General features: G+C 40.3%; 1 protein-coding gene across 1 annotated transcript; it reads left to right on the forward strand.

The window, feature by feature from the left end:
- Positions 1 to 26,421: 26,421 nt before the first annotated feature.
- Positions 26,422 to 243,539, forward strand: SHROOM4 (shroom family member 4; the record flags this gene model as incomplete). Its single annotated transcript, XM_018043985.1, is given in 4 exon segments — positions 26,422 to 26,705; positions 148,077 to 148,228; positions 238,621 to 238,755; positions 241,052 to 243,539. Coding segments are annotated over 4 exon segments (2,892 nt in total), but the record flags the coding sequence as incomplete, so codon positions are not given.
- Positions 243,540 to 245,691: the final 2,152 nt, after the last annotated feature.

Below are 245,691 nucleotides of genomic sequence, written 5' to 3' on the forward strand. Positions count from 1 at the left end.
GTTTATTTGCAGGTTACTATTGTGTCTTCCTACAGATGCAACAGAATAAATAGTAACTATACAATGAAATAATTGGGCAACATCTTAGTGTGGGTGCCTCCATGCACAATTCCCTAAGAAGGACAGAGCATCACCTATGTGATATTCTAGCCTGGAATATATAACCTGAATCTAACTGTGAGGAAACATCAGGCAACTACAATCAGCAATATTATACACTTTAAAAAAAGCATAGGATGGAAAACAGCATATTCTTCAAAACTATTATTTTGAGGTATATTCCTTCTGTTCCTGCTTTCTGGAGAATTTTTATCATAAATGGGTGTTGAATTTTGTCAAAGGCTTTCTCTGCATCTATTGAGATAATCATATGCCTTTTATTTTTCAAGTTGTTAATGGGGTGAATTACATTGATTGATTTGCAGATATTGAAGAATCCTTGCATCCCTGGGATAAAGCCCACTTGGTCATGGTGTATGATCTTTTTGATGTGTTGTTGGATTCTGATTGCTAGAATTTTGTTAAGGATTTTTGCATCTATGTTCATCAGTGATATTGGCCTGCAGTTTTCTTTTTTTGTGGCATCTTTGTCAGGTTTTGGTATTAGGGTGATGGTGGCCTCATAGAATGAGTTTGAAAGTTTACCTTCCTCTGCAATTTTCTGGAAGAGTTTGAGTAGGATAGGTGTTAGGTCTTCTCTAAATTTTTGGTAGAATTCAGCTGTGAAGCCGTCTGGACCTGGGCTTTTGTTTGCTGGAAGATTTCTGGCTACAGTTTCAATTTCCATGCTTGTGATGGGTCTGTTAAGATTTTCTATTTCTTCCTGGTTCAGTTTTGGAAAGTTGTACTTTCCTAAGAATTTGTCCATTTCTTCCATGTTGTGCATTTTATTGGCATATAGTTGCTGATAGTAGTCTCTTATGATCCTTTGTATTTCTGTGTTGTCTGCTGTGATCTCTCCATTTTCATTTCTAATTTTATTGATTTGATTTTTCTCCCTTTGTTTCTTGATGAGTCTGGCTAATGGTTTGTCAATTTTATTTATCCTTTCAAAGAACCACCTTTTGGCTTTGTTCATTTTTGCTCTGGTCTCTTTTGTTTCTTTTGCATTTATTTCTGCCCTAATTTTTAAGATTTTTCTCCTTTTACTAACCCTGGGGTTCTCCACTTCTTCCTTTACTAGTTGCTTTAGGTGTAGATTTAGGTTATTTATTTGATTTCTTTCTTGTTTCTTGAGGTAAGCCTGTATTGCTATGAACTTTCCCCTTAGCACTGCTTTTACACTGTCCCACAGGTTTTGGGTTGTTGTGTTTTCATTTTCATTTGTTTCTATGCATATTTTGATTTCTTTTTTGATTTCTTCTGTGATTTGTTGGTTATTCAGAAGCATATTGTTTAGCCTCCATATGTTGGAATTTTTAATAGTTTTTCTCCTGTAATTGAGATCTAATCTTACTGCATTATGGTCAGAAAAGATGCTTGAAATGATTTCAATTTTTTTGAATTTACCAAGGCTAGATTTATGGCCCAGGATGTGATCTTTCCTGGAGAAGGTTCCGTGTGCACTTGAGAAAAAGTTGAAATTCATTGTTTTGGGGTGAAATGTCCTATAGATATCAATTAGGTCTAACTGGTCTATTGTATCATTTAAAGTTTGCGTTTCTTTGTTAATTTTCTGTTTAGTTGCTCTATCCATAGGTGTGAGTGGGGTGTTAAAGTCTCCCACTATTACTGTGTTCTTGTTAATTTCCCCTTTCGTACTTATTAGCATTTGTCTTACATATTGTGATGCTCCTATGTTGGGTGCATATATATTTATAATTGTTATATCTTCTTCTTGGATTGATCCTTTGATCATTATGTAGTGTCCTTCTTTGTATCTTTTCACAGACTTTGTTACTAATATCATAAAATACACACAAAGAAGTGCTGTATAAATGTTCTAAATCGAAAAAAGAGTAAAATGACATGAAAGCTAAATTCAGTACCTGGTCCTAGACTAGATCTGGTACTGGCAAAAATTTTAAAATAAAACTTATACATAGCGACCAATTGCCACAATTAGAAATTGAAATATCTCACATATGAATACGGAAAGTAGATGATATTAAATATCATGTGATATCAAAATCATATTGATATTAATGATATTGATAACTGTGCTGTGGTTATGTAAGAGAATACTGAAGTGTTAATGAGGAAAAGGGTCGTGATATATGCAACATGCTCTCAAATGGCTCAGGAAAAAATCAGCTATGACATATAAATAGATAAAGAGCTGATAAATGATAGAGCAAGCAAATTATAAAGCAAATGGGCAAAATTGTTAGCAATAGGTTAATCTGAGCAAAGGATATTTGAGTCTTCTTGGTATAATTCTTATTCTTACAGTTTTTCTATAACTTTGAAAACATATCCAAATAAAACATTAAAAAATACAGCTCATGGTCCATCCCATCCTGTTTAGAAACCTTTCCTACTTAGTTTTGTGAAGGCTGTCAGGGCTCCAGAATAGCGAAGGTTGTCACCTGGGGATCTGCATGTTTTGGCCAATGTTAACTCATCCCAGTTATTTATGGCAGCTCTTCCAGGAGAAGAATAATTGCTCAACGAACCTTTACTGTCCTCCAGGCACTGTGATACCTATACTCTGGGATAAAAAGTGACTAAAGCCAGCTTCTTGCCCTCGAGAAGTTCATGAATAGGCACATAAGCTATGTGTCAAGTACTATAATTAGAGGAATGCAGATGTTCTAGGTGGAGAAGGAAACGGCAACCCACTCCAGTGTTATTGCCTGGAGAATCCCAGGGACAGGGGAGCCTGGTGGGCTGCCGTCTATGGGGTCACACAGAGTTGGACACGACTGAAGTGACTTAGCAGCAGATGTTCTAGGAGACACTAGAAGAAAGAGAGCTTATTCAGCTGGGGGTGGGGATCAGAGGCAGCATAGGAATGTGGAAAGGTCAGGGAATGTTTCCCAGAAAAGATTCTTGGGATAAGCCTTTAAGAGGTTAGCCTGTAGACAGTGAGAATGAAGGAAGGACATTCTTGGCACACAGAAATGAATGAAAGAGGTAGGATAGTATTTAAGAACACAGACTCTAGAACTGGACTACCTGGGCTGAGATCCTGAATCTGCCACTTATTAACTGCATGACTTTGAGTAAATGAGTTAGCCTTTCTGTCTCAGTTTCTTCATCTGTCACATGAGGATAATGTCGCTCTCTACTACAAAGGATAGTTGCTGATGATTAAATTTTAAGAAGTGATATGCCTGGGTCACAACCTAGCACATACATAGGTGCCAAATAAATATGAGCTCAGTTTATGAGCTTTCTTTCAGGAAGCAAGAATTTTCAGTCAGCAGACTGCAGAGTTCATGACAGGGAAGGTGGAGAGGAAGGAGGGCGGAGGTAATGCCAAACTAAGAAATTCATACTTTAGCCTAAAAGCAATGGAAAGTTATTGGAGAGTTTTAATAATTTCATCTAACTTGTGATTTAGAAAGGTCCTTCTGGCTTCGAGAATGAAGCAGGATAAGAATGGAGACAAGAAAGCCAGTGAAGAGGTCATTGTATCAGATCAGATGACAGGAGGTGAAAATCTTGGATAGGGTAGTGAGGCAGTGTTATTGATGAGGGAACATTCGAGAGACTCCATGGGAGTAGAAGTCAAGGTTAACTGTCAGATGCCTGACTTGAGCACCAAGATGGATAAAGACTCTGTCCTCTGTGATAGAAAAGAGAGAAAGAACAAGGTTTGAGAGGTAGGGGACAAAGATAATGAGTTCAGTTTTCACCACAGTAGCTTGAAGGGCCAGTGGGACATCCAAGTGGGGAAATCTATTCAAAGCTAAGATATAAAGGATGGGATTTGCCATTGCTTAAAACTCACAAAGCAAATTCTACCCTTTTCTACTTGTGTGACCTTGAACTAAGTATATGTCTTTGCCAAGTCACCCTTTCCTCCATTAGAAAAGTATTGCAATGATTAAAATGCCATAGTATAAGTGAAAAGCACTCTTTATTGAATTAAAAAGTATGGTACAAATGCCAGATATTTTTCTCTTGAAGGGAGCTAACACAGAGAAAGGGGCTCCTCTGGTGGCTCAGACAGGAAAGAATCTGCCTGCAATGCAAGAGACCTGGGTTCGATCCTTGGGTTGGGAAGATCTCCTGGAGAAGAAAATGACAACCCACTCCAGTATTCTTGCTGGGAAATCCCATGAACAGAGGAGCCTGGCAGACTACAGTCCATGGGGTCGCAAAGAGTCAGATGCAAATGAAGCAACTGAGTACCTAACTAACACAGAGTAAAAGACTTACATTTTAGAGTATCTTTTGGTAAAACTTTTCCTCTCTAGAGCAGTAAAAAAAGTTTCAAGAATATATAGGAACAGAACTGTCTGTCCTAAGCCTGGGTCTTTCTCCCCTCCTATTTTATATAGAATAGAAATAGATCAGAAACTTGAAAATAAGTCCTCAATGGACTGAAAGTAACCAAAATTGAAATAAGGGACTACAGAGGCCAAAACTTAAGGTAGAATTCAAACATTCTGGTGGTGCGTCATCTGTATTGAGATCTGGCCAGCTTCCAGACACAATAGCAACAACTCAGACCCTGACTAGAGACAGCCTTGCAGGGCCTTTTGCAAAGTGCTTTGTTCTTATCTACCCTAATGGGGACGTAGGTGTGGTTTAGGAGCCACACAACATTTAATCTAATTCTCTGTACCACAAACTTTCTCTGCAAATCCTTAGGGACTTGTCTGCAAAATAATAATAATAATAATAATAATAAGTACCTTTGTTCCAATGGCCTTGCTCATAATTTTCCTATGGAAGTCCTCACAAGCCCCCAGATTCTTTTAGAACAGCAGATACGGTATTAGCTATTCAAGCTATAAAACTGTCCTCGTTTGTAGAATGTGGGAGTATACAGTCTCTCCCTGGGAAGAGAGTACACAGTCTTTCTATTAAGTTCAGCTTGTCAGAGATTTACTTATTAATAAGTATTTTATTGGGCTGGCATTCATGTTGCATCCCCAGATCTTATGGCCCTGATCTTTGAGTCAATCATCTTTGAATCTTAGGCCCAATAAATATACCAATTTCTCAAAATCTCTGTTATTCTCTGTGGGGGATAATGAGGAACTTTATTTTCCTCACTTGTAAAGTAGAAACATTAATACTTACCTTGTAGGTTTATTGTGAGGACTAAATGAGATTATATATTGAAAATGCCAGCCCTCCATATTCATTCAAAAATATTTACTGAGAACCTACTATATGACGTGCTTAGTTGCTGAGTCATGTCCCACTCTTTGGGACCCAATGGACTGTAGCCCTGCAGGCTCCTCTGTCCATGGGGAGTCTCCAGACAAGAATACTGGAGTGGGTTGTCATGCCCTCCTCTAAGATCTTCCCAACTCAGGGATCAAACCCAGGTCTCCAGCATTGTAGATGGATTCTTTACAGTCTGAGCCACCAGGGAAGGCCATATGCTAGACACTGCTGTGTGCATTGAGGATGAAGCAATGAACAGAGACACTTATTAATACCCTAGCAGAGGTTATACTTTAGTGGAAGGAGTCTAATCACAAACAACTAACTAAATAAATAAAATGTATAATATGACAGATGATGATAAGAGCTATGAGGAAAAATAAAGTAGAATAGGGGGCTAGTGAGTGCCAGTCAGAGGTAAAGATCATCACGAACAGGAGGTCCTTCATAAATGGTAGCTATTTCTAAGTCTCTTTGGTCTTTATACCTCTAGCACTACTTGGATACACAACCTAAGTGCTTGTAACAGTTTAAAGACACATATAAAACCATAACTATGGACAGGGACTCACTAGATTTTAGGAATGTAAAGAAGAACAAGGCATGATCCATAGCCATGTGGATCATTTCAACATGCTATAAGTGACTAGACATGGGGTGAGGAGGACAGAGGGTAGAGGAGAGTCAATTAGCACAGTAAAGGGTCAGGAAAGGCTTCCTGGAGGTATTGATGTCTAGCTGAGACTTAAAGGTTGAGAGGCAGCAAATTTAAAAGGGTGAGCTTGGCAGAAGAAATGACACTAACAAAGTCATGAGGCCCATAGACTAGTGAGACGAGTAAGAAGGAGCTGTGTGAAGTTCAGGGAATAGAGAGTGAAAGGAGATGAAGCCAGAGAAGTAGGTACAAGTCAGGAGGACACGGAGAGTCAGGTTGTGGATATCACTTAGAAGAAAATTATGGAACAACTGTAAGTTCTTTGGTAGAGAAATCATATGGTCAGATTTGCATGTTACCAAGATTGTTTTGTAGGGGAAAAAAAAAAGTACAAGAAAAGGGGTCATGCTGGCTGCAGTTTGTAGGCTAGATTACAAGAAAATCAAAACTAAAGGCAGAGAATCCAGATAGGACTCTACTAGAATAGTCCACATTGGAGAGAATGAGAGCTTGAATGACAGGAGACAGAGAGGAAGTGATAGATTTCAAAAGCATTTAGTAAGGCCTTATTGGCTGATTCAATTAAGAATGAAAAATCAAGGTGACTCCCAAGTGTCTGGCTTGGTTTGATGCTAGTGCTCTGATGGGAAGTACACAGTGAAGGATGGATTTCCAAGGGAAAGATGATGAATTCCGTTTTGGATCCTCCAAATCCTATTCAATACCTTATTCTTGAAAGGTACTCTTTGGAGACTTGGTATACTTTAAGGTTTTGTCATCAGACATAGCTGGGTCCTGACTATAATGTGGGAATAATAATAAAAATTTGGCTCAGAGGTTAAAGCGTTTGCCTGCCATGTGGGAGACCCGGGTTCCATTCCTGGGTTGGGAAGATCCCCTGGAGAAGGAAATGGCAACCCACTCCATCGTGTGTTTCTCAGTATTCTTGCCTGAAGAATCCCATGGACGGAGGAGCCTGGTAGGCTACATTTCATGGGGTCACAAAGAGTCGCACACGACTGAGCGACTTCACTTTCACTTTCACTTTCATAGCATGATAGTGAAGTGAAGTTGCTCAGTCGTGTCCAACTCTGCGACCACATGGACTGTAGCCCACCAGGCTCCTCCATCCATGGAATTTTCCTGGCAAGAACACTGGAGTGTGTTGCCATTTCCTTCTCCAAAATATTTCTTTGAGCGCCCTTTTTTTTTCGGGGGGGGGGGGGACAAGAATACTGGAGTAGGTAGCCATTCCCTTCTCCAAGAGATCTTCCCGACCCAGGGATTGAACCCGGGTCTCCCACACTGTAGGCAGCCGCTTTACCGGCTGAGCCACCATGTGATAAGGAAGACACAATGATATAATAACAAAAGAATTGCTTAGCACAATGCTGACACATAGTATGGATTCAGTACTAGCAATTATTATTAACGTCTTTCTTTTGTGGGCTCAGATCCTGCCTCCCACTTCTACTCAACTCCTAAGTTTGCTTTTAAGGTCTTCTAGCTGACTTGTCCGGAGAAGGCAATGGCACCCCACTCCAGTACTTTTGCCTGGAAAATCCCATGGACAGAGGAGCCTGGTAGGCTTCAGTCCATGGGGTCGCTAGAGTTGGACACGACTGAGCGACTTCACTTTCATTTTTCACTTTCATGCACTGGAGAAGGAAATGGCAACCCACTCCGGTGTTCTTGCCTGGAGAATCCCAGGGACAGGGAAGCCTGGTGGGCTGCCATCTATGGGGTCGCACAGAGTCGGACACGACTGAAGCGACTTAGCAGCAGCAGCAGCAGCAGTAGCAGCTGACTTGTCTCTGACCTCTTAGCATATTCCTTTGGGGGCTGCCCCATGAATTTCTACAATCTGCATTAATCATCCTGTTTACTTTCTAGTTTCTTTATGCTTCTGAAAAGAGCTTCGTCTTTATTCTGCACATGTTTTCCCTGCTGAGTCACCATCTTGGGCTCCCCTTGACCTTCAGATCACTATGATTCATACTGCTTGCTTAGAAGGAATTTTTAACAGGTATGCCTCTCCAGGCACCAATCTACTTGGTATCAGCATGAGCATTAAATACCCCCTTTATCATCTAATAATTTTGTTACTAGATGAGACTACCCAGTGCAGCAATTTTGATGACAGCTACCATATATTTAGCACCTATTATGCCAGGAGCTTGAAATTTATTCTCCCATTTCATCTCTATGAACCTTACACGGTAGGTACTAGTACTATCCCAGTTTTGTAGCCAGAAATGAACATTTATTTAGCATTTACATGATACCCGGTACTGTATTAAGCCCTTTACATATACATATTTAATTCTCACACCAAAATGTAAATACCATTATTAGCCCCAGTATTCAAATGAACAAACCAAGCAAGTTAAAACCACACAGCTGATAGTGACAACTTGGGGATGGAAATATGAGTGTGTTTGCTTCTGTGTCCTGCTGCAAGCCACAATGGGACAAGAAAAGGAAAGGCTGAGGAGTGGGAACCAGACTGAGTATGCATATCTGATAGGATGAATAGGTATGGCTACTGTATATCTTTGTATTGAAAGACAAAATTGTGTGTTTCTCAGTTGGCTTTACTTGTAAGTTGATGAACAGGAAATTGAATTAAGGGGGCTGGCATTTGAAATACTTTCTCTGGCTCCTTTGCATTCCCTACCTTCTACTCAAACACATATTAAAACTTCTAAAGTCAATAATCAAAGACATATGTATACCTGTGGTTGATTCATGTTGATGTATGGCAGAAACCAACACAATATTGTAAAGCAATTATTCTCCAATTGAGGTAGAGGGGAAGAGACTATTATTCAACCCATTATTCTAATGCAAGAACTTTCATTTTCTATAGTCCTTTCTAGGTTGTGTCCATATGAAGAGAGTTGGACCTGGTTGTATCTATTTTGTATTTTGCTTTATTCATTTAACATTATAGAGTTAATGTTTTATCTTTCCTAAGTCATTTACTGATGAGTCCTATTGTACATCAAGTTGCTCAACATTAAGATTATTTCCAGTTTCTCATTAGTAAAAATTATACTGCTTTGAAAATCTTTGTGCCTATAGACTTGTGTTTCCCTTCTGCTGAAGTCTGTCCTTAGGATAGAACCCCCAGAGGGACTGCAGTGTCAAAGGCCAGAAACATGATTATGGCTCTTAATGCAAATTACCGAATTGCTTTCCCAAAGAATCAGACCTATTTACACTGAAGTCATGAGAGTGCAAGCTCATCACTGGTGTTTGGGTCTTTTTTCTATTTTTCTTTCTGTGTTTTTAGTTGAGTCTTAACCTTTATTATTTCTTTGATTAGCTATATATTCAAAATAGTGAGAAGGTGGCAGGAAAATAAAAATTACCAATGAGGAATGAAACAACTGGCCACAATTTAAAATCCCTTTCAGATGTATTTGTGTCCATGAAGATTTGCCAGCAGGCTGATATTTCAGTCTTTTTCAGATCCATTTTTCCATAATGAGATGACAGGTAGAAATATGGCCAATGTGGCAGGAGTCCCAGTTGGCAAGGTTAGATGGAGAGTGGGAGGGACATCAGCTAATGTTGAGGGACCTGGTGAGTGGCACATGTAACCAGGACACAGAAGACAGAATCACAGTTTAAGGAAGAACTAAAATCATCATCGGCATCAAAATTTCCTCCATTGTGTAATTAGCCTGGTAGTGCCTCCCTTATACAGAAACTCATTTGTGGTCATACTAATTGGCATCAAGAAGCTGTGCTGGCAATAAAGTAGGCAACTCCAGATCTACTGCCCCTAGGAACAATGTAGAGGCAGAATGATAACAACTCTTATTCAGAGCTCCTGCCTCATGTTCAGTACTGTATGAAATGTTTCCTCCAGCTCATCTCTAATCCTGACAACAACCCTATGAGTTGGGTGCAATTAAGCTGATTTTTACTGATGAGGAACCTAAGGCTTGGAGATGTTGAGTTGGCAGGCAGCATGAAAAGGTAATTAATAGCATGAGTTCTAGGGCAAGAGGGTCTAGGTCAGAAACCTGCATTTCCCATTTACTAGTTATGTGATCTTAGACACGTTAGTTCTCTGCCCTTCAGTTTCTTCTATATACTGGTAGAAGATGGTAATAAAAGAAGAGCCTTGTTTGCAAGGATTGAAGGAAACAATATATGCAAAGTGCTTTGAACAGTGATTGCCACATAGTAAGCATCTCCAAAAGTCTGACCTGTGATCATTGCTATTACTCAAGATGCCACAGTTAGTAAAGAGGGAAGCTTGGATTCTGGCCCAGATTTGCTGGCCTCCAAATCTCATGCTCCCTTCATTAAATCAAAGAACCCACTTAGCACTAGTGTATGATCCCTGGGTTGGGAAGATCCCCTGGAGAAGGGAAACGCTACCCACTCCAATATTCTGGCCTAGAGAATTCCACAGACTATATAGTCCATGGGGTTGCAAAGAGTCGGACATGACTGAGCAACTTTCACTTTCATGTTGTTAGTAAACTCTGTTTAGTCACCCAAATTGTTTGCTTGTAGTCTGATTCTGCTGGGAGCCACCCACAGTGGCAATGTAAAGATTTGAGTCATCTCCTAGCTCTTGTGGAACACCAACTCTTCCCAAAGGGAAAAGGCCACTAAGAGATCATAGGTTCTATGTCCAAATATAACTCTGCCAGGGCTGAGACAAGCTTCTATTCTGTACTATTTTTTTTAAAAAAAACCTAGAAGTTGTATTCACATTCAATTTTAAATTCCTAACCAAGTGCCTTGCATCAAGCCAAGTATAATGGTTAAAGTGATATTCAAGTAGAGAGGACCTCTGTGAATGCTAATGATAAAAGTTAACACTTAATAAAGACATTAAAATGTTCTGGGTACTATTATCAGCTTTTCACCATTTCTACATTTAATCGGCACAACAACCCTCTATGGTAAGTACTATTCTTGCTTAATAGAAGAAGAAAGTAGACACAGTGGTTAAGTAAACTGACAGATCACTTAACTAGTAAATGCAAGTGCCTAGATTTTAATCCAGGCCCTAGAGCCCACACATACAATCACTATACACTACCAGTCCCCAACATTTTGGCACCAAGGACCAGTTTTGTGGAAGATAATTTTTCCATAGACCTGGCTGGGGAGGGGGTGAGGGGAGGGTTGGACGGTTTCAGGATGATTCAAGTACATTACATTCATTGTATTTATTTCTGTTATTATCATACCAGCTCCACCTCAGATCATCGGGCATTAGATCATCGGGCATTAGATCTCCAAGACTGGGGACTGCTGCTATACACCACTCTCTCTCATTAATGGTAAAAGGCTAATAGGGGCTAACCTTAATCTCTAGCATAGTGCCTGACACATAGAAGGCATTTATTACATAATTTTGAATGAACCATTCATTATTCATGTCCCCTTACCATGCAACCCAGTAATAATTGTGCAATTAATTAAATAAATTAGTCCTATTACTAATTTGCCTAATTATCAAATTGTGTGCCTGGATTAGCCTTCAGTAGGGCTCCACGTAATTTAATCATCTGTTCAAAATGCACTGCAAAGTCATTGGTTCATCCTTCATTGGTTGAGAAAACCTATTAGAAGCAACGTCCTGATCCTATCTTCTGGGATACAGAGATAAATAGACACAGGAACTCACAGTCTAGTGCAGTAGACAGACATATATGCAAATACAAATGATACTGTCTGATCAGAGCATTGAAATGGAGAAGAATATGAGAGGACAGAAGAGGAAAACTAAGGATGAACATATAGTGCTTCTGCTGCCCAACATATTTTCTTCTGATAACAGAGCTCATTCCACCTAAATGGATACATTACCCAAGGCTGGTATGATGATTAATTTTAAATGTCAGCTTCACTAGGATGAGGGATACCAAGACAGGTGATAAAACATTATTTCTGGGAATGTTTATGAGGGTGTCTCCAGACACCTGAATCAGAAGACTGAATAAAGATCACCCTCATGTATGCCAGTGGGCATCATCCAACCTGTTGAGGACCCGAATAGAACAAAAAGAGAGGAAGGGCGAATTTGTTCTTTGCTTGATCTGTCCTTGGACATTGGCACTCCTGGTTCTTAGACCATCAGAGTCAGACTGAATCACACTACCAGCTTTCCTGGTTCTCCAGCTTGCAAGTGGCAAATTAGGGAAATTCTCAGCCTCCCTAATTATATTCCTAGAGTAAACAAACAAACAAAAAAATTTGTTCTATTTCTCTGGAGAGCCCTCACTAATACATCTGACCGACCAGAGAATTCTGTTTCTCTGGCTGTTATTAGTTCAAGGATAGACTCAATTTAGGAGCTTTTGCTGGCACTATTGAGAAAGTGGGTCCGTGTTTCTACTGGGGTTGCTAAGTGGTAAGATGCAGATCTCTAGCTCTTGGTGGCTATCTTGGCCACCATGTAGAAAAGGCCTGTGTGAGAACTGAATCGATATAGAAGAGATCAGAGCCAAGAAATAGAAACATAGCTGATGATGTCATTTGAGCCCTGGATCTAGCTACGCCTAAAACCATCCCTGTGCTTTTCTATTAGTATCAATAACCCTTTTCTTTCGTCTAAAGCTTATTTGTACTGTGTTTCTGTCACTTGCAAGCAAAAAAGTTGTGACTGATACAAACATATATCTAGACTCTATGTACATGCCAGAGTATGCACACATATACAGTGGTGTCCTGTTGGTTAGTTAGGAAAGGTTTACTGGAGGAAGTAAGGCCTGAGCTAAATCTTGTGTTGGTAGGAGTCATGGTCTATAGGGTCGCAGAGAGTTGGACATGACTGAAGCGACAAAGCATGCTGCTGCTGCTGCTGCTAAGTCGATTCAGTTGTGTCCGACTCTGTGCGACCCCATAGACAGCAGCCTACCAGGCTCCTATGCCCATGGGATTTTCCAGGCAAGAGTACTGGAGTGGGTTGCCATTTTCTTCTCCAACTAAGTATGCAGGAGCTACCTAAAGCTAAGAGAAATGTATTTTTGGCAGAAAGACAGCATGAGTAAAACTATGGAAATAGGAAACACTGCAAAATGAGGGAGGTAGGGATATTGCAAGCAGTTTGGCATGGTTGAATAATTGAGTGAGAGTCAGAAGAGGGAGAGACAAAGCTGAAGAGCAAGGCAGGGGCCAATTTGTGGAGCACCTGGAATACCGTGTTAAGACGATGGTAATCTGTGTTCCTTATATTCCTTTTCTACAGCTCAGCAGAGTTTTTCATTGTTTCTCTTTGTTATCAGTTCTCCAGTAACATGTACCAACAAAGAGTATCAAAGTAGAAAGCTTTCTAGGCTTGGAGTCTAGTCAATCTCAGGATCCGCTCTGGATTTTGAATCACCAGAGGAGCCTCTTTGTGATGTCCTATTTGTTGGGTGTTCTATGAGAGACAATCATTATCTTCCATTCCATGATTAAGAGATATATTAAGACACTAATCAGAATGTTCCTTCCTTATGACAAAAGTGCCTTTGGTCTTCCAAGTCCAGGGCTATAATTTCAGTGATGATTGAGCATCAACTATATTCATGCTCTGTGCAAGACACTGGGGAGCATATTGAAGAATCAGGCATGGTTCCTGCCCTCAAAGAATATCCAGCACAAGGGAGGAAACAATTATAATAAAATATCATCAGGGCCACAGTGGAGTAATATAAAGGGACCAGTGGGAACATGAACATCAAGAAAGAATACCTTGATCAAGAAAGATTTCTTCTACCAGTGTGACCTTTGAACTGACTTGAAGTGGTAGTAGAGGTTTGCCAGATGTGCAAGGATAGAGTGGAGGGTATTCCAGGCAGGAAAAAAGTTTGTGAAAAGGCCTAGAGGTACAAGAGAACAGATTGTGCTTAGGGTGACTGCCCATAATTTGATACTTCTAGAGGTCTAGGTGTGTGTTGTGCAGGGAGGTTGGCAGAGAGTTTGGGGTGGCAGAGGGGAGAGCAGTATGTAGTCAGGAGCCACAAAAGAAGGATCTTAGTCAAGGGACTTAGATTTTATTCTGTAAACAATGGAGAGTCATTGAAAAAAAATGAACAGAGGTGTTACATACAGTTTGTGTTTTAGAAAGAGTATCCTGGTTACAAAGTCCTGCAAAGCAGAGAATCAATTCAAGGCATCTGGGTAGAACTGCATCAGGGAGCCCAGTTAGGAACCTATTCTAATGGTCTAGGTATAAGATGATGATGGAGTGCCAGTGGGCATGGAGAGAAGTAGATAGATATGATAACTATTTTAGGACTATAAATGACAGATCTTGATGGTTGAGTGGATGTCAGTGGTTGGGAAGAAAAAGGGAGAAGTATGCTATCCAGGTTTCTGAAGTTTAATTGAAACCAGTGAAAGAAAACACACTGAAAATTCCCCCAATATTAGAACACCAGGTAATTTTCAGGTTCCTGACAGTTGTTCCAGAATTTAGGAATTCCTTTCTTTAGCAATTTGAGTTGCCAGACTCTGAGAGAAAGGAGCTAGGCATTCCCAAATTTGAACACGATTCCTTATGTGTGGCTTTGTTCATATATCTATATAGGTGAAAGGGTGGATGTATATACATCTAGGCATACATACACATGCCTGGGACTACCTTTCCAAAGAAAATATTTGGATAAAGTCATATTTTTTCTGAAGTCCATCTGATACTTGTGGACAAAGGCAACTGGTTATTCTTTCCTCTTTGTGCTAGGTCATTCTAAATTTAAGTTAAAGCAAAACAGTTTCCTCTTTAGCCAATATTTAATAGATAGCATTCATTTCTACTTACTTTAGAGTAAAAATAATCTATCAAAGAAAAGAAGGATATCTATATCTATATTTTGACTGTTAACTGTATGTATACTTCCCCAGAACTTCATCAAGACCATAGTGGGGGTTTTGTTTTGCCCAAATGCCCATTGCATTGGTATACCTTCTCTGTTACTATAGGAGGGTCAAATGATGGAAACTATTCAAAAGTAAAAAGGCTGGAATTTGTATATATGTGTATGTGTGACTTTTTTTTCTTTCCAGTGGCTGAAGTAATTAAGATAAGAGTTTGATATGCACCAAAATTTTATTTTATTGATGACTAAAGAGTAACGAATGGCTCACAGAAAACAGCATTTGAGAACTAGAATCAAGTGGTTAACAAACAGCTCAAAGCATGCCTTAGACCCTGTCCAAGCTGGGTACCAAAAAGAGGCCATCTTCAAGCCCACATTTTGGATCTGAGCATTCATCTGATTTTCATATCCTTGATATGGAGTCAATCCCTGGCTAAAACTTCTGTAGAGCAACAGTAAACATCTATCACAGCTCAGCTGAACCTGTACTAGATGACTGATTTCCCCAAGGGCAAATTGAAGGTTTCCAGTTGGGCTGACATTACTGTGAGCTTAGAACACAAACAAACCAACTCCTGCTCCAACAAGCCTTCCCAGAGAACACCAACCACAGCAGATAGCAGCCTGGTATACACACACACACACACACACACACACACACACACACACAAACATACACACACACACTCACAAACTGTCTAGATTTGTCAGCTCAAAAACGAAGAAATTCTAAATCTATAGCCTCAAACAGAACATGAAGTCAAGATACTGAGATTCCATGACATAATTGGTATGTTTCTAAATGGGTAAAAGCATGGGTTGAACCAAATGGCAATAGAAGGATTTTTTTTAATAAAGTTACCCAAGGAGAAACCGAAATATATTTCTCCAGAGGCATGTATTCACCAGCATTTATTTAACAAAAGTAGTGACTTAGCTACAGTATTTTGTATGCTAATATTATAATAGCTTAAAACAGGCCTCTATCATAATGTTGTCCCCTAGCCCTAGGCAAAATTCCCCAGGAATCAAACTCTTTTTGTCCTTTGTTGCAACCCTCAGGTCCCATTCCTCTCCCCCCACCCTACATAACGTATACACTATCCGATGTATACTGGAGGGAGGATCTTGCCATCATTTTCATGTAATCTGTATATGAATAATAGCAGCCACGTTAGACTTTTTCCCCCTCTCCAATAATAATTATCATTGCCATAGATCTCTTCTCTGTGGTGTTGTTGTTCAGTTGCTAAGTCAAATCCAACTCTTTGAAACCCCATAGACTGTAGCACTCCAGGCTCCTCTGTCCTCTACTATCTCCCAGAGTTTGCTCAAATTCATGTCTATTGAGTCTATAATGCTATCTAACCATCTCATCCTCTGCAACCCCTTCTCCTTCTGCCTTCAATCTTTCCCAGCATCAGGGTTTTTCCCAATGAGTCAGCTCTTCACATCAGGCCAAAGTATTGGAGCTTCAGCATCAGTCCTTCCAATGAGTATTCAGGCTTGATTTCCTTTAGGATTGACTGGATTGATCTCCTTGCTGTCCAGGGGACTCTAAAGAGTCTTTTCCAGCACCACAGTTGAAAACATCAATTCTTTGGCCCTCAGCCTTCTTTATGGACCAACTTTCACATCGATACACGACTACTGGGAAAACCATAGCATTGACTATATGGACCTTTGTCAGCAAAGTGATGTTTTTGCTTTTCAATACACTGTCTAGGTTTGTCATAGCTTTCCTTCCAAGGAGAAAGCATTTTTAATTTCATAGCTGTAGTCACTCTATCTGCAGTGATTTAGGAGCCCAAGAAAATAAAATTTGTCACTGTTTTAACTTTTTCCCCTTCTATATGCCATGAAGTGATGGGACAAGATGCCATGATCTTAGTTTTTTGAATGCTGAGTTTCAAGCCAACTTTTTCACTTTCCTCTTTAATTGTCATCAAGAGGCTCTTTAATTCCTCTTCACTTTCTGCCATAAGGGTGGTATCATCTGCATATCTGAGGTTTTTGATATTTCTCCTAGCAAATTTAAAAAAAAAAAGATGAATGTTTTTAATGATAAAAGGTACAATTCACAAAGATAGACATCATAAACCATTAGACACCTAACAACAAAGAAACAAAGATACATAAAACAAAAATCATAAGAAATATAAGGGAAAAGAAAAATATACATAATCATAATGAGACATATTAACATTTCTCTGAGAATATTTTATCAAGTGCAGAAAAAATAATAATAGGAGTATCTTGAATGATATCATTAATAATTTAAATATAATAGATTTCTATTATATTAATTTATATTAATCTTATATCCTACACAAATACATTTAAAATTTTGTGTCCCACATATTGTTATTAGATGTCCGTAGGGCATTTAGATTAACCGGCAAATCTCCTGGCAGTCTTGATTCCAGCTTGTGATTCATCCAGCCCAACATTTATATGATGTACTCTGCATATAAGGTAAATAAGCAGGGTGACATTATACAGCCTTACAGACTTCTTTCCCAATTTTGAACCAGTCTACTGTTCCATATCCAGTTTTAACTGTTGCTTCTTGTCCCACATACAGGTTTCTCAGGAGACAGGTAAGGTAGTCTGATATTCCAATCTCTTAAAGAATTTTCCATAGTTTGTCATGGTGAAGAGGCTTGTATAATTCAATGAAGCTATGAACCATGTCATGCAGAGCCACCCAAGACAGACAGGTTATAGTAAAGAATTCTGATAAAACATGGTCCAGTAGAGAAGGAAATGGCAACCTACTCCAGTATTCTTGCCTGGAGAACCCCATGGGCAGTATGAAAAGGCAAAGATATGATGCTGGAAGATGAGCCCCCACCCCTGCCCCCAGATCAGAAGGTGACCAATATGCTACTGGGAAAGATCAGAGGGCAATTACTAATAGCTCCAGTAAGAAGGAAGCAACTGGGCCAAAGTGGGAACAGTGCTCAGCTGTGGTTGTGTCTGGTGATGAAAGTAAAGTCTGATGCTGTAAGGAACAATATTGCATAGGAACCTGGAGTGTTGGGTCCATGTGTGTGCTCAGTCACCCAGTCGTGTCTGACTCTAGCCCACTAGGCTCCTCTGCCCATGCAATTTTCCATGCAAGAATACTGGAGTGGGGTGCCATTTTCTACTCCAGGGTATCTTTCCAACCCAGGGATCGAACACACATCTCTGCCTTGGTAGGTGGATTCTTTACCACTGACGTCACTCATGAATCAAGGTAAATTGGATGTGGTTGAGCAGGAGATTAGAAAGATTGAACATCAACATCTTAGGAATTAGTGAAATAAAATGGACAAGAATGGGCAAATTTAATTCAGATGACCATTATTTCTACTACTGTGGGCAAGAATCCCTTAGAAGAAATGGAGTAGGCCTCATAGTAAACAAGAGTCTGAAATGCAATGCTTTGGGTGCAATCTCAAAAACAACAAAATGTTCTCGATTCGTTTCCAGGGCAAACCATTTAACATCACAGTAATCCAAGTCTATGCCCCAATCTCTGATACTGAAGAAGCTGAAGTTGATTGGTTCTATGAAGACCTACAAAATCTTCTAGAATGAACACCAAAAAAAGATGTCCTTTTCTTCACAGGGAATTAGAATGCAAAAGTAGGAAGTCAAGAGATACTCAGAATAACAGGCAAGCTTGGCCTTGGAGTACAAAATGAAGTAGGGCAAAGGCTAACAGAGTTTTGTCAAGAGAACACACTGCTCATAACAAACACCCTTTTCCAACAATGCTCCTCTGCGAGAAACAGTTAAAAGAGCCAAGGTCATTGTTGGGCAGGGTGGGGATAAATGAAGAAAGGGCTTTATAAATCAAAGTAGAATAGTCCAATAGATACAATTGATGAGATTAAAAATGAACACGTTTTGATATCATTTATGAAATAGTCTTTTTTCATTAAAAAATGCTCCAAGTCCCCCTTTGCCTGTGAGTCAACTAGCCCAAGAATATTCTGGGCCCACCAATAATTTTTTTCCAAGGAAGCATGGAGAGATGATTAGTAAAGAAGGAATCTATTCTGCCTTTGGTTTTACCTGTAAAGAATGTGACTCTAATTTTGACTCTTACCTTATTTTTCCCAGTGGAGTGATGAAATTAAAAAGATGATGATAAAATGTGCTGGGTATCTTAGAAATATGTGCCATAGTACACTAGATAGCAATCACAAAACACAGGTTTGATTTCTCTATTAGGATCATTTGCCTATGAGAAATGGGAGCTTTCCTGCTGCTGCTGCTGCTAAGTTGCATAAGTCGTGTCTGACTCTGTGCAACCCCATAGACGGCAGCCCACCAGGCTCCGTCGTCCCTGGGATTCTCCAGGCAAGAACACTGGAGTGGGTTGCCATTTCCTTCTCCAATCCATGAAAGTGAAAAATGAAAGTGAAGTTGCTCAGTTGTGTCCGACTCTTCACGACCCCATGGACTGCAGCCCACCAGGCTCCTCCGTCCATGGGATTTTCCAGGCAAGAGTACTGGAGTGGGGTGCCATGAGCTTCCCTAGTCTGTAAATAATCTTCCAGAAGTCTGTGAGCCAGCACAGAAAGGGTTTCTGAAATAGTGACTGCTAGCACACAGACAGGAAGTAGGAAGTCTGTGACTCCAGAACAGAAGGAAATGGGGAAAAATGGAATTAAGTAGTCTTTTGAGATAGAGCTTGCTTCTATGGGAGAAGGTAGAGCCTGCTTCAAGGACCATTATGATCACCATAGGAAGGTGGCACTCAAAGCCATGTTCAATGAATACATCTTCATTCTCTCTCCCTCTCTCTCTTCCCTGCACATACTCAGATATGATCTCCCTTGAGGGGTACATGGAACTTGGGCCTAACACCCACATACCTTTCTTGCTATATATATGTGGAGAAGTCAATGGCACCCTACTCCAGGACTCTTGCCTGAGGCACGTAGGCAATCTGAGCTGCATTCAGAAACAGGTCCATATAGACATTCAGAAGAGAACATGAAATAGCTAGCTAACTGACCCAAGACACACAAATTGCATAAAATGAGTTGAGTAGGTATATTTGGGGGGTAGTGGTGAATATTAATACTCTCATCCACACTCACGTTTAGAACCAATTGAGAGATACAGGAAGCAGAGAGGCAGAGATTTAAAATATCTGTTTACTACTGTTAAAAGCTGATTGGAGAACCTGGGAATATGTAGACATCCATAATAGACTTCTTCATACCCTCTTCACTTAGCTCAACAGAATTGACAACTCACCCAAAGGTGGGGAAAGAGGCCAAGAAAGTTATTCTAACAGAAGCACTTTCAAAGGGAAATATGAAGAGAGCAGAATGGAAGATTCCAAACCATTCCCTCACCTGCAGAAGAGGAGAATATGACAGAGACACTATTAATAAAGTTATCATAGGATACTTCTCCAGCCTCCCTGCCTTGAAATCCTGATTTTACCACTTCTTGTCTTAGTTTCCTCACTTGTAAAACAGTTACTAAAACCTACTTTGCAGGGTCTTTGTAGTCTTTGCCAAAAATGTATGAAAAACTATGTTGAATGGTACCTAGCAGTTAGCGATTGTTTTCTGAATGTAAGGTAAATTGGCGGGTAAAGAACCCGTCTCCCAATGTAGGAGATGTAAGAGACTTGGGTTCAATCCCTGGATCAGGAAGATCCCCTCGAGGAAGGCAAGTACGCTTGCCTGGAGAATCCCATGGACAGAGAAGCCTGATGAACTACAGTCTGTGGAGCCACAAAGTCAGGCATGACTGAAGAGACTTAGCATGAATGAATACTAAGTTTTCTGTTGAAACATTGTTTTAGTGAATATGTAAGCTCTTTAAAAGAACTGTTATGATCAGATGACACTATAGACTGAATACAATCCCTACCAAAATTCCAATGGCATTTTTCAAAAAATAGAAAAGAAATCCTAAAATTGGTATGGAACCACAAAATACCCCAGATAGTTAAAGCAATCTTGGGAAAGAAGAACAAAGCTAGAAGCACTATAGTTCCTGATTTCAAAATATATTACAAAGATAGGTGCTGTGTGCTGTGCTAAGTCGCTTCAGTCATGTCCAACTCTTTATGACCTTATGGACTGTAGCCCACCAGGCTCTTCTGTACATTGGATTCTCCAGGAAAGAATACTGGAGTGGGTTACCCATGCCCTTCTCCAGGGGATCTTTCTGACCCAGGGATTGAACCAAAGTCTCTTACATCTCCTACATTGTCAAGAAGGTTCTTTACCACTATTGCCACCTGGAAAGTCATAGTAATCAAAACAATAGGATACTAGCATAAAAAACAGACACATAAACCAGTGGAAGAAAATAGAGAGCCCATAAATAAACTCCTGCATAGACTTTCAACCAATATTTGACAAGGGAAATGAGAACATCCAATGGGCAAAGGATAATTTCTTCAACAAATGATATTGGGAAGACTGGATATCCACATGCAAAAGAATGAATCTGTACCCCTACCTTATGCCATTCACAAAAATTAACTCAAAATGGATAAAAGACTTAAATATAAGACCTGAAATTGTAAAACTAAGAGAAGAAAACATAGGGAAAATTTTCATGATGTTGGTCTTGGCAACAATTTCTTGGACATGACACCAAAAGCATAGGAAGCAGAAGCAAGAATAATTATATGGGACTACATCAAACTAAAAAACTTCTGTACAGAAAGCAAAACAAACAAAAAAAACCAACAAATACTGTAGACAAGGTAACCTGTAGAATGGGAGGAAATATTTGAAAATCATACATCTGATAAGGAGTTAATATTCAAAATCTATAAGGAAATTATACAACTCAGTAGCAAAGAAGAAAAAGAAAAAAGAAAAAGCAAATAACTAGATTAAAAATGGGTAAACGATTTTAATTTTTCCAAAGAATATATATAAATGTCCAACAGGTTTATGAAAAGCACAGCTCACTAATCATCAGGGAAATGCAATGCTTTTCACATCACGCCTGTTAGAATGGCCATTATTTTTTAAAAATCATATTAACCATTGTTGGCAAGGGGGCTGAAAAATTGGAATCATTGTACATTGTTGGTGGGAATGTAAAACAGTGCAGCCAGCATGGAATACAGTATAGAAGTTCTTCAAAAACTTAAAAATAGAACAACCATGTGATCTAGAAATCCTACAACTGGGTATTTATCCAGAAGTATTTAAATCAGGATCTTGAAGAGATGTTTGCACTCCCAATTTCATTGCATCATTATTCACAAGAGCCAAGAGGTGGAAACACCTAAATGCCCATTGAGCAATGAATGGATAAAGAAGATGTGAGATATATGAATATATATATATATACAATGGAATATTATTCAGTCTTTGAAAAGGAAATACTGTCATACTACAACGTGAATAGACATTGACAACTTTGCTAAGTTAAATAGGCTCATCACTAAAGGACAGCTACTTCATGACTCCACTTATATGAAAAATCTAAAACAGTCAGGTTCATAGAATCAGAGTAGAATAGTGGTTGGCGAGGGCTAAGGAGAGGCAGGAATGGATACTACTGTTCAATGGGTCCAAAGTTTCAGTCATGCAAGATGGAAATATTTTAGAAATCTGCTGTACAACATTGTGCATGCAAATGATACTTTACTGTACACTTAAAATTTTGTTTAGAGGGTAGACTTCATCTGTGCTTTTGACACAATAGAAAAAATCTGATCTTTTACTAGAGCAAGGATTCTGAAGCTAGGGTCTATAAGCCTTAGCACGAACTATATACAACATGGGATGATCATGTACAGATTTCTAGGAATTTCTAGAGGAGATTGTGCATAGCTTTCCCTAGACTCTCAAAAGAATCCTTAATTTAGAAAGGAGCTAGAGGCACTGCTTTGAGGAAAGTTGTATTCAAATTGAGCTAAAAAGTGAAAAAGTTCAGAGAATAATTGCTATTTCAATCTCCTTCCTTCCAAAAAGATAAATTGGTCAATAGATTCCTAAAGAAGAAAAGACTATTGTGAGGATTTTTTTAAAAACTTCTCTCTCTTGTTTCTGCTGAAAGACTTTTGCCCACCTCCCCTGTCTGCTTCTTTTTAGATCCTTTGTGATCCTTCTTGACTTTTAAATACTAGAATGATTTTTAAAATACCATAATCCAAGATTTCATCTTAATCTTCCTTTTCCTATCATTCTATCATTCCTACCATATATCCCTGCATGAGACTATCTACTCCAAATGGCTTCAACCATAATCCAAGTGTGTTTTATCAATCACTCTTCCTCGCTTGATATGTGGTTTCCTATTTCTACCTGCCTACTGGACTTTCCAGGCTTCCCTGATGGCTCAGCAGTAAAGAATCTACCTACCAGGGCAGGAGACATGTGTTCAATCCCTGGGTCACGAAGATCCCCTAGAGAAGGAAATGGTAGCTCACTCCAGTATTCTTGCTTGGGAAATCCCATGGACAAAGGAGGTCACAAAAGAGTTGGACGTGACTTAGCGACTAAACAACCAAAAACAAACAAACTGGACTTTCTATGTTTTTACCCAAAGGCAATTTAATGTATTTTAGAGTGAATTTATTATCTGTCCATTGACTGCATCGCACACAGACACACACGCAGAAATACACCCCTGGTCTCTTCATTGCTTTATTTTCACATGGTTCATCTCCATCATTAAGGCTTCGTTTGCACATGTTTAACCACTTGCCAGGAAGTAATCCCAGAAATTTTAAAACTGTAGAGGAACTTAAGAAATCAAGTAGCACAATCTTTTCCATTTATAGAGAGAGGCAGTCATCTGCTTAATATCATACAGCAATTTAATGGCAGAACCAGCTTAAAATCCAGGCATCTCACATTCTACCCAGTATCCTTTCCACTACATAATCATGCTCCCACAAACTGTGGAAAGAATGAGATCCCTGCTACTAGCAGTGATTTTTAAAATATACTTTATTTATTTATTTTTGGTTGCAATGGGTCTTTGTCGCTGTGCACAGGCTTCTCTAGTTGTGGTGAGCAGGGGCTGCTCTTCATTGCAGTGCATGGGCTTCTCATTGTGGTGGCTTCTCTTGTCGTGGAGCATAAGCTGTTACGTGCATGGGCTTCAGTAGTTGCAGCACCTGGGCTCAGCAGTTGTGGCTCGGGGGCTTAATTGCTCTGCAGCCTCATATGGAATCTTCCCAGACCAGTGATTGAACCAGTGTCTCCTGCATTGGCAGGCAGATTCTTATCCACTGTACCACCAGGGAAGTCCTAGCAGTGATTTTTATTAGCAAAGAAGATTATCTGTCCATCTGATGTTCAGAATGGCTACTTTTGTGATATTTTTCACCAGGGATTAGATAATTTATGTTCTTTTGCTGTAATAATGGAAAGGATAAACTGAAGAGTGCTGCAAGACAGTATGGAGTAAGCCTTGCAATGAAGATAGACTGGTTAAAGGCCAGCTCAGTGCTTGCTTTCATAATAATATTGTGAGGATTTTGACTCTTTCCTTGTCGAGGTGTTTTCATATGTATTATTTCATTCTAGTCTTCAATAGACCTGGGAGGGATGGAGATCAGGACTTATTAGTTGATGTTTACAGATGAATAAAATGAGACTGAAAACAGTTCAGTGATTTGCCTAAGATGACCCATCTAGTTAGTGACAAGGCCAGGGCTCAGATGTGTGTCTCCTGCTTCCTAATCGTCTTTCTTTTAGTCTAGACACATAATTCTAGTAGACCTTGAGTGATAACTAGTAGACCCTGTGAACTGAAATTTATGGATTTCAATATGCTGAAACATGCTAAGTTCTAATCAAGTGACAATCATGGAGATAGAAGTCTTAAAAAGAAGGGGAAAAAGCTCAGTTGCAAGGTGGAACAGAGCAAATGAGTGTTATGTCATAGGCTGACATGTGATCAAGAATCAACAAACCCAGCTGCCATTTTCTAAAATTTTCTGTTTTCTAGTGGGAGAAATGGAAACCAAAAAAAAAAAAAAAAGTGAACTTGATTGAAATGATTTTTGCAGGTCTAAAAATCTTAAAGATTGAAGGTGGTTCCCCATGTGAATCATCTTTAAAGATTCTTTATTTTTTTTTAAATTATTGGAGTATTGTTGATTTACAATGTCATGTTAGTTTCTGCTGTACAGCAAAGTGAATCAGTTATACACATCTAAGGACTTTTCAAAAGCAGGTTATAAATATCAAAAACTGCAGTTTTATTAAAGAAAAGTCAGGTCAGCATCATATAATGAAGACAGTCCAGGAGGCAAAGAAGAAACGATTGGGGGAGGGAGGAGAGCCTGTGAGAGAAATTTCAGTGGCCTGAAGGGGCACACACAGGCTGAAGTGTGTTGAGGAGGCTGTGACAGGTGAGGAAATGCAAGCAAAGAGTGACAACCTTGTCTGCCGAAAGCTGACTGTGGAAGGAAGGGTGTCATGGTGTGTGTTCTTGATGATGAAGAAGAAAGTGCATAAGAAGGCATCAAGAGACTGAACAAGCAAGAACCTTGCAGGGTCCTATGGAGTCATGACTGAGTTGCCAAAACTTTCCTTGCTACTGTGAAGCTCTTTAAAAACTCACTGCCTGAATGTGGCTTCTGAGAAAATGTCTCAGAGAGGGGTGGTAACTGTGTCCAGGTGAAGACTGAGAAATCAACCCAAGATCTGATAATAAATTCAAATATTGTGGAGACTACTAGTGTGGGTATTTGTTTGTTTGGTCAGTTCTAAAAGCTCGGCTCAGACACTACAGCCTCAAGCATGAATAGATGAGCAGAGATGTTCTCGCCGTTGTCTAAAAGCCAGTTCTTACAAAAGGAACAACATTGTTAATTGACCAGCTTATCAATGGATGCTCTTTCCTGTAGGTTTCTTTAGAAGTGAAAACAATACTGCTAGTCATAAAGTTTGCTGATTCCTGGCTTGGTCATCTCAGTGGGGCAAGTGCAAGGCTGTGCCAGAAACTCCAGATGACTGGAATATACACAAGCACAGTGCTACCCATAAACCATAAACGCCAGCGCTGAGCCAGGGTGCGGCTGAGCCTGGGCAGGGGGCATCCTCAAAGTGCTTCTTTATTTAAACTATGCTCCAGGGCAATGTTTCATAATGACCCCACACACCTAGCTCGCACACACAGAGCAGCCTACTCACACAGCCCCACTGTGTTCCCTGGTGTGCTTGCTTGACTTTCCATCCCTCTAGGCAAGATCCACAAATTAGCAGCTTTGTAACCCTCCCAGGACCCGGTTCTCGGGGCCTTCAGAAGAAAAAGGCAGTCAGAGAAATATGAACGCGCTAATCGGGAAACCAGCATTTCAGCCCACTCAGCCACGCGGGCCATCCACACTAACGACTTTCACCTCCCCTGGCCTTGGCTGGCTGGAGGGGCGGGGAACTCGGCAGTAAGGAGGAGGACCAACGCGGGGTGGGGGGGCCGGGTGGGGGGGAAGCTGCTTGAATGAAACAATGTAACAATTGATGTGAAGCCTCGCCTCACTCCCACTCCCCTGTGCTCTTATAGGCGAGGTCCCACTGACTGACCCTCCCCATTGCTCCGTTTTCTTGTCCATTACGCACTATCCCTCCGCCTCTCCTTTTCTTTTCTTTTTTCCTCCTTCTCCTCCCCCCCTCCCCCTCTCTCCAGCTCCGTGTCATTTCCTCCTTGCGCTCGCTCTCTGCCCGAGCGTCTCCAGCCAGGAGAGTAGGCGGAGCAGGGCGGTGAGGGGTGGCGTAGCGCTGGAGGGCGATGGTGGCGGAGCCGCTGGGGGCGGAGGCAACGTAGCCCCCGCAGAAAAGGAGTCCCGCCGCGCCTGAGCCGAGCGGAGGATGGAGAACCGGCCTGGGTCCTTCCAGTACGTCCCTGTGCAGCTGCAAGGGGGGGCGCCCTGGGGCTTCACCCTTAAGGGGGGTCTGGAACATTGCGAACCGCTCACGGTGTCTAAGGTAAGAACTGGCTGCTCTGTCTGAGCAGTGCCCAACTTTGAATGGGCGAGCGGGTGTTCAGGCTGCCGCGGGACGCGGCCCTCAGACCAACTTTGAAACTTGGCTGGAGCTGGGGATGAAAGCCCGCTTCCCCCGTCTCCCCCCACCATGGAGCATTAGCTGCACTGGGGGTCTGGCCACCAGCCCCGGCGCAGACACTCCTTCGGGGTGGCGGGAGCGCGGGATGAGAGTGCGGCCGGTTCGGGGCTAGAGTCCCGCGCGCAGACACCCCCGAGAGGGCTCGAGGGCCGCTTCTGCTCCCCAACGTCTGGCGGCTTGCTCCCCTCCGTTGGAGCTGGAGGAAGTGGTAGCTGTTGGGAGTTACTCCTTGGAAGTTCCCGCGCCCTTGTGGCACAGCGAGGGGCTGAAAGGACAGGCAAGGCGGCTTGGCAGCTTTCTTTGCGGTGTCTGCTCCTGGATCGACCGCCGGGCCATCCCGCCTGGGCAGATTACTGGGCGAGGGTCCGGTGTGGGAACGGAGATGAGGCGTCGGTGGCTTTCGTCAGCCTCACTTCCCACGGCCGGACGCGCGCACATCCATTCAGCCGGTGGGGCGTTGCGGCTTGGGCTCGGCCTTTCCCTCCCACCGGAGTCCTGCCCCAGCGCCGGCGAGATTTCCTGCACGTTGAGGAGCGTGGAGGAAACTTTTGCGCCATGGAGCGCAGCTGTGCTGGAGCTGCCGCCGCTGCCGCCAGAGTTTGTTTGTTTTAGGAGGCTGTGGTCTGCTGGAAGCCAAGTTGCAGCTGAGGACAGGGGAGAGGTGCTCTCCCGAGCCTTCCAGAACCCCCCTGAGCAAGCCACCCCCGAGTAGGGGTGAGGGTAGGGGGTGGGGGCCGCCGGGGCTGTAACTGGGAAGAGAGATTTGCAGGACGACTCACCTTGAGGCACCAGATGGCCAAGGGAGTGAACTTCACGAACTTTATTCTGATTTTTTTTGTTTGTTTTAAGATTGTTTTTGTTTCTCTGAAAAGCCCTTCCCCTTCCAGCCCGCTCAAATTGCAGTTGAGGTGGAAAACGTGAATTTGTGCTGGAGACAGAAAGATGTGGTTTCTCTGCGGGTAACAAATGTCACTTTATTGTTTTGGCTTCTTAACGTAGGTCATATCTCAGGAGGGGGAGGCGAATGCCCCCCGCCACACCCCTGCAGAAACCTGTGCCCTTTTGCCAGGCACCAAATTGCTGGTTAACTTGTTAGTGTAGGGGGTTCTTCAGGCCTTGGGGCCACACTCTTAGCAATCCTGGGGAGTTGTCACGGGGTGTGCCTATCACCTTGAGCTGCCTGAGGTATGCTGAGGCAAAAGTTTGAGGAGCTGTCAGGGAAAACTGAAATCTTTAGCTTCTCCAAACACCAATAACCAGCCTAGATCTTCATCCAGCACCCCTTTTCATCATACTAGTCATTTATTTCTAACCAGCCTAAGATGACTTTGTCACCTACTGTCATGTCACCCCTCCCCCCACTCCAGTATTCTCTGGAGGGAGTAATAAGCCTTTTTTTTTTTTTTAATTTGAACAGTCTCAAACAACCCCTTTGAGGAGGGGAATCCTGGCCTTTAGGACTTTCTTCTAATCAAACCCCTGCTCTCCCTCCATTCCACCAAGGTCAGAACAGTCTATGCAGCCCTCCATGGTCTGGCAGTTCCTCCCTTTCTTTTTATCCTGACACCACTTGCAGACTTCCCAGTCTGCCCAGACAACCTGCCTTGGAGAGGTCATTCTCCACCTCTGCCCAGGGCTCACCCATCCTGAAAGGCACCACAGAGAGTGGTTGCTGCTGTGGCCCTGGGTTGTTTTGTGAGCCAGCACAAACATGGCAGGGGGTGTTACTAAGCACAGGGCAGCCAACAATTTGCGGTCTACCTGGGGGATTATTTGAGGGTAGATGAGGCTTTCCTTGGCCAAGCTGTTGAGGAAGTGACTCGTGTGTTGAGAGGCAGGGTGCCTTTTAATGATTCCCTTTCTGCTGAAGGTACGCTTGACCCCTGTTATATATGAAGGCTCATTATTACACATATTTGGTTATGAAGGGGGTAAAATCATTTCTCCCATATATTCCAAATAGCTTGAATCCTTGCAGTAAAAACCAGCTATATATATAAAACCTGGTTTGTTGTTGTTGTTTAGTGGCTAAGTTTTGTCTGACTCTTGCACCCCTGTGGACTGTAGCCCCCCAGGCTCCTCTGTCCATGAGATTTGCCAGGCAAGAATACTGAAGTGGGTTGCCATTTCCTTCTCCAGGAGATCTTCCTGACCTAGGGATCAAACCCATGTCTCCTACATTGGCAGGTGGATTCTTTTCACTGAGCCACCAGGGAAGCCTGTATAACCTGGTTGTGTGTTAGTCACTCAGTCGTGTCTGATTCTCTGCGACCCTATGGACTGTAGCCCACCAGGCTCCTCTGTCCATGGGATTCTCCAGGCAAGAATACTGGAGTGGTTTGCCATTTTCTTCTCCAGGGGATCTTCCCAATCCAGGGATCACATTACAGGCAAATTATTTACACTGTGAGCCACCAGGGAAGCCCATATAACCTGCTGCTGCTAAGTCCCTTCAGTTGTGTCCGACTCTGTGTGACCCCATAGACGGCAGCCCACCAGGCTCCCCCATCCCTGGAATTCTCCAGGCAAGAACACTGGAGTGGGTTGCCATTTCATATAACCTGGTTAGCCCTATATTTAAAGGGGCCATGGCAGTTTTGTAAAGTGCAGTGGTTACCTGTATTTTTTTTTCTTGCCTAGATAGCATGTGGCATGGTTCATTAATCCCCTTTTAATTTTTCTCCCTTTATGCTTCAGAACGATACAGCTTTCTTCTTGGAAATAGCCTCAGTCTCACATGTCGGTGGGGGTGGGATAGAAGGGTATAAAAAGAGAAGTGTATTGGCAGACTGAAAACTTGGGTTCTAATCCTTGCTCTGCCATTCACTAGCACCAGGATCCTGGGTACTTCACTTGCCCTCCCTGGGTTTAGATGTCTCCATGTCTACTGTGAGGTTCAAGTCTTGAAATAAGACTGTGATAGTCTAGTAGCCAGTCTTTTCTGCTGTGCTACCTTTGACCCTTTTCGTCCTAGAAGGGTTTCTGACTGAGGAAGATGACACTTTGTTCTATTTGCACACAGTGTTACGGTTTTATAGTGTATTTCCACATCTCTTTTTTTCATTAGCCTTCTACAGCCACCAGGTGAGGCAGTCAAGGAAGGTTGTGGAGAAACTGATGGAAAAACTGAGGCTGTGGTGCATTGACTGGCATGCATAGGTATGTCATATGGTGAGTCAGTGGTAGGCTCCAAATCTATCATATTTTCTACTACTTGGAGAATTTCTTTGTTAAAAATTATTATTTTTATTGAAGTACAGTTGATTTGGGGCTTCACAGGTGGTGCTAGTGGTAAAGAATCCTCCTGCAATGCAGGAGATACAACAGACGTGGGTTTGATCCTTGGGTCGGGAAGATTCCCTGGAGTAAGAAATGGCAACCCACTCCAGTATTCTTGCCTGGGAAATCCTATGGTCAGAGGAGCCTGGCAGACTACAGTCCATGGGGTCTCAGAGTCAGACACGACTGAACACTCTGCTATAGTATAGCGTAGTTGACTTACAATTTTGTGTTAGTTTCAGGTATATAGCATAGTGAATCTTTTTTTTTTAGGTTATATTCATTATAGATTATTATAAGATAATGCGCATAATTCCCTGTGCTATATAGTACATCCTTGAAGCTTATCTATTTTGTGTATAGTAGTTTGTATCTGTTAATCTCATACTCCTAATTTGCCCCCACCTCCCTATCCACTTTGGTAACCATAAGTTTGTTTTCTATGTCTGTCAGTTTGTTTCTGTTTTGTATATAGATTCATTTGTATTATTTTTTAGATTCCACATATATGTGATATACAGTATTTGTTTTTGACTATTTCACTAAGCATAATACTCTAGGTCCATGCATGTAGCTGCAAATGGTAATCTATCATTCTTTTTTTATGGCTGAGTAGTATTGCACACACACATACAACACATCTTTATCCATTTACCTGTTGATGGAAACTTGGGTTGCTTCCATATCTTGGCTATTGTAAATAGTGGTGCTATGAACACTGGTGTGTGTGTATCATTTCGAATTAATTTTTGTTTTTTCCAGCTGTATACCCAGGATTGAAATTGCTGGGTTATATGGTAGTTCTATTTTTAGTTTTTAAAGCATCCTCTATGCTGTTTTCCATAGTGGCTACACAGATTTACATTCTCACCAACAGGGTACAAGGGTTCCCTTTTCTCCACACCTTCTACTTGGAGAGTTTCTTGATTTTTCTGGTGGTACTGCAGTTTGTAAAGAGACATGGGGCAATACCACTGAGGAGGGTATTCAGTCTTGGCAGCCTCCCACCCCATTGACCCTTTGCATGCCAGCCTGTGGTTCCACAGTAGGTGAGGACTGGGTTGCAGACACTCCCTGGTGGAGTCTAGGCTCGGGAAATAGGAGAGGGCTGTTTTGGTTACTCCAAACCACTTATGATGATCTCTGGTCAGGCAGATACAGAGGTAAGGTACCAGAACCATGGTGAGAAATATTGGAGAACCTCCTTCAGTGTCATGGGAAAAAACCCAAAGGAAATTTGTATCTGGTATGGCATATATGCTTGGAGATAGCTTGGGTAACAGGTGGAGACATCTTGGGAGTGGAGGAGTTTGAGGAAATGTGATCAGTGGGAAAAGAGTGCATAGAGTGTTGAAAGTGTTGTAAAGTGTTCCCAATTGTTATGGGGGAACATTTGGATCAGGAAATGATCAAGTTGAGGAAGTTATCAATTTCTATATGCTCCAATGATATCCCTGAAGGAGGGAATTCACCTGTCAAAGTTGTGGAGACTGATATAGTCTTAACTTCTCTTCACTTCTTTTAACAGTTAAGTGACAAGAAATGTTTAAAAAAAGACAAACAGCAACCCCTCCCCCAAACAACTATTATTATTGATTATCCTGGGCATTAAGGAATGGTTTGTGATTTCCTCATACATTGTGGTGTTTCCAAAGAAACATGACCCACTAGAGAATTGGGCCCATGCCTTTGGTTAGCATCTTATACTATTAATACCTTATTGACCCAGGGAGCCTGTCTGAAAGAAGTGGAGATTCTCTTCTAATGAGATTTGACTATTTGGGCTGTTTGCTACCTGGGGCTCTCCCTCTACCCCCTCTACAGTGTAGACAGTCATCCATGAATTAGGCTCCCTGCGCTGGAAAAGATCGACTTTGGGGGATGGGTGACCTTTTCAAGGTTCTGGTGCCAGTGATTATGCATCAAATAGGGCCTCTCAGAGGTCTCAGAGATTCAAACTGTATTCTCCTGTGGTGTGTGTATGTGAAAGAGAGAGAGAGAGAGAATTATTAAGCTGTATTGTAAGATTCCTATACTCATTTTGAGTTCTTGGAAATGTGCCCTGAGGTTGGCTGATGGTGGAGATCAGTGGGGGATGTAGGAAAAGGAGGAGGAGGAGATTTGGGGAGGAGGACAAGACATGGCAGAAACAGACTCATCCTATGTATTTGCCATTTTCCTGGTCCATTTTTGTGACAGTCTCTATCTGGCACAGTAATGGAAGTGGCCACTACTTACTTACTGCTCTGAAACAAAGTAGGGTCAGGTGGGGCAGTAGCCTGAAGTAAAAAGAAGTTTCACCTCCTCCACTTAGTGTGCACTGATGTTGCTGTATTATTTTATCCTCTTTGGACCCAAGATTTCTATATGCCACATGGGGGTAGCCGTACCTGCACCATCTTTATTAGCACAGATGATGTGAGAATAAATTGGGTAAACTTTAATACTGTGTGGCATCCTTAGCCTAGGAAGAGGGCAGGGCATGCTCTTTAAGTTTTAAGTATCTCCTTCATCCCCACTGAAGCACACAAAGCGGCAGCTGAGATTTCAAGAGGATGTGGATCAAGTCAGATTGAGGCCTGGCAGTAGATTTGGCTGCGACTTTGAGTTCTTTTTGGGTGCACAGGTAGTGTTATGTGAGAAGTGATAGTTCTGTGAAACCTTCTTAGTTATGCTGCAGGCCAGGACCACCCCCAGACCAGGGCTTGGCATTCACAAAGGGACCTTCGTGAGGTCTGCTTCTTTGGGAGCTTAGTACACCCTGGTTACGTAGATGAATCCCTTCCTCATCTCTGCTTCTAGACTCAACAAAGATGTCTACTGCCTCAGCTCCCCAACTGCTCCTCTCTCTCAGAAAGTAGGCTTTTGGGTATATGGGGTAGGAATCCATCCAAAGGAAAACAAATCAGGTTGGTGAGAAGTAGTAACGTAAAGAAAGTGGGTGATGTGTCTGCTAACCTTTGGCTGAGCTTTGGCTACACACTGCTTTGGGGCCTGCTGGGCTGTTATAATACAACTGGTAACCTATTGTGATCCACACGTGTGCTCCCTGAAGTGAAAAAAAAGGCCAAGCCTGTTAGAGGCTTTTCCTTCTTTAAAACCTGAGACAGAGAAAATTCAGCTCCAGCTGGAAGACACTTGAACATTGTCCTTTAAACAATTCAAATGATTTTGCCTCTTGCTCTCTCCCATCTCCTCCCAGGACTTGTTTTTAAGAGAAAAGAGAAACTCAGATTTGAAGTTGGTGTTTATGGAATGATTATCTAGAGGGAACATCACAGTTTTTATAGTTAGGCTCCTTCAGAACCAGAGGGCAAAAAGATGCTGACCTGTCTGAGAAAAGTTAATGAAGAACAGCAGAGATTAAGTCAAGGGCTACCCTCACTAGCCACACACCCTCCTGCACCCCCACCAAAGGGCAGACTAAACTCAGGCCTGCTAACTGAATACTGTTCTTTGAGATGGCTGGAATCACAGATTCTCAAAGTGAGGAGGGTTTTGTGGAAGTCACCTGGTCTTAATTGATCCATGAGTCTCCTATGCAGTATCCCTGAGCTTGTTCTCCTCTGGTCGTGGGGGAGCTCATTTCCTTCTTAGCCAGTCCTGTTCAGTGTTAAAAAAAAAAAAAAAAAGTTTTGACTGTAGACAGCTTTTTCTCCTGTTGGGCTGCAATCATTCTCCATCTGCCTACTCTCTGTGGGTTCTAGTTTTGCCTTCTGGGACCACAAGGAGCAAGTTCTCTGACTTAGGACAACCTTTGGGAGGTCTGAAGACAAAGACTGTGTCCCTTTGTCTCAGTTTTCTAGGCTAAAGAGCCTTAGCTCTTTTAGCTGTTCTCTATGGGATCTGAGATCCAGCCTCCTGCTCCCACTCTGGATACACTCCAGCCTGGCCATATTCCTCTTCAGTTAGGGAGCCCACAGCTGAATGCAGTTAAGTGAGAAGCGTCTGACCGAAGTTGAGTAGGACCATTCTTTAAAACAACTGAAGACTACTTTGGTTCTTTCTGGCATCCATGCCATATGAAGACTCCGTATCAAGCAAAGTGTTTTAGTGGAAGTATCTATGCTGCTGCTAAGCGACACCTGTCCAAGGCCTCTCCATAGGAGCCTACATAGGGACAACTACGTAAGAGATTTGGGAGGGGCACATCTTTCACGATGCATTTAGAATTGGCCCTAGCCCTGTCCCTAGTCCAGCCTTGGAAAAAGTGTTCTAAGGGAGATGATAGAGAAGGCATAAGCCCTGACTTCCAGGAGCATATATGTTTCTACAAAGAGTTACAGCCAAGGAATTTGTATAATAGAAGAAGGAAGTGGTATTTGGTAAAAAATCAGACCTCCAGAACATCAGATTATTTGATCTTTAACCAGTTGCTGGCTTTGAATTGGTAGGGATACCTTTATGAACTTAATTTTCCCCTTGTGGAACAAATAGGTGTGTTTGAGATTGAAGATGCTGACCATACATGACATACAAGAAGCCTCCAATTTATAGAAACCCTGGGTAGGAATTTAGACACGGCAGTCTCTAACTCTGTTAGGTTTTTATTTCTGCGCACATTGTCATTGGCACTGGTTGCAGATCTCCTATTGTTGCTGCTATTCCTCTGTTCTGAGGTCTTCTGTCTGTACCTGGAATACCCATGGGAGTCACTCCTGCTGGAGGTCTTGCATCCACAGGCTCGTTGCTGCCCCTTCTCCATGTCCTCACATCTACCAGATTGTCACCTGAGTTGAGTAAATGTCTTTTCTTGGTACTAAACTCCTGATGGGGGAGTGTATTGAAATGGAGCTTAATCCTCATTATCACTGAAGGATGAGAGGCTTGGAGAAGAGAGTTAAAGTCTAGGAAACATGTCCCTCTAACACAGTTATTGATAGTTGTCATGTGCAGAACAGTTCTGGAGAGGGCTCTTTGGTCCATAGTATATCCCTGATGAAATCACAGAACCTAACCACTATTTTTATAATATTCTATCTACAGGGAACTGCATTCAAATCTCCAAATAAGCTTGCTTATTTAAAATTTTAGTCTGTCTACAGGGAACTGCATTCAGAATTTCAAATAAGCTTGTTTATTTACAAAGGTAATCTTGGAAAACAATCTGGAAGTCAGGGATAACAAGTGCTCTAGGTATTTCTGTTACCCACCTAAGTGGTTTTGGGGTTTCTACTACTCTCACTGCCCAGGTGCTCATAGCCTTGGTGCTGGGGCCAGGATTTGTGTGTACATACAGTGTTTGCATTGTTAAATCTCTCTGAAACTGAACTTCACAGGTTTACCTGAGTTATCTTGTAATCAGCAAGTGACCCTTTTTTATTAGTTATGTGGGTACCTAGATCACTTTCACTGTTTCTGTGGGGGCAGTACTTTGTTTCCTGATGCTTCCCTGAAATACCTGCTTTAGACAGACTTCAACTAAGTCATTAATGAAAAAGTTGAGGTATTATATTTCCCTGCTAAAGATTGTGCTCTAAGAACTGGGAATGGGATAGGTGTTTGTCTCTTCACACCCCTTCACCCCATCTAGTATAAACAGGCCAAATGGAAAGATTGTCTTAGGCATTAGTTTTCCAAGGGATGATTTGTTCTTCCTCACATCACACTGGCATGTTTGCTTGGGCACATAGCCATCCTGGCTGGGCACCAAAATTGCAAAGATCAAGATGACTTGGTTTCTCAGAGACTAACTGCCCCCACCCCCGCAAGCCCCACTTTGACTTCATCTCTACTCCCTCCTCTTTCAGTGAAAGTCCATGACTGTGCCATGCCACGGAATGAACACTGCTTGGTAGCAACAGAGACACATTTTCCATGCATCTAGGCTACTCTTCTTTCATGTCTGGTCTTCGGTTTGCAGTCTCCACCCTCCAGTACCAAGCTGCTTGAGGCCTACATTTGGGACTGTCTCACTCAAGTGCCACTACTTCTTTGTTCATTCATTGGCTTCCCTGCCCACTGTCCAAAACCCAGCTTGTTTTCTTTTTGTCTTTTTTGATCACAGTGGGCCCTTCTAGTCTGCTGTACCAGCTCTGTCCCTCTTGGCTCAGCCATGCATCTGGTGTGTGTGGGGGGAGGGGAGAGAAGTTCAGCATTAAGGCTGATAAAGTTTGACAACACTCAGCAAATTGGTAGCTGGGTCGGGGGAACTTTTCTCACACTGTGTCTCTCTATCCTGTTTCAGTGGAGGATCGGACCTCTGTTCCATTCCTGATACTCTCTTATCAACTCGCCGAGTAATCTTGGCATGTTACTTCACCTCTTTGTACTCTCCTGTTTCTTCTCAGCCTCTCTGCGGGGCAAGCTTCTGCCTTACTGAAGGGATGCTATGGGCTCCAGGATCTTCTCTCAGAGTTTAGGCTGTGGAGGTGTAAAGGCTGACTGACATTAGGCAGTTCATCCAGAGCTTTGCTTTCCTCTATGCTCCTACTTCCTATCTTTCCACAAATGGCTGTTTCCTGGTATGTTCTCAGGGACGACATGCCTCATGGTCTGTTAACTTTCACTCAAGTCTTTTAATGTTACATCTGTGAGGAATGCAGGAGGTGGGACTAATTTGACAGGATCAACGGTTAAGCCCAGTGATGGACAGACCCTTTGTGGTGTCTTCTGGCCTCCACTCTAATGCCACTCAGCAGATTCCCAGCTGTATGGTCTTCTCTCTTCCTGAGCCCCTGGCAGGGAAGTTTTGAATGGTTCTCCTATACTGCCTTTCATGGTCCATCAGAAATTGATTTTTCTTTAGGGGGAGGAGGTTGGGGGTAAGATGAGGTAAAGCAAGGAGGAAAGCTGGTTCAACTAGTTATTCTGGAAAGGTGTTAGAGTCTCATGGCTTCTGCCCCATCTTTGCTTATGAGAGGATGACAAGCTAAAGCCTTGTCTTTGTTGGGCTGCCTTGTTGCTTTCCATTTGTATGTGTATGTGTGTGTGTTTAATGTAAGTGAAAGCTCCTCTACAAACTTCTGTAGGTAGGCTGTTCTTGGTGTCATCTTATCTGACTGAGAGGGTGACTGATGACATTTTAGAGCCTCAGAGGTGACTATCAGGTCTTGACTCTCATGTTCTTTGAAGGACTTGACTAAGAGTTTGGAGCTCTGTGTTAATTAGAAATTGTAATCAGGGAGTAGCAAGGCAACAGGCAGAAAGTGGACCTGGATACACTACTTGTGTGCTTGTGCCTCATTGGATGGAGATAATGCTATTTGGCTGTATCTCAGCAACCTCTTGAAACAAAATGGGCAATCCAGGCCTAGATATTGTAGGATAGGACACGTAGTGGACCTGCTGTGTGGTAAATACTGCTGCTTTTAGGAGTTTTACATATATTCTTATCTAATTTTACAGTAACTCTTTGAGGTAGATATTGATCTCCCCATTGTGCAGATGAGGGGACTGAGGCTCTGGAGAAATTAAATGATAGACTCCACATAGAAAAACTGACCTTCAAATTGACTTCTGTCTGACTCCACATCCCAAGCTATTTACATAAGTGAAAGAAAGAGAAGAAGAACTAGGTAAGAGTATGATGGGGGAAGCTGGGAAAAGAGAGAAAGAAAAATTAAAGAAATGTAATCTGCCACAAAAACTGATAATGTTACCAATACATGCCCCTCAGGGGTCAGGGTCAAAGGAAAGGTACTGTTATATTTTGTTCTAAATCTCAAATCAGAGTAAGAAGTATAAGCTTGGATTCAGAAGACCTGAAGTTCAGTCTTCAATTTGCTATTAAATATCTGTGCCTCACTGGGCCTGTCATTTTCCTTTCTGTGGCTCCATTTCCTCACCTGCAAAATAAAATAATAAAATTCACAGTTTTTTCCAGTAGGGAGGGAGATTGAGTTTATCCTTTATCTCATATAAATACTAGATGTGTATGCGATTTAAGAAGAAAGGAAAAGCATTCCACAGATGTCCCTTATTAAACAGAAATTTTCTTAAGGGAATTCTGAACTTAAACAATGAAGTGTATGAAGTTACCAAATCTTTGGAAGTTGTATGAAATTGCAGGACATCTTTAATGCGATGTTTGCTGCTGGCAGACATTGGAATACCAGACATGATTTCTGGCTAATGTTTGAAGAGACAGCAATTTGAAAGGTGATGCTAAGCCTTGTTTGGCTCCTACCAAAGAGCTCTCAATTAAGCCTCCAATCAATCAATCAGTCCGCCAGTCAACACGTATTTGTTGAGTACTTTGTAAAGTGCTAGAGAATAAAAGAGATAGTCACCATGGAAGACCTGTTCCATGGAAATGACTGTTTTGTTGAAGACAGACATTACTGCAAGCCTAGGGAACAAAAACCTTACTTTAAGTGGTGAAACCATGGGCTAGGTTCTAAGAGCAACATTTTCAAAAACTTTATTGAAGTATAGTTGATTTACGATGTGTTAATTTCTACTGTACAGCAAAGTGATTCAGTTGTATGTATATATACATTCTTTTCATATTCTTTTCCATTATGGTTTATCACAGGATATTGATTATAGTTCCCTGTGCTATACAGTAGACGCTTGTTGTTTATCCATTCTGTATATAATAGCTTGCATCCGCTAACCCCAACTTCTCATTTCATCTGTTCCCCACCCACCTGCCCCTTGGCAACCACAAGTCTGTTCTCTATGTCTGTAGGTAAGAGCAACTTTTGTTCAGTGAGAAGAGATTTCATTGTAGGTTGATGTGGTTGGGAGCTTTGTGGAAAAAGAAAGAATTGAAGCTAGCTCTTGAGGGCTATATAGGATTTATGTAGGCTGGGGAGAAAGAAAGGCATTCATTCTAGTTAGTACAAGTGCTGCATGTTCTAAGGACACAGACAAGTGACAGGCCAGTTGGTTCACCCTGCAGTGAACTAACAGTATGAGCTGCTCAAGATCTGGGCATGTGTGGTTTGTTCATTTATTCACTTGATAAAGCATTGCTACAAACAAAGCTAGTGGAGGTGATGGAATTCCAGTGGAGCTATTTCAAATCCTGAAAGATGATGCTGTGTAAGTGCTGCACTCAATATGCCAGCAAATTTGGAAAACTTAGCAGTGGCCACAGGACTGGAAAAGGTCAGTTTTCATTCCAATCCCAAAGAAAGGCAATGCCAAAGAATGCTCAAACTACCGCACAATTGCACTCATCTCACATGCTAGTAAAGTAATGCTCAAAATTCTCCAAGCCAGGCTTCAGCAGTACATGAACCGTGAACTTCCAGATGTTCAAGCTGATTTTAGAAAAGGCAGAGGAACCAGAGATCAAATTGCCAACATCCGCTGGATCATAGAAAAAGCAAGAGAGTTCTAGAAAAAACATCTATTTCTGCTTTATTGACTATGCCAAAGCCTTTGACTGTGTGGACCACAAAAAACTGTGGAAAATTCTGAAAGAGATGGGAATACCAGACCACCTGACCTGCCTCTTGAGAAATCTGTATGCAGGTCAGGAAGCAACAGTTAGAACTGGACATGGAACAACAGACTGGTTCCCAACAGGAAAAGGAGTACGTCAAGGCTGTATATTGTCACCCTGCTTATTTAACTTATATGCAGAGTACATCATGAGAAATACTGGGCTGGAAGAAACACAAGCTGAGATCAAGATTGCCGGGAGAAATCAATAACCTCAGACATACAGATGACATCACTCTTATGGCAGAAAGTGAAGGGGAACTAAAGAGCCTGTTGATGAAAGTGAAAGAGGAGAGTGAAAAAGTTGGCTTAAAGCTCGACATTCAGAAAACAAAGATCATGGCATCCGGTCCCATCACTTCATTGGAGATAGATAGGGAAACAGTGGAAACAGTGTCAGACTTTATTTTGGGGGGCTCCAGCATCACTGCAGTTGGTGATTGCAGCCATGAAATTAAAAGACGCTTACTCCTTGGAAGAAAAGTTATGACCAACCTAGATAGCATATTCAAAAGCAGAGACGTTACTTTGCCGACTAAGGTCCGTCTAGTCAAGGCTATGGTTTTTCCAGTGGTCATGTATGGATGTGAGAGCTGGACTGTGAAGAAAGCTGAGCACTGAAGAATTGATGCTTTTGAACTGTGGTGTTGGAGAATACTCTTGAGAGTCCCTTGGACTGCAAGGAGATCCAACCAGTCTATCCTAAAGGAGATCCGTCCCTTGGAGGGACTGATGCTGAAGCTGAAACTCCAAATACTTTGGCCACCTCATGCAAAGAGTTGACTCATTGAAAAAGATCCTGATGCTGGGAGGGATTGAGGGCAGGAGGAGAAGGGGACGACAGAGGATGAGATGGCTGGATGGCATCACCTACTCGATGGACATGAGTTTGAGTGAACTCTGGGTTTTGGTGATGGACAGGGAGGCCTGGAGTGCTGTGATTCATGGGGTCTCAAAGAGTCGGACACGACTGAGCGACTGAACTGAATTGAATTCATGCATTAAATTTACTGAGTGCCTGTTCTAGGAGCTGAGCTATTCTTCCTATGGCCTGTGAAACCAGCACAGAGCCCCATAAATGTCATTTTTATTTGTTTTCTATTAATATTTTCATAGTACATATCTTGAGCGAGGCACTGGTTTTCTATCTTAATACATATTAGCTCCTTTATTAACCCCGTTTTTACAGATGAGGAAATTGAGGCACAGAGAGGTTAAGTAACTTGCACACTGCTTGTGTGGCTGGAAAAGTGGATCAGTGGAGATATGCTTGATTGTTATCGAGTAGTGAGATATAAAGGTGAATGGATTTGAATCAGTTATTCTGAAGCACCCAGAACATCAGGCTGTGGGGTGGACTCAGATTGGAAGTACATACCCATTTTGTTGTTCTTTTGGAAGATTACTGTTAATGTGTTAAAAATAAAGCACCTAACACAGTATCACACCCATATATGTGCTTCCACGAGGAGCTTCCCTGGTGGCTCAGAGATTAAAGCGTCTACCTCCAATGCGGGAGATCCAGGTTTGATCCCTGGGTTAGGAAGATCCCCTGGAGAAGGAAATGGCAATCCACTCCTCTACTCTTGCCTGGAGAATCCCATGGATGGGGGGGCCTGGTAGGCTACAGTCTGCAGGGTCACAAAGAGTTGGGCACAGTTGAGTGACTTCACTTTACTTCCGACTCTTTGCAACCCCGTGGACTGTAACCTGCCAGGCTCCTCCGTCCATGGGATTCTCCAGGCAAGAATACTGGGGTGGGTTGCCATTTCCTTCTCCAGGGTATCTTCCCGACCCAGGGATTGAACCCAGGTCTCCCACCTTGCAGGCAGATGCTTTAACCTCTGAGCCACTAGGGAAGACCACAACACAGTACCACAGCCATATATGTGCTTCCACGAGGAAAGACCTACACTGAATAACTGGAGGGGGCATTTTAAAGGAATCAGTCATCTTGGCAACATGTTGACTGTTGTTAATACATTAGCAAGTTGCCAGAGATAGTGGTAATATATAACATTGGAATCTGAAAAAATGAGGGAGAAGCAGGAGTTGAGATGAATCCAATACTTCAAATCTAAAAGGCTCTTGGTGGTGATGGAGATTGGGAGGGCTAACTGTGTTTAGTTCGGATTTGGATCTTCTGAAACCTTAGGATTATCGAGGTAAGGTGTTCCATAGGCAGTTCAGGAAAAATAAAAGTTTATTTAAGGCCGCTGGTCAGTTAAAACAACAAATTATTGTTTCAGGAACGTAATGATTAACACAGATGATTTACTAATCTGCTGATTGTTGTGGAAATGAGTGAATTGCCAGACAATCTCATGCCCCAACAGACCTTGGAACAGGCCAGCATTGTTATTTAATGGGCTTTTCTGGTTATAGTTTGGTCTTGCTATCTCCTCCAATCTGCAGGCTGCCTGGTCACCTGAGGTATTACTGGCTGCAGTTCTTTCTGCCTAACCGAGTGTTTTCAAGTGATGGGGAAGTCCAACAACCGAACAAATAAAAAAGAGAAGAAACTCAAAATACGAAAATTCAGACATGAAGCTGGAAATGTTAAAAAGTTCGAGGCTGTTAAAAAACATCAGTTGTCTTGCCAACTTGTTTAAGGATTGTTTTCTGTATATGAAAAGTAAAATGTGTGGGCTTGATAAGGCAAACCTCATTGGAGTTTCAAGTCTGGATTGCATTTTTGATGTCAGTAGTTTTATGCTCTCTACATAGTGGAGTATTATTAATCTGTGAATATCATTGTTCATATTTCTGCAGTAGCAAGGGTTCTTAAAATGTGATTTTTGAAAAAACATTATTAAACTTGCAAGTATGATTTGTTTTCAGTGGTGTCTTCACTGTACTTTCATCCTGAGTTTTACATTAAAATAAAAAGGAGATAGGGATTTATTTCACAAATTCATTGCTGCAAATCTGGCTAGAAAACATCACTCTATTATTAAGAGACTTTTACATATTTGGAGTGATTATCTAACCCAATGCCCTGTATACTTACAGAAAATTCTCAGGAAAGGTTAACTTTGTGTACAGGTGGGTGTGCCAAGTCCCTCACCTACCTCCATTCTTCTTAGATTTGCTTTCTATAACTGTAATTTTTTTGTGTGCTTTTCTGTGTGATGAAAAACTGAAATTCAGAATGTTGTAAAGATGCTTATGCCATGGAACTTGGTCTCTTCACTCTCCTTTCCTCCCTCCTTGTAGACAAAACTCATTTCATTGTAAAAATCTAATGGGTACATGGGTTCCTTTACCTAACTCTTCTCTCTGGCCAGGTGAAATAGCTTGTAATATATATTTGAAACTGATTTGAATATCTAACTGCTGGGGGTATTTTTGTGACTACCCAAGTGCTCTGGCTTTTACAAGAACCAGCTTGCCAGTTTCTCTCTGCTGTATGAGGTCTGGTGGGAGGATGATACTCTCCCTCTCTGGATGTAAAGGGTTAAATATGTAATTTTCATGTTTTCCCGTGCCTTTGGCTGGAGAAATGCACAGTGTTCTGAAACCTGCCCAGGCCCTGCACATACTGTATCTGCTTAAAGAAGGCTTTGGCTCTTAGCCCTTCTCAGCTGCATTAGGGTTCAGGTTTCATCCTTCTCCCCTTCCAGCCACTAATAAAAGCCAAAAGAATTAAGGATCAGGGAGAGTTAATTCCCACTGCTAAGACCCAGGTGGGGCCCTTCTGCCTCCCATCCCATCTTCTAGGTTAGAGCTCTAATTTAGGGCTGAGCTCTAGTCTAAGCCTGTATGTGACAGCGATCTGGAACAGGCCTCAGAAAAGCACTTGACGATCAGGTTCTGCCTTGTGCTGCCATCTCTCTCTCTCCCTTTCTCTCCCCCTGCCTCCCGTCCCTCTCTCTCTCTCTCTCCCCCTCTCCCCACTCCCTTTCTCCCATCTCCCTCTTTCCCCATGCAGCAACTCTATTGGGATGTTAGAAAAGATGAGGGGCCAAGCCAACCAATGCTATTACAGAGATGGAAATGATGTATCATTGTTCTTTTGTTCTAAACTAGGAGTTTGGGATGAAGCTTCTACTTTTTTTTTTTTTTTTTAAGTCCCTGACCCAACCTCAGTACAACATCAGGAATCTCATTCAGAATAAGAAATGTCATTGATATCTCACCCAACTTAAAAGAGATGCATAGTAATGAGCTCTAAAATAGTGAGCTCAGTCAGAGAGGGCAACTTTGAAGGAGGATCTTGTAAGAACTGGGATAGGCAGGAAGAAGCTTCCTTCTGGAACAACTATACTATTGTAGTTGCCTCCTCAATGCTTTCCCACCCTTTGATCACCTCCTCCCAGTTAAAATTATTTACTGTTTTCCTATTACCTCCAAAATAGAGCCCAAACTACTTTAGCCTGATGTAGGGACTGTTGTCCACTGGGCTCAAGTTTTACTTTCTAGCACTCCTTCCAGGACACAGATTTTCAGGCAGAGTGATTTCCTTTCCACCCTCCCACCCCCAACACAGCCAGGAAGTTCTGGCCTCCACATTTCCCATCCTGATGTTCCTTGAGTGTCTTACTGGCCACTCAGAAGACCTACTCCCCTCCCCTCCCTTGCGGGCCTAACCTTCAAGCCCTACTCAAGGGCATCATTTCAGTCTGCTTTTGGTGGGGGAAGTCTCTCCCTTTTTGAAATCCTGGACCTCTGATTTTCTGGTAGAAGTCTTTGACTGCCCTGTGTCTAGTTTGCTAGACTCAAATCTTCTAGAGGACAGTGGCTATATCCCCTGTATCTTTCCTGTTCTTAGCACAGAGCAAGGTAGACTGTCCATAATGATTTGCTGAAAGAGTCAAGTAAAACTTTTGTACTAAATAACTGGTTATGTCCCCCTTTCTTCTCCTCATTCCAAATGAGAAAGAGGAAATGACTTGAAGAGCTGGATATACTAGCTGAGTTTTCCAGTCTCTCTGTGACACCTAGTAACTGGGGTGAGCCTTGGATCACACACACACACACGAACTCAGGACAGAGGGAACAAATAGAAGGAAACAGTGGTACATGTGAACATGGAGAGGGATCCCAGACACAACCCTAGATGAGAAGGGAGAGGGCAGCAGTGGAGGCTAGGGCCATCTCACTGCTTGTCCAAGACCTGCCTGCAGTTGGGTTTGCTATGGTTGGGTTTCTTGCCACTGCAGCTCGTGTGCGTGAACTGTGTTCCTGGGCTCGCCTGTGGGAGCGGCCTGCTGGCTGATGATTACAGCATTCCCTTGCTGTTGGGAAACGTTGCTGCGAGACTCTTAAAACAGCAGCCACCCCTCTTGTTGCTATGTGTTCAGGGAGGGTCGACTGTGAGCCTTTGGCCTGACTCAAGTGTTTCATTGCTTCAGTTGAAAGGAGACAACTTTATGTGAACCTGCTCTGTGTGTGTTTGTGTGTGTGTATTTTCACTTTTGCTTAGGCAAGCCCTAACGCCTTCTGTCTGACTAGCCTTGGATATGAGTCACCGTCTGGTATTTATACCCCGTGCCTTTTCTCACTGTTTTATTCAAAGCTGAGAATGCTGAAAAGAGCCAGAAGGAACCTTCTCCATCCTCCTTCCTAATGGGGTCTCATCTAATTGGCAGCTGTTTCTGTGGAAGTCAATTAGGTTACGTTAAGACACTAAAGGAAACACATTGAAGCTCACACTGGCACTACTGTGACAGTTTAAAATACACTGTGGGGGCTTCTCTTAATTTGGTCCTGCCCAGACTATAGCTGGGGAGTTTGGTCTCTGGAGCAAAGTTTAGGAACAGGCCTCCAAAGGGACCCCCTCAGGGAAATGTTTGTCCCTATCAGGATCACATAGTAAGTTTGCAAGGAGTACAAGAATCTGAGAAAGTCTTAGAGGAGGTACTTCAGTCTTTGCAGGCATTGGTGGGAAAAACAGATTGTTAGCATGCTCCTCACTGCCGTTCCTATGAAGCTTCTTCCGAAGTTGACAGTTTTGTCTTGGGAGCGTGCTCCTAGAGTGTGGGAATGGTAACCCTATCAGGGGCACTGTTGTTATCAAAAGGACAGAGCCTCAGAGAGGAAGGACATGACTTCTAGCATGGTTATTTGGAGGCCAGGCAGCCAGTAAATCATTTGAGAATGAATTAAAAGTTCAAAGGGCAGGCGGGAATGCTTTGGGTGACCTCATAGGTGCTTGAAAAATCAAAGGGATAGCTGGTGTGCTTTTATTTTTTGAGGGCTGGTTCGAAGGAGCAAGGGAATAGAAGTACACAGTAGGAAATTGGCTTTCTGTTTTCATGTGCTTGGGAGCCTTAACTCTGGGCTAGGGATGATCAAAGCTACCATGATTAAATGCCAATTATGTTCTGGGAATTTTATGTGCACAATCTCTAATCTTCTCATCATTTCTCTAAATTAACTGATAGAACTCCTGTTTTACATATGAAAAAAAAAATGAGGCCCAGAGAGGCCAAACAACATTCTCAAAGTAACAAGGCCAGAAAGTGGTAGAGCTGTGGTTTGAACCCAGATTGGCCTGACCACAAATTCTATGCTTATCCCACTATAGTTTGGAATTTTGTTTCAGATCCCCTTTTTGTGCCTCATGTTCTCTAATACCAATATTAACTATTCCTCTGCCTATGTCCTGTGTACCATAGCATTGGAGAAGTGGGGGGGTCATACAGACCAGTCATTCCCAAGCTTTCCTAGGAAGTTTTTAAATATGTGGATTACACTCCCAGGATTAAATAATACGGTGTATGAGATATACTTAATAGTGTCCCTATTCTGTGCTGTGTTTAGTCGCTCAGTTGTGTCTGACTCTTTGCAACCCCATGGAGTGTAGCCACCACCCTCCCCCAGGCTCCTCTGTCCATGGGAATTCTCCAGAAAAGAATACTGGAGTGGATTGCCATGCCCTCCTCCAGGGGATCTTCCCGACCCAAGGATCAAACCCAGGTTTCCCGCCTTGCAGGTGGTTTCTTTACTGTCTGAGCCACCAGGGAAGCCCAAGAACACTGGGGTGGGTAGCCTATCCCTTCTCCTGGGGATCTTCCTGACCCAAGAATTGAATCGGGGCCTCCTGCATTGCAGGCCGATTCTTTAGTAGTTGAACTACCAGGGAAGCCCCCGTCCCTATTCTAAGAGACAGAAATTACAGTTTAGAGTTTCCATAATCCACTGGACCAGTAAGTAGCAGAGCTGGTATTCAAATTTCGGATTTTAGAGTGACTGTTCTTCCTAATGTCTGTGGTGCCTCTCACTCTGGGACAAGGTACGTGATAAACAGAAAACTCTTCAACTGTCTGATAGTGTCTACTTGAACAATCTTTCTCTTTTTAAATCTCAAACCCCAATATATCTAAAGCGGAACTTGTTATCTTCCCCTTGCCAAACAGGCTCTGTCCTTGGCCTCCTGCCTCCCAGTAAGCTAGCATTGAAATCTTGGAGTCACTGCTTATTCACCCCCTATATCCAATCCATCACCGCATACTGTCAGTCTTTCTTCCTTCAAAATAGCCCTCTTATCTACTCCCTTCCTTTCAATTCCTGTGACTCCCACCCTCTTCCAAGCCCTTATTTATTTCTGGACTTGTGGATTCCTGGCTAGCTTTCCCACCTCTAGGCTCACCCATTTAAATTTTACCCTCTAAGTCACTTCCTCTATCTGAGAATTTTAATTTCCCTATCTGTACAGAGAATAAGCTGAACTGACAGGTTGATCTCTGCAGTTCTTTCCAGCTCTGACATTCTAGACGAGCAAACTATCACTGACACTCCTGTACTGCCCTCTCACTTGAATAGTTGCTCTGGCTCCATTCTTCTAGCCTTGCATAAATCTTTCCTTCATATTGTTCCTAGAGTCTTTATGTAAAATCAACTTACAGTTGAAAGAGGCATTTCAAGTTGGCCGACACTCACCGACTACCTGACTACCATTTATGACGCCCTTGAACTTGGCTGACCAGGCTGTGCCTGAACCCTTCTGCTAATAGTAAAAACTTTCTCATGAGCCAGCCCTTTGCATTGTTGGGTAGCTACAGTTGTAAAATTCTCCTACCACAAATTGACAACAGTTAGTTGGCCTTTATGGCACTCTATTATTCAAAAACTTTCTTCAGTTTTGTTTAAGTACCAACCCTTCAAATTTGGCAACCCAAGTTTTCCATCATATGGTTCTACCTTCTCTCCTAGCCTTACATCCTCTATACTTACTTTGTATTTCTTCCAAATAAAAAATGGCTAATATTTATTGCACACTTACTGGATGCTAGACACTGTTCTCAGTCATTTTACATGTTTTATCTTATTTAATCCATATAGCAACCATGTAAATTCCTATTGTTCTCCCCCATTTTGCAGAGGAGGAAAATGAGGCATATAGAATTCTAAATGATTTACCCAGAGTCTCACAGCTAGGACTTCCCAGGTGGCACTAGTGGCAAAGAACCCACCTGCCAATGCAAGAGACATAAGAGACCTGGGTTCCATCCCTGGATTGGGAAGATCCCCTGGAGAAGGGCGTGGCAACCCACTCCAATATTCTTGCCTGGAGAATCCCATGGACAGAGGAGCCTGGCAGGCTACAGTCCATAGGGTTGCAAAGAGTTGGACACACTGAGTGACTTAGCACACACACACGCACAGCTAGTAAATAGTAGAGCTAGGATGTTAATCCAGAAAGGCTGTCTTGAGAACATATGTCCGTAATCCCTGCCATACACAGTAAGCCCCAAATATGACAACTCACAATTTCCTACACATACTCATTGCTTTGTTCATCATCGTCTTTCAGTGTCTTCCTAGTCCTACCTACCTGACTAAATCTTGCCTATTCTTTGAGGCCCAACAGAAATTATGCTTGCTTTTTGGTGCCATTCTACTCTTATATCCCTCCATTCTTCTTCCATTTTTCTTCCCACAAAATCTTTACAGTTTTCTTTACCTCTCTGCTAGAGCTCACCATGTTCTTTCTAATTAGCAGTGTGAACCTGTTTTATATTACTCATGGAGATTTTTTTCATATTTTAAGTTTATATGAATCTTTGCTTTCTGAATCTGATTTCTTTCTTAGGCTCAAAATTTAATTTCTCTCATTGCCCTGTGATTTGTACATTTGTTCCCAAGTACCATTAGTGACTGGGACAAGAAAGCCAAACAGTTCAAGCATTGCCATCTGTAGTAATATTGTATAGTATGTATCGCATAGTAATTTACATATGTATTATTTTATATATACATTTCTAAAATGCAATATAAAATTTATATATTTACAATTTCATATTATATTAATTATATATTGTGATATTAAATATTTATTTTAACTAAGAGCTGAATGAAGAACAACCTAAAAATGAAGGAGGAATTTTCTTAGAGCCTCTGTCCCCAAATATGACTGCCTTAATATTTATTACTTCTCATTTTCCCTCTTCCTAGCCCTTAATATTTATTGCTGTGCTATCTACAAACTAATATAAATTTTGCTTTTTTACATCGATGGATAGGTAGATAGGATAGATACTTTACTGCTTGATCTAGAGATTATGAGTGTGTGTGTGTGTATGAAATTTAGGGGGAGTAGGTGGTGGTAGTTGTTGGCTGGTTGGATGTAGGTGGTTCTTTGGGAATAGAAAGGTTCTTTGTCTTCTGTGCTAAGAAAAAATCCTTAATTTTTTCCCACAGTTTTATTGAGATATCATTGACAAGTAAAGTTGCACATATTTGAAGTGTGCAATGTGATGATTTGATATACTTTTTTTGGTGAGAACCCTTAAGATCTACTCTCTCAGCAAATTTTATCTATGCAATACAGTATTATTAACTATAGTCACAATGCTGTACATTAGATTCTTAGAACTCATTCATCTTATAACTGAAAGTTTGAACCACTTGACTAACATCCTGTTTCCTGTTTCCCCCGTATCCCGTCAATGACCATTCTACTCTCTGTTTCAATGTTTGACTTTTATTTTTAGATTCTACATATAAATGATTCCAGGCAGAATTTGTCTTTCTTTGTCTAGCTTGTTTCACTTGGTATAATGCCCTCCAAGTTCATCCATGTTCTCATAACACTTTGTTTATCCATTTATCTGTCAATGAACATTTAGGTTGTTTCCATATCTTAGCTATTGTGGTTAATGATTCAGTAAACATGAAAGTGCAGATACTCTATGAAATATTGACTGTATTTCCTTCAGATATATTCCTAGAAGTGGAGGCCATATGGTAGTTCTGTTTTTACTTTTTCTGAGGAACCTCCATAATGCTTTCTGTAATGGCTGCACCAATTTGTATTCCCACTAACAGTACCTAAGGATTCCCGTTTCTCCACATCATTGCCAACATTTGCTATTTCTTGTCATACATTTTCATGTAATCTGCTGGTCCTTTGTATTTTAGGTCCTTTGCCCATTTTTAATTGGGTTGTTTTTTGTTTTTCTATTGAGTTGTTTGAGTTCCTTATAAATTTTAGATATTAACCCATTATCAGGTATATGGTTTGCAAATATTTTCTCCTACTCTGTAGATTGCTTTTTAACTTTGTTATTATTCTCTTTGCTGTGCAGAAGCTTTTTAGTTTGATATAATCCCACTTGTTTAGTATTGCTTTTGCTGCCTGTCCTTTTGGTGTCATTTCCATGAAATCATTGCCAAAACCAATGTCGTGAAGCTTTTCTCCTGTTTTCTTCCAGGAGTTTTATGGTTTCAGGACTTACATTTATGTCTTAATGCATTTGGAGTTTATTTTTGTGAGTGGTATAAAATAAGGATTCAGTTTCATTCTTTTGCATGTGAATATAAGTTTTCCCAGTGGCTTTTTATCAAAGAGGCTATCCATTCCCTGTTGTATGTTCTTGGCACCCTGTCAAAGATTAGTTAACCGGATGTGCATGGATTTCTTTCTTTTTTTTTTTTTTTCAGTAACAAAATTATTTTATTGTCAGGATTCTCATGATGTTAGATGTATATCCTCCTTATGATTTTTATTTATTTTTAAAATTTTTATTTTTACTTTATTTTACTTTACAATACTGTATTGGTTTTGCCATACATTGACATGAATCCACCACGGGTGTACATGCGTTCCCAAACATGAACCCCCCTCCCACCTCCCTCCCCACAACATCCCTCTGGGTCATATTTCTGAGCTCTCTATTCTGTTCTGTTGGTCTGTGTTTTTATGTCAGCATTATACTGTTTGGACTACTGTAGCTCCATAATATAATTTGAAATCAGGAAGTGCAATGCCTCTAAGTTTTGTTTTTCTTTCTCAAGATTGCTTTTGTTATTTAGGGTCTTTTGTAGTTCCATATGAATTTTAGAAGTTGTTTTTTCTATTTCTGTGAAAAATTCCACTGGAATTTTGATAGAGTTGCATTCAATTTGTAGATTGCTTTGGATAGTTTAAATGAGTTATCAGTAATAATTCTTACAGTCCAAAAACATGGTATATCTTTCCATTTGTGTCTTCAATTTCTTTTATTTTCTGTTCTTGATATTCAGCTTAGTTATTTCTTTATAAAAAAATTGAAGCATATTTGATTTATACTATTTTGTTAGTTTGATGTATACAACAAAGTGATATATATATATGTTTCAGATTATTTTTCATTATAGGTTATTACAAGATATTGAATATAGTTTCCTGTGCTATGTAGTAGGTCCTTGTTGTTTACCTATTTTATATATAGTTGGAGAAGGAAATGGCAACCCACTCTAGTGTTCTTCCCTGGAGAATCCCAGGGACGGTGGAGCCTGGTGGGCTGCCATCTATAGGGTCGCACAGAGTCAGACATGACTGAAGCGACTTAGCAGCAGCATGTATCTGTTAATCCTGTAATCCTAATTTATCCCTCCCCCCTTTCCCCCTTTGGTAACCATAAGTTTGTTTTCTATGTCTGTGAGTTTCTGTTTTATAAATAAGTTCATCTGTATTATTTTTTAGATTCTGCATATATGTAATATCACATGATATTTGTCATTCTCTGACTTATTTCACTTACTGTGCTATTCTCTAGGTTCATCTGTGTTGCTGCAGATGGCGGTATTTCATTCTTTTTATGGCTGAGTAATAGTTCATGTTATATATATACACACACACACATTTCTGTGTTAAGTAGAAGTCTTGAGAGTGAGGAACCTTGTCATGTTCCTGATCTTAGAGGATAAGCTTTTAGCTTAATATTTATTACTTCTCATCTTCCCTCTCGCTTACCCTTAACGTTTATTGCTATGTTATCTTCAAACTAATATGAATTTGATTTTTCACATCAATATATGGATAGATACTTCAAGCCACTTGAACTTGTAAAATTTAGTGTGTATAAGAGTGTGTGTAAAAATGGAGTTAGAGGGAAAGAAAGGTGGTGGTGGTGGGAGAGTCATTGAGGGGGTGATTCTTTTTGGATTAGAAAATTTCCTTGTCTTCTATGTTAATAAAGCCCCTTTAAGGCGCTGCTTTCTACGGAACTTCCTCCTCCCCTCCTGTTTTCTTTCTTCCCTATGCTCTTCTCTATTTCTGTCCTTCTTTTGCTGGTATTTGTGGTCTCCCATTTGTATTTTGTAAATGATTTCCATCTGAAGAAACTTTAAGTTTATCTGCTTGAGTGAGATATGCCTATCTAGCATGTTATACAAGAACATGATTTACTATCCAGAAAGGGCTTCCTTGTGGCTCAGTTGGTAAAGGATGCACCTGCAATGCGGGAGACCTGGGTTCAATCCCTGGGTTGGGAAGATCCCCTGGAGAGGGGAAAGGTACCTACTCCAGTATTCTAGCCTAAAGAATTCCATGGAATGTGTAGTCCATGGGGTCGCAAAGAGTGGGACACAACTGGGCGACTTTCACTTTTACTTTCTTTCAAGACAAATTCAGTGGGTAACACGTTGTTCTCTAAAGGATCAGGACACTTTTGCTAATTCCCTGTGTGTACCAATTTAATTAGATTTCAGAAGTCAGAAAACTTTATGCAGTTCCAGTTGCAGTGTTCCAGTTCACTGAGCATTAACTAGAAATCACTAGTGGGCACTTTAAAAAAATCTGTTGATGGATTGGCTGGTATTTTACATGAATATAAGCAACCTAACCTAAGGGTCTTTTAGTTGGTTTTGCAAAGTAAAAGAATGGGCTCTTGATATCTCTCTCTGGCCACAATATCTTTGTCAGCTCCCACTATATTCCTATACACTTTGCATAAGGCCCCCTTTTCTTCTCCCTTCATATATTCCATCAGACTCTTTAAGGGCATCATAGACTGGTTGTGATTATTACTGAACCATATGGGAAACATACGTCTTCTTTTATTCTTCTTCTACTTTCTTGAATTATGGTTATGTCTCCATAAATGAATTTTAAAAACCCTAAAACTAGTTTTTAGCTATTGAAGAGCTAATTAGCAAGTTCAGTTCAGTTTTGTTGCTCAGTCATATCCAACTCTTTGTGACACCATGGTCTGCAGCATGCCAGGCTTCCCTGTCCATCACCAACTCCTGGAACTTACTCAGACTCATGTCCATTGAGTTGGTGATGCCATCCAACCATCTCATCCTCTGTTGTCCCCTTCTCCTCCCGCCTTCAGTCTTTCCCATCATCAGGGTCTTTTCAAATGAGTCATGTCTTTGTGTCAGGTGGCCAAAGTATTGGAATTTCAGCTTTAGCATCAGTCCTTCCAAAGTAGCCCAGTCTTAATTTCATCTTTTGTTTCTGTAATTTGTTCTGAAGGAGGATGATACTAGTTATTACAGTATGTATTAGTGTGCAGCCTTGATGACCTCTTATTGTTTTGACTAACAATCTTCTGGATTAGAAGAGTCCTGGAGTTACTATTTAGACTCATTTTCCATACTGCGTAAAGCTTGGTTATGAAATAAGTATATTTATTTTTATTTGTTTGGGAAATCAGTTCCTATTATACAGGTGTGTGTGTGTTTTTATTTAGTTATTTATTTTTGGCTGTGCTAGGTCTTCTTGCTGTGCGTAGCTTTCTGTAGTGGCAGCAAGCAGGGCTACTTTCTAGTTCCATTGTGATGCATGGGCTTCTCTTGTTGCAGAGTACAGGCTCTAGGGAAAGGGCTCCAATGGTTCTGGCTCATGGACTTAGTTGCTCCACGGCATGTGGGATCTTAGTTGCTAGACCAGGGATCAAACCTGTGTCCCCTGCATTGGCAGGCAGATTCTCAACCATTGGGCCACAAGGGAAGTCCCCCTACAAGTGTTCTAACTATTTTGTTGAGGCAATTTTGATTGATTTTATATTTTACACCTTTATTAGAGATACCAGGGGAACATTTCATGCAAAGATGAGTGCAATAAAGGACAGAAACGGTACAGACCTAACAGAAGCAGAAGATATTAAGAAAAGGTGGCAACAATACACAGAAGAACTATACAAAAAAGATCTTCATGAACCAGATAACCACAGTGGTGTGATCACTCACCTAGAGCCAGACATCGTGGAGTGCAAAGTCAAGTGGGTCTTAGGAAGCATCACTATGAACAAAGCTAGTGGAGGTGATGGAATTCCAGTTGAGCTATTTCGAATCCTAAAAGGTGATGCTGTGAAAGTGCTGCACTCAATATGCCAGCAAATTTGGAAAACTCAGCAGTGGCCACAGGACTGGAAGAGGTCTGTTTTCATCCCAATCGCAAAGAAAGGCAATACCAAAGAATGTTCAAGCTACCACATAATTGCACTCATCTCACACGCTAGCAAAGTAATGCTCAAAATTCTCCAAGCCAGGCTTCAACAGTGCTTGAACCAAGAACTGCCAGATGTTCAAGCTGGATGTAGAAAAGATGGAGGAACCAGAGATCAAATTGCCGACATCCACTGGATCATCGAAAAAGCATGAGAGTTCCAGGAAGACATCTACTTTTGCTTTATTTGCTATGCCAAGGCCTTAGACTGTGTGGATCACAATAAACTGTGGAAAATTCTGAAAGAGATGGGAATACCAGACCACCTGACCTGCCTCCTGAGAAATCTGTATGCAAGTCAAGAAGCAACAGTTAGAACTGTACAGGGAACAACAGGCTGGTTCCAAATTGGTAAATGAGGCTGTATATTGTCACCCTGCTTATTTAACTTATATGCAGAGTACATCATGAGAAACGCTGGACTGGAAGAAGCACAAGCTGGAATCAGGATTGCCAGGAGAAATATGAATAACCTCAGATACACAGATGACACTATCCTTATGGCAGAAAGCAAAGAAGACCTAAAGAACCTCTTGATGAAAGTAGAAGAGGAGAGTGAAAAAGTTGGCTTAAAGCTCAACATTCAGAAAACGAAGATCATGGCATCTGGTCCCGTCACTTCATGGCAAATAGATGGAGAAACACTGGAAACTGTGACAGACTTTTTCTGGGCTCTAAAATCACTGCAGATGGTGACTGCAGCCATGAAATTAAAAGACACTTTCTCCTTAGAAGAAAATCTATGACCAACTTCAACAGCATATTAAAAAGCAGAGACATTACTTTACCAACAAAGGTCTGTCTAGTCAAAGCTATGGGTTTTCCAGTAGTCATGTATGGATGTGAGAGTTGGACCATAAAGAAAGCTGAGTGCCAAATAATTGATGCTTTTGAACTGTGATGTTGGAGAAGACTCTGGAGAGTCCCTTGGATGGCAAGGAGATCCAACCAGTCAATCCTAAAGGAAATCAGTCCTGAATATTCAGTGAAAGGACTGATGCTGAAGCTGAAACTCCAATACTTTGGCCACCTGATACGAATAACTGACTCATTTGAAAAGATCCTGATTCTGGAAAAGATTGAAGGCAGGAGGAGAAGGGGACGACAGAGGCTGAGATGGTTGGATGGCATCACTGACTAGATGAACACGAGTTTGAGTAAGCTCTGGGAGTTGATGATGGACAGGGAATCCTGGCGTGTTGCAGTCTATAGGGTCTCAAAGAGTTGGACACAACTGAATGACTAAACTGAACTGAAATTATACATGTGTAAATGCATATACCATTTGATGAGTTTTGACAATGCCCAAGAAACTATCACCATAATAATGTTAATAAACATATGCATCACCCCAGAATTTTCTTTGTGCCCCTTCAGTATCCACCCCAGAACTCCCGGGCAACTGCTTTCTATCACTGTAGGTTAGTTGGCATTTTCTAGAATTTTATACCAACAGAATCACTTAGTATGTACTTTTTGTCTGTCTTCTTTCTCTCAGCATAAATATTTCTATGTTTTTCCATATTCTTACATGTATCAACAGTTTCTTTTTATTGCTGAGTATTATTCCAATGCATGATTGTACTGCAGTTTGCTTATCCATTCAGTTGTTGAACATTTGGATTGTTTCTGGTTATTATGAATAGTTTTAGCTATTATGAAGAAAACTGCTATATGTATAAGTCTTTGTGTAAACATAAACTTTTATTTTTCTTGGTTAAATCTACAAATGAAATGACTGTCATATGGTAGGTATATTTTTATTATTTTTAAAAGCTACTAAATTATTTTCTAAAGTGGTTGAAAATATCTTCCACCAGCAGTGTAACAGAGTTCCATTCCATACCAACACTTATTATGGTCATTTAGAAAAATCTACCCATTCTAGTAGGTGTGTACTGGTATTTCTTTGTAGTCTTAGTCTGTGTTTTTTGATAGTTAGTGGTGTTGAGCATCTTTTCATGTGCTTACTTGCCATATCTTCTTTAGTAAAAGTCACTCAGTCATGTCTGACTCTGCGACCCCATGGACTATACAGTCCATGGAATTCTCCAGGCCAGAATACTGGAGTGGGTAGCCTTTCCCTTCTCCAGGGAATCTTCCCAACCCAGGGATTGAACTGGGGTCTCCTGCATTGCAGGCGGATTCTTTACCAACTGAGCTATCAGGGAATTTTGCCCATTATTATTGGTTTTTCTCTTCTGATACTGAGTTGTAAGAGTTCTTTATATATTCTAGATACAAGTCATTTGATGGGTATATGTGATCTGCAAATACTTTAGTCTGTTATTTGTCTTTCCATTTGTAAAAGGGTTTTTTAAAAAGATGTCTATATCTCTGTCTCCATCTCTTTCTAGATCTCTCTCTCCATACTAGTGGGTGTGAAGTTGTATCTTATTTTGTTTCTAATTTGCATTTCCTTTAATGACTAATGATACTGAGCAGCATTTTTTCATGTGCTTTTTGACCATTTGTATATCTTCTTTGAAGAAATGTCTATTAAATCATGTAAACATTTTGTAAAAAGAATAAAGGTTTTAATTTTGATAAAGTCCAGTTTAATTATTTTTAAAAACATTTATAGTTTCAGCTTTTTCTGCTCTGTTTAAGAAGTCTTTGCCTTACCCAATGTAACTACGATTTCTCTGATATATTTTCTTTCTTTTTTTTTTAATTTTTATTTTTACTTTATTTTCCTTTACAATACTGTATTGGTTTTGCCATACATTGACATGAATCCACCACAGGTGTACATGAGTTCCCAAACATGAACCCCCCTCCCACCCCGTATCATCTCTCTGGATCATCCCCGTGCACCAGCCCCAAGCATCCTGTATCCTGCATCGAACATAGACTGGTGATTCGTTTCTTCCATGATATTATACATGTTTCAATGCCATTCTCCCAAATCATCCCACCCTCTCCCTTTCCCTCAGAGTCCAAAAGTCTGCTCTGCACATCTGTGTCTCTTTTGCTGTCTCGCATACAGGGTCATCATTACCATCTTTTGGTGTTTTTCTTTCTGGCTTACTTCACTCTGTATAATCGGCTCCAGTTTCATCCATGTCATTAGAACTGATTCAAATGTACTCTTTTTAATGGCTGAGTAATACTCCACTGTGTATATGTACCACAGCTGTCTTATCCATTATATTTTCTTTTATACGTTATATAGTTTTAGCTCTTGTACTTGGGTCTAGGATCCATTTTGGGTTTTGTTAGTTGTGTGAGGTAACAGCTGAGAGTTTTTGGTTTGCTCTTTGTTTTTATTTGTTTTGCATGTGAACATCCAATTGTTCCAGTAAGATTTGTTGAAAGATTATCCTTCTATTTAATAGCTTTAGTACCTCTATCAAAAATCAATTGACTTTATACACATGGACACTCTAATATGTTATCTTTGACCTATATGTTTATCTTTATGCCAAAGCCACATTGTTTTGATTAATATATATTTATAATGTCTTGTATTCAAGTAGTGTAATCAATCCCTCCAACTTTGTTCTTTTTCAGAAGTGTTTTGGCTATTTCCGGTTGTTTGAATTTTCATATAATGTTTAGAATCAACTTGTCAATTTCTTTTTAAAAAGCCTGCTAGAATTTTGATTGGGATTACCCTGTATCTGTAGGTCATTTTGGGGAGAATTTACACCTTAAAAATACTGACTCTTCCAGTCTGGGAACAGGGTACATCTATTTAAATATTATCTCATCTATTTTTTGTAGTTTCAGTCTACAGCTCTCAGACATTTTTTGTCAAATTTATCCCTATTTCATATTTTTGATGCTATTATAAATGGTTTGTTTTTTAAAAATTCACTTTCTGATCCACAATTGCTGGTACGTAGAAATGTGATGGATTTATATGTGTCGATTTTGTGTCAAGTAAACATGAGATGATTAGATAGCATCACCGACTCAATGGACATGAATCTATCTCAGCAAACTCTGAGAGACAGTGAAGGACAGGGAATCCTGGTGTGCTGCAGTCCATAGGGTTGCCAAGACATGACTGGACGACTGAACAACAATGACAGCAACCATGCTTATCTCACTTATTAGTTTCAGTTGCCTATTTGTAGATTTCTTAGAATTTTCTACCTGGGGTTCCCAGGTGGTGCTAGTGGTGGAAAAACCTGCCTGCAGTGTTGGAGACATGGGTTCGATTCCTGGGTTTGGAAGCTCCCCTGAAGGAGGGAATGGCTACCCACTCCAGTATTCTTGCCTGGAGAATCCCATGGACAGAGGAGCCTGGCAGGGTACAGTCCATAAAGTCACACAGAGTCAGACACAAGTGAAGCGATTTAACACAAGTGAAGCGATTTAGCAGGACTGAAGCGATTTAGAATTTTCTACCTAACTGATCATATCATCTATAAGTTAAGATGATTTCACTTCTCTTCCTATCAATAATTAGCAGTGTGCAAGTTAGATGTGTTATGTAACTTCTCTTAAACCTCAGTTTCCTCATCACTAATATGGAGATCATAGTAGTACCTACTCCTAGGGTTTTTGTGAGAATTAAATGAGATAATGTTACTAGTATGGGACTTGGCAGAATGTAACTCCTAAATGTTCATCTTTTGGGCCCTCCTCCTAGCCAACATCCTTAGTAAGTGATGTTCTCCAAATATTAATTTCCTTTTAAAATATTTATCAAAACAAACTTGTCAGACCGTTCTAAACTTTGTATTATATATACATAATAATAATTTCTATGTATTATGTATATAATAATACATTTAACATTTATAGTATACATCTTCAGTTCAGTTCAGTCACTCAGTCATGTCTGACTCTTTGTGACCCCATGAATTGCAGCATGCCAGGCCTCCCTGTCCATCACCAACTCCTGGATTAATATTTCTATGTATTATACATAATATAAACTAATATATTTTCTAAGTATACTAATTGATGAACTTGGATTTGTTTATTGGCTATAAATTTACCATTTTAAGCCTTTTCCTGGACTTTCTTCAGCTTGATGCTATTGTCCCTGAGATGTGATGACCAGACCTGTACACAGTTATCCCAGATGAGGATAAATCTATAGGAAGGAACTGAGGGCAGAGTAAGGTGAGGGAATGAGGGAAGGGAACATCTAATTTTTTTTTTCCTATTCCTGACATGCTTAGACCAATACTTACTTTGACTGAAAGAACAAATTAGGCTGGTGTCAGTCTACAGTAAACTGTCTACAGTGAATTCCAGATCTCTTTTCTTATTCAGAGCTGACAGTTTAGAGCCCGTATTCCCAGAGGCAGAACCCTAAAATACCAAAAAGAATCATAAAAAGCATTAATTACCTTATACTTTTCCCTTTTGAGACTGTATTTAGAGTAGTTGGGAGGCCTCTTGGTCTCTCAGCATACAAGTATAAGTATCCTGGGTCAGACAAAAGCCTCCTTAGGAGTGTCCAACCACCCCTGTCATTGCACTCCCATCCCTGTCCCTCTAACTAAGAGCACTCACTGGAAATATATGAATATTTATAGAGTTGCCTGCCTATGCTCCCTGCTGCTCTTTAGCTTGCAGTGGACTTCATCTCTATTTACATGACCAGTGTGGAGCAAAATTAAGAATTTTTGTTTAGAAAAATGGAGATAAGATGTCTATATCAGATTGACCTTTCATGTTAATCTCCTATTATCATCCTAGTCTAAATTAGAACAGAAAGATGTAGAATGAAGGAAAATTTGCGGCTTAACTCCGTATAGTTTGATGAGCCTTCTGCCAGAGTAGAGAATATATACCCGAGTGATTTCAAATTAATTCTAATAGTTGGAAGGATGGGAGGTGTAGGTGGTGATAAGGAGAGGAGAATTATGTCCAGGTGCAAGTTCAATTTGGGACTTTACTGTGGGGAGGATCGGAGGAATCCTAGTAGCCTGGCTATTTAAGCCCAGTGATTCTGCACATACATAGGCAGGCCCCTATCTGACTTCTAACTTACTTTACCCCAAACTGCTTATGCATTCAGTGAACCAAAGTTTGGCATCTCTTATGTGTGTAAGGCTCCTTCTAAAACTTTGGTAATTTCCTTCTCTGCCGATCTATTTTATTCTTTTTTGGGAGTGGGGCATTGTTTGGTTTTGGTTTAGCAAATTGACTATGTGAGATAATTATTCAATTCATCTCAAGTATAGAATTAGAAATGGAGAGCATGTATGGTCCCTGACTTCAGAGCACTTTATCCCATCCCACTCCACCTTCACCAGATTTTTAGTTTATGTAAAGCAAAATAACCCTACAGTCCACAGTTGAAATTATTACTTACATGATCTTACTTTGACTACTTACTTTGGGCAAGTTCCTAGTATTCTTTAGGCCTCATTTCCTCCATCTGTTGTGAATAGTTAAAACTAAGGTTGCTAAGGACCCTGGACTTTTGTTTTCCCTCATGAATGTGATATGGGGCTTAATAAGTTATTTAGAATGCTAGCAATTTTATTTTCAGATTAAAACAATTTTAAACTACCCATTTGACTCTTAACTCTGTTGGGAGTTTTAGCTTCACAGACACTGATATCTTAGTATTATTATAAGATATGTGTTCTTGAAAAGTGATCAAGTGAGTTAGAGATTAAATAGCTGGATCTATTTGGGGTTGACACTTTAATATTTGTCTCTGTAGCTGTGTGTGTGTGTGTGTGTGCGCACACACACACACACGCTCAGTCAAGTCTCACTCTGCGACTCCATGGACTGTAGCCTGTCGGGCTCCTGTGTCTATGAAATCCTCTGAGGACAGTCTCCTGAGCTGCCGCAAGCCTGCATGGTGCTTTTATGTCAATTACAAAATGATGCTCCTTTCTTCATGGGACATTCAGCCCTATGGAGAGGCACGAGGCTTGCCAAATAGAACCCAGGTTTCAATTTATTCCCTTAGCTAGGGAACCTTATGCAGTGCTTGGATGATATGCAATTTCATTAATAACACTTTTCATAGTATCCTTTTCAGGTAGGACTCAATTTTTCTTGTTTTTCTAGCTCTTTAAAATTGAGTTTTCCAATCAGATCTTATCACTGTGGACATGGACTCAATTTCAACTGCAGCATCCTTTGAGGCTGCCATGCAGTCTTTGGTTCTTCTTACTTGCTTTCTTACCCTTTGCCTGGAATACCATATTGTTGATCCTAGGCCCCATGACCTCTGCCTACTTGTTGATTGGCTTTTAAAAATTATCTTATTCATTTAGGTGGCTAATGTTCTCTCACCTGTATGCACAGAGAATTCTGTGTCTGTTTTCCTGCTCTTGGTATACACAGGGCTGATTCAGTACTCTTGTACATACTTCCTTACTCAAAGGATTTATTACTAAGCAGCCATACAAAGAGGTCCTCACCATGTGTCAAACACCAAATTAGGAGCTTGCTATTTCTTTGGCCTCTGGGCCTTTTCTCTTTACAAGATGCTGTCACTGCTTGCTGTGAGTTTGGAATACTCCCCAAGGCCCTCACTTGCCCCACCCCCTTGCAGTCTTTTCAACAGGATGGGAGCAGTACACTACTTTCCTAGCTTTGGCCCTAATCTCAGGCATTATCTTCCTCTGACTTCTCTTAAGAACAGTGTGTGGTTTGCCTTAAGTAGTAGTGGTGGTGATGATGGTCACCAGGTGACTCCCTGGGTAGCAATGTCTAGGACAGGAATGTTGCAGACACATTGGGGGCCTCTCTCATCTTTCTGTGTGTTTTAAATTCTCTGATTCCCACATAGAAATAACTGTACTTAAATTCCTGTCGAGAGATAGTCTAGGTAACTGGGGATACAGACAAGTTTTCATTACCCATTTCTTCACCTGGAATACTGAGGGAGAAATCCCAGATGACTGCCTTTGGCTTAACCTCCACAAAATATCTGCTTTGTGTTTAGGTCACTGAGTACAATATCTGTAATACTATTTTAATTATTCAATCAGTGAACCTGTGAACTCTTACAAAGTTAGATCTTTTCCAAAGTCCGGGTACTCCAGTCAAGCCATAAACTTTTACCTCATTCTTTATTATCTCTTAAGCCCATAAACTCTTTCTTTATTCTATTGTCTTCAAAGACCCTTGCTTCTACACATTAGAGAACACGGACTCTGAAATCCTTCAGGCCTGAATTCAAATTTAGCTGTTTAAACTCTACCTTCTGTAAAAGAAGACTACTGTCAAGCTCACTGAAGAGTTGTGAGAATTTAGAATGACTATCCATGCTAAATTCCCAGCACATACTCTATCAGGGAAATACTTCTGTAGTTATGATTGTTAATGGCCTAAATTTTGAAATAATTATCATTCTAAGGCAACATTTGTAATACCTAAAACTTTCATAATGGTAACTTGGACCTCCCTGGTGGTTCAGTGGTTAAGAATCCACCTGCAATATAGGGAACACAAGTTCAATCCCTGCTCTGGGAAGATTTCACATGTTGTGTGGCAACTAAGCCTGTGAGTCACAACTGCTCAGCCCATGCTTTAGAGCCCATGAGCCACAACTACTGAACCCGAGTACCACAACTGCTGAAGCCCACACACTTTAGAGCTGGCATGCTGGAACAGGAGAAGCCACCACAATGAGAAGCCCATGCACCACAACTAGAGAGTAGCCTCTGCTCACTGCAACTAGAGAAATCCCACACAGCAGTGAAGACCAGTGCGGCCAAGAATAAAAATTAAAAACAAACAAACAAACATATATAGTGGTAACTGTGGTAGATGCTCTTTAAGCACTTCCTAATGTTTCACTCATTTAATTCTCACAATCTTTTGAATATTTATTCAGTTCAGTCGCTCAGTCGTGTCCGACTCTGCGACACCATGAAGCACAGCACACCAGACCTCCCCATCCATCACCAGCTCCCGGAGTTCACTCAAACTCATGTCCATCATGTCGGTGATGCCATCCAGCCATCTCATCCTCTGTCATCCCCTTCTCCTCCTGCCCCCAATTCCTCCCAGCATCAGAGTCTTTTCCAGTGAGTCAACTCTTCACATGAGGTGGCCAAAGTATTGGAGTTTCAGCTTCAGCATCAGTCCTTCCAGTGAACACCCAGGACTGATCTCTCTTAGAATGGACTGGTTGGATCTCCTTGCAGTCCAAGGGACTCTCAAGAAAGAGTCTCCTCCAACACCACAGTTCAAAAGCATCAATTCTTCGGTGCTCAGCTTTCTTCACAGTCCAACTCTCACATCCATACATGACCACTGGAAAAACCATAGCCTTGACTAAACGGACCTTTGTTGGCAAAATAATGTCTCTGCTTTTGAATATGCTATCTAGATTGGTCATAACTTTCCTTCCAAGGAGTAAGCATCTTTTAATTTCATGGCTGCACTCACCATCTGCAGTGATTTTGGAGACCAAAAAAATAAAGTCTGACACTGTTTCCACTGTTTCCCCAATCTATTTCCCATGAAGTGATGGGACCAGATGCCATGATTTTAGTTTTCTGAATGTTGAGCTTTAAGCCAACTTTTTTACTCTCCTGTTTCACTTTCATCAAGAGGCTTTTTAGTTCCTCTTCACTTTCTGCCATAAGGGTGGTGTCATCTGCATATCTGAGGTTATGGATATTTCTCCTGGCAATCTTGATTCCAGCTTGTGCTTCATCCAGCCTGGCATTTCACACAATGTACTCTGCATATAAGTTAAATAAGCAGGGTGACAATATACAGCCTTGGTATATTCCTTTCCCAATTTGGAACCAGCCTGTTGTTCCCTGTACGGTTCTAACTGTTGCTTCCTGACCTGCATACAGATTTCTCAGGAGGAAGGTAAGGTGGTGTGGTATTCCCATCTCTTTCAAAATTTTCCACAGTTTCTTGTGATCCACGGAGTCAAAGGCTTTGGCATAGTCCATAAAACAGAAGTAGATGTTTTTATGGAATTCTCTTGCTTTTTCTATGATTTAACGGATGTTGGCAATTTGATCTGGTTCCTCTGCCTTGTCTAAACCCAGCTTGAACATCTGGAAGTTCACGGTTCACGTACTGTTGAAGCCTGGCTTGGAGAATTTTGAGCATTATTTTCTAGTGTGTGAGATGAGTGCAATTGTGTGATAGTTTGAATATTCTTTGGCATTGCCTTCTTTGGGATTGGAGTGAAAATTGGCCTTTTCCAGTCTTGTGGACACTGCTGAGTTTTCCAAATTTTCTGGCATGTTGAATGCAGTTTAAAAGCATCATCTTTTAGGATTTGAAATAGCTCAACTGGAATTCCATCACCTCCACTAGCTTTTTTCGTAGCGATGCTTCCTAAGGCCCATTTCACTTTGCATTCCAGGATGTCTAGCTCTAGGGGAGTGATCACACCATTGTGGTTATCTGGTTCATGAAAATCTTTTTTTGTATAGTTCTGTGTATTCTTGCTGCCTCTTCTTAGTATCTTCTGCTTCTGTTAGGTCCATACCATTTCTGTCCTTTATTGTACCCATCTTTGCATGAAATGTTCCCTTGGTGTCTCTTATTTTCTTGAAGAGATCTCTAGTCTTTCTGATTCTGTTGTTCTCCTCTATTTGTTTGCACTGATCACTGAGGAAAGCTTTCTTATCTCTCCTTGCTATTCTTTGGAACTCTGCATTCAGATGGGTATATCTTTTTTTTCTCCTTTGCATTTAGCTTCTCTTCTTTTCTCAGCTATTTGTAAGTCGTCCTCAGACAACCATTTTGCCTTTTTGCATTTCTTTTTCTTAGGGAGAGTTTTGATCACTGCCTCCTATACAATGTCACGAACCTCTGTCCATAGTTTTTCAGGCACTCTGTCTATCAGATCTAATCCCTTGAATCTATTTGCCACTTCCACTGTATAATTGTAAGGGATTTGATTTGGGTCATACTTGAGTGGTCTAGTGGTTTTACCTTATTTCTTCAAGTTAAGTCTGAATTTGGCAATAAGGAGTTCATGATCTGAGCCACAGTCAGCTCCTGGTCATGTTTTTGTTAACTGTATAGAGCTTCTCCATCTTTGGCTGCAAAGAATATAATCAATCTGATTTCAGTGTTGACCATCTGGTGATGTCCATGTGTAGAGTCATCTCTTGTGTTGTTGGAAGAGGGTGTTTGTTATGATCAGTGCATTCTCTTGGGAAAACTCTGTTAGCCTTTGCCCTGCTTCATTTTGTACTCCAAGGACAAATTTGCCTGTTACTCCAGGTTTCTCTTGATTTCCTACTTTTACATTCTAGTCCCATATGATGAAAAGGACATCTTTTTTGGGTGTTAGTTCTAGAAGGTCTTGTAGGTCTTCATAGAACCATCCAACTTCAGCTTCTTCAGCATTACTGGTTGGGGCATAGACTTAGATTACTTTGTTATTGAATGGTTTGCCTTGAAAATAAAGAGCTGGGAAGTAGTGGAGCCAGATTTGTGATCTCAGGCTGGCAACTTCATATCTCATGTTCTTAACCATTGTGCCATATTAAATACATTTGATCACAGTAACTTTTAGATATGGCTTTTAAAGCTATTTTGAGTTGATGATCAGTTACTGAGGACCTCCTGGGTTATAGGAGTTGAGACAAAGGAAAAATGTAACAACGTTTTTTTTTTTTTCTGATAAATTTTTTCCTAAAATTTGTCTTCTGTCAAAATTAATTGAAGAAAATATTATCCTTCAATTCCACTTTATTTTTTAAAAATTTTATTGGAGTATTTTTGATTTACGATGTTATATTAGTTGCAGATATACAGCAAAACTATTCATTTATATATATACATACATTTATTCTTTTGTACATAATTTTCCCTTATAGGTTATGTGAGTTAGTACTTTTTAAATAGTCTTACCATCCAAGAAAAGAGATGGACAAACACATGTGAGAGAGGCATAAGCACAGCTTGGAAAGAGTAAATGAATCTTTCAGTTAATTATAGCTGTCAACACTTCACTTTACTTTTAAAACAGCTTTAGGGCCTCCTTGGCCAGTGCATCTCCAACATTACTGTGCATACACCTGGATACTCTTAGATGCAGACTTTGATTCAATAGGTCTGGCTGAAGGCAGAGATTCTGCCTGTCTAAAAACTCCTCGGTGAGGCTGATGATACTGGTCCAGAGACCACACTTTAAGTAGAAGGCTATGACACATCAAGGGTCTACTGTGTGATAATACCATACTTTCTACTTAAGCAAGGACCCGTTGAAGACTTTTTAGCTGATTACATTGGGACTAGTATGATAGTTGGAGAATGTCATAGAAAAATTGATATAAAATTGATGTGATATGTGAAGAGTACCTGGGAACCTGTGGGAGTCTGAGCTAAGGATTAATAGAGTCTGAAAGGTGATTCTTGGTGCTTTGTGGGGAGTGGATAGTGGGGGCCAGAGTCCGGAGGAGATCCAGCTCTGAGACTAGTGTGGTAATTCAGACAATGAGAAGGTAAAGGCCTGGAGTGTGATTATGGCAGTGGAAATGGGCAGGAAGAGACAGATTGGCCCCAAGAGAGATTGGCTCCAAGAGAGATTGATTTCTGCAAACCACCAAAAATTTAGCACCCTTACAATCTCCTCAGTAATAGCTCAGAAGTGAAGAGTACTCTAATGTTTGAAAAATCACTTCCATGTCCATTATCTCATTTCATCAGCACAGCAACTATGGGAGATTAGTAGCTACTTTCACCCCCATTTTAGAAAGAAACAAGATAATGGAGCAGCACAATGTCTGAGAAAAGGCAAAGCTGATTGCCAGAGAAAAGATCCTGTGAAAAGGGTCACGATTATTCATCTTGTTTTTATAAATTGATTTTTTTCTCATTAAGAATAATATATTTTGATTATATTTGAGGTCATATATATATTTGAGGTCATACTACATGGCTATATTGTCTGTATTCTTACCTCAAATTCTTCCACTTAACTTATTATGGCTGTTTTTCCTTGTCATTAGGAATTTTTTAAAAACTTATTTTAGATTACTATGTAGTAAAGCCCCATATGGATGTATTATAGTTTAATTTACTACTTGCTTGTAATCGACCTTTTAGATTTCTTTCCTTTTTTTTTTTTTTTGCTATTATAAATAACGTTGTGGAGACCATCTTTGCACATATATCTTGGTCCAAGCATCTTATAATTTACTTAAAGATGTATCAATTCTTTAAGAAGTCTTCTACTGAGTTACAACTGGCTGATTTAATGATTGATAAATGATTGGGTCAGCCTAGGGCTTGAGGAGTTACCCAAGCATCTCTCGTCTCAGATGGCATAGTGAGTTCTTACTGGGCTGCAGGATTCAGGAAATCATTCTGCTATCATCATTGAGCTTGGCTCTCCTCATGGTGGTCCATTCTGTGCTGGGGTTGAAGTGAGACAGTGGGGAGAAATGAAATAGAAGGCCTAACTCCTGCCTGCAAGGGGTTTATCAGCTTTTTGGGGACAGACACATGTGAGATACTTAAGGAACAGATCAAATCAAAACACCAATGTGTGTAGCTTGAAAGTCTGTAGAGAAAAGCAGATACGTTTATGCTATTATAGGTAGTTTTGTTTTCTTTCTTTTGCTTATCTCTATTTTCTGCCATATCTATATGGAAGAGTTGGGAAGGAGCGTCATATGGACAATAATAATATATTGGTATTATTTAAATAAAAAGTTAAAATATATAGGCAATTATATATGTATGTGTGTATGCATCTGTATATTCTGTTTTAAATATAACTATATACACACATCTATATTTATAGTTACATTTAGAAAGAATAAAATAGGAATATCAAGAAGCCTAGAAATCCAGTTTTGATTGGCTCTAGTTCAGAAAATAAGCTTTTCTTAGACCACCAAGGCAAAGTTGCTGTTGCCTCCCCCTCCTGCCACCACCAGTATTGGGTCCTTGGCTTCTTAACTGTGCAGGACTGGCACTGTTCAGTAGGATGTGTTGAAAGACTACAAGTTGTGGAACCACAGGTTCAAAGCATAGAAGATATCTTTTCTAGCCATGTAATTGTTGTTTAGTCGCTAAGTTGTATCCAACTCTTGGGACCCCAGGCTCCTCTGTCCATGAGATTTCCCAGGCAAGAATACTGCAGTGGGTTGCCATTTCCTTTCCCAGGAACTCTTCCCAACCCAGGGATCGAACCCACACCTCTTGTGTTGGCAGGCAGATTCTTCACCACTGAACCACCTGGGAAGCCCAGCCATGTAATTACCCCGAGTAATCTCTGTGAAGCAACTCCCTGTGTTTCAATTTCCTTGTCTGTTAGATGTCAATCATTCTTAGGTCACAGGATTGTTGTAGGGACAATTAAATTGAGTAATAATGGTTGTGTTTGGTCCATGGTTGAGTACCAATTCTTTCCTTTTCCTTTCTTTTCTCGTTGAAATTTCTGCCTGGCTTTTGCAATGCCATACCCTTCACCTCTTCTCCTGGCCTGGACTAGACACCGCCTCCCTCACATCTTACACCTCAATAAGACTTTGGCTCCTAAATCAAGACTTTGGCTTGTTCTCCTTTTTTTCTGTCACCCATTGTCAGATGTTGGTCTCATAACTTAAGTAAGTTAAAAATGTCCTTTTTTACTAGCTATTCAGAATTTTGCTTCCCAGACTGTTTCTTCAACCTCCCTTGTACCTTCCCTTGTCAGCATGTCATTTATTTCTCTCTACTTGCCTCAGACTTACCCCACCTCCAGGTCAGTAGAGGTGGGGATTGGGGTTTTCCCATGATTAAACCCAAAGATTTTTCCAGGTTTGGAGTCCTTGCTCTGGCACTGCTCCTAAAAACTGAACTGTCTACTGGTTAACACCCACCTCCCCTGGCTCTACTCTCTGTATTCACACCTAGAGTTCTTTTCTCATGATCTTTAATCCAAACTGGGTCTGCCTCTGGTTTGGCCTGCTTGGTGTTGATTTTTTTCTTTTCTTTCTTTCTTTCTTTTTTTTTTTTTTTTTTGTGCTTCTGGACCAATAGGCACATTGCTGCAGTAGGAAAAAACCTTAAATCCACCGACTCTCCTACTCAAAGCCCAGTATCAGCTATTCCTAAGGAACTAGGCTGCTAGTTACTGCAGTTGACCACTGCATAGCCGTAAACATGTTCTAGGCCCAAATGGGTATTTTTCTCTGCTCTCTGGACCTAGCATTTTTGAGATGCCAACCAAGTATCCAAGAACTTGGAGCAGATCCAAAGCTGAAGTTTCAGGAGGGCATTGGCACTGCCTGTTTACAGGTACCTCAGTAAGAGTACTGGGAAGCAAGAGAGGAAAAAGAAAAATGTTATCTACATAGGGAGGGTGATTTAAGATGTGAGGGTCAATTTGCGAAATGATTATATGACAGGATTACATTTTGCCAAAATGATGTTGAAGAGATCAGCCTTTTGTGGGTTTATTTTCAATTGTCCTTTGTATAATTCATAGTAGAATCCAGGGCCAACCAATAGTTTTCCTCCTGACACGTAAGCTTCTTTCCTTTTATCAGATCAAAGTTTTAGAACCTTTAGTGTTTGCCTTTATGCCTTGGCTGCTAGGAAAGTTGGAACAAATTTGAGTTTTCAATGAACCATATATCAACAAAAGGTTTCCTTCTTTTTAAATTATCTCCACCTCTGTTTTTTTTTTTTTTAAACCTCTTAATTTTATGGTCCTGTGATATAAGAATTTTTATTGTAAGGTACTTCAAATATTTGTTTTTTTTTTTTTTTTTTTTTTTTTTTTTGCAGTCCTAGAAATTATGAAAAAGTATAAGGGAGATTCCTCAGTCTTCTTTGAATGGGGCAACAGACCTTAAAGGGAGAAGCACCCCTGAAAGCTTAGCTTAGGTGGAGACAGGGAGCTGTGCGTGGTCTTTGGCATTTTGCTTTTCAGGAGCTCTGTTCTCTACTCCCAAGTCGGGTCTTTTATGAAATTAGATGCAGGTGGTTCAGGTGAAAAATAGCACATTTTGAACACTTTTAATGAGTGCTATTGCTACCTGACACCATTCTAAAATGCTGGGGAGGCTGAGTTCAGTCTTCTTCAGCATGAACTTTGTAATATGCAGTGATGGGGAACTGGGGTCCTAGCTTCCTATATCACCTCCAGGAATGCAGTCATGAGTCCTCAGTTTGGGAACTCAAGGAGACAAGTGACCTTCAGTTAGCGCCTTGGAGGCCTGTACCAGTACAAGGAGCTTGTTCTGTAGACTAGGCTTTCTTGTCTGTTCAGTTCAGTTCAGTTGCACTGACTCTTTGTGATGCCATGAACCACAGCATGCCAGGCTTCCCTGTCCATCACCAACTCCCAGAGTACACCCAAACCCATGTCCACTGAGTCAGTGATGCCATCCAACCATCTCATCCTCTGTCGTCCCCTTCTCCTTCTGCCCTCAATCTTTCCCAGCATCAAGGTCTTTTCCAATGAGTCAGCTCTTCTCATCAGGTGGCCAAAGTATTGGAGTTTCAGCTTCAATATCAGTCCCTCCAGTGAACACCCAGGACTTATCTCCTTTAGGATGGACTGGTTGGATCTCCTTGTAGTCCAAGGGACTCTCAAGAGTCTTCTCCAACACTACAGTTCAAAAGCATCAATTCTTCGGTACTCAGCTTTCTTCAGTCCAACTCTCACATCCATACATGACCACAGGAAAAACCATAGCCTTGACTAGATAGACCTTTGTTAATGTCTCTGCTTTTGAATATGCTATCTAGGTTGGTCATAGCTTTCCTTCCAAGGAGTAAGCATCTTTTAATTTCATGGCTGCAGTCACCATCTGCAGTGATTTTACTACTACTACTACTAAGTCACTCCAGTCGTGTCTGACTCTGTGCGACCCCATAGATGGAAGCCCACCAGGCTCCCCTGTCCCCGGAATTCTCCAGGCAAGAACACTGGAGTGGGTTGCCATTTCCTTCTCCAATGCATGAAAGTGAAAAGTGAAAGGGAAGTCACTCAGTCGTGTCTGACTCTTAGCGACCCCATGGACTGCAGCCTACCAGGCTCCTCCATCCATGGGATTTTCCAGGCAAGAGTACTGGAGTGGGGTGCCATTGCAGTGATTTTGGAGCCCAGAAAAATAAAGTCAGCCACTGTTTCCCCATTTATTTGCCATGAAGTGATGGGACCAGAGGCCACGATCTTAGTTTTCTGAATGTTGAGCTTTAAGCCAACTTTTTCACTCTCCTCCTTCACTTTCATTGAGAGGCTCTTTAGTTCTTCTTCACTTTCTGCTATAAGGCTGGCGTCATCTGTATATCTGAGGTTATTGATATTTCTCCTGGCAATCTTGATTCCAGCTTGTGTTTCTTCCAGCCCAGCGTTTCTAATGATGTACTCCACATATAAGTTACATAAGCAGGGTGACAATATACAGCCTTGACGTACTCCTTTTCCTATTTGGAACCAGTCTATTGTTCCATGTCCAGTTCTAACTGTTGCTTCCTGACCTGCATACAGGTTTCTCAAGAAGCAGGTCAGGTGGTCTGGTATTCCATCTCTTTCAGAATTTTCCACAGTTTATTGGGATCCACACAGTCAAAGGCTTTGGTATAGTCAATAAAGCAGAAATAGATGTTTTTCTGGAACTCTCTTGCTTTTTCCATGATCCAGTGGATGTTGGCAATTTGATCTCTGGTTCCTCTGCCTTTTCTAAAACCATCTTGAACATCTGGAATTTCATGGTTCACGTATTGCTGAAGCCTGGCTTGGAGAATTTTGAGCATTACTTTACTAGCATGTGAGATGAGTGCCATTGTGCGGTAGTTTGAGTATTCTTTGGCATTGCCTTTCTTTGGGATTGGAATGAAAACTGACTTTTTCCAGTCCTGTGGCCACTGTTGAGTTTTTCAAATTTGTTGACATATTGAGTGCAGCACTTTGACAGCATCATCTTTTAGGATTTGAAATAGCTCAATAGCTAGGTATATCCTACCTCAAATGAAAGACAACATTGCCTCAGGGGACAGGTGTCACTACTATCAGGTTAATTTTCCTAAAGCCCCTTTTTGATGGTGTCACTTTTCTTCTCACCACTCTTCCTTGGATCTGCCTCATGCTCATCCCATCCCTTTTGATCCATCTTGCTCATTGTGCCCTGGTTATTCCTTTTAGCTAAAACCTAATTTATTTACCAGAAAGGAAGTACCTCTCACAAAGTTGTTCAAGGAGATTTGGTGTCAGTCAGACCTGGGTTTAAACTTTGGTTTTGTCACACTGAAGCAGAAGTGGCTGACCCTTTTTGAACATCATTTACTCATCTGTAAGATAAGGTCAAGTGTACTTCTCTGATAGGGGAGCTGCTTCTTGTGAAGCTTAGTATATCAAGGCAAGATCTACCATTTACTGGGCATATATTAATAATCTTCATATCATCATTATTAACTCATGTACTCTTTAAGACAGGTAGTAAAAATGCTACACAAGACAGAAAACATCATGCATTATTGGAGATTCCCCTGAAAACTCATTGTATTGCAATAACACTACATCTATGTATAGAATCCTAGAATCCTAGACAGTAGTTCTTTAAAGTTTGTGAGTCTCTGATCTGGACTAAAGAAAGGACTAGGATCGTTATTCTCCTATTGGCTTTGAAGAAGCAAACTGCCATGAATATGACTTACCTATGAAGAAGGCCATATGACAAGGAAATGAAGGCAGTCTATAGCTGACAACCAGCAAGACTCCAAGAGCCTACACGGAACTGAATCCTGTCAACAGTCACATGAGCTTGGAAACAGATTCTTTCCTAGTTGAGCCTCAGATGAGACCTTAGCCTTGACCAACACGTTGATTAAAGACTTACAAGCAACCCAGCTAAGCCATGCCTGGAAAGTGACCCACAGAGAGATAATAAGTATGTGTTGTGTCAAGCCAAAAGAAAAAAAAAGAACAAATGGAAAGTGTTTATGGAGTTGTCTGCATATTCAAACCATTTTACCTCTGTGATGACCATTTTATCTCTAGTGGTAAATAAGGGAATCTGTGGAAATTCTACAGATTTTGTTTGTTGGATTAATTTCATTTTGTTTTTATATTAAACTTTTACCTTAATCCAAGTTAACAGAATTCTGATTGTGCACATATATGTTATATGTAAAGCACTTAGCTGTTTTTGCCACTACCAGTAAGGACTTAATAAAATGTTAGCTGCTATTTTCCTTAATAGTAACAGTAATAGTAATACTAGTAAGATGTGTGACAGCACTCAACACAGAGCCTGGTACATAGTCATTGCTCATTAATGTCAACTGGTTTTGGGTGATTGAATTCATATATTTACTATTCTTTTAAAGGATAGTAAAGGAGGATTTGGCACCTGCTTCTTGTCTTTCCAAGTTTCCTGTTATGGCCCCTTGGCCATCGGTCACATTTCATCCTGAAGTTTGTGCTGAAGTAATTCTGAAAGCCCAGAGTCTGTCTTATTCATCTTTATACCCCTACAGTTCCTGGCACATGATAGGTACTCAGTGAAGGAATAGGTGGATGGAGGAAGCCAAGGTTTGACTTAAGCAAGGACTCTGCTTGTCTTTGTGAGATTTTAGGGGCCAGACTTCAATTTGGGCTACTACTGCTTTTCCTGGACTTCTGGTACCAGGCCTTGCTGGTTCTGTATATTCTTGAAACCTCGCTCTGAGCTGGAAGCAATTTTATACTCTTAATGGAGTCTCTCTGACATAAGTACTCAGAAATATAAAATCTGGCTTTGGTGCATTGAGTACTTCAAGAGAGAAATGGCCCTTGAGAAGGAAGGTGATAGAACAGCAAATAAGACCATGAGATTTAGTCAAGAGGAAATCTTAGTTCAAATCCTAGTTTTGTCACTTCTAGCTCTGTGACCTTGGGAAGTCCTTTAAACTTTCTGAGCCTCAAACTCCTCATATGTAAGATGGGGGACAGTATTACATACCTCCTGATATTATTATGAGGGTTAAAATACAGTGTGTGTGTTTGAAGCTGTGGTGTATAATAACTGCTCAATAAATGGTAGCTGCTATTGTTGCATACCATATTTTCTCTCCTTTTCAAAATGAACATAGATTTTTTTCCCCGTGTCATCAAGAATAATACTGTTTGTTGCTTTAATATTAATTTAAAAGATATGCAAACATTTAAAGAAGAAAATGAAAGTTATATTTTACCACTTAGAGATAACCAGACTGATAGGTGTATGTATATTTCACACTTAATTTTTCTGTTTATATGCACATATTAAAAATTAGGTCACAGAATATATAGTTTTGTAGCCCACTTTTTTAGACCTGATAATATGTTACAGAAATCTTTTCTAGTCTGTGTAATCATTTTAATGGCTTTACAATATCATACTTTATGACTTGAATATTATAAATTTTTTAGCCAGAACCACATTAATATAATTCACTTCTAATGCTTTGCTGTTATAAACTGTACTCTGGTGGCCATTTGTATACATATATTGTCACACATTTGTCTAATTATTTTATTAAGAGATATAGAAGAAGCAGAATTGCTAGGTCAGGCAGAATACACTTTAAATATCATCTCCTTCATTAACTACAACACATACTAGATTAATTTGTATTAAATGGAATAGTGAATGGAAGGCAGCTTTTAGTGTTGGAGGTGTGGCAGACTGATGACTTTAGGGACTGGAAGAGAGGAGAAGGCTCGATTTCTCTCAGATTCCCATGAAACACACCTATAGGAACATGCATGCGTAAGTGGGTGGTTACTGTTTATCCTAGAGGATCTATACCTTCACTCCCTCTCCCAAACTTTAAAGATGAAGAAAGCCTCTTGTAATCCTAAATGGGAACAATAGCTTTTACATGTGGCTCTTTTAACCAAATGTCCAGACCTATTTCTTTGCCAACCTTTAATTCTAGGAAAGCACTAGAATAAAGAAGGCCTCCTAAGCTAGCTCTGCTCTGAGTTCTGCTACACTCTTGAGAACCAAGCCTAGGGCCTGGCAACTTTATTTGTGTGTCTGGGGGTGAGGTGGGGAGTGTGGGGGTTATTGGGGAGAAAAACTTTTTACTTTTTTAAAGGCAAGGCTGGCATAAAGTTAGTGAAATAAATAATGTCATTTGCAATGCAAGATTATCATACTAAGTGAAGTTAGTCAGAAAAAGAAAAATACCATATGATATCACTTATGTGTGGAATCTTAAAAAATGATACAAATGAATTTATTTACAAAACAGAAACTGACTCAGACTTTGAACACAAATTTATGGTTATCAAAGAGGAAAGTGGGGGAGGGATAAAATAGGTTAGGATTAACATATACAGTCCCTTGGACTGCAAGGAGATCCAATCAGTCCATCCTAAAGGAGATCAGTCCTGGGTGTTCATTGGAGGGACTGATGTTGAAGCTGAAACTCCAATACTTGGTCGACCTGATGAGAAGAGCTGACTCATTTGAAAAGACCCTAATGCTGGGAAAGATTGAGGGCAGAAGGAGAAGGGGACGACGGAGGATGAGATGGTTGGATGGCATCACTGGCTCAGTGGACATGGGTTTGGGTGGACTCTGGGAGTTGGTGATGGACAGGGAGGCCTGGTGTAATGCGGTTCATGGGGTCGCAAAGAGCCAGACACAACTGAGCAACTGAACTGAACTACTGTGTATAAAATAGATAAATAACAAAGACCTGTATAGCACAGGGAACTGTACTCAACATCTTATAATAACCGCTAATGAAAAAGAATCTGAAGAAGGGTGGGTGGGTGTGGGTGTGGGTGTGGGTGGGGGTGGGGGTGTGGGTGTGGGTGTGGGTGTGGGTGGGTGTGTGGGGGTGGGTGTGTGGGGGTGTGGGTGGGTAGGTGTAGGTGTGTGTGGGGGGATGTGGGGGTGTGTGGGTGTCGGTGTGGATGTGGGGGTGGGTGGGTGTGTGTGTGTGTGTGGGTGTGTGTGTGTGTGTGTGTGTGGGTGTACTTCCCAGGTGGTGCTAGTGGAAAAGAACTTGCCTGCCAGTGCAGGCGAAAGAGATGTGGGTTTGATCCCTGGGTCCAGAAGATCCCCTGGAGGAGGTCATGGCAACCCACTCCAGTATTCGTGCCTGGAGAATCCCATAGACAGAAGAGCCTGGCAGACTACAGTCCATAGGGTCGCAGAGAGTCAGACACGACTGAAGCAATATATATTATGTATATATTATTATTATTATTATATGTATATATAATAATTACATATATTATATACGTATATACATATATATGTATCACTTTGCTGTACAACTGAAACTAGTGCAATATTATAATATGTATGTATAATAATTACATATATATATCACTTTGCTGTACAACTGAACATTGTAAATTAAGTATACTTCAATTTAAATATGATTTAATGAAAAGGCAAGGCTGATTTGGTGGCTGCCTAGCTTAAGGATCTCTTAGTCATACCTTCATCGGAGAGACTCAGCTTTCCAGCCAGCCTGACATTCCACAGAGCTCAGGCAAACCTAGATACACTAACTCACCCAGCCACTCCTGGCTCCCTGTTTTTCTAGCAGCCAGAGTGCCTCTTGAGTGTAACTTTATTAAAAGAATTGTTGAGTAGGGGAAGTGTGTGTTGAGAAGTCTTGAATCTGGATCTCCTCATCTAAAAGCCTGAATTCTCTCTGACTTCAAAGGCTGGGCATTCATCCAGGAATGATGCTCTTGGCCTCTGCAAGAGGGTGGGGCCAGGTGTGAGAATACAAACAGACTGTGGGGGCCTGTACGAGGGTAAAAGGCAGCAAGAGAATATGTGACCATGGTGGAGAGCAGATGCCTGTGTACTTGTCTAGCCTGTACCTTATAAAGAGTGCTTCTTGAAGGAATGTTTTCAATGATGCCTGTCAGAGATCTTAGGCTCTTTGAACCTCGAAATCTGAATTGGGTGATGTTTGCCATAAGCAATAATGAGCATGGAAATGATTTATTCTGGGACCTTGACTATATTACTATGAAATCACTGGGGCCTATTGATCCTCAACTGTTTCCTGAGTTATTGCTACAAATCCATTCTCTCCAATTCCACCAAATCAGTTGTCACTACTGGCTCTGTGTGTGCTGCTTTCTCAAAAAGCAGTACTCTGTGGGTATTTTGGACTTACTCTTTTTCCTTCCTACCCAGGTCTCCAGCTCACTGAGCTGTGAGCTTTCACCACCCCTCCCCAATCTGTTTACTTTCTCTTCTGACTGTAAGCAAGCCCGTGTACATACCTTTTCATGTGTTCACATGCATTTCTGGGTATGCATGCTTGGCTCCCTGAGGTAATTTGTAAGTCTGTGTGGATATGGATAAGCCTTCTTGTCATTAAAGGGATCTCATCTGTGTGTATCTCATCAGGAACCCTGACTGTGTGTGCAGTACAGGCAGGATGTTATTGGCCCCTCTTTCAGACAAGCAGGCTTGAGTGAGTCCTTAATTGAATTATGAACAGGGACCTTATCTCGTAGTATTGGGGAAGAGATGGAAAATTACACTGGCTCTGAAAGAGAATATCTTTATTTTCTCTAGAGCTTGCGCGGGTAGAGTCGATGACTAATGCAGGGTCTAGGGGGAGGAAGGGAGATGGAGGGAGGAGGAGAGGGGGAGAAATATTACAATTAAGTTAAAACAAAGATTCTTTGTTCTGCTCAGGAAAAATGTGGGGTTTGAGATGTGCAGGTGGGCTTAAGAAAAGTGAGGTTTTGAATGGTTCATGTGTGTCCCATCCCCTCTAGACAGCCCTTTGAAGGTTCAGTCTTCCTTATTTTTGCATTTCCTTTCTGGGTCTTGTACAACACAGACACTTAATAGTGAGTGGATTTTTAAGGCAGAAGGATAGACTCCTAGGCTTCTGAGACTGTCGAAGGCCCTACAGAGTCCCACATAACTCCCCAGGAAGGAAGGCTTGAGCTAGGGAGGTCTTATTTCCAGAACTGCCCCTAGACAAGTGTCCCGTCCTCCCCACTTATGAAGTAATTGGCAGAATGGCTAGAACAAGTGAATGATTGTGCCATAATTAGTTTATAACCTGAGGGCCTGCCAGTTTGTAGCCCTGCCAGTCTGCTAGCTGCCACCAGTACAGATATGCCTCATAAAAGTGCAAGCGACAAAGCTATGGTACTATTCCCTGAGCTTGCTAAGCCAAATGACTCAGGCCTATGAACTGAGGGTAAATGAGCTAGTACGTTAACATTCCCTGAACACTGCTGCTGCTGCTGCTGCTGCTGCTAAGTCACTCCAGTTGTGTCCAACTCTGTGTGACCCCATAGACGGCAGCCCACCAGGCTCCCCCACCCCTGGGATTCTCCAGGCAAGAACACTGGAATGGGTTGCCATTTCCCTCTCCAATGCATGAAAGTGAAAAGTGAAAGTGAAGTCGCTCAGTCGTGTCCGACTCTTAGCGACCCCATGGACTGCAGCCCACCAGGCTCCTCCATCCATGGGATTTTCCAGGCAGGAGTACTGGAGTGGGCTGCCATTGCCTTCTCTGCCCTTCTATATTTTCATTTATACAAAACTAACCTTTATTTCTTACACTTGTTAATCTTTGTTTTAACCTAATTGTAATATTTCTCCCCCTCTCCTTCTCTCTCCATCTCCCTTCCTCCCCCTTCCCTCCTCTACTTTCCTCCTCCTCCTTTGTTGTGGAAGGAGGAGCGCAATGAGGCTAGGGAAGGACAGAGCACCTGGCCTATACTGTGACAAGAATTGAAATAATTTCCTTCTGACATGCTTAGGAAATGGCTCAGTCAGTATCTCCTGCAGGTGTCTCACGTTCCTGGCCTGCTGCTGGTATGATTGTTGTCTAAATATTCTCTTCCAGTGTCCTAAGAGTTCAAGAAACCCAACTTTGGTCATGAGAAATCTATCAACTTGGCAATATAAGTCATATAAATGTGTACCAGAGTGTCACTGCCAGATGTTAGCAGATCTGGATTCTGAAAGTGGGTTTTAATTCTGCAGTTCCATGAACTCTTCAGTCTTTTCCTGACTATCAACCTGCATTGTATTTTTATTTCAGAGGCTCAACATATGGGAATCTTTGGGTCCATTAAAGTTGAATTAAGAGTGTTCAGTTCAGTTCAGTCGCTCATTCGTGTCCGACTCTTTGCAACCCCATGAACTGCAGCACGCCAGGCCTCTGTGTCCATCACCAACTCCCGGAGTCCACCCAAACCCATGTCCACTGAGTTGGTGATGCCATCCAACCATCTCATCCTCTGTTGTCCCCTTCTCCTCCTGCCCTTAATCTTTCCCAGCATCAGGGTCTTTTCAAATGAGTCAGCTGTTTGCATCAGGTGGCCAAAATATTAAGAGTGTACATAGTATTTGTTGCTGGCCAAAGCACTAAGCAACTCATGTTCATAGGTAGAGGAAAAGATGTACAGATTCACTAATACAGCTTTCCATGGGTTTCTTTGGTGGCTTAGTGGTAAAGAATCCACTTGAAATGCCAGAGACCATCTACAATGCGGGAGATGCAGGTTCGATCCCTGAGTCAGGAAGATCCCCTGGAGAAGGAAATGGTAGCCCACTCCAGTATTCTTGCTTGGGAAATCCCATAGACAGAGGAGCTTGGTGGGCTATAGTCCATGGAGGTCACAAGTACGACTTGGCAGCTAAACCACCACCACTGATACTGCTTTCACAGGTAAGAAATAAAGCAATTTGCAGAATGACCACAATTAAGGAATGGCTCCCATTCAGGAATTATTTTCAGAACTATTAGGATTTTTTTTTTCTGTCACACAAGCAGAATTAACACCCCTGGCCCCATCCAGGGAACAGACCCAAGGTGGGTAATTCTTCATTTTTTTTTAATCTTCATGTCATCACAGCCAAGTTTTCACACCTTCAATTTCTTCGGAGTGTTTTGTTTAGTTGGTTGTCATGGTCAAAATGAAGATGTCATTCTCTTTTAACATTGTCAGCAATCACCGTTTTCACCGAAAACATTCTTATTTCTATTTATTTTGAATTGCCTTTAATGTGTCTGTTCACATCTTTCATAGCACTGATCTAGATCTTTCACAGAAAGGCTCTAATATGTTTATGTTAGGGCTTGCATTTGGTTCTTGCATTGATTTCAGATTTGAAGGCTAATCATATGTGGCCTTAAAACCTATGACTCACAGAGAACTGATATTTGTTTTAACAAATTCGTTTGAGATTGGGTCTTTGAGAAATGTTTGAAATTGGGTCTTTGATGATAAATATGACTGTAATTTTCATATGTTTGTGAAATTCAAGCACATTATTATTTCAAAGCAGTAGTAAGCTGTAATAAAATCAGAGAAACCAAAAGTTTAAATAAGTGTATTTTAGTTAATAATAGGCATATGAGCATGACTCTTAATAAATGATTTTGCTATTACTTGTCCCCAAGTTTCTCTTTAATCATAACATGGCTGCATGTATTCTCAAGACTTATAATTTATAGAGTTTAAGGCTATCTTTCCTGATCAGAGATATTTCCATATGAAAATATTTGTAGTATGAACTGAAAGAGTTCTGTTCAAAAACATAGTGTTCATGAAATGCAAACAGTTTTACTGAAGGCTCTGTAATTAAGGCAAAACCATTTGCAATAATGCCTCACTTATCCTGAAGCCCAGAAGATAGACTGGACCCCAGTAATAAGTTAAGGAAAGAAGGCAGCTTTGAGATCTTGAAACAGCTGTTACAAAGCCCATGGTACAGGGAAAGAGGCCCTCATGCCTTGACTTCAGAGAGACCCACTGATCCTTAATTTAGTGGGAACCTCTCATTCCCTCAGTTATAGCAGAACACAAGCAGTAAATTAGTATTGGGGGTAGCAAGCTACATAGGTGTCTGGAGGTAGTTTACCCTAGAAATAGGCACAATGACAGTTGAGTGAGTACCTAACAACTGAGACAGAAAGATCTGGCAATACGGACTAGGTAGATAGCCTTCCGCACAGAAATATAAGATTGTGGTATTTTGTTGTATTGATATGCCAGGTTTTGTTTAGCCATTCTATTACAATTGGGGATTAAACTTATTTAAAATTTTCACTCTTATAAAAAGTGGTACAATAAATGGTTGCTGTACAAATTGCATTTCTTCTGTTCAGAGTTATTGCTTTCTGATATGTTACTAAACATATAATAACCAGGTCAAAGGTATGAGTTATTTTATAGCTGTTGCCTGTTGCCAGATGGTACTCCCAAAAGATTAAACTGTATGTCTGTTTTCTCACAGCCCTGCAGTCCTGAATGCTATCATTTTTAATATTTTTGCTAGTTTAATAGGTATATATGTATACTCTCCATTTGTTTTAATTTTTATTTATTTAATGAAGCTTTCCATTTCTTAATGTCATAATTTGCCATCTCTTTCCTTATTCATTTTCTTTGAGCATTGATCAAGAAAAATCTATTGATATACATTTTTATCCATTCCTTATATTTTGGATAGTTCAACTTTATCAGTTATATTTGTCACATATTTTTCCAATTTTGTTGCTTTCATTTTTATGTGTGCTTTATTATATTTCACTATGCAAAAGTGTTCTTTTTCACATTTATGTATTCAGATCCATTCATCCTGTCTCTGATGTTCCTTTCATTTTTCAATATTCAGAAATTTACCACTCCTCCACAGCTGGGACAAATATGTGATTCTGTCCTCCCACTCCCCCAGGGTGTTTTTTCTTTTTTGTGTTTAATTCTTGGACCCATCTGGAATTTATTGAAGTGTATGGTATGAGGTATGGATCTAAAGTAAAATCTCCATACTGATAGCCAAATGTTTTAGCAATTCAATTTGGCAAATATTTCTTGAACTCCTCCTGTGTGCTAAACATTGTGCTAAGTACCACAGGAAAGTTTTTAAGAAATGAGGCAAAGCCCGTGCTTTCCAAGTGTTTTATCTTTTGTCTGTGTCTGTCTCGTGCTCTTCCTGTTTCTCTGAAGAATGGAAGGGTGGCAGTGGTGGTAATAAGGTAGATGTTTAAATATATTTAAAGGAAGACTGATATAGATATTATTAGAGATGTTAAAAGCCAGAAGCTGTGGGAAGATAAAGGTCTGAGAGATTCCACCTGAGACAAGGAAAGGGCTCAGAGTAGAGGTGACATTTAAGAAGGGCTCACATGGAAGGATTTTATTTATTAAAGAAACACGTACTGAATATCTGTTCTGCTATGCCTCATGCTGGTGCTAGGGCTAGAGGTGAGATGACCTAATCCCTGACCTCAAGAAGCTCTCAGACTAGCAAGACATGGTACGGATAAAGGAAGCATACTAGGAGGAGGTAGTAGAAAGGGAAACTAATGTGGTTGGAGAAAATTATAAGTTGAGGAATAGTGGAGATTGAGACTGGAAAGTTAAGGTTGGGGCCTCAAATGTCAAGAAGAGGCATTGATTCTTCCTTTGTTTTGGCATGGAAAAAGGTTTAGAGGTATGAAGGTGCCATGATCAGAGTGAATTTCTGGGCCAGTCAGTTTCACTGGGAAGGCTGTTATTTCTTTGAACTGTTCTCTGAAATATGAGTGAGGTAAACGCGTGCACCACTTTGATATTTGGACTCCCTGGCAGTATCATGTCTACCCTTTACAGTGTCTATCAATATGTGTGATACTGTTATACAATTGACAGTTTGTGATATCATTCTGATATATTGCAGGTGTTTCCTTTTTAGTAATCCTTTATTCTGTCTTTCAAGTAGTTAGGATCACCTGCTTCTTAAGTTATTTAAGAGGCATTTTAGAGTGAGTCCCTTATGATGGCTATAATGAAGTGTCTGATGCTTGAAGGAATAAAGTTTCAGATATCAGAAAGATTTGGTTATGGGAAAACAGCTCCTTCCCAACTGCTGGAAGAACAAGGGGCTATGAAACACAAAATTAACTTAAATGCAACTGATCACATGAATATATACATAATTAATTTGAGAAATGTTTTATTTATTGTTGTGGGCATGAAGACTACAGTGTTGAAATTAAACCATTGATAAGTGGATCCAATCCATATACAAATTTAAAAATGAATTGTTTTCCAGAGGCTAAGAAAAATCTTAATCAGAGGCTTAAAAATTAGTGGTTTGGGAGTAGAACTTCCAGAGAGGCTGTGAGGAGCTTAACGGACCTTCTTCCCAGTGAAAAACCACTTAATTGATGAAAATGATCAAAACCAACCATTTAAATTCTCTGGAAGTTGACATAGAGGAATTCAAAATATTGAGAAGCATTTAGTCAAGGAAATCTACTAAATCTCACTAAGAACAATGGGAGCCTAGTTGTCACATCTCTCCCACCCAGCTCCATGCTATGGATGCTTTACTCTGGACAGTTGTAGCCAAAATATGGGGCTACCTTTACTCTTCACTCCCAGTCACAGGGCAGTGGTTTCATCTCAGTGGAGACAGGCTGCCACACACTCAGTTTCAAGTTGTGGAAGCTCTGTTTTGGGCTGACATGCGCAAGGAGCCTGGGGTCTCCCACCCTAGTTCCCATGTATAGGGCAGAGGTTCCATGATAGAAGATGTAACCATAGAAGACCATAGGCAATCAGCCTCCCCCAGGTCCTGCTTGGAGGGTGGAGATTGTTCCATAACAGGAAGGGCATACCAAGAAGATGGGGGTTCCCATCTCTACCTTCCAGCTCTTGCTGGATATCACCCAGGGAAAATTAGGTTGTCACTACACCCTAACCCTAGGGAAACAGTATAGAAATTATGCACAGGGGTTTAGGCAAGACTGGAGGGTCAGCACCCCAGCTCTGTTAAGGGGTCTGGTTTTATTTGGAACAGAGTGTAGAGGCACACCATCCTGAAGGTGTTGTCAAAAATAATAGAGATCTTTGTGTTGAACAACTAGTAGAAGGCTAATATTTCCATGAAAGTAGGAGCAACAGATGAGATGGCAGACCAGCCAGAAGTTTAACTGAACCAGAGAGAGCTACAAAGAGCCCTGTTAAAGTCATACTTATCCCTGGGGGTTGGAGAGAAGGCTGAGTACGTATGTTACATTGCATTCCTTCAGAAGCAACCAGAGTAGGCACTTGAGAGCTACTAGACACTTCCTGAATGTGGAGCTGACTTAAAAGCATGCTTTGGATTTAAGAATACATTTAAAATGGTTGTAAAACTGAAAAAAAAAAAAAAAGCATTTCCCAAGCAACAGAGATCCATCAGCAAGTTCTGAAGCCTACAGTCTCAAGGGACATAAGCACAACCTCTGATCAATCAATAGCTAAACATTGAACTCCTTGACCCAGGAGCAAGTATGTGGTAGTTAAAAACAAGCAAACAAACAAAGAGGAAAAATTGAGCAGTAAGATCAGAGGTTACACAATGCAAAGGAATTAGACTTTACAAACAATTCAGGCAAGCCACCAGACAACAAGGCCTGTGGTGGTAGTGATGGTGGTGAGACTAGTCAGAATCTAGAATTGATACACAATATTATTTAAAGGCAGAGTGCCAAAGAATTGGTGCTTTTGAACTGTGGTGTTGGAGAAGACTCTTGAGAGCCCCTTGGACTGCAAGGAGATCCAACCAGTCCATTCTGAAGGAGATCAGCCCTGGGATTTCTTTGGAAGGAATGATGCTAAAGCTGAAACTGCAGTACTTTGGCCACCTCATGTGAAGAGTTGACTCATTGGAAAAGACTTTGATGCTGGGAGGGACTGGGGGCAGGAGGAGAAGGGGACGAGAGAGGATGAGATGGCTGGATGGCATCACTGACTCGATGGATGTGAATCTGAGTGAACTCCGGGAGTTGGTGATGGACAGGGAGGCCTGGCGTGCTGCGATTTATGGGGTTACAAAGAGTCGGACACGACTGAGCAACTGAACTGAACTGATTATTTAAAGTGCTCAGTTTTCAACAAAAATTACAACAGATGAAAAGAAACAGTGTGACCGTTGTATGGGGGGAAAGCAGGCAATAGAGATTACCTTTTTGGGGGATGGAACACTTAATAGACAAACACAAACACTTCAAAATAGCTATTATAAGTATTTTTGAAGAGCTAAGGAGTCAATGTAAAAAATGATGAAAGGAAGATATAACAATGAGTCATCAAAGAGAGAATATTAGTTAAGGGATATAAATTATATTTTAAAAAGCAATGGCATGAAAATTCTGGAGTTGAGAAGTACAATAACATAAATGAAAAACTTATCAGAAAGGGTCAGCACTAATATTAGGCTGGAAGAAGATAGAATTAGTGAACTTGAAGTTAAATCATTAGAGATTATACAATTTGAAGAACAGAAAAAAAAAGCAAACATGAAAGAAAATGAACAGAGCCTGAGAAATCTATGGGACATTATTAAGTACACCAACATACTCATTATGGGAGTACCAGAAGGAGAGGAGGGTGAATAGAGTAGGAAAAAAATTGAAGATACAGGGGGTGAAAACTTGCAAAACATTGTGAAAAACATTAGCCTGCACCTGTAAAAACAAGCCAGGTCTACACCTAGGCATTTCATAGTTAAAATGTTGAAAGCCAAAGGGAAAATCATGGGAAAAGAAAGAGAAAAAAAATGACTCATCATGTATAAGTGAACCTCAGTAAGATCAGTAGCTGACTTTTCATCAGATGAAATGGAGACTAGAGGCAGAGGGATGACATATTCAAAGTGCTTTGCTCAGTCACGCAGTCTTGTGTGACTCTTTGCAACCCCATGCACTGCAGCATACCAGGCTTCCCTGCCCTTCAGCATCCCCCAGAGTTTGCTCAAACTCATATCCATTGAGTTGATGATGCCATCCAACCATCTCATCCTCTGTTACCCCCTTCTCCTCCTGCCTTTAATCTTTCCCAGCATCAGGGTCTTTTCCAATGAGTTGGCTCTTCACATCAGGTAGCCAAAGTATTGGAGCTTCAGCTTCAGCATCATTCCTTCCAGTGAGTATTCAGGGTTGATTTTCTTTAGGATTGACTGGTAGATCTCAAAGTGCTTAAAGGGGGAAAACGAAAACGAGTCCTACGTGCAGCAAAACTTCCAGAAATGTAGGCAAAATTAAGACATTACCTGATAAGCAGGAATGGAGAGAATTCATTGATAACAGACTGGCCTTACAAGAAATATTAAAGGAAGTTCTTTAGGCAGAAAGGAAGCAACATCACACAGTAATTCAAATCCACATGAAAAACAGAGTGCCCATAAAGGTTATTGTGTAGTAACTATACAAACAGTGTAACTGCATATTTCTTCTCATCTTTCCTTAATTGATTATAAAAACAATAGCATTCAAGAATCTGTATAATTGAATTTTGGGGCCTGTAGTATTTGGAAATATACTTAACAATGGCAAAGTAGCAGGGAGAAGTGATAGTAGGGCAAGAAGTAGTACCAGAGAGTACCTCAGATCCGTAGGAAGAAACAAAGAGGATCAGTTCAGTTCAGTTCAGTCGCTCAGTCGTGTCCGACTCTTTGTGACCCCATGAATTGCAGCATGCCAGGCCTCCCTGTCCATCACCAGCTCCCGGGGTTCACTCAGACTCACGTCCATCGAGTCCGTGATGCCATCCAGCCATCTCATCCTCTGTCGTCCCCTTCTCCTCCTGCCCCCAATCCCTCCCAGCATCAGAGTCTTTTCCAATGAGTCAACTCTTCACATGAGGTGGCCAAAGTACTGGAGTTTCAGCTTCAGCATCATTCCCTCCAAAGAAATCCCAGGGCTGATCTCCTTCAGAATGGACTGGTTGGATCTCCTTGCAGTCCAAGGGACTCTCAAGAGTCTTCTCCAACACCGCAGTTCAAAAGCATCAATTCTTCAGCGCTCAGCCTTCTTCACAGTCCAACTCTCACATCCATACATGACCACTGGAAAAACCATAGCCTTGACTAGACGGACCTTTGTTGGCAAAGTAATGTCTCTGCTTTTGAATATGCTATCTAGGTTGGTCATAACTTTCCTTCCAAGGAGTAACGTCTTTTAATTTCATGGTTGCAGTCACCATCTGCAGTGATTTTGGAGCCCCCAAAAATAAAGTCTGACACTGTTTCCACTGTTTCCCCATCTATTTCCCATGAAGTGATGGGACCAGATGCCATGATCTTCATTTTCTGAATGTTGAGCTTTAAGCCAACTTTTTCACTCTCCTCTTTTACTTTCATCAAGAGGCTTTTTAGTTCCTCTTCACTTTCCGCCATAAGGGTGGTGTCATCTGCATATCTGAGGTTATTGATAGTTCTCCTGGCAATCTTGATTCCAGCTTGTGCTTCTTCCAGTCCAGCGTTTCTCATGATGTATTCTGCATATAAGTTAAATAAGCAGGGTGACAATATACAGCCTTGACGTACTCCTTTTCCTATTGGGAACCAGTCTGTTGTTCCATGTCCAGTTCTAACTGCTGCTTCCTGACCTGCATACAGGTTTCTCAAGAGGCAGGTCAGGTGGTCTGGTATTCCCATCTCTTTCAGAATTTTCCACAGTTTATTATGATCCACACAGTCAAAGGCTTTGGCATAGTCAATAAAGCGGAAGTAGATGTTTTTCTGGAACTCTTTTGCTTTTTCCGTGATCCAGCGGATGTTGGCAATTTGGTCTCTGGTTCCTCTGCCTTTTCTAAAACCAGCTTGAACATCTGGAAGTTCACGGTTCACATATTGCTGAAGCCTGGCTTGGAGAATTTTGAGCATTACTTTACTAGCGTGTGAGATGAGTGCAATTGTGCGGTACTTTGAGCATTCTTTGGCATTGCCTTTCTTTGGGATTGGAATGAAAACTGACCTTTTCCAGTCCTGTGGCCACTGCTGAGTTTTCCAAATTTGCTGGCATATTAAGTGCAGCACTTTCACAGCATCATCTTTCAGGATTTGAAATAGCTCAACTGGAATCCATCACCTCCACTAGCTTTGTTCATAGTGATGCTTTCTAAGGCCCACTTGACTTCACATTCCAGGATGTCTGGCTCTAGGTGAGTGATCACACCATTGTGATTATCTGGATCATGAAGATCTTTTTTGTACAGTTCTTCTGTGTATTCCTGCCACCTCTTCTTAATATCTTCTGCTTCTGTTAGGTCCGTACCATTTCTGTCCTTTATTGAGCCCATGTTTGCATTAAATGTTCCCTTGGTATCTCTAATTTTCTTGAAGAGATCTCTAGTCTTTCCCATTCTGTTCTTTTCCTCTATTTCTTGCGTTGATCGCTGAAGGCGACTTTCTTATCTCTTCTTGCTATTCTTTGGAACTCTGCATTTTGATGCTTATATCTTTCCTTTTCTCCTTTGTTTTTCACCCCTCTTCTTTTCACAGTTATTTGTAAGGCCTCCCCAGACAGCCATTTTGCTTTTTTGCATTTCTTTTCCATGGGGATGGTCTTGATCCCTGAAAAGACAAGTTACCCATTAAAAATTACGATAAGGATTTGAATACCTTTTTTTCCCAAAGAAAATGAATGCAGTTTCCAAAGGGGCCAATAGCATGCAAATAAATACTCAGCATCCCATGTCTAGGGAAATGAAAATCAGAACCACAATGAGATAGTATTTCTTGCTCTTAGAATGGCTGTAATAATTGTTTAAAAAGACGATAACAACTGTTGGTAATGATGTGGAGAAATTGGAACTCTCTCATACATTGTTATTGAGAATGCCAAATGATGAAGTTCTTAGGAGAATAGTTTAGCAGTTCTGCAAAATGTTAAAACATGGAATTTCCATGTGAATCAATAGTTTTATTCCTAGATACCTATTTTTTGTTGTTACTCAGTTGCTAAGCTGTGTGTGACTTTGTGACCCTATGAGAAATGAAAATCTGTTTACATCAAAACTTGTATGTGAATGTTAATAATACCATTATTCACACTGTCCCAAACACCCTAAATGTCCATCCAATGATGAATGGATAAATAAGAAATGGTATATCCATACAATGGAATATTGTATAGCAATGAAAAGAAATGAAGCACTATTATATGCCACTATATGAATAAGCAATATATGATACTTAATGGAAGAAGTCAGACACATAAGGCTAAATTGTATGATTCCATTTATATGGAGTGTTTTTTAATTAATTAATTTAAATTGGAGTCTAATTATTTTATAATATTGTAGTGGTTTTTGCCATACATTGAAATGAATCAGCCATGGCTGTGCATGTGTCCCCCATCCTGAACCCGTCATCCCAGTGCACAGCCCTGAGCACCCTGTCTCATGTATCAAACCTGGACTGGTGATCTGTTTCATACATGATAATATACATGTTTCAGTGCTCTTCTCCCAAATCATCCTACCCTCGCCTTCTCCCACAGAGTCCAAAAGTCTGTTCTTTACATCTGTGTCTCTTTTGCTGTCCCACATATAGGGTCATCGTTACCATCTTTCTAAATTCCTACATGGAGTGTTTTTTTTTTTTTTTTAAGCAAATCTGTAGAGACAGAGTAATTGGTGTTTGCCTAGGGCGGGAATGGGGACTGACTGACTGACTAAATGGCTCAAGGGTTTTTAGGATGATGGACATTCTAAAGTTACATTGGGGTGATAGTTGCACAACTCTGTAAATATGCTAAAATTCATTAAATTGTACATTTAAATGGGTGAGTTTTGTCATATGTAAGTTATATATCGACAGAGCTGTTAAAAATGCAGTGATGAGGAAGTAATAATGAGTGTGATGATTTTTATAAAGAATAAGTTCACAAAAACAAATGATAAAATCTATTCCCAGATAAAAGTATAACTCTGCAATTTTTATTCCTATTACCTTTTCAGGACCTTGTTCCATTTGTCAATTTCCTCCATGTGCCCCTTCTGTACCCTTCCATGGATCTCTTTGGATTCTGTATCCCACCTTTTCACTTGCCTTGAGCCTATTTACCCTTCCAGAACTTCTTTCTCTCCCAGCATTATGGTTTGTGCTCTCATCTGTCTCCTACATCTCTCATCTTCATCTTTTCTCTGAGGCTTTATTTCATTTCCAAATCATGAGTATTTTACTCAGACTGCTGGTTCTATTTCTTTGATGAAAAGTGGCAGATAATATCTCCTGGGTTTATGCATTTGACAGATGTTTACTAAGCACCTGCTGTGTACTTGACCCTGCGATGGTACTTGTGGTGCCTTATGTTGCTAATCTTTATACTTGGGGAACAATAAGAATTTTTAATGTGGCACATAAAATATTCTGTGTAGAATTTCTAAAGAGAGATATTTATGGCAGTATTTATTCAACCTATTGAAAGGTCTCTGTTTCAAAATTTGAAGTGTGTAATTGCCTTCTCTTAGTCCCTGAGCTGTCCCTGTGTCTTGGGGTTTAAGCCAGTGGTGTGCTGGTAAACAGGATCTCCAGGGAAATTAAATAAATAAAACCTGATTTGTAGAAATTGTGATTTCCATACTGGGTATACTGCCACCATGGTCAGTTTCAAGTTATTAACATGATATTGAATGCAGAGTTGGGAAGCTAGCCAGTTTGAGCCTTGTGGGAGGCAATTGCTTAGTCTGAATCCCAAGAACAGCTTTCACGCCATCCCTGAAATACTACTCAACTTTGGGAAGGACTTTGGGAAGAAGAGAATTAATGGTTCTGGAATATCAATTCTGTGCCCTTTATATACTCCTCGTAACCCTATGAGGGAGATACCCCTTTCATAGGTGAGTCGATAGAGACTCAGAGTTAAAATGGTCTTCCCAAAGCCTCACAGTATACTGCAGAGCTAGGATTTGAATCCTGATTATTTTGATGACAAATTCCATGCTAATTTCATCATACCATGGTACCTCCTAGGTCAAAACTACCACTTTTAAGGGGAGAGAATGAGACAATGTATTTTTCTAGTGGTAGTGCCACTAGAAACTAGATAATGTTCACCTTCTGAGGACTGGACATAAGCATATCTCCTGAAGTGCATTTTGCTTGCTAGAATATGTTAGGATAATCTCTCTGTGGGCAGCAGGCAGGGAAAGTGGTGAAGACCTTGGTGTGGGGCAACTTCTTATCCCTTTGACTTATTTGAACTAAGGAGGGACTGAATTGAATAGCCAGGAGTTCTTGACTATTCCAGGGGAGTGGTAGAGAGATGCTGAAGCAGCACACAATTCTTTTGGGCATCAGGTGAGACCTAGAATTGTCCATTTGAGAGATCACTGCCATCCCTGGGGAGAAGGCAATGGCACCCCACTCCAGTACTCTTGAATGGAAAATCCCGTGGATGGAGGAGCCTGGTGGGCTGCAGTCCATGGGGTCTCTAAGAGTCAGACACGACAGAGCAACTTCACTTTCATGCATTGGAGAAGGAAATGGCAACCCACTCCAGTGTTCTTGCTTGGAGAATCCCAGGGATGAGGGAGCCTGGTGGGCTGCCGTCTATGGGGTCGCACAGAATCAGACATGACTGAAGCGACTTAGCAGCAGCAGCAGCCATCCCTGGAGGTAGTGGTTTTCAAATCAAATTGGAATATAAATGATTGAATCAATTTTCTGAAAACAAATCTATGCCTAATTTTTTTATTAGAAATAAAACTCCATAACAGCAGGGATCTTTGTCTGTTTCGTATATTGTTAGATCCCTGTTATCTAGAACAGTGCTTGACACTCAATATGTTGGGTGGATAAATGGATGATTTGCCGCCAGGCCTTCAGCTCTTTTCCAGACCTGGCTACTGCTTAAAAGTTAGTTTTTCTTCCTCAGAGATCTCTAAGAGATCAACACTGGGGCTCCTCACATTTTTCCCAGCTAAAGATCTCATTAGTTATTATGTAAAGACAAATGATGTCACATGGTGATGAGATGCTTTAAGAAGTCCTCTTCACTATCTTTGGGTGGAATAGCTACCAATTATTGAGTGTTTATGGTATGTTCCCACCAGGATTCCCTGGTGGCTCAGATGGTAAACAATCTGCCTGCAATGTAGGATTCAACCCCTGGGGTGGGAATATCCCTTGGAGAAGAACATGGCTACCCACTCCAGTATTCTTGCCTGGAGAATCCCATGGACAGAGGAGCCTGGCAGGCTACAGCCATGGGGTCACAAAGAGTTGGACATAACTGGGAGACTAACAAACATAAAAATGGTATGCTATGTAGAGAGATAAATGTTTTACATGCATTAACACATTAAATCCTCATAATGACCTTGTGAAAGAGACACTTAATTAGGTCCATTTTATGAATGAGGAAATGAAGGCCTGGAGAGTTTACATAGATTGCACTGCAAGGCTATATTGTTAGTATGAGGAAGAGCCAGTAGTCAACCCCAATTTTCCACAACAATTAATTCTATACTTGCTCTAATATACTACAATGCCTCTTTTTCTGTGTTACTAATCATTCGTTGATTCAGGGAACATTTATTAAGTCCCATGCTCTATTGTATGCCAGAGACTTAGACCTTCTGAAGGGAAAGGGAATCTTCCTCTGCTGAAATCTCATTAGAAACACTTATATTTTCTAACACCATTTACCCCTATTTCCCATAACTATGATCCCTAGTAATTTGGAGCTAACAAGAGACATCAAGTAACTTTACCTTTCCTCTTCCCAAATGCTTCAGGAAGTTCTCTTGGTTAAGAGTATCTTATTTAGCCCCCAAAGATGAATAGAATCTCAAACAGTGGTTTTAAAAACTCTGTCACAGCCAACTCCCAAAGATTTTCTTTTGGCTTTCGATACTTGAGATGCTCTCCCTAAAATGTTTACCTTACATCAAATGAGTTAGGGCCATATGAATACAGCCTTTTGTTTTAAGAATGTTCTTTTCAAAAATGCTAAATTTATTTAATGCTAGTTAAAGAGGCCAAAGGGGCTTTAAAGGGTCACATAAATGGATAAGAAAGCTGTGGTACATATACACAATGGAGTATTACTCAGCCATTAAAAAGAATACATTTGAATCAGTTCTAATGAGGTGGATGAAACTGGAGCCTATTATACAGAGTGAAGTAAACCAGAAAGAAAAACACCAATACAGCATACTAATGCATATATATGGAATTTAGAAAGATGGTAACGATAACCCTGTATGAGAGACAGCAAAAGAGACACAGATGTATAGAACAGTCTTTTGGACTCTGTGGGAGAGGGAGAGGGTGGGATGATTTGGGAGAATGGCATTGAAACATGTATAATATCGTATATGAAACAAATCGCCAGTCCACGTTCGATGCAGGGTACAGGATGCTTGGGGCTGGTGCACTGGGATGACCCAGAGGGATGGTACGGGGAGGGAGGAGGGAGGGCGGTTCAGGATGGGGAACATGTGTATACTTGTGACGGATTCATGTTGATGTATGGGAAAACCAATACAATATTGTAAAGTAATTAACCTCCAATTAAAATAAATATTTTTTTTTTTAAAAAAAAAGGAGTTCCAGCAATGCAAGTTCTGCCTCTTAGGATTGGAGACTCAGAAGGAGATTGAAAGGGATTGGATTAAACCCAGGGTTAAACCAACCATTCCTTGATACTTCTGTTAAAGTTCTTGTTCCTTTTGCTGTTGTTTTGTTCTTCAAGACATTTATAGAATGTCAACTATGTGGCAGGCCTGGTTCTAGGCTAGCGCTGTCCAATATAAATATAATGAGAGCTATGTATATGCCATTGTAAATGTTCAAGTCACATTAAAAAAAGTAAAAAGAAATAGGTGACAGAATTCCCTGGTTTCCCAGTGGTTAGAACTCTGTGCTTTCACTGCCAGGGCCCAAGTTCAATCCGTGGTCAGGTAACTAAGATTTTACAAGCTGTGCAGTATAGCACCCCCCCCCCCAAAAATAGGCAAGATAAATGTTAATAATAATATGGACCTAGAGGTTATCATACTAAGTGAAGTAAGTCAGACAAAGACAAAAACATGATATCACTTATTTGTGGAATCTAAAAATAGATACAAATGAACTTTTTAACTGAACAAAACAGACTCACAGTCATAGAAAACAAACTTACTGTTACCAAAGAGTAAAGAGGAGGAGGGATAAATTAGGAGTTTGGAATTAACATATACATATTACTATATATAAAATAAACAACATGGACCTATTGTATAGGAAATTGTAATCAATATCTTCTAATAATCTATAATGGGAAAGAATATGAAAAAGATTGTCTATATTCTTTTTCACTAAATCACTTTGCTGTACACCTGAAACATTGTAAATCAACTATACTTCAATTTAAAAATTGGGAAAAATTTAATAACTGTTTAACCCAACATATCCAAAATGTTTGCATTTCAACATGTAATCAATATAAAATGCTATTAATGATATGTATGGCGATCTTGTTTTCTTGTTAAGATTTTGAAGTGTGATGTGTGTATTGTACTTACAAACACAGTTCAGACTAGTCATGTTGAAGTGCTCAATAGTCACATCTGACTAGTGGGTAGGTGGTGGACAGGACAGATCAGTGTTAGGCCTTGCTGTCAGGAGCAGTGGAATGTATTAGATACCTTTCTGCAAGGTGTTGAGGAAAGGCATGTCAGCAGGAATGAGCCTGATAATTTGTTCAGCAGAAAGCTATTCTTTCAATTATTACCTACATGGAATGCAAATCACGACGTTAGAACCTCATGTATATATTTAACATTAACAGTTCTTTAAATTCCTTCTACGTCTCCTCCACTACTTCTGGGAGAGTAACTCTTTTAAAGCACAACATCTTTTGATTCTGCAAACATTCTTCAAGGTAGGGAGGTCCCAGACCTCTGGAGAGTGGCCATGAATTTAGGCAGAAAGTGATTTAAGGTGGGAATTTCAGAGTCATCAAAGAAGAAGCCTCTGGTATTCAAGACCTTCAAGTGAGCCAGGGAAAGCACCAGCAAAGAACTACCTACTAGCCTGGGAATTCTCTCTCTTTTCTCTGTGCTCTACCTTCCCCCATTACCCAGTTTCTTCTCCCAGGAAAGTCCATGTCTCAGGGACTCCCCGTCTGTCCTCTGTTCTCTGGAGTATGTATAACTGTCTGTGTGAGAGTGTGCAGTCATGTGTGTGGCTGTGTGTGGGAATGTGTCTGCGCTGTTATGATTCAGCTGTGAAAGGGATGGATGGGTGAGTTTACAGCCCCAGTAGTGTATCTAGGAATAATCAAGTAAAAAGAATCTTCCTAGATTTTGTCCTCAGAAGGAGACACAAATTAATGGAGCCTCTGAATTAGGCGCTGAGCTCACCTGACAGTTTGTAGAGACAGACTCTCCCTGTCGTTGCAGAGGCTATCTGGCACAAAGGAGGATTCAAAATTGGAACTGGGTTTTTCTCCTTTGGAAAACAGTATTTTTAATCTGTTTTCTCACATAAAGGGCTTTCGGAGTTATCTTAGCTTTTAGATAATCTTCCTTGATTGGTGACTTAGAAATGTGTTTTAAAAGCCCTTGGAGAAGGCAGGTTTCTTTTCTTTTTTATTTTTTTTAACCTTTCAGGTGGAAAGAAAAGAAGGGGTGAGAGGGTAGTACTTTTCAGGAGGAGCCGTTGCAGCAGGCCTTAAGCCACGTCAGGGATTCCCTCAGACTGCTTGTAAAGGCAATCAAGCTAATAGGGTTAATCATCTGAAAAGTAAGACAGGTGGCCATCTCCTGTTCTGAAATAGAACAGTCACAGATTAGCTGTTGTCTGCTTTCCCCAGGGAGAAGATGTGGCTCTAAGCCAGTGTATCAGAAGAGAAGAAAAAAGGCATATTCCTTAGGATTGAGGTGTGGGTCAGATCTGCCCTGTCTGCTCTATCAGAGTAGGAAGTGCTGAGGGACCATATTTCCCAGAAGGCTTAGTCTGCTATTGAAGAACCATGCGCAGCCAGGAGTGACTAAACCTGGGTTTAAAGCTAGATGGTGATCAGGACAAGGAATCTTTGTAAATATTGGGCACAAAAAGTATGGAATAAAATGTTTATCCTCTCTGTTTAGTCAAGATTTACTGAATACCTTATCAGAACACCCTGTATTATCTTTATCTTCCCAGATATAGGGATAGTATAGATTAAAGGGGAAAGTAACTTTTACTTAAAGAAATGTGCCAAGCACTTTACATATTATTAAGGCCATCCTATGGGGTAGATAGCATCTTCCCTACTTATCAATGAGGGGACTAATACCTCTAGGACTTACGTGGCTTATAGCCAGTGAGGAGGAATTCAGACTTGGATATGGCTTATTTCACAGCTTATTCTTCCCAACGCCCTACACTGCTGTCTTAAACCTTACTGTTTAGCCAAGGAGACATGACATCTATTCTCAAAAAACAATCAGAGAAAAGAAAGTTCCATGATAATGATAAGCAGTAATAATTTAAAGTAGAGACAGCATATCTTTAACATGATCAGGAACAGTCCTAAGGTCAGAACAGACTTTGTACTTCCCTAATGGTATTGCTTAGTTTCATGTTGGGTAGTAGGAAAAGTGAACAAAGAGCTGTCAACAATACAGCCCAATGTTACTAAAGAAAATGACTATGGTCACCCTCCTCCAAACCACCTCAAAAACAAACTGATCCAAAATTTAACAATGAGCCCCAGCTCTGCTTGGTATACAGAATATCATTAGCTCCTTAGCTAACATTATTTTACCATAGTCATAGAGAAACATCCTTTTTGGAAGGGCTAGGTCTGAGTTACACCAGTGGGTGAAGAAGTGCTAGTTCTCTATTGTTCCCCCAGGAGGTATAGCTGAGCATTCAATGCCTGATATTCTTGAAGATAAAAAGTTGTATTATTTTATTCTGTTATCATATCACTCCACATAACAACTTCACAGTTGATCAAAACAGTAGTACCACATAAGTCCATCTATATTCTGAACTATGTTGGTTTTGTTAAAAGTCCATAATCATAGAGTCCATGATTTCAGTTAGTGATAGAATTATCTCATTGCCTCATAAGTTTTAACCAAACCAGCTGTCTTGTTACAAATGAATAAAGAAAGAGTTCAAATAACAGTGCTTCCAAAAATACATTCTTCTATATGTGTCTTTATGAAACCTTGGGTGAAGATAATGAAGGCAAGTTTTAAATTTCTTCTCCTTTTTGTTGAGCAAGAAAGACTCTTACTGTTGTATATGGGTGGTATATTAAATGACGTCTTAATGGCTTGACAAATCTGATGGCCAATCTCTTCTAGTAACCCATTTCAGAATAGTCTTAACCAAGCTGTGGTTAGAGAGCTTTTATTAAATGCCTAGTACTTTACTACTGCTGTCTACCATTTTCCAACCTGATCATTTGCTTGAGGGTGATGAGGGATGATGATGAACATTATAAGGTTTCTTCCCTTATAGTCCTTAAAATCAACTGAGGTCAGTGCAGTTAGAAATAATTCAGAGACTTGACTGCTTCAGGAGAGTTATAATCATATAAACAGGACCTCTTTGAACCATATTAAGAAGGAAGCTACTGACAAATTCAGAAATTCATCCCTTTAGAAAGGGCAATGAGGATTCCTAACTGAAACCCTTTGTACACTTTCCCCTCGAGAAGCATTGGCCTCTAGTAGGTGATGTTGGTCAGGCAAGCTGGCACATGTGGCACTCCTTTCTGATCTCTCAGTATTAGAGTCTCATTGCAGATAGATCAGGGCCTAGGTCTTCCCTTCCTGGAAGTGTTGCCTAGAAGAGGCCAAAATAATGAGGTAGCTTCCTGGTTTTGTTGGTGGCTTATGACCAGCTTGAAGTCCCCGAGAAATGTCTCTGTTGTCCAAGACCAGTCCACTGTGGCTTTGATAACCCTCAAGAGATAGATGATGGAGGTCTTCTAAAACTAGATTTCTAGTGGCAGGGGCACAGCCAAGGCTGGAGTCAGCAATAGAAGCCAGTTCAGGATATCAACAATTGTAAACTTCCTGAAAGCCTCCTTTTATTATTATTTTTTTATTTAGTTTTTATTTTATATTGGGGTATAGTTGATTTACAATGTTGTGTTAGTTTCAGGTGTATAGCAAACTGATTATGTCTATTCTTTTTCAGATTCTTTTCCCATCTAGGTTATTATAGAATATTGAATAGAGTTCCCTGTGCCATAGACATATAGTAGTGAGTACATGTTAATCCCCAAAAGTCTAGTTTTAGAGAGAATCTCCCTGTAGCAAGAATATGAAGAATAATGTTCCCCACACATTCTATGCCCTAACTAATCCATATCTGACAATATTCTTCAAGTACACCAATATCTTTTCTACCACGTTGTCTTTGCACATGTTGTACCCTTCCTAGAATATCCCCATCTTCTTTTCATATATAAACTCTGAACCATTCTTCAAGGTCCAGCATAAATGATATATTTTCTGTATATCTTTCCCTTATTCTGACTTTACCAGGTCTGTGGTTCCAGAGCCTTTTGTATAGCTCTCTATTCTAGTACTGCTCATACCAGGGAGTAAATCATCTATGAGGAGATCGCTGATCTTTTCAAAGGTGGAATTGTATCTTACTACCTGTTATCTCCATTAGCCAGAACAGAGACTGGCATACAGCAGGCTGAACCAGGTAAATGCTGATTAAGTAACTGAATTATTTATCCAGATGTGGCTGGGGTTGCATATTTCTGAATACCATTGTCAGTAGGCTTTATTTGATATCATACCCTGTGTATGTATATTTCAGGGACTTCTTATTTAAAGAAATGATTAAACTTTTTGACCCTTTTTGTTTGTTTCTTTGAGGGAAAGGTACATTTATAGCCTTCAAGTGAGTTGGTCCAATGCCCAGATTCCAGTGGAACACCACGGGCTCCCTCTTGTGAGCCAGTCTCAGAATTTCTCCTCTAATTAATTTTTTAGGAGGTCAGTGGACAAGTACCTCTTAGTAGAGTTGTTCTAATGGTTGGAATGCTTTGGCTTCTAAGTGTTGTGTACCAACCAGTTACTTCTTGGAAAATATTAAGATCTTCACTTGACAAGGGTAAAGAGGCCATTCTAGGAATCTTTGTTGTTTTTGTTCAGTCTCTAAGTTGTGTCTGACTCTTTGTGACTGCATGGACTGCAGCACGCCAGGCTTCCCTGTCCATCACCAACTCCAGGAGCTTGTTCAAACTCATGTCCATTGAATCCATGATGCCATCCAACCATCTCATCCTCTGTCATCCCCTTCTCCTCCTGCCTTCAATCTTTCCCAGCATCAGGGTCTTTTCCAATGAGTCAGTTCTTCCATCAGATGGCTTAAGTATTGGAGTTTCAGCCTCAGCATGAGTCCTTCCAATGAGTATTCAGGACTGATTTCCTTTAGGATTGATTGGTTTGTTCTTCTTGCAGTCCAAGGAACTCTCAAGAGTCTTCTCCAACACCACGGTTCAAAAGCATCAATTCTTTAGCACTCAGTCTTCTTATGGTGCAGCCCTCACATCCATACGTGACTACTGGAAAACCATAGCTTTGACTATGTGGACCTTTGTTGGCAGAGTGATGTCTCTGCTTTTTAATATGCTGTCTAGTTTTGTCATTTTTGAATCTTTACCAGCTTAAAAATCTGAGCACCCTGGAGTTAAAAGGCTTCCTGGAGGTCATCTTTATAACCTAATCTCACAAATCAGCTAGTGACAGTTTTGAGTTGCTCACCCTTCTGGAGATTTCTCTGTCTTTTATAAAATTATTCCTTTTAAGGAACTAAAATATACCTCCAATTGGTCCATACAAAATAGTCTGTAGCTTCTCAATAACTAACTGCCTTTTGGGCAGTTAATGACAATATTGGATTCCTCATGACATATTTTATATATTCAGTATTTTTCAACATTTTTGAGCACCTTCCTAGTGCTGGGCATCCTGGTCTAATCTTCTCTGGGTTTCTCAACTGTTTGCCATATGTCAAGTTCCTCTGAACTACTTCTATAGATAATTTCCACCTTGTCACTGGCTCAGAAGTTTGTATCTTGTTACATATTATTCTTGTTAAATGCTTTCCATTGTTCCAGCAAGTCCAGATCTTTAAAATCCCATCATATGTGAGACCGACCATGTTCTAGGTGAGCCTGCTGTTTTATATCATCAGTATAAGTTCCTAGTTACGGGACTTTGAAACAGTACCTCTCTTGAAACAGTATAATATAGTTAAATTGGAGGGCATCAGGTATTCAGTTTATTTAACCTGAGACTATTGGAGTGCCAGTTCTCCTTCCTTCATAGGGTTATTGTTAGGGTTCATGATACTATCTCTTAAGCAAGCATTAAGCCCTGTGTCTGAACACTTAGTGGGTACACAATGGAAGTTAATGTCCCTGTCTTCCTTCCAGACTTGTCCTGCCTACTACTGCCCTCTACTGAGGAGAGTTACTAACTGCTTTGAACTTGCATTTCTGGTTTGAGCCAAGTAGCTCTGTTCCATTCCATCTCTTTTTAGCCCTATAAAGAATAGGCAGTTTTATATGAGATATAACACAAACTGGTGAACCAGATTCAATTTTGTGAATTAGTTCTTGTAAAAATATTGCAGGAGGTATCTTTGCCAATTTCTGACATAGCAAAACTGAATTAGAGTTTTATATTGCATGGATAGCTAACCATTGGTGAGATTTTTTTTTTAAGTATTACAAGATCCAAAGGTACTAATCATGGACGTTTGGAATATATAATCCAATTTGTGTTGTTCATTGTCATGGAAATAGTTAAAATCACAGCCTGAATCTGAATTTCATTCACAATTTTTCTGGATAGTATGATTTCCGTGTTCTTTCTGAAGAAGGAACATTTATATGAATTGGTACTTTTAATTCCTCTGACAGGATGATGTAGGTTTGTGTAAGAATAATAAAAATACAGGGACCCAAGAGGTTCTTAGTGCCACACTGGTGAAAGGCCATATCATTAGATTTCTCTTCCATGAGAGGATTTTGGGGTGTGGAGGGAGATCCTTATGCCTGGCAATCGGACATTATAGTAAAAGGTAGTGAACAAAGGACACTCTTGGTGTCAGATCTGAGTTTCAATTTCACCTCTGCGCCATTCACTAGTTATATGATCTAGACAAGTCTGTTGACCTCACCTTACCTCAGCTTTATCTTGTATAATATGGGGAACAATTATATCAACCTTGAGGACTTATTGTGAGTATCATAAATGAGATAAACAGTTCTGTACCACTTAGCACAGTGCTTGGCATACAGAAGGCAAGCAACAAATCATTGCTCTTAGGATCGATTCCAGTTAATAGCGGTTAAGCACCTTGGAGTGCAGTATCATTTCCCTAATGGAGAGTGAAAGGAGCGATATCATGTACATGATACAGGGACTCAATTCCTGGGTTCACATAGAATCTGAGCCACCCTGGATGCTTCAGATTCTGTTAGAAGTTTATAGTCCTTCTCCTGAAGGGCAATGGGAATTCACTGGGTTGCTTGATAGCCATTGGTGCCATGTGGTCAAAAACAGTGAGAAGAATTCTGGGGAGTAAGGTGCTACTTGGCTCTGGCCAAGTATTAATATTTTATTAATATTAAATACAAGTATTGATGTTTGGATTTACCGACCCACACAGGAGTGAAATGCTGCTGCCATTTTGGGGTTCTGTAAACATATATTCATGAATCTGGTGAGCCAGTCACCAGAGCTCCCTTTTGAGTGGAGGGAGGTTGCTGGAATCTTTGTTTCCTGTTGAATCTTGCCCTAGAGACAAAAAGAAAACCCTAAACTGTTCTCACAAGAAAAGAACAATCTGGCTTAGGAGGGTTCCGTAGTAAAGGATAAACTTCGCCATCGACCAGCTTTGTAAATGAAAAATAGGCACACCAATTAATCTATAGTGATAGAAAGATGATCAGCCTGTGAGGGAGCCAGGAAAGGGTATGTGGTGGTTCAAAGGGCAGAAGGAAACTTTTGGGATTAATGAGCTTTGACATATATATATTCACTATCTTGATTATAGTTACGGTGCATGCATATGTCAAAGCTCATCTAATAATGTACTTTAAATATGTACAGTTTAATGTATTTCAACTCTATGTTAATAAGGCTCTTATTTAAACCCAGTGCCTATAATACCTGGCATGTAGTGTTGTTCATTGTTCAGTCTCTCAGTTGGTTGTGTCTGACTCTTTGTGACCCCATGGAGTCAGCACGTAAGGCTTCCCTGTCCTTCACCATCTCCCAGAATTTGTTCAAACTCATGTCCATTGAGACAGTGATGCCATCCAACAATTTCATCCTCTGTCATCTCCTCCTGCCCTCAATTTTTCCCAGCATCTAGGTCTTTTCCACTAAGTCAGCTCTTCACTTCAGGTGGCCAAAGTATTGGAGCTTCAGCATCAGTCCTTCCAATGAATATTCAGGGTTGATTTCCTTTAGGATGGACTGGTTGGATCTCTTTGCAGTCCTGGGGACTCTCAAGAGTCTTCTCCAGAACCACAGTTCTTCAGTGCTCAGCCTCTTTATGGTCCAACTGTCACATCCATACACGACTACTGGAAAAACCATAGCTTTGGCTAGACGGACCTTTATAGGCAAAGCAATGTCTCTGCTTTTTAACACGCTGTCTAGGTTTGTCATTGCATTTCTTCCAAGGAACAAGCGTCTTTTAATTTCATAGCTGCAGTCATCATCTGCAGTGATTTTGGAGCCCAAGAAAATAAAGTCTCTTACTGTTTCCACTGTTTCCCCATCTATTTGCCATGAAGTGATGGGACCAGATGTCATGATCTTAGTTTTTTTAATGTTGAGTTTTAAGCTAACTTTTTCATGCTCTTCTTTGACTTTCATCAAGAGGCTGTTCAGTTCTTCTTCACTTTCTGCCATCAGGGTGGTGTCATCTGCGTATCTGAGGTTATTGATATTTCTCCCGACAGTCTTTATCCCAGCTTGTGCTTCATCCAGCCCAGCATTTCACATGATATACTCTGCATATAAGTTAAATGAACAAGGTGACAATATACAGTCTTGACGTACTCCTTTCCTAGTTTGGAACCAGCCTGTTATTCCCTGTACAGTTCTAACTGTTGCTTCCTGACCTGCATACAGATTTCTCAGGAGACAGGTAAGGTGATCTGGCATTCCCATCACTTTAAGAATTTTCCACAGTTTGTTGTGATCCACAACACAGTCAAAAGCTTTGGTGTACTCAGTAAAGCAAAATTAGATGTTTTTTTTTTCTGGAATTCTCTTGCTTTTTCTATGATCCAACGAATGTTGACAATTTGATCTCTGGTTCATCTGCCTTTTCTAAATCAGCTTGAACGTCTAGAAGTTCACAGTTCATGTTCTGTTGAAACCTCGCTTGGAGAATTCTGAGCATTACTTTGCTAGCATGTGAGACGAGTGCAATTGTGTGGTAGTTTGAACACATTATTCTTTGGGATTGGAATGAAAACTGACCTTTTCATAAAAGTCCATAAAAATTCATAAAATTCATAGCCCCAGTCTAATCACAAAGAAAATATCAGACAAATACCAGTGGAGGAACATTCTACAAAATACCTAACCAGTACTTCTCAAAAATGTCAAGGTTGTTAAATACAAGGGGAGTCTGAAAAAACATCAAGAAAAAGAATAGCCTAAAGAGATGTGCCAACTAAATGTAATGCTGTATGTAATGTAATGTTGGCATCCTGGAACAAAAAAAAGATATTAGGTAAACAATAACAAAATCTTGAATGTTACGGACTTAAGGTACCAATAATGGTATCTATATTGATTAGGTATCAATATTGATTAATTTTAGTTATTACAAGTGTACCATATTAATGTTATATTAATAATAGGGGACATTGTGTGGAGGTATATGGGAATCTTGTGCTATTTTTGCAGTTTATATATCTAAACTACTCTAAAGTAAAAGTTTATTTAAAAGGAAATAGCACTAACATCATACTTAATTGATGATAAGCTTTCTCATTAAGATCAGAAACAGGGCAAAGATGTCCTCTTTCACCACTCCTTTTCAACATTGTACTAGAAGTCCTAGATAATGCAGTAAAACAATGAAAAGCATTGAGATGGAAGAAATAAAACTATTTGTCGATGACATGATGGTCTATGGCAAAAATCTGAAAGAAGGGACAAAACAACTTGAAGTGAATAAGCAATAATAGCAGGGTTGCAGGACACAAGGTTAATATAGAAAAGTACATTACTTTCCTATATACAAGCAATGAACAAGTGAAACTTGAAATTAAAAACATAATATCATTTATATTTGAAATGCTTAGGTATAAATCAAACAAACTATATGCACAAACTATATGAGGAAACCACAAAAAGTCCAATGAGTGAAATTGAAGAACTGAATAAATGGATAGATATTCCATGTTTGTGGATAGAAAGATGCAATATTGTTGAGTCATTTCTTTTCAGATTGATATATAGTTTCAATGCAATCTCAGTCAAAATCCCAGCAGATTACTTAGTGAATATCAGCAGATTAATTCTAAAGTTTATTTGGAGAGGCAATAGACCCAGGATTAGCACAGTATTGAAGGACAAGAACAAAGTTGGAGGACTGATACTACTTGACATTAAGATTTACTACAAAAGAATAGAAAAATAGACCAGTGGAACAGAAAGAAGAGCACAGAAATAGGCCCATATAAATATAGCCCACTGTTTCTTGACAAAGGGGCAAAGGTAATACAGTGGAGCAAAGGTGGTCCTTTCACACATCCACAAGCAAAAAATAACAATAATAATCAAGACAAAGACTTATACCCTCCACAAAAATTAACTCAAAATAGATCATAGACTTCATGGAGAATATAAAAATATAAAAGTCTTAGTAGATAACAGAGGAGAAAACCTAAAAGACTCTGGGTAAGGTGATGAATTTTTAAAACATCAAAGGCATGATCCATGAAAGAAATAGTTTATAAGCTGGACTTCATTACAATTTAAAAATTCTGCACTGCAAAGACACTGCGAATGAGAAAACAAGCCACCAGGCTGGGAGAAAATATTTTCAAAAAACATCTTTATCCATTCATCTGTCAATGGATACTTAGGTTGCTTCCATATCTTGTAAATAATGTAAATAATGCTGCAGTGAACATGGGGCAGGGGGTTCACATATCTTTTCAAATTATATCTCCAGTTTCTTTGAATAAATACCCACAAGTGGAATGGCTGGATCATATGATAGATCTAGTTTTAATATTCTGAGGAACTTCCATATATGATGCAAAAAAAATCATAGACCATGCTCTTTGTTATAAGCCTTAGAAATTTTTTTTTAAGTCTGTCTCTTCAGGCCAAAGGCAACAAAGCAAAAATAAATAAATGGGACTATATATTAAACTAAAAAGCCTTTGCACAGTGAAGGAAATTACCAGCATAGTGGCCAGACAAATTTACATTTATACCAACAGTGCACAAGGGTTCCCTTTTCTCCACATCTCCTCCAACACTTGTTTCTTACCTTTTTAATAGTAGTGGGTTGCAAAGAATTGGACACTACTGAGTGACTTGGCCACAGGACTGGAAAAGGTCCAGTTTTCATTCCAATTCCAAAGAAAGGCAATGCAAAAGAATGCTCAAACTACCGCACAATTGCACTCATCTCACATGCTAGTAAAGTAATGCCCCAAATTCTCTAAGCCAGGCTTCAGCAATACGTGAACTGTGAACTTCCTGATGTTCAAGCTGGTTTTAGAAAAGGCAGAGGAACCAGAGATCAAATTGCCAACATCTGCTGGATCATCGAAAAGGCAAGAGAGTTCCAGAAAAACATCTATTTCTGCTTTATTGACTATGCCAAAGCCTTTGACTGTGTGGATCACAATAAACTGTGGAAAATTCTGAAAGAGATGGGAATACCAGACCACCTGACCTGCCTCTTGAGAAATCTGTATGCAGGTCAGGAAGCAACAGTTAGAACTGGACATGGAACAACAGACTGGTTCCCAATAGGAAAAGGAGTACGTCAAGGCTGTATATTGTCACCCTGCTTATTTAACTTACATGCAGAGTACATCATGAGAAACGCAGGACTGGAAGAAACACAAACTGGAATCAAGATTGCTGGGAGAAATATCAATAACCTCAGATATGCAGATGACACCACCCTTATGGCAGAAAGTGAAGAGGAACTAAAAAGCCTCATGATGAAAGTGAAAGAGGAGAGTGAAAAAGTTGGCTTAAAGCTCAACATTCATAAAACAAAGATCATGGCATCTGGTCCCATCACTTCATGGGAAATAGATGGGGAAACAGTAGAGACAGTGTCAGACTTTATTTTTTGGGGCTCCAAAATCACTGCAGATGGTGAGTGCAGCCATGAAATTAAAAGACGTTACTCCTTGGAAGAAAAGTTATGACCAACCTAGATAGCATATTCAAAAGCAGAGACATTACTTTGCTGACTAAGGTCCGTCTAGTCAAGGCTATGGTTTTTCCTGTGGTCATGTATGGATGTGAGAGTTGGACTGTGAAGAAGGCTGAATGCTGAAGAATTGATGCTTTTGAACTGTGGTGTTGGAGAAGACTCTTGAGAGTCCCTTGGACTACAAGGAGATCCAACCAGTCCCTTCTGAAGGAGATCAACCCTGGGATTTCTTTGGAAGGAATGATGCTAAAGCTGAAGCTCCAGTACTTTGGCCACCTCATGCAAAGAGTTGACTCATTGGAAAAGACTCTGATGCTGGGAGGGATTGGGGGCAGGAGGAGAAGGGGACGACTGAGGATGAGATGGCTGGATGGCATCACGGACTCGATGGACGTGAGTCTCAGTGAACTCCGGGAGTTGGTGATGGACAGGGAGGCCTGGCGTGCTGCGATTCATGGGGTCACAAAGAGTCGGACACGACTGAGCGACTGAACTGAACTGAACTGAGTGACTTTCACTCACTCACTCATTCTGATAGGTATGAGGTGATATCTCATGGTGTTTTTTATTTGCATTTTTATTTGATTGGTTACATTAAGCATCTTTTCATGTGCCTGCTGACTGTATGCCATCCTTGGAAAAATGTTTCTGCAGATCCCCTACTCACTTTATAATCAGGTTTTGTTTTTATGGAGTTGTGTGATTTCTTTATATATTTTGAATATTAAACACTCATGGGATATTTTATTTATGAATATCTCCTCCCATTCAGTAAACTGCCGATTTTTTTGCTGGTAATTTCCTTCACTGTGCAAAGGCTTTTTAGTTTAATATATAGTCCCATTTATTTATTTTTGCTTTGTTGCCTTTGGCCTGAAGAGACAGACTTAAAAAAAAGTTTCTAAGGCTTATAACAAAGAGCATGGTCTATGATTTTTTTTGCATCTTATATGGTTTCAGGTCTTAAATTTAAGTCTTTAATCCATTTTGAGTTTAGTTTTGAATTTTGTAAGAAAGTGCCCCTTTTTCATTCTTTTGCGTGTAGCTGTCCAGTTTCACAACACCAGTTATTGAAGATACTGCCTTTTTCTTACTGTATTTTCTTTCATCCTTTGTTTTAAATTAACTGCCCATATAAGTGTGGGTTCATTTCTGGGCTCTATTCAGGTCCATTGATCTGTCTCTCTGGTTTTGTGCCAGTATCATACTGTTTTGATTACTATGGTTCTGTAATATAGTTTGAAATCAGGAAGCATGATACCTCCTGTTTTATTATTCTTTCTTAAGATAGATTTGGCTATTAGAGGTCTTTTGTGTTTATATACAAAGTTTAGAATTACTTGTCTAATTCTGTGAGAAATGTCACTGGTATTTTGATAAGGAATGCGTTAAATCTGTAGATTGCCTTAGGTAGCATGGTAATTTTAATAATAGAAATTCTCCCAGGCCATGAACATGATATATCTTTCCAAGTATCTGTGTCATCTTAAATCACTTTCATCAGTGCTTTATCATTTTCTGAGTATAAGTCATTTACCTTCTTAGATTTATTCTCAGGTATTTAATTTTTTCATGCAATTGTGAATAGGATTATTTTCTTAATTTTTATTTCTGCTAGTTTTTTTAGTGTATAGAAAAGCAGCAGGTTCCTGTATATTGATTTTATACCCTAAAACTTTACCAAAATTATTAGTGAGTTCTTGTAGTTTTTTGGTGGTATCTTTACGATTTTCTATGTATAGTATCATGTTATCTGTAAACAGTGACAGTTCTTCATTTCCAGTTTGGATTCTTTTTATTACTCTTTCTTGTCTGATTGCTGTGACTATGACTTCCAATAGTATATTGAATAAAAGAGGCAAGGGTGGACATTCTTATCTTGTTCCTGATCTTAGAGGAAATGCTTTTAGTTTTTCACCATTGAGTATGATGTTAGCTGTGGGACCTTTATTATGTTGAGATATGTTCCTTCTACGGGCTTCTCTAGGGGCTCAGTGGTAAAGAATCCACCTGTAGTGCAGGAGATATGGGTTCAATCCCTGGGTCGGGAAGATCCCCTGGAAAAAGAAATGACAACCCACTCCAGTATTCTTGCATAGGAAATCCCATGGACAGAGAAGCCTGACGAGCAATGATCCATAGGGTTGTAAAAAGTTGGACACAACTTAGCAACTGAAAAACAGCAATGTTCCTTCTATACCTACTTCCTTGAGAGTTTTTATCATAAATAAATTTTGGATTTTTTCAAAAGAATTTTCTGCATCTATTGAGATGATCATATGATTTTTACTCTTCATTTTGTTAGTGTGGTATATCATATTGATTGATTTGTTTATATTACAGAAAAGGACTAGCTGAATATTCATTTCATTCATTCATATACATTTAATGTTAATTCTGAAATACATGTTGAATTGCATGTACTCTGTTTAGCCAAAATAATCTTGAAGAAGAACAAAGTTGGAGGACTCACACCTCTTAAATACAAATTTAGTAATCAATTAGTATAATAAGACAGTTGTGGTACTGGCATAAGGAAAGACATATATAAATAAATAGATACTCTTAGACATCTGCCTAAAAGAAATGAAAACATTTATCCATGTAAAAACTTGTATGTTTTATATTTTTAGCAGCATCATTCCTAAAGTCAAAATTTAGAAATGTTCCAAATGTCCATTAATGGTGACAGAATAAACAAAACATGATACATCCATAAAATGGCATCCTATTTGGTAATAAAGAGTATTTAAGTACTGATATATGCCACAATATGGATGAACCTTGAAAACATGCTAAGTGAAAGAAACCAGGCACAAGAGACTGTATATTTTATGATTCTGCTTATAAGAAAGGCAAATCTAAAGAGACAAAAGTGATTAGTGGTTACCTAGGGTTGGGGGTAGGAACATGGACTGACTGAATATGAGCTCAAAGTTTCTAATTAGATGTGGTGATGGTTGCACAACTCTATAAATGTGCTGAAACCTTTGCAGTATACTTAAAATGGATGGATTTTATGGTCTGATAATTTTGTGGCATATAAATTGTATTTCAACAAAGCTTTTCATTAAAAATTATAAATAGTTATTCCCCTAAATGTTACACATTGTCAGAAGACTTCGAATAAGACTTGTCATTATATCTCAAGGGAAATGATATTAATAGAAAGGGAGTGAGATGAAAAATAAAACCTGTTTTCCTGGTATTTTTTATTGAAATCTAGTTGATTTACAATGTTGTGTTGTTTCAGGTGTACAACAAAATGGTTCATATATATATATGAATATATGTCTATATCTTTTTCAGATTCTTTTCCCTTATAGATCATTATGAAATATTGAGTATAGTTCTCAGTGCTGTACAGTAGGTCCTTGTTGGTTATCTATTTTCTCCTAGTCTTTTTTATGCAATTGGAATTTCAAGAATGAAGTTGACATGAGCAGAAACCTATTGTTCTTAGACTGGGAGAGATGTATGCATGACCCAGCTTCTTATCTAGGCTGTATTTCAGAATTGTACAGTTATATAGAGAGGGAAGCCTGGGAGGTTGTTGTAAGATTCTCCAGTTCTGCCTTTACCTATAAAGTGCTTTTGGTTCATTTTAGTGATTTAATTTCCATTGTTAATAGGGAGAACCCACACCTTGTGGGTTGTGCTGATGCTATAGCAGCTGCTGATGGATGACCAGGGCAAAATCAATCAGAGTGCTGATTGCAGAGGAGCCAAGGGTTGCATCTGGCCTGCATGTTAGGGACCATATCCCTCATGTAGGCTTTTGTCTGACTTCTGTACATTTATCCTAGCTGAAACCCCACTGCCATCCCTCCACAGCCACATTCCCTGGCCTTCCCTGAACAGTACTGTGGGCCCCCTCCCTCCTCTGGAATTTTAAAGGAAGATCTTTTCAGCGTTGCTTCGCAATTTCATTTCTCTCCCCCTCTGCTACTACTTAACTCAAGGACAGAGGAAATAGCTGCAGTCCAGAAACACACATAATAAAAAAAGAAGACAAAGAAAGAAAGAGAAGAAGCCCCAAACCCGTCCCAAATCTTTAAGAAAACAATTCCCATAGGATTTGGTTTTGAATTGCCGTGCAGTGTGGGGAATGTGAAACATGTGCTCATCAGGGCCCTTTCTGCTTGGAGCCTACCTGACTTCTCTCCTCCCTCCCCAGCTGGCTGGGCTAGGCTAACCCAGGGGAGCTACAAAGCTGCCAGCTCAGAAGATGGAGACAAATGGCAAGGCCCCAAAGGACAAAATAAGACTTGTTACTAGGTTTGAGGCAAAAGCAAGAGATGCAGTGTTCAAGGGCTGTGGGGGTAGATGCTGCAAAGCCTGGAATCCACACTTTGAAGTTAGACTGTGGCTGACATGCAGTGACTGCTGGAGGCAGCATTTTCTGATCTGGGCCTCCATTTGCTTTACCGCTTGACTGTCACCGTGACTATTACCACACTTTCCTGACTTGGTCTCCCTGCAGCCAGTCAGTGCCTCTTCTGAACTGTCTGCCTACATGGTTGCCTCGCTGCTCAGAGATATGATCTCTACTCCCTTTTGTCTAGTTTTTCTCATCTCCTCCAAGAGAAAAACACATTCTTTAACATGATAGATGAGATCCTTTATAAACTAACCTCAACTGCTCTAGCCTCGTGTTTCATCACGCATACTCATTCTCAAGTAACCCCACAAACTATTTACCATTTTCCTGAAGGCATTTTTTTTTTCCTTTCCTTCATCAGCCCCTTCGCATCTGCTAGTCCTTCAGCCAGGAATGAATACCCTTTTCCTCTTTTTCTCCATTACATGATCTCTCACCCATCATTTGAGACCATGTGCTTACTGGGAGTGGTTTTCAGCTTTTTTCTTGTTGTCAGAGCTCACTGAATATACCACAGGAAGGCAGTGTGATGCAATGGAAAGAACCCAGGCTATCAAGTCAGCCAGACTGTGTGATAATGGGTAAATGACTTAATTTCTTCTGAACTTCAGTTTCCTCACCTGTAAAATGGGAATGTACAAAGTAGTTGATGTTTATAAGTGCCAAGCACAGTACCTGGTATGTGGTAGTGCCAGGTACTTGGGCAATGTCACATGTTGTAAAAGAGATGATAGAAAAATCATTCCTTCATCCTCAGTTAGGATTCTATGGAGGCGTTTCCCTCTCAGCAAAATAGTGGGTGGTGTTCTCTGGGACTAGCTTTACCTAGTTGACTTCTTGAGGCTTTCCTGTCTTTGGCCAGTTTAATGTCTAAACGGTGTGCCTACATGGTGTTTTTCAAGTATCCTGCTTTCTTGGGAGCAGCCATCAGCTGCCTTCCCATTCATGTCCCTTGGAAATCTAAATGGGGAGGTATGAGAGGGGAGGGGTGACATTTTAGTATCTCTTTCTTCTCTTCATCATGTCCTAGTCTTGTCCTCAAGCCTCAAAGAGATTGTCGAACAGTCACTCCATGTTGGCTTCATTCTTTCCTGCAACGTTCTCCCTCGGCTTTTTTCCGCAATTGGGATTTCAGAAATTAAATTGTCCATGAATAGGAATCTACTGTTCTCCAATTGAGATGGACATACATATGAGCCCGTTTCTCATCTGGACTCTATTTCAGAAATGTATACAAGATGTCAAAAATATACCGCTTGGAACGAGAGCAATATTTATTTTTTTTTAAATGGAAAAAAGATGCCTTGCTTCAATTCCTACTGGAATGTAAAATAACTATGTGCTGATGCTGCACTTTGACAGCATTGATTTAGTTATCCTCAGGGTCACTGGATGAGTGGTGCATGGACACACACACATTCAGAGTGTTTTGTTGTGAACTGGGAATTTCAGGCATTCTGATGCCAGAGCAGGGCTTTACAGGATCCAGTCATTCATTAACAATGCTTTAAGTGTTCCCTTGTGTGCCAAGCCTTGTGCTACACAGGGAGAAGAAAAGAAGCCAGGGAACCAGAAGTTGCAGATGGAGAAATCTTCTAGAACATAATAGGAGAGAATAATGGAAGCATTAAGGCAATAATACAAAGTAAATTTTAAAGGAGAACGGGTTGAGGTTACTGAACTGATTTCCTGGAGGGGATAGCAAGACTTGAGCAGGGCCCTGGAGGATGGGGTTGGATACTCTGAGTCACTTGAAGTACTCTCTTAGCAATGCACATTCGAATTAGTATTTGTTTGCAGGACGTGGGAGCAAGAATGATCAGTAATTATTCTGAAGGAGGCTACATGGAAGGCTGAGAGGCAGAAGAACAGAACAGGAACAAGAGGCAGAAGGCATCTTAGTCCTAGTAGGGTATCACTGGGCAAGTCCTTTCTCTCTGAACCTCAGTTTACCAATCTATACAATGGAACTAAACAAAACCAGTCTTACCCACCTCCCAGGACCATTGTTAAGAAAGCAAATGAGATAATTGTGTGACTGTGCTTGGAAACGTAGAAAGGATGGTTGGTATTATGAAGGTAGATATTTATATTGCATTCATTCTCCTGTAGCTGGAAATAGGATGACCTCAGTATTTGAATACCTTTTTCTTGGCAGGCCTCTTACCTGTCATAATTACAGCCTGCCTGCCACTAGTTGAGTGTGTATACTTTAAACAGGGTCTTTCATAGAAGTATATGTGTGTGTATGTATGTATTCATAAGCTTGCACTGGGATAGGATATTAGAGCCAAGACATCATAAAGACCGGAGAACACTTAGGAACAAAAGTGATATATAGAGATGGGGATTTGTGCAAACATCTCTTAGCCTGTTTAAAGAAATGCCTGCCTGTTTTCCATGGGCATGACAGGGCATGTAAGCCCTATCATCTATTTTCCTTGGTGTATTGCAAAGCCTTTCTCTCTGTCTCCCTGATTGCAGGCTGCCTCAATATAGTTCATCCTTCATACTGCTGCTAAAGTGCTCCCCATGGAATTTATGGGGTCCTTGGTGCAGACAAGGTAACATTCATGTTCATTCACATGACATTGAAGCAGGGCACTGAAATAGCCACAGTTCAGTTCAGTTCAGTTCAGTTGCTCAGTCGTGTCTGACTCTCTGCAACTGCATGAACTGCAGCACACCAAGCTTCCCTGTCCATCACCAACTCCCGGAGTATACTCAAACTCATATCCATTGAGTCGGTGATGCCATCCAACCATCTCATTCTCTGTCATCCCATTCTCTTCCTGCCCTCAATCTTTCCTAGCATCAGGGTCTTTTCAAATGAGTCAGCTCTTTGCATCAGGTGGCCACAGTATTGGAGTTTCAGCTTCAGCATCAGTCCTTTCAATGAATATTCAGGACTGATCTCCTTTAGGATGGGCTGGTTGGATCTCCTTACAGTCCGAGGGACTCTCAAAAGTCTTCACCAACACCACAGTTCAAAAGCATCAATTCTTCAGCACTCAGCTTTCTTTATAGTCCAACTCTCACATCCATACATGACTACTAGAAAAACCATAGCTTTGACTAGATGGACCTTTGTTGGCAAAGTAATGTCTCTGCTTTTTAATATACTGTATATGATGGTCATAGCTTTTCTTCCAAGGCACAAGCATCTTTTAATTTCATGGCTGCAGTCAACATCTGCAGTGATTTTGGAGCTCCCCAAAATAAAGTCTGTCACTGTTTCCATTGTTTCCCCATCTATTTGCCATGAAGTGATGGTACTGGAATAGCCACACCTCTTGTTAATATTGTGGAATATTTTAATACCAGCTTTTCTTCTTTGTTCCATTGAGACCGCTCCTTCTGCCCTTTTCCCCATTCCTGGGCCCTTTTTAGCCTCCTCAAAGGCCAGCATCTAAAGAGATAGTGCCCAGCATAGCAGGAAGCCTGGAGGACAGCATTTTGTACATTGATCTACATCAGTTCTACTTGGTCAGTGCTCCTGCTGTTCTCATTTTAAAATATTTTGAGGATTATCTCTGTATTCACGGTTCATTTCATCCAAGTTCATTTTTTTTCTGGCCTCATCTCTCACAAGTTCTCCCCACAGATGGCAATAACACTGAAATTCTCGTATTCTATATCTGATACAACTGTTTCTCTCAAATATACTAGAAACTTCTTGAGGGCAGAGACAGTGATTCCATCGCTTAATTTCAAAGCCCAGCTCAGGATCCAACACAGAGTAGACACTCAATACATGCTTGTTTCTTAACATAGAGAATACTGGTAGATATCCTGTAAACTACTCCAGGGTCCAGACCTGAAGTTGGTGCAAGGCACTTTTCTGGTCTTACTACATCCCTCCTGAATGGTATTCACATTTTTAGTGTCCCTGAATTGGAGGGGAAGAGAAAATACTATTTCCATTATCTTACTATGAAATGGAAATATTTCAAAGGTGTGTCTTAATACCTTTGAAATACAAAGAATGCTTAATATGAGACATATTAAGTCTCTTAATTGAGACATAAAGTCACATCTCTGGAACTTTCCCTTACACACAGCGCTATAAAGTCCTTTGGGATTTGGGGGTGAAAACTGCTGCCCTACTGTTAGTAATTGTAGATCACTGCCTTCTGGGTAGGTGTTGGCTTGAAACCTCTCTAAGGGGGCATGAGGCCTATCTGTTAAAAGTGATGTAAATGTTCTTGCCCTTTATTCCTCCAGCGCTACCAGGGAAGACACCAGTTTGTGGGGATGAAGGTAGAGAATACATTACATCTCTCCTGAGTTGGTTGCCAGCTTCTGTCTCATTAGCATGTTTTCAAAATTGGCAGTCCCTTGGGCAACAAGTTAACTTTTGTTTCAGGAACCTTTCTGACAGTCTGAGTTCCATCTTCACCACCCCAACAAGAATAGTCCACTGTAGCCAGCTAAACTGTGAGGACTATAGGGAAGACCAAGCTGGGAGAATGGCTGGACCCCATCTTCAAAGAACTTAGTGTTCCTTTGGAAGCAGACCTCTTCCATCAGGTATGACTTAGGCTGCAAGTAACTGAAACTGATTCTAACTGGAAATTATCTCACATAACAGGAAGTCCAGGGAAAGGGTAGGCATCAAGATGCGTTGATTCAGCTGCTCATAATGACTGTCACCAGGTACTTGGTTTACTTTGTTCTTATCCAACAGAAGCACAAGCTGGAATCAAGATTGCTGGGAGAAATATCAATAACCTCAGATATGCAGATGACACCACCCTTATGGCAGAAAGTGAAGAGGAACTAAAAAGCCTCGTGATGAAAGTGAAAGAGGAGAGTGAAAAAGTTGGCTTAAAGCTCAACATTCAGAAAACGAAGATCATGGCATCTGGTCCCATCACATCATGGGAAATAGATGGGGAAACAGTGGAAACAGTGTCAGACTTTATTTTTGGGGGCTCCAAAGTCACTGCAGATGGTGAGTGCAGCCATGAAATTAAAAGACACTTACTCCTTGGAAGAAAAGTTATGACCAACATAGGTAGCATATTGAAAAGCAGAGACATCACTTTGCCAACAAAGGTCTGTCTAGTCAAGGGCATGGTTTTTCCTGTGGTCATATATGGATGTGAGAGTTGGACTGTGAAGAAAGCTGAGTGCCGAGAATTGATGCTTTTGAACTGTGGTGTTGGAGAAGACTCTTGAGAGTTCCTTGGACTGCAAGGAGTTCCAACCAGTCCATTCTGAAGGAGATCAGTCCTGGGTGTTCTTTGGAAGGAATGATGCTAAAGCTGCAACTCCAGTACTTTGGCTACCTCACGTGAAGAGTTGACTCATTGGAAGAGACTCTGACGCTGGGAGGGATTCGGGGCAGGAGGAAAAGGGGACAACCGAGGATGAGATGGCTGGGTGGCATCACCAACTCGATGGACGTGAGTTTGAGTGAACTCCGGGAGTTGGTGATGGACAGGGAGGCCTGGCGTGCTGCGATTCATGGAGTCACAAAGAGTTGGACACGACTAAGTGACTGAACTGAACTGAACAGGAAAGAGAAGAATGTAATAGCTAGGAAGTCCAGGAAACCGTGTTGGTGTCCAACATTCTCAGTTCCATCTATATAGACCAATATAATATTGTAAAGTAAAAGTAAAATTAGATGATAGAACTTGTGGAAAAAAAAAAGAACATGAACACTGAAGAACAGTAGGGTAGATTCAGAGTACACACTGAATTCACATTAGCTGTGTGGTCTTGCACAAGCCCATTAACTGCTGTGTGAGCATGTTCCCTTATGTGTCAAATGGCAATTGTTATATCTGACTTGCTTCCTAACAAGCTCATGATGGGGAGGGATCGGTAAGCCAAATACAGTACCATAAGACTGTTAAAAATTACTTTTATCAGAGAAGATGTACATGGAATACCTACTGTGCACAAGGTACTATTAGATTACAAAGTTAAAATTCAGTTAATACCGTCAAGTTCCCCCAGAGTCCAACAAATATCTACTAAACACCTGTAGGTGCTGAGGAAACAGATATGAGAAATACATAGTCTCTGCCCTCTGGGAGTTCCCAGTAGGGCAGAGGAGACAGACCCATGGACAGAAATCTTCAGTGCAATGTGGTAAGTGCATGGGACAGTAGAGGTGTGTACAGAGAGCTCTGGGAGTCATAGGAATTATTAATCTATCCAGGCTGTACAGAGAAGGGATAGGATTAGTGTCAGGAGCGTATAAAACAATAAGATAAGAAAAGAATCATTTGGCACAAGTGTGCGCATGCACGCCCGTGCGCGCGCGCACACACACACACACACACACACACATTTATTTATTTATGTATTTAACAAAGCCCCCAAACAGCTTTCTTACTTTATACTTGAGCAAACTAAGGAGTAGAGTCTGTAGAAAACAATCAGTAAACAATGGGGTGATGAATTCTTTCCTCCTTCATCTCCATATGTTGTGGTTAACCCACATATGCTCCCTAGAGGTTCCAATCCACATCTGCAGTCTGAAACTTAAGCATCTCCATGGGCCTCAAAATGTCATGGAACACTGACCCACACTGATAGAACAATATCCTCTAAGTTGCTTCATGATAATAGCATATCCTCTGAGAGCTGCAGAAGGTTGGACCCCTAATCACTGGGTATGTATATCAGCTTTTTCAGAAAAGATTATTTGTAGAATCTCACATATGCTATCATTAAAAATTACAATTCTCTCTCCTATGTTGCTGTTTTAATATACCTTAAACTAAAACTGTATTCAGAAATGGTTTATGTACATTTTAAAAACAATAAAATGTTCTTTAAATACAAAGCGATCTTTGTTTTTTTTTTTTTTTTCGCATGCTGTTTTCATCAACCTTAACAGTTCCTTGAACCTGCTAGTTGTGCTGCTAGGAGAGAGTATGCAGTCTTAGAATCTACTCCTTGTCTTTCTGTCTGACTTATTTCACTTAGTATGACAATCTCTACGTCCATCCATGTTGCGGAAAATGGCATTATTTCATTCTTTTTAATGAAGACAAATGTCATGATATTGCTTATATGTGGAATCTAAAAAAAACTGATACAAAGGAAGTTATTTACAAAATAGAAACAAACCCATAGACAGAAAACAAACTGTGGTTACCAAAGGGGAAAGTGGGGAAGGGATAAATTAGGAGTATGGGATTAACAGATATACACTACTATATATAAATTAAACAACAAAGACCTACTGTATATCTTTCCTCTAATGGAAAATAATCTGAAAAAGAAGTATATATATAACTGAATTGCTTTTCTGTACACCTGAAACTAACATTGTAAATTAACTATACTTCAATAAAAAGAAAAAATTTTAAAGTATCTAATCCTTCAGAGTTAGATGTTGAATCTCAGTGACAAAGTGTTACTTGTCACCACTTTCTTGTGTAGAGAGATTTGCTGCCCAAAGCTTTCTGCTTCCTAAAATGTCTTAATTAGAGCCTGATTGGATTTGACCACTAGAAAGTAGGCTGCAGTTCTGGTGCATGGTTTCCTGTGCTTCAGAGGCTCACAAAACACCCCCCTGGACAGCTTCTCAGGCCTGGGTTTCTGTTCTTTGGCCGACTGTGTGCTTTATTACCTCCTGAAGTACTTAGCCACTGCCTGTTCTTAAGTTACTCCCCCAAGCCCAAAGTTTGGCAGTACTTTCCTGGGGGACACAGCCAGCCTCCCTGTTGCCCCATCCCAGCTGAAGGACTCAAAAAAGCCAGAAGCAAACACTTGCATGGGACTGGCCTTGAAAATGGAATGGCTTACCTTTCTCACACCAATGTATGAAGGAGAGGATCTGTATTGAGGGGAAGAATGCTGAGTGAATCCTTCCAGAAAATGAACAGAAAAGCAAGACGGGGTGGGCATGTTCTCCAAATGGTAGGGCTCTTTATTATGTTGGGAATCATCCCAGAGCTGGAAAAGATGCCAGAGCTCTGGTAGAGGGTGAGCCTGTGGGCTAATAATCAACATTTTGACCTTGTGTTCAAATGGATGTGGCAGAGCGACCTTAGACCACATTGCAATATCTATCTTTTCTTTACTCCTGTCCCCCCAAAATTGCTTTCTAGTTTTTGTTTATTCATTTGCAAAGGGGAGTTTGCAAACCCATAACTTCTAGTCAAGGGAGTTGGTTAAAACATTTGCGTTTTGTACAAACACTATAATCTAAGGTCTTGGTCCAAGCTGCAAACAATTTCCAAGAAACGAAAAGAGCACAGCAGTTGAATTGAAGCTAACATAAAAGGATCTCCAAGGATGAGACCCTGTGGATCCCACAGGGTAGAGCAATAAGAAGCACTTCATTGAGAGTTCTCTGCTCAATATAGCTCTAGTTAAGTGCTCACCAATGTAATTCCACCAATAACCACTCTGTGAGGAAGGTGTTATTATTCTCTCCATTGAACAGATAAGAAGGCAAGTTTCAGAGAGGTGACTTGTCAAGGTGAAACTCTGCTGCTAAATGGTAGAGCCAGGATTTGAACTCATGCCTAACACACAGTAAAGTCTCAGCTCATGCATATTGTTTGTGGAATGAGTAAATTAATAAAATCTTTTTGACAGTTATATCCAGGAGCAGTTTTGGGGCCTGTTAGTATGTTTCTGACATTTTATAACAGAGTTTTTCAAACATACAGAAAGAATTGCAAGAATTTTACATTGCACATTCATTTACCCATCATTATCATATGTTCTTGTACTCAGTCGGTCATGTCTGACTCTTTGCAACCCCTTGGCCTGTAGCCTGCCAGGCTCATTATCATATACCCATCTATTATTAATATTTTACTATACTTATTTGATCACATATATGTTCATTTATTGATTTCATCTATCCATCCATCAACCCCTGTTATTTTCTGATGCACTTCAAAGTAAATTGAAGACATCAGTACAGGTCTCTATAAACATTTCAGCAAACGTATCATTTATCCTTGTTTAGATTTCTTCTTTTGAGGTAATATTTACATACAATAAGATAAACAAATCTTTAGCATACCATTGAGTGGGTTTTGACAGACCTTGCACCTGTGTATCCCAGACCCCATCAATATATAGAACGTTATCATCAACATAATTTTTCTCACGTATGCTGCTTTTAATTGTGCTATACAACTTCCTCAATTCCATTGAAAGCCAGACGTCAATGATTCTAACTGGGAGGCTGTGTTGAGATTGCTTTTCCTCACTGACTGTTGCTCTGGGGGTGAACCAGGTGGCACTTAACAGGATTTGGCCCTCAGGGCCCTTCACTTTGATAAATTTCACCTGGAAGCACTTCGCCTTAACTTTATCAGTTTAAACTGAAGTGAAACAATTAATTTGTCTTATTTTATTGTAATTTAATGTCAGTAATGTATAAGGGCCTGCTCTTTTCAACGGGGACTTTTTCATCTGTGTTTGTTTAAAGTAAAAATAATGCTGCTAAAGATAAAATCTTCCTGGCTTGGACCTCAAAGTGAGCTCCACTTAGTTCATTGAAACTCACACCAGGGCTGAGAGATGATATATACACAGAACACCCAAAGGAGTGTGTGTGTGCTTGAGCAGGCTTTAAATGAGAAACCCAAAGGGCCTTTGCCCTATTTGAAAAGGGCCTATTGGAACAGATAAGCAGGGTTACCTCCTCAAAACCTTGGCTTAAAGTAATTTGGTTTGTAGTAAGAGTCCAGCTATTTCATGATCCGGGGATTGTGAAAAGGATTTAGGCTGAATTAGCAGAGATACTGATGGGCCTCCCAAATATTGTCTGTGGTTTTGGTCCTTTTGGTTAATGATACTGTTGCTGGTGGGCAATGGGATGATCACCACTAGGATTTCTGATTCAGGAATTTTCAGAGTTTAGAGTTTATCAGAATCGCGCTGAGGGATTGAAACACAGTTGATTGCGACCCACCTTCAGAATTTGATATTCAGCATACCTCAGGTGTGGAGAAGGAAATGGCAGCCCACCCCAGTACTCTTGCCTGGAAACTCCCATGGACGGAGAAGCCTGGTAGGCTACAGTCCATGGGGGTGGTTAAGGGTCAGACACGACTGAGCGACTTCACTTTCACTTTTCACTTTGATGCACTGGAGAAGGAAATGGCAACCCACTCCAGTGTTCTTGCCTAGAGAATCCCAGGGACCAGGGACGGGGGAGCCTGGTGGGCTACTATCTATGGGGTCGCACAGAGTCGGACATGACTGAAGTGACTTAGCAGCAACAGCAGCATACCTCAGGTGGGTTCTGAAAATTTGCACTTCTAACAGGCTCCCAGGAGACCCTGCTGCTGCTGGTTCGGAGACCACACTTTGAGGACCACTGCTTGAATGAGTGAATGAGTAGGACCTCTTATATTGATACAAAACTACGTTTTCTCCCTCTATAACCTTATGGTATTATTGATAGTTGAACACTATAAATAAGAACAGGCTCTTACTCCCTACACTACATTACCATGTATGGTATGCTTGTTCCTACTAAGTTTTAGAGTTGGAGGAGGGGATACTAGAGAAGATATACACACTACTTCTTTCTCTGACCTGCACAGCAGGAATTTCACTTTGTACTGGGCTTATTATGATTCTGGCTTTTCCACAGTCCTAACTGATCTTGCTGCAGACAAGGAAAGAACCCAGGCCTCAAACCGCATGGCACAGTTTTCACTCCCTCCTGTGTCAGGACCTTTAGAGATAATATGTGGCTATAGGGACCATGTGTCCCAGATTTCCTACGATAGCTCTCATTTCACATATTCTGTCCTCTTGTCCCCATAAATACAATTGTCAGACCATGTCCCGCTCTGGGCTCAGAAAATATTGTTCCCATATGCATGGCTTAGGGGCCCTGGGGAGCCAAAAGCAAGTCTTCCCTTTCTTTCTTGAAATTGTGAAGGTCAGGGCATAAAGAGGCTCGTAGAAAGGGCTAAAGGGTTGGGGTGAATCTAAACATCTGAGACCAGCAACAAGCTGCTTGTTGCTTTTTTTTCCTCCAAGCATCTCTCAGTGATCTCTGTTACAGATCCTTGAATGTTATGATATGAGATTTCGAGTGCCTAGAGGGACTGAACTGGGCCTCTGACTGCCTCTCTCTCCTCCCCAACCCCCAACCGGAAGGACCACACAGAAATAGCCCAGACAGAAGAGCCACTCCAAAAAAGGAAATTCCACATCCTTCATTGACTGACCACTCAAATATTTACCTACTTTCTCTGGAAGGAAGTTCTTCCTTCTTGCTAACATCAGTCCCCCTCATTGTGATTTCAGTTTCTTTTCTCTTGTTTTGCTTTCAGTCAAAATTGAGAACAGCTGGTCCTCACCCTCTACATTCTTTATGTGCTTAAAAGTCATATTAAACCGTCCTTCCTGGGCCCAGGTTTAACCATCCTTGGAGCTCCTTTATCCTCCTGCATGTATCTGACTTGCCAACCGTTTAATCATCTTTGCCATGGGGAAGTGGCTTAGGCAGTTTGGACCAACAGTGGAGCAAAGCCTAAAGCCTTATGGCTTGTGCTAATGGGCATGCTAAATGTTTAGTAGAGACTATTTTAGAGCATGCAGTTGTGAACAATTTAAAGTGGACTATACATGGAACCCATTTCCTCTCCCAGCTCCCCCAACAGGGCCTCCCCTTAGCAGCTGAAATGAGTTAGTGGCAATCAGCACAGAGTAGGAATCCTGTGGTTTCTGCCCTTCCCTCCTGCTGGTTCTATGACAGCTAGTCTCTAAAAATAAGCTTTCTCCTTAGTATGGCCAGTAAATGTGACTTTGGAATCAGTTGGGCAAAGGGTCTAGGAATCATGTTAGCCAAAGAGCAGGGGGTGCTAGTGCTGAAGCTCCATGCGAGGTTTAGGAGAGGCTGGGGGCTAGGGCTGTGGTGAACAGGGATCTGTGAGAGACTAGATCCAAAATGTTTGCTGTCTACAGGATGATTGCACCTCAGGGTTGGACATGCCTTTTTTTGCAAGTTTGCAGAGGACTTGTCTTGGCCTTTTGTTTGTGTGCTCGGCCTCTGTCCACTGCACCAACTCTGAAAGTGATACCAGAAATCTGTGGCAGAATCCCAGCCTCAGGGCCTGTTTGGTTCCTAAAGTAGAGGAGAGTAACTTGCCACACGATTCTCTGGGGGTTACCTACCTTCAGTGGGATGCATTACTGAGCTGTTCATGTTGTGTGGGAAGGCTGTTGTCTTAGGTCACACTGCAGGATGGGTTCAGGGCCTCTGCTGATCAGAATGAAATACATGTAGCTGATGGTGCTGCAGAAGAAAAGCATAGGGCCAACTGATATTTGTCCTATTCTCATCTTACTATTGGCTCCTCCTTTTTAATAAAACCTTAGAGGCTCTCCTCTTCATAAACACTAGCCAGGCAGTTTGTCGCAACAAAGCTATAGGAGCAGTTAATGTACCCAGCCATAAAGAAGGAATAGAAAGAGACAGATGGAAAAAAAAGTTTCAATTGTATAAGGGTGTCATTGAAGACTTCATCAGGTGGGGGTGGGGAGAACCGTTTGATTGAAGCATTAGCTGCCTTGGCACTGAGCCAAGGCAAATTTCCAGAGAACCATTAAACTCTTTGTAATTCCGTATAATTCACAGCAGCCACAGGTAATCTGAATCAGACTCTACAAAACTTCTCTATCACTTATTATCCATTAGTGATGAATGCATACTACAGATGTTTAAACTTTTTAAAAGTCATCATGGTGGCCACATTTTCTACAACCCAAATCAGGAAACCTAGCTTCACAACATTTTTTTTCCAGATTTATTAATATGTTTATATGGAAAACCTCACAAAGGTATAAACCCTAAATTCCACTTAAATACTGAACAAATGGCCTTTAAGGAAGGAACTATAGTCACTGTGAAATTGGGTCAGGGTTCTCATTCAAACATTGGTGAGGGTCTCCCACACACACCTTTTTAAGGGTCTGAGGAATGGGTTAATTAAGCACTAAATCAAATTAGAATATGATTTATCTCCATCATCTGAATTTGCTCTTAAAATTCTCAGTGATGGTAGACTGAAAGAGCCTGTTGTAATTTCTTTAACACAGGAAGGTGGAGTAGACGTTACTTTGAATTCCCAGATGCCAGGAGCAGTTAAGTCTCTTTAGTGTTCATGGTCTCTTTATGAGGGCTTGTGTGTGTTTTAAATTAACTTCCTAAGGCTGGGAGCGTTGCAAACTAAAGAGAATCATATATGGATACAAGGTATTGTTGCCATGCACCTAAGTTTACTTAAAAGCTTCATTCCTCCCACCAAATTAGCATTCACCTCTGAGCACTCACCACAAAGAGGAGATGTTTAACTCAAAGGACAATTTTTCTGGAATATTCTGAGGCAATAATAAAGATGTTTTTTAAAGGCTTGGAAAACTAAAGTATCTCTTTAGTCAGAACTCTTTTCTAGTTAAGGATCATGAATAGCATGGAAAACATGGGCTTTGTCACAATCTTGAGGAAGAAGATATTTGAAGCCTAATCATGGGCTTTCCTCATGGCTCAGATGGTAAAGAATCTGCCTGAAATGCAGGAGACCTGGATTCAATCCCTGAGTCGGGAAGATCCCCTGGAGAAGAGAATGGCAACCCACTCCAGTATTCTTGCCTGGAGAATCCCATGGACAGAGGAACCTGGAGGGGTCCATGGGGTTGAAAAGAGTTGGGCACGACTGAGTGACTAACACTACCAGATTTTCTATCTTGGGCAAGTTATGTAACATCCCTGAACCTCAGTTATATGATCAGAAAAGTGAAAATAATGTTACTTGTCCAGAATCAGGCAAATGAATGGAATGATATTCTGCTGCTGTTGTTTAGTCACTCAATTGTATCCAACTCTTTGCAACCCCACGGACTGCAGCATGCCAGGCTTCCCTGTCCTTTACCACCCCCCGGAGCTTGCTCAAACTCATGTTCATTGAGTCAATGATGCTATCCAACCATCTCATCCTCTGTCGCCTCCTTTTCCTGCCCTCAATCTTTCCCAGCATCAGGGTATTTTCCCAATGAATCAGCTCTTCACATCAGGTAGCCAAAGTATTGGATCTTCAGCATCAGTCTTTCCAATGAATATTTAGGGTTGATTTTCTTTAGGATTGACTGGTTTGATCTCCTTGCAATCCAGGGGATTCTCAAGCATCTTCTCCAGCACCACAGTTCAAAAGCATCAGTTCTTCAGTGCTCAGCCTTCTTTTTTTTCCAATTAATTATTTTAATTGGAGGATAATTATTTCACAATACTGTGATGGTTTTTGCCATACATCAGTATGAATTGGCCACAGCTATACATGTGTCTCCCCAATCCTGAACCCTCCTCCCACCTCTCTCCCCACCCTGTTCTGGGTTGTCCCAGAGCACTGGCTTTGGGTGCCCTGCTTCATGCATCAAACTTGCACTGGTCAACTATTTTACATATGGTAGTATATATGTTTCAATGCTGTTCTCTCAAATCATCCCACCCTTGCCTTTTCCCCCTGAGTCCAAAAGTCTGTTCTTTATATCTGTGTCTTTTTACTGGCCTGATTGTCAGTACCGTCTTTCTAAATTCCATATGTATGCGTTAATATGGGGCTTCCCTGGTGGCTCAGCAGTAAAGAATCTGCCTTCAATTCAGGAGACCCAGGTTCAATCCCTGGGTCAGGAAGATCCCCTGGAAAAGGAAATGGCAACTCACTTTAGTACTCATGACTAGAGAATCCCATGGACAGAGGAACCTTGCAGGCTGCAGTCCATAGGGTTGCACAGAGTTGGACATGACTGAAGTGAGTAAGTAGAAGCAGCATGCGTTAATATACAGTATTTGTCTTTCTCTTCCTGACTTACTTCACTCTGTATAATAGGCTCCAGGTTCATCCACCTCATTAGAACTGACTCAAATGCTTTCCTTTTTATAGCTGAGTAATATTCCATTGTGTATATGTACCACAACTTCCTTATCCATTCATCTGCTGATGGCCATCTAGGTTGCTTCCATGTCCTAGCTATTGTAAATAGTGCTGCAGTGAAAATTGGGGTACGTGTGTCTCTTTCAGTTCTTGTTTCCTTGGGGTGTATGCCTAGCAGCAGGAGTGCTGGGTCATATGGCAGTTCTATTCCCAGTTTTTTATGGACCAGTCCTCACATGACTACTGGAAAAACCATAGCTTTCACTATATGGACCTTTGTTGGCAAAATGATGTCTCTACTTTTTAATACATTGTTTAGGTTTGTCACAGCTTTCCTTCCATAGAGCAAGTGTCTTTTAGTTTCATATCCTGAAGTCCTTTCTAATTTTAAATTCAAAAAAACTTTTAACACTATGTGATCAATACAGACTTTTTATTTTCCTAGGTCCAGCAATAGAACTGTGAAAAGACATTGTCTGACTATCTCTTCCATTAAAATGCAAGTATCCTGACAAATGTCAGCATAAGCTAAGCTAAGCTAAGTCACTTCAGTCGTGTCCGACTCTGTGCGACCCCATAGATGGCAGCCCACAAGGCTCCCCCGTCCCTGGGATTCTCCAGGAAAAAAACACTAGAGTGGGTTGCCATTTCCCTCTCCAATGCATGGAAGTGAAAAGTGAAAGTGAAGTTGCTCAGTTGTGTCCGACCCTCAGCGACCCCATGGACTGCAGCCCACCAGGCTCCTCCATCCATGGAATTTTCCAGGCAAGAGTACTGGAGTGGGGTGCCATTGCCTTCTCCAATATAGGAATAAATAAAATAATGCAAAATGATAAATTCTGTGAAGAAAATAAAACAAGTAATGTGATGGAGGGGGCTTCCCAGGTGGCTCTAGTGGTAAAGAACATGCCTGCTAATGCAGGAGACTTAAGAGACCCGGTTTTGATCCCAGGGTTGGGAAGATCCCCTAGAGGAGAGCATGGCAACCCACTCCAGTATTCTTGCCTGGAGAATCCCATGGACAGAGGAGCCTGACAAGCTTCAGTCCATTGGGTCGCAAAGAGTCAGACATGATTGAAGTGATTTAGCACACACACATACAGTGTGATGGAAAATGATGGCAGTTGGGGTGGAGGAAACAGAAGGAATCTACTTGATATTTGTGGTCAGGGAAAGCCTTTCTTAGGCCTTGTGGTATTTGAGCTGATACCTGAATGATGGGATGCTACATAAAGATCCAAACAAGAATGTTCTCAACAGAGAGAACAGCAAGTGCAATGGTCCTGAGGTGAGGAGGCTTGACCTCTCTGAAGAACAGAATGTTTGGTATGATTGCACTGTATTTAGGAAATAAGGCCAAAAAGGCAGTCATAGCCAGATTGTGTAGGGCTTTTTACACTGTAAGAATATATATTTTAAAATTTACACTGTATTTACAATATAAGAATCATTCCTTGGTCTCTCTGTCTGATTCAATTAGTAAACATAAGTGCCAGATGTTAATGATAGGGGTACTTGATATTTACCCATAAGAAATCCAGGAAAGGCATGGGGGTAGGGGATTTAAAACAGAGAACAAAGCCTAAATGCTCAGGAAAGAGAGAGGTATGGCTGGAAGAGTGTATGTACACAGGGAAAATGATTGCAGAGGGATGGAGAAAGTTTGGAGGGAGGAAGAAAAGCTCCAGAGTAACCTTGACTATGAGGAATATCCTCAGTGCCTAGGTTTGTGAAATCTGTGGTCTGAAGAAGTCAACCATTATAGGGGAAGGGGTAGGGATCTGCCCTTGTGTGTAAGATTAAAGAAGTGAGGGAGTGAGTAGGGACAGGAAGTAAAAGTCTGTTTCTTTCTTTTCATTGAGCCTTAACCTGAAAAGCAAGTCTGCTAACTAGGAGAAAGGCTTCACACTGCTTTACCCTTATTGATTCCTCAGACCTTGAACTCAAATGCCCATCATTTCCTCCTTATTTTCTTTCCCAAGAAATTCTGGTATTGCAAAGGAAAATGTGCTCTGATATGAGTCCCTACCCAACACTAGGGGCTTTCCTGGTGGCTCAGTTGGTAAAGAATTTGCCTGCAATGCAGGAGACCTCGGTTCAATCTGGGGTGTGGGTTGGGAAGATCCCCTGGAGAAGGGAATGGCAACCCACTCCAGTACTCTTGCCTGGAGGATCCCATGGACAGAGAAGCCTGGCAGGCTACAGTCCATGGAGTCACAAAGAGTCAGACATGACTGAGCGACACACACCCGACACTAACACAAACAATTGAGTACATTTCCTCTCCCTTTTGATTTTTTCATTTGTGGAAACTCAGTTTTGTTTTCTGTTATTTGATGCATTTTGGTGAGCCAGAGAGTGATGGTATGTCGCTTCTCAGTCACCACACAAATACGACAGTAGCTTGGAACTAAATAGTATAATGGCTTGCTTCTTACCAGCTTTATAGCACTATGTGAATGCAGCAGCAAGTGTGCCAGTTTAATTAATTTATTTATTTAAAAAAATTTTTTTATTTTTACTTTATTTTACTTTACAATACTGTATTGGTTTTGCCATACATTGACATGAATCCACTACGTTGGGATCTATCCTAGGGTCAGTAAAGAATAGTATTGTTGTTAACCTTTGCAACGTCCACCTTGGTAGGTTATTTCCATGGGAGTTGTTTGCTTTGTTAGCACTTATGTACAAGGATGGGAGGAAATTAAATGCCTGTTTCCCTCACTCTTTATCTGATACTGTTCTGAGAGCTAAGTGAAGACCCAAGATTCAAATCACTGCTGCAGGACGGGACCTGGGCAGAGGCAGTGTTCTGGGAGCGGAGTGCAGAGGCCCAGCTGAGGACAATAGAAAGTAAGCCCCCCAACCCCTTGGTCCACATCTGGGGGAGGGCATGTGGGTTCCTAGGAAGCTGGACAAGTGGGTTCCAGGCAGTAGAGCATGCCTAGTGGTTTTCAGAGGCAGCCTTTTGTCCCTTCCCTGAAGGGTGTTAGTCCTTTGGTCTTTTTCCAGTCAGAAATGACTAATGTTGGGTATGTGGACTCTTTAGAAACTGTCTTTAGCTTTTTTCATAATGGGTTATAAATAAAAGGCTTCAGGGAACCATAAATGAGTTATTGAATGAACGTGGCTTTGTTATGGTTCAGATTCCGGGTAGTTAATCATGTCCTCCTCTTGGGTTGGAAGGCTGTATCTAACTCATTTGCATTCAGCTAGAAAGTTAAAAAGACACTGTTGACCAAGTTGAAGAATAGTTTTTAAATAAAAAGGAGCTTGGTACTAGGGAAAGATTGTATTAATCCAAGTAAAATTATTTCCATTTCTGTGTAGTAATCTGGTAATGAAAATAACACTCATATTAATTTTTAATTTGAGCAGTTCTTATAAGCATTTATGCACAGTTCATAAATGCCAATAAGTTAGTGTTCTATTTACAGTGTTTTTGTTTTTATCTTCAGTTCAGTTCAGTCCAGTCGTTCAGTCGTGTCCGACTCTTTGCGACCCCATGAATCACAGCACGCCAGGCCTCCCTGTCCATCACCAACTCCCAGAGTTCACTCAGACTCACGGCCATTGAGTCAGTGATGCCATCCAGCCATCTCATCCTCTGTCATCCCCTTCTCCTCCTGCCCCCAATCCCTCCCAGCATCAGAGTCTTTTCCAATGAGTCAACTCTTCACATGAGGTGGCCAAAGTACTGGAGTTTCAGCTTTAGCATCATTCCTTCCAAAGAAATCCCAGGGTTGATCTCCTTCAGAATGGACTGGTTGGACCTCCTTCAGAATGGACTGGTTGGATCCCCTTGCAGTCCAAGGGACTCTCAAGAGTCTTCTCCAACACCGCAGTTCAAAAGCATCAGTTCTTTGGTGCTCAGCCTTCTTCACAGTCCAACTCTCACATCCATACATGACCACAGGAAAAACCATAGCCTTGACTAGACGGACCTTGGTTGGTAAAGTAATGTCTCTGCTTTTGAATATGCTATCTAGGTTGGTCATAACTTTTCTTCCAAGGAGTAAGCGTCTTTTAATTTCATGGCTGCAGTCACCATCTGCAATGATTTTGGAGACCCCAAAATAAGATCTAACACTGTTTCTACTGTTTACCCATCTATTTCCCATGAAGTTATGGGACCAGATGCCATGATCTTCGTTTTCTGAATGTTGAGCTTTAAGCCAACTTTTTCACTCTTCTCTGTCACTTTCATCAAGAGGCTTTTTAGTTCCTCTTCACTTTCTGCCATAAGGGTGGTGTCATCTGCATATCTGAGGTTATTGATATTTCTCCCGGCAATCTTGATTCCAGCTTGTGTTTCTTCCAGCCCAGCATTTCTCATGATGTACTCTGCATATAAGTTAAATAAGCAGGGTGACAGTACACAGCCCTGATGTACTCCTTTTCCTATTTGGTACCAGTCTGTTGTTCCATGTCCAGTTCTACCTGTTGCTTCCTTCCCTGCATCCAGATTTCTCAAGAGGCAGGTCAGGTGGTCTGGTATTCTCATCTCTTTCAGAATTTTCCACAGTTTATTGTGATCCACACAGTCAAAGGCTTTGGCATAGTCGATAAAGCAGAAATAGATGTTTTTCTGGAACTCTCTTGCTTTTTCGATGATCCAGCAGATGTTGGCAATTTGATCTCTGGTTCCTTTGCCTTTTCTAAAACCAGCTTGAACATCAGGAAGTTCACGGTTCATGTATTGCTGAAGCGTGGCTTGGAGAATTTTGAGCATTGCTTTACTAGCATGTGAGATGAGTGCAATTGTGTGGTAGTTTGAGCATTCTTTTTTATCTTATGTGGTACATAAAAGACTATTGGTCTTTTCAGTCCCCTAGGCTCAGCCTAGTTTTGCACTCCATGCTCTCTTAATGGTAGGGGGAGTCACCAAGGACTTTAAGTTTTTAGACTATTAAAACCCTGTACAAGGGAACTTATATCATGGTTGTTCTAGTGAACTCTTTTGCTGGCAACTGCTTCTAGAAATCAGGAACAAAGTCTTTAACCTGCTACCATATCCATTTGTTGAGCTTTTGATCTTTTTCCACCGCAGTCCTCCCTGAAATCTACCACGTCAGCTTTGCAAGGTTCTTTGCTCACTTATACCACTGAAATTCATAGCTTATTAGACAGCTAAGAAGCATAGGTAATACAGTAGGAGGCAGTAATGTTATCTGAAGAAGAGATCCTTGCCAGTGTGAAAATGGCCTGACCTAAAGTTCTGCTTCTCAGAGTGGGTAGCAGGAATACTAGGGACCATGACAAAGAGACATACCTGAGATAGACAGGAGAAACAAAGGTGGATGGCTCCAAGATTAGAGAAGGGATTGATTCTGATTTGATGATATATCAACATAGAAATTGGTTGGTGATTTAAACTTTTCATCTTTACTAGTTGACAGGTAAAGAAAACAAAGTGCTTGTCTTCATCTTTATTTCCTACTGAAATCATCTACTTTATTGGAATGGGGTGAGTGGGTGGGTGGGAGGTGGAGCAGATGAATACTATCTCAAAGCCCAGAGGAACAATGGGCAAATTCATAAATTTTAGCCCTATCATAAAGGCTTACTCTTTAAGTGAAATACTTTTGCCTTGATTAAAGCTATGAGTATTTGAATATAGTGCCCAGTCCTTGGGCCCTCCCTACCTCAAAAAGTACAATCTGTATAGTGTAGAGTTCTTAAAAGTATCTCTTAAAGAATAAGTGTTATATATGTGTGTGTGTGTGTGTGTGTGTGTGTGTGTGTGTGTGTTATAACTTATTTGAGGTTGGCAAATTTTGGGGGCAGGATACAAAAAGCAATGATCATAAAAATACAGTATTATATTGGAGTTCTTCAAAATAAAAAATATGTTCATTTTAGATGTCACTATATATATAAATTCACATATCTCAGTGAATTTTAGATGTATATATATTTCCCATGTAATCAGTTCCCAGATTAACATGTAAAACATTTCCAGCACCTCTGAAAGTTATGCTCATGTGCTTTCACAGTCAGTACACCCTCTCAGAGGTAACGACTAATCTTTTTATCACCATAGATTAGTTTTGTCTGTTCTTGTTCTTTAAATAAAATAGAATCATACAGTGTTCGTTTTAATCTGGTCTGTTTTGCTCAATGTAATGTTTTTGATAGGCATCCACTTCATTGCATGTATCAGTAGTTTGCTCTTTTTTTTTTGTTGCTAGGCAGTATGCTAATCTGTGTGTAGGTATTTCTTGATGGGTCATTCTTGCATGCATGCGTGCTAAGTCGCTCAGTTGTATCCAACTCTTTGCAACCCCATGGACTGTAGCCTGCCAGGCTCCTCTGTTCATGGAATTCTCCAGGCAAGAATACTGGAGTGGGTTGCCATTTCCTCCTCCAAGAGAACTTCCTGACCCAGGGATCAAACCTGAGTCTCTTATGTCTCCTGCATTGGCACCAACTGGGAAGCCCCAGGGTCATTCTTAGTTTTGTCTATTGTAAATAAAGCCACTATGAACAATCAAGTCTTTTTTTTGTGGACACATACACTGCTTTCTCTTAGGTATACTTGGATGTACAATTTCTTGGTCCTAGATTAGATACACAGATTTCCAAAGTGGTTGTACAATTTTACACTCCAACCAGGAATATTACTGTACATATATTTTTAGTGAAGTTCCTGTTCAAGTATTTAGCCAGTTGTCAATTGGTTGTCTTTTTCTTATTGATTTTCTGAATATAAATCCTTTGTCAGATATATGCATTATGAATATGTTTCCAGTCTGTGGCTTCTCTCTTCACATTTTTAGTGACATTTTAAGGAACATATTTTTATTTTGATGAACTCCAATATAACACTGTATCTTTTATGATTATTGCTTTTTTGTATCCTGCCTAAAAAATTTTGCCCTCCTCAGGGTCATAAAGATATTCTGTGTTTTCCTTTAAAAGCTTTATAGTTTTAGCCCTCTCATTGAAGTCTGGCCAAATTTTTTTTAGTACAAATTTACATCAGTGAAAATGTTTTGAGCACATGTCTCCAATGTACATAATTTTATTTAGAATTATACAATCTACCACCACAAATATTAAATACTGATAAGGCTTATTTTTTAATTAGATAAGCATAAATGTAATCAGAAGTTCCATTATCACCCTTTCCAGTAGATCATTTGTGTATAGCCTGGGACATATAAATCCATCCTACAGACTACTGTCCTAAACCACCAAAAGCTAAATAACATTTTTGACAAACACTGATAACATTCAGTTCAGTCAGTTCAGTCGCTCAGTCATGTCCGACTCTTTGCGACCCCATGAATTGCAGCACACCAGGCCTCCCTCTCCATCACCAACTCCCGGAGTTCACTCAGACTCGCGTCCATCGAGTCAGTGATGTCATCCAGCTATCTCACCTCGGTCATCCCCTTCTCCTGCCCCCAATCCCTCCGAGCATCAGAGTCTTTTCCAATGAGTCAACCCTTGCATGAGGTGGACAAAGTACTGGAGCTTCAGCTTTAGCATCATTCCTTCCAAAGAAATCCCAGGGTTGATCTCCTTCAGAATGGACTGGTTGGATCCCCTTGCAGTCCAAGGAACTCTCAAGAGTCTTCTCAAACACCACAGTTCAAAAGCATCAATTCTTCAGTGCTCAGCCTTCTTCACAGTCCAACTCTCTCATCCATACATGACCACAGGAAAAACCATAGCCTTGACTAGACGGACCTTGGTTGGTAAAGTAATGTCTCTGCTTTTGAATATGCTATCTAGGTTGGTCATAACTTTTCTTCCAAGGAGTAAGCGTCTTTTAATTTCATGGTTGCAGTCACCATCTGCAGTGACTTTGGAGCCCCCCAGAAATAAAGTCTGACACTGTTTCCACTGTTTCTCCATCTATTTCCCATGGAGTGATGGGACTGGATGCCATGATCTTCGTTTTCTGAATGTTGAGCTTTAAGCCAACTTTTTCACTCTCCTCTTTCACTTTCATCACGAGGCTTTTTAGTTCCTCTTCACTTTCTGCCATAAGGGTGGTGTCATCTGTATATCTGAGGTTATTGATATTTCTCCCGGCAATCTTGATTCCAGCTTGTGTTTCTTCCAGTCCTGCGTTTCTCATGATGTACTCTACATATAAGTTAAATAAGCAGGTGACAATATACAGCCCTGATGTACTCCTTTTCCTATTTGGTACCAGTCTGTTGTTCCATGTCCAGTTCTAACTGTTGCTTCCTGACCTGCATACAGATTTCTCAAGAGGCAGGTCAGGTGATCTGGTATTCTCATCTCTTTCAGAATTTTCCATAATTTAGTGTGATCCACACAGTCAAAGGTTTTGGCATAGTCGATAAAGCAGAAATAGATGTTTTTCTGGAACTCTCTTGCTTTTTCGATGATCCAGCAGATGTTGGCAATTTGATCTCTGGTTCCTTTGCCTTTTCTAAAACCAGCCTGAACATCAGGAAGTTCACGGTTCACGTATTGCTGAAGCCTAGCTTGGAGAATTTTGAGCATTACTTTGCTAGCGTGTGAGATGAGTGCAATTGTGTGGTAGTTTGAGCATTGTTTGGCATTGCCTTTCTTTGGGATTGGAATGAAAACGGACCTTTTCCAGTCCTGTGGCCACTGCTGAGTTTTCCAAATTTGCTGGCATGCTGAGTACAACACTTTCACAGCATCATCCTTCAGGATTTGAAATAGCTCAACTGGAATTCCATCACCTCCACTAGCTTAAATGTCAGCAAAAGATTTCATTGTTAACAAATGGCTAGAGTTGACAAAGTGTGAACAGGATCCCAATGAGCATATTTGCTGATAATGTAAGAAACTCTGAGTTTGCTCTTGCACAGTGATTTTTTTCTTCCTTACTTGACTTACGGAGACAGCAGGACTGATGGACTCAGTAGGAGGAGCAAAGACCAACTTGCTTTTGTTTGCTGATGTAGGCTACAGTGTGCTTAACTCCCTACCCCTTTCCTCATCATCAGGTTCTTAGAGCTGAGCTTGGCTCTGGAGTGAGTTTTTTGCAGAGATGTTTAGAATTTGACTTGGGATAATCCCTGGGGAAATTTAATGATTTGGAGCATTAAGGGCTTTCCTTATGAGGATTAGTAAAATAGATGGCAATTAAGCAGCTTGGGGGAGAAGGCAATGGCACCCCACTCCAGTACTCTTGCCTGGAAAATCCCATGGATGGAGGAGCCTAGGCTACAGTCCATGGGGTTGCTAAGAGTCGGACATGACTGAGTGACTTCACTTTTACTTTTCACTCTCATGCATTGGAGAAGGAAATGGCAACCCACTCCAGTGTTCTTGCCTTGAGAATCCCAGGGACGGGGGAGCCTGGTGGGCTGCCATCTATGGGGTCACACAGAGTCGGACACTACTGAAGCGACTTAGCAGCAGCAGCAGCAGCAGCAGCAAGCAGCTTGGGAGGAACGAGTTGTCTGTAAAGATTGGTCATACTCTAGGGTACAGTTCCCTTGGTCCAAGGTCAGGAGAGCCAGTGGTTCTGATCCACAGAACTTTACATTCTGGGGCAGCCCCTTGTAGGATTCTTAGTTGGTAAGGGAAAGAATATCTTCTTTGGGTCCACCTCCTCAATCTGGTTCCACATAGGAATTGCTACTTAGAACCATGCCTGTTTACATCTTTTTAGTTGATTGATGTTTTTTAATTCTCATTTATTTAAGAGAGGGGCTTTTGTTTTCTGTTTTGCCTTTGGGGAAGCTGGGATAAGGTAGGGAAGATGAAATTAGAAGTGACAGTTTCTTATTTTTCAAATTTAGGCTACTTTGGAGTTTGGGAGGAATTTTGAAGGGAGAGAGTGACAACCTAGAGGGATGGGAGGTGAGAGGGAGGTTCAAGAGGGAGGGGATGTATGTATACCTATGGCTGATTCACATTGATGTATGGCAGAAACTAACATAATATTATAAAATAATTATCCTCCAATTAAAAGTTAAAAAAAAAGAAGTTAGGGCAGGTAGTTTGTCTGCAGCCCAGACTGTTGAAAGCCATGGCAAATAGGCTGCAGAGGTTTCAAACCCTGCATCTCCCCTGTCCAGGTCACTCTGATTGATTCCTCCTAGCATGAACAGATTCTAGGGGACACCAATGGGGTAAGAGAGGGAAGATCAGAAACAGCCCCAACTTGTGGTCTGCTGAAGGCAAACTGAGTTTCAGAATAAGCACAGACTTTATCTATTATTTGATGATCCATTCCTGATAGTTAAAATTCTCAAAGCCAGATTATCTCCATCTCTATGTTTTCTCTCTATTGATTACACAGAAAAGGCCAAATTGCTGAATTGGTGTCTGGAGTGTTACTCAAAACTTGAAAATCTTTCCAAAAGTTATAAAAAGACATTCGGATAATATACTTTTTTTTTTTTTCGATGCATTGGGTCTTAGTTGTGGCATCTTTCAGCAGGGAATGCTGGCTCTTCTTGTGGTGTGTGGCTCAGTAGCTGCAGCTCGTGGGCTTAGTTGTCCTGCAGCATGTGGAATCTTAGTTCCTTGATCAGGAATCGAACCCCATGTCCCCTGCACTGGAAGGCATATTTTTAACCACTAGAGTACCAGGGAAGTCCCAGAGGATATACTAATTTTTTAAAGCAATCAATATAGTTACTGTTGGGCTTCCCTGGTGGCTCAGGTGGGAAAGTGTCTGCCTGCAGTATGGGAGACCTGGGTTTGATCCCTGGGTCAGGAAGATCTACTGGGGAAGGAAATGGCAACCAACTTTAGTACTCTTGCCTGGAAAATCCCATGGATGGAGAAGCCTGGGAGACTACAGTCCATGGGGTATCAAAGAGTCAGACACAACTGAGTGACTTCACTTTCACTTTCATAGTTACTGTATTCTGAGTGGACCTTTTCCATTTATGTAGTTCAAAAAAGTTAATTCATACAGTTAGCTATGTTGTTTGCCTTCTTAGACAGTAGACAAGCTGGTGGAGGTAGGAGAATGACCAGGTCCAGTGGTCCCTAGGTATCCATGAGGGATTGGTTTTAGGACCCCTGTGGATACCAAAATCTATGGAAGCTCAAGAATCTTACAGTTTGCCCTCCCTTTAATATATGATTTTGCATCCATTAGTTCAACCAACCAGATGAACCTGTAAGTTCAGGACTGTGGTGTAATCTGGCTAGAAGCCCTAGAACTGGACAATGAAGTTTCAGTTAATTGCCTAGTTTTTCCAATAAATATTTCATAGCAAGCAGAAGTATTCACAGTCATGCCATTGACTTTTTAAAAAAAAACTTTTTATTTTAAATTGGGCTATAGGCAATTAACAATGTTGTGATAGTTTCAGGTGAGCAGTGAAGGGACTCATCCATACATATACATGTATCCATTCTACCCCAAACTCCCCTCCCATCCAGGCTGGCATATAACATTGAGTAGAGTTACATGTGCTACAGAGTTGGTTATCCATTTTAAATATAGAAGTGTGTACATGTCCATCCCAAGCTCCTTGACTATCCCTTACCCCTTTTCTTCCCAACTGCGACTGTAAGTTTGCTCCCTAAGTTTGTGTGTCTCTTTCTATTTTGTAAATTCATTTGTATCATTTCTTTTTAGATTCCACATATAAGAGATGTTGTACAATATCTGTCCTTCTCTGTCTGACTTACTTCACTCAGTATGACACTCTTGAGGTCCATCCATGTTGCTGAAAATTGAATTATTTCCTTTTTTACTGGCTGAGTAGTATTCCATTGTATATATGTACCACATCTTCTTTATTCATTCCTCTGTTGATGGACATTTAGGTTCATGTCTATCATGTCTTGGCTATTGTAAACTGTGTTGTAATGAATATTAGGGAGCAAGAATCCTTTTGGATCATGTTTTTCTCCAGATATATGCCCAGGAGTGGAATTGCAAGGTCATATAGTAGCTCTATTTTTAGTGTTTTAAGGAACCTCCATACTGTTCTCCATAGTGGCTGTACCAATTTGCATTCCCACCAACAATGTAGGAGGGTTCCCTTCTCTCCACAGCCTCTCCAGCATTTATTATTTGTGGTGTGAGGTGATTTCTCATTGTAGTTTTGATTTGCATTTCTCTAATAATTAGCTATGTTAAACATCTGTTCGTGTGCCTCTTGGCCATCTGTATGTCTTCTTTGGAGAAATGCCTATTCAGGTCTTCTGCCCATTTTTTGATTGGATTGTTTGCTTTGATGCTGTTAATCATCATGAGCTGTTTGTAAATTTTGGAGACTAATCCTTCTCAGTCATATCATTTGCAAATATTTTCTCCTAATCTGTGGGCTGTCTTTTTGCTTTGTTTATTGTTTTCTTTGTTGTGTAAAAGCTCTTGAGTTTAAGTGGATCCCATTTGTTTATTTTTTTAAATTTCCATTATTCTGGGAGACAGATTGAAAAAGACATTGCCATGATTTATGTCAAAGTTCTACTGTGTTTTCCTCTAGGAGTTTTATAGTGTCCAGTCTCACATTTAGGTCTTTAACTCATTTTGAGCTTATTTTTGTGTATAGTGTTAAATAATGATCTAATTTCATTTTTTTTTACAAGTAGCTGCCCAGTTTTCCTAGCACCATTCATTGAAGAGACAGTCTTTGCAAAATTGTGTGTCTTCCCTCCTTTGTCATAGATTGACCATAGGTGCATGGGTTTATTTCTGAGTTTTCTATCCTATTCTATTGATCTATTTTTGTGCCAGTACCATACTGTTTTGATGACTGAAGCTTTGTAGTATAGTCTGAAGTCAGGGAGCCTAATTCTTCCAGCTCCGTTTTTCTTTCTCAAGATTGCTTTGGCTATTTGAGGTCTTTTGTGTCTCTGTACAAATTTTAAGATTTTTTTTTGTTCTAGTTCTGTGAAAAATGTCGTTGGTAATTTGATAGAGATTGCTTTGAATCTGTAGCTTGTCTTGTGCAGTATAAGCATTTTGACAATATTGATTCTTTCAGTACATGAACATGGTATATCTTTCCATCTATTTGTGTCAGCTTCAATTTCTTTCATCAGCGTCTTATAGTTTTCAGAGTACACATATTTTGTCACCTTATTAGGTGGGTCTGTGCATGCTAAGTTACTTCAATTGTGTCTGATTCTTTGCAACTCCATAGACTGTAACCCTCCAGGCTTCTCTGTCCATGGGATTCTCCAGGCAAGAATACTAGAATGGGTTTCCATGCCCTCCTCCAGGGGATTTTCTTGACTTAGGAATCAAACCCGTGTCTCTTACATCTGCTGCATTGGCAGGTGGGTTCTTTACCACTTGTGCCACATGGGAAGACTAAGCTTTCACTTTTGGGCTTCCTGGTGGCTCAGATGGTAAAGAATCTGCCTGCAATGCAGGAGACCTGGGTTCAGTCCATGGGTTGAAAAGATACCCTAGAAGAGGGCATGGCAACCCACTCCAGTATTCTTGCCTGGAGAATTCCATGGACAGACAAGCCTGGTGGCTTATAGTCCATGGGGTCACAAAAGGTTGGACATGGCTGAGTGACTAACAGTTTCACTTTAGGTAGGTTTATTCCTGGTATTTTATTCTTTTTGATGTGATGGTAAGTGGAATTTTCTTAAATTTCTCTTTCTGATCTTTCATTGTTAATGTATAGAAAAACAACAGATTTCTGTGTATTAATTTTATAACCTGCAACTTTACCAAATTCATGATGAGTTATAGTCATTTTCTGGTAGCATGTTTAGAATCTTCTATGTATAGTATCATGTCATCTGCAAACAGTGACAGTTTAACTTCTTTTCCAATTTGGATTCCCTTTATTTTTTTTTTTTTCTTCTCTGATTGCTTTAGCTAGGACTACCAAAACTATGTTGAATAAAAGTGGGAAGAGTGGACATCTTTCTCTTGTTTCTGATCTTAAAGGTAATGCTTTCCACTTTTCATCATTGAGTGTGATGTTAGCTGTAGGTTTGTTGTATATGGCCTTTATTATGTTGAAGTGTGTTCCCTCTACGCCCACATTGTGGAGAGTATTTTTTTAATTACAAAAGGGTGCTGAATTTTGTCAGAAGCTTTTTCTGTATGTATTGAAATGATCATATAGTTTTTATTTCTCAATTTGTTGATGTAGTATATCACGTTGATTGATCTGTATCACATTGATTGATCTGATTGTATCACATTGATTGATATTGAAAATTCCTTGTACCACTGGATAAATTCCAGTTGATTATGGTGATTGATATATTTAATGTATTGTTGGATTCAGATTGCTAGTATTTTGTTGAGGATTTTTGTGTCTATGTTCATCAGTGATATTGCCTGTAATTTTATTTTTGTGTGTGGTATCTTTGGTTTTAGTATCAGGGTGAATGAGTTTGAAAGTTTTCCTTCCTCTGCAATTTTTTGGAACATTTTCAGAAGGATAGGTGTTAACTCTTCTCTAAATGTTTCAAAGAATTCACTTGTGAAGTCATCAGGTCCAGGACTTTTCGTTTGTCAGGAGTTTATAATCACAGTTTCAGTTTCAATGCTTGTGATTATTCTGTTCATATTTACTAATTATTCCTGGTTCATTCTTGGGAGATGGTACCTTTCTAAGAATTTATCCATTTCTTCCAGGTTGTTGCCATTTTATTGGCATACACTTTCTTATAGCATATGGCATATGCCTTTCTTATTTCTTCCAGGTTGTTGCCATTTTATTGGTATGCACTTTCTTATAGCATATTGGCATATGCCATTTTATTGGCATACACTTTCTTATAGCAGTTTCTTATGATCCTTTGTATTTCTGTGGGATCAGTTGTAACTTCTCCTTTTTCATTTCTAATGTTATTGATGAGTCCTCTCCCTTATTTTTTATTGATGAGTGTGGCTAAAGGTTTGTTAATTTTGTTTATCTTTTCAAAGAACAAGCTTTTAGTTTCTTTGATATTTACAATTATTTTCTTTGTCTTTATTTCATTTATTTCTACTCTGATTTTTATGATTTCTTTCTACTAACTTTAGGTTTTGTTTGTTCATCTTCTTCTAGTTTTTTAGGTGTAGGGTTAGGTTGTTTACTTGAGATTTTTCTTGTTTCCTGAGGTAAGATCGTATTGCTACAAACTTCCCTCTTAGAACTGCTTTTGCTGCATCCTATAGATTTTGAACTATTGTGCTTTCATTTTCATTTTTCTCTGCTGCTGCTGCTAAGTCACTTCATTCGTGTCCGACTCTGTGCGACCTCATAGACGGCAGCCCACCAGGCTCCCCCATCCCTGGGATTCTCCAGGGAAGAACACTGGAGTGGGTTGCCATTTCCTTCTCCAATGCATGAAAGTGAAAAGTGAAAGTGAAGTCGCTCAGTCATGTCTGACTCTTAGCAACCCCATGGACCACAGCCTACCAGGCTCCTCCATCCATGGGATTTTCTAGGCAAGAGTACTAGGTATTGTTTTATTTCCTCTATGATTTCTTCAGTGATCCATTTGTTGTTTAGTAACATATTGTTTAACTGCCACATGTTTGTATTTTTTTATAGTTTTATTTCTTGTAGTTTATTTCTAGTCTCATTGCATTGTGATCAGAAAAGATGCTTTATGTGCTTTCAATGTTCTTAAATTTACCAAGGTTCACCTTGTGGCCCAGCATGTGGCCAATCCTGGAGAATGTTCCAGGTACACTTGAGAAGAATGTGTAGTCTGCTGCTTTTGGATGGAATGCTCTATAAATATTAACTCCACCCAGTTTAATGTGTTAGTTAAGGCCTGTGTTTCCTTATTAATTTTCTATCTGTATGATCTGTCCATTGATGAAAGTGGGGTGTTAAAGTTCCCCACTGTTATTGTGTTACTTTCAATTTCTCCGTTTATGGTTGTTCGGTTCAGTTCAGTTCAGTTGCTCAGTCGTGTCCAACTCTTTGTGACCCCATGAATTGCAGCACGCCAGGCCTCCCTGTCCATCACCAACTCCCAGAGTTTACTCAGACTCATGGCCATCGAGTCAGTGATGCCATCCAGCCATCTCATCCTCTGTTACCTTATATATTGAGGTGCTCCATGTAGGTGCATATATATTTGTAACTGTTCTGTCTTCATCTTGGATTGAATCCTTGATTATTATGTAGTGTCCTCCTTTATCTCTTATAACAGTCTTTGTTTTAAAGTCCATTTTGTCTGATAGGAGTATTGCTACTCCAGCTTTTTTTTGATTTCCATTTGCCTGAAATACCTTCTCCCATCCCCTTACTTTCAGTCTGTAAGTGTCCCCAGATCTGAGGTGGGTATATAGTAGATAGCATATATTCAAGTCTAGTTTTTGTATACACTCAGCCAGTCTATGTTGTTTGGTTGGTGCATTTAATCCACTTAGATCGAAGGCAATTATTGATACATATAATCATATTGCTGTTGTTATTGTTTAGTCTCTAAGTCATGTCCGACTCTTTTGCAACCCCATGGACTAAGCCCACCAGGCTCCTCTGCCAATGATCCTATTACTATTTTCTTAATTGTTTTGAATTTATTCCTCTGTTGCTCTTTTCATTTTCTTGTGTTTCCTGCCTAGAGAAGTTGATGTAAAGCAAGTTTGGTGGTGCTGTATTCTCTTAACTTTTGCTTGTCTGGAAAACCTTTGATTTCTCCATGAAACCTGAACAAGACTCTTGTTGGGTAGAGTATTCATAGTTGTGGGTACTTCCTTTTCAGAACTATAAATATATCATGCCATTCCCTTCTGGCTTGTAGAGTTTCTGTTGGTAAATCAACTGATAACTTTATGGGAGTTCCCTTGTATGTTATTTCTCATTTCTTCCTGGTTGCTTTTAATATTTTATCTTTCTCTTTAATTTTTGTCAGTTCGATTACTATGTCTTGGTGTATTCTTCCTTGGGTTTATCCTACCTGGGCCTCTCTGACTATTTCCTTTCCCATGTTATGGAAATTTTCAACTATTAGCTCTTCAAATATTTTCTCAAGTCCCTTCTCTCTCTCTTCTCCTTCTGGGACCCCTGTAATATGAATGTTGGTGTGTTTAATGTTGTTCCAGACTTCTCTTAGGCTGTCTTCATTTCTTTTCATTATTTTTTCTGTATTCTGTTTTGTGGCAGTAATTTCTACCATTCTGTCTCCCAGGTCACTTACCTGTTTTTCTGCCTCAGTTATTCTATTGATTCCTTCTACTGTATTGTTCATCTCTGTTTGCTTGTTCTGTGGTTCTTCTAGGTTTTTGGTAAGCATTTCTTGCATCTTTTCCATTCTTTTTCCAAGTTCCTACATCATCTTCACCATCATTATTCTGAATTCTTTTTCTAGAAGTTTGCCTATTTCCACTTCATCTAATTGTTTTTTCTGGGGTTTTATCTTGTTCCTTCATCTGTGATATAATCCTCTGCCTTTTCGTTTTGATTAACTTTCTGTAATCGTGGTTTTCTGGAGGCTGCAGGATTGTAGTTGTTCTTGCTTCTTCTGATTGCCCTCTTGTAGATGAGGCTATTTAAGAGGCTTGTGCAAGCTTCCTGATGGGGGGGAGTGGTGGTAGGAAAAACTGAGTCTTGCTCTGGCGGGCAGGGCTGTGCTCAGTATTACTTTAATCCAGTTGTCTGCTGATGAGTGGGACTGCATGCTCTCCCTGTCGGTGGTTTGACCTGAGGTGACCCAGTCCTAGGGTCTACAGGCTCTATGTTAGGGCTAATGGCGACCCCCAAGAGGGCTCATGTCAAAGGGCTCCTCCCAGAACTGCTGTTGGCAGTGCCCCTGTCCCTGCAGCAAACCACCACTGACCCATGCCTCACAGGAGACACTCCAATACAGGCAGGTGTGTCTGGTTCAGTCTATTATGAGGTCACTCTTCCTTACCCATCAGTCCTGATACACACAAGATTTTGTTTATGCCCTAGAAGAGTGGAGCCTCTGTTTCCCCTAGTCTTGTGGAGGTCCTGCAATTGAATCTTGCTGGCCTTCAAAGTCAGATCCCCTGGCAATTTCTACTCCCTTTGCCAGATCCTCAGGTTTGAAACCCTGATACGGGGCTCAGAATCTTCATAATAGTGGTAGAACTTCTTTGGTATTACTGTTCTCCAGTTTGTGGGTTGCCTACCCTACAGATACAGGATTTTGTTTTATTATTATTATGCCCCTCCTACTGTCTCATTGTGTCTTCTCCTTTGTCTTTGGGCATGGGGTATCTTTTTTGGTCGGTTCCAGCATCCTTCTGTCACTGGTTGTTAACGGCTAGTTGCAATCTCAGTGTTCTCACAGGAGGAGGTGAGCACATGTCCTTCTATTCCACCATCTTGAACCAATCATCATTGACTTTTAATACTACTCTTACACTATGGTAATAAGGATTCAGTACCTGCTGGTTATTGTTACTGATGATATTTCTCCTGCTGACACATTTTTTCCACAAGATAAATCTGGTTTAACTTTTCTTTCTTTCACTTTCTCATATTTCCTCGTTTAGTCAAAAGACTTAAGAAAGTATCTGCCATGTGTATGTGCTTAGTCATTCAGTCATGTCCAATACTTTGCAACCCCGTGGACTATAGCCCACCAGGGTCCTCTGTCCATGGAGTTTCCAGGCAAGAATACTAGAGTGGGTTGCCATTTCCTACTCCAGGGGAACTTCCCGATTTAGGGATGGAACCCACATCTCCTGCATTGGCAGGCAGATTCTTTACCACCACCTGGGAAGCCCAAGTATCTGCTAATATCTTTTGTTTAGTATAAAAGCTACTAGAAAGCCAGTAAATACTGTTAAGTCCATTTTCTTTGTCTTTACTCTCAAGAAGCCAATTTGTCACTTTGTTGACAGATATTAGAGCACATCATGCTTCATGGATTCATAAAAATTTTCCAGTTCACCAGCTCATTAGCACAAAATGGGGCTTCAGGAATCTATTTCTCTCAGTGTCCCAGCTGTGCTTTTACAAATGTTCCAACCTTGACGGACTACTCTGAAACAATGGATAAAGACCAAAGGGAAATGAGAGATGGATGTTGATTAGTCAGTTTCATAGGAGTGAAACATGAGTGAAGGCAAAACACAGTAGGATTATCTGTGTCAGCAGAATGATAATGCATGACTTTGCTAACTGTACACAGGTCACTGAATGTCAGAGATCCACAGGTCCTCAGAGGTCATCTAGTCAGACCCCCCACTTTTTAACCAATAAGGGTAGAAGAGGCCAAAGGAGGGGAAAGGGGCTTGTCCAAGGTCAACTGGGCTTCCCTAGTGGCTCAGTGGTAGAGAATCCACCTGCCAGTGCAAGAGATGCGGGAGACACAGGTTCAATCCCTGGGTCAGGGAGATGGCTTGGAGGAGGAAACAGCAACCTCACTTCAGAATTCTTGTCTGGGAGATCCTATGGACAGAGGAGCCTAGTGGGCTACAAGTCCATAGAGTCGCAAAGAGTCAGCCACAACTGAGTGAACACACACACACACACACACACACATACACATACACAAGGTCTATCATCCCTTCCCAGCTTTCCAAACACCAGCTGGCTTTTGGCCATTTGACTATGCAATCAATTTTCAATTATTTGAGCCACTCACTGCTAGCCCAATGATCACTTAAATATTCCAAAGAGACACATAAGTTAACCATTGTTTACATTGGGCTTTGTAAAGATGTGTGTTTATTACTGACATTCCAATGTGTCTGGGTACAATTTGAGAATTCACCACACTTCAAATGAAAGAGGTAAGAAACCCTGAAGGGCTGATTCAAGAAGAGCTGGAAAGTTGACCAGCCATACTGAATGGATAGCATCAAATGATGCTGTATAACCCCTCAAGCAGAACATGTTATTCCAAACATGTTTGTTGATTCACACCTCTCCTGCACCCCAACCAGTTATAAGTTGCACTGTAGGAAGGGAAAAACAATATCTTTTATAGAAGAATATACATATTGTTTTTTCTCCCTTTCTTCTTCTTTCCCTTCTCTTTCCTTTTCATTCCTTTTCCTTGCTAGAAAAAATGAACAGCCACTTTATCTTTTATATAAACAAATATGTGGTTGAGCCATTGACCTGGAGAACTGGCTGTCAGGATGCCAAACAATAAATGGAAAACATGCTGGATCCCATGAATATAGAGGTGGAGGAAGGAAGAGGAAGACCAGTGAGCAATACTTTTTATGAGAATCCAAAAGTCAGGAGGAGTAAGAAGGAATCTGTTGTATAGCTCAGTGAATTCCCTGGGTCTAGGAAAGAGCTAGTTTGACGTATAGTCCAAGGGCTCTTCAACCAAATGGAGTTTCATCTCCTGATCTGGCCCTGTCTGTACTTTGGGATTGTGCTAAGGGCCCATAATTTTCTGGTTTGTTGTCTGCAAATCCTCACACTTGGGCTAAAATGGAATTATTATTATTCATGTTCTTAAGGTGATGCTGCTGATGACTGAGAAAGGGCATGGAACAGAAAAAGTGGCATGAACAATTGGCTTGAGGCTACTTTCCAGGAAAGAGTCCCTGCAAGGATTCAGATGGTGGCAGCCAGAGTGGCAGTAGGGAATGAAAAATGCCTGAGCTTTTGATGCAACCATCATTAAGCATTTTGGTTTAAGAGGTACCCCCCTTTCATTTTCTCATCTAGAATAAACAAATCTTGTTGACGTAACAAAGTGCTTAATAAACCCGAGGTGGTACTTAATACATATTGAAGGAAAGACTTGCTATGGTTAATGGTAATATGGATAATTGAGTTATATGAATTTAAAAATAGGTAGAGTAAATTAAGACTAATGTACATCAACAGGAAAAATCTATTAGTATTCATTAGTTAGACTCCTGTTTATGGTTCTTTGTTAGCCTAAGGAAGCCCTTTCCAATAACTAATGCCTGTTGAAAATCCTGCCTGATACTTTCCATGGATGCCAAAGGAATGAGTCATTCACATAGAACTTCTGACATTCAAGTATAGAATTTTGCTTCTTTGTCTTTTTTGGCAGCAGTGACTGTGAAGTAATAATGATGATGACAATGGAAATAAGAGATCCTAATTAATTTGTTGAGAGTTGTTCCCCATTTACCAATATTGGCTTGTTTTGTCTTGAGTGGTGGCCCAGGTACTAGAACAAAGGTATATATATATATATATATATATAGTCAATGTCAGTTGGCTAACCTATGATTTGTCAAACAAAGGTTAATTAAAAAAAAATGTTGGGTTAGCAGCAATAAATTTAATAACAGTCTGTGATTTAAGTCAGAACTTCAGTTTATTTGATGGGATTTTTTAAATCCTGAATTAACATTTCTCTCTGAGCTCAGGAGGTCTCATCTGCCAAACTGCACGTGAGCTGGCCAACCAAAAGCTCATCAATATTCTAACTTACACAGTATGGGGATAGATTGGAGCAATGCTCGGAAAGACTGAAAGAAAGATTGGAACAAGAGTAGAAGTAAATGTAAAAATACCTGCAGCAAAAACCAGTCCTTAGTTGTCCAGTTTAGAACCTGACTTTCCCTAAGAATTATATGGTTTAATCATCTTCAACTTTTTTTTTTTTTTTTTTTTTTTGCCCCCGAGAGAAACAAGCATCTCTTCTTGATTCCATTCGTAGGTTGGACCTTTTTTCACCTGCCCATCTCCATGGACGTATGAACTTTAGATGGTAATCCACCCCTGAATCTGGGAGCTATGTGTGCCTCATTCATTTCTGTATCTTTAGCAGTTAGCATGTTGTCCCTTGCATACAAAAACTTTACCAAAATTTAACCAAAAACTTTAGAATTGATTAAAGGATGGATGAGATGACTCCTATCACCATGGATGGAATTAATATTCCCATAGGTAGAGCTCACCTCTGTGATAGAAAAAAAAAATGTTATGTACAAAAGTAGATGTAAATAAGGATCCTTAGGGGACATTCTGCTTTGCTTTCGCCTACTCCAGTGGCTGTTAGTTCTTCCTTTGGTTTCAATGCCCACCTCCCAGCCTCACTACATTCCTGCCAAGATTGCCCTTGACCAATGGAAATTCTGTAGGCTGTGGTGGAACAGTTAATACCTATATTCCCATTTTTCCCAGTGCCCACTGTGTGACAGACACTGGAAGCACTGTGCTAGGTGCTTGTGGAAGAGGTATTGATAAATGACCTTTGTATATTTTGCGATTCCATTCATAGAAGGTTGATCTGGAAGCCACCTTCAAAGTCTTCAGAGTCAACCCCCTTGCTGCAATAATCAGAGCTCACATTCATTGAGAACTTACTGCCCCCATTCTGTATTTCTCATTTGGGGCCATTGAGACGTGGAAATGTTAAGTAACTTCCTTGGGGTCACACAGCTAGGAAATACTAGAGCCAAGACTCATGCTCAAGTTTGTCAGACTTCAGAGCCTACTCAGAGAAAAAAACTTGCCAAAAGTCATTTTGAGCCTAGTTCTTCTGCCCCTAATTTGTTTTCACAGATTGCTATTCTATGCTTACACACTGAGGTTTCTTAAAATATCATTTTGTTATTTAGAAGCACTTGTGTCCCCAAATGGACTGTGGATTCCTCCAGGGCAGATATTGCATTTTATCTGTGGTGCCTTCTCCCTTGAGGGCATGCCCAGGCTTTGCTTTCAGTAAATAATGGCCTGTGACCAGCTTCTTAGCTGTCCTTTCGAGCATCTTGGTGTCATCCCCCAGGACTTCTTTTGGCTCAGAGGTTGGGAGGAGCCAGGAAGTAAAATTTGGGGGAAGGAGTCACCTCACCACCTGCTTTCTGTTTTGTTCTCTACAATACAGATTGAAGATGGCGGCAAGGCAGCCTTGTCCCAGAAGATGAGGACTGGTGATGAGCTGGTGAATATCAATGGCACTCCACTGTACGGCTCCCGCCAAGAGGCTCTCATCCTCATCAAAGGCTCCTTCCGTACCCTCAAGCTGATTGTCAGGAGGTAAGGTACAGGGAGATTGGCTGTAAGGTACAGCGGTCACTGAAACCGCTTGGTTGGTAATAAAGCCTTAATAGAGGTATGTCTATCAATATCAAGCAAAGAGGTGTTTCACATGAACAGAATTTTGCAGACAACTGAAGCAGAATGGCACAAGAGAAAGGGCCTTTGGTTATCCTAGTACTGTCACATGCTACCCATGTTATCTTGGATAAATTTATTTTACCTCTATAGGACTTAAGAATCCTTATTTGCCTTTGAGAGAACTAAATGACTCATTACACACCAAGGGCCTGTCTAACCTACTGTTTTTCCATCTACTCCTTCACACGAGGCTGCCGCTGCTGAAACATATATTTAAAGAGACCCTATTCCCAGCATGGTAGGCCCTCTGGAGGCTGTGGCAAACTCTAAGATAAGAAGTCTGCCCTTGAGGAGTGTGCAGTCTAACAGGGTAGAAAAGACACACGTATAACAAATTAATTAGCAATGCATTTTTTAAGAAAGCCATAAAGGAGATTCCACAGGGTGAGAGTGATTGTCAAATGAATTGTTGACCAAAATTGCTGTTAAGAGTTCAAGAGAAAGAAAAGGCACTTCAGAAGAGATGATTAGAGTAAGATTTCATTGAGAAGGTGGAATCTTAGCTAAAAGATGGGTAGAATTTGATAAGAAACCATCAGGAGGGGAAAAGCTTTCCAGGTAAGTAGAGTGGCATAAGGAGGAGGAAAGTAAGGACAGTCAGTCATTCTGTTGTTGTCAAAGCATCTGCCTATTGGTGAGGTTTCCATTGGTCTCCCTTTCATTTTGCTTCTGTATATTTGTTTTGTATTATTGGAGTTCATACTTCTCCCCTTCTTTTAGTTTGTTTCCTTTGTCTTACACATGTCCCCAAGCTTTTCCATCTTAATTATTTTTATTAGAAAAAAATTTTAAGTGTGTTCCTGCAGTCATACTTCCCCTTCTGGCTTCTGCCCCATCTTCTTTTAATTCATATCCAGTCTCTTAATTCATATCCAGAAGGAGAGTCTATACTCACTGTTTCCTCTTACTTACCATTTAGCTTTCCACCCACTGCAGTCTGAATTTGACCCCCAGAAGTCCACTCAAACTTCTCTCTTTCTCTTTCTCTATATACACACACATGCACACACACACGTACATGTATGTATGTATGTATGTGTATATATATATGAAACCTCCTAGTTGTCAAAGTCAATGGGTTATTTCCAGTCTTCATTGTATATGACTTACATATGGAATGTGATATTGTTGCTCTGGATTATGCCCTTCTTTGTAAAACTTTTCTTTCTTGCTTTTAAGATATTCTATTGCTTTCCTTTTTCTACCTCTCTGTTCATTTTCTAAATGAGGTTCCTCTACCACCTGCTCTTCCTCTGCCCATCCCTTTTAAATGCCAGTGTTTCCCCTAGTTCTACCCTTTCTATTTTCATTAATATACCATGGAAAAGTCTCACCTGATCCCCGAGTTTCAACTATCATATCTATATGTTGATAACCATATCTCTTATGCCCCAGACCCTTGTGGCCAACTTCCTACTGGACATTTATACTTAGATTTCTCAGAAGCATTTCACACAAAACATGCTCAAAACCTAATACATCACCATCTTCTCACAAGCTCCTGATCTCAGTGACTGGGACCACCATACACTTAGTAAACCAAGCCATTTTTTATTTCCTCCATTTTTTTCTCCTGCTCTATGTCCAAATGATCTCAGTTAGTAAGGATGAAAATATATAGGATCCCACTGATTTATTATATTATTAAAACCTGCTGGTCCTTAAGATTAAGCCATGCCTGCCCGTGTACCTGGTGGCACTAGTGGTAAAAACCTGCTGGCCAGTGCAGGAGACATAAGAGATGCAGGTTCAATCCCTGGGTCGGGACGATCCCTTGGAAGAGAGCATGGCAACCCACTCCAATGTTCTTGCCTGGAATTTCATGGACAGAGGAACCTGATGGGCTACAGTCCATGAGGTCACAAAGAGCGACAAAAGTTGCTAAAGCAACTTAGCATATATGCATGTCCATGTACCTAGGTAAGAAGTGACATGTAAAATAATGTCTTATACAGTAGACACACTGTCACTGACTGTCTTGGATAGGTCATGATTTAGGTTTTAAATAAGGCTTCTTGAAGGAGCAGCTTGGTGAATTTGAAAGTTTTTTTTAAATTTATTTTTAATTAGAGTATAATTGCTTTACAATATTGTGTTGGTTTCTGCCATACAACAACATGAATCAGCTATAAGTATACATATGTTCCCTCCCTCTTGAACCTCCCCCACCCCCACCCCATCCCAGCCCTCTAGTTTGCTACAGAGCATCAGATTTGAGCTGCATGCATCATACAGCAAATTCCTGCTGATTATCTATTTGACTTATGGTAATGTATATCTTTCAATGCTACTCTCTCAGTTAGTCCCATCCTCTGCTTCCCTCTCTGTGTCATTTTGGAGTCAGACAGACACATGTATGCTGTTTCCTAGTTCTGTCATATGGGAAATAATAGTTCCTATGTAATAGCATTATTGTGATGATTAAATGAAGCAATTTATGTAAAATGCCTTTATCATAATGGGTTCTCTGAACTTCAGTCCCACTCCTTTCCCTAGGGTATCAAGGAAGCATAATTGGAGTAACCAACCACCATTATGAAATAAGGAGAGCAACAAACTTTATTGTGCTTTGCAAACTAACCTTCAGAGACAAGATTTGCTGGGAATAAAAAGATCTGACAGGAAATAAAGACCTTTGTGAAATACTGGTTATACAGAGATATCAACACTTAGAAGGAGTATAGACATGATCTATCTGCAGCAGTGGCTTCTGATCCAGTCATAAGAATGAGAGTTTTCAGGTGTGTCAATCACTTATCCTCCATTGATGAGTTTTATGTCCTCATTCTACCTGCTGTGGTGATATCTGCCACTGCTAGTCACTTAGGAGTGGCTATAATTATGGCCTTGGAAATGGTGGGACCTTGGAGAAGGAAATGGCATTCCACTCCAGGACTATTGCCTGGAAAATCCCATGGACAGAGGAGCCTGGTAGGCTACAGCCCATGGGGTCTCAAAGAGTCGGACACGACTTAGCCACTTTACTTACTTCGCTTTGGTTTTCAAGGTGTGGCAGGTCCTATGGCTCCCTAAGCCTACATTTTCTATCCTTTGAGCCTCCTCCTTTCAACCCCTGTTGGAAGAAGCATTCAGTAACATAATTTATTAGGTGATGCTGCCCTCTTGTGGAAAACTTCACTTTCACCTGTGTACTACCCTGGGGATGGTATAGGACATTTATTCCTTCTTTTCCTTAGTCGAAGTTATTCTTCTAATTTATGAAAGAGCTCTTGGCACATAAATGAAATATCTCCTTGAAATTTAATATTTAGCCTAGTATTTTATACTAAGGTGGAAAGTCTTTGTTTGAGTAAATCAATCAACTGACAAAGATTCAGCACTGAGCTTTAGGTCCAGACGTGAGTTTGGGGGATGAATATAAAGGAGGAACTTTAGTAAATGGCTTATTCTGAAAAGCCAGCCCAGCTCTTCCTCCTGTATTGCATTTTAGATAATGGTTAACTAAGTCAGAAATCTAGGTGTTGCCCTCAGTACTCCTCTCTTGCCTCAACCCACTTCAATTCAAGTTATACCAAGTCTTGAGTATTCTACTTGCTGGAAGCCTCTCTGTAGCTCTTAACTTAATCCAGTTGTTCATTTATTATCTGTGCTGGCTTAGTCACTCAGTCATGTCTAAGCCTGCCAGGCTCCTCTGTCCATGGGGATTCTCCAGGCAAGAATACTGGAGGGGGTTGCGATGCCCTTCTCCAGGGGATCTTCCCAACCCAGGGATTGGACCCAGGTCTCCCACATCACAGGCAGATTCTTTACCACATGAGCCACGAGGGAAGCCCAAGGATACTGGAGTGGGTAGCCTATCCTTTCTGCAGGGGACCTTCCTGCCCCAGGAATTGAACCAAGGTCTCCTGCATTGTGGGCAGATTCTTTACCAGCTGAGCTACCACCGAAGTCCCATTTGACCATTGTAATAGTCTTCTCACTGGCTTCTCATCCTTTAGTCTTACCTTCTTCCAATCATTCCATTCTCCAAATAGACATCTAATCATGTCACTTATATATTTAAGGAAAAAACAAGACCAATAACTATATAATCATAATTGTCCCAAGAGATTCATTTTACATTGATAGAAAATACAAGCTATGTTAAGGATTTGTATTCATGAACCATTTTTTTGGAAAAAAACAAAGAAGTACCTAAATATGTAAAGAAAATAACCTGCAAAACAAGAAGAAAAATTATTAAAATGTCTACATGGGAGACTTTAACATAATTTAGCTATAACAGATAAAGTAGACTGAAATATATTTCAAGGACTTTAAAACCATAATTCACAAGGTCAAATTAATGTCAAAAATTATATTTTATGGACAGTGTTTTCAAATATTCTGATATTAGAGAAATGCAAATCAAAACCACAATGAGGTACCACTTCACACCAGTCAGAATGGCTGTGATCCAAAAATCTGCAAGCAATAAATGCTGGAGAGGGTGTGGAGAAAAGGGAACCCTCCTACACTGTTGGTGGGAATGCAAACTAGTACAGCCACTATGGAGAACAGTGGGGAGATTCCTTAAAAAATTGCAAATAGAACTACCTTATGACCCAGCAATCCCACTTCTGGGCATACACACCGAGGAAACCAGAATTGAAAGAGACACATGTACCCCAATGTTCATCGCAGCACTGTTTATAATAGCTAGGACATGGAAACAACCTAGATGTCCATCAGCAGATGAATGGATAAGAAAGCTGTGGTACATATACACAATGGAGTATTACTCAGCCGTAAAAAAGAATTCATTTGAATCAGTTCTGATGAGATGGATGAAACTGGAGCCGATTATACAGAGTGAAGTAAGCCAGAAAGAAAAACACCAATACAGTATACTAACACATATATATGGACTTTAGGAAGATGGCAATGACGACCCTGTATGCAAGACAGGGAAAGAGACACAGATGTGTATAATGGACTTTTGGACTCAGAGGGAGGGAGAGGGTGGGATGATTTGGGAGAATGACATTCTAACATGTATACTATCATGTAAGAATTGAATCGCCAGTCTATGTCTGATGCAGGATACAGCATGCTTGGAGCTGGTGCATGGGGATGACCCAGAGAGATGTTATGGGGAGGGAGGTGGGAGGGGGGTTCATGTTTGGGAACGCATGCAAGAATTAAAGATTTTAAAATTTAAAAAAAAATTAAAAATAAAAAAAATAAAACAAAAATACAAGCAAAAAAAATAAAGAAATGACCACACTAAAAATAAATAAATAAATAAATAATAAAATAAAAATGATCATATGATATGCCACAAAGAAAACCTTTGCAAATTCTCACAAGTAGAAATCACACTTTCTCTGTTCTCTGATGATACTGTAAAACTTTTATAAACTTGAAAACAGATTTAAACAGAAGTCTTGGAGGTGGTCCTGAGATGGCAGAGGAATAGGACAGGGAGACCACTTTCTCCCCCACAAATTCATCAAAAGAACATTTGAACGCTGAGCAAATTCCACAAAACAACTTCTGAATGCTGGCAGAGGTCATCAGGCACCCAGAAAGGCAGCCCATTCTCTTTGAAAGGAGGTAGGACTAAATATAAAAGACAAAAAGAGAGGCAAAGAGTTAGGGATGGAGACCCATCTCGGGAAGGGAAGAGGAGAAGTTTCCAAACACCAGGAAACCCTCTCACTGGCGAGTCTGTGGGGAGTTTTGGAATCTCAGAGGGTAATATAACCGTGAGGAAAAAATAAAGAAATAAATAAAACCCACAGATTACGTGCCTAATGGCAACTCCCAGCAGAGAAGTAGCCCAGACGCTTGTGTCTACCACTAGCAAGCGGGGGCTGGACAGGGAGGTGCAGGCTGCATTGCTTAGGGTAAAGATGGGGCATGAATACCCTGAGGGCAATCTGAGGGAGCTAACGTGAGATGGCAACCCAAACTCTGGGACAGTCAGAGAGAGGGGAAAAAAAAGAGAGAGAGAGAGAACTATCCCAGGAAAAGCCCTAACCTAAGGCACTGCCGGCCAGCTCTCAGAACAAAGGACTGAGCGAATACCAGAGGAGAGCTAGCTGGCTGTGGACTAGCCCATCCCCCGCCAGAGGCAGGGAGGCATGGGGGGCGGGGGCAGCCAGAGCTGGAAAGGGGCAATCTCGGCCCCAGAGACGGCATCCTCTACCAAACTGCGATCAGGCTCCCAGTTACTAACCAAGACCTGGGATTCTGGATGGTTGACATCTGCTGGGAGGGTCGCAGCCAGAGATCAGCTCCCCAGAAGAGACACATGGCACACCTGAGAAGGTGCACCTGCTGCGCAACCCAGAAAACTGAGCAGCTGGGACAGGGGAGGTGATAAGATGCACCCCTCAACCTGGAGGAGAGTGCGCTTGCCAAGCACCTGGTCGCTTGAGCTGCTCGGACCTGGGAAGGGCACAAAACCCAGGCCCAATCGAGTCTTCGCCTTTGTGGAGTACCCGAGAACCTGAACCTGAGTGGCTTAGACCTGGGAAGTGCCCGCATCCCAGGGCCCACCTCAGAAAGTTCCCCTGCAGAGCAACCTGGAGACTGAGCAGTGTAGTCTGGGAAAGCACATACACAGTGAGTGGGGGCAAACCCAGTGCAGCCAAGACACTGTGAGCACACCCCACACATGCCAGTGATATTTGTTTGCAGTGTTCCTCCCTCCTCACAGCACAACTGAACAAGTGAGCCTAAATAAGTGACCACCTTCGCCCCCATGTGTCAGGGTAGAAATTAGACACTGAAGAGACCTGCAAACAGAAGAAGCCAAAATAAACAGAGGGAACCACTTTGGAAGGGACAAGAGCAACAGATTAATACCCTGTAGTTAGTTAGCACCGAATACATTGGAAGGGGCCTATAGATCTTGAGAAGTATACGATGGAATGAGGAACTATCTGAAACTGAACTGACCCCACACTGCCCTCAACAGCTCTACAGAAATTCCTAGATATATTTTTACTATTATAATTTTTTAATTAAAAATTTTTTTTACTTTTAAGTCCTCTATTAATCCTTTAATTTTCATTTTTATAACCTACTATTCCCTTGCAAAAAAACCCTATTTTTAAAGCAAACTTCATATGTAGTTTAATAATTTTTATGATTTTGCTTTGTTTTTCTAATAGTGTATCTTTGAAGCTAACCTCTATGCTAGATTTTTAACCTTTGCATTTTGGTATTTGCAATTTGGATTTTGTACCTTTAAGAATTCAATCTTCAGTACCCATTTCTACTTATGAGTGTGATTACTGGATTGATTACTCTCTCCTCCTTTTGACTCTCCTTTTTCTCGCCCAGGTCACCTCTATCTCCTCCTTCCCCCTTCTCTTCTCTACCCAACAATGTGAATCTCTTTGTGTGTTCTGGGCTGTGGAGAATACTTAGGGGACAGATTACTGGCTAGATCTGTCTCTCTCCTTTTGATTCCTACTTTTCTCCACCTGGTCACCTCTATCTCCTTCCTCCCTCTTCTCTTCCCTATGTAACTCCATAAACATCTCTGAGGGTTCCAGAATGTGAAGAGCACATAGGGAATTGATTACTGCCTAGATTGTTCTCCCCATCTTTTGATTCCCTCTTTTTTCCTCCTGGTCACTGCTATCACCCTCCTCCCTCTTCTCTTCTCCGTGTAACTCTTTGTACCTCTCTGGATGTCCCTCACTGTGGAGAATCTTTTCACCATTAACCTAGATGTTTTATCATCAGTGCTGTATAGATGGAGAAGTCTTGAGGCTACAGTAAGAATAAGACTGAAAACAGAGGCAGGAGGCTTAAGTCCAAATCCTGAGAATACCAGAGAACTCCTGACTCCAGGGAACATTAATTGATAAGAGCTTATTCAAAAGCCTCCATACCTACACTGAAACCAAGAGCCACCAAGAGCCAACAAGTTCCAGAGCAAGACATACCATGCAAATTCTCCAGCAACACGGGAACATAGGCCTGAGCTTCAATATATAGGCTGCCCAAAGTCACACCAAACCCATAGACATCTCAAAACTCAATACAGGACACTTCATTGCACTCCAGAGAGAAGAGATCCAGTTCCACCCACCAGAACACCGATGCAAACTTCCCTAACCAGGAAACCTTGACAAGCTACTCGTCCAATGCAACCCACAGGGAGGAACCTCCACAATAAAGAGGAATGACAAACTGCCAGAATACAGAAAAGCCACCCCAAACACAGCAATCTAAACGAGATGAAAAGGCAGAGAAATACTCAGCAGGTAAAGAAACATGATAAATGCCCACCAAACCAAACAAAAGAGGAGGAGATAGGGAGTCTACCTGAAAAGAATTCAGAATAATGATGGTAAAAATGACCCAAAATCTTGAAAACAAAGTGGAGTTACAGATGAATAGCCAGGAGACAGGGATTGAAAAGATGCAAGAAATGTGTAACAAGGACCTAGAAGAAATAAAACAGAGTCAATCAATAATGAATGATGCAACAAATGAGATGAAAAACACTCTGGAGGGAATCAACAGTAGAAAAACAGAGGCAGAAGATAGGATAAGTGAGGCAGAAGATAGAGTGGTAGAAATAAATGAAGTAGAGAGGAAAAAAGAATTAAAAGACATGAGGACAACCTCAGGGACCTCTGGGACAATGTGAAATGCCCCAATATTTGAATCACAGGAATCCCAGGGGAAGAAGACAAAAAGAAAGGCCATGAGAAAATACTTGAGATAATAGCTGAAAACTTCCCTAAAATGGGGAAGGAAATAGTCACCCAAGTCCAAGAAACCCAGAGAGTCCCAAACAGGATAAACCCAAGGCAAAACACCCCAAGACACATATTAATCAAATTAACAAAGATCAAACACAAAGAACAAATATTAAAAGCAGCAAGGGAAAAACAACAAATAACACACAAGGGGATTCCCATAAGGTAACAGCTGATCTTTCAATAGAAACTGTTCAAGCCAGAAGGGAATGGCAGGACATACTTAAAGTGATGAAAGAGAAAAACCTACAACCCAGATTACTGTAACCAGCAAGGGTCTCATTCAAATATGTAGGAGAAATCAAAAGCTTTACAGACAAGCAAAAGCTGAGAGAATTCAGGACCAACCAACCAGCTCTCCAACAAATGCTAAAGGATCTTCTCTAGACAGGAAACACAGAAAGTGTATATAAACTCAAACCCAAAACAACAAAGGAAATGGCAACAGGATCATGCTTATCAATAATTACCTTAAATGTAAATGGGTTGAATGCCCCAACCAAAAGACAATGACTGGCTGAATGGATACAAAAACAAGACCCCTGTATATGCTGCCTACAAGAGACCCACCTCAAAAAAAGGAGACACATAAAGACTGAAAGTGAAGGGCTGGAAAAAGATATTCCAGGCAAATGGCAACCGAAAGAAAGCAGGAGTAGCAATACTCATATCAGATAAAATAGAGTTCAAAATAAAGGCCGTGAAAAGAGACAAAAAGAATAAGATATAATAATTATAAATATATAAGCACCCAACATAGGAGCACCACAATATATAAGGCAAATGCTAACAAGTTTAAAAGGGGAAATTAACAATAACACAATTATAGTGGGAGACTTTAATACCCCATTCACACCTATGGATAGGTCAACTAAATAGAAAATTAACAAGGAAACACAAACTTTAAATGATACAATGGGCCATTGGACCTAATTAATATCTATAGGATATTTCACCCCAAAACAATGAATTGCATCTTTTTCTAAAGTGTACACGAATCCTTCTCCCGGTTCAATCACATTCTGGGCCATAAATCTAGCTTTGGTAAATTCAAAAAAGTTGAAATCATTCCAAGCATCTTTTCTGACAACAATGCAGTAAGATTAGATCTCAATTACAGGAAAAAATATATTAAAAATTTGAACATATGGAGGCTAAATAACATGCTTCTGAATAACCAAAAAAATCACAGAAGAAATCAAAAAAGAAATCAAAATATGCATAGAAATGAATGAAAATGAAAATGCAACAACCCAAAACCTATGGGACACTGTAAAAGCAGTGCTAAGGGGAAGGTTCATAGTGATACAGGCTTACCTCAAGAAACAAGAAAAAATCAATTAAATAACCTAACTCTACACCTAAAGCAACTAGCAAAGGAAGAAATGAAGAACTCCAGGGTTAGTAGAAGGAAAGAAATCTTAAAAATTAGGGCAGAAATAAATGCAAAAGAAACAAAAGAGACCATAGCAAAAATCAACAAAGGTAAAAGCTGGTTCTTCGAGAAGATAAATAAAATTGACACACCATTAGCCAGACTCATCAAGAAACAAAGGGAGAAGAATCAAATCAATAAAATTAGAAATAAAAATGGAGAAATCACAACAGACAATACAGAAATACAAAGGATCCTAAGAGACTACTATCAGCAACTATATACCAATAAAATGGACAACTTGGAAGAAATGGACAAATTCTTAGAAAAGTATAACTTTCCAAAATTGAACCAGCAAGAAATAGAAAATCATAACAGACCCATCACAAGCACAGAAATTGAAACTGTAATCAGAAATCTTCCAGCAAACAAAAGCCCAGGACCAGACGGCTTCAATTCTACCAAAAATTTAGAGAAGACATAACACCTATCCTACTCAATCTCTTCCAGAAAATTGCATAGGAAGATAAACTTCCAAACTCATTCTGTGAGGCCACCATCACCCTAATACTAAAACCTGAAAAAGATGCCGCAAAAAAAGAAAACTATAGGCCAACATCACTGATGATCATAGATGCAAAAATCCTTAACAAAATTCTAGCAAACAGAATCCAACAACATATTAAAAAGGTCATACATCATGACCAAGTGGGCTTTATCCCAGGGATACAAGGATTCTTCAATATCCACAAATCAATCAATGTAATACACTACATTAACAAATTGAAAGATAAAAACCATATGATTATCTCAATAGATGCAGAGAAAGCCTTTGACAAAAGTCAACTTCCATTTATGATAAAAACCCTCCAGTAAGCAGGCATAGAAGGAACATACCTCAACATAATAAAATCTATATGACAAACCCACAGCAAACAATAATCTCAATGGTGAAAAATTGAAAGCATTTCCCCTAAAGTCAGGAACAAGACAAGGGTGCCCACTTTCACCTCTACTATTCAACATAGTTTTGGAAGTTTTCGCCACAGCAATCAGAGCAGAAAAGGAAGTAAAAGGAATCTAGATTGGAAAAGAAGTAAAACTCTCACTGTTTGCAGATGACATGATCCTCTACATAGAAAACCCTAAAGACTCCACCAGAAAATTACTAGAGCTAATCAATGAATATAGTAAAATTGAAGGATATAAAATTAACACAGAGAAATCCCTTGCATTCCTATACACTAACAATGAGAAAACAGAGAAATTAAGGAAACAATTCCATTCACCATTGCAACAAAAAGAATAAAATACTTAGGAAGATATCTACCTAAAGAAACAAAAGACCTATATATAGAAAACTATAAAACACTGATGAAAGAAATCAAAGAGGACACAAATAGATGGAGAAATATACCATGTTCCTGGATTGGAAGAGTCGTTTAGTGAAAATACTTGCCAAAGGAATCTATAGATTCAATGCAATCTCTATCAAGCTACCAATGGTATTTTTTAGAGAACTAGATCAAATAATTTCACAATTTGTATGGAAATACAAAAACCTAGAATAGCCAAAGCAATCTTGAGAAAGAAGAATGGAACTGGAGGAATCAACCTGCCTGACTTCAGGCTCTGCTACAAAGCTACAGTCATCAAGACAGTATGGTACTGGCACAAAGAGAGAAATATAGATCAATGGAACAAAATAGAAAGCCCAGGATAAATCCATGTACCTATGGACACCTTATCTTTGACAAAGGAGGCAAGAATATACAACAGAGAAAAGACAATTTCTTTAACAAGTGGTGCTTGGAAAACTGGTCAACCACTTGTAAAAGAATGAAACTAGAACACTTTGTAACACCATACACAAAAATAAACTCAAAATGGATTAAAGATCTAAATGTAAGACCAGAAACTATAAAACTCCTAGAGGAAAACATAGGCAAAACACTCCCCAACATAAATCACAGCAGGATCCTCTATGACCCACCTCCCAGAGTAATGGAAATAAAAGCAAAAATAAACAAATGGGACCTAATTAAATTTAAAAGCTTTTGCACAACAAAGGAAACTATAAGGAAGGTGAAAAGACAGCCTTCAGAATGGGAGAAAATAATAGCAAACGAAGCAACTGACAAAGAATTAATCTCAAAAATATACAAGGAACTCCTACAGCTCAATTCCAGAAAAATAAACGACCCAATCAAAAAATGGGCCAGAGAACTAAACAGACATTTCTCCAAAGAAGACATACAGATGGCTAACAAACACACGAAAAGATGCTCAACATCACTCATTATTAGAGAAATGCAAATCAAAACCACAATGTGGTACCATCTCACGCCGGTCAGAATGGCTGCTATCCAAAAATCTACAAACAATCAATGCTGGAGAGGGTGTGGAGAAAAGGGAACCCTCTTACACTGTTGGTGGGAATACAAACTAGCACAGCCACTATGGAGAACAGTGTGGAGATTTCTTAAATACTGGAAATAGAATTGCCATATGACCCAGCAATCCCAGTGCTGGGCATATACACCGAGGAAACCAGAATTGAAAGAGACACATGTACCCCAATGTTCATCACAGCACTGTTTATAATAGCCAGGACATGGAAGCAACCTAGATGTCCATCAGGAGATGAATGGATAAGAAAGCTGTGGTACATATATACAATGGAGTATTAGCCATTAAAAAGAATACATTTAAATCAGTTCTAATGTGGTGGATGAAACTGGAGCCTATTATGTGGAGTGATGGAAGTCAGAAAGAAAAACACCAATACAGTATACTAATGCATATATATGGAATGTAAAAAGATGGTAACGATAACCCTATATGCAAAAGAAGCACAGATGTATAGAACAGTCTTTTGGACTCTGTGGGAGAAGGTGAGGGTGGGATGATGTGAGAGAATATCATTGAAACATGAATATTATCATATGTGAAACAGATCGCTAGTCCAGGTTTGATGCATGAGATGGGGTGCTTGGGGCTGGTGCACTGGGATGACCTAGAGGGATGGGATCAGGAGAGAGATGGGAGAGCATTTAGGATGGGGAACACATGTACACCCATGGCTGATTCATGTCATTTTATAGCAAAAACCACTATAATATTGTAAAGTATTTGGCCTCCAATTAAAATAAATTAATTTAATTAAAAAATAAATAAACAAAAGTCTTCAACTACATAAATATTTCAGAACACATTTATATGCAAGTATTAACTCAAAGAAACTCTGACAGACTAATAAAAATAACAAAAATTAGATCATGACTTATTAAATCTTTCAGAGCCAGGTTCAGAAGTAAATTCATAACCTTAAATATTTCATTATTAAAAATAAGTGAAATCACATTACTAAGAATCCAATATAATACAAAGCCAAGGAGTAAGCTTTTTTAATGGGGGGATGAATTAAGTAGATAAGCCTCTAGCAAATTTAATCAAGAAAACAAGATAAATTATAAATAAATTTAAATTATAAATGGACTATAACAAGAAATACAAAGTATTTCTTAAATCATAGGACACTATTAAATTGAACCACTATAAATTTGAAAATCTTAGAGAAATTAAAAAGATCTAATAAAATGTTAAATTATAAGCATTATTGAAAAATTGTAAACTAAATAGACCTATAATTGTAGAAACATTGAAGACAATTATCAAAGAGAAACTTCTAAAAACACTTAAGGTCAGGTGTATTTATCAGTGAGTTCCTTCAAGCTTTCTAGGAATAGCCAAATTCAATTCTATAGCAATGTTATACAATTGAAAATCTTGTAGTTATTCACATTGGTTTTGAAGGTAGCATCACTCTGATACTAATGCTTAAAAAAAAAAAAAAAAAAAGAACATTCTATCCAGTTTGTGAATTCTGATGCAAAACCTATGAATGAAATTCTATCAAATCAGTAATTTTGGACAATAAAAATATATTGCAATTGTTAAAAGATAATTTTTGAAAAGGTAAAATCTTAACTCTCATAGTGATAGATAAACATGTAGTAAACATTTTTATTTAATATTGATGAGGAAATTTTAAGGTGTTATTCAAAGTTCAAAAGATAAGCCAAAGAAGCACAAATTTAATTTGAAACTAACACTCAGTTTAGTTCAGTTCAGTCGCTCAGTCGTGTCCGACTCTTGGCAAACCCATGAATCGCAGCACAGCAGGCCTCCCTGTCCATCACCAGGAGTTCACTCAGACTCATGTCCATCGAGTCGGTGATACCATCCAGCCACCTCATGCTCTGTCGTCCCCTTTTACTCCTGCCCCTAATCCCTCCCACCATCAGAGTTTTTTCCAATGAGTCAACTCTTTGCATCAGGTGGCCAAAGTACTGGAGTTTCAGCTTTAGCATCATTCCTTCCGAAGAACACCCAGGCCTGATCTCCTTTAGAATAGACTAGTTGGATCTCCTTGCAGTCCAAGGGACTCTCAGGAGTCTTCTCCAACACCACAGTTCAAAAGCATCAATTCTTTGGCGCTCAGCTTTCTTCACAGTCCAACTCTCACATCCATACATGACCACTGGAAAAACCATAGCCTTGACTTTTTTGTTGGCACTTTTGTTGGACCTTTGTTGGCAAAGTAGTGTCTGCTTTTCAATATGCTATCTAGGTTGGTCATAACTTTTCTTCCAAGGAGTAAGTGTCTTTTAATTTCATTGTTGCAATCACCATCTGCAGTGATTTTGGAGCCCAGAAAAATAAAGTCTGACACTGTTTCCACTGTTTCCCCATCTATTTCCCATGAAGTGATGGGACCAGATGCCATCATCTTCGTTTTCTGAATGTTGAGCTTTAAGCCAACTTTTTCAATCTCCTCTTTCACTCTCATCATGAGGCTTTTTAGTTCCTCTTCACTTTCTGCCATAAGGGTGGTGTCGTCTGCATATCTGAGGTTATTGATATTTCTCCTGGCAATCTTGATTCCAGCTTGTGTTTCTTCCAGTCCAGCATTTCTCATGATGTACTCTGCATAGAAGTTAAATAAGCAGGGCGACAATATACAGCCTTGACATACTCCTTTTCCTATTGGGAACCAGTCTGTTGTTCCATGTCCAGTTCTAACTCTTGCTTCCTGACCTGCATATAGGTTTCTCAAGAGGCAGGTCAGGTGGTCTGGTATTCCCATCTCTTTCAGAATTTTCCACAGTTTATTGTGATCCACACAGTCAAAGGCTTTGGCATAGTCAATAAAGCAGAAATAGATGTTTTTCTGGAACTCTCTTGCTTTTTCCATGATCCAGCAGATGTTGGCAATTTGATCTCTGGTTCCTCTGCCTTTTCTAAAACCAGCTTGAACTTCAGGGAGTTCACGGTTCACATATTGCTGAAGCCTGGCTTGGAGAATTTTGAGCATTACTTTACTAGCATGTGAGATGAGTGCAATTGTGTGGTAGTTTGAGCATTCTTTAGCATTGCCTTTCTTTGGGATTGGAATGAAAACTGACCTTTTCCAGTCCTGTGGCCACTGCTGAGTTTTCCAAATTTGCTGGCATATTGAGTGCAGCACTTACACAGTATCATCTTTCAGGATTTGAAATAGCTCAACTGGAATTCCATTACCTTTGCTAGTTTTGTTCGTAGTGATGCTTCCTATGGCCCACTTGACTTCACATTCCAGGATGTCTGGTTCTAGGTGAGTGATCATACCATCGTAATTATATTGGTCATGAAGCTCTTTTGTGTATAGCTCTGTATATTCTTGCCACCTCTTCCTAATATCTTCTCCTTCTGTTAGGTCCATACCATTTCTGTCCTTTATTGAGCTGATCTTTGCATGAAATGTTCCCTTGGTATCTAATTTTCTTGAAGAGATCTCTAGTCTTTCCCATTCTGTTGAAATTAACACTGGATCACAACAATAAGGAGCTATGAGGAGAAATGACTTTAATACGAAATATGTGTGAAAGAAAGAGGTTGTATATGCTGGAAATTACAAAACTGTACAGAAAGAGAAAACACATAGTTATCACATGGGTAATGTCTCAGGGCACTATTGTAATATTAAATGATAAGGTCTGGTCCCATCCCTTCATGAGAAATAAATGGGGAAACAGTGTCAGACTTTATTTTCTTGGGCTCCAAAATCACTGCAGATGGTGACTGCAGCCATGAAATTAAAAGACACTTACTCCTTGGAAGAAAAGTTATGATCAACATAGACTGCATATTGAAAAGCAGAGATATTACTTTGCCAACAAAGTTCTGTCTAGTCAAGGCTATGGTTTTTCCAGTGGTCATGTATGGATGTGAGAACTGGACTGTGAAGAAAGCTGAGCGCCAAAAAATTGATGCTTTTGCACTGCAGTGTTGGAGAAGATTCTTGAGAGTCCCTTGGAATGCAAGGAGATCCAACCAGTCCATTCTAAAGGAGATCAGCCCTGAGTGTTCTTTGGAAGGAATGATGCTAAAGCTGAAACTCTAGTACTTTGGCCACCTCATGCAAAGAGTTGACTCATTGGAAAAGACTCTGATACTGGGAGGGATTGGGGGCAGGAGGAGAAGGGGACAACAGAGGATGAGATGCCTGGAAGGCATCACTGACTCGATTGTCATAAGTTTGAGTGAACTCCAGGAGGTGATGATGGACAGGGAGGCCTGGCGTGCTGTGATTCATGGGGTCGCAAAGAGTCGGACACGACTGAGTGACTGAACTGAACTGAACTGAAGACACAATTTGAATGGACAGTATATACATATGGTCTGGTTTAGGCCTGCTCTCCACAGACAACTTCTAAACCATTATTCCTCTACCCTCCTGCAAAACTTCTTTTGAAATTCAAGCAAATTCAGGATTGGGAACTCATGTACACCCATGGCAGATTCATGTCAATATATGGCAAAGCCAATACAGCATTGTAAAGTAAAATAAAATAAAAATTTAATAAAAAAATAATGTAAAAAAATAAAAAAATGAAATCTGAAAAAAAAGAGGAAATTCAAGCAAGCAAGCAAGCTTCATTATGTTCATTTCCTTACAGATGTTATCTGTCTGCCTGCAGGTTATTCTCCCACTTCCATTTTATACTTTGGCACCTGCTTCACCATCATCTTCTCTACCCCCGTTTCTTTTTTTAAATTAATTAATTTATTTTAATTGGAGGGGAATTATTGTATAATATTGTAGTAGTTTTGCCATATATTGACATGAATCAGCCATGGGTGTACATTTGTTCCCAGTTTCTGCTGTCATGCTGAAATATTTTATTGTTCTTATAGAGAATCACAAACTTTAGTCTTATGGGTCCTTGATCTTAACTTCAGAGATAATAAACTCTTCTATACCAGCAGCTCAGTCCCCCAACTGTACCATGGACTGTGCCAATGACTGAAAGCAGTCAACAAATATTTATTAAATATCTAACCTAGGCTAGAGTCTTGTGACTCATTCATTGAATCCTAACACCTTCCAGTCTTTCTCCAGTGGAATGTCTTATCTGAATCACTGAGGAAAGATAAGTTGAGTGACTTTATCTCAATTTTCCCAAGGATGACACATGACTAGGAGAGTGCTAGATGCATAAGAGAAATGTTAATTCATTGCATACAGTGGATTCTTCAGGGCTGTGGTTCTTACTGGTCACTTAGTAACTTTTTAGAAATGCAAATTATTGGGCACTACCATAGACCTACTGAACAACTGCCTTGAGGCCTTAACTCTTAATTCTCAGGAATCAGTTGAGAAAGACTAAATTCAAGTCTCTGATAACAACCGTATCTCCTCCTAGCTTTCACATACTCCATTCTCTTTACTGCTGCTCTTCAATATCATCAAGGCCTCAAATATAATTTTCTCCTATTCTATTAGTCTCCTTTTGATCACCATTATGACTGTACTTCTCTACTCATTTAATGTGAGCAACTGAAAGACCTTCTAGAACTAACACCCAAAAAAGACTTCTTTTTCATTATAGGGGAATGGAATGCAAAAGTAGGAAGTCAAGAAACACCTGGAGTAACAAATTTGGCCTTGGAGTACAGAATGAAGCAGGGAAAAGGCTAATAGAGTTCTGCAAAGAGAACGCACTGGTCATAGCAAACACCCTCTTCCAGCAACACAAGAGAAGACTCTACACATGAACATCACCAGATGGTCAACACTGAAATCAGATTGATTATATTCTTTGCAGCCAAAGCTGGAGAAGCTCTATACAGTCAGCAAAAACAAAACCAGGAGCTGACTGTGGCTCGAATCATGAACTCCTTATTGCCAAATTCAGACTGAAATTGAAGAAAGTGGAGAAAACCACTAGACCATTCAGGTATGACCAAAACCCAATCCCTTATGACTATACAGTGGAAGTGACAAATAGATTTAAGGGACTAGATCTGATAGACAGAATACCTGATGAACTATGGATGGAGGTTCATGACATTGTACAGGAGATAGGAATCAAGACCATCCCCAAGAAAAAGAAATGCAGAAAAGCAAAGTGGCTGTCTGAGGAGGCCTAACAAATAGCTGTGAAAAGAAGGGAAGTGAAAAGCAATGGAGAAAAGGAAAGATATACCCATTTGAATGCAGAGTGCCAAAGAATAGCAAGGAGAGATAAGAAAGCTTTCCTTAGCAATCAGTGCAAAGAAATAGAGGAAAACAATAGAATGGGAAAGACTAGAAATCTCTTCCAGAAAATTAGAGATACCGAGGGAACATTTCATGCAAAGATGGGCTCGATAAAGGACAGAAATGGTCTGGACCTAACAGAAGCAGAAGATATTAAGAAGAGGTGGCAAGAATACACAGAAGAACTATACAAAAAAAGATCTTCACGACCCAGATAATCATGGTGGTGTGATCACTCACCTAGAGCCACACATCCTGGAATGTGAAGTCAAGTGGGCCTTAGGAAGCATCACTATGAACAAAGTTAGTGGAGGTGATGGAATTCCAGTTGAGCTATTTCAAATCCTGAAGGATGATGCTGTGAAAGTGTTGTACTCAGCATGCCAGCAAATTTGGAAAACTCAGCAGTGGCCATAGGACTGGAAAAGGTCAGTTTTCATTCCAATCCCAAAAAAAGGCAATGCCAAACAATGCTCAAACTACCGCACAATTGCACTCATCTCACATGCTAGTAAAGTAATGCTCAAAATTCTCCAAGCCAGGCTTCAGCAATACGTGAACCATGAACTCCCTGACGTTCAAGCTGGTTTTGGAAAAGGCAGAGGAACCAGAGATCAAATTGCCAACATCTGCTGGATCATCAGAAAAGCAAGAGAGTTCCAGATAAACATCTATTTCTGCTTTATTGACTATGCCAAAGCCTTTGACTGTGTGGATCACAATAAAGTATGGAAAATTCTGAAAAGACCACCTGACCTGCCTCTTGAGAAACCTATATGCAGGTCAGGAAGCAAGAGTTAGAACTGGACATGGAACAACAGACTGGTTCCCAATAGGAAAAGGAGTATGTCAAGGCTGTATATTGTCGCCCTGCTTATTTAACTTATATACAGAGTACATCATGAGAATCTCTGGGCTGGAAGAAGCACAAGCTGGAATCAAGATTGCCAGGAGAAATATCAATAACCTCAGATATGCAGATGATACCAGCCTTATGGCAGAAAGTGAAGAGGAACTAAAGAGCCTCTTGATGAAAGTGAGAGAGGAGAGTGAAAAAGATGGGTTAAAGCTGAGCATTCAGAAAATGAAGATGATGGCATCTGGTCCCATCGCTTCATGGGAAATAGATGGGGAAACAGTGGAAACTGTGACTGACTTTATTTTTTTGGGCTCCAAAATCACTGCAGATGGTGATTGCAGCCATGAAATTAAAAGACTCTTACTCCTTGGAAGGAAAGTTATGACCAACCTAGACAGCATAGTAAAAAGCAGAGACATTACTTTGCCAACGAAGGTCCGTCTAGTGAAGGCTATAGTTTTTCCAGTGGTCATATATGGATGTGAGCGTTGGACTATAAAGAAAGCTGAGCACTGAAGAATTGATGCTTTTGAACTGTGGTGTTGGAGAAGACTCTTGAGAGTCCCTTGGACTGCAAGGAGATCCAACAAGTCCCTCCTAAAGGAGATCAGTCCTGATTGTTCATTGGAAGGACTGATGTTGAAGCTGAAACTCCAATACTTTGGCCACCTGGTACGAAGAGCTCAGTCATTGAAAAGACCCTGATGTTGGGAAAGATTGAGGGCAAGAGGAGAAGGGGACGACAGAGAATGAGATGGTTGGATGGCATCACCGACTCAATGGACATGGGTTTGGGTGGACTCTGGGAGTTGGTGATGGACATGGAGGCCTAGCGTGCTGCAATTCATGGGGTCACAAAAAGTCAGACAAGACTGAGCGACTGAAGTGAACTGAGTTACATTCATTCATGGTTTAAATATCCACCTATTTGCTCACCTATAGCTCTTGTTTTGATCTCTCCTCAAAGTTCAGATGCATGGCAACCTGGTAAAAATTTCCCCAGGAAAACCCAACAGAAGATTGAAAGGCGATGTGTATAAATCTGAATTCATTTTTGCCTTATAAAATCCTCTCCCCTTCCAATAGTTGGTGGTGGTACTTTCATTTACCTAGCCAACCAAGTGAGAAACCTGAGTCATTTTTGGTTCCTTGTTCTTAGACACTTGTAGAATGTATCATCCTCTCTCCATTTCCACCACCTTTGCCCTCATCTTCTCTCCCCTGGACTATTTCAGTAGCTTCTTGGCTTCCCCAGATTTTTCTGCCAAAGTCTTGCCACAGAAATACATCTAAAATACAGGTTCATTTATATTTATCCCCTGCTGGAAACTTGTCGGTGACTCGGAGGCATGGTAAAGAAGGCATTGTATATCTTCTTCCCTACCCATACCTGCAACTTCATCTGACACTTGTCTTTTGTGTTAGAGTAATACCATTCCCCAAGAATTTCATGCTATTTGTCATCTCTGTGACTCTGATCTTTCTCTGATTTCTGCTTGGAGCATACTTTCCCCTTTCTTTCCTTAGTTAACGCCTTCATATTAATCTTTAAGATTTATCTCTGGAGACATTTCTAGGGTACTTTCTTTGGCCTTCTATTGTTAGGTAGACTTTCTCTGGTCCCCATAGAACTCTAGTAGCTTTTATCACATTGTATTGAAGTGATCTGTTTCTACATTTATCCTCTCAATTAGACCAGAGCAGGAATTGGCAAACTACAGCCCACCACCTGTTTTGGAATAGCCTGTTACTAAGAGTGTTTTTTAAGATGTATTTTTAAATGGTTGGGGGAAAGAAACAAGACAAATAGGCTTTCATAACATGTGAAAATCATATGAAACTCACATTTCTTTGTCCATAAATAAAGCTTTATTGGAACAGAACCATGCCTATTCATTTACACATTGTCTATAACTGCTTTTATACTATGATGGCACAGCTCAGTAGTTGTGACAGAAACTCTATGACCTGAAAAGCCTAAAATATATTTATTATTACTCTCTTTATAGAGAAAAAATGTACTGACCCCTAGACTAGAAGAATCATGAGAGGAGGAGCTGCTCCATATTCATTGTTGTGTCCCCAGCACCTGGTACACTTTATAGTACATAAGACTAAGAATTTTTTTTACACATCCTGATGTAGGGGAGTAGAGAATGTATGTAATTGGTCCACTTGATAGTTTTCATGGTCACCTAAGTTGACGTATGAGATTGTGTCCAGTCCCTTATGAGTATAGTTATTTGTGAGCTTGTTTTTACCTGATCAACTCTAGGTACATTGATCAGGAAAAAAAAAAATTCTAGTTTTTTTTTTCCCTGCACACATGATGTTCAGATCTTACACCAACATGATTAGTAAAATGACCTATCATATTTGGGGGCTTTATGCCACCTGCCAACCTCCCTATTTGATCTTTCTCTGTTGTGATTATACCCCTGCCATCTACAATTAAATGCAAGGGAATATATCCCTTCACTGTTCATCTGAAACTATCACAACATTGTTAATTGACAAAGTGAAAAGTCTTAGTCACTCAGTCGTGTCTGACTCTTTGTGACCCCATGGACCTGTAGTCCACCAGGTTCCTCTGTCCATGAGATTTCCTAGATTGATTCTTTACCATCTGAGCCACCAGAGAAGCCCTCAATACAAAATGTTTTTAATGTTAATAAAAATTACATTAAAAAATTAATGGAAGGGGTTAAATTGTTAAAACTCATTAAAATTGGGTTAGTCTTGTCATGTATTAATATATCAAGGATAGGAGAAGCCTCACAGTTGACACAGTGTTAGAGAAGTCCTAGAAAGGCAAGAGATGGCATAAGTACTCTATGAAAGTACTTTCATAGAGCAGGGATTGGTAAACTATAGTCTGCGGCAAAATCTGGTCTGCCACCTGTTTTTATAAAGTTTTATTAGAACACAGCCATGTTCATTGTTCTACATGTTGCATTTAAACCACAATGGCAAAGTTGAGTATTTCCTTTGGAGAACATATGGCCCTCAAAGTTTAAAATATTTACTACCTAACTGTTTATAGAAAAAAATTTGCTGACTCTTAGTATAAAGCATTCTCTAAAAAGAAGATGTTGAGATTCTATCTACAGGTTAAAAGGACTGAAAGAAAACCATTAGTGTGTACAAGTGAGACTTAATAAATGTTGATGTATGGCAAAACCAATATTGTAAAGTAATTAGCCTCCAATTAAAATAAATAAATTTAAAAAATCACAGAATGTTTAAGCCAAAAATATGAGGCCAATTGATGAATTCTTGAGATTCAATTATTATTTTGAGTTTTGGTGATGATGTGGCTGGTGTAAGGCAAAATGACCAGCATTTATATGTGTCTGCTTGTTGCTTCCTCTTATTCAAAAGACATATGAGTGAGTGAGTGAAGTTACTCAGTCGCGTCTGACTCTTTGCGACCCCATGAACTGTAGCCCACCAGACTCCTCCATCCATGGGATTTTCCCGGCAAGAGTACTGGAGTGGGTTGCCATTCCTTCTCCAGGAGATCTTCCCGACCCAGGGATCGAACCCAGGTCTCCCGCATTGTAGGCAGACGCTTTACCATCTGAGCCACCAGGGAAGTCCCGAAAGATATATACAGTACAATACATAAAACAAGGACCTACTATATAGCACAGGGACCTATATTCAATATCTTATAATAACCTATAATAGAAAAGAATCTGAAAAAATATATATATATGTGGGTGCACTTGTGTGTGTCTGAACCACTTTGCTGTATACCAGAAACTAACACAACATTGTAAATACTTCAATAAAAAATATATTTATTGAATGCTTCTGTAACCTAGATACTGGGCTAACTGCTGGGGACAGCATAAAAAAGAAAATAGACATATTCCCTGCCCATATGGAGCTTATAGTCTATTCTGTTTGACCCTGGCATGACATTGAACAAATTTATGTAACTTGTTTTAGCCATTCTTTTTCCTCCTTTATAATGAGAATACTAATGCCTCTTTTGTAAGATTGTTTTAAGGATTAAATGAGATTATATACATATATTTCCCCAAATCATTCAAAGGATATTTATTGAGTGCCAACTATGTACTAGGCATTACTCTAGGTATTGGTCATATAGCAGTTAATACAGCAGACTTAAAGAGAAAATTTTACCCTCATGGAAATTGCATTTTAGTCAAATATATGAAAGTACCTGAAACAAAGTAGGCATTTGATGACTATTCTTTTCCTTTTCCTGAGTGAATGAAAGGAAGGCAGTGCTTATCCTTTAGTACTGATTTTAGCAGGGAGTACAATACTGATTAAAACTTGATTACACATATTTCCTTTTAATAGCTAGCACTTTTGACAGCATAGTCAATGTATTATCAATCATAATTGTCAAATCATCATTAGGTTAGATAGCACAATTTGTGAAAAAGAACTAGTTCCAGATTGGTTTATTTCTCATTCCTTAAATTTGCCTTTTTGCCTTTTCTATGCTGTTCCTTGACCTAGAAAGTTTTTCACCCCTCCCTGCTGAACCAAATCCTGGCCATACATTGAAGTCAAGCTGTAATCAAAAGAAAATGTACTGTCAGAGCTAAAAGGGTTCTCTCTAATCATGATATTCAGTGACCCCATTTTATAGGTGAAAAAAAAAAAAGGATGCCTAGCACAGGAAAAGACTCTTAAGTTCACATACCTTGGAAGTGACAGAGGTAGGACTAAACCAGCATCTTCTTACCAGTCAAGCATTCTTTCCACTATTTCTGAAATGTCTCACATTTGCTATCTCCTCTAGGAAGCCTTCCTGCACTTGAGGGAAACATACTCTTCCTGCACCCAAAGTACATTCGTGATCCTATCCTTTACCTTATCTTTTCCCTCTGCTAACTCTTTTATGAATTGATCTACATCCAAGTGTTTCACCTCTCTCTCAGATGCAGGAGACTGCCAGATCCCTCTGCCCAGCTTTACCTTCTTTTTGAGCTGCAGATTTCTATTCCAAAGTGTATATTAACCTGTATCCAACTTCCCTGCCTAATATCTCTATTTCAGACCATGGCATATTTCCCACCCCTGGAAGTCAGGCTCACAACTATAGAATTCTCTTCATTCCCTCTTTTATCCCTAATTGTCATCAAGTCTTTTCTGAGCTTCTTCTGCAGTGTTTCTAATATCCAACTCATCTATCTCCTTTGCCTTCTTCCTGCTACTGCCAGATACTCATTACCTCTTGTCTGGATGCACTCCAACCCACTTTCTGCAGTTCTGCCAAATAAATCTCCCTAAAGCACATCTCTGTAATCATTTCAATCAGCAGTAATTGTGCTCTGGGTAAGCCTCATGAGTTATGAGATCTCCATTGTGTTTAGCCTGGGTCATGTCATTCCCTTTCTCAAAAAAAAAGCCTCAATCACCTCCAAAATTAAGTCCAGCCACTTCATTCCATTTATTCGTTGTATAAATGACACTAAATAATTCTTTTTTTTTCTATCCTTATCTCCCTGAAATCCAAGGGATATGCATTTTAAAAAGTTTATCTTCTTACTTTTTTGTTGTTCAGTTGCTGAGTTGTGTCCAACTCTTTGTGACCCCATGGACTGCAGCAGGCCAGGCTCCTCTGTCCTCCACTATCTCCCAGAGTTGGCTCAAATTCATGTCTAGTGAGTCAGTGATGCTATCCAACATCTCCCCCTCTGCTGTCCCCTTCTTCTTTTGCCTTAAATCTTTCCCAGCATCAGGGACTTTGCCAACAAGTTGGCTCTTGACATCAGCTGGCTGAACATTGGAGTTTCAGCAGCAGTCCTTGCAATGAATATTCACGCTTGATTTTCTTTAGGATTGACTGGTTTGATCTCCTTGCAGTTCAAGGGACTCTCAAGAAGTCTTCTCCAGCACCATAATTCAAAAGAATCAATTCTTTGGCACTCAGCCTTCTTTATGGTCCAAATTTCACTTCCATACATGCCTACTGGAAAAACCATAGTTTGACTATGCCAACTTTTTTTGGCAAAGTGATGTCTCTGCTTTTTAAAATAATGTCTAAGTTTGTCATAGCTTTCCTTCCAAGGAGCAAGCATCTTTTTACTTCATGGTAGCAGTCACTGTCCACAGTGAGTTTGGAGCCCAAGAAAAAATCTCTCACTGTTTCCACTTTTTCCCCTTCTAGTTGCCATGAAGTGATGGGACCAGGTGCCATGATCTTAGTTTAGTTTTTTTTTTTTTTTAATGTTGGCTTTCAAGCCACATTTTTCACTCTCCTCTTTCAGCCTCATCAAGAAGATCTTTAGTTCCTCTTCACTTTTTGCCATTCGAGTGATATCTTCTGCATATCTGAAGTTGTTGATATGCAACCTTAATTCCAGCTTGTGATTCATGTGAGCACTTTGCATGATGTACTCTGCATATAAGTTAAATAAACAGGGTGACGATATACAGCCTTGTTGTACTCCTTTCCCACTTTTTAACCAGTCATTCCATGTCTGGTTCTAACTCATGCTTCTTGACCTGTGTATAGGTTTCTCACGATACAGGTAAAGTGGTATAAACTCTACGAATTTTCCACAATTTGTTGTGATCCACACAGTCAAAGGCTTTAGTGTGGTCAATGAAGCAGAAGTAGATGTTTTTCTGGAATTCCCTTGCTTTATTTATAATGTAATGAATGTTGGCAACTTGATCTCTGATTCCTGTGCCTCTTTGAAACCAAGCTTGTACATCTGGCAGTTCTCAGTTCATGTACTGCTGACACCTAGCTTAAAATATTTTGAGTATAACCTTACTAGTATGTGAAATGAATGCAATTGTATGGTAGTTTGTACTTTCTTTGGCATTTCCCTTCTTTGGGATTAGAATGAAAACTGATCTTTTCTAGTCCTGTTTCCACTGCTGAGTTTTCCAAATTTGCTGACATATTGAGTGCAGCACTTCAACAGCATTATATTTTAGTACTTTAAATAGCTCAGCTATAATTCCATCACTTCCATTAGCTTTATTCATAGTAATGCTTATCCAGGTCATTAAGACCTTTTTTTGTATAGTTCCTCTGAGTATTCTGGCCACCTCTTCTTCATCTCTTCTTTTGTTAGGTCCTTACTGTTTCTGCCCTTTATTGTGCTCATCCTTGCATGAAATATTCCCTTGATATTTCTGATTTTATTGAAGAGATCTCTAGTTTTCCCCATTCTATTGTTTTCCTCTGTTTCTTTACATTGTTCATTAAAGAAGACCTTTTTTATTAATTTTTTAGGATTTATTTTCTTTACAATATTCTTTTTTTATATAAATTTATTTATTTTAATTGGAGGTTAATTACTTTACAATATTGTGTTGGTTTTGCCATACATCAACATGTATCTGCCACAGGTATACATGTGTTCCCCATCCTGAACCCCCCTCCCTCCTCCCTCCTCTCCTTACTATTCTCTGGAACTCTGCATTCAGTTGGGTACATCGTTCCCTTTCTCCTTTGCCTTTTGCTTCTCTTCTTTCCTCAGATATTTGTAAAGCCTCCTCATACAACCACTTTGCCTTCTTGCATTTGCTTTTCTTTAGGATAGTTTTAGTCACTGCCTCCTGTACAATGTTCTGAACCTTTGTCCATAGTTCTTCCCTCACTCTTATCTACCAGATCTAATCCCTTGTATCTATTTGTCACCTCCACTGTAAAATCATAAGGGGTTTGATTTAGGTCATACCTTAATTGGCTAGTGGTTTTCCCTACTTTCTTCAATTTAAGCCTTAATTTTGCAATAAGGAGCTCATGATCTCAGCCACAGTCAGCTTGTTTTTGCTGACTGTATAGAGCTTCTCCATCTTTGGCGGCAAAGAATATAATCTACCTGATTTTCCACATGCAGTGTCATCTCTTGGGTTGTTGGAAAAGGTATTTTCTATTACCAGTGTGTTCTCTTGACAAAACTGTTAGCGTTTTCCCTGCTTCATTTTGTGCTCCAAGGCCAAACTGGCCTGTAGTTCTGGGTATCTCTTGACTTCCTACTTTTGTGGTCCAGTCCCCTGTGATGAAAAAGACATCTTTTTGGTGTTAGTTCTAGAAGGTCTTGTAAGTCATCATAGAACCATTCAATTTCAGCTTCGTTGGCATCAGTGGTTGGGGTATAGACTTGGATTACTGTGATGTTGAATGGTTTGCCTTGGCAATGACCAAAGGTCATTCTGTTGTTTTTGAGGTTGACCCAAGTACTGCATTTCAGATTCTTGTGTTGACTATGAAGGCTACTCCATTTTTTCTAAGGGATTATTGCCTACAGTAGTAGATATAATGGTCATCTGAATTAAATTCGCCCATACTTGTCCATTTTATTAATAGTTAACTGAGTCCTAAGATGTCAATATTCACTCTTGCCATTTCCTGCTTGACCACATCTAATTTACCTTGATTCATGGACCTAACATTCCAGGTTCCTATTCAATATTGTTCTTTATAGCATTGGACCTTACTTTTGCCACCAGACACATCCAAAACTGAGCATGTTTCCACTTTGACCCAGCCACTTCATTCATTCTTTCTGGAGCTATTAGTAGTTGCCCTCTGCTCTTCCCCAGTAGCATATTGGACACCTTCTCACCTTCGGGGATTCATCTTCTGCTGTCATATCTTTTTGCCTTTCATACTGTTCATGGGGTTCTTGCAGCAAGAATACTGGAATGGGTCACCTTTTCCTTCTCCAGTGGACCACATTTTGTCAGAACTCTTCACTATGACCCATCCATCATGGGTGGCCCTGTATGGCAAAGCTCATAGTTTCATTGAGTTACACAAGCCTCTTTGCCATGACAAAGCTGTGATCCATGAAGTGGATCTTTTCACTTGGACATACCCAGTTCTCGTGTTCTGGTCCTCACTCCCCTCTACTTCCTAGAGAATTTTTTTTCTTTAATTCCTACTTTCCTTTTTATACATATGGTCACCCTGTTATCCTTCTTTTTGCCTTGGGTCCATCCTCTGTATTTGAAAACCAGTTCAGGCTTTTCCCATCTTGAAAATAACTTTTTTCAGACCTATTTTATCATTAGATATTACTCTTTTCTCTTTCATGCTAAACTACCTTGAAAAGTTGTCTACACTCACTATTCCTACTCTGCCACCTTTCATTCACAAGCATAACTCATAAGAATCTTATTGTCCTCCACTATGCAGAATGTGAAGAGGAGCTAAAAAGCCTCTTGATGAAAGTGAAAGAGGAGAGTGAAAAAGTTGGCTTAAAGCTCAGCATTCAGAAAACGAAGATCATGGCATCTGGTCCCATCACTTCATGGCAAATAGATGGGGAAACAGTGGAAACAGTGTCAGACTTTATTTTGGGGGGCTCCAAAATCACGGCAGATGGTGACTGCAGCCATGAAATTAAAAGATGCTTACTCCGTGGAAGGAAAGTTATGACCAACCTAGATAGCATATTCATAAGCAGAGACATTACTTTGCCGACAAAGGTCCATCTAGTCAAGGCTATGGTTTTTCCAGTAGTCGTGTATGGATGTGAGATTTGGACTGTGAAGAAAGCTGAGCCCCGAAGAATTGATGCTTTTGAACTGTGGTGTTGGAGAAGACTCTTGAGAGTCTCTTGAACTGCAAGGAGATCCAACCAGTCCATTCTAAAGGAGATCAGTCCTGGGTGTTCATTGGAAGGACTGATACTAAAGCTGAAACTCCAATACTTTGGCCACCTCATGCGAAGAGTTGACTCATTGGAAAAGTCTCTGATGCTGGGAGGGATTGGGGGCAGGAGGAGAAGGGGACGACAGAGGATGAGATGGCTGGATGGCATCACCGACTCGATGGACATGAGTTTGAGTGAACTCCAGGAGTTGGTGATGGACAGGGAGGCCTGGCGTGCTGCAATTCATGGGGTCACAAAGAGTAGGACATGACTGAGCGACTGAACTGAACTGAACTGAACATTCCTCTAGTGACTGTGGCTGATTTTACCAGTGACCTGTTGGTTATTTAAAGCAATGGTCTTTTTTCCATTCTTGTCTTCCTCCACCTCTGCGTTAGTGTGCTAGGGCTGCCATAATGAAGTACCACAAGCTGGGTTCCTTAAAAAAAACAGAGATTCTTCCACAGTTATGGGGACCAGAAATTTGAAATCAAGGTGTTAACAGGGCCATTCTCTTTTTGAATGCTCTAATAAAGAATCCTTCCTTGCTTATTCCTGGCTTCTGGTGGTTGCCAGCAACTCTTGGCATTCCTTGGCTTTTAGACACATTAGTCTCTGCCTCCTTCTGTACATGGCATTTCCCCTTTGTGTCTGTGTCTGCATGGCCTTCTTATAAGGATACCATTTATTGGATTTACAGCTAACCTTAATCTTGTATAACCTTATCTTAACTAGTTATATCTGCAAAGGCCCTATTTCCAAATATGGTTGCACTTTAAGGTTCTGAGTGGACATACATTTGGAGGGGGTGGAACCAACCCATTACAGCCTCTGCGCAGTACCTAACACTGTTAAACACTGCTTCCTTCTCAAAATTTCCTCTTTCTTTGGCTCTGGTAACACTGTATTTCCCCTAGTTTTTCTTTGTTTTCTATTTTCTATTCCTCCACTTTCCCCTTAAGTATTGTATTCTCCAAAATTCTATACAATGTTCTCTACTTTTCTCACACGATAAAATTTTTAATTCATTCTCATTCTATTCTATACTTCTCTCTTATGTATCCTATTGCTTTCTGGATATTTGTGTGCCCCCACATACTTCTCAAAAATTCCACATGTACGTATCAAACTTACCAACCTCCACCTCCAATGCCTGATGAAATCTTCTCCTCTTATATACCTCTATATACAGTGGGTAAACAGTTTCCAGTGAATTCATTTTTCTCAGCTATTCACTTCTGTATCTAATTGACTGAGGCTTGGCAGTATTTACCTACTGAAAATTTATCACATTTCTCCTTACTTATGTGTTCACTGCAATAGTCCCCCAGCTGGTTTATTTTACCTTCAGTCTTTCCATACTCTCCCCTACCCCGAATTCAATCTGTTCTCCATAGTACAATGAGTCTTCTTTTTAAATGTGAATCTGGTCATGAAAACCTAACTCACCATAACACTTCAAAGTTCCCTATTTGTTTAAGATAAATTTCAAAGTCCTTAATTTTATTGAACAAGGCCCTTTAGAACATAACCCTTTTAATCTCCATACAAGCTTCTACTCTATGGAATGCCCATGCTATGCCCAACTTCCCAACTATAACATCATCTCTCATATCTTGGTCTTTTCACATTCTGCTCCACCTTCCTATCATGATGACTGCTCCCTTCACTTGTTTGCTTAGCTAACTCAAGATTTGGCCAAGGCTTTAGCACTTGTAAGATGCTTTCCTTAGCTGTTTCATCCCTGAACCATATTAAGTTTTCCTTCCATAAACAATACTCTCTGATTTCTTCCATCTTGAACTGCTTATTCTATATCGTAGAAGCATATTTACTCATCCATTTCCCTCTGTAAATTTGGGGTCGTGTCCATGTGTTATTTATCCTTGTGTCTTTAACACAACCATCATAGTGCCTACCAGGAATACAAGTTCGATACTCATCGAATAGCTAATTGGATCAAATGAGTTTATGCCAGGCAAGGTCAATCAGGGTTACTGGAGTGAGGATTAAAGGCTAAGAATCCGAGGGATGTTGGATTGTCAGACCTACAAATATTAATATCTGAAAATTGAGATAGTGAGTTCAAGAAAATAAATATGAGTCAAAGATGAGTCTAAAGTTTCTTGCACAATAGGCTACATGGAATTGTAAGAACTAGGATTTATTGAGTCCCTACTAGACACTGAGCATTTAATTCAGTGTTTTATATACATTATATCAGAAGGAAGGAAAATAAAGAGCTTAGTTTTAGACTTGTAGAGATTGAAGCATCTATACGACCTCTTAATAGAAATGTTCAGCAGGCAACTGTAACTATAATTCTTGGGTATGGGAAAGAAAGACTCAATAATTAGATTGAGAATTAGTTGGGTAGATGGTAATTGAAGTCATAGGTCAGGTGGGGGGGAATCTTCCATCAAGGGTAGTAAAGAGGAGGGGGGAAGAGGACTGGACAGAATCCTGGGGAATGTATATTTAAGAGCTAAGCACAGGGAGAAGAACTTTTCCTTTGTCCTTCCCTCTCTCCTTCTCTTCCTTCCTTCCTTTAGCAGATGAATATCTACTAGGGCCATCTTCTGAGCCAGGCACTCTTATAGGAACTGGGAATATAGCAAAGGAAAAACAGTTCTTTCTTTCATGAAGCTGATATTCTAGTGGGGTAAAAAAAGTAGACAATGATTACAAACAAGTAAATATATTATCTGATATCAGTTTTGGGCTTCCCTGATAGCTCAGTTGGTAAAGAATCTGCCTGCAATGCAGGAGACCCTGGTTTGATTCCTGGGTTGGGAAGATCCACTGGAGAAGGGATAGGCTCCCCACTCCAGTATTATTGGGCTTCCCTTGTGGCTCAGCTGGTAAAGAATCCTCCTGCAATGCAGGAGACCTGGGTTCAATCCCTGGGTTGGGAAGATCCCCCAGAGAAGGGAAAGGCTACCCTCTCCACTATTCTTGCCTAGAGAATCCCATGGACTGTATAGTCCATGGGGTTGCAAAGAGTGGGACACGAGTGAGCAACTTTCACTTCACTTAATATCAGTTTTTGATAAGTGCTATAAAGGAAAATAAAGACATATAAGAACATGTAAAATGACTGAGGGTGGGTATGATGGTGGCAGAGGAGGCTTTAGCTAGTTAAAGGAAGGCTTCTCTGAAGATATTTGAACTAAGAAGTAAATGATGAGAGAGAGGCAGCCATATAAATATCTTGGGAGAAGAGCATTCCTAGCAGAAGAATATCAAGTGTAAAGACCCTTAAATGGGAAAATGCATGGTATATTCAGGGATCAGAAAGAAAGCTATTGAAACTGGAGTGTAGTAAGCAAAAAAGATGCATAAAAGGAGATGAAGTTGAAGAGGCAGTCAGGTACACAATCACATAGGGCTTTGTAAGCTTTCCTAAGGAGTTCAGATTTATTCTAATTGCAAAGTGAACCCGTTCAAAGCAGAACAGCACTGTGATTTGTTTTGAACTTGGGAGATGAACACCCTGGCTGCTGTATGGAAAACAGACTGTAGGGGGCAGAAAGGAAGCAGGGAAATTTGTTAGGAGTATAATTGATTCAGGCAAGAGGTGGTTATGTCTTTGCTCAAATTTTAGTAGTGGGGATAGTGAAAAGTAGTTTGGATGTGGAATTTGTTGTAAAGTTGCTAATTGATTAGGGGTAAGTTGGGCAATGTTATGGTATGGAGAGAGTGAGTGAGTGAGTGAGTGAGTGAGTGAGTGTGTGTGTGTGTGTGTGTGTGTGTGTGTGTGTGTGCGTGCACATGTATACTCACTTGTGTCCAACTCTGTGACCCCATGGAGGGTAAGCCCACCAGTCTCCTCTAGCCATGAAATTTTCCAGGCAAGAATACTGGCATGGGTTGCTATTTCCTCCTCCAGGGGATCTTCCTGACCCAAGTATCAAACCCAGGTTTCCTGCATCTCTTGCATTGGCAGGCAGATTCTTTACCACTGTGCCACCTGGGAAGTCTATGAAGTGGGTAGGTAAGGAATAAAAGATTGCCTGGTTTTAGCTTGAAAATCAAGGTGGGAAGACTGAGGTGGGAAAGACTGGAAAAGGAATGTTTGGTGAGTGGTAAGAAGAAATAGGAAATAAATAGCTTGGTTTTGTACATGTTAAGTTAAAGATTTCCATTGGGTAGCCACATCTAATATTTACTAAGAAATTAGATGAATCAGGAAATGTCAATGTTAAATATTTAAATTATCACCCTCTGATAAAGCTTTGAAAATAGATGAAACCTCTAAGGTGTTAAGTGTAGACAGCAAAGAGTCCTTGGACTGAGCCTTGGGGTACTTCAATATTTAGAGGTAGGGCAGATGATCACTCCCCCAAAAGCTGAGACGTGGCCAGTGTGGTAGGAGAAAACCAAAACAAGGTAGTGTCCGCAACCCAAGTGATGAAACTGATTAAAGAAAGAGGGAGTAGTCAGCTGTGTCAAATGTTAATGAGACATTGAGTCTGAGAATTGACTTGATTTTGGCAACGTGGGAGTGATTGGTAACCTTAACAATGGAATGCTGTAGGTAAAAGCCTGAATGGATTGTTTCATGAAAGAATGGGAAGTGATGATAACAAGTTTTCCTAGGAGTTAAGCTGTGAAGGGGTATAGAAAAGTGGAATATTAACTGGGAGGCAATTGGAATCAAGAGTGGGAGGTTTAGTACTAAATATATGACTGCTAATGGCATAATCCAGTAGTGAGGGGAAAATAAGTGGTGTAGAAAAGAAGGGATAATTTCAGCAGCAAAAGCCTTGGGAGGTCAGATTAGTAGGGGATTGAACTTGGATTCTGGAGAAGGCAATGGCAACCCACTCCAGTACTCTTGCCTGGAAAATCCCATGGATGGAGGAGCCTGGTAGGCTGCAGTCCATGGGGTCGCGAAGAGTCGGACACGACTGAGTGACTTCACTTTCACTTTTCACTTTCATGCATTGGAGAAGGCAATGGCAACCCACTCCAGTGTTCTTGCCTGGAGAATCCCAGGGGCGGTGGAGCCTGGTGGGCTGCCGTCTATGGGGTCGCACAGAGTCGGACACGACTGAAGCGACTTAGCAGCAGCAGAACTTTGATTTAAAAAGTAACAATCATGATATATATTAAGAAGAGGTATGACTTCCCTGGTGGCTCAGACAGTAAAGAATCTGCCTGCAATGCTGGAGATCCAGGTTCGATCCCTGGGTTGGGAAGATGCCCTGGAGAAGGAAATTGCAACTCACTCCAGTGTTCTTGTATGAGAAATCCCATGGACAGAGGAGCCTGGTGGGCTACAGTCCATGGGGTCGCAAAGAGTCAGACAACTGAGTGGCTAGTAAATGAAACATGGAACATGTCAAGATAGGTTGGTAATGAAGTGATGGAAAGATGAGGATATTCTCTTTTCAGTACTACTCTTTTTAAATCAAAATAAGAGGAAGATATCAACTGAGTGTGAGAGGAGAAAGGGGGTGTAAAAGAGAAAGGACTATCAGAGATGTAGGAGCAGGCATTATGGGAGAATGGTATCATGGAAACTAAAGGCAGGGAGAGATTTTTAAGAATGAACAGGCCATCAATCAATGGTGTTAAATGCTCTTGCATTCAAATTGTATGAATATTGAAAAGAGGCCATTTGCTTTACTAATTAGATGATTGGTTGACATTGGCAGTAAAGACTTTGTTAAAATATTAGGGGCAGAAGCCCAATTTCAGTGAAGGGTAAATGAGATATAAATATATTTGTAAACAACATTCTTTAGAAAAGGAGGTAGGGGATAATACATTGGAGATAAAGGCCTATTTATCTTTTTTATCAGACTGTGAGTTCTTAAAGAGAAATATGTCAGATTTACATGGTATACCTAGTGACTTGTACAGGATATGACACTGCTGGTTTTCAATAAAAATTGAGTATGTGAGTGAATGAATGAATTCTGCACCCAGATAGAGTCAACTAAATCCTCTAAGATATTCTTCTGAGAAATTGGATCTGTTCTACTACCCTCAAAACAACTGGTTGGGAAAAAAAAAATGACGAAAGAAGTGCTTCTATATCCTAGAGAAGTAGAATAATCAGTTCAGTTCAGAAATAGAATAATCAGGGATCAATATCAGTTCAGTCATGTCTGACTCTTTGTGACCCCATGGACTGCAGCACGCCAGGCCTCCAAGTCCATCATCAACTCCCGGAGTATACTCAAACTCATGTCCATTGAGTTGGTGATGCCATCCAACCATCTCATCCTCTGTTGTCCCCTTCTCCTCCTGCCTTCAATCTTTCCCAGCATCAGGGTCTTTTCAAATAAGTCAGTTCTTTGCATCAGGTGACCAAAGTATTGGAGTTTCAGCTCAGCATCAGTCCTTCCAATGAATATTCAGGACTGATTTCCTTTAGGATGGACTGGTTGTATCTCCTTGCAGTCCAAGGGACTCTCAAGAGTCTTCTCCAACACCACCATTCAAAAGCATCAATTCTTTGGTGCTCAGCTTTCTTTATAGTCCAGCTCTCACATCCGTACATGACCACTGGAAAAACCATAGCCTTGACTAGACAGACCTTTGTTGACAAAGTAATATCTCTGCTTTTTAATATACTGTCTAGTTTGGTTATAACTTTTCTTCCAAGGAGCAAGCATCTTTTAATTTCATGGCTGCAATCACCATCTGCAGTGATTTTGGAGCCCAAGAAAATAAAGTCAGCCACTGTTTCCACTGTTTCCCATCTGTTTGTAAATGAAGTGGTGGGACCAGATGACATGATCTTCGTTTTCTGAATGTTGAGCTTTAAGCCAACTTTTTCACTCTCTTTCACTTTCATCAAGAGGCTCTTTAGTTCTTCTTTGCTTTCTACCATAAGGGTGGTGTCATCTGCATATCTGAGGTTATTGATATTTCTCCCAGCAATCTTGATTCCAGCTTGTGCTTCATCCAGCCCAGCATTTCTCATGATGTACTCTCCATATAAGTTAAATAAGCAGGGTGACAATATACAGCCTTGGTGTACTCTGTTCCCAATTTGGAACCAGCCTGTTTTTCCCTGTACGGGTTCTGTCGCTTCCTGACCTGCCTCCAGATTTCTTTGGAGGCAAGTCAGGTGGTATTCCCATCTCTTTCAGAATTTTCCACAGTTTGTGGTGATCCACACAGTCAGAGGCTTTGGCATACTCAATAAAGCAGAAATAGATGTGTTGTTTTGGAACTCTCTTGCTTTTTGATGATCCAACAGATGTTGGCAATTTGATCTCTGGTTCCTCTGCCCTTTCTAAAACCAGCTTGAACATCTGGAAGTTTATGGTTCATGTATTGTTGAAGCCTGGCTTGGAGTATTTTGAGTATTACTTTACTAGCGTGCGAGATGAGTGCAATTGTGCAGTAGTTTGAGCATTCTTTGGCATTGCCTTTCTTTGGGATTGGAATGAAAACTGACCTTTTCAGTCCTGTGGCCGCTGCTGAGTTTTCCAAATTTGCTGGCGTGCTGAGTGCAACACTTCCACAGCATCATATTTTAGGATTTGAAACAAAATAATGGTGATAACAAAGGAAGAAATCCAAATGCAATCTGTGATGGCTGGACACCCACACCACTGCCTAGTGTATAAGCAGAGATCTGGAAGGTGTAACCCCAAAACTGCAAGAAATTAGATGATGTTCTCTGCATAGAATAGGAAATACTGAGGTGGCCAGAAGTTGTGACAGGATTGTAGAGTTTTCTCTGCCAGTGTTAGCTTAAGAATCAGCCAGTTGAATCTTGGAGAGGAAAGGGAATAGGGTTTGATAGCCATATAGCTATATTTGAAGGGTATAAATACAGCAACAAATGAGGAATTGCAGAGATTGTGACCAGGGTTGATCAGAGCATAATTAAATGAAGTCAAGACATGGGCTATTTTAGCTGAGTCTCAGAGAAACCATCTTGACACTGAAAATTACTGGATTGTGGGTTAACCTTTGAGAGGAAATAGTGGAAACCCTTCCACTGAGTCATTTAGAATTATTTACAATTAGGCAGGACAATGTAGTTGAGAAATACTGTAACATAATACAAGGAGTGGTTTTGCTCAGTTCCCAGAGGGATGGACTGGATGTGACCTAATAGCTTTTTCCTACACTAATTTGGTTGATTGTGTCAGAGAAAAAACTGGTTGATCATTTTGTTTTCCTGCTGTTGAGTGACTCATACTTGAGCTGATCACAGGGCTATAACAAAGAGAATGTTCATTGATTAGGCAGATGACAGAATATGGAATGGGGAGGGGGCGCAAAAGATAAACTTCTTCAACACTTAAAGAGTTCATTAAGAACAGGTGAAGCTCCCTAAAGACCTTGTGTTGTTTACCATTGGTTTCAGGACATGGATCCAAAGCTTGGAATTTGATGAAGAAATATCTGATGAGTTAATGAATGGCACCTTGGGCAGAACACTAAGGAACACCAGTATAATACAAGCAGTGGACTGATAGATTGAATATTTTCCTTAACTTATTTGAATCAGCTTTCTCAGTTTCTTTTCAATGGGTTCTTCTAAGGATGAGCATGTAGATAAGATACTTGGCACTTAGCACCTTAAAAAGTATTAGCTTTCTTTCCTTTTTATTTTTCCAGACTCAGTCTCTCCAGATAAGTCAAATTTTCTGTTTATGTTTTACCCCATTGGGAAGAAAAAAATTATATGTTTTCTCTTAAAAATCATAGATATTGATGTTAAAACAGCTTAGCTTAACATTAACCAACACAGCAGGCAATTTAAGAGCAATTTTTAAAAACAATAAACAGCTAAGGCACTACCAGGTATGATACTCCTTCACTTGCTTTTATCAACCCAACCCCAAATCTTAATGCAAACAAAAATAAAAAGGCTCTTTGGCAACATGTCCTTATCCTTGGGGCTTGCTCAGTATCCAAAACACCCAGGGCTGCCTCTCTCTGTGATTAACTATAATTCACACTGTGTTGGTCATAGATAAGCTGTTCCGCTAGCCTTTGCTGTTGCAGCTAACCAGTGGAAGGAATTCCAAATTTACCTTTTCCACCTCCTTGCTTCTGGATTTCGTTATATCATTTTTTGGTCCTTCCACACAAGACAGAATTTATAAATAAAAAGAATAGTTTCATTAAAGAAGTAATATCACTAAACATATAAAAATCTCTTTCTTTCTTTCTTTCCCTTAAACAGAAGATTGTTTTTCTTTTGTATTTCTTCTCTTCCTTCCACTTTGCTGCTTTTTGAGCTGGATTTAGGAGGCACTGGCTTAATTTGGATACAATAACTGGGTTTGACTAATATCCCAGGGCAGCTCACTTCCTTTAGCAACACCGCCTGATACTTTTTTGTCTGAAATGCTTAGTCCAAGGGCTTATATGTCTTGCATAGAACAGAATGTTTTGTACAACATTTAAACATAGTTTTTGATCTGAGAGTTAAAGTGATCCTATCATAACAGCTAAAGATGGGTTCAGAAAATTTGTTGATCAAGGAAGTGTGATAAAATGATTAATGTATAGAAAAGTCATTCTTAGGTGCAGGCTTTGTGAAAGAATCAAGATTATTAAACCCAGAGAAGGTAAAGTTTTCAGACTGTGAGAAATAGCCACTTGCCATGGATGGTTTAAAAAAATAAAAAGAAAAATGCCAGCTTAACTCATTCCACAAGCAATTTAATGTTCATGAATGATTTTTGCCTTGTAAATAAGCCATGTGTTGGATTCTTTATATATTTCTTTTGCAACTCAGGAAGACATGATGTAATAATTGCCTTTAAGTATTGAAAGATATTCTGTAGGGAAAAAATTTGCTTTTCTAGAATGCTAGAAATTGGGTGCCTCTAACCACCCCCTTTTCCCTGTCCTGCCTAAGACTTCCCTTCAGCTGCTTTATATTTCTTAAAAAAAAACCACCACCAACAACAACAAAACCTACTTTCCCATGCTGTCCATACCAGAAAATACATTCGATGACACACACAACAGGATGTCTAACTGTTTTCTTTTTCCATTAAGGACAACACAAAAGGAAATGGTATTATTTGTAGTAGAAGGAATTTTAGCTAGGTCTTGTAGAGGACTTCCAAATAATTTTCTGTAATCAGGGATAATTTACCAAAGAAAGCTATTGAATTTTATCTACTGACCTCAGCAGATCTTTACCTCCCCAGAGATGCTGTGCTGAGACAGAATAGAAGGGAGTTGGCAGCAATGGCTGAGAAGTGGATGAACTACAGCCTTTTCATCTCTTTATTTTATTCAAGCCAGAGTTCTCTAAATGTTAATGCATTGGGGGGAATCTAAACTACTTTTGTGAAGACTAAATGGCAAGCAGTCAGAAAAGAACATTTGGACTTTGCCCCATTAGTTTCTTTTTGTCTTTTACGCATATACACATATCTAGCTTCTCAGTCTGTCCTTTCAGTACATAACATAATTTATTACCATGGTTTCAACTACCTGAATACTGATGACTCTTCTATTTACAACTCTAGCCCACACTATTCTGTGAATACCAGACTCATATTTTCAGTTGTTGAAGGACATTTTTGTCTAGAAACAAGGGTACTTCAACCTCAACATGTTGATATCCCCCCTCCACAAACAAGAACCCCTCTTCCTTTCCTGTTCTTTATCTCATGTAATAGTCCTAGTCCCCTAAGATAAGACCTAGAGAAACATCTTGATCCCTCCTTTCTCTTAGCTACCCATTTCACTTTTGTCTAATCAGTTACCAAATCCTGTTGATTCTAATAGGTCTTCTTTCATATCTCATGCTTTCAGCCTCTTTGAACATCTTAACCATTTCCTGAACACATAGTATCTTATTTTTTAAGTTAATTTTTATTTTATATTTGACTAGAGTTGATTTACAATGTTGTATTAGTTTCAGGTGTACAGCAAAGTGATTCAGAAAAAAAAGTGTGTATATATATATATATAATTTTTCAGATTCTGTTCCCATAGAGATTATTGCAGAACATTGAGTAGAGTTCCCTGTGCCATAAAGTAGGTCCTTTTTTGTTATCTATTTTATATATAGTAGTATGTATATGTTAATCCCAAACTCCTAAATTATCCCTTCCCTGACATTTCCCCAGTGTTATTACATAAATTTGTTTTCAAAGTCTGTGAGTCTGTTTCTGTTTTGGAAATAAGTTCATTTGTATCATTTTTAAAAAAGATTCCACATATAAGTGATATAATAAGATATTTGTCTTTCTCTGGCTGATTCACTTCAGTATCTTCTGACAACTCTTTGCCATTTACAGATATTACTCTTTCTTCTTGGAGTAGTCTCCCATCCCTTTTTTAACTGGTAAGCTCCTACTCATTGTAAAGGGCCTCACTATATATGATAAGCCATTCCTCATGAGATTTTAACAGGAACTGCATTAAATCTGTGTATGAATTTGGGAAAAAACTGACATCTTTACTATGTTGAGTCTTCTAATCCATGAACACAGTCTGTCTGTTTACTTAGATCTTTGATTTCTTTTATCAGCATTGTTGTCATTCTCAGCATATAGGTCCTATACAGGTAGATTACACCTAGTATTACACCTAGATTCACACCTAGTATTACACCTAGATTTACACCTAGTATTTACACCTAGATTTACACCTTTTCCTTTGCAGCCAGTGTAAATAGATTAAAAAAAAATTTGCTTCCTCATATCTGTTGTTAATGTATAGAAATGCAGTTGATTTCTGTGTTGATCTTGTAGGCTTCAAGCCTGAACTTAGGAGTTCTAGGAATTTCCTTTGTTTTTTAGATTCCTTGAATTTTCTATGTATGTCATCTATAAATAGGGACAGTTGTATTTCCTCTTTTCCAATTTGAATGTCTTTTTATTGCTTTTACTTACCTTATTGTGCTGGCTATAAATTCCAGCGCTATTTGAGTAAGAGTGGGGAAAGTGGATATCCTTCCCTTGTTTCTGATATTAGAGGAAAAACATTGTCTTCCATTATTAAGTATGATGTTAGCAGTAGGATTTTTGTAGATGCTGTTTATTGATTTGATGGAGCTCCCCTTTATTCCATGTTTGCTCAAAGTTATCATGAATGGATATTAGATTTTGTCAAGTGTTTTTTCTATATGAATATATGAGTTTTCTTCTTTAGCCTGTTGTGTGGTATATGAAATTGACTGATTTTTGAAAACTGAACCAGCTTTACATCACTGGAATAAACCCCACTTGGTCACAATATATCGTTCTTCTTATATATTGCTAAATTCTATTTTATGATAATTTGTTAAGGATTTTTTTTATTACAAGTGTCATGAGGTCTGTAGCTTTATAAATCTGTCATTGTCTGTTTTTTATATCATCATGGTACTACTAGTTTCATAAAATAAATTGAGAAGTATTACATCCTCTTTGATTTTCTAGAAAATGCAATGTAGAATTGGCTCTGATTCTTTTTTAAGCATTTGGTGGAATTCTCTAGGGAAACTATCTGAGGATAGTTTAAGGAGATTTCTTTAAGGAGAGTTTTTTATTTACAAGTTAAATTTCCTTAGTAATTATAGGACTATTCAAATGATCTGTTTCACATTGGGTAAGGTGTGATGCTGCTGCTGCTAAGTTGCTTCAGTCGTGTCCAACTCTGCGACTCCATAGACGGCAGCCCACCAAAGGTGTGATAGTTTGTCGTATTCAAGAAATTTGTCCATTTCATCTAAATTGTCATATTGATGTTTATAAAGTTGGTCATAGTAGTCCCTTGTTGTCTGTTTTTATATCTGTGAAGTCTATAGTGAGAGCCCTTGTTTCAGTCCTGATATTAGTAATTTATATCTTCTCTCTTTTTCATTTGTCAATCTTGCTGGAAGTTGTCAGTTGTATTATCCTTTTCAAAACAATCAGCTTTTCCCCCATTGATTTTCTCCAATTTTAAAATATAAATTTCATTGACTTTTGCTCTTATCTTTATTATTTCCTGCCTTTTGCTTGCTTTGGATTTCTTTTTTAATGTATTTTTTAATTGAAGAAAAGTTGCTTTACAATGTTGTGTTGGTTTCTTCCATACAACAGTGCAAGTCAGCCATAATTTATACCCCCCTCTCTCTTGAGCCTCCCTCATCTCATCCTATCCCACCCCTCTAGGTCATTAAAGAGCACCAGGCTGGGCCCTCTGTGTTGTATAGCAACTTCTCACCAACTATCCGTTTTATACATGATAGTGTAAAATATGTTGATACTACTTTCTCTATTCGTTCCACTCTCTCCTTACCCTACTGTGTCCACAAGTTCATTCTCTACGTCTGCGTCTCCATTTCCTGTAAATAGATTCATCAATACCATTTTTCTAAATTCCATATATATATATATATATGTTAATATACAATTTTTTCTTTTTCTGACTTAGTTCACTCTGTATAACAGGCTCTAGGTTCATCTACCTCACTATAATGATTCAAAGTTGTTCTTTTTATGGCTGAATAATATTCCACTGTATATATGTGCCATATCTTCTTTATCCGTCCATCTGTTGATGAACATCTAGGTTGGTCCCATGTCCTGGCTGTTGTAAGTAGTGCTGCAGTAAACATTGGGGTACATGTATCTTTTAGAATTGTGACTTTCTTGGGGTTTATGCCCAGTAGTGGGATTGCTGTGTCATATGGTAAGATTTATTCCTACTTTTTAAAGGAATCTCCATACTGTTCTCCATAATGATTGTATTAGTTTACATTCCCACCAACAGCGTGGGAGGGTTCAGCTTTTATTGTTTGTAGGTTTTTTGATGGTGGCAATTCTGCTTGGTTTGAGGTGATAACTCATTGTACATTTGAATTGCCTTTATCTAATAATAAGTGATGTTGAGCATTTTTCATGTATTTATTAGCCATCTTTATGTCTTCTTTGGAGAATTTCTTCTGCCCATTTTTTGATTGGGCTGTCTGTTTTTCTGACATTGAGCTTTGGGTTTCTTTTACTTTTCTTTTTCTAGCTTTTTGACATGGGAGTGTAGATAATTTATTTGGTGCTTTTTTTTTTTTTACTTTTCAAGTATAAGCATTTAATGCTATACATTTTACTCAACATGGCTTCATCTGTGTCACACAAATTTTGATATATTGTATTTTCATTTAACTAATGTAATTTGTATTTCTCTGGAGAATTCCTCTTTGATCCATAGATTACTTTGAAGTGTATTGTTTAGTTTCCATTTGTTTTCTATTCATTCCTATTTTAATTTCACTGTGGTCAAAGAATATACTGTATATGGCTTCAGTTCTTTTAAATTTGTTCAGGTTTGTTTTATAGCCCAGGATATAGTCTATCTTGGTATATATTCAATGAGCACTTGAAAATAATGTGCATCCTACTGTTAGGAGAACTAGTCTATAAATGTAGATTGGATATTGTTGGTTGATGGTAATGTTGAATTTTTCAATATCCTTAATTATTTTCTGTCCAGTTGTTCTATTAATTGCTCAGAGAGGAGTGTTGAAGTCTCCAAACTTAACTGTGTATTTCTGTATTTTTCCTTCCAGTTCTATCAGTTTCTGCTCATGAATTTTATATTCTGTTGTTTGATGCACACAGATTTAGGATTATTAATTCATCATGGTAGGTTGTTGACCCTTTTATCATTTGGCAATGTTGTTCTCTTTCTCTAGTAAATTTCTTTGCCCTGAAACCTGCTTTATCTGGTATTAATTAATATAGCCATTCCTTCTTTGTTTTAATTAGTATTTACATATATGTTCCTATTTTTTTTATTTTCAACTTCTATTATTTTATTTGAAGTGAGTTTCTTTTGACTGTAGTTGGATCATGTGTTTTTATGCAGTCTGCCAATCTCATCTTTCAATTGGTATATTTAGACTATTTAAATTTAGTGTAGTTATTGATGTGTTAGGGCTTAAGTATAACATTTTATTTAATTTTCTCTTTGTACTCTTTTTTTCTTAACTTAGTGTGGGTTACTTAAACATTTATTATAATCCCATTTTATTTATATCTAGTTTTTAGGTATATCTCTTCATATAGACATTTTAGTGGTTGCTATAGGTATACACTGTATATACATAAATTATCTCAGTCTGTTGGTGTTGTCATTTTACCATTTTGGGTGAAGCATAGAAAATTTATCTCCTTTTACAACCCTCTATCCTCCCTGATTTATAATAAAATTGTCTCCAATATTTATGCTACATACATTTACAATCATATCAAGCATTGCTATAATTTTTGTTTCCACCATCAAACAAAATTTAGAAAACTCAAGAGGAAAAGGAAGTCTATTATTTTTACCCATTTTTCATGATGTTTTCTTCCTTCCTGATATTTCAGGATTTTGTCTCTTGTCATTTCCTTTCTTTTAGGGAGCTTCCTTTAGCCATTATTTTAGAATAGGCCTGCCAGTGATGAATTCTCTCAGCTTTCCTTCATCTGAGACTGTCCTGATTTCCCCTTCATTACTCAAAGATATTTTCTCTGGATATAGGGTTCTGGGTTGATAGCTCTTTTCTTCCAGCACTTGAAAAATTTTGTGGCACTTCTTTCTGGCTGCATTGATTTATGATAAGAAATCATGTCTTTCAAGTAATTATTCCTAAAAAGGTAAGATATTATTTATCTCTCTCTGCTTTTAACATTTTCTTTTGTCTTTGGTTAAGATGGGTCTTGGTATTAATTTCTTTGGGTTTATCCTGTTAGAGTTTGCTTAGCTTCTTGAATTTCCAGGTTTATGTCTTTTGCCAAATTTGGGGAGTTTTCAGGTACTATTTATTCAAGTAGTTTTTAGTCCTGTTTTTTCTCTCTTCTCTCTTTCTGGAACTCCAGTGCCATTAATGTTAGATATTTCATTATAGTCCCACAAGACCCTAATATTCTCTTTATTTTTTTCAGTCTGTATTCTTTCTGTTGTTTATATTAGATAATTTTTATTGTTCTGTCTTCAAGTTCACTGATTCTTTTGTTCCCTTCATTATGCTATTGAGACTATTCATCTAGATTTTTATTTTGAATATTGTAGATTTAAGTTTTAAAATTTCCACTTGGTTCTTCTTCATATTTTCTATTTCTTTGATAGGAATTTCTATTTTCTCGTTTGTTTCATGCATGTCTGTAGTTGCTCATTGAAGCATCTTTATTATGGTCACTTTCTCATTTGATTCTAAGATTTTTGTCATCAAGATATTGGAGTCTATTGATTATCTTTTTAAATTCAGTTTGAAATCTTTCTGTATTCTTTGTATGACAAATGATTTGCAATTTAAATCTGGACATTTTGAGTATTATGTTATGAAATTTTGGGTCATATTTAAACTTCTCATTTTAGCTGGCTTCTTTTGACACCATTCTGGCAGGGGTAAGGAGTTGCTACCTCCGTGCTGGCACGTGGAAGTAAATGTCCAGATTCCCTGTTGGAATTTACTAATAGTCAAGGAGGGAGGCCCCTTTCTCCTGATAAATCTGTCCTTGGTGTTCCCCATGTGGCCTCCTCTGACACGACAGAGAGCAGAGTGGCCTCCTTACTGCTGGGTGGTAGTGAAAATTCTAACCATCCATTAGGCCCCCTCTGACACCACCTAGAAGGGAAAAAAGTAGAAGCAGTGACAGATTTTTTTCTTGGGCTCCAAAATCATTGCAGACAGTGACTGCAGCCATGAAATTAAAAGATACTTGCTCCTTGGAAGAAAAACTATGACAAACCTAGACAGCATGTTAAAAAGCAGAGGCATCACTTTGCCAACAAAGATATGTATAGTCAAAGCTGTGGTTTTTCTATAGCCATGTACGTATGTGAGAGTTGGACCATAAAGAAGGCTGAGCACCAAATAATTGATACATTTGAACTGTGGTGTTGGAGAAGACTCTTGAGAGTCCCTTGGACAGCAAGAAAATCAAACCAGTCAATCTTAAAGGAAATAAACCCTGAATATTCATTGGAAGGAATGATGCTGAATTCAATACTGTGGCCACCTGATGTAAAGTGCTGACTCATTGGAAAAGACCCTGATTCTGGGAAAGATTGAAGGCAGAAGGAGAAGAGGGAGGCAGAGGATGAGACGGTTAGATGGCATCATCCACTCAGTGGACATGAATTTGAGCAAACCCCAGGAGACAGTGGAGGACAGAGGAGCCTGGGGTGCTACAGTCCATGGGGTCGCTAAGACTCAGACACAACTTAGTAACTGAACAAGGACAACACACCTCAGGAGGGAGAGGGAGTGGCTCCTTGTTACCACAGGCTGGGATTACATTCTCTTGCTTCTTACATGATCCCCATTGACACTGTGAATAGAGGAGGGCTTGCTACCACTCAGCATGGATGAAAATCCTATCCTAGTATTCAGTCTTTTCTGCTACCACCTTGGCCATGGTGATGTCAGAAAAGATTTCAGTATAGCCTGGCCATAGCAAGCTCCAGGAGTTGGTGATGGGTAGGAAAGCCTAGCATGCTGCAGTCCATGGGGTCACAAAAAGTTGGACATGACTGAGCAACTGAACTGAACTGATAGCCTGACCAGGGTAGAAGTCTCGGCTCTCCACTTAGCTTTTGTTGGTGTGAGTAGAAATGCTGATCACAGTTTTTCTGTAGTGTTTGGTTGGAGTAGAGCGGTTATATCTAAAAGTTTTCTGTCTTGCTTGTCTACCCCTAACCTGGTTCTCTGCATAGGAAAAACAGGCTTCTTTTGGGATTTATATTGTCTGTGCCCATTTAGCATACCCATTGTTGCTTCTCAGCTCCAAGCCTGTGTTATATAACTCAAAAAGAAAATCCAGGAAACTTATGACTGTATTTTCCTTGGAATGGAAGGTCTCTTAGTCAGTCAGCTTTTTCAATATAATAAATGTCTAGCAAGGATGTGGAGCAACAGGAACTCTCATTCATTGTTAGTGGGAATGTAAAATGGTATTGCCACTATGGAAGATTGTTTGGCAGTTTCTTAGTAAATATACTCTTACCATAAGATCCAGCTGTCACACTCCCTGGCATTTACCCAAATGAGATTGGTACTTGTGTTCACTCAAAAACATGCACATGGATATTTATGTAAGCTTTATTCATACATGCCAAAACTTGGAAGCAACCAAGATATCCTTCAGTAGGTGAATGGATAAATAAACCATGGTATATCTAGACAAGGTGATATTACTCAGTGTTAAATATATTGATACAAGAGCTAACAAGCTGTGAAAAGACATGGGAAAATCTTAAATGTGTATTACTAAGTGAATGAAGCTGATCTGAAAAGGCTTACTGTATGATTCCAGCTATATGACATTCTTGAAAAGGCAAAACTATAGAGACAGTTGAAATACCTGTGGTTATCTAGGGTTACAGGGGAGGAAGGAAGGGATGAAAAGGCAGAACACAGAGGAATTTCAGGGCAGTGAAACTGTCCTGATGATTCTCTAATATTATAAACAGTGTAATTATGCATTTATCTAGACCCATAGAATGTACAACACCAAGAGTGAGCCCTAATGTAAACTATAGACTTTGGGTGATTATATTGTATCAAGGTAGGTTTATCACTTGTAACAAATGTACCATTTTGGGGAAGAATATAGATAATGAGGAAGATTACGCATGTGTAGGAGAAGGCAATGGCACCCCACTCCAGTACTCTTGCCTGGAAAATCCCATGGATGGAGGAGCCTGGAAGGCTGCAGTCCATGGGGTCGCTGAGGGTTGGACATGACTGAGCTACTTCACTTTCACTTTTCACTTTGATGCACTGGAGAAGGAAATGGCAACCCACTCCAGTGTTCTTGCCTGGAGAGTCCCAGGGACAGGGGAGCCTGGTGGGCTGCCATTCATGTGGTCGCACAGAGTTGGACACGACTGAAGTGACTTAGCAGCAGCAGCAGGGGCAAGAGGTGTATGGGAAATCTCTGTACCTTCTTATTTTTGCTGTGAATCTATACTGAAAAACAATCTTTTGTATTTTCTTTCTTTTTAAAAAAATTTTATTGGATTATAGTTGATTTACAATGTTTTGTTAGTTTCGGGTGTACAGCAAAGTGAATGTTATACATATAAAAGTCCAATGTCTTTTTTAAAATAGCTAAACTAAGCAAACCTTCAGCAACAAAGGTGTTTGTTTTAGCTGATGAAAGAAACATGAATTCTGAAGGCAGTCATTATTTTTCACCAGCCCTTATTATTTAATAGCTTCTTCAAGCCTCAGTCTTAAACTTGGATCTTGATGAGTATGCCAATCCTGGATCTTATTGCAAGTGTCAAGATCTCTTCTGGAGATTTGTTCCTGAACTGCCAGCTCTGGACTTCAGGCCAGTTTCTATTTTGAATGAAAGCTCCAATCTAGCAAGAGTACATTGATTGCTTTCCAGCTAATCAAAGGGAAAGCATTGGTTTGCTGTTCTGGCATCCTTGTTCAGCTAAAAATGATTATGTCTCTGGCTTCTAATGCAAAGATATATTCTTCCTTCTTTTCCTGTGATGATGGTGCAGAATATCCTTCAATTTTGTTAAGTATAAAGTTAATGTATGCCTTTGAATAGTCTTTGAGGAGTTATACAGGGTATTTTTTTTTCCCTAAGGGAAAGAGCAGAACATTACCTGCCCTCCTCTTTCTCTCAGTCATAAAATTTGTGTGATTTAAATTTACATACAGTGAAAGTTACTTACCTGAGTTTGTATGTCTTTGCACTTCAGAAATAGATTTCTTAAAGTATACCCATGTCCCTTCCAACAGAATGGGACATTTGAAACAAAAATTTAAAACTAGTCTTGGTACATGAATTTTGTATGAAATTAGGAAAATGTTTTCTTGTGATGTACTTCCTTCTCTCTCTCTTTATGTGTGTGTCTGTGATTCTTTGCTACTCTGTACTTCTTGAGAGAACCTTGAGGTTTAATAAATAAAAGTTTAAGTAGAGAGAATTCCCTGATGGTCCAGTGGTTAGGACTCCATGCTTCTACTGCAGGGGGCCTGGGTTTGATCCCTGGTCAGGTAACTAAGAGGCCACAAAAAAAGGGTAAGTGGAAGAGGGCACTCATGAAGTGATGGAAAGTATAGTTGATCTCTTACATGTGATTCAGGATCACAATTTTGATGAATCTCTCAGAACTGGAAGAATTGCTAGAAGCCTCTTTCCATGCCACAGTAAAAAGAATTTCTTCTTTCCTCCCTGATGCTCATCACATTAAACATTGCCATAGCCATTGGTTTACCATAACTGAACAGGGAAGGTAGCTCTGTATTGTCTGTGTATTACATCCCAGGATCTGAGTGACTTGCTTGGCTGAGATTTCATGTGATCATGAGAATTTAGTTAGTAATGGCACTGTAACATCTATTGAATTCTCACCTAAGTTGTATGAACTGTATATTACTTGAGAAAACCAAGGCTCAAAATGGACATGTCAGTTGTCTGAGGCCATACAGCCAATAAGTACCAGAGCCAGGACTTGAATCCGATCTCTGTGTGTGACTCCAGAATCCATCTTTTTTTCCTGTATTCACATTGCTATGAATTCCAATCATGGGGAATCTATCATAGTTCTACAACTCACTGAGATAGTGATGTATCCATTTTCTACCAAGTAGTTCGTTTGAAAATGTTCAGGCCAGTAAGGGATGAACTGAGTTCTCCACAAGAATTTGGATTCATGCTGAAGAGTTTTTCGAAGGTGTTTTCCCACCTAAGTTTGAAGAGATACAGTCAGAACTATGATTACTTTCAGATTTAATAGACATACTGTAAATATCAGTTCTGTCCTCCTATCCCAGCACTTACTACAGATCAGATGCTTGTAAATCAGGTGCTTGGAGCTCTCAAATGCATCATGTTATTTAATCATCATAGCTCTATTATGAGGTATAGGGATGAACATATCCCCATATAACAGGTGAGGAGACAAAGGTACAAAGAAATGAAGTAACTGGAATGTCCATTATCTCATAGTCAGGTCCATCTAACTCCATAGTTTTTCTTTTTTCCCCCACAAATCTGAAGGCAGCTCTCTCATTTTTTATTTTTTATTTTTTATTTTTTATTTTTTTTTTTATTTTTTTTTGATGCCTACGCTTTATTTTTTTTTTTTCTGTATATAAATTTTTTTTTTTTTAAATTTTAAAATCTTAAATTCTTACATGCGTTCCCAAACATGAACCCCCCTCCCACCTCCCTCCCCACAACATCTCTCTGGGTCATCCCCATGCACCTGCCCCAAGCAAGCTGCACCCTACGTCAGACATGGACTGGTGATTCAATTCTTACATGACAGTATACATGTTAGAATTCCCATTCTCCCAAATCGTCCCACCCTCTCCCTCTCCCTCTGAGTCCAAAAGTCCGTTATACACATCTGTGTCTTTTTTCCTGTCTTGCATACAGGGTCGTCATTGCCATCTTCCTAAATTCCATATATATGTGTGAGTATACTGTATTGGTGTTTTTCTTTCTGGCTTACTTCACTCTGTATAATTGGCTCCAGTTTCATCCATCTCATCAGAACTGATTCAAATGAATTCTTTTTAACGGCTGAGTAATACTCCACTGTGTATATGTACCACAGCTTTCTTATCCATTCATCTGCTGATGGACATCTAGGTTGTTTCCATGTCCTGGCTATTATAAACAGTGCTGTGATGAACATTGGGGTACATGTGTCTCTTTCAATTCTGGTTTCCTCCGTGTGTATGCCCAGAAGTGGGGTTGCTGGGTCATAAGGTAGTTCTATTTGCAATTTTTTAAGGAATCTCCACACTGTTCTCCATAGTGGCTGTACTAGTTTGCATTCCCACCAACAGTGTAGGAGGGTTCCCTTTTCTCCACACCCTCTCCAGCATTTATTGCTTGCAGATTTTTGGATCGCAGCCATTCTGACTGGTGTGAAGTGGTACCTCATTGTGGTTTTGATTTGCATTTCTCTAATAATGAGTGATGTTGAGCATCTTTTCATGTGTTTGTTAGCCATCCGTATGTCTTCTTTGGAGAAATGTCTATTTAGTTCTTTGGCCCCAAAAATTTCGAGAAGAGCTAACACCTATCCTCCTCAAACTCTTCCAGAAAATTGCAGAGGAAGGTAAACTTCCAAACTCATTCTATGAGGCCACCATCACCCTAATACCAAAACCTGACAAAGATGTCACAAAAAAGGAAAACTACAGGCCAATACCACTGATGAACATAGATGCAAAAATCCTCAACAAAATTCTAGCAATCAGAATCCAACAACACATTAAAAAGATCATACACCATGACCAAGTGGGCTTTATCCCAGGGATGCAAGGATTCTTCAATATCCGCAAATCAATCAATGTAATTCACCACATTAACAAATTGAAAAATAAAAACCATATGATTATCTCAATAGATGCAGAGAAAGCCTTTGACAAAATTCAACATCCATTTATGATAAAAACTCTCCAGAAAGCAGGAATAGAAGGAACATACCTCAACATAATAAAAGCAATATATGACAAACCCACAGCAAACATTATCCTCAATGGTGAAAAATTGAAAGCATTCCCCCTAAAGTCAGGAACAAGACAAGGGTGTCCACTTTCACCGCTACTATTCAACATAGTTCTGGAAGTTTTGGCCACAGCAATCAGAGCAGAAAAAGAAATAAAAGGAATCCAAATTGGAAAAGAAGAAGTAAAACTCTCACTGTTTGCAGATGACATGATCCTCTACATGGAAAACCCTAAAGACTCCACCAGAAAATTACTAGAGCTAATCAATGAATATAGTAAAGTTGCAGGATATAAAATCAACACACAGAAATCCCTTGCATTCCTATACACGAATAATGAGAAAGTAGAAAAAGAAATTAAGGAAACAATTCCATTCATCATTTTTTATTTTTTTCTTTTTCTTTATTTTTTTTTAATTTTATTTTTACTTTATTTTACTTTACAGTACTGTATTGGTTTTGCCATACATTGACATGAATCCACCACGGGTGTATACAAGCTCCCAATCCTGAATCCCCCTCCCACCTCACCCCATATCATCTCTCTGGATCATCCCCATGCACCAGCCCCAAGCATCCTGTATCCTGTATCGAACATAGACTGGCACTTTGTTTCTTACATGATAGTATACATGTTTCAATGCCATTCTCCCAAATTATCCCACCCTCTCCCTCTCCCTCAGAGTCCAAAAGTCCGTTCTATACATCTGTGTCTCTTTTGCTGTCTCACATCCAGGGTCATCATTACCATCTTTCTAAATTCCGTATATATGTGTCAGTATTGAAATAATAATTTCCTCTCTATAATACCTCATTTGGTTCCTACCTACCTACCTATTTTACTTCTGTCTCTGTAACATTTTCAGAAGCTTTAAATTGAATATTTTAGTTGAGATCTTCAAGAAATCCTGTATGACATTAAAAATCCATAGGCTGTGCATGCTTTCTCACTTGCCTCACCTTGTTAGTAGTATCTTCAGCAGTAAGCTTGCACCTCAGTAGAGCTCAGAGCAAAAGAAAGTGTGAGTTTCTCTGAGAGATAGGCACCCAGACCTTAGCTTTGCCTTGACCTGGAATGCTTGCTCATCTTGACAGAATAATCTGAGTTAATCAGCTCATGGATAGGGTGAGAGTTAAGGTTCTAGGTGTGGGTCTGTTTGCAGCTGGACTGATGGGTTTTGGCATCTTAATTAAGGAATTCAATAGCCATCTGCTGGGTGAAGACATCTTCCTTTCTCAACTAAAGCTGGGTCAGTCTCAGTCAGTGGGAAAATGTTGTCATTTGTATTCTGTATTCCTCCTGTTTCTTTGGGTTGTGCTATGTTTAATAAAGCATGCATTAGGAGATATTGAAAAAAGAGTTTTTAATTTAGTCTTTTTCTCCCAATAAGTTTAAACTCTTTCCAAAGTGCCTATGTGTGTGTGTATGTGTGTGTTAGACAAATTTCTCTGAAGAAGTTGACACCTCATTATGTGTAGGTTATTGCATTTGTGGAACAAAAGCCTCTCTTAATATATATTTCCCTTGATATATCTATGTGTCATAAAAAATTAATTCACTTGATATGAATGTGCTTTCATTTTGAGTGTCTTTAATAGGGAAATATATTCTAGTAGATTAGTTTATAATGTTTCTAAATAATAAATCATAAACACAGTAAAAGAAAACAGCTAAAATGTGCATATTTGAGAGTCAATTATATGTTGATTAACCTTATTGCTTTTGCCATAATTCTTACTATTGATTGCCATTTTCCTTTACTGTCAAACAATTCATTTTTGGAACATAAAATGCATAATTATGAATGTTAATATAGCACCCTGCTGCATCTCATCTCTCTTTGTGTTATGGCACAAGTTTACTTTGTGGACACACAGATGCTTTCTGTCATTATTCATAGTAACTGTTATTAGACACTAAAGTTGAGATATAAATATATTCATTATTTACCTATCTTGTTAGAAGCTATTCTTACATCAAGACTATAGAAAAACCATGTTTATAATTCAACTAAGAAACATAGAAGCCTGTTTATTTATTTATTTTTTAAAATTTTATTGAAGTGTAGTCAAATTTTCTTTTTGAAAGCAAGTCACTCAGTTATATATATATATATATATATATATTCTTTTTCATATTCTGTTCCAGTATGGTTTATCATAGGGTGTTGACTATAGCTCCCTGTTCTGTATAATGGGATCTTGTTGTTTAGCCATGCTGTATATAATAGCTTTCTTTTTTTTTTTAATTTTTATTTTTACTTTATTTTACTTTACAATACTGTATTGGTAAACAAATTAACCTGTGTTATAGAGGATGGAGCAATGGACTTGGGGGTTTTCATTGCAGGCTCTGAGTACACAGTAGAAATACTGGACAAGTCTTCAACCATCTTATAGTCTTGTATTTATGGATAATTCAGGGAAGTAATTCCTGCCTGACAGGAATCCATAAGAATTATTAAATAAGTACTTCATGACAATATACTTACATTAGTACTTGATACTGGGTACCTAACTAGTGAATGTACACTGTTTTTAATATGACATTTGAAAGTGAAAAAGAAAGACATTTTCTAAACATTTATTCACCAAGTATCTCTTTAATTACCAAGTTATCATAATACAATTTCATTGATTTAATAAATGTTTTTGAGTTTGTGTGCCTAGCATATACAGACAGCAAGGAGATCAAACCAGTCAATCCTAAAGGAAATCAACCCTGAATATTCATTGGAAGGACTGATGCTGAAGCTCCAATACTTTGGCCTCCTGATGTGAAGAGCTGACTCTTTGGAAAAGACCCTGATGCTGAGAAAGATTGAGGGCAGGAGGAGAAGGGGACAGCAGAGGATGAGATGGTTGGATGGCATCATTGACTCCATGGACATGAGTTTGAGCAAACTCTGGGTGTTAGTGAAGGACAGGGAAACCTGATATGCTGCAGTCCATGGGGTCGCAAAGAGTTGGACACAGCTTAGCGACTGAACAGCAATAAGCAATATGTTAAATAGTGTAGTGGGGCTCACAGCAGGAGTGTGTTCTAGCCATGAACTCTAGTGGAGGGAAAAACATATATAGGTAAAATGGTTGAGAAAGGAGGTAGGTGATTGTCAAAATGAGTGATACCAGCAGCAAGTGGTTGTAAAAATTGGAAGAAGAACATCACAAGGAACTTGAACAAAAGAAGGGGAGGTTGGCTCAATTCCTAAACAGAATGTGGTAAGGCATAAAGAGAAGATGGAGAGAAATGTGTATGTAGGTTTGAGAAATATTAAGTGAGGCCACCCAGATTAAGATTTATAAAGGGGATCAGTGAGAGGTGAATTCGAACCATCTAATAGAAGGCCCAGAAAAGCAAAGTTTATCTAGTAGGCCATGAGGAGTCATTGCAGGATTGTGCATAGGTGAATAAGAATTGGCATCTGTGGGAAACTGGTAGGGAGGCCATGTGACATGATTGCTTATATAAAGTTGTGACAGTAGGAATGGACAGGATGAATTAATAGGGGATATATTTCAAAGCTAGGATGTGGAGACTAATTCAATATAAACGCCAAAGAAGGGAAGGAAACAATGGTTACAAGGCTTGAGTTAGTCAGATCTTTAGGGATTTAAGACACAACAAAAAGATAAATTAGGAAGAGCTAGGCTTGATGTCAGTGTTTGTTTGTTTTTCTTTTGTCTTTAATTTGAGGGGATTGATGGGAGATGTAAACATTCAATTGGCAATTGTAGAGTATAGGTAGAACTGCTGTGGTTTGGGGATTCAGATAAAGACCAGTGATTGTTCTAGACCCATAGAATGTTACTCATAATCTAAACTAATCTCAGTTGCACAGATATCTTCTGGTGGTTACTTCATCTTAAAAAAACATCAGCTCTGTCTCCTTAATTTTTGTCCTCTTGCAATTACCAGTCTCTTTTCCTTCACAGCCAAGCTTCTTAGGCAGTTGAAAAGTATCATTACACTTTGTCTCCATCTTCTTCTTCGCATTTTCTCACTGTAGTCTGGCTTCTTCCACTACATGACAGTCTTCTCTATAGGACCAAGATGAATTAGTGTCCTCCAGATTGAATAAAAAACTCAAGGAGCATCTTTTCTTCTTTTCCAGTCAGCAATTTTTCAGTAGCAGAAGGAGTACAATGGAAGGCACATAGTCATTGGTATTTAATAGCACCGGTGTCAAATCACATATCAGCTGGCTGACCTTTTGTAAATTAGTTAACCAAAATTTTCTCATTTGTAAGATGAGAATAATGACATTTACCTTAAGCCCTTTAAAAATAGTTGCTTAATAAATAATGACCCTATTTAACTTTTTTCTGAAAATGTCTTTTCTTTGATTATGAAATATGTCTTTCTCCTGGTTTTCTTCCTACTGCTTATTTTCAGCTCTCTTTCCTTAGTTTGTCACTTGACTATAGGTATACCCTAGAAGAGTAGTCTTCAAACTTGAGTGTGCATTAGAATCCTCTGGAAGGTTTGTTAAGGAACATATTGCTCCCCTCCCCCACCCCAGTTTCTGATCCAGTCAGGGTCTAAGAAATTCTCAGGTAGTGCTGGTCTGAAGACTGAACTTTGAGAACCACTAACCTAGAGTTCTGCTTCAGACCCTCTTTCTCATTCTATGAACCTTTTTTGAGGGGCTTCAGATATCACTGATGACCCTCAGATTTTTGTATCCAGAGAAGATCATACTCCTAGACACTAGATTACCATTTTCAACAGCATGTTACAATTTGCCACCAAGATGTCTCCCAAACACATCATAATCCAACATGGCCAGGCTTATTCTAAAGTATATGTGCTAAGTCGCTTCAGTCATGTCCAACTCTTTGCTACCCTATGGACCACAGCCTGCCAGGCTCCTCTGTCCATGAGAGTCTCCCAGCAGCAGTACTAGAGTGGGTTGTCATGCCCTCCTCCAGTGAATCTTCCCAACCCAGGGATTGAGTCTGCATCTCTTATGTCTCTTGTGTTGGCAGGCGGGTTCTTTAGCAATGGTGCCACCTGGGAAGCCCATCTAGAGTACATATGGAAATATAAATATAATATATATATGATCCATAAGAGTAGTCAAGAAAAGTCTGAAAAGGAAGAGTAATAAGGGAGAAAGGGACCAGTCCTGTTGAAACATATTATAAAATTACAGTAATTAAAACAGTTTGGTACTAGCACATGAATAGACAGATCAATGGACAGATCAATAATTGAGTCTAGTAATTGATCCAAAAGCATAGTTTAGTGTATGTTTTTTAATGTATGATTTTATTAGTAAATATTGAAGGTCTTTCTAAGCAAGACACAAAGGAAGCCATAAAGGAGGACATTGTTAAATTTGACTGCATGAAAGTTAAAATTTACAGTATCACAAAAATACATAAACAGAATCCAAAGACAAAAATCTGAGAAGGATTTGTATCTGATATGAGAAATGGCTGGTTCCCTGTATATATAAAGAGCTCTTGAGACCGAGAATCACTTAGAAAAATATCAACAAACCATTATTTTAAAAATAGGAAAAAAAGAAACTAAACAACCAGTCCAGGGAAAAAGAATATTGGCTTATAAAAATAAATAGATACTCGACAACACTCATAATTAAAGAAATATAGGTTAATTTAATCAATAATTCTCACCTTAACACCAATACAACTTTCACTAATCAGAATGGCAAAAATCAGAACATGTAATACATATTTTTTGACAAGCATGTAGAGAAATGTGTACTCTTATACCTTAATATATACCTTGCTACTCGAAGTGTGATCCTTGGACCAGCAGTATCTGCATAAACTGAGAGCTTGTTACAAATTCAGCCCTATCCCAGACCTACTAAATCAGAATCTGCATTTTAATGAGATCCCTAAGTGATTTGTTTGCACATGAAAGTTTGAAAAGCACTGCTCTAAAACGTTGTTGGTGGAAAAGCAAATTAGCATAACTTCTTTGGATTTCAGGAGACTTTATCACAATTAAACATTCATATGCTCTGAACCAGAGCTCCACTTACAGGAATTCGTCTAACAGATATAATCATATATGTGTGTGTGAAGAGTTGTTCAAAAACATTCATTGCAACATTAAAAAAATTAGAAACAAACTTAATGCTCATTAATTGAATAAAGGTTAAATAAAGTATGAAAATTCACACAAGTACAATAGTAAGTGGTTATTAAAAATTTGTGAAAAACTACATGCAGATACAAAATTATCTTTTACATATATTGTTAAACATAAACAGCAAGATCTTGAACAGTACTCTAGTATGCTTTTCTTGTATGTCCTGTTATTATAATAGCTATTTTACAGATAATGTAAGTGAGGCAGAGCTGTTGAATAACTAGTCCAAGGGTACACAGTAGCAGTGGCAAATTCAAATATAGACAGTCTCATTCCAGAGCTTATGTTCTTAAAACTATGTTATACTATGCCTAGGGATAAACAAGAAACTGTTAATGATGGTTTCCCCCAGAGTATGGGGAACTCATTTTTCACCGTATATGCCTTTGTACTGTTTGAGTGGTTTACCTTTCACAAATACTGCTTTTAGTTCAGTTCAGTTGCTCAGTTGTGTCCGACTCTTTGTGACCCCCATGGACTGCAGCATGCAAGGCTTCCCTGTCCAACACCAGTTCCCCGAGCTTGCTCAAACTCATGTCCATCTAGTCAGTGGTGCCTTCCAACCATCTCATCCTTTATCATCCCCTTCTCCTCCTAACTTCAATCTTTCCCAGCATCAGGGTCTATTCTAATGAGTCAGTTCTTCGCATCAAGTGGCCAAAATATTGGAGCTTCAGCTTGAATATTCCAATGAATATTCAGGACTGATTTCCTTTAGGATTGGCTGGTTTGATCTCCTTGCTGTTCAAGGGATTCTGAAGAGTATTCTCCAACACCACAGTTCAAAAGCATCCATTCTTTGGCACTCAGCTTTTTTTATGGTTCAACTCTCACGTCCATATATGACTACTGAAAAACCATAGTTATCACTGGATGTACTTTTGTCGGCAAAGTAATGTCTCTGCTTTTGAATATGCTATCTAGGTTTGTCAGAGCTTTTCTTCCAAGGAGCAAGCATCTTTTAATTTCATGGCTGCAGTCAGCATCTGCAGGTGCTTTTGGAGCCCAAGAAAATAAAGTCTCTCACTGTTTCCATTGTTTCCCCATCTATTTGCCATGAAGTGAAGGGACTGTATGCCATGATCTTGGTTTTTTGAATGTTGAGTTTTAAGCTAGCTTTTTCATTCTCCTCTTTCACTCTTATCAAGAGAGTTTTTTGTTCCTCTTCACTTTCTTCCATAAGGGTGGTGTCATCTGCATATTTGAGGTTATTGATATTTCTCCCAGTAATCTTGATTCCAGCTTGTGCTTCATCCAGTCCAGCATTTCTCATGATGTACTCTGCATAAAAGTTAAATAAACAAGGTGACAATATACAGCCTTGACATACTCCTTTCCCAGTTTGGAACCAGTCTGTTGTTCTATGTCCAGTTCTAACTGTTGATTCTTGACCTGCATACAGATTTCTCAGGAGGCAGGTAAGGTGGTCTGGTATTACCATCTCTTGAGCAATATTCTGCAGTTTGTTGTGATCTACACAGTCAAAGGCTTTAGCATACTCAATGAAGCAGAAGTAGATGTTTTTCTGAAATTCTCTTGCTTTTTCTCTGATCCAGCAGATGTTGACAGTTTGATCTCTGGTTCCTCTGCCTTTTCTAAATCCAGCTTGAATATCTGGAAGTTCTCAATTCACGTACTGCTGAACCCTAGCTTGGAGAATTTTCAGCATTACTTTGCTAACATGTGAGATGAGTGCAATTGTGTGGTAGTTTAAACATTCTTTGGCATTGCCTTCCTTTGGGATTAGAACGAAAACTGACCTTTTCCAGTCCTGTGGCCACTGCTGAGTTTTCCAAATTTGCTGGCATGTTGAAAGCAGCACTTTCACAACATCATGTTTTAGGATTTTAAATAGCTCAGCTGGAATTCCATCACCTCCACTACCTTTGTTTGTGGTGATGCTTCCTAAGGCCCACTTGACTTCACACTCCAGTAAGTCTGGCTCTAGGTGAGTGATCACACCATCCTGGTAATCTGCGTCATGAAGATCTTTTTTTGTATAGTTCTCCTGTGTACTCTAGCCACCTCTTCTTAATATCTTTTGCTTGGTTCCTACTGTTTCTGTCCTTTATCGAGCCCATCTTTGCATGAAATGTTCCCTTGCTATCTCTAATTTTCTTGAAGAGATGTATAGTCTTTCCCATTCTATTGTTCTCCTCTATTTCTTTGCACTGATCACTTAAGAAGACATTCTTATCTCTCCTTGCTATTCTTTGGAACTCTACATTCAGATGGATATTTCTTTCCTTTTCTCCCTTGGCTTTCATTTCTCTTCTTTTCTGTTATCTGTAAGGCCTCCCCAGACAACCATTTTGCCCTTTTCCATTTCTTCTTCTTGGAGATGATTTTGATCACTCCCTCCTGTACAATATTATGAACCTCTGTCCATAGTTCCTTGGGTACTCTATCTTTAAAAATATGAAAACTTAAAACTCAACTTGTCCAAAACTGGACTAATTTCCCTCCCTACTCTTCTTGGTGACAGACTCAGTCATTTACTGAAGTGAAATATCTGCACACACTCTGGACCCCTTCCTTTATCTCTCACATTTGTCCAACTGGGAACCAAGATTTATTGGTTTTACCTCCTAGACCATTCTCAGACAAGTCTCAAATCTGCCTTACCATTCTATCCCTGAATCATGGATCATGTTGGACTATAACATTCATTTCCTAACTGGTCCACCTGCTTCTTTCTCCCTAAAAAAAGATGCTAGCAGATGCATCTTTCCAAAATACAAATCTGACTCTGCCATTATCATGCTTAGAGTTTTTCACTGGCTCCCAGTGCCTGTGGGGAAAGTCCAAATTCATTAGCATGGCAACCTGGATCTTCTATGTCCTGTTCAGCCTGCCTCTCTAGATTTACCTCCTACCACCCCTCCTCATACACTCTATGTTTTTCTCAAATTTCCTTGATTTTTACAAGCTACTCTTATAGAAGTACTTTTCATCTTGGTCAGTTCCTACTCTTCCTTCAGGACCAGACCTCATGCTTGACCTCCTTTATGTAGGTTTCTCTGGTTGCAGGCTCTTGTTGTTGTTTAATCACTAAGTCATGTTCAACTCTTTGCGACTCTATGGACTGTAGCCCACCAGGTTTCTCTGTCCATGGGATTTCCCAGGCAAGAATACCGGAGTAGGTTGGCATTTCCTTCTCCAGGGGATCTTCCCGACTCAGGGATCCAACCTGTGTCTCCTGCATTGGCAGGCGGATTCTTTACCATTGAGCCACCAGGAAGACCCTGTAGGCTGTTAGACATTATGTATTCTGTGATAGGCAGGTCAGGATACCCAAAAGTCCCATGACCTCTCAGTTTCCCATAGGAAAGAGCTGCTTCTCTAGCTCTTCCCCTCAACTAGTTCAGTCTTCTCCCCATGTTTCTCATAGGCCCCAGAGTTCTTCTGGTTCACCTAGGACATCTGGGAGACTTTCCCTTTTATTCTCAATTTTAGATTCACCATGCCCCCCCCCCCAACTTCTGATCCTTCTCTTTAGGCAAGGCAGATTAGAATAGTGGTTAAGAATATGGACTCGAGCCAGGCTGCCTGAGTTTGAATACCATCTCTGTGACTTTGTAGATCTGTGATCTTGGGCAAGTTACTCTATCTCTCCAGGCCTCTGATTTTCCGCTCTGAATAATGGAGATGACAATAGTAGCACCTGCTTTGTAGGATAGTTATGAGTATTAACTGTTTTAATATTTGTAATACATAGTAAACACTGTAAGTGCTTTTGAGATAAAAAAGCCTAAAATGTGAGGTGAAAGAATCTTCTCAAATTGGCATAGAAGGCAAGCTTTTTTCTCTTCTGGAGCTGTTTTCTACTAAAGCTAGCTCGTTAGTATTAGGAACAAGTATATATGAGTCAGCAAGAACCCCTATCCCTTTTCAAGTCTCCTGTACTTCTGGCTTGTTTCCCCAAATGGATGACAGATTGAAAGCTTCTTGAGGGCAAGGATCATAGTACAGACTTTTTAGATTCCTTGTGTGTGTATGCTAAATTGCTTCAGTCATGTCCGACTTTGTGTGACACTATGGACTGTAGCTTCCCAGGCTTCTCTGTCATTGGGATTCTCCAGGCAAGAATACTGGAGTGGGTTGCAATGCCCTCCTTCAGGGGATCTTCCCAACCCAGGGATCAAACCCACATCTCTTACATCTCCTGCATTGGCAGGTAGGTTCTTTACCACTAGTACCACCTGTGAAGCCCTTTTAGACTCCTGAAGATCCCCTGGAGGAGGGCATAGCAACCCCCTCCAGTATTCTTGCCTGGAGAATCCCATGGACAGAGGAGCCTGGTGGGCTATGGTCCATAGAGTCACAAAGAGTCGGACACACTGAAGTGACTTCGCATGTACACATGCACAAACACATAATAGACACAGGATTTATTTCCATCACTCTTACCATTAAACCCCAAATCCTTACAATAACCCATTCACCTGGCCCCTGGCTCCTTCCCCAACCTTATTTCCTACCTCTCTTTGTCTTGTTTATTCTGCTCCAACCACACAGGCTTTCATGCTATTTTTGGACCATGACAAGCTGATCCTGTCTCAGGACCACTTCTCTGGCTGATGCCTCTGCCTAGAACATTTTCCCTCAGTATTTGGTTGGCTCCTTCTGTGACTTTGTTTATTAATACTTTTGTTGTTCAAGTATCACCTCAGAAGCCTTCCCTGACCACACACTCTAAAATAGAATTGGCCTTCATATAGAGAGACCTGCCAGTTTATCCCTTACCCTGCTTTCTCTGTCTTCATAGCACTTATCACTACCTGTCATACTCTATATTTATAGAGTTGAGTTCCATGGAGACTATTTTGTGTGTTTTATTAATTGGTTTGTCCCCAGCACCTTGAATGGTGCTCTCTTGGCTCTCAATAATGAATGAATGAATCGATGAATAAATAATGAATGAATTCAATGCAAGTGCCTTATAGAAGGGGAAATACAACCAATTCTGTTCACTCCTAGCATCTTGAAAATTTTATAATTCTCAGTCCTTGTTTTTGTCTTTCTGCTTCAGCATTTTGAAATTAAATCCATATCTATGTATGAGTTTTGTTTCAATTTGACGAAAATCACCTTGACAAAAGTTAAAATCCAATATATGTCAAATCCAGTTTTCTAAGGAGTAACTGATTTGTTTGTTCTCCATCTCATGGGGGAGGAATGTGCATGACTTTGTGTGTATGTGAGAGAGAGAAAGAATGAACAGTTACCTGCAGTGAGGAAATTGGGTGTCCAGGTTCCCCAGAAGGAAAATAATTTTGTTTCAATTGCTGTATATTTTTTCTCAGTTGTTGCTTCCAAATCCATTAAAAAAAAAAAAAAAACGAAATACAAAGAGATGAAAAACCTGATGAACTAGAGGTTTGTAAACATAAATACGTCAGATCAGGGAATTTCCCAGAGGCTCATGCAGAGCATTGTAAAACCATGTGAAAGCTTTATTAAGAGAAACTTCAGCAGAGGAGATGGATATATGGCAGCTGCTTGCCAGCTCATGTCTCCACTCAACAATGGAAGTTGTGATGTGGGAACGGCCCTTTCGGTTCTGGGATGTGCCTCACCATGAAGTAGAATGTTCCTGCCCCCGGAGCCCGAATTCTGTTCAAGCAGATACCCTCTATTGTGTACATAGCCACTGGCTATGTGTACAACTGCCGCTGGCAGTTGAAGGGAGGCTCCCAGGCTGCCTTAGAAGACAAGACCCCACATAAGTAAAAGCAGCAGCAGCCAGTATTTTAAAGAAGCCATTTGAAAATCTGTTTCAAATGTATGGTAGCATTTTTTTTAGAGTGATGGGTCTCAAACTTGAGCACGAATCAGAATCACTTGGAGAGCTTGTTAAAATTCAGATGGCTGGGCTCCACTCACAGAGTTTCTAGTTCAAAAAGTTTGGAGTGGGGCCCCAGAATTTTATTTCCTTCAATTTCCCAGGTGATGCTGATGCTGCTATATGAGACAAACTTTGAGAACTATTGTTTAGGAAAAAACAGGAATTTGGAAGCAAATAATTTAGATTCAAGCCTTGTATGATTTTACCTCTGAACCTGACATGGAGGTTCTTCTTTTCTAACATGGAGTTCATAAGATTCTTGTAAGAATTGAATGGACTGGTGTCCATGAAAGTTCTTTGGGAACTATAAATATTGTCAGTTATGGCTTCACAAATAGTACTTGCTGCCACCCCCATCATCTTTTCCTGTGCTTTGTCATCTTTCTACCAGACTTTTTCCTATCAAGTTCATCAGGCACCTAGAAAGAAACCAAAGTCAAGAAGGTCCTAAGTAGTAAAATGATTTTAACCCAATGAGTGTGGCCTTGATGCTGACTTTGACTTGATCTCCTTTTCCTTCTGACTGGCCTCTTCTCAACTTGCTCCTGTACTTCCAGCTCTGGCCACATCTCACAGCAGAGAACAGTAACTAGTGCTGATATTGGGGTAAAAAAAAATGTCAGATATAATTTTTTTTTTTTTAGTTAGTAGAATAAGCAGAGGAATCTACTTCCAAACAGGAAAGTATTTGTTGGGGAAACCATCTTGCTAGGTTGATGGGCTCTGAGCTGATTTCCCTAAGGGCAAAATCCAGATGTTTGAAAGAGTTAAGTGAGATCATAAGTATAATTGCAAATTCCTAACTTAAGAATGTGTCAGACAGCTGTATTAGACAGTTGCCAGGATAAATGATATGTCTGTGTATGAGGGAGTCCTTTTTCTTTGGGAAATTTTTCTCATTTAAAAGTAATACACATGTTATGTACACAATTTTGAAATTTTCTAAAATTATAAAGAATGAAAATATCCCTTAATTCTGACACACAGAGATACTTAATGGTAAGATATTAGTAATTTTCATCTAGCTTTTTTAAAATTTTTATTTATTTATTTATTTGGCTGCGATGGGTCTTTGTTGTAGCATGTGAACTCCTGATGGTGGAATGAGGGATCTAGTTCTCCTACCAGGAATCAAACCCAGGCCCTGTGCATTGGGAGCTCAGAATCTTAGCACTGGACCACCAGGGACATGCCCATACCGGCTTTTAATATGTGTATGCTTGTACATGAATATATGCATATGGTTATTTGTTTTTTGAGTTGGGCTGATACAACATACAGGTTTGTATACTGTTTTTTCTCTTTTGTAATAGCAGACTATCGGCTTCCCTGGTGGCTCAGCAGTATAGAATCTGCCTGCCTTAATTTCTCTGTTTTTCAATCGTTAGTGTATAGGAATGCAAGGGATATCTGTGTATATCCAACAACCTTACTATATTCATTAAATCAGTTCAGTTGCTCAGTTGTGTCTGACTCTTTGCAACCCCATGGACTGTAGCACGCCAAGCCTCACTGTCCATCACCAACTCCCAGAACTTGCTCAAACTCATGTCCTTTGAGTCGGTGATGCCATCCAACCATCTCATCCTCTGTTGTCCCCTTCTCCTTCTGCCTTCAGTCTTTCCCAGCATCAGGCTCTTTTCCAATCAGTCAGTGCTTCACATTAGGTGGGCCAAAGTACTGGGGCTTCAGCTTCAATATCAGTCCTTCCAATGAGTATTCAGGACTGATTTCCTTTAGGATTGACTGCAGTCCAAGGGACTCTCAAGAGTCTTTTCCAACACCACAGTTCAAAAGCATCAATTTTTTGGTGCTCAGCTTTCTTTATGGTCCAACTTTCACATCCATACGTGATTACTGGAAAAACCATAGCTTCAACTAGACGGACCTTTGTCGGCAAAGTAATGTCTCTGCTTTTTAATATGCTGTCTAGGTTTATCAGAGCATTTCTTCCAAGGAACAAGCATCTTTTAATTTCATGGCTGCAGTCACCATCTGCATTGCTTTTGGAGCCCCCCAAATTAAAGTCTGTCACTTGTTTCCATTGTTTCCAAATCTATTTTCCATGAAGTGATGGGACCAGATGCCATGTTCTTGGTTTTTTGAATATTGAGTTTTAAGCTAGCTTTTTCACTCACCTCTTTCACTTTCATCAAGAGGCTCTTCAGTTCCTCTTCACTTTCTTCCATAAGGGTGGTATCATCTGCATATCTAAGGTTATTTATATTTCTCCCAGTAATCTTGATTCCAGCTTGTGCTTCATCCAATACAGCATTTGGCATGATGTACTCTACATATAAGTTAAATAAGCAAGGTGACAATATACAGCCTTGACATACTCTTTTCTTAATTTGGAACCAGTCTCTCGTTCCATGTCGGTTCTGTTGCTTCTTGACCTGCATACAAATTTCTCAGGAGACATATAAGGTGGTCTGGTATTCTCATCTCTTTAAGAATTTTCCAGTTTGTTGTGATCCAGAGTCAAAGGCTTTGGTGTGGTCAGTAAAGCAGAAATAGATGTTTTTCTGGAACTCTCTTGCTTTTTCAATGACCCAGCAGATGTTGGCAATTTGATCTCTGGTTCCTCTGCCTTTTCTAAATCCAGCCTGAACATCTGGAAGTTCTTTGTTCACATACTGTTGAAGCCTGGTTTGGAGAATTTTCAGCATTACTTTGCTAGTGTGTGAGATGAGTATGATTGTGTAGTAGTTTGACCATTCTTTTGCATTGCCTTTCTTTGGGATTGGAATGAGAACTGACATTTTTCCAGTCCTGTGGCCGCTGCTGAGTTTTCCAAATTTGCTGGCATATTGAGTGAAGCACTTTCGCAGCATCATCTTTTAGTATTTGAAATAGCTCAGCTGGAATTCTATCACCTCCACTAGCTTTGTTCATAGTAATGCTTCCTAAGGCACACTTGACTTCGCACTCCAGGATGTCTGGCTCTAGGTGAGTGATCACAACATCGTGGTTATCTAGGTCATTAAAATCTTCTTTGTATAATTCTTCTGCGTAGTCTAGCCACCTTTTCTTAATTTCTTCTGCTTCTGTTAGAGCCATACTGTTTCTGTCCTTTATTGTACCTATCTTTGCATGAAATGTTCCCTTGGTAACTCTAATTTTCTTGAAGAGATCTCTAGTCTTTCCCATCCTATTATTTTCCTCTATTTCTTTGCATTGATCACTGAGGAAGGGTTTCTCATCCCTCCTTGCTATTCTTTGGAACTCTACATTCATTGATTAGCTCTAGTAATTTTCTGGTGTTATCTTTAGGGTTTAATATGTAGAGGAACATGTCATCTGCAAACAGTGAGAGTTTTACTTCTTCTTTTCCAATCTAGATTCCTTTTATTTCTTTTTCTTCTCTGATTCCTGTGGCTAGGACTTCCAAAACTATGTTAAATAGTAGTGGTGAGAGTGGGCACACTTGTCTTGTTCCTGATTTTATAGGAAATGCTTTCAATTTTTCACCACTATGGATAATGTTTGCTGTGGGTTTGTCATTTATAGCTATTATGTTGAAGTATGTTCCTTCTATGCCTGCTTCCTGGAGAGTTTTTTATCATAAATGGGTGTTGAATTTTGTCTAAGGCTTTGTCTGCATCTATTGTGAAAATCATATGTTTTTAATCTTTCAGTTTATTAATATGGTATATCACATTGATTGACTTGTAAATATTGAAGAATCCTTGCATCCCTGGAATAAAGCCCACTTGGTCATGATGTACGATCTTTTAAATATGTTGTTGGATTCTGTTTGCTAGAATTTTGTTAAGGATTTTTGCATCTATGTTCATCAGTGATATTGGCCTGTGATTTTCTTTTTGTGTGCCATCTTTGTCTGGTTTTGGTATGAGGGTCATGGTGGCCTCATAGAATGAGTTTGGGAGTTTGCCTTCCTCTGCACTTTTCTGGAAGAGTTTGAGTGGGATAGGTGTGGCTCTTCTCTAAATTTTTGGTAGAATTCACCTCTGAAGCCATCTTGTCCTGGGGAAACAATCCCATTCACCATTGCAATGAAAAGAATAAAATACTTAGGAATAAATTTACCTAAAGAAACAAAGGAACTATAGATAGAAAACTATAAAACACTAATGAAAGAAATCAAAAGACGACACAAATAGATGGAGAAATATACCATGTTCATGGATTGGAAAAATCAATATAGTGAAAATGAGTATACTACACAAAAATAAACTCAAAATGGATTAAAGATCTAAATGTCAGGCCAGAAACTATAAAACTCTTAGAGGCAAACATAGGCAGAACACTCTCTGACATAAATCACAGCAAGATCCTCTATGACCCACTTCCCAGAGTAACAGAAATGAAAATAAACAAATGGTACCTAATTAAACTTAAAAACTTTTGCACAATGAAGGAAGCTATAAGCAAGGTGAAAAGGCAGCCTTCAGAATGGGAGAAAACAATAGCAAGCAAAATAACTGACAAAGAATTAATCTCCAAAATATACAAGCAACTCATGCAGCTCAATACCAGAAAAACAAACAACCCAATCAAAAAGTGGGCAAAAGAACTAAACAGACATTTCTCCTATGAAGACATACAGATGGCTAATAAACACATGAAAAGATGCTCAACATCACTCATTATTAGAGAAATATAAATCAAAACCACAATGAGGTATCATTTCACACAGGTCAGAATGGCCGCCATCAAAATGTCTACAAACAATAAATGCTGGAAAGGGTGTAGAGAAAAGGGAACCCTCTTACACTGTTGGTGGGAATGCATACTGGTGCAGCCACTATGGAGAATCATGTGGAGATTCCTTTAGAAAACTGGAAATAGAACTGCCATACAACCCAGCAGTCCCACTGCTGGGCATACACAGTGAGGAAACCAGAATTGAAAGAGACACATATACCCCAATGTTCATTGAAACACTGCTTACAATAGCTAGGACATGAAAGCAACCTAGATGTCCATCAGCAAATGAATGGATAAGGAAGTTGTGGTACATATAAACAATGGAGTATTACTCAGCTATGAAAAGGAACACATTTGAGTCAGTTCTAATGATTTGGATGAAATTGGAGCCTATTATACAGATTGAAGTAAGTCAGAAAGAGAAACATCAATACTGTATATTAACACATATATATAGAATTTAGAAAAATGGTAATGACAACCCTATATGCAAGGCAGCAAAAGAGACACAGATGTAAAGTACAGGCTTTTGGACTCTATGGGAGAAGGTGTGGGTGTGATGATTTGAGAGAATAGCATTTTAACATGTATATTACCATATGTAAAATAGATGGCCAGTGCAAGTTTGATGTGTGAAGCAGGGCACTCAGAGTCAGTGCTCTGGGATAACCCAGAGGGATGGAGTGGGGAGGGAGGTGGTGGTGGAGGGGCGATGTTTCAGGATGGAGGGACACATGTGCATCTGTGGCTGATTCATGTTGATATATGGCAAAAACAATCCCAATATTGTAAAATAATTATCCTCCAAGTAAAATAAATTAACTTAAAAAAAAAGATATGCACTGATAGGAACAGACATGGAGACAGAGATAGAAATGGACTTAGAGACACTGATATAGAGAAATAGAAACAGAGATATGCAATATACAGAAGTCCTCAAAACAACTTTTGTTTTGTACATGAACAAAGACATTCTAAAAGAATGTTTGGAATATGGTCGGCAGCCTATAAATATTTATTGAATGAATAATAATGTCTTATTTATGTAAAAAAATATAGGGAAACAAGTGCATTTAAATATTTCACTTTATATAGTTCTATACTGGATAAGTGTTTGAAATAAAAAGTTCAATCATGTACTCAGTTCAGTTCAATTCAGTTGCTCAGTCGTGTCCGACTCTTTGCGACCTCATGAATCACAGCACGCCAGGCCTCCCTGTCCATCACCAACTCCTGGAGTTCACTCAGACTCACATCCATCGAGTCCGTGATGCCATCCAGCCATCTCATCCTCGGTTGTTCCCTTCTCCTCCTGCCCCCAATCCCTCCCAGCATCAGAGTCTTTTCCAATGAGTCAACTCTTCGCATGAGGTAGCCAAAGTACTGGAGTTTCAGCTTTAGTGTCATTCCTTCCAAAGAAATCCCGGGGTTGATCTCCTTCAGAATGGACTGGAAGGGCTATAAAAATGTTTCTCATATTAACAAAGAAGAAAAGAATCTGGCTGCAATGCAGGAGATGCAGGTTCTATCCCTGGGTTGGTTGGGAAGATCCCCTGGAGAAGGAAATGGCAACCCACTCCAATATTCTTTCCTGGAGAATCCCATGGACAGAGGAGCCTGGTGGGCTACAGTTGATGGGGTCACAAAGAGTCAGACACGACTGAGGAACTAAAGAACAACACAACTATGGTAGACTATTATTCCTTCATGTAAATACACAGTACTTCACCTAACTTCCAAAATTTTGAACAGTTCAGTTCAGTTCAGTCGCTCAGTCGTGTCCAACACTTTGCAACCCCATGAATCGCAGCATGCCAGGCCTACCTGTCTATCACCAACTCCCAGAGTTCACTCAAACTCATGTCCATCGAGTCAGTGATGCCATTCAGCCATCTCATCCTCTGTTGTCCCCTTCTCCTCCTGCCCCCAATCCCTCCCAGCATCAGGGTCTTTTCCAATGAGTCAATTCTTTGCATGAGGTGGCCAAAGTATTGGAGTTTCAGCTTCAACATCAGTCCTTCCAATGAGCACCCAGGACTGATCTCCTTTAGGATGGACTGGTTGGATCTCCTTGCAGTCCAAGGGACTCTCAAGAGTCTTCTCCAACACCACAGTTCAAAAGCAGCAATTCTTCGGCACTCAGCTTTCTTCACAGCCCAACTCTCAGATCCATACATGACCACTGGAAAAACCATAGCCTTGACTAGATGGACCTTTGTTGGCAAAGTAACGTCTCTGCTTTTGAATGTTATCTAGGTTGGTCATAACTTTCCTTCCAAGGAGTAAGTGTCTCTTAATTTCATGGCTGCAGTCACCATCTGCAGTGATTTTGGAGTCCAAAAAAAAAAATAAAGTCTGACACTGTTTGCACTGTTTCCCCATCTATTTTCCATGATGTGATGGGACCAGATGCCATGATCTTCATTTTCTGAATGTTGAGCTTTAAGCCAACTTTTTCACTCTCCTCTTTCACTTTCATCAAGAGGCTTTTTAGTTCCTCTTCACTTTCTGCCATAGGGTGGTGTCATCTGCATATCTGAGGTTATTGATATTTCTCCCGGCAATCTTGATTCCAGCTTGTGCTTCTTCCAGCCCAGCGTTTCTCATGATGTACTCTGCATATAAGTTAAACAAGCAGGATGACAATATACAGCTTTGACGTACTCCTTTTCCTATTTGAACAGTTAGGATATTCCTAATTTTACATTATAAATAACGCTGTAGCTGTTGATACTTCAAGTACATAAATAAATATGTTTAGTTCTAATTGCTCTCTTAGGATAGAATCCTTGGGATGGAAAGATTAGATTAAAGGGTAGGAACATTTTAAAATTTTTATTTATTTATTTTAATTAAAGGATAACTATTTTGCAGTGTTGTGATGGTTTTTGCCATACATCAGTATGACTCAGCCATAGGCATATACATGTCTTCTCCCTCCTGAACCTCCTCACACCTCCCTCCCCACTCCATCCCTCTAGGTTGTCACAGAACTCCAGCTTTGGGTGCCCTGCCTCATACATCAAACATTTTTAAAAACAAATATAATCCACCAACCATAAAATTAATTACTTTCAAGTGTGGAATTAAGTGGGTTTTAGTATATTTACAAGGTTGTATAGCCACCACCACTCTCTAATTCTAGAAAAAAATATGCAGTGCTTCACAAATTTGCATTTCATCCTTGTGGGACAGCCATGCTGACCTTCTCTATATTGTTCTGATTTTAGTATATGTCAGGTAAAGCAAACACGGTAGGAACATTTTTATGTCTCTTCATAATATATGGCAAGTTTCCTTGAGGCAAATGTATACCCAATCCATTCCCATCCAGCAGTTTATAAGAATGCTTCTTTCCCTGAAACTTTGCTGACAGTTTTTAAAAATATATTGCCAATATCACTGAAAATTACATTTTATTGTTTTGTCTTTCTGATTAGCTCTTCTTCCTCTTTAGCTGTTCTGTAGAGATATGTCATCCACTCTATTTCCTTTGCAGGCATATACTGTGGGCAGTCACATGCACTTGGCTGCCCCCTCTCTGTGGATAATGACCATGCGTCCATACTCTACCCTAACGTCTTTCTAGCACTACAGCCCAGATATCAGGCTGCTTGTGGGGCATGACTATCTACATTAGACAGCATATCAAATATGCTCATATCTAAAGTCAAACTCATGTCTCTGGTTCTCAACTTCCCAATGTAGATAGTGATACCACTAGCTGTTTCATGGTCATGTTAACTTCGCTTTCCTCCATATTTAATTAGTAATCCAGGTTTCTTGATTCTGTCTCTTATGTCCTTTCTCACATCCTTTCATTCTGCTCCACTCTCACTGTCACCTGTCTAGTTTTACCTTTTATTAAGTCTATGGCACTAGCCTACTCACTTCACTATACTTCCAGTATTTATCCACATAATTCATCCTACATGTGGCTATGAGAATAACCTTCCTAACATACTGTTTTTACCATCTCTTTCCTCCTATTCTGGAACCTCCAAAGCCTCTGTCTTGCCTGTTGGTAAAGTAAGTGTTAGGATAAACACTTAAGGCTCGCCATGTTGTTGCATCATTCTCATTTTATTTCCTATATGCCTTAGAAAAACTCTATGTTCTTCCTTCAGTATATTCCTGCTCTTCCCACTCTTGTTTTTACAAAACACCTCGCATGACCTCTTCTCCAGTCTCCTCCTGTTGAAATTATCCTGAGTTTTCAAACTTAGAGGCTCTGCAAAGTCTTCCTTGATTCAACTAGCTGTGCTTTCTCCTTTGTTTCCTCCTTGACTGTTTGGTTTTAGACACCACCAATTTTATAGCATTTTCAGCAAAAAAATAAGAAAACTTGCTAAATAATGTTTTTATTACATGATTTTTTTTTACTTTATTTTACTTTACAATATTGTATTGGTCTTGCCGCACATCAACATGAATCCACCATGGGTGTACACGTGTTCCCCATCCTGAACCCCCTCCCACCTCCCTCCCCGTACCATCTCTCTGGGTCATCCCCATACACCAGCCCCAAGCATCCTGTATCCTGCATTGAACCTAGACTGGCAATTTGTTTCTTATATAATATTATACATGTTTCAATGCCATTCTCGCAAATCATCCCACCCTCGCCCTCTCCCACAGAGTCCAAAAGACTGTTCTATACATCTGTGTCTCTTTTGCTGTCTCGCATACAGGGTTATCATTACCATCTTTCTAAATTCCATATATATGCATTAGTATACTGTATTGGTGTTTTTCTTTCTGGCTTACTTCACTCTGTATAATAGGCTCCAGTTTCATCCACCTCATTAGAACTGATTCAAATGTATTCTATTTAATGGCTGAGTAATACTCCATTGTATATATGTACCACAGCTTTCTTATCCATTCATCTGCTGATGGACATCTAGGTTGCTTCCATGTCCTGGCTATTATAAACAATGCTGTGATGAATATTGGGGTACACGTATCTCTTTCAATTCTGGTTTCCTCACTGTGTATGCCCAGAAGTGGGATTGCTGGGTCATAAGGCAGTTCTATTTCCAGTTTTTTAAGGAATCTCCACACTGTTCTCCATAGTGGCTGTACTAGTTTGCATTCCCACAAACAGTGTAAGAGGGTTCCCTTTTCTCCACACCCTTTCCAGCATTTATTGCTTGTAGACTTTTGGATTGCAGCCATTCTGACTGGTGTGAAATGGTACCTCATTATGGTTTTGATTTGCATTTCTCTGATAATGAGTGATGTTGAGCATCTTTTCATGTGTTTGTTAGCCATCTGTATGTCTTCTTTGGAGAAATGTCTATTTAGTTCTTTGGCCCATTTTTTGATTGGGTCATTTATTTTTCTGGAGTTGAGCTGCAGGAGTTGCTTGTATATTTTTGAGATTAGTTGTTTGTCAGTTGCTTCATTTGCTATTATTTTCTGCCATTCAGAAGGCTGTCTTTTCACCTTGCTTATAGTTTCCTTTGTTGTGCAGAAGCTTTTAATTTTAATTACATCCCATTTGTTTATTTTTGCTTTTATTTCCAATATTCTGGGAGTTGGGTCATAGAGGATCCTGCTGTGATTTATTTTGGAGAGTGTTTTGCCTATGTTCTCCTCTCGGAGTTTTACAGTTTCTGGTCTTACATTTAGATCTTTAATCCATTTTGAGTTTATTTTTGTGTTTGGTATTAGAAAGTGATCTAGTTTCACTCTTTTACAAGTGGTTGACCAGTTTTCCCAACACCACTTGTTAAAGAGGTTATCTTTAATCCATTGTATATTCTTTCTTCCTTTGTCTAAGATAAGGTGTCCAATCAGTTCAGTTCAGTTCAGTCACTCATTTGTGTCCGAATCTTTGCGACCCCATGAATTGCAGCACGCCAGGCCTCCCTGTCCATCACCAACTCCCAGAGTTCAGTGATGCCATTCAGCCATCTCATCCTCTGTCGTCCCCTTCTCCTCCTGCCCCCAATTCCTCCCAGCATCAGAGTCTTCTTCAATGAGTAAACTCTTCGCATGAGGTGGCCAAAGTACTGGAGTTTCAGCTTTAGCATCATTATTTCCAAAGAAATCCCAGGGCTGATCTCCTTCAGAATGGACTGGTTGGATCTCCTTGCAGTCCAAGGGACTCTCAAGAGTCTTCTCCAACACCACAGTTCAAAAGCATCAATTCTTGAGCACTCAGCCTTCTTCACAGTCCAACTCTCACATCCATACATGACCACAGGAAAAACCATAGCCTTGACTACATGGATCTTAGTTGGCAAAGCAATGCCTCTGCTTTTTTTTTTTTTTAGTTTTTTATTTTTTAATATTAAAATCATTAATTCTTACATGCGTTCCCAAACATGAACCCCCCTCCCACTTCCCTCCCCATAACATCTCTCTGGGTCATCCCCATGCACCAGCCCCAAGCATGCTGTATCCTGTGTCAGACATAGACTGGCAATTCAATTCTTACATGACAGTATACATGTTAGAATGCCATTCTCCCAAATCATCCCACCCTCTCCCTCTCCCTCTGAGTCCAAAAGTCCGATATACACATCTGTGTCTTTTTTCCTGTCTTGCATACAGGGTCGTCATTGCCATCTTTCTAAATTCCATATATATGTGTTAGTATACTGTATTGGTGTTTTTCTTTCTGGCTTATTTCACTCTGTATAATCGGCTCCAGTTTCATCCATCTCATCAGAACTGATTCAAATGAATTCTTTTTAACGGCTGAGTAATACTCCATTGTGTATATGTACCACAGCTTTCTTATCCATTCATCTGCTGATGGACATCTAGGTTGTTTCCATGTCCTGGCTATTATAAACAGTGCTGCGATGAACATTGGGGTACATGTGTCTGTACATGTCTCTGCTTTTGAATATGCCGTCTAGGTTGGTCCTAACTTTTCTTCCAAGGAGTAAGCATCTTTTAATCTCATGGCTCCAGTCACCATCTGCAGTGATTTTGGAGCCCCCAAAAATTAAAGTCTGACACTGTTTCCCCATCTATTTCCCATGAAGTGACTTTATAGTTCCTCTTCACTTTCTGCCATAAGGGTGGTGTCATCTGCATATCTGAGGTTATTGATATATCTCCCGGCAGTCTTGATTCCAGCTTGTGCTTCTTCCAGCCCAGCATCTCTCATGATGTACCCTGCATATAAGCTAAATAAGCAGGGTGACAATATACAGCCTTGACGTACTCCTTTTCCTATTTTGAACCAGTCTGTTGTTCCATGTCCAGTTCTAACTGTTGCTTCCTGACCTGCATACAGATTTCTCAAAAGGCAGGTCAGGTGGTCTGGTATTCCCATCTCTTTCAGAATTTTCCACAGTTTATTGTGATCCACATAGTCAAAGGCTTTGGCATAGTCAATAAAGCAGAGATGTTTTTCTGGAACTCTCTTGCTTTTTCTCTGATCCAGCAGATGTTGGCAATTTGATCTCTGGTTCCTCTGCCTTTTCTAAAACCAGCTTGAACATCAGGAAGTTCACGGTTCACGTATTGCTGAAGCCTGGCTTGGAGAATTTTGAGCATTACTTTACTAGCATGTGAGATGCGTGCAATTGTGCGGTAGTCTGAGCGTTCTTTGGCATTGCCTTTTTTTGGGATTGGAATGAAAACTGACCTTTTCCAGTCCTGTGGCCACTGCTGAGTTTTCCGAATTTGCTGGCATATTGAGTGCAGCACTTTCACAGCATCATCTTTCAGGATTTGAAATAGCTCCACTGGAATTCCATCACCTCCACTAGCTTTGTTCATAGTGATGCTTTCTAAGGCCCACATGACTTCACATTCCAGAATGTCTGCTCTAGGTGAGTCATCACATCATTGTGATTATCTGGGTCGTGAAGATCTTTTTTGTATAGTTCTGTGTATTCTTGCCACCTCTTCTTAAATTCTTCTGCTTCTGTTAGGTCCAGACCATTTCTGTCCTTTATCGAGCCCATCTTTGCATGAAATGTTCCATTGGTATCTCTAATTTTCTTGAAGAGATTTCTAGTCTTTCCCATTCTGTTGTTTTCCTCTATTTCTTTGCATTGATCACTGAGGAAGGTTTTCTTATCTCTTCTTGCTATTTTTTGGAACTCTGCTTTCAGATGCTTATTTCTTTCCTTTTCTCCTTTGTTTTTCACCTCTCCTCTTTTCACAGCTATTTGTAAGGCCTCCTCAGGCAGCCATTTTGCTTTTTTGCATTTATTTTCCATGGGGATGGTCTTTATCCCTGTCTCCTGTACAATGTCATGAACCTCATTCCATAGTTCATCATGCACTCTATCTATCAGATCTAGGCCCTTAAATCTATTTCTCACTTCCATTGCATAATCATAAGGGATTTGATTTAGGTCATAACTGAATGGTCTAGTGGTTTTCCCTACTTTCTTTGAGTCTGAATTTGGTAATAAGGAGTTCATGATCTGAGCCACAGTCAGCTCCTGGTCTTGTTTTTGCTGCATAGAATATAATCAATCTGATTTCGGTGTTGACCACCTGGTGATGTCCATGTGTAGAGTCTTCTCTTGTGTTGTTGGAAGAGGGTGTTTGCTATGACCAGTGCATTTTCTTGGCAAAACTCTATGAGTCTTTGCCCTGCTTCATTCCGCATTCCAAGGCCAAATTTTCCTGTTACTCCAGGTGTTTCTTGACTTCCTACTTTTGCATTCCAGTCCCCTATAATGAAAAGGACATCTTTTTTGGGTGTTAGTTCTAAAAGGTCTTGTAGATCTTCTTAGAACCATTCATAGGTGTGTGGATTTATCTCTGGGCTTTCTATTTTGTTCCATTGATCTATATTTCTGTGTTTGTGCCAGTACCATACTGTCTTGATGACTGTGGCTTTGTAGTAGAGCCTGATGTCAGGCAGGTTGATTCCTCCAGTTCCATTCTTCTTTCTCAAGATTGCTTTGGCTATTCAAGGTTTTTTGTGTTTCCATACAAATTATGAAATTATTTGTTCTAGCTCTGTGAAAAATACCACTGGTAGCTTAATAGGGAATGCATTAAATCTGTAGATTTCTTTGGGTAGTATACTCATTTTCACTATGTTCTTCCGATCCATGAACATGGTATAGTTCGCCATCTATTAGTGTCCTCTTTGATTTCTTTCACCAGTGTTTTATAGTTTTCTATATATAGGTCTTTAGTTTCTTTAGGTAGATATATTCCTAAGTAGTTTATTCTTTTCATTGCAATGGTAAATGGAATTGTTTCTTTAATTTCTTTTTCTACTGTCTCATTATTAGTGTATAGGAATGCAAGGGATTTCTGTGTGTTGATTTTATATCCTGCAACTTTACTATATTCATTGATTAGCTCTAGTAATTCTCTGGTGGAGTCTTTAGGGTTTTCTATGTAGAGGATCATGTCATCTGCAAATAGTGAGTGTTTTACTTCTTCTTTCCCAATTTGGATTCCCTTTATTTCTTTTTCTGCTCTGATTCCTGTGGCCAGAACTTCCAGAACTATGTTGAATAGTAATGGTGGAAGTGGGCACCCTTGTCTTGTTCCTGACTTTAGGGGAAATGCTTTCAACCTTTCACCATTGAGGATAATGTTTGCTGTGGGTTTATCATATATAGCTTTTATTATGTTAAGTTATATTCCTTCTATTCCTGCTTTCTGGAGAGTTTTTATCATAAATGGATGTTGAATTTTGTCAAAGGCTTTCTCTGCATCTATTGAGATAATCATATGGCTTGGTTTTAAATTTTTATTGAAGTATAGTTGATTTACAATATATCATGTTAGCTTCAGGTGTACAGCAAAGTGATTTAGAGATATATAAAGATATATAATATTCTTTCTAAAAATTCTTTTCCATTATAAGTTATATAACATTGAATATAGTCCCCAGTAAAGCAGAAACCCTTCTTCTTTTTTTAAACTCTCATTTTGTTAGCATTTCCTTTATGACATGATATTCTACTCTGTTTAGTTACATCAATTTTTAAAATTAATTTATTTTTTATTGAAGGATAATTGCTTTACAGATTTTTGCTGTTTTCTGTCAAACCTCAAAATGAATCAGCCATAGGTTCCAGCCATATATCCCCTCCCTTTTGAAATTCCCTCCCATCTCCCTCCCCATCCCACACCTCTAGGTTGATACAGAGCCCATTTGAATTTCCTCATCCATACAGCAAATTCCTGTTGGCTATCTATTTTATATGTGGTAATGTAAGTTTCCATGTTATTCTTTCCATACATCTCACCCTCTCCTCCCCTCTCTCTATGTCCATAAGTCTGTTCTCTACGTCTGTTTATCCATTGTTGCCCTGTAAATAAATTCTTCAGTACCATTTTTCTAGATTCCATATATATGTGTTAGAATACAGTATTTGTCCTTCTCTTTCTGACTCACTTCACTCTGTATGATAGGTTCTGGTTTGTGCACCTCATTAGAACTGACTCAAATGTGTTCCTGTTTATGGCTGAGTAATATTCCATTGTATATATGTACCACAACTTCTTTATCCATTCATCTGTTGATGGACATCAGGTTACTTTCATATTCTAGCTATTGTTAATAATGCTGCAATGAACAATGGGATACGTGTGTCTCTTTCAGTTTTTGTTTCCTCAGGGTATATGCCTAGGAGTGGGATTGCTGGGTCATATTGTGGTTTTTTTCCTAGTTTTTTAAGGAATCTCCATACCTTTTTCCATAGTGGCTCTATCAATTTACATTCCCACCAATAGTGCAAGAGCATTCCCTTCTCTCCACACCCTCTTCAGCATTTATTGTTTGTAGACTTTTTGATGAGGGCCATTCTGACCAGTGTGAGGTGATATCTCATTGTAGTTTTGATTTGCATTTCTCTAATAAGAGTGATGTTGAGCAGCTTTTCATGTCTTTGTTGGACATCTGATGTCTTCTTTGGAGAAATATCTGTTTAGGTCTTTTCCCACTTTTTGATTGGGTTATTTGTTTTTCTGGCATAGAGTTGTATGAGCTGCTTGTATATTTTGGAAATTAATCTTTTGTCAATTGTTTCATTTGCTATTATTTTCTCCCATTCCAAGGGTTGTCTTTTCACCATGATTATAGTTTCCTTTGCTGTGCAAAAGCTTTTAAGTTTAATCAGGTCCCACTTGTTTACTTTTGTTTTTATTTCCATTACTCTAGGAGGTTTGTCATAGAAGATCTTGCTTTGATTTCTGTCATCAAGTGTTCTGCCTGTGTTTTCCTCTAAGAGTTTTATGGTTTCTGGACTTACATTTAGGTCTTTAATCCATTTTGAGTTTATCTTTGTGTATGATGTTAGGAGGTGTTCTAATTTCATTCTTTTACATGTAGCTGTCTAGTTTTCCCAGCACCATTTATGGGAGAGGCTGTCTTTGCCCCATTGTATATTCTTGCCTCCTTTGTCAAAAATAAGGTACCCATAGGTGCATGGGTTTATTTCTGGGCTTTCTATCTTGTTCCATTGGTCTATATTTCTGTTTTTGTGCCAGTACCATATTGTCTTGATGACTTTAGCTTTGTAGTATAATCTGAACTCAGAAAGGTTGATTCCTCCAGCTCTGTTCTTCTTTTTCAAGACTGCTTCGGCTATTCAGGGTCTTTTGTGTTTCCATATGAATTGTGAAATTTTTGATCTACTTCTGAGAAAAATGCCATTGGTAATTTGATAGGGATCATGTTGAACCTGTAGATTGTGTTTGGTAGTATAGTCATTTTCACAATATTGATTCTTTCTACCCAGGAACATGGAATATCTCTCCATCTGTTTTTGTCATCTTTGATTTCTTTCATCAGTGTCTTATAATTTTCTGTGTATAGTTCTTTTGTCTCCTTAGGTAAGTTTATTCCTAGATATATAATTCTTTTTGTTGAAGTGGTGAATGGGATTGATTCCTTAATTTTTCTTTCTGAATGTTTTGTTGTTAGTATATAGAATAGTTACATAGGTATTTTTATTCATCCCCTGGTGATGATGTTTTAGTTGCTAAGTCATATCCAACTGTTGCAACCCCATGGACTATAGCCCACCAGTCTCCTCCATCCATGGGATTCTCTAGGCAAGAATACTGGAGTGGGTTGACATTTCCTTCTCCAGGGAATCATCCCAACCCAGGGACTGAACCCATGTTTCCTGCATTACAGGCAGGTTCTTTACTGTCTGAGCCACAGGGAAGCCCCATATTGACCCCCCCACCACCACCACACTATAAATTTCTTTAGCTCAGGAATCATATCTTCTTCATTTTGGCATGTTTCATAGTACCTCTCCAAGCACCTTAAATGTAGATAGGAGTTCCATAAATGCTTGAATAAAAGAATGATAAAGACTGCTAACTTTTTTTTAAGAACTACTAATGACTCAGTTTCAGGAATGAATTCTGTACTAAGAAGTTACAGATGCCAGGCAGCTCTGATGGCATGACTTCTTCTTAATCCTTCATTCTCCACATCCAATCCATCAATGAATATTGTCAACTCTACCTCCAAGATATCTGTAATCAAACCTCTCTTCTCTACCCCTACCACTTCCTCCCTAGAACAAATCACCATTATCTCTTACCTATAAAAGCCTTTTTAAACTGGTTCCCTCACTTCTACTCCTGCCCTGCCTAAATCTAATAGCCTAGTGAGATCTTTGTAAAACTTAGATCATTGTCACCTACTTAACAATCTCCAGTAGCTTATTTCCCACTACACTGGAAATAAAGCACAAACTTCCTACCTTGACCTTGAAAACTCTGTGATCTGGCCTTCACACTTTCCCCAGCCTCACGTCCCTGTACTATCTACCTTGCTCACCATGTTCCAGCTCTGCTGAGCACTGATCCTCATTGTCATGTTTTCTCAAAGCAGAATGAGTAGGTTCTCTTGGTTCTATTGAGGTTCTCACTGTTACTGGACATTGTCTTTGGGCTTCATGCATTTAGTAGTGGAGATGATTTAGGGAGTGGCCAGAAGCAATTCTAAAGGTTTTTGAGACTTGACTTTGGACAAAGTCTTTGTGGAGTTCATCATTTTCCTGAAAATTGGTACTCCAGTACTGAGTTTGAGCTGAAGGAGATATTTGGCTTAAAAGGAAAAGAAAGGAAATCTTGTATTATTCCTGCAGTCATTCCCAAGGAACACTATGATATTACTGATAGAAACTAAGGCTAGAGGACAAACATCCTCCACCTTCTTTATCACTCTGGGTGTTGGTTTAGGAAATTGGGCATCATAGCAGAAGCTGACTCAACAGATGGTATTCTGTGAACATGTTGTCATTTTCCCTGTGTGCTCATATGAAGTTGCCCTCAGCCCTCTCGTGTTACACCCTTAGCTTTTATATATACAGGGAAGAGAAAAAAAAAAACTCTCTTTCATTATTCAGATTCTTGACTTGCTCCCCTTGCTCCTAGAAGCTGCGAAATATGCACCATCCACCTCCTTGCCTTTGGGATCATTGACAAGAAACAGTCTATGATGGGTATGTTTTATCTGCCTCTACATAGATATGTAAACTAGAATATGCTTCACAGCCAAGTCTGAAAGAGAATTCTAAGTACTGTGTTTCTAAACTACTAAGCATTTTTCTAGCCCCTAATATTTGCAGAACTCTCCCACTTCTTTCATATGGTTGCCTCCCTCCAACCTCCTTTAGAAACATAGGTGTCCCCGTGTTTTAAAGATTCTAATGTGAAAAAATGGAGAAATGAAAGCAGAAAAGTCAAGTGTAAAGGCCCTAACCAAATGAGGGTATTACTCTTTACTTTCATACTTGGAAAGCCAAAAGACACCCCTTGACACACATCACAGCATTTGAGGGAGTCTTTACTCCCAACCCAGCATTCCCTTCCTTTCTTATTCACTACCCTGGGCTTCTTTTTAGCCTTGAATGGATCCTGAGGTAAAGGGTAGAGAGGCGGGGGATTCAGCAAATTTATATGAAAGAACTTGACCTGGCTATTCCAAGAGGGGAGGGGAAGTAGAAGAAGTGGGGAAAGTGGAAAGGCAGAACTGGGTACCAAAAGTCCCCTCTATATAAAGTACCTATATCTCAGATGACCAAAATTATAGCTCCCCAACTGACAAGAAAGGTCTTGACTTAGAGTTCTCTTTTAACTCATACATATGTATATATACACACATATACATAGATATACAATACTTACCCATACATGCACATGCATACATGCACACTTACCCATACATACACTTTCACACATTTACATACATATACATGTTCCTCCTTGGTTGGGTCTGTATAAGGAAGGTCTCCGGATCAGCAGCGTCCTCCAGCTAACAGTGTGAGGGTGTGAGGAGGCCTTCAGAGATCTATATCCCTTCATGGTGATCAAGTGGCTTTTGCCTCCTGTCAGATAAACAAGCCATGCATTGTTTTGTCCACTGGCTATGGACAAAACAGGCTTCCCTTCCTGCTGAGCAGGCCACAATGAGTTTGAATTTCTTCATGTGGGGCAGGTAGAATGTGCTGGTAGGGGCGGAGGAGGCTGGAAGAGCCATAGAAAGTAAACAGAGCTAATCAAGGACACCATTTTGTGCTTCTCCTTATCTAAAGACTTTCAGAAGAGGAAAGAACCTGCAGTAGGTTATGACCCAGACCTCAAGCTAAGCATAACCCCAAGCAACAGGGGCCATATTTTCCTTCTTGCCCTAGGTTGGATCAGAGCCACGGTTCTGTTTTTGCTTACCCCCTGCCTTCCTCCCTCCAAGTAGTTCTTGAGGGGTCTGCTGGGAGCTAGGCTCAGAGACCAGTAGTTCTGTTGGAAGGTATTGAGGTGATAGCCCTCTAGAGGAGCTAGAGAGTGACTCCTAGAATTGGTCCACTTCCCTCCCCTCACCTCTCACAACAGCCTTTATAAGGGAGCCTTTCTGACAGATCTGTCACTTCCACCTGCATGTGCCTACCCTCCTTGCTCCAGGCCAGGTTCTTATCCTCTGAGTGCTTGGAAAAGACACAGTCATCTTTACCGTCCCCTGAACAGAGGAGGTGATGCTTGCTCATGTTGTCTGGAGCTTAGCTCTGCTAAGTGAGAAGTTAGCCCCTTTATCCCAACTTCAGGTCTTTCCTTTCTAAATCCCAAACTGGCCAAACTGCTCAAATTCCTCTCTTATCATCCTCTCCACAAGGATTTCTTGAGTATATACTGCCTGTGTCCATCTGTCCATCATATCACCTCTTCTGGTGACTACCCAACTCTCATACTCCCATCCTGCCTCCCTACCTAAGGCAATCCCCAAAACATGCTTGCACCTCTGGTCAAAACTTCCTCAACCCATCTGACCACTGACAGGGCCAGGTTGCTATCACATTTGTTATTCTTCATTTCGTTAGGAAATGGAGGTCAGGGAAGTATTTTTATGGACTGAGTTACAGAGTGGAAGGAGAAAGGCACTTGGTGACCAGATTTGGGAAGGCTAGGTACCCAGGCCTGAGTAATGGGATTAGAAGCGACTGTTTATTCTGATGCTGTTTCAGAGTGTGGGTTATTCCCTAGTGTTGTGCTATTGCTAAAGGTACTGTATTCCCTAGTGTATTGTCAGAATGTGGTTATTACACCAGCAGCATCACCATCACTCTAGAGCTTCTTAGAAAGTCAGAATCTGGAGCCTACTCTAGATCTACTGAATCAAAATCTGATTCAAGATGGCCAGGTGATTAGTCTGGCCACTGAAGTTTGAGAAGTGATACTCTAGAGAGTTAGGCTTGATTTTTGAACCTTCTCTTAATTAGTCCTCTTGCATTCTTCTTCATTTGGCTTGAAGAAATTGTTTTTCTTGCCACTAATAGTACCTTATCCATTATTATTTGGGGTCAAGGATGATATTAATAATGGATATCATTTACTGAATGCCTTTTGTGTGCCAGGCATACATTGAAGATGAGGAAATTGAGTCTCTGTGGCATGCCCAAAGCCAAACAATTAGTGTGTTGAAAAGCTGAATCTCCAACCCAGATCTGCAGGCATACTAAATCTCCAAACTCCCACCTTACAGGACTTCTGATTACCAAAGGAGGGTCTGTGGGCTTACTTGGATGGTACCTGCCTTTTGTAGGCACGTGTAAACGAAAGTCCTTTTAAACTTCCCCAGGAGGTCCAGAGGGCAGAGCAGGGAAGGGACCACCTGGCATGGTTTCCCTAGAGAGGAAGGGCCCTGGGATATTTCTTGGTCTGAGGAAGTTCACATAAGCTCTCTCAGGGGCCAGAAATGGCTGAAATTGGGACCAGAGGCCAAAGGAAACCAGCCTAGAGTATTATGAAGGGAAAAATCCCAACTCTGAATCCCCAAGAAGAATTAAATTCTGATGCTTAAGCTTGGGCTTAGGGTATGTAATAAACTTCTGTGGGGCTGCTCTGAGTCCTGGCTGTTGCATAGGTCAGTGAGACATCATGTGGACCCCCAGCCTGGGGCTGGGGACTGTTACCTCAGAGTGTGCCATATAGTTGGAGAGGTTGTTTGTGACAATGGGCTTTAATGTTTTATTTTGCAGAGAGGAAACAGAAGCCCAGACAGGGGGAGTAAATTGCCAGAGGTCAGAGTAAAGTCATGGCAGAGGCAGGGATGCTGACTCCAAGCAGCACTGTTTTGGAGCTGGAGTCTCTGGTGTGAAATGCAGTTTCCCCTGGGTCTGCTCAGATGCCCATAGGATGGACATACTCTGAAAATACGGTCCAGAATGGTTTGTGAATCTTTCTGTCTCAACAGGATATTCATTCTGGGAGATCTCTAGGTTCCTTGCCCCCAGCTATGTAAAACCAGCTGTAGTGCTACTTGCTTTGCTGGACCTGGAGGCTGCTGGGCCTGGCTGATCTGGGTTTTCCTTTTCTGGGGCTCAGGACCTGCGGAGATGGCTGGGTGGAGTCAACCCAGTCCAGGAAGCACAGGAATTCTTTTAAGTGTATGTGTCTGGGGTATTTTTCTCTCTCACTTGCGTGTATTTAAAAAAAAAATTTTTAGACACCCACTTTATCTTTCCCAAACATCATTTCCTTGCTCCTTTCCTGAGTTCTAGCAGTGGCTGGGGGCCCAGCTTCCTTATTGGCCTCTGAGCTATGTAAGGGGGTGGGCCAGAGCTCAGAGGAGGCTGGAGTAGGGAACAGGAGGGCTGTTTGTGCTGCTGGAACTGCCTTTCATTCTTCCCTTTGCCACCAGGGTGCTGGCTACTTTCCGGAGCAGCGTCTTCACTCCTATCCAGCTCTTGACACTGGCCCTCATTCCCTAAGGTGGTGGCCTCCTCTAGGCCCAGCCAGGCTGATGGCCATACCTTGCCGTCGGTGCTACTCCTTTCTGTTCTTGGAATTGGGACCTGACTGTGCCTGAGCCCCTTGGAGCACACTCGAGGGCTTGGGCTGATGGTCCCTTCTCTGACAAGGTTTTAAAGGAAGGCAAATGAGTCTCAACTAAGGGAGGATCCAGCCTGCAGAAAGAAGCCCCAGGGGCTGGCTGGAGGGGTTGTTGAGGACCGTCTGAGCTGGCTGGATACCTAGCCCTCTCCTAAGCTATCTCCCCATCCTGGGCAACTTCCATGGTAGGTACTACTGGTAGCCATGGCCATCATGGCTGCTACCCTTCTTCCCCCTTCTGCTTTCTTTCTTCAATATCCCTTTCTCTTTGCTTCCTAAGAAAGGAGTTTTGGGGTAATGAATGATGTGTGTGTGTGTGCTCAGTCATGTCCTACTCTGCAATCCCATGGACCGTAGCCTGCCAGGCTCCTCTGTCCATGGAGTTTTCCAGGCAAGAATACCAAACTAGGTTGCCATTTCCTACTCCAGAGGATCTTCCTGACCCAGGGATTGAACCCACGTCTCCTGCATCTCCTGCGCTGGCAGGCAAATTCTTTATCACGGTACCACCTGGGAAGCCCCAATGAATGATAGTGTGTTTAATAATAGCACCTTAGGAGAAAGGGTAGGAGACTGTTGCCTCTATAGCTAGGTTGGTGGTTGGCATTTTCTTTTACCTCTTTGCGTATTTCTTCTCATCCTCCTTCCCCACTGCCTAAGGAGGGAATGGTTTAAACTTTAGGACTACCGAGACTTTCCTTTTCTAACTGCTTCTTGAGGGAATGTCTAGGAGAAGGCTCAGGTATATAAGCTCTTTAAGATAGATACCTCTTTGGGGAGGTGGGGGCATGTGGTATCCTAACAAGGGTTGGAGGACCAGAGCCTCATTCTCAACTGCTGGTTACTAGCTGTGTGTACTTGGCAAAGCAGTTCAGCTCTCTGTGTCTCTGTTTCCGCATCCCATAAAGGGGGCATAATAATGGTGCTTACTGATAAGGTTTGAGTGACGATTGAATCAGCTAATGCATGCAAAGTGCTCAGTGCCAGGTACATCTTAAGTGTCCAGTAAATGGTCCCTGTTATTTTTTTTTAAGTTAATAGTATATTAGGCACTATGCTGAGTGATTTCACATGTGGGACTGCATTTAATCCAGACTTTAAATCATGAGTAAGATTTGTTGATTGTCTCCATTTTACTGGTAAAGAATTACAACACAGAGAATGACTGTGCCTCCAGTCACGCAGCTAGGATTAGAATATGAGTGTGGACTCACTCCAAATCTAGGGCTCTTTAGGAATAATAGTAGACCAAGTATCAGACCCTATGGACGGTTTCCTTTCCTTTCCCAATCTAGGATTAGAAGGCTCCCGTTGTGACTGCCGTCCTTGCACTGGGGTTTTCCTCCCTGTAGCGTGTGCTTTTCTCTCAGTGTTCTCAAAGCCTCCACTTTCTTGCTTCTATCTCCTTTAAGGTTGTTTCCCACTCCTAGAGAAATTCTAGAGAGAGTAGGAGGCTTTGTAAGCTACCTTTCAAAGTATGGCAAGGGTGATGCTAGTGGAACCCTGAAAGTGGATGGGTAAATCTGGGTGGAAGGACTCTTGAACTATCAAGAAGGCTAAGTCTGAGCCGACAACGCTTATTACAGTAACTTCTCCTTATTGACCATATGCTATACATCAGTATGTGTCCCAGAAGCTTTGAGAATGTTCTGCCTCATCCCCATAGTAACATAACCAGGTAAGGATTATTGTGGGTTTTTTTTTTTTTTCTGATAATAAAACTGAAGCTCAGATCGGTTAAGTGACTTATACAGAATCACACATCCAAAGTGGTAGAGTTAGGCTATGAACCTAGTAGATCTGACTCATTTGTCTTTGTTTTATCACCTTTGGGCTTGATATAGTTCATAGGATGAAACTAATGTACATGAAATGATGATGATCAATATCAAACATTATTTTTGATGGGCTAAATTGTGGGGACTAGATTACTAAGGACAAGCTCCATGGAGTAGACATTACTTGAGCAGTACCTTGAAGAACAGGTGGGGCTTAGAGTACCAAAATGGGAGGGGGCATTCCAGGCAGAGGGAACAGTCACAGTCATAACTGAAACTCTGTTCTAGGCAGTTGACAAGCATTGTATCATTTGAACATTATAACCCTATTAATTAGGTACTATCATCACCATCTTACTGTCATGGCAGCTAGATCTCTGAGAAGTAAAGGCACCTGTCTAAACAACAGAGCTTGTAAGTGGTGGAGCTGGGATTTTAACCAATGTCCAGTTCCAGGGCCTGTGTTAGATTCTACTAGAAAACCAAAAGCAAAGGCACAAAGCTGGTTGCAGAGTGTGATTGGAGCAGAGACATGAGAGGTTAGGTTGTGTGGGTAAAGATAGCTTAGAAAGGGCTTTGAAAGTCAGGTCCAACCAGTGAAGATTCTTGAATAGGAGAGTGCCACAATACAATTGGTATTTGACATATGGTCTAAAAGTAGTGACTGGAGGTAAAACCAGGTGAGACTGGCTGCCAGACTAACACAGTATTTTGGTCACAAAGTGTTAAAGGCCTGGACTAGAACAGGAGCTGTGGGTGACAGGTTCTGTGGAGAAGTATGGTTATGTAGAATAGTCTCAGTGAGAATGGTTTGGGTATGGGGAGAGAGAGAAAGAGGCCAAGCCAAAGAAATATTGTAAAAGAAGATTCAGTAGAACTCTATAAGGGATTGGATGGTTGGGAAAAAGGTGGTATCAAGGCTGACTGCCCACATTTTAAACCCTGGACTCAGAACTTCAAAAATGCTTGATTTAGAAGAAGAGCTCCAAATAAGAGAGGCGCCCAGTTCTCCTTGTATCCTCAGTGCCTGGAACTGTGCTACATAGTTAGATACACATGGTATGTAGTGTCTACTAGTACATAGTACTTCTATGAGATGCTTTAGAAATAGCTGTTCATGGATGACTCCTGGGTAACAGCCACTGGAGAGATTTCTAGCAACATGGTTTTGTGTGTGAAACTCTGGAGCAGGCGCATTCCCCCAAGATCTTCTAGTGCCTTCAGCCTCCCTGCTGGCACTCTGGAATCCGTAATAGAACAGTGGTTAAATATGTGGCCCTCACTTCTTCTCCTTCCCATAAATTTTCACTGCTGCAGCTGATCTGTGGCTCTGGTTCCTGACCTTTGGCAGGCGTCTTCCACTGCCCTTCCTTTATTATCTCCTTCTCTGTGTCTGGCCTGTTACCACTCAACACATGTTTTCCCCAGCAAGGCCATTTTCCTCAGGACTACTTTTTCAGGCCTTAGCCCTCTAGAGCTCTGCCCTGCTGGGATTTTCTGTATTTCTGCCAGGATAAGGGGCATTCCCCACGAATATGGATTCAGCTCTAGTCTCTCAACTGCTGCTCCTGGGAGGTAGAGAGCTGATTTATCCCACTCTATAACAAGCATGTTGAAAACCAGTCAACTCTGCTTCCTCGCTATCTAGTATGGAACCTGCCATAGTAATTGAATGAAAAAATTAGTAAATAAACTATCATCTGTTTATCTCTCTGTCCTCTCCTTTATTTATCATCTGTTTCTCTTACTCTATCATCTTGTTCTCTGTCATCCATTTATCCCTATATAGTTCCCTGTACTCTTTCTCAGACTTCTCCATTTCTGTCATTTGTTTATATCTGTACCATCTCTTCCCTCTTACCTCTGTCATCTACATGCCCATCTGATATGTCTTTCTCTCCTTGTTTCTCCTCCTCTCCTCACCTCTCCTTCCCTGTCCTCTCCTCTCTTCTCCCTTCCCTTCCCCTCTCCTTCCTTCCCTCTCTCTCTTCTTCCCCCTGCCCTCTTCCTTTCCCCCTCTCTTATTCTTCTCCTCCCCACTTTCTCTCCCTCTCTCTCTCCCTCTCTCATATCAATCATCTCTTTATCCTCTGGCACTACCTGTGCCCCACACATGTTCCCCACTTGCAAGGGTGGCTTCTATTCATGTGAAATATACCAGAGCACAGGGATGGGTCCTATAGAAGCCTGTCAGTGCAGGAGTTGTGGCTGCAGCGTTCCGCACCAGACAGGTACTGTGGTTGCATTCAGGGCCTTGGCCTCAGACCTGTTTCTCTTTAGTCACCCCTGCCCTGAAAGCCAGTCTTCCCTGTGAGCCTAGTACCATGCCATCTATCACATTGTTCTGTTCTCCCTGGCTGAAACGGGGGTTTCTTGCCAAACCTCTACCTACAAACTTAGCAGCCTCACCTCTGTGTCCATCTTGTCCTTCCCTCTCTCAGTGCCTTTACCAGTAAGTTCTCAGGAACAAAGCCTATGCTTGATTGATCTCTGTATCCCAAGAGGTATGTATCCACCATATCAAATTGAATGAGCCCCAAACTGGAGAATCGGCAGTCAGTTGGTGTTGACTTGTTCAAGCTTCTCAATGATTTACCTATTCCTTTCTTAAAGAAAAATGGGAAGATTGGCTACATTTATTTTTTCTCAGAGAAAACTTAGAGTGGGCACACTGTTCATTGAGCAACAGTACTCACATATTCCACAAATATTTATTGAGCATCTACTATGCATCTGGCATTGCTGCATATGCTTGGGACATACCCATGACCAAAAGAGCCCTATGACTCTCAAATTCTGTATGTCCATGGATTGTCTTTGGGGTGAAGGAGATTTGAGTTCTGGGAGCTGAGGGGGTAGCTGCTAAGATTCCTACACCAGTTCCTTGCAAGATGTGCTACTTCATTTAAGGGAAAGAGGGGGTGGGGGCGGAAGCTGCCTGGGAAGTGATTTCAGCTCTGGTTCCCTAAGTTGACTTCCTGTCCTTTTTTGCTGTAGGAGAAACGCCCCTGTCAGTAGGCCGCACTCATGGCATGTGGCCAAGCTGCTGGAGGGATGCCCTGAAGCAGCCACCACCATGCATTTCCCTTCTGAAGCCTTCAGCTTGTCCTGGCATTCCGGCTGCAACACGAGGTGAGTCTGGAACCTTCCCTTCAAAACAGGCTGGAGGCTAGACCACCCAGCCACTCAGGAGTGCTCTAGTCCCCATTGGAGGCTATAGAGCCCAGAGTGCTATCCTGGAAAATGAAGGGGGGTGGGGCAGTCCAGAGGACCTGGCTTCCCGTCATCATCTATTGCTAACTGTCTGTGACTTTGGGACAGTCCCTTTCCTTTTAGAAAATGTTTCCTTGAAATATTTCACATGGCTTGCAAGACACCTCTCTTTCCTGTTCTTCACCTTATTTCCTTTGCAATCTCTTTCCCTGGCTCCCCCATCATCCTAGTCTCTGTTGTCGGTGACCCCAGGACTGGGTTCCGATCCTCTTCTCTAGCTATGGTGACTCACAGTGACCTCATCTAGTGTTTCTCATCCAACTCTGTCACAAAACCAAAGCCTTCAGAATGGGTACCTCCCTGAATAACAGGGTCCACCTGCAATAAGGTTCTCTCAATTTAGGGAGCTACCCAGCAAATGCAGAGAACTTTTTAAGCAAGCCCAGAGCCAGCAAAGCTGCTAGCTTAAGCTACCTTTTCCCTTCCACAGCAAGATCTTCCCTCCGAGAAGGATTTCTTTTGATGAGGCTCAGGGAAACTAAGGGTTGAGTTTGCCCTGACTCGGTATCTTTATTTGATATCGGAAGCCAGGGGCTCAGGGCAGAGGCAGGGGCAGTTTTGTTCTGAAAGGATACACAGAAACACATTCTGAGCTTGGCTTCTGTTTAAGTGGGGGTGTGGCTGTTTTCAGCAGGAAGGGTGGTGGGGTGGATAGCAAATCTCCCTGCCAACAAGGAATTGATGGATTCTTAGCCCAGAGGTCAAGTAAGCGGAGTGGCTAAGGGGCAAGGCGGTGAGCAGGAATTAGGAGAGGCTGACCTGGAGGATCTTGTCGGTGCCTGCCACTGCTCAGCTCTGCCGTTCGGAACTGTGGCCTTTCTGAGCTGCCTGCAACCTCTGGGGTTCTAGTGACAGGGAGTTACTGGCATGATTTGGCTCAGTTTGGCTTTGTGTGTGGGAAATGGTACTTTAACTTCAAGATTGTATTTGATCCTAGTTCCGTCATTGGTCTCCCAAGTTTGGCTTTGCTGTGGGGGATGAGGGCAGCCTGGGTGGGCAGGGGCCACTGTAATGTCAATAGTCATAGTAGAGGGGATGCTGATAACAATACTCATGAAAACAACAATCAAGAGAGGTGCTACTCTCAACCAGGTGTTGAACCCTCACTAGAGCTTCACTTTTATTATCTGATTTCACCCGCAAAGCAACCCTCTGGTACAGATGCCACTATCATTTCCATTTAACAGACAGTGTAGCAGAAGAGCCAGGACATTAGACGCACAGAGGCCTGGGTTCAAATTCCAGCTCTGCTTCTTTAGCAGCTATATGAGCTTGTCATTTTACTTTCCCTCTCTAAGCTTCGGTTTTCTCATTTGTCAAGTGGAGATAATAATCTCTCCCCTTCAGTTTGAAACGAGACATTAGAAAGTGTCTGGCACATCATAGGTCCTCAGTAAACAGTGAGGAATACTATTATCAAGAAAAGAACAGGGGAATGCTAAAACTGTGGCCCTGTCTGGGCTGTGAACTAGAGCTGGGTAATCTTGAGAAAATTACTCCCTCACAATCACTTCCCTTTGTAGGGCTTGCTTGACACCAGTGGTTCTCGAAAGTGTGGTCCCTGAATCAACAGCTGTAGCATCACCCAGAAAACTGTCAGAAGTAAAAATTCTTAGGATCCACCCAGACCTAAAACTCTGGGCATGAGGCCTAGTCACTTGTGTTTCATTGAACCCTCTGGATGATTCTGATGCATGCTCAAATTTGAGAACCACTGATTTACAAAATAGGCTGACTGAAATTAAATCAGCCCTTTAGGGCCCCTCTCAAATGCTAATAGTCAGTGCTTGTTTCTCCAAGCAGAGCGCAGAGAGCTGGCTCCCAGGAGACAGCAAAAGGCCAGAAGCAATTCTAGACTCACTTAAGGCAGAGAAACAGAGGACTACCCCTAGTGGAGTTCTCACACTGTTAGTCTTTGGATCTTGCCCTATTCTTCTTCCACATATCGTCTTGTCTCCCATTTTACTACATTTCTGTGGCATCCCCAGCGTCCTTCTCATCCCATTTCCCTTCCTTCCTCTTTTGCCTTATCTCCCTCTCCCTTGTGGCATGGGTGCCTCTGGGTTGTCTTGCCTTCTCCTCTGGTAGGGATGGCCAAGGTGGGAAAGTAATCTAGTGACGTGGCTAACTAACCGGTGTGTCCTGTGTCTTGCAGTGACGTGTGTGTGCAGTGGTGTCCACTCTCCCGGCACTGCAGCACTGAGAAAAGCAGCTCCATTGGCAGTATGGAGAGCCTGGAGCAACCAGGCCAAGCCACCTATGAGGGCCATCTCTTGCCCATTGACCAGAGCACATACCCCAACCAGCGTGACTCAGCCTATAGCTCCTTCTCAGCCAGCTCAAATGCCTCTGACTGTGCCCTTTCCCTCAGGCCAGAGGAGCCAGCCTCTGTGGACTGTATCGTGCAAGGCCCAGGGCCAACTAAAGCCCCTAATGGTCGCCCTAATGTGGTTGAGACCTCAGGAGGTGGCTGTCACACCAGTGGGGGTCACCTGACTGCTAGCTCCCAGATGTCATCCTGTCCACAGGAGGTCTCCCACTCAGAGCCTGCCAAGGCTGCCAGGGGTCCCCCTCAACCTCCAGTGAGGCGAGACAGTCTTCAGGCTTCCAGAGCCCAACTCTTCAATGGAGAGCAGTGCAGGGCTTCTGAGCTTATAGATTCCTTGCAACAGAAGGAGAAACCTAGCTTGGACACCATGCTATCCCCAAGGAACCCTAATAGGTTCTGCTGCCTCAGCGGGCAAGACCAAGTGACAAATGAGGGCCATCAGATCTGTGAGCTCAGCCAACCTCCTGAATCTAGCCAGAAGGGCTCTGAGCATCTACTGATGGAGGCCTCAGCCAAAGCTGTCGGAGTCCCAAAAGCATATGACAAAACTTCCAGCAAAGGTTCCAGCCCACTCAACCAGGCTTCAGCAGAGCTAGCTAAGACTTCTTCTTTTGGCAGCTCTCCACTCCTCACAGGACCCACAGGGCATCGCCATAGTGCCCCTGAACAGCTGCTAGTGTCCCACTTGCAGCGTGTGCACCTCGATACTAGGGATTGCAAGGGGACAGAGCTCCAAGCTGGGCAGGATGGGCAGGAGTGGACTGTATCCCCTTTGCACATGCACAGTAGCCACACAAGCAAGAAAAGCCCATGTGCCCCTGCAGGAGGAACCCAGGACCAGCCGAGCAAAGAGAGAAAGACCAAGCCAGTGGATGATAGACCTCTGGGTTCAGGTCATCAGAGCCCAAGCTGTTCCCCACATGGAGAGGCTGACGGACACCATCCAGAAAGAGGTTTCCAGGCTCCAAACAGAGCAAGCAGAGCTGACAGTGAACTGGTCAGCCAGCAGTCCTCTGGCTCCCTTGCTCAACAAACTAGGGACTGTTCTCCAACCTCTAAAGTAGCTGGCAGCACAGAGGCAACTGAGGAAGGGGACAGTGAGCCCAAGGAGTGTGGCCGGGTGGGCAGTAAGCGAAATGGAGGGTACCGGGGCCGCTCGATCCAAAACCGGCGGAAGAGTGAACGTTTTGCTACCAATCTACGTAATGAAATTCAGAGGAGGAAGGCCCAGCTCCAGAAAGGCAAAAGTCCCTTGTCACAGCTGTGTTACACCAAGGAGCCAGTGGAAGAGACCGAGGAAACCCTGGAGAGTCCTCCACTTCCTTCCTCTAACTCAGCCCTTCTATCTTCATATAAAAAACCACCAAGCCCCAGAGACAAGCTCTTCAACAAGAGCATGATACTCAGGGCTAGGTCTTCAGAGTGCCTCAGTCAAGCCCCTGAGGGTCAAGAATCTAGGATTGGCTTGGAGGGACGAGTGAGTCCTGGCCAGAGATCTGGCCAGTCCTCTTTGAGCCAAAACACCTGGTGGAAAGCATCTGACCCATCCTCGTCAGACTCTGAGAAAGTCAGCATTCACCATGGAGTCTGTGGAGGTCGCTGGAGATGGTCACCAGAGCACAGCCTGCAGCCACATGTGGCACTAGCCGTGGAAGGCCCTTCCAACCCAGGGGACAAGGAAGTGAAAGCATCTACTGTCCAAGCTGGGGAGGAAGCCATCCTCTTGCCCTTTGCAGACAGAAGAAAGTTCTTTGAAGAGAGTAGCAAATCCTTATCTATGTCTCATTTGCCAGGTTTAACCACTCATAACAAGACTTTTACCCAGAGACCAAAACCTATTGACCAAAGCTTTCAGCCAATGAGCTCCAGCTATAGAGAATTGAGGCGCCATCCCATGGACCAATCATATCACTCCACAGACCAATCCTATCATGCCACAGACCAATCATATCATTCCATATCACCCCTTCAGTCAGAAACTCCCACTTACACAGAATGTTTTGCAAGCAAAGGTCTAGAACAATCCATGTGCTGTAAGCCACTACACTGTGGTGATTTTGATTACCACAGGACATGCTCTTACTCCTGCAATGTCCAGGGAGCTGTAGTCCATGACCCTTGCATTTATTGTTCTGGGGAAATCTGTCCTGCTTTGCGAAAGAGAAATATGATTCCAAACTGCTACAATTGCCGGTGCCACCATCACCAGTGCATCCGGTGTTCAGCTTGCTGTCATAATCCCCAGCATGGTACCCTCGAGGACAGCAGCTTGAAACCTGGCAACACTTGGAAACCCAGGAAGCCAACAGTGCAGGTAAGGACTTGGTTCTTGGATGGATGAGCTTCATTATTCTCTTTGCAAGGAGAAAGCTAGGTAAATAATTTGAAATATAACGATCATAATGCCTTAAACTTATATAGTGCTGGGTCCACCAGCTGGTATCTTACTAACTTTGGACAAGAAATCATCATTTTTATAGATAGAATAAAATAACTTTGCTTCACAAAACCAACAGAAATGGGCTTTATATCCTGACTGTATAATTGGTATCAGAGTGACCTTTTGCAAGTCATCCAACCACCAAGAGTTTCAGTTATGTGATTTTTTAAAGGGAAAAAGAATTTTTACCTCATCAAATGGCCAGTGCTAAATAAAGTCTTATTACGTCATCTTTAAATAGGAGGAAAATAATGGCTGCCTTATGAATTAGTTGGATGGGTCAAATGAGTTTGTGTAACATAGAGTGCCAGGCCCAGTACCTGTTACAAAACAGCATGTACAGTAAGTCCCCTACATACAAATGAATTCCACTCTGAGAGTGTGTTCATAAGTCCACCCAAGTTAGCCTAGGTACCTAACTAATGCAATCAGCTATATAGTATTGCACTGCAATAAGTTTATAATACTTTTCACACAAGTAACACATAAAAAAAACAAAAAAAATAAACATTTTTAATCTTACAGGTCAGTCAGTACCTTGAAAAGTACAGGAGTACAGTACAACAGCTGGCATACAGGGGCTGGCATCGAGTGGACAGGCTAGAGTTACTGACTGGAGGTGGCAGAGGAGGTGGGAGATGGGAGAGCTGAAGGATCGTCAGCAATAGGAGATGGAGGGCAAGCTATAATTTCACTCATGCTTGACGATGATGGCACAGGTTCTGGTTCCTTGCTGGACTCAATTCTATCTACCATCTTGAAAAAACAGTCTAGTGATGTCTAGGTAGTAGCTCTTTTATTTTCGTCATAGATGACCTGGTAGCCCTAGATTGTATTCCGAATGCCTGCTGCAACCTTTGTTGCATTCTACATTCACGTCCTGTGCTTCAAAAACTAACAATGCCTCCTCAAATAAAGAAAATCCCTCTGGCATTTCCTACATCGTGTATCTCTTCAGTTATTCTTCCTCTTGTCGCTCTGCTCTCTCAGTTATTTTCACTTTTGTTCCCATCGTTACTACTTGGCACTTCTTAGCAGTACTGCTTTTATGCTTGCTTCTGGAAGTCCTGGGCTTGAAATAAAGATACTGTACTACTGTACTCTATACAGTACTGTACAGTAAAGTACAGAAAAGCACAACCACTTGTAGAGGATGCATGCACATGACAGTGTACACCAGATATGTGAACTAACATGATTGGACATGCGAACACAGTATTTGCATCTTTAAAATTTGAATGTCCATATGTAGGGGACTTACTGTATTGCCTTTCATTTCCTGCTTTAAAACTATTTGGAGCTGTAAAATTTGCAAATGTCTCCCAGGTTTTGCTTCCAGAGGTCTGACTTTTCTGCTCTTCTGAAGGACAAATCCTTTCCATTTGCTCCAGTCTGAAGAAGAGACCCAGGTCTAAATTGGCTGTAACTATATACCCTAGTTATGATCTACATCCCTAATGCAAGCCACCACCATCCCCCATGGTATTTCTAGAAGGACTTCCCATGTCACTGCCAGCTCACTGCCAGACTCCTTCCCCATAGCTTTCCTAGTGCCACCTTTTGGCTGGTGCATTCAAAGTGAAGCCGCTCAGTCGTGTCTGACTCTTTGCGACCCCATGGACTGTAGCCTACCAGGCTTCTCCATCCATGGGATTTTCCAGGCAAGAATACTGGAGTGGGTTACCATTTCCTTCTCCAGGGGATCTTCCTGACCCAGGGATCAAACCCGGGTCTCTCGCATTGGAGGCAGGTGCTTTAACCTCTAAGCCACCAGGGAAGCCTGAACTAGAAGTTAATTCCTGTGTTGAAGTGTTGATGCATAGACTGACACTTCTGAATGACTTAGCATATGTAATTGCTCAGTACATAAGTATATGTAATTGCTCAGTACATAAGCATATGTAATGCTCAGTACCGGGCTAGGGAATCAACGCTCGGTGGCCTCTGGCAAGTGGAAAGTGCAAAAGTTCGAAAACAACAGAACCACCTATAGGATTCCGCTATTATATGTTCTGAGGCGCAAAGT

This window comes from Capra hircus, assembly GCF_001704415.2.
Source record: "Capra hircus breed San Clemente chromosome X unlocalized genomic scaffold, ASM170441v1, whole genome shotgun sequence".
In the NCBI taxonomy this organism is placed as follows: Eukaryota; Metazoa; Chordata; class Mammalia; order Artiodactyla; family Bovidae; genus Capra; species Capra hircus.